General features: G+C 39.5%; 11 protein-coding genes across 17 annotated transcripts; 10 read left to right on the plus strand and 1 right to left on the minus strand.

Moving 5' to 3' along the window:
• Positions 1-2,418: 2,418 nt before the first annotated feature.
• On the plus strand, positions 2,419-22,715 carry prkar2b (protein kinase cAMP-dependent type II regulatory subunit beta). Its single transcript, XM_066704925.1, has 11 exons — positions 2,419-2,930; positions 6,563-6,598; positions 7,284-7,336; positions 9,851-9,934; positions 10,848-10,954; positions 11,200-11,353; positions 14,941-15,042; positions 15,149-15,223; positions 17,438-17,506; positions 17,632-17,770; positions 19,035-22,715. The coding sequence occupies exons 1-11, from the start codon at positions 2,423-2,425 to the stop codon at positions 19,166-19,168; spliced, it is 1,461 nt and encodes a 486-aa protein (XP_066561022.1). The 5' UTR covers positions 2,419-2,422; the 3' UTR covers positions 19,169-22,715.
• Positions 22,716-25,578: 2,863 nt separating this feature from the next.
• On the plus strand, positions 25,579-34,643 carry hbp1 (HMG-box transcription factor 1). 3 transcript variants are annotated; one of them, XM_066704930.1, is made up of 11 exons: positions 25,579-25,714; positions 27,411-27,606; positions 27,852-28,086; positions 28,181-28,316; positions 28,615-28,726; positions 29,546-29,661; positions 30,980-31,136; positions 31,985-32,129; positions 32,457-32,765; positions 33,334-33,475; positions 33,753-34,643. In XM_066704930.1, exons 1-11 carry the CDS (start codon positions 25,700-25,702, stop codon positions 33,768-33,770), a joined length of 1,581 nt encoding a protein of 526 aa, XP_066561027.1. In that variant the 5' UTR covers positions 25,579-25,699; the 3' UTR covers positions 33,771-34,643. The 3 variants fall into 3 exon arrangements, with proteins under 3 accessions (XP_066561027.1, XP_066561028.1, XP_066561029.1); XM_066704931.1 differs by having other exon boundaries at positions 27,411-27,585; XM_066704932.1 differs by lacking the exon at positions 25,579-25,714 and adding an exon at positions 25,846-26,241.
• A 975-nt stretch (positions 34,644-35,618) lies between these two features.
• cog5 (component of oligomeric golgi complex 5) lies at positions 35,619-128,684 on the minus strand. The gene is made up of 23 exons (XM_066704928.1): positions 128,600-128,684; positions 128,322-128,414; positions 126,743-126,882; positions 121,806-121,863; positions 120,555-120,609; positions 120,310-120,379; positions 112,291-112,411; positions 87,254-87,384; positions 71,828-71,993; positions 71,354-71,466; positions 70,708-70,785; positions 64,039-64,120; positions 60,144-60,348; positions 57,978-58,139; positions 57,378-57,477; positions 48,686-48,796; positions 47,718-47,780; positions 47,033-47,136; positions 43,033-43,270; positions 41,947-42,023; positions 40,373-40,499; positions 39,937-40,016; positions 35,619-36,097 (listed from the first exon to the last, which is right to left on the minus strand). The coding sequence occupies exons 2-23, from the start codon at positions 128,368-128,370 to the stop codon at positions 35,983-35,985; spliced, it is 2,445 nt and encodes an 814-aa protein (XP_066561025.1). The 5' UTR covers positions 128,371-128,414; positions 128,600-128,684; the 3' UTR covers positions 35,619-35,982.
• gpr22a (G protein-coupled receptor 22a) lies at positions 97,430-104,398 on the plus strand. 2 transcript variants are annotated; one of them, XM_066704926.1, is made up of 3 exons: positions 97,430-97,838; positions 99,763-100,806; positions 101,880-104,398. In XM_066704926.1, exon 3 carries the CDS (start codon positions 101,884-101,886, stop codon positions 103,186-103,188), a length of 1,305 nt encoding a protein of 434 aa, XP_066561023.1. In that variant the 5' UTR covers positions 97,430-97,838; positions 99,763-100,806; positions 101,880-101,883; the 3' UTR covers positions 103,189-104,398. The 2 variants fall into 2 exon arrangements, with proteins under 2 accessions (XP_066561023.1, XP_066561024.1); XM_066704927.1 differs by lacking the exon at positions 97,430-97,838 and having other exon boundaries at positions 99,570-100,806.
• On the plus strand, positions 128,680-133,439 carry dus4l (dihydrouridine synthase 4-like (S. cerevisiae)). Of its 2 annotated transcripts, none has more exons than XM_066704934.1 (7): positions 128,680-129,193; positions 129,989-130,114; positions 130,613-130,734; positions 131,481-131,598; positions 131,945-132,067; positions 132,469-132,695; positions 132,848-133,439. In XM_066704934.1, exons 2-7 carry the CDS (start codon positions 130,035-130,037, stop codon positions 133,090-133,092), a joined length of 915 nt encoding a protein of 304 aa, XP_066561031.1. In that variant the 5' UTR covers positions 128,680-129,193; positions 129,989-130,034; the 3' UTR covers positions 133,093-133,439. The 2 variants fall into 2 exon arrangements, with proteins under 2 accessions (XP_066561031.1, XP_066561030.1); XM_066704933.1 differs by having other exon boundaries at positions 128,681-129,402.
• Positions 133,440-135,851: 2,412 nt separating this feature from the next.
• Positions 135,852-153,623, plus strand: bcap29 (B cell receptor associated protein 29). Of its 3 annotated transcripts, none has more exons than XM_066704935.1 (8): positions 135,852-135,928; positions 137,244-137,350; positions 138,583-138,683; positions 141,728-141,875; positions 149,094-149,229; positions 149,548-149,659; positions 151,062-151,162; positions 152,102-153,623. In XM_066704935.1, the coding sequence occupies exons 2-8, from the start codon at positions 137,259-137,261 to the stop codon at positions 152,138-152,140; spliced, it is 729 nt and encodes a 242-aa protein (XP_066561032.1). In that variant the 5' UTR covers positions 135,852-135,928; positions 137,244-137,258; the 3' UTR covers positions 152,141-153,623. The 3 variants fall into 3 exon arrangements, with proteins under 3 accessions (XP_066561032.1, XP_066561033.1, XP_066561034.1); XM_066704936.1 differs by lacking the exon at positions 135,852-135,928 and adding an exon at positions 136,280-136,485; XM_066704937.1 differs by lacking the exon at positions 135,852-135,928 and adding an exon at positions 136,280-136,432.
• Positions 153,624-154,703: 1,080 nt separating this feature from the next.
• LOC136750132 (pendrin) lies at positions 154,704-170,506 on the plus strand. Its single transcript, XM_066704939.1, has 21 exons — positions 154,704-154,805; positions 155,370-155,505; positions 155,901-156,040; positions 156,717-156,827; positions 157,140-157,321; positions 157,729-157,893; positions 158,174-158,326; positions 160,058-160,140; positions 160,352-160,499; positions 160,867-160,980; positions 162,749-162,826; positions 162,961-163,056; positions 163,307-163,413; positions 164,195-164,264; positions 164,655-164,747; positions 164,841-164,936; positions 165,165-165,389; positions 166,083-166,137; positions 166,879-167,024; positions 167,534-167,620; positions 168,359-170,506. Exons 2-21 carry the CDS (start codon positions 155,372-155,374, stop codon positions 168,380-168,382), a joined length of 2,307 nt encoding a protein of 768 aa, XP_066561036.1. The 5' UTR covers positions 154,704-154,805; positions 155,370-155,371; the 3' UTR covers positions 168,383-170,506.
• Positions 170,507-171,599: 1,093 nt separating this feature from the next.
• Positions 171,600-185,775, plus strand: LOC136749033 (pendrin-like). The gene is made up of 8 exons (XM_066702972.1): positions 171,600-171,734; positions 180,162-180,348; positions 180,492-180,548; positions 180,698-180,833; positions 181,219-181,358; positions 184,673-184,783; positions 185,100-185,281; positions 185,578-185,775. The coding sequence occupies exons 1-8, from the start codon at positions 171,600-171,602 to the stop codon at positions 185,773-185,775; spliced, it is 1,146 nt and encodes a 381-aa protein (XP_066559069.1).
• Positions 185,776-189,473: 3,698 nt separating this feature from the next.
• On the plus strand, positions 189,474-203,679 carry LOC136749034 (pendrin-like). The gene is made up of 14 exons (XM_066702973.1): positions 189,474-189,484; positions 189,803-189,950; positions 191,651-191,764; positions 191,933-192,010; positions 192,145-192,240; positions 192,685-192,791; positions 196,831-196,900; positions 197,311-197,403; positions 197,497-197,592; positions 199,474-199,698; positions 200,247-200,301; positions 200,825-200,970; positions 201,466-201,552; positions 202,279-203,679. Exons 1-14 carry the CDS (start codon positions 189,474-189,476, stop codon positions 202,300-202,302), a joined length of 1,350 nt encoding a protein of 449 aa, XP_066559070.1. The 3' UTR covers positions 202,303-203,679.
• A 6,452-nt stretch (positions 203,680-210,131) lies between these two features.
• LOC136750135 (pendrin) lies at positions 210,132-234,732 on the plus strand. Its single transcript, XM_066704943.1, has 21 exons — positions 210,132-210,182; positions 210,332-210,467; positions 210,853-210,992; positions 211,480-211,590; positions 211,858-212,033; positions 212,373-212,537; positions 212,839-212,991; positions 216,173-216,255; positions 217,072-217,219; positions 220,597-220,710; positions 220,880-220,957; positions 221,092-221,187; positions 222,905-223,011; positions 223,715-223,784; positions 224,018-224,110; positions 224,204-224,299; positions 228,362-228,592; positions 231,199-231,274; positions 231,656-231,801; positions 232,153-232,233; positions 233,377-234,732. Exons 2-21 carry the CDS (start codon positions 210,334-210,336, stop codon positions 233,398-233,400), a joined length of 2,322 nt encoding a protein of 773 aa, XP_066561040.1. The 5' UTR covers positions 210,132-210,182; positions 210,332-210,333; the 3' UTR covers positions 233,401-234,732.
• Positions 234,733-239,215: 4,483 nt separating this feature from the next.
• On the plus strand, positions 239,216-248,972 carry LOC136749035 (pendrin-like). The gene is made up of 9 exons (XM_066702974.1): positions 239,216-239,307; positions 241,638-241,728; positions 246,764-246,823; positions 246,949-247,044; positions 247,483-247,589; positions 248,017-248,087; positions 248,248-248,333; positions 248,427-248,522; positions 248,730-248,972. Exons 1-9 carry the CDS (start codon positions 239,216-239,218, stop codon positions 248,970-248,972), a joined length of 942 nt encoding a protein of 313 aa, XP_066559071.1.
• The last annotated feature ends 18,907 nt before the right edge of the window (positions 248,973-267,879 follow it).

Raw genomic sequence — 267,879 nt, forward strand, 5'->3', positions numbered from 1 at the left:
TCCTAAAAGCTCACACAACTGAAATTAAAGCATATGTCTGAGCCTTCTGAGATTGAGGCCAGCAATGTACATCAGAGCTTTGTTAATGTGGATTAAACTATCATGGTTGGGAACAGAGATCAGAAAAATCCTCTCCTTTTCAGTTTTCTGTGTGATAACCTTTTCAGTCTGCAATCTCTCTTTTCACCCATAGTAGCTTCACTTGACTATAGTTTTTTTCATCTCATTTTTTTCTCTGTCTCAAGGAGGGAGGCCATTTGAGTTTAATATGTGTGTATATATATATCTCACACATATATACAGTCCCTTACAAAAGTAAGGTTAGACCCTTCCTATGGTGTCCCATTTTGCAAAATTACACAAACATTTTTTAACTGATTATTTTATTAATGCTCAAATAAAATACTTTTAAGGGTAGGGTAAGTTACAGTAAATGTCACGAAGAACTAAAGAGAAAAAAATGAAATATGTTGATTGCATTTCAGACCTGTCAACTCGATATTTGGTGGAAGCACCTTTGACAGCTGCAAGTCTTTTTGGGTAATTCTCTACCAAATTTATTGCACACTGGCTTGGTGCAATTTTTGACCATTCTTCTTGGCAGAGCTCTCTGAAGTTGCTTGGGGATTGCTTAAGGATAGTAGTTTCCAAGTCTTTCCACAGATTCTTCATGGGATTTAAGTCAGTACTTTGACTGGCCACTCATTGACATTCACTCTATTATTCTTGAACTACTCCAGTGTAGCTTTGGCCTTGTGCTTTGGATCATTGTTCTGCTGAACTGAATTTCCCCCCCAGTTTTAAGTCTTTAGTATTTGTCGGTACTTTGCTCCATCCATTTTATTTTCAATCCTTACAAGCTTCCCAGTCCCTACTGAGGAGAAGCATCCCCATAGCATGATACTGCTACCTCCAGGCTTGACTGTAGGGATGGTGTTGACTGAGAGATGTGCTGTGTTGGGTCTGTGCCAAATGCAACACTTGGCATTTAGACCACAGATTTCCAATTTGATCTCGTCATCTTTTCAGGCTTACTCAGGTGCTTTGTTGCAAACTTCATGCAGGATTTGAGATTTTTGCCAGTGGCTTCCTTCTTGCCACCCTGCCATAAAGGCTGGTTTTGTTGAGGGTTCTGGATATTGTTGAGTCATGTTGAGTCTCCCATCTCAGCCACTGAACTCTGTAGCTCTTTAAATGTCGTCATTGGCCTCCCAGTGGCTAGCAACTATAGGGACTGTAGAGTGAAACACAAGCTCCATTAGATCCATTCAAACAGTGTTATGTACAGAGCAGGGTACAGTTATTTAATTTTAATTCACAGATTGGCAGTACATCACTCAACCTAGTTTTGACTAACTTCAATTACTGCTTTTAGATCCATTAAGGTGGCTCTTCCCAGGAAATAGGACAGGGCCCTGTGTGCTCTACTCCTTCCATCCCTAACTTCAAAATAGATTAAATTGAACATTTCAACAAGTTTTAATACAAAAATAGTTCATTCATTTGCACAGGTAAGTATTGGAAACCAGACAATGCTGATGGTCTACAACACATTTTGAAAAGTGTGTTTGAAAATGTTAAAGTTACTAAAATATGTGAACAAAAATCAGTTAATCCCAGAGAGTAAAAATGAAAGAACACTGTAAAGCTTTTTGGGGCTTTTAAAAACATACATGGTACATGTAATATTGTATTTGTATTGACAGCATTGTATTTAAATATGTGGGTCACTCAGAAAGCAGAAAAAGGTCATTAGGACTTGGTTAAAGACCAAGCGTTAAATAGATATAAAACCACTTCCTGTTTGATACCTGAGATCTGACTGGACTTTGAGTCTGCAACAAATGCAATCGTAACAAATGTAACACACATTTCTGCCACCACCACAGATATGTTGTTTTCCTTTGCAGCAGGACATTATTGTAACCATTAACCAAATAACTGAATTACATCTTATTTGCATAGCTTAATTACAATTATCCTAACACGTAATTAAAAGTAGCTGTGCAGTTAAACCGTGAGAAGAAAACAGGTAAGTAAAAGTTCACCTGTTGTTGTTGTTTTTTTAAAGATTTTAGGAAAATTGCTTAGGGTGTTTTTGTTTTATTTAGTAGCTACACATGTAACACGATGCACACAGTGTGCTGTTGGGTTGGGACAGCTGATGCATCTGCTCTCAAAGGTATCTGGACAGTGTGTAGAAACCTGAAGTTTCCAGTCGATATCAGTGTCACTCCTGGAGGAAATGCCCGGGTTTCGCGCTGTCGGCCGTGACACAGACGGCACAATTAGACTTAATTAAAACTGTTGAAATGATTTGTGAAATAAACGCACTTTCAAACACCGAGCCACCGCTCTCCTCGCGGCAGCGCGCAGGGGCGGTTGCCATGGTGCCGGGTCACATGTGCGGGCCGCGCGAGGGATGCTGCGGCTTCTGCCATTTCCATCCAGGAGAGAAAGAGAGAGAGAGAGAGAGAGAGAGAGAGAGGGCTCGGCGTGGGGTGTCCTAGGCTTTCATAACACAACTGGCAACGCTGCATATTTTGCATTGCATTTTTTCTTTTCATATTCCCAGATATTTATTATTAGGTGCTGTGATCTCCAGTATTGTTTTGATTCCGCTGATCTGATTTTGCACGTATTTCTCCAAAGGCTGATCATAGGAATGAGTATAGAAATCCCTGCAGGGCTGACGGAGCTGTTGCAGAGCTTTACGGTAGAGGTGCTGAGGAACCGGCCCGGGGATCTGCTGGACTTCGCCCTGCAGTACTTCACCCAGCTGAGGGAAAGCCAGAGCACCGGGGAGGCGGACGGCCATGAGCAGAACTCGGCGTACAGATCTCGGAAGGGAGTCAACTTCGCCGAGGAGCCCATGCAGACCGACTCGGAAAACGGAGAGGATGGCGAGGAGGACGACGAGGAATTCGTAGGTAACCGACATTGTTGCTGTCGTGTGTGTATTTTGCAATGACGGAAGACGGGCATCTCCGGTAAGACCCCTGCAGTCTGAACGTGCCTCCACATACTAACGATTCCTGCAAACAGGGGGCGGGTAAACACAACCACGAAATACCGCCCGACAAGCAGCTAACAGAATATCACACTTTTTGTTCTGTCCAGTGAAGCATGAAATAATTGATTTATACATTTATTTTCTAAAACAGATAGAGGTATGTTATTAAATGGAAATGTCAACCAATGAGAATGGACTCGTTGGACAATATATATATATATATATATATATATATATATATATATATATATATAAACCCGTTACGTTTAGAAATGCTTGGGACGTGGTTTTAAATGGGCGATTCACCAGAACAGGCACAGGTCTCCTCTTACACTGCAGGCCCTCGCTTGCTGCATCTGTCCGCTTACTCTCCATCTAAAGACAAGTGCGGCAAGTGCACGGTGGATTGGCTGCTTTAAAACCTGCTGCTCCTCCTTCATCTTCTTCATCTTCTTCTCCTCTGAGTAATATAACTAATGATATAGTGGCTTGGTCAATATCCACGCAGACACATGGTCTAAGCTGTTGTGTTAGCAGTGCTCCTTAGTCGGTGAGCCCAGGCCAGGACTTTAATTTATGGTAGCTGCCGGTTTGGGGGGCAAATGCCTACTAAGGCCTTGATCAAATCTACTTGATTCAGGTCTGCTTGTATGCTGTCATGTTTTCATTTTAATTGATAGGAAGAAAGTGGCTTTTTTTTTTTTTTTTTTTTTTTTTACAATACATTAAACCACAAGTCATTTGTTATTTGCAGGTAGGTCAACATTTTGACTTGATCCAGGCCTAAAAGGTTGTTTAAACATACTTATGTATGTCTGTTATGTATTGGCTAAATGGTAGCTTAGATGGTACTCATCAGCTGTAAAATGAATCTACCTTCAGTAAAACCAGATTGACACTGTTTGAGGAAATGGACTTTTATTATGATTGTGGGAAAATGTGTTTACTTCTAGAGAGGTTAATTATTGTGATTGGTCAAGTCTCAGGTACTGCTATAGAAATTATGTTCGGTGAAGTCTTCCAGAAATTCCAATAATTGTATACTGCTACAGACATTAAATGTGGATGAATTGTTTATAACATGAAGTGTACATTGGTTTAATGGTTTTCCTGTTAAATGTTTCTGATGTCTGATAAGTATAGGATATCCACACAAAATAAAGTACACAGACCTTAAAGAACCAACAACACGTCTGTCTTTAAACAGCAGTTTAAACTACATACTGTATATATAATGTATCTGTGATTCATCAGTATTACCTAAATAAAAGTTATCTAGTTATCAGATTGAAGAATGTCTAATAAGATGAGGACTCTGCACAGTCTACCTAGGTTTAGAGATTTTGATTCTCTACAATAACAATTTGTGAGATATATCTCAAAATAGATCAGTCTTGAGAAAAACATATTATCCCAGTTTACCAGGCCTCTATATGTGATATATATGTCAAGCTGTGCTCTGAAGGGTGAAGGATTAGAAAGCATCATTGTGTCCTCTTGAAAATGTGGGGAAGCAATAAAAGAAAGGCAAGAGAGGTTAACAAAAAAAGTAATTGCTGCTCTGGAATCAGTTGATTCCCGTCATTAAAGGATGTTTCTGCACAAACGCTTTACAGGAACTGATTCTCTGTAGTCCAGAACAGGCAAGAGATGAATTGATAGAAATATTCAGGATCCTGAAACGGTCAACACAAATTACTTGTTTATGAACAATAGTGATACACGGGACACAAGAAATGGCAATTAAGAGGAAGTGCTTATTTTTATGACTGAAAACAGGAAGCACTTCTTTACACACAGGGTTGTGGGAGTCTGGAACAAGTTACTGAGCCCTGTCACTGAAACAGCCTGGGATCCTTCAGGAAATGGCTGGATGAAATCCCTGGGTCGATTAGTTAGTAGCATGCCCCCCTCTCATTTGTAATCTGGGTGACTTTGATGTCTGTTAAAATAGTGATGAATCTTAGATTTATGTACAACAGTTTTTGGGACTTTGGGTAAAATTTTTAAAAAGCCACATGATTTTCCCCCCCACCCCCCTAAGGTTTACTTAACTGTGTGTGGATATTCTATACTGGCCAGACTGCAAAATTGCAGTGATTCAATGATGAAAAAAAAAACTATTACACTCGTGTCCATGTTGGTATACAAATAAACAAACCTTCCACGTTCCCAGCAGCACAAGTGTATTGGAATTTAAGCACCTTTTGCTGTGTGCAATCAGTAATGTGCTGTACATTATTAGAAGTAACCATACAATCCAACAACAGCATAACATTTATTTTTTTCTTATTGCAAACAGATTAGGCATACTTTTTAATTTGATATGAAATGTGTAATAACTTTCAGGTTTCAGATCTTTACTCAGGACCAATTTGATTGATGTTTGACAGTTGCGACTGTATAGTGTTTATCCTATCAAAAATTGCACTGGTGACATAGACCATTAACTGCTGAGAATTTGCCCCCCTAAGTGGTACCAATAGACCAAGAAAATACTGAATGCAACTTGCGTTGAAGGAGTACTTACCAAGACATTTTTTCAGTGTGTTTTACCACAATTTATACTCAGAATCAGGATTTCATCCCCTACAAATGGCATGCTACAACCCCAAAAGCACCAAGCATAGTACACGCAAGCCCAAGCTGTGAGGTTGGAAAGTCATCACAAGGGCCCTGAGTTTTATGCAACCTGATTTCTATGGCAGCTGTAATAAGTCTATTTCAATATTATTTATTAGCATGTGTGAATTTAAATGGTTTTATATGAATAGGAACACATCATTTATCTACAAAAGTTAAAAATTAAAAACAGCACTGAATATAGAATTGATAACATCAATGCTGTAACATGTATATTACAAAGGTAATAAAATTAATGCAATTCGCAAGCAGCACATTAATTGTCAGTCTATTGCTGACTTTCGAGTGTGGTCTAAAGTAAATACATTTATATACCCATTGGTGTACAGATTACCAGGTTTATAGTGTTGCCTGCATTAGCTCAATTAAATGCTGTTTGGTTGCCATGTTTTGGACTCCACATGTGTAGAATTCTATCATTTAGAATTAATTTGTATTTTTCTAATTAGTCAAAGCACAATTTGTTGATTTGTATTAATTGTGAATTAAATTACTATAACTGGGGAAGCTGCAGGGACATCTGGGGCAGAGCAGTTGATTAATTCATTATTCATTTGCTAACCATACAAAGGAATTGGTAGCTCTCAAGTGGCCAGGTGGCACTGAACGGTGTTAAGATTGCCGCTCGTCTTTCCCACATGATTTTGTGGACATGACCTCCTAATACAATGCCACACACGGGTACACAATTATCTTTTATCCCAACTACAGTGCATTTAATTTATTCATGTATATTGTATTTTCTCTGGAAGTTCTACAGAAAAATAAGTTTCCAAGTCTTTGTCTTTCTGCGCTTGGTGACCTGCTGCATTTACCCTTAGACATTTCCCATGATACCATTCTTGTATTTTATGTAGATTATGACCTTTTATTTCCCCAAAACTGATAGCAATGTTTTTATTTCAGCCCCAGTAATTAACAGATTTGTAAGAAGAGCTTCAGGTGAGTGTATTTTAATTTTGTTGTGGGATTCTGCAGTTTTAGAAGATTCAGAGATTTATGTTGATATCATAACTACCTGTAATGCTTTTTAAATGCTAGGAGAAGTGTATCATTCTTATAAATTGTGTATTGTGTTTATATTTTCATTAATTTCTTCATTCTTGGTTTTGGTTGGTTCTTAGGAACATCCATATTATATTTCTGTAGGCTATTCCAAACACAGAAAAAGTATGATACAGTCCGGAAACAAACTCAGCACTATAAATTAATAATTAATTTCTGATTATAAATTTGTAGTATATAAAAACACTGATAGGAATTGGTTTTTAAAATGTATTTAATTTATACAACTGTAGTTACAATGTATTCATGCCCTTTGTATGAAACATTTATTCTGTGATTAATTTAGTTTATTGTTCATTAAACCATATTTAATTAACAATTACAGTATATATTTTCAGAGTTAGTTGAATTATGAATCAATCTAGAGAGAACTGTGATGATGACGGAGATTGCACTTGTAGTCCAATGATTGTGAAAACTGTTTAATTGACCACCTGCTGTCAATGTTTTTCATAATTCATAGTGGACTGTATTTGTATTGTGTTTACAGTTGTTCTACACAAATCTTAAATATTTGAAAAACACACTTTAGATCATTTTCTGTCCATTGTTTGTATTGCAGTCTGTGCTGAAGCTTTTAACCCTGATGACGATGAAGAGGACACAGAGCCCAGGGTAAAATCCAAGTACTAAAATAAAATTAACACAACAAAGCATCCTATTACATTCATGCAAAGGCTTTGCTGTTGTTGGCCTATTCATTATTCATTAAGCTGATAAGCATAGGGTTGGAAATTTTAATGAGACATTTCAGTCTTCTATGACTAAAATTGTAATGTTCCAGTATTTATATCTCTTATAGATACTGTAATGTGGCATGCAAGCTTGCCGTGCAAAGTTTTTCATAACTCCTGTAAAATATAACCTTTTTCATAAGTAGCACAGCAAAAACCTGGCTCTGTATAATGTGGGAAGTCTGTTCGAGCCATTGTGCTCGTTTGGTAGGATCACAAGCCTGTTTCCATGTGTAAATTACTTTAATAAAGCTGACTGGAAGCAAATTGGTTGTAATCATTTTAGCATCCAAGCTGTACAGTGTGATTCATGGCCACAGTGGCGAGACACAATTTGACACCTGTTGCACACGCGTTCCTGCAGTGCAGCGAGTTGTAGCGCAGTACGGGGCCGCTTCCTCAGCGTGTGGAGCTGTGCGCTGCTTTTCTGCGGCAGACACGACAGACACATGATGATTATTATATATTATTATTGTTTTTTTACAACATTATATACGTGTTGTTTTAATGTTACAACGTAACTCTGCAGAAGTACGTAAATGAAGTTCAAAAACAATTCCCAAACAAAGGTGGCAGTCCGTGGAGCTCCATTATCCAATAGCAGACCTCGGTTAGGGATGTGCCCGCCTCCCTGTCAATAACAGTTTTTAATTGTATCTACGTACGCGTGTGTACAGTATACTGTTAGTATTCATTTGACTTCATTATGAAAGTGTGTGTGTGTGTGTGTTGGGGGGGTTGGGGTAGCTTGGGCTCATGTTACGTGGGGGGGTGCACCGTGCACGTTATCCTGCTGTATCGTTAAAAACTGAACTTCCTTTCACCTCGGTGTTTTTTGGCTGTCCAGCAATAGGGTTACAGCAGGTAAACCGCATCCTGATCGATGACATTTCGTTATGTTCACACGGAATAAAATAAAATAATAATATCGAAACGTCAGTATACTGAGAGTCGTGCTTTTGCTTTATCGAGATACATGTGCGGAGGGTGTCCATTTTATAACACATCAGGTACCCCTCCCGTCTACAGAGTAACTTCCTCGATAACCCTGCTTGAGTCAGTCGAAAGACGGCAGGATCATCTCTTCTCAACACATAAGCCCAAGCTTTTGTTGCACAGTAGTTTAAACATGCTCTGTAAATGCCTCGCGTATGTAAACGTATTTTAAATGTAAATATTGCGTTTTAATTTATTTCAAGACTGTTACCATCCACTCAAATCAAGCGTCCATTGGCTGTCAGCCCTGTCAATCACAGTGCCGTGTTCCCGTGAGGAATGTGAGAACTCCACCCTCGAATAGCGGTAGAAAAGAACAATGTACATTTGTTGCCATTACATAATTTCCCCATATTGCTTCCTTTTAATGGCATATTTTACATCTGTGTTCAGCATAAGTGGAGGGAAAAGGGTAATACAGAAGCTGTGGATATTTCAAGATGTGTATACTTGTAGTGAACAGATTAATATCTATGAAGCAATTAAATACTTCATGCAGAGCAAATAGAGCAATTCCTGACTGCCCCCAGGCTTGTGATTCTCTGAGAAACGCCTTGTCCCAGAAATATTTCAATAATTAATTGAAATTTTGTTATGCACAGCTGTATTCAGTGCAGTTCTCAGTAAAGCATGTTTCTGGGTTAAACCGTTGAGCACTGACATACACAGCGTTGGATACAGAAGCATGTAAAGGCAATTTACTGTCTTAATACAGCTGGCCAGAGACAGATTCTGTCTTATTCTACGATCGTTTGATCTATAATGTGTAGAAATGTTTAAATATTTCTGGGGAAGTGAGAGAACCTCTGGCAATGCTGCATTCACTATAGCAGTTCCCAATGATGATTCATCTAAAAAATGCTCCCACTTTCTTTTCTTTCTAGAGTGTCATATAAATAACAGACCTGATTCAGTACACAGCTTGAACTCTTGTCTTGCACCTGTTCATCATTCTCCTCAGACGGGTTAATTGGTGCTTAATTTTGTTTAAAAAGGCTTTGCATTAGTTTTATATAGTCTATTATAGTTATGTAGTCTAACTGCACTCTAACAGTCGGCTGTGGCACATGTTCATGATATCGGGGTAGGCTGTAAGAGAGCCGTAGTTATGCCATAATTTTCTGCTTTGAGAATGGGACGAAGTGCTGGCTTGTCTGCTGTAATAATGAAAAAAACATGTACATATATTTCACATAAAATGTGTATTTAAAAAGTATACCAGGAAACATTATATTCAATGGAAACAGAAAATAAGGCCTGAGTAACAATGTTAAAATAGTCATAAGTACTGTGACAAAGTGTTGAGTTTATGTCAAATTAAAATGATTTACATTTTTACTAATCATATAAAAGGAAGCAATGCATTCATATTTTATTTTTGTTGTATTACATTTTTTAGATTATTCATCCCAAATCAGATGAACAAAGGCAAAGACTGCAGGAGGCATGCAAAGACATTATTATTTTCAAAAGCTTAGACCCGGTAAGAGCGATAGTTGTAATGCTTGCTTTGATCTTGTTCTTTCTGGTGATAAAAGAAAATTACAAAAGTTACAGAATCCCACTATATATATCATAGTGTCTCAGAATTATACAAATCCCAAATAAATGGAAACTGTCATTCTCCTTCACAAGAAAGGAGACCAAGAAGATCTGAAGAACTATAGGCCCATTAGTCTACTTCCCATCTTATGCAAAGTATTTACAAAGGTATTAATACATCACCTTCAAGACACCCCGGACTTCACTCAACCAAGAGAACTAGCAGGATTCAGAAGTCATCTGAGAAGTATTAGAAAGAAGCAGAGAATGAGCTTCCATTGTGCCTGAGCTTTGTTAACTACAGGAAAGCATTTTATTCAATACAATCTTATGGAAGAAATCTAAATAAGAGTGAAGATGGGATGGAGTGCATTTAGAAGAAATGGCACTCTATTGAATGGAAATCTACACATTTGCTTGAAGAGAAAAGTATTTGATGAATGCATATCACCACGGCTCACTCATGGCTCTGAAAGCTGGTCAAGAATGTTACGGAAGCTGTGGGAATGCGCTGGATACCGTGCAAGAAGAACAGACCAAAGATGAACAAACCATAGAATGTATCCTAAGAGATGAAAAAATACCTAGAAAATACTACATGTGGTAGTATTAGTGGTAGCTGGTGTGATCTGGAAAAGAGAATGCTGTAAAGAAGTGGAAACCTCTTTGGGAGGTATTCATGCAGCAGTGGAATGATAGACTGATGATATATTATATGTATGTATGTAAAGGCATGTGACTTTTATTACATCCACAGTTATAGTCCCCATATGCGTGTGTGTGCGTGTGTTTATGTATGTATGTACAGATTCAGATGTACACTTACACATATAATTGTTGCTCTAACTCAATAGGAGCAGATTTCCCAGGTATTGGATGCCATGTTTGAGAGGATAGTGAGTGCTGGGGAACATGTTATTGATCAAGATGATGATGGAGATAATTTCTATGTCATTGAGAGGTAGGATTACCGCACATTTAAATTTTTTGCAATTTTCCAAGAAGGAATTTAATTATTGTAATAGGTTTATAATTTAATACGTTTTTAAGTAAATCCTCTGTTATTATTATTATTATTTTCATTTACATGATGATATAAGATTGGCAAAGAAGCGATTTCTTGATTAAAGGATTTTGGTGTTTGGTGGTTTTATATGGACGGATTATTGCCTGATAAATTTAACACAATATTCCTTTTCTTTGCAGAGGAACATATGACATATTTGTGAAAGTAGACGGCGCTGATCGTTGTGTGGGCACATACGATACCCATGGAAGTTTTGGGGAACTGGCCTTAATGTACAATACCCCAAGAGCGGCCACAATCATTGCTACCTCACCTGGTGCTTTATGGTGTTTGGTAAATATATTTTATTTTAAGTTTATATATAATTTTTCTTCATATAACTTCAGTGGAAAATTACTCTGAAGTTCATTAAATTAAATGTTATTTGTAACCATGCTCCAGATAAGTATCATACCGTTATCATTCCCTGCTGAAGGATAACCATTTCTATCCCCTTGCCATTATACATTTTTCATTCAGCTATGGAAAAACACATCTAATCCCTGTGTGTAGTTTCACAATGTTTAATTTCTCTGCACCTGTTGGAGGTTTCTATTGGTGCGCTGACATTACCCATCTAATTCAGTGGAGGACAACCCTGGTACTGGAGGAGCACAGGGCCTTTTTTCACCTCAGCCATCAATGATTTAACTAAAACACTTATTTAAGTATTGTTTTCAGGGTATAAGTAGGTAGGAATGTTAACAGACCTACAAAACCGGATAGTAGTGAGAAATAATGACACTAGACCAAATCTTCCTATTTGTTCATAAACACTTTGAACTAGCTGAAGATGAGAGAATATTTTTAAACATTGCAGCAATATATCATGATATGAGTAAAATTAATTAATATATGGCAGTAACTCCTCATAATTTGTCCCCATGTGAAACATGTATTATGGATGAATATGAGTCACATACACAGACTGGAGTTGGCAAACACACTATATAACACATTTCCCCACAAACCTTTATATTTTCATGACCTTGTTAAAGGAACTGTATTTTGAGGAATGTTAATGTTTGTGCTTCCTAGGTAACAAATGTGACTATGACTGTGCACCTGCTCTTAAAAGTGTCTGAAAGAAAGATTTGTCAGTTCTTTAAATTGACTGCAATGAGGTGACATTCAATTAAATATAAAATATTTTTGAACCTTCTCCAGTAAAATGTTCCAAAGCTTTGAAGGTCAGATTGTACCCTTTTGTTACAGCCCTAGAGCGTGACGGGGACAGAGTGCAGGGCCACTTACACCGCACACACAGCCCCTTTGAGAAGTGCTTTCACAAGGAAGACAGGCTGGGCAGTGGTGAATAGTATGTTGATGGAAGATACAAAATAAAGATGGTGGAAAGAAAACTGTAAAGCAGTCATTATCTTACAATTGGACATTTTAAATTTTGGCATTTTATATAAAATATAAAATAATTGTATTAATCCTGACTTATTTAATTATCTTAAAACGTAACTTCTGTAGTTGGTAAGAAAATGGGAAAACTACCACTGTTGACACAAATCTGGGAGTGATTTTTGCAGGAAAAACAAATATCTGGAGCACAGTTTTAACTGAACATAAAGTTCTGAATTGTGTGAATCATTCAGGTTTATTTTTGAATTACCATTGTACGTAAACAGAGCAAACAAACATTACAAATGGAGAACACTGTCAGATAAACCTGTTGATTCAGTTTCTTCACTTTTTAGAAATGACACTACTAAAACATCTGCTACAACTTGCAATGCACTTATTTTTCAGTAGGACTCCCTCTAGTGAAAATGTTAGTATGCTTGGCTTAAAACAGAAATTCTAGCATAATCTGTTGTGCACTGTGAAAAGTATAACATTTTATTAATTTAAGAATAATGATCTTGGACTTGAGTTTGAAAGGCAGGGTGGAATAAAGGGTGATTAGAAAGCAAGTTTTACAACATCAGTGCACTGTATCTCGCAATCAGTAGGGCATAAGATGGTGAAATTGCTAATTGTTGTCACTAGGGGGTGCCACTGGTTTCTGCTGTTTATTGCCATGTTGCATTAGGAGTAGATAGTCCTGTCACTCACAGGGCAGTTCAGTCAAGCTGAATTGCTCAAGGTATTCACAGACATAGCACTGAGGCTCATGGTGTGTGAGCTTATTACACTGACGTCATCCTTCTCTGAGCATGATGTGGGTATAGTGGGTTTGTCGCTCTGCTGGTGAGGCTGTGCATATCAGACAAGTGCTCGGGGCTGTGCAGACGACTGCTCTCAATGAATACCGTAGAGAGCGCAATGTCATCAGTAGGTTGTGTTCAAGAGCTGCTGTTCCCACCCTAATCAGAATGGCCAGGATACAGGTTGCATCTCTGATAAGCCTCACAGCGGCACACCACAAATACCAATTAGCTTCTTGTAGGACTTTTTATTCAAACAGTGGATGTTCCGAGACCAGCTGCACCATGTCCCAGGTTGATTGTGTCCTGGAAGTGAATTGAAGTCATTAGGATAAGAAGTGTATTCCAGGTGCTAATTGAGTGCTAATTGAACGCTGCCTGTAACCCCGGCCTCTCGAGGACTGGAGCTACATATGTATGGTGTTTAGTCTCATTTCAGCCCAGTGCTTCCAGTGCTGGTCCTGCAGTTCATATTATGTTTTATACCAGTAGTGCCAGCCTGCAGCCTGCTGCCAGGGGAGAGTGAAAGAAAGCAGCTGTGTCCTGATGAATGAAGAACTGCCAGATTGTCCTCTCTACGTCTTCCTGCATTATTCTTGTTATGTATCTCATCACAACCAGTATACGAATCCTCATTACCTGCATAAGCTGTAGCTGCATGAATAAGATGCAGGGAGTGAGTTAATGGATGTGAATGACTGCAAGTTTCAAAGACTTCAAAGCCTTTAAAGTTGAAGCTTTTGGTCACACAAAGGATCAAACGGTTCAGTCCCGCAAGGTCTCCTTATTTAACCTGCATGATACCAGGCCAAGCTAATGGCCCCGATCCTGCCTATGCTGAAGCAGTGTGGTGAGGGCTCCTGTGCACACAGGCAACCCAGTGACATGTGTCTTACAGGAACACACTCGGGACAGTCATTTCAAGTCACTTGCCTCGAGACATCATGGAATCGGTTCCTTGTTCAGGACATGGCCAGCGTGCCTGAAGACATGTATCATGCTGGTGTACTTCACTCTCGATTGAGAAGCAACACAAACTCTATGTAACACTGGTGATTGTCAGAAGTAGATCATAGTGACCCCAGAAACAACAGTAAATAACTGGAATTGGCGTCCCCGTGGCCCCTTTAAAATATTTTGAAAATAACCTTCCCTTTTTCTTATTACTTGAGAAGCACAGTGCATTGATGTGGTAAACAGTTTACTAATCACTAATAAAAAGGCAAGAAACAATTTTCCAGGTTTGTTTTCCATATTTTAGAAGTTCACATGAAAATGATATTGGAAAGGAGTCTTGGACAAATGCTGAAGGGCTCTAAGGCAGAATTATAATGTAATGAAAAAAATGTATTTGCTTTTATCCATTTGTGGGCTTATTTGGTTCACTCTTTGGATGCAAGTGTAAACAAGCAAGCCTTATTTGGGTGGAGTGAGAGCAAATGTTTTTCCTATGAAACACCAGAAAAATTGTAAGAAAATGTTACTCTCACATTAACCCAAACCTCCACCCTTAAAAAATGGCTACAGTTATCAAATGAGATTTAACACGGACGTTTAGGGCTCTTAACACATGCAACACAAATTATTTATGCATTACATTTGGAAACTGACAATCATACTTTTGAAAGACAGACATTGTTATAATAGTCCAAGCAGAAAATGTGGTGTTATATGTTTTTTTTACTTTTAACATTACAGCAAATATATATATTTTTTTTATTATAGGACAGACTAATGTTTCGGAGAATCATTGTGAAAAACAATGCCAAAAAGAAGAGACTGTATGAAGCATTCATTGAGACGCTTCCATTGCTCAAATCACTTGAAGTTAGTATCCATTTTTTTCTTTTTTTTTTTTTTTTTTTTCATAAGGCAGATATGATCAAGAAATGATGCTTATTTAACTTTCTTTCTTTCTTTTCCCCTTCCATAGCCCTCGGAAAGAATGAAAGTTGTGGACGTAATAGCATCTAAAATGTACAAAGATGGAGATCAAATTATTGCTCAGGTTACCCATTTATCATTCTTTATGTGTGTTGTTTGGATGTTTGTATACTCTAAGTTATTACAAATGTGTGTTTTTTCCATACAATTTCACACTGTCCATAAAACCAACACCGTTGTTTCACAATTCGTGAAACTTCACATTTTGTAAATATCTGAACCACTCATAGGCTAAATCAAAACTGTAAACTACCCATGAATAATTATTTTATTCATAAGCAGTAGGAAGTGGTTTCAAACATTTAACAGATTGGGTACAAGTTTGCTGTTTGGCCTTGCACAGGTAGGTCAAAAATGTGTTTTGTTCAAGGATCCAAAACTTTATTTAATGCCCCTGATTATAATTTTTTCAAGACTAGTTTATTTTCACATGGTTTGGTGGCAGTGTTAAAAAATAAATATCAACATCCCTTAAAGTAAACTTGAAGTACTCAGCTTGAAACACATTCATATTTTGCATATGTGGGATCAGCTGGACTTTTTGCTAAACAGTTTTTCAGCCGGGTGTCCCAAAGTACTGAAGATCCCTGGGGAGAACTCCTGAGTGTTGGTTTGGTAACCAGAACTGAAAACATTATTTCAGATGACGGATAACTAGTGCATTGTAGTTATTTAACATTTAACATTCATTCCCCTGCTTTTAATTCTAGCTTGTCAGAAGCATATCCAAGCGTTTTGTTGGACTATTTTGTTGCTTGCCTACTCTAGATTAAGAAAGTGATGAGTCCACACGGATTCCCTGATCCTTCTCATTTATGTTCTAGTTCATTGCCTATCCTTGGATACTGTATTACATCAGATTAGGCTGAGCTGTTCATTTGACAGTTAAAGTAATCTCTGGCACTTAATTGAGGGTGGTGTTTATTTTAGAGCAGCCTTTATCAGAAATGCATTTTTGTGTATGCATGCTGCAATTGTTATATGATTTTAAAGATCTGTGGCAAGTTTGAGCTGAGGTGTGTAACGTTCTTTATCTCTGGCAGTTTGGAGTTGGTTGGCGGTTTGTGTTTGTGGTCAGTTCTTTTTGGTGTGTGTGTGTGTGTGTGGGGGGGGGGGCGGTTCCATGAACTGCTATGTCATTGTGTAATTACATTTAATTGTATTTCAATAAAGCTTATTTTAATGTATTCAGTTTGTTTTGTTTGTTTGTACTATGCTTCATATCTCTTTGAGCTGGTGTGGTTAAAATTAACTGAGCGTTTCTTTATTGGGAGCGGGAGCTATCCAAGGGCAGTGTTTGTTAAGAAGCTGACATCTGAGTGCCGTGTTAATGCGAGGGTGGTTAATTGGAAATAGTATGGTATTTAGAGTGGACAGTTTTATTGCCTTTGTTCATGTAGAACATGCTCATTAAATTAAATTTACCAAGTGTCAGGCCATTAGTGAATATTCCTCATGCACAATCTGTGCTGCTGAGTCTGTGTTTGCAGCTCCACTATTTAAGTATAATCTGAAAATCCAACCAGATACCAGATAATTTGTGTAAATTAGGAAGAGTAGGGGCCTGAGGTATAGTGAGGTGCTGAGGTATCATTATTCTTTGTTTTCTGTACATTAGCCAGTTCAGTTAATCCACATTACCTCTCTTGTACAGGTAAATTCAAATTGTACAGGCAAGTGTGTCCATGCAGCTGTGGCCAGCAAAGTCTTTAGCTATGCAGTTATTCCTTCCAACTCAGTCTGATAGTTAACGACTTTACAAGAAAGTATATGGTGACCCACACAAAGAGGCCCTAAGTGGAAAATAGTAGTGCTTTTAAGACTGAAATCAGGAGGTAGTCCTTTACACAGAGGATTGTGAGAGTCTGGAACAAGTTACCTAGCCCTGACAGACCCCCCCCCACCGGATCCTTCAGGAAACAGCTGGAGGAAATCCTCCGATTGATTAGTCGTTAATGTGCCATTGAACGAGGTACCTGAGAGAGCTACAAGAGTCCTCCTCTTGTTTCTAACCTATACATTTTTTTGCAATAGCTTTGATTTAAACAAATTTACGTGTCAGCATTTCTTTGCAAAAATTATAATGATATTTGTCCGTGAACGTTTGGCATTTTTGACCATTATTTGTGTTTTGCCGCAGAGGGTTTCAGATAATTGTCAAATATTTTTTGATATGTTCTATAATCCATTAAGATTTAGATGTTTAATTGTAAGTGGGAATGTGAGCCACCTCAGGCATTATATTGTACAGTATTCAAGGTGTTTTTTTCTATTGCAGGGAGATTTGGCCGATTGTTTTTACATTGTGGAATCAGGAGAGGTGCGAATAACAATGCGACGGAGCAAGGTGGGTCTAAGGGTTACAACATACTAATCACAGTTACTTATATATCTGTAGAAATATTATATTTACTGATTTCCAACTTGGAAGGTGATCTAATTTTATTTCCTATTTAACTTTTTTATGTCTAGCATAAAGCAGGTGTGGATGAAAGTGGTGAAGTGGATATAGCACATTGCTCCAGAGGACACTACTTTGGAGAACTGGCTCTGGTAACAAACAAGGCCCGGGCTGCTTCAGCTTATGCTGTAGGAGACGTCAAATGTTTAGGTAATTGTTTTCCTGTTTAATGGTAATGTTTATGTACATTGTTTTCCCGTTTAATATATATATATTGGCTATAGGAAGTATTCATCCCTCAATTGACTTCAATTCACATTTTGTTGTGTTACAGCCTGAAATGTTGATGCATTTAATCTACACTGATCTACACAACCTACTCCACACTTTCAATGTAGGAAAATATGGGGTGGGGGGTAAATAACTGAAAAGTAAAAAAACAACTCTAACAAAGTTGTGGAAAGGCACAGGCAGAGGAGTGCCAATGATGACTCTGAAAGATCTACAGCTCAAGCCCCTGCCCCCATGGCCAAGTGTCCCCAAACTGACCGTAGTTGCCAGCGATATGTAATTGTCCCCCCAGTCGAGAAACCCGGGCGAGCCCCTCCCCTCTCAATGTCCTGTGCATGCTACTGCTACAGTGTTCCATGTCTGAGATGCCTGTATGGAAGAGTGGCAAGAAGGAAGACATTTCTGAAAAAAACCCATGTAAATGAAACATCATCCATTTGGCCTAAATGCAAAGTGTTAATGTCTGGCACAAATCTAGCACAGCACATCACCCATGCAACACCATCCCTACTGTGAAGCATGGTGGTGGCAGCATCATGATATGGGGATGCTTTGCAGCAGCAGGGACTGGGAAGCTTGTCAGTGTACAGGGCAAAATGAATGGAGCTAAATACAGGCAAATCATTTGAGGAAAGAAAGAACATTCTGTGGTCCTGGCTGCAAAAGACCTATGTCTGGGATGGAGATTCACCTTTCAGCAGGGCAATGACCCCAGTCACACATCAAGAATATGAATTCCTGGAGTGGCCCAGTCAAAGCCTGGACTTGAATCTGATTGAGACTCTGTTGCAAGACTGAAAGATTGCTGTTCACCAATGATTTGCCATCCAACTTGTCATATCTTTATCAATTTTGCAAAGAATAATGGGTAAATATTCAACCTGATATGCAAACCTGGTAGAGACTTACCCCACAAGACTCACAGCTGTAATTGCTGCCAAAGGTCAAAACAAAATCTCTTGTCTCTTCAAAGTGTTGAGTAAGTTGTGAAAATCAAAGGGAAAAAAATCCCAACATAATGTAAAAAGTCCAATGGGGGTGGATACTTCCTATAGCACTTAATATTTATTCCAAATTAATTATAACCTAAATTATTACAGTATAATAATATGGTATATTTTGTAGGATATTAAGTGACAAACTGACCTGCTTTTTTTTGTTTGTTTTTTCTTGTTTTGCACAGTTATGGATGTCAAGGCATTTGAAAGATTGTTGGGTCCCTGTATGGATATTATGAAAAGAAACATTGCAAACTATGAAGAGCAACTTGTTGCCCTTTTTGGAAGTAACATGGACATAGCTGACCCTAGTGCATGAACAAGACACAGAAAGAACTGACATGCATCTTATGGGATGAAAAACAAAGCTGTTCCAAGAAAACTGTCAACTTTGTGTAGATGCCAAGCATTTCAGTAACTTATTTTTATTATTTTGCTTTTAAAAATGTGAACCACAAAGTAAACAATTGCGATCTAGATCCTTAGATAAAAACACAAGGTCCATGCAGGAACGCTTCCCTCTTACCAGGGTTAAAAACTCGTGTTTTGTTCCTGAAATAAGTATCTTTATACCTGAATTTTAAGTGTTTGATTTTAATTTCACAATACAATCTTTTCTCCTTCTTTAATATCCATGTGCATTCCTGTCACCTTGTATGTCTTCACTGCTTTCATTCCTCAGATTTCCCGACAATTTCAAAAGGTATTATAAATTAAATGCACATAAACATTTAAGATATATATGTTAGCTCAGAGACAAATAAATTACATGTGATCAGCATAAATGCATATACTTTCCAAAACTAAAAACTAGGTAAAGAGAGAGAGCTATAGGAGAACTGATCAAATGTTTAACTCCTCCCTTCAGTGGGTCCTTTACAATGAACTATTCAATTTTAATGTCATAAAACATTCTCAAGTACAATTGGTTTTGTAATATAAGTATAGAAACAAACAAAATGAAAACGTCTGATAAATGGAGTTGGTTCACATGGTCAATCTATACATGTATTTAATCAATCGCTTCATACAGACTGTTACGGTTGATTTCTGGTTTGCGTTATTGGATTGACCAAATGCGTGTAATGCCTCGGTTGCACTGGGTTAAGTGTCTGAGTCTGTAAAGCGCCGCTGAGATCCGTCCTGAGGAGCAGCAGCGACTGTGGGTTCGGTTTGTGTTTCGTGTTAAAAACAGAGACGGGAAACTACGAGCGACGCAGCCTGACGAGGAGAGGACTTTGTGTCTGTTTTATTCTTTGTGCTTTACATGATACATGATAAATACACGTTTCTGTTCAGAGATATTAGGAAGAGCTGAACGTGTAGACAACATTATATTCCCATAACAATACGTTTCCATGCGCAACAATAAAATAAATAGCAAATATGTATTGTTATCGTCATCATTTGTGCTGGTATATATGTATTTTAAACGGCACAGCGTGACTCCCTTCATTTATTCCTTACTACAGATTTGTAACTGCAAACCATACTATTTGCCGTATTATTAATAATGTACTTATCAGACGTCCTTAACCCGGGCAAGTTACAGTTGAGACAAAATACACACGTTTCACGATGAATCATCCGGATACAATATAGCAGCTTTAATTGAACTAAAGTGCGCGTCTCAGTCATGGCGTTTGTGGACGCATTTATTAATCCAGTCCTTATGTTTTAGAGGGAAACCCAGATCTGCTGTATTAATGTATTCATTCATTGATCTTGTCAATGGACACGTTAACTGAATCGTGTTCCTTCACACTGACTGTCTCTGGATTGTCCTGCACACATTCACTCACACAGCCTGGACACCAGCTGGCATACAGTATTAATACCATTATTATCCTTCAGTTTATTGTGACTAGTCTGTGAATCACAGTGTTTAATGCACTCGGATATGAACTGTATCTGCCATCGTTTCTGTACGTGGATTTCACTCGATGCTGCTAATAAAACTAATTACATCGTGATCGCACTCGCACTTGAGATTATATCCTCCGACACAGCGTGTCTGCTGTCCTCCTGTCTCAGTCAATCTCACTCCTCTGATAGAGACTCGTGTCCTCAGTGGACGGACGCGTACAGCCACGTGTGGCAGCAGACAGTTAACCGGCACAAAACACGGCGCGTCCGGACGCTCCGCCGGTGGAAACGGGGCATAAGTTTGTTATGCTTTTGAAAGTTATTTTCTTGAATAGACTAGTTCAAGTGTTGTTTACTTTTGTAGTCATTTACATAATGTATCAGTTTAAAGAATACATCATATCCTTATTTTTAACTGAATATATATATATATATATATATATATATATATATATATATATATATATATATATATAATAATCTCACCATTATCATCCGCCTGTATCGATCCACTGCTGGATGAAGGCTTCCCCAAAATGTTTCCCTTGCTTTGATCTGCAGCTTCTCTCTTACCATGTCACACTTGCAAAGTTTATGATTTAATCTTTCCATCTTCTGTGTGGTCGTCTTCTAGATTAGCTTTTATCCATCTCTAGGTATCCATTCAATAGATTCCTTGGTCCATATTTGATCTGTTCTTCTTATGATGTATCTGACCATGTTAACATTTTCACTCTTTCAATGATATCACATATTTGTGTTTTGTTCTATATATATAGTTTAGTAAAATGCAATTATAAGTTACAAATGAGGAAATAAATAAGCTATGAATTAAGCTCTCTAAATTTTGGTCTTTTGGGACAGTATTCATGAGCCTTAAGTGAGCTTAAGTGTTTAAAGTGTTTTTCCTTCCGTTTCCCCTGTTCCATACCTTAGACACTTTAACCAGCAACACTCTGTTATTCTCTTTCAATTTCACAATCATGTCTAATGTGAAGGGCAACCTGTCATCGGTGTCAACATTTTTAAAGTATTGATGGAAGCGAAAAAGCTGACGCCAGATATAACCCCAGCATTATTTTGCATCTGTTACACTTCAGCTTGCTGACAGATACAAACTGATCACTTCCAGTTTGATCCAGATTTTTCCTTAAAAAACATTTCCTCTCACAGATCTGATTTGCTAGGATACATTGTGAACCAATAGCAAACCTTTTGCTGTTGATGTTCATGTTGCTGCAAGTTATATGCTGTTATCAGTACTCGGTAGTCTTGGTAAATTGAGCTTCTGATAATAAAAACATACACACTAAAGCTGAGCTTATAACAAAGTGCACTTCTTATCAACTTCCATTTTATTAATATTTGTGTTTAAAAAAGTGATGGAAATGTATTTTAAATGTTTCACGGCTACCCATTTTGATAGCCACTTGATTTAAATGTTCAGTATGAGAAACAAGATTTCCAGGACACCGTCTCAACAGATTTCCCTTTCACATTGAAGCATCCACTTTAATCCACCTTCTTTCTAGATTTACAGCAGGAGATTAACATGTTTAGAGTGGTGTGACAGACTTTATTATCACATACTGGGTCATGAGCACCTTCAATGTTGCCTACCTCGCCATCACCATCAGTGTTGCTCCAGGAAGTGACAAGCATTCATTCCTCCACAATTCATATCTTGAGCAGTTTGCTGAGAAACAATATTTTCTGTTGTTGTGCACATTTGTGTTTTCATATCTCATGCTATGTATGTAATTGCTTCATTTTTAGAGTTCAGTGTGTAACCATTAATGTTTAAAAATGCATCCATTTATCTGTATGAAATTCAGTAATAACTTATTTTTTGCACTAGCTTAGGTTTGACAGTGCAGTTCATTTATGTAATGCAGTTTAAAAAAAGCTGTAGGCTTCCAATGCCAGAACATTTTCAGTATTTTATTGTTGGTTATATTTGAATTTTATTTACAATAAATTACAGTTTTCTATGACATGAACATCTGCCTGTGTTCTTACAGTAATGGTTTGCAATATACTTTTTATTGGTGAACATTGGGACACATTTGGTTATTTGTTACAAAAAAAGGTTTATTTTGAATTTGTTGAGATATACACTCACCTAAAGGATTATTAGGAACACCATACTAATACTGTGTTTGACCCCCTTTCGCCTTCAGAACTGCCTTAATTCTACGTGGCATTGATTCAACAAGGTGCTGAAAGCATTCTTTAGAAATGTTGGCCCATATTGATAGGATAGCATCTTGCAGTTGATGGAGATTCGTGGGATGCACATCCAGGGCACGAAGCTCCAGTTCCACCACATCCCAAAGATGCTCTATTGGGTTGAGATCTGGTGACAGTGGGGGCCAGTTTAGTACAGTGAACTCATTGTCATGTTCAAGAAACCAATTTGAAATGATTCGACCTTTGTGACATGGTGCATTATCCTGCTGGAAGTAGCCATCAGAGGATGGGTACATGGTGGTCATAAAGGGATGGACATGGTCAGAAACAATGCTCAGGTAGGCCGTGGCATTTAAACGATGCCCAATTGGCACTAAGGGGCCTAAAGTGTGCCAAGAAAACATCCCCCACACCATTACACCACCACCACCAGCCTGCACAGTGGTAACAAGGCATGATGGATCCATGTTCTCATTCTGTTTACACCAAATTCTGACTCTACCATCTGAATGTCTCAACAGAAATCGAGACTCATCAGACCAGGCAACATTTTTCCAGTCTTCAACTGTCCAATTTTGGTGAGCTTGTGCAAATTGTAGCCTCTTTTTCCTATTTGTAGTGGAGATGAGTGGTACCCGGTGGGGTCTTCTGCTGTTGTAGCCCATCCGCCTCAAGGTTGTACGTGTTGTGGCTTCACAAATGCTTTGCTGCATACCTCGGTTGTAACGAGTGGTTATTTCAGTCAAAGTTGCTTTTCTATCAGCTTGAATCAGTCGGCCCATTCTCCTCTGACCTCTAGCATCAACAAGGCATTTTCGCCCACAGGACTGCCGCATAGTGGATGTTTTTCCCTTTTCACACCATTCTTTGTAAACCCTAGAAATGGTTGTGCGTGAAAATACCAGTAACTGAGCAGATTGTGAAATACTCAGACCGGCCCGTCTGACACCAACAACCATGCCACGCTCAAAATTGCTTAAATCACCTTTCTTTCCCATTCAGACATTCAGTTTGGAGTTCAGGAGATTGTCTTGACCAGGACCACACCCCTAAATGCATTGAAGCAACTGCTATGTGATTGGTTGCTTAGATAATTGCATTAATGAGAAATTGAACAGGTGTTCCTAATAATCCTTTAGGTGAGTGTATATAGACACAACTACCATATACTACAACTACCATTTCAATAGACATTACCTAATATTGGTCAGCACCTTTGTGAACCAACAACCATTGCAGTGCACAGAATATTATTGTTTTTTTAAGAAGAAAACCATATATATATATATATATATATATATACTCCCTGGGTTATATATAATGATATCATGATATATTTTGTGCCCAAATAGATATCTGACTGCTCTTTAATATACACACTGCGGACCCAGCTCAGCTGCTGTAGTTGAGTTGAGCTGTTGAGTGCAATGTGTCCTCCTCCTATGACTGGCACTGGGGAGGATGTGTGTCTTGTCTCTGAAATCAGTGTTCGGTGCTCACATTTTCTGTATGCTTCAGTGATTAATGCTCATTTGGGAGGTATGCACGGAGACCAAGTATGGTATACTTGTGCACTATGAAGGAGCTGGAGATGTACTTGCCCTGCCTCCACTCTCTCCTAATTAAATGGTATTTTCAAACATTTTCAATGGTATGGTTTGTATATGGCTTCATAAGTGTTTACTGACACAATATGAACTGGAAATATAAATGATATTGAACTGTGTGAACCTGTAGAACTGTTACTCGACTGTATTTTAAGTGAATCTGGATTTGTTGCATTTATCCTTTTAGATGTATCATGGGAAGCATCCCAGCATATAATTGTGTTTGTTAAAAAAGCGAATAATGTTTTCTCTTTTCTGTCCTGTTCTACTCTGCTCATCCCAAATGAAAAGAACCAGGTACAATTTTCCTTTGTCCGTTATTGCACTGGATTGGTGTAGTGAGGCGACCATGTAAGGAATTATTTACAATCTGACTTTTTTGAATGACTGACTGGAGCCCTGACTTGCTGGCTGTGTCAACCTACATACGTCTGCATAGTACTGGTACATATTCAAATTGACAGTTATGGACACTTGCTATCACACTACCGAATTTACACATACTGCACTACACTTTACATGCATGCTTCTTACCTAGACTTACACACACAATCACTTACACTACAGCACCTGCAGCCCACCATGGACAAATGCACTGATCTACTAATATGCAACAACTACTCTCATATGCAGACAAAGTATATTCAGGAGCTGAATAGCGTGACGTAAAAAATGAATACGTTGCATGTCATTTGCCTTTGTGTAGAGGAACGTGTAGCTTTTGGATGATTTCAATTATCCTGAGCAAATGTTGATGTTAGGCTTTAACTTCAGCTTCTGGTTCGGCTTTTTAATTGTTTCTAATTCATTTAAAATGAAATCAAAAAGGCATGCCTATCTAGGTGCACATGTGTAACGGTTTATTGTTTATTCGTGTGCAGTGGAGTCTTGTGGGAACTGTAGTCAAATAGATAGACGGTATCTCAAACTAAATATGGGGGGAGACTACATTGGCAGTGGAGGGGGATGAGACGCCTAGCCAATGAGTATTATGACAGAGCGGGTAGGAGGCTGTAATCCAATGACTGCCACAGCTGGGAACAAAAACAAAGTCTTTCTGCACTCGCTGGCTAATGCAGCCAACTAGGTGAAGGCGTCGGACATATTGACGGCTCGGTGGACCACTAGCGTTTCGTGTCACAAGTGGCCGGGCCCGCCCCCGCGCAGAGTGGCAGAGATACTCGGTAATGGCGACGGGTTTGGTAAGTGAGAAAGTTTCGGAGCAAAAACAAAAGATTGAAAATAGCTAACGAAGTGAGAAAAGGGCTCCGGCCGCCGCGGTGGGGTGCGCAGGGGAGAGACGGGCCGCGGGCGTCGAGGGGGTCGCCGGGGGGTGACAGCGCGGCGGGAGGCAGCGCTCATTGTGACGGTCGTTGTTTTTGAGTTTTGTTTTGGTTCCACTGCGAAGTTGTCTGTCCGTCTGTGACGTTTTCGCTTCATTCATTTCACCATCTTTGACAGCTCGACGGTCGCCCTGTCCAAACTTGTTGACATTCTTCATGAGCAACTTCGACACGGTTTTCCTCTGTCGTGCCTTTTATTTTGTTGTTTGGCAGAAATCTTTTGTTTTGCTAACGTTATTTAAGAGGAAAGCCTTCCCGAGAGATTGTTCCGCGTACTTTTTGTTTTGTTAGACCGTTCATTTTTACTTTTGTTTTTCACGTTTTTTTTTGTTTTTTGTTTTGCTCAGTGTAAATTATTAACATGTTTTTATTTTAAAGCGAATAAGGTAAGTCAACTCTACAGTGGGACTGATTAATTATGTTAATGCATATGCGTACGTTTAACACGTCATTTACCATTTAGGATACACCATATGTAAAGGCATCGATACAAAATAAAATCGCACACCTTGTACAATAAAACGAAATGCGGTGTTCAGATCCTAGAGAGGCTGGGCACAGAGACACTATTAATAACTAATCCCTTCGGACTAATCCTCTTGTGTTATTGATTACTTGTTACGCAGTTTCGAATGAATGGGTTCAGCAGCGCATGCGCCAAGTCCTAAAGTTTATAAACAAGGCTTGCATGCAAAGGGTCACATGATGGCTTTTGAGAAATGGAGACGGGGAGAAGTTTGTGGACAAAAGACTTCATTCTCGACTCGCTACTTTTGAATATTTCAAAGTGTTTTCTGCCACTTTTGATAGTCCGAATGGATGATATTTTATTTTAGGATATACTGAAGTTAGATAAGTGCGTGTCAATTGGAGCCGAGCGAGGGTAGTTTTCTGTATTAGTGCTTCACGATTGTAACATTAGTAGCATTTAACAGATTGCATCCAGATAACAGTCATGCATATTAAAAACACTCTAAAAACACTGCAGCTAAATTATTAAATATATTATTAAATAGCCACAATATTAAGCATTTTTTATTTTTTTATTTTTTGTATAATTATATTCAAGCAAAAAAAGAAAATGATATAGCCAATATTGTATGCTGCCGACCTGTTCATCTACATCGTTATTTCAATTGCGGTCTCCTTTTCTGAAATCAATAAAGTGGGTGTTAGGGTCTCCCGATCTTCAGTCTTACAATTTCAGGAGGGCAGGTCAAATCTGGGCCCCACTTATCACAAACGGAGCCATACTCATATTGTTGTTAATACTATTAATATTATTATTAATTAAACCAATAAACTTGCACTATCCATAAAATAGTCACAGTTGTACCAAGAGTTATGTAACTTCATAGGATAGGGCTGGAAGTTGTGGCACAGTGTAAATTTACCGGAGAGGTCACATGGTTTTGGCCACCATATTGGATTTTTAAAAATCCTCTTCTCTAGAACCACTTATACCACCATATTTGATTTTTAGAAATGATCTCAGGTCAGAAGTGGGGAACTCCTGAGACACCTGTTTGAACTTGTGCTATGTGTGTCTCTCAAGTCAGGCAAGGTGACATGGCATAATATGGTGTGGGAAGTGAAGACTCAGTTGATGCCCAACAGTGTGGAGAAAGAGCCTCCGTTGCTGATGAACGAAAGAGCTTCAGGAATGGACGACACGTTTGAAATGCTCAAGTGTAACGAACACTTGCCGTCTTCACCTGGATACCCTTCCAGTGAGAATTGCATGGAGTATGGTAATCACAGACAAATAGAACTGACAAAAAACTAAATAATAGTAATAATAATAAAATGTATGACAGATATTATATACATCATTGCAGATCCATTATAATTGAAAATCATGTAAGGCTAATTTATTCCCACATAATGTAGTCCGAACTGTGTGAATCTGTGTATATTTATTTATGAATGATTTGGCAATCCTGTTACCTGTTGGCCACTCAGTGCTCATCCGGAGTTCTTTCCATTGTGCATCTAGATGACCTCCCTGAGTTGCAGGCCGTGCAGGAGGACGGGCCCCACCCCCCCACTGTGTTCCAGCTCAGCTCAGGGGTGTCCCACCAGGAGCGCCCTCGCTCTCTCTGGGGTCCCCCTCCTTCCAGCCCCCCCGTGAGCTCAGCCTCCCCAGACACCAGCACCAACTGGCTGACCGAGCTGGCCAACATTGCCACTAGCCCAGAGAGCCCCCTCATGCAGTGCACATTTTATAATAGGTGCCTACTGATTGTTGGTGTTAAAATCTTGATGGTTTCTTTTCACTGCCACTTTTTCGAAATGTTTGACTGAACATCTGCCATCTGCCCTCAGATCATCTCCTGTCCATATAATAGCCACCAGTAACAGTTTACATTCCTACGCTCGTCCTCCACTGGCCTCCACGAACGCCAAACCAGGCTCAGCAAAGAATCACTGGAGGGATCGGGCAGCAGTTAAGCATGAACGGGTACAAATATATATATTTTTTTGTTGTTGTTGTTGTCACCTCAGTGAAATCTCTGATGACATCATTCTGGCTTTGAGATCCTGCTATAAGTGAACATGCACATCACAACAATGGCTTGGTTCACAGTTGATGCATGTGCACAGTTGTGTTAAATGAAGCCTTTAAAAAATCACATCTATAACGTATAGATCTTTTATACAATACTTCTGACCAGACCTCTGTGTAGCTCAAGAAAGTTGCTTTGGTGTGGAACTGTAATCAGTTTTCAATGTCTTCTTTTCCCCCCTCGGTGAAACAGACAAACAGCGAGTCGGAGTCTGGGATTTTCTGCATGTCTTCGCTCTCCGATGATGATGACCTGGGCTGGTCGCATTCGTGGCCTTCAACGGCATGGCATTGCTTTCTGAAAGGTAAGAGATAATATTCCCTTATATCTTGCTTTCATTTAAACAATGGCAGTTGTTTAAATGGGGCCAACGGCCAAAAAATGTTACCGAGAATGAATGAAGAACACAAAATATTAGGCTTCTTCAATCCCATCCCATGTAGATGTGGCAGTGTTTTTTTCCATGTTTTACATTTAACAGTACATGGTCGTTTTTTGAGAAAAGGCTTGTGAACACGTCATGAACAAATGCCTAAACTACAAGTTATTTGTGTCTAATTAGTCATTCCTTATGCGACATCTTAAAAAAGCAATATACTTAAATTCACATCACATAATGTAATATAAATGCAAAGAAAACATTAATTTCTAAGCATTTGCCTGAAACACAGGCAAACCATTTACTGAAAATGGTTTGTTTGTTGGACAGCAGCTCCACCTGTTGGACAATCAGTCACATTATAGCTTAAGAGAAACCACTGCCCATATTTCTCTCTGTAGAGAGTACATACTTTTGTAAGAAGTCTGTCCTATTTACAGGTGGATGAATATCTACTTTAATGTCATGACAGATCCTTTGCTTAGTCCCAAGAGAATATATTTTGCATGCTGTGTTTTGTCGTTTTTGTTATGTAAAATAATTGTTGATTTTTTTCTTTTGGCCTCAGAGCTGCTATTAATGGCTCTGTGTTAGATTAATTAAGTTAAATGGTAGTCTGTGCTTTGAAGACTATACTAATCCCAGTTGCCCGTAATCTAGTTGGCAGAAAAGTGTCTTGATTGCAGAAAGATAACAGACCTGGTTTGACAGTTGACCTCTGACGCTGTTCTCTCTCATGTTCAGGCACCCGCTTGCGCTTTCACAAAGGGAATAACGTGGAGTGGCAGGACGCTGAAGACATTACAGATTCTGACGATGAGTCTGAGGATGAGCGGGAGTCCCTCTGCCATTCCCTGAAGGTAAGCACACCTGGGGCTGTTAGTATCCTAGCAGAGCGCGGCATTTCTTTGCAGCCGAGGGTCCCTGGGGGCTCTCTGAGTGAGTGTCCTAGTAGGTCAAAGGGATTTTATTTACTCCTGCTTGGAGTTCAGAGCATCAGTTTAACTATTCATACCCACATCTGTGTAAGTGTCTGAAAATCTTAGTCAGCAGTACAGCAGATATTTAAATTCGTGGACAGATTGTTATTGATGACTGATACATGTATGAAATGGAATTATGTGTTGGATGAAGGCGCTGACTTATTTGTTTTGTCAGATTTTAAAAAGAGAGAATTTAAATCAGTCTTTCGGTCTGATTAATTTGGACTGAAATTGGAAAATAAAAGATCAATCATTTTTTGTAATCCCCACTTCAGTGAAAAAATACAAAATTGTTATACAGGTCAGATTTTATATCCATCCATATTTTAGCATTAACACAGATAGGTTTGCTTCTCCAAAACAAATCTAATACAAATGTCTATAGTGTAACATGAAGACAAAAATTGTTTTGCTTTTAAGCATAACAGCAATGGACTTTGCATTTCCTACACTGAACTGATGCTATAGTTAGTTACTTTAAAAATAAGGTGTGAAAGTGAAGAAGCAGTTTATGTTTAGAAAATAAAAACTGAAAAATGTATTGCAAAACATTCTAAAACATATAAAAAAATATTCAAGTCATTGTTGAGGGAGTGTGTTGACTGCAGTCCTTAGACAAGAACACACCAAAGTTTGACAGATTTATTTAAAGATTTAAACATTGCTTTGCAAAACACCAAACAAAATAATCATGACTAATTCCGGAAAGTAATTTTGAATTAGGGTTTTGAGCATATGAAACCCTTAGCGAATACAGATGCAATAACATTGTGGTGTCTGCTAGTACCTGTGTCAGTTCAGACATTAAGAACCCAGTTAAAGGTGATGAGGTGAGTTGGACTTCTGTCAGGATCATTCACGATCTGGCAATTCAACGTGTGCATGAATCTGCATCATTATAGTGAAGAAGGGCTGCACACAGAAGACTACAGGCTGGCCCAAAAATTAATCACTTTTCCATACTCTGAGGAGAGAGTGAGTGTGAGCGAGAGATCATGTTGTCCAGTTTTGGAGTGTTAAATCCTGTAAATCCACCATTCATAACCTGTCCTGGTCAGACAGGTTTTTAAAGTTTCTCTATATATTTAAAAGTTAATGCTTTTTAAGGGGCCACCCTGTTGTTCTTCACTGTGCTGTGATTGACTGACTGAGAATACCATCCATAATGCGTCTTTCTCTGGGTGTTGATTTACAGAGCTATGGTTCTGAAGGTCTAAAGTTAGTGGCACATGAAGAAACTGTGTCTTTTGGGCAGTCAGTACTGAAATTGACTTTTGACCCTGGTTCGCCAGAAGATGGCCTTTTAACAGCAGAATGCAGATTGGATCATCCCTTTTATGTGAAAAGTAAAGGTAAACAGCATACATGTTTTATGATACAACTGAAAATTAATCCAAAGAATAAAAAGACTGAAATCAGTTCTGACCAATCAGAACCTTGTGAAGCGTTTCTACTGTCCAAAGCATTGCTAATGTGTTCAGTAGTTATGACAGGATCTTAAGACACGTGTATAAAGAGGAATGTGTGGGCGAGGCACCAGTCATGTGTTTGAGGGTTGGTCTTCACAACCAGAGTCCAGGGCTCAATGTGTGATCTATAACAGTGGTTCCCAACCTGTGGTCACTGGCCTGAAGGCAATTATCAGGGACACAGAGAATTTCCCAGTTTAATGTAAATAAATAATGGTAATAATAATTATATCCCCTTCAGTCACTTTTCAGGTTTTTAGTTAAAATGTGTTTTTTCATCCCCACAATGAAAGTGATGAGTAGTGAGGAAAAAAAAAAAAACATTAAATGCATCAAACTTCTTGGTTGTAACAAAGTCCAAGGGGGGTGAATACTTCCTATAGCCACTGTACATTGGAGTGTCACAGTTTAATTAAAGACATATAATAAATGTGATCTAAATGTGCTGAAAATATAAAATGAGATTTAACGTTTTTTTATTATGTGTTGAATATTTCTGTATACTTTGTCAAGACGACAATGAAAAGTCACGCCGTTTGCAAAAATCGACCATTCGGTTTGAGTTTGGCAATGTACTAGAGAGGCACGCACACACGCAGAAAGGTTGGGAACCACTGATACAAAACATGGCAGCGTTGTGTTGCCTGCTGGGTAAAGTGCATGGCATGGTTCTGTACAAATGCGGTCAGTGCTTCCTCTGTTTAGTGACAATGTCTTTTCTCCCCATACAGGTTGGTCTTCCTTTTATCCGAGCCTTACCGTTGTCCAGCATGGGATCCCCTGCTACGAGATGCAGGTTGGAGATCTTTGTCTACCTCCAGGACACCCCGATGCCATAAACTTTGATGATTCAGTTGTTTTTGACACTTTCAGGAGGTAAATAAATCAGACCTTAAGAGTGCTTTGTTTTAGCTTTGGTTGGAGATGGGCAGTGTATTCCTGCCCTACAAAATAACGCTAGAATTAAAACCAAAGAACATGAACTGAAAATGTTCTGGTAGTGTTTGCAGAAGGTCGTGTGTATTTTAAAAGCATTTTTTTTATTTTTTAAACAAAACTATTTACTTACTAATACTCAGTAATGTATGCCAACCAACACTACAAAATCTTAAGTAATATATAAATGAATCAATTGATAACATGTTTTTCGACCAATACTGTTCCACTGACCCTGACCTGTCTGTGGTGTGTGTCCCTGTGCAGCTATGACTTCACTCCGCTGGACTCCTCGGCCGTGTACGTGCTCAGCAGTATGGCTCGCCAGCGCCGGGCTTCCCAGTCCAGCGGAGGAGCCGTCAGCCCCAGCTTTGAGAAATCAGGCGGAGACTTTGAGCTGTTGGGGTCCTCCCAGCCTTCTGGTAACTTCAGCAGCAAACCACACAAAAGCCACAGCTCAGGGACAGCCAGCAGTGCCACGCCAGCCAAGTGCAAGAGACCAATGAATGCCTTCATGCTTTTTGCAAAGAAGTACAGGGTGGAGTATACACAGATGTACCCAGGAAAGGATAACAGGTTGGTACAGCTGAGACTGTGGCATGGCAACCACCCCCCCCCCCCCCACCTAGAAGAAATGTATTTTTAATCTTAGTCATTACTACCACAGTATCTTAGTGTTTCTTATGTGTTCGTAAAGTAATATTTTTTATTTTAGCTTTATATATTGTTGTTTTTAGTTGTATTATTCCCATTCAGGCTACTTTCCTGTGAAAAGGCAACCTGGCACAAGCCACACAGCTGGAGAGGATCATAACAGGCAAACCTATTTGCACCCAGTATTCTTAGATGCTACATGGGGATCAGCTTCTCTGTGTCCCAGAGTTTACCATTACTCTTGGCAAGGACTGACTCAAAGGGATAACTGATAACTGAAGGAGGAGACAGAAAATCGAGTTCTGTTCACTGGTGGTTAATGCCTCAATTTTACATTTTTATTAAAAATGGTTTCATCAGCAGAGTTTGAGTAAAAATAAAATATGAATTCATTATGAATTTAATTTCTCTTAAAATATATTTTGCGAGACCGTCACCTTTTTCGTCAGCATAGTTTGCTCTTGTGCAGTAATTGAAATGTGTATTTCAGAGCCATAAGTGTGATCCTCGGAGATCGGTGGAAGAAGATGAAGAACGAGGAAAGAAGGCTGTACACGATGGAGGCCAAAGCCCTGGCCGAGGAGCAGAAGCGCCTTAATCCCGACTGCTGGAAACGGAAAAGAACCAACTCTGTAAGGACTGAACCCGTCACCCCCCACCACACTGACACACTAACCAGGGCGTTTACAGTCATACTCAACCCGTCTAGTGTAGGGAAGCTAGACCCCCTGCGATTCAAGTGGTATAGTGAACCCTATAAGAGTTCACTGAAATGTATAGAAATACTGAATCAAAAAAAGTGTGCGAAGAGTTTTGGATTGACAAAAAAGTTTTAGAACAGGATTTAATGCATTGTCTGTTGTACAGCATGTACCTAGTCCATTGAAACCTTGCCGTCTGTTTCTGCAGGGATCACAGCAGAATTAGGACATGGAAAGCAGCAGGAACCTGACTGGATGGATTTCTGGAGACCTGACTCGCTTCTGTTCCCTCTGTAAGGCTGTTCAGATTACTGTGACAAAAGTTATGCTTTTAAATTGAGACAAATATATATATATATATATATATATATATATATATATATATATATATATATATATAATAAAAAGCATTTACTCTGGTCACTAATGATGCTTAAATATTTTCCTATTTTTAATGACGGAAATGCCTTATTCTTCCAAAGTAAAAAAAAAAAAAAAAAAAAAAAAAAAAAAAAAACTTCAGGTATTTTCATATTATAGGCTTGAAACTGAAACCCTGTGGTGCTAAAGTAGGGAGCAAAGGAGCTGTATAAAGAAGTCTATTTTTAAATGTAAAAATGGGAATTTTAAATGCTTTATTACAGCAGTTCATATATATAATTTGTATAACTCATATATTGCACAACTATTGTAATCCATTTAACTTTTTACGAAAAAGGCTGGGATATATAATGTACTATGACGTGTAGCTTGGGTTTCAGCAATATATTACTAGGTGTCCTATACGAATGAAGAGGCCATATGATGACGTAGGTGGGGCAGCACACATCGCACTTGGGCGAGACTCGCCTTCAGTGTTTTTGCACTTTATTGTACTTTAAAAAACCCAATAAATGTAAATGAACAGGAACCTTATGAATCTGAAAATCAGTTCTGCATGACACAATCAGAGCCAAAACATTATAGCTTGTTTCTGTTCTGGCAACATTGTGATTACCATTTTGAATCATTTTTGTCAATAATGTACAGACTGTGGCCCCACCAACCTTCTTGCACAAAATGTTATTGTATTATATTATAAATAAACCTTTAAACGTAACCCATGCACCTTGTCCTTCTCATTGCACACGTCTTGAGATCAAAGTCCCTCATATGGGTCAGGAACTGTAGCTTTTGAGGATTTGGACACACCTATGTCAATTATTTTCTATGTAAGACATTTCCATGACGGGCAACTGAAACCAGAAGGCTGTGATTTTTGAATTGAGTAAGATTTTACGGTGCCTTGTTCCTCCAGAGTTTGTGACTTAATATGGCCTAATTATTTAATTAGCTGGAGAAACTTGACAATGCCCAACATGATTAATACTAACTACATCTTAACATAAAAAGACCTTGGAATAAAACGGTCAATCAGGAGAGTAATCTGATCAGTTAACGAGCATTTTCACTGGAGGGAAATGTGAAAGCCTCTGAGACGAGGAGTGCGAGATCTGCTGTAAGATAATTTATTCAGCATTTTCCCCTTAATTTGTTGGATTTTTTTTTTTTTAATCAAAAGAAGAACTGTAAGGCACAAATGAGGTGAGGATCTAAATAGAAACTGTGGAAGAGGCAGACCTTGTTGAAGTGGCAAGCAGCTAGCAGTGGGTAATTAAAGGATGTGACATTTTAATTTCTATAAAAGTTGCTAAAGATCCAGGGAACAGACAAATCCATGCACCCGTAGACGCCCGCGGCAATCAATGGATAGAGAGGGAGAGGGTGGATGTGCAGGACATAGTTGCACTCTCACATCAGGATGTTTTCTAATCAGACTCACCTCATGTCAAACGCACTACAAGGCCCGTTACACCAGGAGCTATGAAAAAGCCCCACCCCGATGAAGTACAAGACACATTAACACCAGGCAGGCTGGCACTGTCTGTCAGTGTCTGGCCATTATATGTCCCACCTTGGTCCTGGTTCTAATCAAGGTCTGTGAAACCAGCTGTGTAGGTTCTCGTGTCCTTACAGTCATCATTTTACATCTTGCAGAGTGAAAATCTCCATGAATGACAGTCTTACAAAAGGAAACATTCTGTACAAGTCTTTAATCAGCCACTACAATCCCCTTCCCACTGCAGCAAATATAGTGAAGAATCCAGGAAATGCCACCAAAGGTATGGGCCCCTATAATGCAGTATTAGAGAAAGTTTCCTTCTGATAACAATATTTTATAAATCTGAATTCAACAAACCTTCCATTAAAACCCAGTTAGCAGTTACATCTTTCCCCATGAAATATTGAGAGAATTAACCTTAAGTTGAATTTAAAATCAATTGGACAGATGAATGGCAAATCCCTTAATGAAACCACATTGAAAATGAAAGCTGGGTATGCCCCATGATCTAATAATACACAATTCTCACTGTGTGTATTGTGCGTTTTCAGCTGGCTCACTGTTGCACCGTCGTGGCTTTCTGGAGCAGCTGTAACATTATTGGATATATGGGTGCAAACTCCTTCCCCTCTCTGGCACGGACAGACTGCACATAGGCCTCCAGTGCACCTCTGAAAAGATAGAACAGGAATGAACATGGTGGCTGGAACTCAGCACTGAAGCAGCAAAAAACTTAAAACTTAAAAAATAAAAATAACAAAATGACTTATGGAGAGGTTTATCTTAATTAGGAAAAATTTAATGTGCACCTTTCACTGGCTGTACCACAGTTGTGCCCGAAAAAAATTAACCACTTCTAATAAAGTTATATCCACCTGGCTGATGGAGAGCTTCAAAAAGAACTAGAATCTGCATTGGAACAAGAACAGCATTCATAAATTCTATAAATACAATGAATGATCATAAATTGGTCTCTTATAGCAAGGGAGAGTAACAGATTTCTCTTTAAATAACTATTGTACGGCTACAAAACGTATCTGAATATTGAGAACAGCTGTACTTTCCACTGTAAAAACTGAAAAGCATGTTTCAGTTTACAGCACAATTTGTAGCATGAAAATGTATTCTTTTAGTATCATCTGTATAAGCACTGGTTTGATCATTTATGCGAGGGCAGTTATCTAGGTTTGAGACACAACCAATATACACTCACCTAAAGGATTATTAGGAACACCATACTAATACTGTGTTTGACCCCCTTTCGCCTTCAGAACTGCCTTAATTCTACGTGGCATTGATTCAACAAGGTGCTGAAAGCATTCTTTAGAAATGTTGGCCCATATTGATAGGATAGCATCTTGCAGTTGATGGAGATTTGTGAGATGCACATCCAGGGCACGAAGCTCCCGTTCCACCACATCCCAAAGATGCTCTATTGGGTTGAGATCTGGTGACTGTGGGGGCCAGTTTAGTACAGTGAACTCATTGTCATGTTCAAGAAACCAATTTGAAATGATTCGACCTTTGTGACATGGTGCATTATCCTGCTGGAAGTAGCCATCAGAGGATGGATACATGGTGGTCATAAAGGGATGGACATGGTCAGAAACAATGTTCAGGTAGGCCGTGGCATTTAAACGATGCCCAATTGGCACTAAGGGGCCTAAAGTGTGCCAAGAAAACATCCCCCACACCATTACACCACCACCACCAGCCTGCACAGTGGTAACAAGGCATGATGGATCCATGTTCTCATTCTGTTTACGCCAAATTCTGACTCTACCATCTGAATGTCTCAACAAAAATCGAGACTCATCAGACCAGGCAACATTTTTCCAGTCTTCAACTGTCCAATTTTGGTGAGCTTGTGCAAATTGTAGCCTCTTTTTCCTATTGTAGTGGAGATGAGTGGTACCCGGTGGGGTCTTCTGCTGTTGTAGCCCATCCGCCTCAAGGTTGTACGTGTTGTGGCTTCACAAATGCTTTGCTGCATACCTCGGTTGTAACGAGTGGTTATTTCAGTCAAAGTTGCTCTTCTATCAACTTGAATCAGTCGGCCCATTCTCCTCTGACCTCTAGCATCAACAAGGCATTTTCGCCCACAGGACTGCCACATACTGGATGTTTTTCCCTTTTCACACCATTCTTTGTAAACCCTAGAAATGGTTGTGCTTGAAAATCCCAGTAACTGAGCAGATTATGAAATACTCAGACCGGCCCGTCTGGCACCAACAACCATGCCACGCTCAAAATTGCTTAAATCACCTTTCTTTCCCATTCAGACATTCAGTTTGGAGTTCAGGAGATTGTCTTGACCAGGACCACACCCCTAAATGCATTGAAGCAACTGCCATGTGATTGGTTGGTTAGATAATTACATTAATGAGAAATTGAACAGGTGTTCCTAATAATCCTTTAGGTGAGTGTATACCCAGTATAAGAACATACATGTTACAAAATGAGATAAGCCAGTTGAATGAGAAAGTGGAGTTTAAAAACTCAGCAGAATGACATTACCAGCTGCAAAGACCGCAGGCCAATATTAACTGTGCCTGTGAGTGAGTGAGTGAGCCAGCCCCACACTGATTCCTCACAGCAACTTGAGTATCAGGATGAACGTACATTTTGTTAATCTGAACCTGGCATTTGAACCCCTTCATGGCACAAGCATCTCGGTGCGAGAAATGTGCTTGGCTGCCTGAATGTGGGCTCCCGAGCTGAAAAGGCTGTGGCATCTGAAGGTCCTGTAACTAATACTTTATAGTCTAAACTTAATAATATAAAAATAATCTGACACCCTGCCTCCCACAGCCCTCTGCCTTTAAATGTTTCCCTGGCAGAAAAGATCAGACCCGGGACGAGATGCTGAGTGGTTGCGTTCCCCTCGTAAGGATTATCAACTCTAGTAAATCCTGGAGGGGACTGGATAATGCAGTGAAACTGGAGTAAGGGGATGTGAGATGAAGGAGGGAGGGACAGACACAGTCATGATCTGACATAGCCTGACAGTCCCAATAGCCCTGATTAAGCACCCTGCCCAGCTGCCCCTCACACGCACAGGCTTCCATTGACTCAGGTTCAATGTGAGGAAGACAGGCAGGCAAAAACGCAAAATATGACAGATTTCACAACTGTGACCCATTTCAGGTCAAAACACCCCTCTGTAAGCAGCTGCAGAAGTAGCGCCATTAATAACCGAGGCTGCCTCTCACATCATCCTCCTCTTTCCCTCTTATTGTCCTTCTACTGTGAGTTTTTCAGGCAGGCATTTTGGCTCCAACTCTCTGGACCCTGAGTGAACCGTCTTCAGAAAGGGCCCAAGCTTCTAATCTAAACCCTGCAGATTCTAATCTGGGATATATACTCCCTCACAATCAATTTGGAATGGCATCCCAGTTAAGGTGAGAAAATGCAACAATCAGGTGACATACGGCAAAGCAAACGTAAGCCTGAGGCAGTCTGGCTGCAGGTCGAGGAGTGCAGGATTCAGGCCAGAGTCCCTGCTGACAATGACATGTTGGTAACTGTGAGGCCCAGCATCTCCCTGTGCTGCAGAGAGCAGAGCCGCCAGGGCTGCCTGTACCACAGCAGGCGGCAGCCAAGCCACTGAGAGCAGACAGCTGCTCCGCTCACTCCCATACAGCCCTGCTCCCCGGAGCCAGAGACTCCCTTTTTACACACTCATGTTCCCACCAGCAGGCTTGGGCCTTGCCTCTCAGACGTAAACCAGAGGAAGCAAGGACCTGTGCGCTACGTTACCCTTAGGAATTCACGGTTGGGCAAGAGGTAAAGTGCTGATATGACCATAGTGAGTCAGTGTCAGGAAGATGTTTTCCTTTGGAACACTCCAACTTCTCAGCAATGTGCACCAACTCAGAGTAATGAAAGGTGCTCTTCTAAACACACACCTGCGGTGCCACTAAATATGCAGCCTCACATCTGTCTGTGTCGGATACATTTCAGTCAGGGTCCCTCAGGTTAGACTGGAGTGGATTTCTCCATGTATCCTGAGAGACGGCTGTGGAAAACAGGTGTTGGCCTGTCAGCCATTTTAAATGAAGGATTTATTAAGACTGATCTGTGAGCTGTGGAGAAGTCCTAAAACATGATGCACACGCATTCTGACACTTATAGGCCTGCGTTTTTAATGTAATGTTTTGTCTTTATGTTTGTTCCAAGAAATTCACAGATTCACCTCTATGCATACCTCGCCCTGAACAACGTAAGAGACCAAGACTAATAGTGTACAGTAAAGGCCATGAGCACTAGGGAGAACTAAAATTTAAATACTGTTTTTGTAGGCATAACTGAAGAATGCTTTGTCTTTCAGATAAGTCAACTTAAGCACTTATTAACAAGCATAAACTCAATATCCCGGTTGAAATTATATTTTCCCATGTAATCCTATAAATTCTGTTATTATAGTGAATAATGATGTATCCCAGCAGTGGTCTGGGTGGGCTGGTGAGTTTGTCAGTCCCTGTACAGCTGTCCTACCCAGCACATTTACCTTATGAGAGTCAAGCGGTCCTTTTCTGATGGATGGTCATCGAGCCACTGGGAATATCGTGCAATGGACCATTCTGCTCTCTGGAAAACACATTTTACATACGATGATAAATATATGACCAAAAGTTTATTTTTCAACTTTGTATCCTCCCTGTTTGGAACTGTGAGGTACTAAATCACTCATCTCATCGCTTACAGCCCTTGTGATAATGTGCAGAGCATCCAGAGTTTGGCCTCTGGGAAAAGCTCTCGGCTTCACCTTGGGCTGACTTTTACACTTGGAGCCGTAATCTGGCATTTCCAATAAACCCTTGGAAAAATTGATGACCCAAGCATTAGACAAAGTGCAGTATCATACATTAAGGTTGTGTATCTGTCTATTGTGTCTGTTGTCAGCCCAGGCGTATTAAATTATGTTACCATCAGACATGAAGTACCTGGTGTGGGGACCTCATCTCAGGCGGCGCTCGCGTGAACAGGAAGTGCAGGATGGTGCTGTACGGAATGACATCCCCCACCGCCTGGCTGTTGGCAATATGCTCACTGGTCTGGAAAAGCAAAGGCCTGAAAAAAGACCAGACAAAGACACGCATCAAAACCAGAAGCACACACGTGCACATCCCCCAGGCACATACACATGTATACTCACACATATGTACACACACAAGAATATAAGAACAGCGCCTGTTCACAGCCTCCCCCCCTCAGGAGATCTCCCTGCAAGGCTGTGATGCAGCCCTGAGCTTTGTTAGCAGGAGGACAGCCACATTTGGAGAGTGACGCATTTGCGCATTTTTCAGGAGGTGGAGTTTACTGCAGAAAAGAACTCTGAGGTCATAGTACTCTGGGCCACGGCCAGAAGTTCACCTTGACACCTGGATTTTTTCTTTATTATTGTTGATACCAGGTGATAAACAGTAACTAGCGTATTTATTACTGAAAAGATACAAAATACATATATATTATTTTTATATTTATTTGCAGCCACAAATATGATACAATTACGGATTATCTTCTAGTAATAATAATAATGTCAATAAATATGTCACAATTTATTATTTAGGCATCGACTATGCACCTGGGAAACGTTTAACAATTTAAGCATTCATTTCTGCCTGTCTCAGATATTCCTTGGGATTACAGAGCCACATGGGCACCCCAGGAATTGTACATGTGTACTTTCTCACTGCGTGGCCTACTTAAACACCCAGCGCTCACTACTGCTTAAAAGTTATTTTTCATGCTACTATTCCCATCTGAACATTATTAATCTATGCATCCAGACTGCATTATCTAAATATCAACCTTATTATAAAAAATAACTCACTTAATTTGAGAATGCATCCTAATTGAATATACTGTAATCTAACAGTCAATTTAAATAGGCACGCTAATTTGTTATAAGGTCAATGATGTGATTTAAATGATTTTCCTGACAGGATAATGTTCCTCAGAAGCTCGTCTACTGACCAGTAAGACCATCATTCATTACAAATATTAAAATTAGCACAGAGGTCATGAATAAGAACATAACAGATCCCAGCAGACATCTGTAGTCAATACACATGCAGAGGTATTTATCTGCCGTTTTCAGAAACAGTTCAGATAGTGATCTTGGACAAGGCAGACCGTAAACGCTGCACTGAAATCTACGACACAGCAGCTGAATCAATAAATATATAAACAACAGAGCCTGACAGAACAGAGACAATTTCTGAGGGAAAAACATACACTGAGTTAATGTATTTATTTAAAATCACAAAGCAAACTAGTAAAACTATATGTAATCCAGATGTTCAGAGTTTGAGTCACATGAAACTTCAGTCTGGTGGTGAAGCTTATAGAACGGCCATTAATGCACCTGCTAAATAGGCGATATAATAATTAGTGTGCTTGTATTTGATTACTCCATTATTCCATGACCAGATCCCTTCACTGTGAACAGTGTTCTGACACCCTGATCTAGAGCACCACAGTGATGGCGAAAGGGCAGCCTTGTGACGATACTGACCGGAAGGAGCGCAGCAGGCGGTATGGCTTGCCCAGGTCTGACACTCTTCTGCACAAGGGGGCGACGGCGAGCTCCATCTGTAACAGAGAGAGGGTCATACTGGAGAGAGGCCAGACAATGCATCCACTGGACTAAATCCTGCCTCACAATCACAAAGGATTACCAAGCGGGTGCGGATTAACGTAGCAATTTCACTCGCAGGCATCCCTGGAAGTCCCACACTTAACCTCCACAGTGTGATTTACTGTCAGGAATAACAGGTTATTTCAGAGGAACAATTTCACACAACACTTCAGTCTGGTGAGTATATTATTTCCTGGAGAAAACCAATCACATGAAGAAAGAATTTCTTCCCAGCCCTTTTTCCTCTCTCCTTGCACTAAACCTGATTGAGACATTGCATATTACAAAATGTTTTTTTTATGTCTTTGACAGAAACATGGTTAGGTTTTTTAATCATAGGTTATTGCCACTGCCATTTGTGGTCCTGTAGCAGAAAGAAGACCATGACGTTTTAAATACAGTATGTGTCAAATTCAAGGACAGGAAAAATACATAAATCACTGTTCTGCTGCTGATCACACTTTTATAGAATCATTTAATAAAATATGTGAATGACATATGGAGGTGCTCTTGCTATGGGAAAGGGAAGAGATTGTTTCTTGCATATGACTAGAAAATGGCAGTCCCCAGTGTGTCCAGGGTTGGTAAAGACACTCTCATCCCCTTTCACACTTCAGGCCTTTCTGATCCACTTTTTTCCAAACTGGGTTTCAGATTTTCATGACAATGAAAAGCACAGACAGGCATAGAAGGCAGGTTGGGTCATCCAGGCAGCACTGTGCCATGTAGAGAGATGCCCTGTGTGCTTCCTTCGGTGACAGGAGATTTAAACTGCTTACTGAATCTGTGGATGCAGCCACAGTGCGAGAGTGCGACCCTGACCCACTGGACAGAATCAAGACATTTGACATGCTTAATGGCACGGTTACATTTCAAATTAAAAACATGCTCAAATGCCACAGTGTGCCAGGATGTCAGCAGCGAGGAGATTGCGCACACAACACCAGAGGCAAAAAGGCGCACCTGAGCGAAATCAGCCGCCAGCCTCATCTTCCCCCCTTCTCCCAGCGGCCGCAGCAGCCCAGCGTTGCGAATGAGAATCTCGATGGCTCGCTGTGCTATGGCCTCAGTATTGTCGTAGATGAAGTCGATACACTCAAAGTGTCGGAAGTAGTCGCTCATGACTCGTGATATGAAGCCCTGTAGCTCCTTCATGTACAGGGAACACGGCACATCCGGCTTCCCTGTATTGGACAGAGGCCTGCAAACACAAAAGTAACGGAGTAAGAGTGACAGTTACAGTAAAAGTAACATAACTGTTTTATCAATAACAGGAACAAGGACAATAGAGTGACAGTTAAAGTAAGAGTAACAATAACTGTAGTACAGTAATCCGTCACATATCTGTTCGTCACACATCTGCCCTGACCGTTTACTCGCCCTGGTCAGATGCATCAACCTCATGAGTTGAGATTAAAGCAGTTACAGAAAATGGCTACTGGAAACCGAGTTGTGCTTACGATTGAAAAAAGCTTGAGATACTTTCACTGCTGGAAAAGGGAGTTACCAGGGAATAAATAGCAGAAGATTTCGGAACTGGAAAGAGCACTGTGATAGATATCAAAAAGTCTGCTTCAGAGATTAATAAGTTATCATCAGGTGCAGACAGTTTCACCCGAAACCGAGACTACTCAGCTTTTGTTAGTCCAATCACTGATTGCAATGGCAGCAGGGAAAAAAGGAGCTTCAGACAAACCTGCATTCTTTTTTCTCCAACATATGAATGTAAGTACTACAGTGAGGGAAAAAAGTATTTGATCCCCTGCTGATTTTTTACATTTGCCCACTGACAAAGAAATGATCAGTCTATAATTTTAATGGTAGGTGTATTTTAACAGTGAGAGACAGAATAACAAAAAAATCCAGAAAAAATGCATTTCAAAAAAGTTATAAATTGATTTGCATGTTAATGAGGGAAATAAGTATTTGATCCCCTATCAATCAGCAAGATTTCTGGCTCCCAGGTGTCTTTTATACAGGTAACAAGCTGAGATTAGGAGCACTCTCTTAAAGGGTATAAAGGGTTTATACTCGTTACCTGTATAAAAGACACCTGTCCACAGAAGCAAACTCTCCACCATGGCCAAGACCAAAGAGCTGTCCAAGGATGTCAGGGACAAGATTGTAGACCTACACAAGGCTGGAATGGGCTACAAGACCATCGCCAAGCAGCTTGGTGAGAAGGTGACAACAGTTGGAGCGATTATTCGCAAATGGAAGAAACACAAAATAACTGTCAGTCTCCCTCGCTCTGGGGCTCCATGCAAGATCTCACCTCGTGGAGTTTCAATGATCATGAGAACGGTGAGGAATCAGCCCAGAACTACACGGGAGGATCTTGTTAATGATCTCAAGGCAGCTGGGACCATAGTCACCAAGAAAACAATTGGTAACACACTACACCGTGAAGGACTGAAATCCTGCAGCGCCCGCAAGGTCCCCCTGCTCAACAAAGCACATGTACAGGCCCGTCTGAAGTTTGCCAATGAACATCTGAATGATTCAGAGGAGAACTGGCTGAAAGTGTTGTGGTCAGACCAAAATCGAGCTCTTTGGCATCAACTCAACTCGCTGTGTTTGGAGGAGGAGAAATGACCCCAAGAACACCATCCCCACCATCAAACATGGAGGTGGAAACATTATGCTTTGGGGGTGGCCCATGTACCGTCAAATCTTTGGTGAGAACCTCCTTCCCTCAGCCAGGGCATTGAAAATGGGTCGTGGATGGGTATTCCAGCATGACAATGACCCAAAACACACAGCCAAGGCAACAAAGGAGTGGCTCAAGAAGAAGCACATTAATCCCATAGAAAATCTGTGGAGGGAGCTGAAGGTTCGAGTTGCCAAACATCAGCCTCGAAACCTTAATGACTTGGAGAGGATCTGTAAAGAGGAGTGGGACAAAATCCCTCCTGAGATGTGTGCAAACCTGGTGGCCAACTACAAGAAACATCTGACCTCTGTGATTGCCAACAAGGGTTTTGCCACCAAAAACTAAGTCGAAGGGGTCAAATATTTATTTCCCTCATTAACATGCAAATCAATTTATAACTTTTTTGAAATGTGTTTTTCTGGATTTTTTTGTTTTTATTCTCTCTCTCACTGTTAAAATACACCTACCATTAAAATGATAGACTGATCATTTCTTTGTCAGTGGGCAAACGTACAAAATCAGCAGGGGATCAAATACTTTTTTCCCTCACTGTATACAGTGATACTGTATATCCTACAGCACAGTGTCACTTGTGTATTATACTTTTGAGTTTTAGGCTTTATATGGTTGAGGAAAGGAAAAGTAACCGATTTTCCTTTATCTGACATGTTTAGGGTTAACTGTAATGCTAAACAATGGGTTAATACTATAGTAATATTTCTACTAAAAGTTCAAAGAACACAAACTGTGTGCATTTTGTTGCGCTTAAATGTGTATATAAAAGGTTTTTATTATCAGGATTCACTTATCCACTTTTTAGTGTATCCACCTTTACACAGCTCCCATGGCAATCGGATATGCGACACTGTATTATCAATAACCGTAACAGGAAAAATAAGAGCAGAGTAACAGTAACAAGTTCGTAACAAAAAAAAAAAAAAATACAATAAAGATAAAAGTGCATTACATTAATTTATCACTTGTAAGTCTTCATTGCCAATACAGTCTTCATACAGAGTGAAATTCTAACCTGAAAGGCATTGCATCCTGGTGGAGAGTTTATGGATTAACGTACTGTGTTAAAATGTTGCAATTTCTTTTTAATGACTCTCATCTTTTAATGACAATTTACAGATGTTGGCCAACCAAGGTCAGTGGTTAATACAGGATTCAAAACCCTTTGATTACAGAGCCCATGGATTCAAAAGCAGTGCCAAGCAGAGCACAGAGGGGAGATATGGAGGAGAGAGCAGCTTTGGAGGCATTTCTTATATTTTTCTGTGGAGAATAAAAAACATACTTGGATACATCCAAACCTGGTGAGCCTGCAAAGGCTAAAAAAACAAACTAGAGATCCTTAAGTTCCTCAAATAAGGCCCGACTGCTTTATATAAAAACAATCTGAGCTCCTAACACCTGCTCTCTATCAGTGTTAAGTCGTGTCTTCTGGTTTGCAAGGTCTAGTGAATACCACCTGCGGATTATTACCCACATTAGCGCCGCCTCTGCACAGCATTACAATACATTACATGCCTTTTGATTATTCAGCGGATGTTAACAGACCTGCCGCCTTATTCTTAAGGTGTGCGTTAATATATGTCTTGGACCTTAAGATGCGTCTTATCAGTGATGGTGAATAGGGTGTTTCACAGCAAGCGCTTTATCATGGCACCTCATCGCACAGCTGGCTATAGTTAGTGGCCCTCAGAGTGTGCAGACTGCCAGTCACAGGAACAATTCACTGCCTACCATGAGTTCACTTTCTACACTCTGATTAGGATTTAGACTGGGGGAGATTATTAACAATTTAATAATATTAACATGTAATATTAACATAAAATATCTTTATTCTTCGTTCGTAAAACCAATGGATTTGGTTTAGTTCAGGGAGGTATATTCTGTAAGTACGTTTCCTGGCATTTTGTTATGAGATTTAAGGAAATTGATTCCAGAAAACATTTTATTCACACACACATCTATATATCTACCAGCTACACACACATATATACATATATATATATATATATATATATATATATGTGTGTGTAGCTGGTATATATATCTTAATTCAATTAATCAATTTTTGCATGTAACGCACATGCCAGAACCGTGGCCCATGCAATAGAAACTGTGTGTCATTACCCGGGGAACCACGGAACATGCAACAGAAAGTGTCGTTACCCGGGGAACCACGGAACATGCAACAGAAACAGTGTGTCGTTACCCGGGGAACCACGGAACATGCAACTGAAACAGTATGTCATTACCCGGGGAACCATGGCCCATGCAATAGAAACAGTGTGTCGTTACCCAGAAAAGTCCTCCTGGTGCATGGTGATGATAATGGCCTCCACTGAGTCGCTGACGGAGTGGAGCAGTGGCTGCACAGCACTGCCCATGAGAGACTGCACCTCCTGCATGGAAGAGCAATCACATGCATGGAAGAGTGTTATCATCTGAACATGCACGCACCATAGTGACTTACATCATCATGAAGACCAACGCCCATCATCAGACCAAGGATCCAGTTGAAGAATGCATTAAGGAATTGTTCTAACGATCAAATTAATTAAGAACATTGTGCGTCAAACACAGGGAAGGCAGAATCTCTTAGACCAAGGGGGTTAAACCTCCTGCCGCGTGCTGATCTAAAATCCCATCAATGTTCAGCATGGTCTTGGAACTCTCCTTTCACCGAAGCGCTCCTTTTTACCCAGTATGAGCACTGCATCATGTTCGGAGAGTCTGCCTTGTGTGAATGTCATTACAACGCAATTAGAGCTCATGGGGGGAGAATTAATAACCATCCGTTCCATTCCAATGGCATGTAGGGCAGCTTTAAGGTACAGCACATCACTGCATAATGTGGCACACAACTGTAGCAGTGGCGAAGTGATTAATTTGAAGCGGGCCATATTTAAACCTTGCATAAACATTGCTGAATGTGTAGCTAAAAACTTTTTTTTAATTATGATTTATAATACACGTGGCGTACCTCTAAGGCAGCAATCAGGGCCTGTTCAGCAACCACCGGACAGAAGCTCAGACCAGAGATCACCTGCAAAACACACAGGTCAAAACCCCCCAATAAACCAACAGCAACCATCTCTTCCTCTCATGTAACTGGAATGCCTCTGCATGTTTGTTTGTATTTTTACATTACAAAACATTAGTAGGAGGAGAAAAATATATGAAAACTAAACATTTCCTTTAATTACAGTCCTAAAGAGATTAGTCAGTGGATTAGTGAGCCTCATGCTATATTTACTGAGCCTGAAAATATACACTGATACTAAACTACCCTTGATTCCACTTTCATTATGATGATTATTTCTCTATATTAAAGAGTCATTTTATTTTACTTTGTCATTCTAGCACAGGAGACTGAAAGCCACACAATCCTGAAGAGGAAGTCATGCCATTTTTAATAAAACAAATTGTGATCTGCTTGGCTCCAACCTTCCCTGAATTCCCCCCCTTTATATTGTTTTAAATCACACTTTGAATTAACAATTGCAATTGTAATTTGGCATAACGGGTCTGACTGACAACAGCCTGCGGTTCTAGGTAATGGGTTCAATTTCACCGTCGGCTGAAACGGCTCTGTTTCCTGGGCAGGCCTGGCTGCCTCTGTTGTTCCTTTTGTTTCGCATGACCACCTCTGAAAAAACAACCACCCTTCTTAATTAATAATCAGGCTTGTAGATCAAAATCTGTAACTGCGCCATGGAGCTCCAATTAACAAGACAAAAACTGAAGGTCATCACAAGATATTGCATCTTGATGATTTGCAGGCTTGTCAAGGAGAGGTTGAAAAGTTTAATGGAATACATTATTAGATGAATGCCTGGGAATTATAATTACGTGCCAAAGTTTACTGCACTGAGCTGTAGCAGGGGAGCGTTACCCCACCAGTTAATTAAACCCACACCATTATCACCACTGGCCTCATGTCTGCCTTACCTTCCCCACTGACTGGTGCAGCTTATGCAAGGAGTTGACGACGGCCACGTTTCTTCTCTGCCCGTCGGTAAGAGGCCCGATAACCTGACTGGCATCCCCCTGTGTGGACAGCTGTTCAAGAAAAGAAGAAACATGCAAACATGGATCATCTGAAGCTGCAAAGAATATCTCACAATCTAGGCCCTTAGTTGTTATCCACAAGTATTGACATGACCCTGAGTTGACCCAAAAATAAATAAACAAATAGAGGAAAAAAAAAAAAGTGTAATAGCATCACCATTTATTTATTTTTTTCAAGTGGCTGCTGCATCACCTGCAGGCTGACACAGCTTAAGAAAATTGATGGCTTTATAATCACCCGTTTGGCAGCTGTAACAAGAAATTCAAATGGGATCTCTGTCACTGCAACACTGTCATATGGGAGGGAGAAAAAAATGCACACCACAGTACCTCTCCAAGATGTGGCCTGCACTGAGCCCCAGTGACAGCATTGTACCTGTATGAGATGTGTGCCCTACACTAAGCCCCAGTCACACCGCTGCCAGCAAAAGACACTGAAATCAAAAGTGTTTTTACTCTTGTCAGGGAAGAGATTCCTGACCCATGTATCATCATGGACCATCATTAGGACCCTCAGAGGAGTTAACCAAAGGATATTTGACTTAACCAACATATAACTAAATGTATTTTCTTTTGCTGCCTTTGGCGAGTCAGATAAAGGGATTTAAACTTTCTTTAATCAACACATCGTTGATCAACATCGTTACCTTCAAAACCTTTTGTGAAATTTGTGTGCAATGGATACTGTGTAATATTTGTTGGCTTGGGTATTTGTTACTACTGTCAACTTTCAGGGGTCAATCTTAATGCTAGCCCGCTAGCCAATGGCTAGTGCAGATCACTGTGGGCCAGTACAGATTCTCTAGAACTAATCCGTGTGGCTATTGCATATTATCTTACGTTTTAGAGCTGTTACGATTGAAATCTACGGATTTTTTGGCGATTTTTGCCATAAAACGTCGTTGACTTCGTCCTTTGTACGCTACTTCCGGTGCGCTAGTTTCGCGCGTTCGTGCTACCGACCATGTTTGTGCTCCCAGCCTTACTCTGGTAGTATTTTATATAGAAATGTACTGGAAATGATCGCTAATCGTGCACGTCACAGTGTAATCGAATGTACCACTTGCAGCAGACGACTGAGGCAGTGTCATTAAACGTGAGTATTTAAACTACAGCCAGGTCACACTGTCACTCATTGTACTTTAGGCAAGCAAGGGTGGACTGGTCAAGTTCACTCACCTACAATAGAAAATCATACAAAATGTGAGCACAAAGCAGCAGCAGATTAATCATTATCTACATATTTACAATCATTTTTTTATTCCTTTCAGGGGAACAAAGTTTGTTACAGTTTTAAATAACACAATTTGTCAATATTTTCAACAATTGTTTATTGCTGACAATAATTTAAAATAATGACTGGATCCGAATTGGCGGGCTAGTGAAACTCGAGAGCCACTAGTCCTGCTGGCTAGTGGGGAAAAAAGTTAAGATCTACCCCTGACATTTAATTAGTCTAAAAATGGCATTCTAATACCTAATTATCAACGTTGCTGGTAAGTGTCTATCAGTCAGGAGCTGTTAAGGCACCTCTTCCTAAAGCAGCACATGTTCACACCTTCATACATCTATATCTTCAGTCCCTGAATCTACTAAAGGGAGACCCCATTAAAACATTGTAGTTCTACAAACACACTTAGGTCTAATACAACTAGTAATACAACTGTTGAAGCTTGCCCATGAGCTCTGTAATCACACATGTGCTTCAGCAGGGTGTGTGAAGGGTTGTTCACACAGCTCAACCCATCATTGCTGTAGCAGCAACAGGCCAGTGGAATCGAGCACTGCTACACTGCTGATATACATTCAGGTTCTCATGTGACCCACATTTCACACTTCTGTTTCTATGGATACAGTGGTGGGTTTTCCTCAGTGGCCTAATGTTGCATTATAGCTAAAGATAATATGACGATGAGGACCATTATATCTTTGTGAAAGTATCAGCAACATGTTCAGAACCATACACTATTGCTACCATGTTCACACCTGCATAGCATGCGTCAGCATCACATTTTGAGAGAGCAGGTTCTCATAAATTAAGTTTCATTTAACATATAACTGTATTCACTATTAGTCAGTCTTGTTGTACGTTGAGTTATCTTTAAACTTGTGGATGGGCAGAAAATTACTGTTAGCACACACAGCTTTATAGAGTTTCAGTGGAGTTGACACAGGTAGCCATTAGCCAACCCAACGCACTGATTTCATTTGAATCACATCACCATTCATCTTGAGCCCACTCTCACATACGCACTGGTGACTGGCTTCTGAGAACCCAAAACCCCAACTGGTTTAGTCTCGGCACTTGTAATGAATTAACAAAGATCTCGAGCACGTGTACTGCAAGCAACGGAGCGCGCTCAGTCATAGACTAACAAGTAACTGCTAAACAAAGGCTCCAGAGACTGGAGTGGCTTCATCTGTTCTTTAGGGACCCAATTTACACAGGCCAGAATGTCAGTCAGTACAGGCTTAAATCATACCCTGGGACCAAAGTCTGGGCACAGTCTATGCACAGTCTATGTAACCACCACTCACAGTGGCTGAAAGCTGGGACACATCTGCTCATTTGAAGGTCTCAGAACAGCATGAGCCACTGAAGGAATAGGCCATCCATAGTGGCAACCAATCTGCAGTCTGGCAGTACTTCAAATACAATGAGAAAACGAAGAAAACATCTTGTAAGATATTAACTGCAGGAAACAAAACAGAATGTGGCTACAATGCGACTGGAAAAAATACAACGAATTTGAAGCAACATCTGAAGAGTGAAATAAATCAAATTCCATTAATAAGTGTTTGTTTCTTAGACAAACATGTGAAGGCTTTGGAGTTTTTTTTTTTTTTAATGTAAGTTAGTACGTGATTCTTATATATTCTGTTTTATTAATTTGTTCACTGCTTCATTTGCCACACAATTATTGTCTGGATTTAGATGCTAACAAATTACAAGTGTCTTAATTCTAAAAGGTAAATAAACATATTTGATTTAATATTCCAAAGACTAAAACTGAATTAAATGTATGCAGGTTTTAGGTCAATATGACAAAATTAAATAGCATGACTAAAATGTGATGGAAAAAAATGATTGTAAGTTTAGTTTACTAATACTAACAAAGATTTTAGTATTTTTTGTAGACTAAAAATAAAGAAAAGTGCATGACTAATATGTGACTATATGTCATAGACATTTTTGTTGACCTGACTAAGACTACAACTAAATAAAAAACTGATAAATAAATTAACACTGATATGAACACTGACTGTCCTCTCTTTAAGGTCTCGCCCAACTCGTGGCTTGAGGGATCTCTAATCCTTGAGTAAAGTACTCAGAGGTCTCTCTATTCTGACTCAGTACACTGATAAACAGGGTTCATGCCAATCATCCCACACGTCACATGAGCAGGGGAAAAAAAAATTAGAGCTCAGGATGCTTATTAAAATGACAAAAACACAAGCACTGCTGCTGCAGCTGCAACTTCCCTGTGTGTGTCCCTTCCCTTTGACCATCAACTTGCTTTCCTGGGATCACTTTCCATCTGCAGAAGAAATGCCGGCGAATCAGGGTAGTTTTAAACACAGGGTAAAATTAGCACTACGTTTGCACCTTTGCTTCAGCTTGTTCCAAAAATAATAAAGCGAGAAGATTAATTAATTGTGTTAGAGGTTCTGTGCCGAAAACACAACAGATGTCTAAGCGCGCCAGCAACGCCTGCTTGACACAGATCACCAAACGCCAGGCTAGAGTCGCCCATGCCCTGTAACTGTCAAGGGAGAAACGACACCAGAAACAAATCCATTTTAAACACAAGAAATAAGACTGATTTTCAATTTATCCAGTGTATTCATCTTGTCTTTCTTAATTATAATGTTTATTAATATCACTTGTTAATCTCAAACCTAATCATTACAGGAATATCATACAACCCTTAGGGGCATGCGCCTCACAGCATAGGAGAAACACAGTACTGACAGCATTGCCAGAACACAAATTACCTTCAGGCAAACTCAATTAGCGGGATTTTTTATTTTTCATGATTGGGAAGGAAAAGACTACAAGAAAGTGAGATTTCCAGAAATTCTAAATGTATCACATAAATCTCTCTCTCTCAAATTCAAAACATTGATGTTTACACACAAGTATTGCCAAAGCAATTGGGTACACTGAAATTAAATACAATAATCTCTCTCTCATCTCTCTCTCTCTCTGTGTATTTATATATATATATATATATATATATATATATATATATATATATATATATATATATATATACACACACACACACACACACACACACACATACATACATATGCAATGGCATATACTGTTGCACCATAGTGAGTTGAACCTGGTGCTGGAGATCTCAGGAGGAGGCTTAGGAAACACAGAGGCAGGTTACGGTGCAAAGTGATGTTTATTTTACAAAATGCGCCATGATCAAAATAAACATACTGACATAAAACGCCAAACAAAACCCTAGCTTGTCTTGAGTCTAAATTAAACACAGTTAAACATGTCCCTAACCCTCAAATATAAGTAATGAAACATAAACATAACACGCAGCAACCAGTTAAATCTGTAAAGTTAGTCTTTGCTTTTGTTTCCAATGCTCCTCACATCTTTGCTCTGGTTTCATGTTGGCTGCAGGCACAACACACCAGCTGCAGTGGGTGATAAACAAAATATTGCAAATTGCACAATGTTAAAATTTGTTTGTACCAGCTATAATTTTCACACATTTAGGAATTTGCCCCACACAATTAAAGAATTTTAAAATGCTGCATTCACGTCTTACCATTGACATGTGGTAAGACGTGAATGCAGCATGTTAAAATTCTTTAATTTAGTGGTTAATGCTTAATCTTCTCCTTTCTTTTCCTAAATTGTGTCCTTGAAAGCCAGTCAGAAGATGAGTCAGGTAACTATTACATATACATTTTCTTCAGTTTATTTACTGATTTAAGAATGCAAACTATAAGTGGGTGTGTATATTCTTCCATTAGGCTAAACATTTCCAGCAGGACTGCATCAGAGAGATGCATCATAAGGAGTATTGCTAACATGAGCTGGTACAGACTGCACATAGACTACTGACAAGTACATTATCAACCATACACCTACACCGATTAGCCATAACATTATGACCACTGACAGGTGAAGTGAATAACACTGATAATCTCGTTATCATGGCACCAGTCAGTGGGTGGGATATATTAGGCAGCAAGTGAACATTTTGTCCTCAAAGTTGATGTGTGCAAAAATGGGCAAGTGTAAGGATCTGAGCGACTTTGACAAGGGCCAAATTGTGATGGCTAGACGACTGGGTCAGAGCATCTCCAAAACTGCAGCTCTTCTGGGGTGTTCCCGATCTGCAGTAGTCAGTACCTATCAAAAGTGCTCCAAGGAAGGAAAAGCGGTGAACCGGCAACAGGGCCATGGGCGGCCAAGGCTCATTTATGCACGTGGGGAGCAAAGGCTGGCCCGTGTGGTCCGAGCCAACAGATGAGCTACTGTAGCTCAAATTGATGAAAAAGTGAATGCTGGTTCTGATAGAAAGGTGTCAGAACACACAGTGCATCGCAGTTTGTTGCGTATGGGGCTGCGTAGCCGTAGACCAGTCAGGGTGCCCATGCTGACCCCTGTCCACTGCCAAAAGCGCCTACAATGGGCACGTGAGCATCATAACTGGACCACGGAGCAATGGAAGAAGGTGGCCTGGTCTGATGAATCATGAGTTCAAGGTGTTGACTTGGCCTCCAAATTCACCAGATCTCAATCTAATTGAGCATCTGTGGGATGTGCTGGACAAACAAGTCTGATCCATGGAGGCCCCACCTCGCAACTTCCAGAACTTAAAGGATCTGCTGCTAACGTCTTGCTGCCAGATACCACAGCACACCTTCAGAGGTCTAGTGGAGTCCATGCCTCGATGGGTCAGGGCTGATTTGGCGGCTAAAGTGGGACCTACACAATATTAGGCAGGTGGTCATAATGTTATGGCTGATTGGTGTATATATACTGGTATACACCTCAAATGATTAAATACAAATTAATCACCTTTGTAAACCAAAATGTAAAAAGACATATTTGTCATGCTTCCACACAGTAACTCAAAACCTACCAAATGGATATTCACAAAACCAAACAAATCCTCCCTTACACTGACAGGAAACAGTCACAGTTTAAACAACTCACCCACAGCTGTACTCCTGCACTCCTGCTGTAATGATACTCAATAATGGGACTAATGGGACTGCCCCCCCGCTGCGTATTCACCTGCTAAGTTTCTCCTCCATTGTAAACTGACTGAAGCAGCGCAGGTTACTTTACTGTGGAAGAAAATCTTTCATACTGATGTGCATCCTTCACTGACAAGGATCTCTGGGTTGTGCCTAACATCTGATTCAGTATGAACATGAATAAATGACGCTCTTGCAATTATGTATTTTTTCTCTTAATACAGGGAATTATATTGTCAGGCCGAAGAGCCCTATTGAAGCTCAGTCTCAGTAGTGCTTTCAGAGGCTGACAAGTGTGCAGGCTGTGGACAGCAGGGTGTGTGACATTATGCCCTGGAGTGGATTGCTCTGGCTGGCGGGCTGCTCCTCAACCATTATCAGATTTAAAACAGGAAATAAATGTGCCTTTCTTTATTGTTTCAGGTAGACTCGACACTGCTGTGCAGCACTGAGCTTGGTATGCCCCACTCCTGTGAAAGAAGCTCACCAGTGTAACCCCCACCACACTGAACACACACACCTGGAGCAGGCCCTGTATGAGGCACGGGCTATTCACTGCCCCACAGTGGGCTTTAACATTAACCGGCAGCAACTGGAAGCTGTCCAGTAGTGGACAGATTCATCTGAAAACAATCCTGTTTTCGAAACTTAACAGAAGCTGAGAAAGAAAATGTTGTATAGCACATACAAAAGGGATAGAGACAAAACAAAATAGAAATAGGGAAATAGAAAGAAATATAGCTCTTGGAGCTAGAACTAATGCTAAGAGCTTTTTCAATACTACAACAGCAATAAAGGAGGAAGTGAAACAGCTAAAGGGCAAAAATTGAAGTATCTTGGAAAACAAACAAGCAAATGTTCTAAATGAGTATTTCACAGAGGTTTTCACAAAAGAAAACACAGATAACATGCCACAGGTTAACAACCAGTCCAGTCAAAACCTAAGAGATATCAGGATAAATGAGGTATTACATACAGGTAATAAAAATGTCCACTATAATTACACTATGGGAGGAATAGAACTAGATGAAATAATGCCTGTGAAAGACCTAGGAGTCTACATGGACTCCTCACTTTCTCCATCCAAACAATGTAGGGAAGCAATAAAAAAGGCAAACAGAATATTAGGGCATATTGTCAAAAGTGTAGAATTGAGAACAAGGGCAGTGATGTTCAGACTGTACAATGCACTAGTTAGAGCTCATCTGGATACTGTGTACAGTTCTGGGCTCCACACTTCAAGAAAGATATCGCTGCTCTAGAGGCAGTTCAGAGGAGAGCAGCCAGACTTATTCCAGGTTTGAAGGGAATGTCCTACTGAGAGACTGAGGAACTGAACCTTTTCACCCTGGAACAGAGGAGACTACATGGGGACTTGATTCAAGTCTTCAAAATCATGAAAGTCATTGACCACATTAAACCAGAGGAGCTTTTCCAGATCAGCAGGTACACACAGACCCAGGGACACAAATGGAAATTCAAGACGGAAAACAGGAGACACTGCTTCACACAGAGAGTTGTCACAATCTGGAACAAACTCCCCAGCGATGTGGTTGATACTGAAAATTTGGGAACATTTAAAAAAAGACTGGATAGTATCCTTGGATCACTTAGTTATTAATGGACACCAAACGAGCAAGATGGGTCAAATGGCCTCCTCTCGTTTGTGAACTTTCTTATTACTCTTTTTAAACTGGGTGCTATTTGTCACCAATCTGGGGAGAATTTAAGTCAGCTCTGAACTTTCTTACAGAGAGTTCTCTAGGTTTAAAAGAAGCTAAAATCGCAATGCATAATACCACTGAATCTGCTGTGTAAAAGGATTTTCAAAGCTGTATTTAAATCAAAGCAGTCAAGCCTTCCTCTGTACAAACACCGAAGAAAGGCTTCTGAAGCAGAGGGTCATATGACAAACACACCCAGAAGCACCCTTCCCAACCACTTTGTGATTTGGGTGAATCAGTCTTCTTTCATTTCATGTCATGCATGAGTCTCTGGAAACAGTACATTCATGACGAGGAGAAGTTTGTAAATATAATGTAAAACATTCTAGAAAAATTACCCCTCCCCCCAAAAAAACCCCCAAAACAAAACAGCAGCAGCTATATTAAGAGAATTAAAGCCACAGGGATTTTTTTTTTAAATTACACACATTTACACACATTCAGGCTTGCAACAACATCAGCAATAACTTAATAATTCCCACCTGGCTTGCACCTCTATTGCCTGCCAAATAACTAATCGAAAATGAGCTGCAAATTCACACTGACTGTTTACTCCAATACAATTCAATCGCACGTGAAACTATGAAGTAAAATCTTAAACTTACAAGTTGCTCCGATTTGACACAAAACAACTGGAGGGTCTTCGCCGCATTTTTCGCCACGGCCAAAGTCAGGTTTGAGTCGACCGCAGCCACATTCAGCTCACTAAAGATACAAGGGGGGAAAACAAACAAAAACCTCAGTAATACGAGTGCACAGTGAATGCACACCATGCGCCCCCAAAATTGGAATTCAATAGTAAAACAATCAAGCATTTAAATAATATAAATATAATTAAAAAACAAAGATAAGATTCCAGATGGAACTTTAAGTCACCCCACTAATTTGGTAAAAAAATGTATGGAAATGTCTCCTTTCCAACAAAGGGTAAAATGTATAATCAAGCTATTACGAGGCACATATTATCATCTGTTAGGTCTTAGTTTCATATCCCTAATAGTTTTACAAGCATTGTAGGTTTAACTGGTACACACACTGTAAAAAATAAACAACCATCTTTCTCTCCAGATGGCTGAATAATTCTGACTGCATTTCAGATATTCTAACATTAAAAAAAAAATGGATCTTTTTATCTTTATCAGCCTATGAGATAAAGGCATTAGGGTCACAGTTTTCCTGCAGACAGTGGAGCAGTGCAGAGGTACCTTGCGATGGTTTTAATGATGCTCTCCAGTTCATCGCTAGAGGGAGGGTTGCGCCCCCCCATGGGGAAGACCAGATTGATGGGATCAAAGAGGCGGGACAGAGACTTGGACAGATAGGCCGCTTCATAGGGCTGCAGGGAGTCCTTCAACGCCTTCTCTGGACTATAAACAAAAACACAACATGTTCATTAACCGTGTGCTTAGCAGGGAAGGTACAGTGCAGACAGCACTTGCTTTGCATCTCACCAGTTCATCTCAGAGGCTATAACACGCAAGAACTTCATCTGTATGCTTATTGAAACATGTTGGGGATGGGGGGGATCTTCATTTTATACAGATATGACAATTAGGCTAACACCTAAATAATACTCTAAATAATACCAAATAATAGGATTCAGTCAGCTCAGTAGTAGAGCAACTCAAACCTTAACGAAAACCTAGGTTTACAGGTGACTCTAAACCTAACCCTAGCCTGAAAGAAAATGTATCCCTAATTTGATTTATGTGCATAATTCAGCTACATTACATACAAAAATGCTCTCTAGATAACTTAAATCTAAAAGTAAAGACCATGACTTCTCCATTTGTATCCCTACTTTAAATGTTGCTTAGGAAACGCTTCTAATTTTGCATTTTATTTATCGTGATTATTTTCTTAAAAATCCAAATCTTCAGTTAACACAGATATGACAGTTCATACAAACATAGCCCAGAGCAAAATGTTATACTAATGCTATGTCAACAGAGCTCCTTTGGGCTCTGTGTCATCTCTGCACCGAGACTCTCTGCACGTTGCGCTTTTATGTCCTGAACAAAAATGCCCTGCTGCCATGCATCCTCTCTCGTGACTGCTCGGGTACAGAAATCCCATACTGTTGGAGGTAAGTTTCTGAATGAGAGAACATCTGATCCCAGATGCATACATGGTGCTCCTGAAAGAGAAGTTACACCAGAGAGGAAGCAGCCTGTGTGAGAGGCAGAGATGAAGCCAAGAAGGTGGCAGCCTTCACTGAGTCACATCACACATGGTTCTATCAGCAGCCTCCACACAAACTCCGTGATCTGCACCTGAGACCGGACCTTTTGTGAGAATGAGTCTGTTGTGCTGGGTAAACAATGTAAATTTAGAAAAATTGATTTACAGGGCTAAACACAGGATGTAGGCCATGGGGATATTTTACGTTGGGCAAAGAGAGGGTAAGAATTGGGGGGGAATTTGTCTGGCATTTTATCTTCAGCGCTGAGGCTTGGAGGTTTCATTACCGCAGGCCATTCGCTCTGTGTTTCAATTATGGTTCTCTCTCTGACTTGGACTGCAAATATGCCATGTGAAAAAATAGTCTAGCTCTTTTAGACAGAAGCTTTTCATCCTGTGTTTATTTTTAAAAAGCCAATGTATTTATCTGGGTTTTTGCAGACAATGGGGACCTGCCATGGAGTAAGATCTGGGTCATGCATCTAATAACGATGAGGTCCATATCTGAAGCACAGCACTGAATAATTCTCCAGCTGCTGTCGCCATTAAAGAGCACCAAGACTGCTTGAATGCATCAGATTTTTTCTTCCAGTCACAGAAGTAGAGATGAGTTTTCAATACATTCCTTCCTCTGGTAACTGGAAATCCTTTGTCGTGGTGTTTCAAAAGCACACAATTGTGTTGCACTTATAAAAGATACCCATTAAAAAGACATAGGTGATGGCAGACAGCAGTCCATTGTCCTGTCTCCTCATCTTTAAGGCTTTATTAGAGTCAGTCATACACTTCAAACTAAGTATTTCCCATCTTGATAGAATAAAACGAATCATACAACCACACGGCTGATCCACTGAGCACATTGACCCTGTTGCTTCATTCCGGATCAAGTGCTGTGCCCTGTGCTTGGACAGCAGCCGAAAAACACTGACACGCGAACTCTCCAAACAACAGACAGTCTTGTGAATGCTATCAGAAACTAGCCAGAGACGCAAGGGAAAGATGCTAGGAAAAACAGGACGGCACCAACCCAGTTAACACACGGGGCTGTCAAAACAACAGCTCACATTTGGTGGGGCCTGGAAGAGAATTTCAAACTTTTGTACACATTTCAGACTTGTCACACTTACGAAGCCTAATTAAAGACAGTTCACTGTCCAAGAGCCAGAACCAAACCCCAAGGCCTCACTCACTCATAATCCTGTTTCTTGTGCATGAAGAGGTCCTGTGTGTCCAGCTCTCCAGGGGGAAGTTCGGCCACAAGCTCCAAGCCCGTGCTGCCAGCCAGACTGCCCTGAATGCTCTGGCTGTACTGCTGCAGTCGCCTCCACAGCTCATTGTAGAGTCTCAGCAGTTTGGGGTATTCTCCCTCCAGAGCTTGCTTCAGGAATGAGGAAGCTAGAGAAAAGTAAAAAAAAAAAAAAAGAATGAATTATTTACTCTGGCACTTTAAGTAGAAGATTAAAAAAAGAGGAAAAAATCCATTCCATCATTCTATGTTTAAAAATGTTTTTTTAAAGAACTGAAGCATACAGATCTATTAAACATAACTGCAGACTGGATTAAATCAATTATTTAAGCAACACACAGGGCACAGGCTGCATGGCAATGCTGGAATTATAGCCTTATAGGCTTCGGTTGTGCAGTGCAGACAACAGGCAACACTGCAAAGATAGCCCCCAGCAGCTCCTGAAAGCAGTGGCGAAAAAGTTAAGCTACATGCTGTGCAATGCTATGAACTCCTCCTGTCCCCCTTCACTGCCTCTGATAAACCAAAGCAGTACTGCACATCACTGCCCATCCCCCAGGACATCACTGCACCTTCCTGCCCCTGCCCCTCCCCCCAGCCATTACAAGCAGGAGCTAAAGACAGCTGCAGAGCAGGCCTGGCAGAGCATCACCAGGGAAGAAACCCAGCATCTGGTGATGTCTATGGGTTCCAGACTTCAGGCAGTCATTGACTGCAAAGGATTTGCAACCAAGTATTGAAACTCACAATTTAATTCATGATTATGTTAGTTTGTCCAAATACATTTGAGCCCCTAAAGTTGGGGGACCACATATGAAAATGGGTGTAATGCCTACACCGTTCACCCAATTTGGATGTAACTACCCTCAAATTAAAGATGAAAGTCTACACTTAAAGCACATCTTGATTGGTGGTGTACAGAGCCAAAATGAAAATGACGACAATGTGTTACTGTATTTATTGACATAACTCTGTGTGTGTGTGCACGCATGTGCGCATATCTATACACACATATATATATATATATATATATATATATAGATAATGTTTTAGAAGATACAGGTCGGTATGAAATCAGAAAACTTATGTAAGCTCATTTGTGATAATTTACTGAGATACACCTACTTTCCATAGGCAGTTGGGGGAGTGGGACTGGAAACGTGTCTATCTTTGGGGTGAGGACATAATTATATTTAGGAAATCAAGATCCCAGTGACTGATTCTGTACAGATAGACAGCTGGAATTCATGCAAAATAAGCAACATAATGTAAGTTGTATTTATGTATTGTTGGGGCCTTATAACTGAGAAATAGTTCAATTGTCAATTGTATTTTTTTTCCATGCTTGTTCCTTCTGCAGTAGAAGACATCACTTTCAAATTGCTTAGGTGTGTTCATCATTTAATTGACATGCTGCATGGTGCACTACAGCTTCTTCCTATTCTGCTGTCTGATTTAAAGACCCCACAATATGGCTTCTGGGTGAAAGTGTCAAAAATTGACCGATCTTTGAATGGCTGAAACCCCTTGTGGGACAGAACTAAAGACCTGACCTTTGCTGGGTTTATAGAAGAGGGTCTTGAAGGACTGAAGGTAAAGTAATTGACTTAGTAATATGTCTCCTGCACAGTGTGACACATGTGCAAACATGAACAGTACTTGTGTCATATTGAATGGTTCTGTAAAAAATTACCGAATAGTTTGAGTTTAAAACGAGAAATAATAAAACATGTATACTAAAAATAAAAACATAAAAATACAAAGGGGTGCAAAATCTGTATCTGGAAACATTCTGTGTCATTCCATAACAAACCACCTCAAAACTTAACTAAACACTTCAACTTTGTGCCTGGAGTAGGGCTGGGCGATAAATCAATATCAATAATTATGGAAGTAATTACTTCCCTCAATAACGATATAAAAGACATTTAGATTAATTTTCAATAATTGAATGTCGATAATTCGGTACAGCAGTCCAGTTCACCTCTGTGACGCAGCAGCAACGTGCGGAGAAGTGACAATATGCACGTGGAGAGATATACGCCCACTAAAAATATCTTGCGCCTCGGCTCCACTGGCTCAAGCGCCCATGCTGCCCCAGAGCTGTCTGTAAAACCTGGCCGTTGTCGGAAGTTCATCTGTTGTGGGAGGAGTAGAGCGATTGTGGGTTTGGTTTGTTTAGTTTAAAATACAAAGACAGAGAACAACACTACGAGCGATGGAGTCCGATGTGGAAAGGACTTATGTGTCTATTTTATTCTTTATGCTTCACATGATTGGTGACAGCGTAATAAATACACTTTTCTGTTAAGAGATATTAAGAAGAGCTAAACATGTATAGACAACATTATATTCAGACACGCATTACGTTCCTGTAAGAAAACTTTTCCATGTGCAACAATAAAATATTTGTTATTTATTATTGTTATTATTGTAATCATCATCAAGATATGTGCTAGTAGATATGTATTTTAAATGGCACAATTTGATTCTCTTAACTTATTACTCTTACTCCAGATTTGTAACTGCAATTGACACTTTTTGCTTTTACTTCATTTTACTCATGCATATTTTTATGTTGAAAAAATATTTTATCATTATAATTGTTTTGAATGTTCTACCTCAGATTTGTGAAATGATCCACTGTTTGGCAAGTGTTTGTCATGTTCTGACCATAAAGAATAGTTTAAAACCACAATTAACTATCTGGTTTCTTCAACTTTCACTCAGGAGCAAAAATCAGCCTTTAAACTTGAAAGAAATAATGATTTGGCATGTATCACGATAATTATCGATATCGACCGATATGTTTTTTTTTTTATCGTGATAACATTTTTGGCCATATCGCCCAGCCCTAACTTGGAGCAACCATAAGAACCCAAGACACCCTGCATATTTTGCTTATTGTAATAAATAAGTCCCTAAGTCCAAACTCACACAAAACACTTGCATACATGTGCTCTCTCACATACACACACACAAACATTTTTCTAAATACCTGAATGTGAATAGGATTGTGACTAATCAGGTCATTTAACATTTGCAGCAGGCTACTGCAGATGCTTCATCAGTTTGCGGTAGCTAGTGCACTGTTCTCCGTTGTGGCGTGTTGGGGAGGTGGTATTGAGGTGGGGGAGACCAACAGGCTGAACAAACTGGAGAGGAAGGCCAGTGTTGTCATCAGCGTTGATCTGGACAGTATAGAGGCAGTGGCTGAGAGGAGAATGAGGGCTAAGATCAACTCTATATTACAGAACCCCTCTCATCCTCTCGACTGTGAGCTGGGGCAGCTGAGGAGTACTTCTATTGGCTCACCCTACCCAGGTACAAGACAGAGCGATTTAGGTGCTCCTTTGTGCCTGTAGCGATCAGACTGTTCAACTCAGTCAGTAATAGTGACATCGGTTCTAGCAGGCAGTGAATCCCCCCCTGCCATTTATCCCATCACACATTCTCCATGTTACTTTTATATTGTATTTGATATAAATATGTATTATAACTCATGTTCTTTTTGATACATTGTATATTTATTGTTCACTTATTTATACATTTTTATTAATATGTATTGCTGTTTATTTTTACATTATGCCTACTTCTAATAGGAGCACTTTTCAAATGTACATGCGGACTGTAACATCTGAATTTACCTTCGGGATTAATAAAGTTAATTAATAATTAATTAATAACAAACAAACCTAAGGTGATTACTACTATATTGGAAGAACCATTAATATTTGTACAGCACTAGATGAAGCCTGGGTAGTTAAACTCTAAAAACTTATTTTCAAACGCAGGTCCCGGCTGTTAAAAAAAACATCTGTAAATCCCACACTACTCACAGTTTGTTGCCTTTTGGAATTCGATGGCGAGAATCTGTGTGACAGAATTCCAGAATGTAAACAAGATGTCTGCATGGCCATCCTGCGGGAGAGAGAGAGAGAGAGAGAGTAAAATGGTTTATTCATTGTAATTAAATAGAGTAATTAATAATTTACAGCAGAACGGTCTATGAATAAAGTATCTGAAGATATTATAACCATTAAAATACACTTGTCCAATAACAATGGTATTTGAAACCATTACTGCCAGTAATGTATGCATTAAAGACGTGCAATACTGCCAGTATTTTATTTTTACCGTTCAGAAATTATGAATATGGGGCTCCATAAAAACAAAAACATTTAAGGCTATTGCACATAGCACATTTCCAGTGTATTTCCTCCCACTGGAAGCAGTGTGGCTTAATTGATTATGGGCAGAGTGGATTATAATTTGAAGTCTTTGGCAAATCCCCAGGAGCTTTTGCTGAAGGTCACCATATTCCCCCAAAGAACACCACAGGATATATCTGCCACATGAAAAGGGAAGAGGGACAAGCTTCCATTGAAACTCTTCCTTCTGACTTCACAGAAAAGCTTCTGTTTCACTTTAAGAAATTCTAGAAAAACAAACCAATAAATAAAAAGACAGAAAGGTGGCATAAATTGAACCCATTCCTAGACACAGTAAAAACACAATTATAAAAGGCATAATAATACTAAGGGTCCATTCCATGCCACTGCCCAACCACCTCAGATTTTACTGGACTTTTGGCTGAATTCCGAAAAATCATATTGATATAGTACCGATTCTTGAAAGGGCCCATTCACTAGGGGCTGAATGAGGTGCTACATATGACGACAATACCAAGTTCAGCCCTCTGCGATTGTTATAGTCATATTTGTCTGCAACTTTACCCCTCCCACTTCAAGAAAACACAATTATACGATTCAAGTACAACTATGACAGTAATCTCACAACTCACAATTAGCTTGTCAAACAGCAGCTTTAATGTCTCGTTAAACAGATATATACACTTCTAGGGCTTTGTGTTGATGATACAAAACATCTTTGAAATGTCACCATCTATTCAAGTGATGGCACATTTCACATAACTACATTTCAAACAAGAAAGCCTTTAAACAATATAGGAAGAGCTTTTTTTTTGTTTTATGATGGAACAACTGCACCTTTATGCCATTGGTTTAGAAACTAGAAACAACTGCATTATAACGACATAGCCCATTGTTTGATATTGACAGCCCGATTCAAAATCAAGACATTTTAGGCATATTCCATTCTTGCCTACTTATAAAAAGACACCATGATTCAACCATGCACACTGGGTATGGTATATAGCTATGCATTTGTATCCATCATGAACACAGGTTTTGAAAACTGGAGCATATGGGGAAAAACACATGTGATGCTCAATTTTCATTCTGCTGAGAAAATAAAATGCGGTATTAATATTGGTTAAAATTGGCTTGTAACCAAGGCTTTTATTTAACATACAGTGTTTGATTCTGAGAAAGCTGTTCAAATTAGTCCTAGATTAATGTAATATTTGTGCAGGTGGTTGTGCGCCTTTGGGTGGAAAGGGCTGGGACTATGCCAGGATTCCAGGCCACTCCAATGTATGGGAAACACTGGAAAGGATGTCCGAAAACATGCACTTTAATTTCCCCATGGATTAGGAGATGATCTCTCCATCAGCGGCAGTGGCGAATCAATCTGAGCTCTCACCCTGCCTCTGCTGACAGATACCCAGCACGCTGTACAAATATCCTTCACAATCGACTGTGCTTAATGCACTGTGTGCTACACAGACACTCACAGCCTCGCAAAGGTTACATAAGAACCCGTGTGGCTGATGAACGGTAATCAGGACTGTGTCAGCCTGGAGAGGAAAACTCCATAAAACGTGGATACTGTACAGCATTGACTGGTCTCGCACAATGTCAGCCAGGGCTCTGCATGCTAATGTAGCACTATTCCTCTTGCTACCATCTGTATTTGTCAAGGACATAACTGAATTAATCACAGCGGCAACCAATGCACACTGCCAGCACACAAGCCCCCAAGACAACATTCTTGTGGGTAAATCGCATTGCGTAGAAATGTTACACAGAAACTAATAAGCCCCAAAACCAACTTGCCGGTGAATGCTGTGGCATTTATTGTTGTTTCAAAATCTGGTACAGCAAGTTAAGCTAGGATATAAATATGTTATTTTATTTGTACATTTAAAAATAATACTTAACAAAATATATAAATCAAAATGTTGCTCCACTGATTTACCCTCATTGAGAGGCAGAAGTCTAAGGCTATTTTAGACCTTGAATGCCTGATAAAATTCCCAACAAAATGCCAAGCCAATTTAGAGTTTATTATTAAAATTACTGTGGTACAAAGGTGATGTGTTTTTGGTTTACTATGCCATGACCATAATTAGACCATTGACCATTAATGCATTACTATCATGATGTCAGCATAACAACCCGACAGTAAAGTCTTCAATGAGCAAAGCATGTGATTTGAGATTGTAAATGTTTTCTTGGTTTGCCTTTGTTTAACAATCAGAATCACAGAAAGTAGCTGTGGCTTGTAAAGCTCTACTGTGGGTCACTCTGTCCTTCTCTCCACACACTCAGACTCCAGCCTGAACTGGCAGACTTTTGAAAAAGCTCTGCTGCAATCTGACACGGAATACAAAAGATAAAAATAAAGAAAAGCGTTAACCTTCATCATATCACTGAAGTGCAGGTCTGCCAAATCTTATCTTATTTTAGAAGCGGACACACATAGACACCCACGTGTTAATAAACATATTACATATACATTTCCCCTGCATGTGTCGCAGTACTGAACTGGTGTAGTCAGACTGCCTACAGGAGTTGTGATGGTAACTTTAATAAGATGCGTCGCCATGTCGTAAACCAGCATTGGCTGGGGCTGCAGATGTACCCAGATTAGGGTTTGGTGGTGATGGGCTTGAGTCAGATCCACTTTTTCACCAGTGTAGAGTAAGTGCTCAGACTGACATATCTATAAAAACACGGCTGTGAACAAACATGTCTAATGCAAGTGTAATTTCTTCTGTGCTCCAAACAAAGTAGGATATTTAAATTGATTTAAATTAAACTGCACAAATTAAATTTCAGTTTAAATCCATAATATACAGGCTTTATGCAATTGCTGCAGCCCAGGGCCAAGACAGCTTAAATTCATCCCACATAGCGAAGGAGCTACAGGTCAAAAACTCAGCCCACTGTGACACCTACTCCATGCAAAATCAGGCACTGCAATGTTCTGAAAGTATAAATCAAACAGAATACCTTTTTAAAATAATATATTTACCAAGTAATTTAAACAGAAACTGGAATCATGGCTACAATGGACTTCCAGAGCATTTAGATCTATGGAGTATTGGGCTCAAATAAGCAGGAACTCCTACTTCAAAAGCCTCATCAAGACCACGTTTGCGGTGCAAGGAGAATTCACAAACTGGCCTTAAAATTAACAGTATCATGAAATCAGTGGTGTAGAAGATACTGAATCTCACAAAGAAGGATGGATAGCAAAGTAATATTAGTGTGTACAGGACATTCTTATGAGACGGGGAAAACCTACAGAGGGGGAGCAGTAGCTCAGCAGATTAAAATTGGCACACAGGCAGGAGAAATTGCACTGGATGTGGCAAATGCAAACCTTTTGGGGCCAAAAGTGAAAACAAAAGCTTGGGGTTTGGCAGTACATCATGGCCACTGTTCAGGAAGTGACAGCGATGCTTTACAATATTTCACATCAGCCTGAGAGTCGAGAGCCATCACTGGTTAATTTAGTTTAGCTTCCATTGAAGGGATATGCAGTGAAAAGGTTTAAGGCAGTTCTTGTATTGTTCAAACTCTGGGTATGGCTGATTTAACTTCTAATTCCACAGGAGCATCCCCTTTAATTTAGAAAACAAAGCTGGGCAGAGTTTCATAATCATTCCTCTCACAATTCGTAATTATTCGCAGACTGCACACCGATAAAGCCAGAGCAAAGAGTGAATAACTGGAAGATGTGTACTGAAATACATACTGTTGGTCCCACATAAGTAATTTTAAAAGGAACCATTTATTTCCCATATGCAATTCTAAACACCTATTACTACTTGGACAGTATTCAAACACGCATATGAACCTGAATGTATGAAGGTTTTATTGACTTTGCTTGCACCCCAGCAACTCTTTCATTACAAATTAGGTGCTGGAGGGCATTGACAGGAGGAAGCGGTTGCGTTTAACATGATGTTTTCAAATAACCAAGACAATTGTCAGCGGGGCAAGGATAAGAGAGGCACTGGGAAGCTATAACCATGCTGTGTTTACCATGCAGGTCTATTGTTGAAGCCTTCAGGCAGACACTAAATTAGTGGTTTGTTGGTTCAGAGGAGCAGACAATGAAAAACTGAGACACAGTTTCAGAGGAACAGATTGGGGCAAATGAGATATGAAAAGGGTCGAAAATGGATGGTTACATTTCAATAAAGTATTACTAGAGGCTCAAATTCATACCGAAAATACGCAAAATCAAATAGACGAAATCGTTAAATAGCAGAAATGTTTTACCAGCTGCGAATCAGCCAGAAGCAAAGCATGAATGTACTTAACAAGTGCATTTAGGTTAGTTACCCTGTCAGAAAATTCTATGTAGAAATGTTTTAACTTTATATATTCATCAAAGACTGAACTGCAATGATGGTATCTTCTTCACAAAGCTCCAAAACAGGGGGAGCCACATTTGATTTATCATCATACATTTCATTGACTTCTTTATTCAAGTTTCTTCACAGTACACCTATAATATTAAATATCAATACGATATGTATAAAAAAAACATACAGACGTGCCAAAGTAACATTTTGTCAATTATGCCTCATTTCTGCTAGACAGTCTGAGGCAAACCTGAGCCACACTGCTCAGCTCAAACCCAGCTAAAGATGGCTGCCATTCCACAATATTATCTCAGCTGCAATTAACCCAGGAATTGTGGAAGTAATGGTGGAACTGATGATCGGCCCATCTTAATTCTAGTAGTAGACTTGTTAGTAGCCTAGTGATCCAAGAATCTCATCAGTCCGTTTATTTATTCCCCCCCCACCCCCCGGCTCCCTGGACAAGGGCGCCTGCCAAGAAAGAAAGAAAAAGCAGCAACTTCAACATGGCTGAAAATGTTCCAAATCTCCCACGACTTGTGTGAAAATGCCACTGCAGTTTTCTTTTGTTCTTACACTGTACAAGAGGAAATGCACTTAAGGATAACAAGCTGTGCAAGGCCAAGATCCCAGGTCTGCTTTTATTTCACAAGTGTTGATTTAACCTCCACTCATCCTGCAATGCCTCAATTATAAAATGATTGTGTTAATGTGCTGGCCACCGATTACAAAATCAAAAGGAGTTATTTAGTAACAAGTACAGGCTTTCCAAATACAAATTAAAGCATTTACAATGGCACTAATCTAAAATAGCTCATTAGCAGCAGCAGAATTATAATTCATGGCACATTTTAGTCACTACTTATTTTGAGTTAATTATCTATTTTAGAAAACAATTGAACAGGAAAAAATTGAGGCAGTAATTTATTCCAAGAGTCACAGACTGAGCCATGCGTTACTTAGGATGTGAGGATAATTTTCATTATCAAGCAGTTCCATTTCCCAGTGCATTTTCTTCTACATTTTCTTTGTTATTGTATTTTCTTGGGTGAATGCTATAGAATGATCCATGTCCATTAATACACACAAATCTGCTTTTTAACACTAACTTTGTATCAACTGGAGGCTGAACATCAAGCAGAAAATTAAGCTGCACTGAACAGCACTCTGTGAAAACACAATTCACAAAGAGATCCAGTTTCCTTGCTGTGTAGTGTTTGTTTGCTTCATGGCGTTCTGGAATTGTCAGTGAAGACTTGCCTCTCTCACAGCCTGATGTGGTTCTCACTGCCTACTTATTACCACTCACCCTTTCTGTAGCACAGTGTGATTATATTGTAACTGTGGCAGCGACATCGTTTCTGTGGAGAAGCTCGCCAGCCCCTAGAGTGGGTGAGTTTGTTGAGTCAGCGTTCAGTCAATGCTACGTGTCACTCACTCCCAACACCAAAATTACCAACGATATTTTTAGGCCCTCCCTGCTAAATCGCTGAATTCAGGATCTACCCCCAGAGAGAGGAGTTTGGAGGGGGGGGGGGTGCTCCCTGTGTGTGATGCTGCTGAGCTTAGGCCGTGACAGGCTTGTCTTCAGAAAAACTTCTCAGCGCTGACAACTCTCAATTTATTCATCGTAGAGATCCAGAACACCACAAAGCAAACCAGTGCTGCATTATCTTAGTAGTAATAAGGAGAAACAGTGGTTTTGTTTATCATTATTTTTTGCATTTAATACTATACAGTTGACATTAATAGAACCATTCTTTGCAGGCAAGAACGGTAATTCATTATTAGTTGTGTATTACTGTTATTATGATGAATAAGAATGTGTAACAATCCATATGCTGGCTGGTAGAGTTATACATGAATACAGCATTGGGCAACTAGCACTTAAAACAACTGAAGCAACCCACACTAACTGTGAGAACGGATTAATAAAAAGTAATAAAATAAAATGTAAAGAGAGGCACAAAATGAAGTGAAATCTCACCTTAACAATCTCATCAATGAAGCACACGTGGGTCACTGGGTCTCTTTTCTTAATAAGTACCTTCTGCAGATGCTGCACCTGCCGTCATGAGAAAAAATGAATAACGTATTGGAAATAATTTAAAATCTTAATTGGGTCACCTTAGTTTCCCCGTGCACTTTATCAGTCCTTTGCAGGGACAGCTTTTAAGCACTAATCCTGCGCTGCTTTCTTTCAGTGCCGCTACTGGTCTTATCTCCCACTTAAACTCGCACTACTTCTCATTCCGGAAACCTGCCTCAACTGAAACTATATGCCCGAAGGACAGGCCGTTGGTCTCATCTTATAACAAAAGTCTGCTGGTTTATCTGCAGAAATTTCTCCTCTTGCTCCTTTGTTCATCATGTGTGCATAATGGAGTCCACATGAAGGGCCTCCATATACAAGTGCTCACTTTACTTTGTTTTCTTTTTTTTCTTTCTTTTTTTTTTTTTTACTGGTGAGAAAGATATCTTTATAGTTATAGTCATTATAGTTACTGTAGGACACAAGTAGAACTTCTGAGCAGGGAAACCGTGAAGCCACCACAATAGTCCTATTTTACTCGATTTTCGTGACTAGTATACAGCAAGCTAAAGCCACTAGCTCAGTTCCCCTCCATACACACTTGTCCACAGGATGCACAGATGTGGTCCATCAGCTTCTCCAGGTTGGTCCACAGAGCTGCTCTGAAAGCGGCTGTGTTCCCTGGTGTTGGCATCACAGCTCTCCCAGGACCCCCTGCAGAGCACAGATAACCCCATATTAAATCTAGTTAACAGATGTTTTTATTTTATTTCAGACACCCATTAAGTTGCATGTTGCACAAGGTGCTAGTGTACAGCATTGCACGGCATGGATGTAAGTATTATACATTAAAAGCATAATTTACAAGTCCTACAATGGTACAGTAATTACATTTATTCATTTATTCTTAAATAGCACTGCTGAGCAGTAGAGGAAATGCTTTGTAGTTCTAACTACCATCATATAGATTTTAAACAGTCTGTTTGCATTTTACCATGATAAGGAAGAAATCAGAGTCTGTATCTAGACAGATTAATGCAATCCAACAGACATCTGTGCATCTGACATATTGTACCTCTTGCGATTCCCTGATTTGCTTGAGTCAAGACTCTGATGTCCAGTGCGTTGGACACGTTCTCTTCCAGTGACACTCGGTAACCATCAACCACATTGTTTATGGTTTGTTTTAAACTCCCAAGGTTGTAGAAGACCTGCAGCGCTGTCCCCACCTGAGTAGGGTTCTGCAAAACAAATAATCAAAAACAAGACAGAAATAAGATACACACATAAATGAGCAGCCCAATACCAGATGTCACCCTACTATCGTCATGGAACAAGGACTGTGATGTCTTTAGTATTTAATTACTGGTGGCATATGACTGGCCTTCATGTGAGAAATGATGGTACTGGAAATACCTGGATCTCAGCCAGCTGCAAACATGACTTCCAGAAGTTAACTATGTATGACTGGATATGTGGGAGAACAGACTTCCAACACAACCTAATCACCAAAGTAATAACATATTAGACAACAGGTGCATGAATCAAGTGTTCATCTAACATGTACTGTGCAATAATTTTAGGTAGGTTTGAAAAAAATGCTGTAAAGTAAGGATGTTTTAAAAAATAGACATGTTAATAGATTATATTTATCAATTAACTAAATGCAAAGTGTGTGAATAGAAGAAAAAAAATCTAAATCAAATCCATATTTGGTGTGACCACCCAAAATTTTTCTAGGTACACTTGCACAAAGCCAGGGATTTTATAGGCATATAGTCAGGTGTATGATTAAACAATTATACCAAACAGGTGCTATTGATCATCAATGCAATATGTAAAACTGAAACAGAAAGAGCTGTGTAGGAGGAATAAAACTGGGTGAGGAACAGCCAAACTCAAGATAGTTATACTGCATCAGCAAGGTCTCTCCCAGGCAAAAATTGCAAGGCAGACAGGGGCTTCCAGATGTGCTGTCCAAGCTCTTTTGAAGAAGCACAAAGAAATGGGCAAAGTTGAGGACCGTAGATGCAGTGGTCGGCCAAGGAAACTTACTGCAGCAGATGAGACACATCATGCTTACTTCCCTTCACAATCATAAGAACATAAGAAAGTTTACAAACGAGAGGGGGCCATTTGACCCATCGTGCTTGTTTGGTGTTTATTAATATCTAAGTGATCCAAGGATCCTATCCAGACTATTTTTAAATGTTCCCAAACTTTCAGCTTCAACCACATCGCTGGGTAGTTTATTCCAGATTGTGACAACTCTCTGTGTAAAGAAGTGTCTCCTGTTTTCCGTTTTGAATGCCTTGAAGCCCAATTTCCATTTGTGTCCCCGGGTGCGTGTGTCCCTGCTGATCTGGAAAAGCTCCTCTGGTTTGATGTGGTCGATGCCTTTCATGATTTTGAAGACTTGGATCAAGTCCCCACGTAGTCTCCTCTGTTCCAGGGTGATGGGAATCGGAAGATGTCCAGCAGTGCCATCAGCTCAGAATTGGCAGAAAACAGTGGGACCCTGGTACACCCATCTACTGTCCGGAGAAGTCTGGTCAGAAGTGGCCGTCATGGAAGACTTGCGGCCAAAAAGCCATACCTCCAATGTGGCAACAAGGCCAAGCGACTCATCTATGCACGAAAACACAGGAACTGAGGTGCAGAAAAATGGCAGCAGGCTGTGGCAGAAGGCAGTTTGTTCGCCGAAGGGCGAACACGAATGAGTGTCTGCAGTCTACAGTAAAGCATGGTGGAAGTTCCTTGCAAGTTTGGGGCTGCATTTCTGCAAATGGAGTTGGGGATTTGGTCAGAATGAATGGTCTCCTCAATGCTGAGAAGTACAGGCAGATATTTATCCATCATGCAATACCATCAGGGAGGCATCTGATTGGCCCCAAATTGATTCTACAGCATGACAATGACCCCAAACATACAGCGACAGTCATTAAGAACTATCTTCAGCGTAAAGAAGAACAAGGAGTACTGGAAGTGATGGTATGGCCCCCCACAGAGCCTTGATCTCAACATCATCGAGTCTGTCTGGGATTATATGAAGAGAGAGAAGCAACTGAGGCTGCCTAAATCCACAGAAGAACTGTGGTTAGTTCTCCAAGATGTTTGGGCCAACCTACCTGCCGAGTTCCTTCAAAAACTGTGTGCAAGTATACCTAGAAGAATTGATGCTGTTTTGAAGGCAAAGGGTGGTCACACCAAATATGGATTTGTTGTAGATTTTTCTTCTGTTCACTCACTTTGCATTTTGCTAATTGTTAAATATAATCTATTAACATGTCTATTTTTGAAAGCATTCAAACTTTTACAAAGTACTGTATATCCAGAAAAAAAATTATAGTTCAGAATCAAGACGCAAGAGTACACAATTTTTTGGATAAAACCATTTTCAGCTGATTTGGACAGGCTATTGGCTCTTAGTATAGCCGATGAGCAAGAGCCTTGTGCATGTATTACTATTATTATTATTACTATATTTATAATTTGTGATAGAAAACTTAAATGTTCTACAGTGTTCCTACATACCATAAGGCTTGTTACCAGAGCCATCTGGTATTTGACCTTTGAGGGCCGTGATTGGTAAGTGAACCTGAACAACAATAAATCTGCCATTTAATGCCATGAGTCATAATATCTCCCTAAATTACCATTCCTTTTAAGATAAAAAGTGCCCCCAATTTTCAATTGCCAGCTATTAAAGTCAACTCCACGAGATCGATCACCATTCTTCTTTCATAGGAACGAGACACACTAGCACCCTCCGAGTCACATGCAAATCAAAGCCCTCCCCTGTTTTTCACAACAGAAGCCCAGAATACTCTTTGCCCATCTATCATAACAACTGGAGGATCTGATGCAGACAGAGCAGCCCACGCTGGAGAAGCCACAGGGGATTACTGGGCTGCAGAGAGCCGAGTTACCCCCAGCCAGCTCTCAGCCTCCCTCTGCGGTGCACTGCTAATCGGGGCTGGAGACCTGCTCGCACTCCGCAAAGCAGCCCTGACCTCCTCAGCACTCTGGTCTGCCAGACACGGCGGGAGGATCTTGGATCTCCTACCCTCACATATGAAAGTGCTGTCAGCCTCGTCTCTCTGTGTTTTCTGGGTTATTTCAGAGAGAAATGGGTGACCTGAGGGGACTTAGTCAAACTACACACTACCTCCCTGTCTGTCAGGTCACAGCAGTCTTGATGGAAAGGGTTAACGATTGTACCAGTATACTATTTAGTCTGCAGAAGTCACAATTTATCAGGAGGCAGTCTTTGATTTCCCCAGGGTAATCAGAGCCATTGATTGCACACATATTGCACTCAGACTGCCTCCAGACCATGCACATATGCACAGGCTATAAGCAGGGGAAAGGGCTCATTCTGTAAACATGCGGGTGATGCATCAGTCACTCCAGGAATCCACAGTTTGTTTATTGGGCATGAAAAAATGCTAAATTCTGTGTACAGCAACATGTAAATAAAGCATTTTTTTGCAAATTGAAAATTGACACTTCATTACCTTACACAATAAACACAGAGAACGCTGCTCACTATTCCACTGACCAAGTTATACACCTCGTTAACTTGATCACGAGATTACCTTCACATTAGCATTTGTGATTCATTATTAATGACTTTAGTTGAAAACAACAAACAAAAAGGCAGAAATTAATACATACATACATATATACAGTTAGGTCCATATATATTTGGACAGTGACATCATTTTGGCTCTGTACGGCACTACAATGGATTTGAAACAATCAAGATGTGCTTTAAGTGTAGACTTTCATCTTTAATTTGAGGTAGTAGTTACATCCAAATTGGGTGAACGGTGTAGGAATTACACCCATTTTTATATGTGGTCCCCCCAATTTTAGGGGCTCAAAAGTATTTGGACAAACTAATATAATTATGAATTAAATTGTGAGTTTCAATACTTGGTTGCAAATCGTTTGCAGTCAATGACTGTGTGAAATCTGGAACCCATAGACATCACCAGATGCTGAGTTTCTTCCCTGGTGATGCTCTGCCAGGCCTGCTCTGCAGCTGTCTTTAGTTCCTGCTTGTTCTTGGGGCGTTTTGCCTTCATTTTTACCTTCAGAAAGTGAATTGCAGAACATTCCACTTCTTCACTTTAAAAAAGTCTTGGGTTGCTTTCGCAGTATGCTTCGGGTCATTGTCCATCTGCACTGTGAAGCGCCGTCCAATGAGTTTTGAGGCATTTGGCTAAATCTGAGCAGATAATATAGCCATAAACACTTCAGAATTAATCCTGCTGCTTTTGTCAGCAGTCACATCATCAATAAATACAAGGGAACCAGTTCCCTTGGCAGCCATACATGCCCATGCCTTAACATGCTTCACAGATGAGGTGGTCTGCTTCAGATCATGAGCAGTTCCTTCCCATCTCCATACTCTTCCCATCATTCTGGTACAAGTTGATCTTTGTCTCATCTGTCCATAGGATGTTGTTCCAGAACTGTACAGGGTTCTTTAGATGTTGTTTGGCAAACTCTAATCTGGTCTTCCTGTTTTTGGGGCTTACCACTGGTTTACATCTTGTGGTAAACCCTCTGTATTTACTCTGTTGAAGTCTTCTCTTGATTGTTGACTTTGACACAGATACACCTACCTCCTGGAGGGTGTTTTTGACCTGGCCAACTGTTGTGAAGGGGTATTTCTTCACCACAAATGTACCAAATAGTTGATTTGGCCACACCTAATGCTTTTCTCTGTGATTGGTTTGTTTTGATTTCTAAGGCAAAACTTAAGGTAAAACACCCCAAGAACAAGCAGGAACTAAAGACAGCTGCAGTACAGGCCTGGCTGAGCATCACCAGGGAAGAAACCCAGTATCTGGTGATGTCTATGGGTTCCAGACTTCAGGCAGTCATTGACTGCAAAGGATTTGCAATCAAGTATTGAAACTCACAATTTAATTCATGATTATGTTAGTTTGTCCAAATACTTTTGAGCCCCTAAAATTGGGGGAGACACATATAAAAATGGGTGTAATTCCTACACCGTTCACCCAATTTGGATGTAACTACCCTCAAATTAAAGATGAAAGTCTACACTTCATGTACATCTTAATTGTTTCCCTAATCCATTATTGTGGCATACAGAGCCAAAATGATGACAACTGTGTCACTGTCCAAATATTTATGGACCTAACTGTGTGTGTGTGTGTGTATGGTCGCTTATATATATATATATATATACACACACACATATACATATACAGCTCTGGAAAAAATTAAGAGACCACTGCAGTTTTTTCTTAAATCGGCATCTCTAAATGTATGGCAGCCATCCATTCCATTCATATTTTTATAACTAAAATGTAAATTTTCCCCAAACACATACCTATAAATAGTAAAACCAGAGAAAATTACAATTTTGCAGTGGTCTATATATACACACACATACATATACGTTTACACATACATATACATATATATTTTATAATCTTCATTATATTTAATGGTTGTGTTGGGAAACATCTTGCCGTTTAAAGGCATTTTTCCATTTTCCCCAACATACTTCTTATAATTCAATATTGTCATTTTCCGTGGTTGTCAGAATTCTGTGTACAGACGTGAATTCTGCTATGATTTCTGCAGTCACAGGAGTGCAGATGACTGGACGGTCTGATTTATTTAGCAAAATGCCTCAGGGGCAGATTTGCACCAGTTCACCAGGGTCACGTGAACCAGTGAGAGAATTAAAATCCAATGACAGTCAGAAGGTTATACATTTTAAAATTGAGTAAGAATGTGATTGCGATGTGTTTGCAACCTAAAGCTGCGTTTTGCGGAGGCTGCGCTCAATCCATATGAAGGATGATGGTCCCACACCAGGGAGTTTTTCTGTAACTGGAAGAATTCAGTGAACTGGTCTGCCTGCAAGGTCAGCCCGCTCTCTCTGCCCCTGAGCACATTTCAACACAATGTTCAATCACTCTGAGGGATCCATTACTCCAGATGGCATTAGCATGCAATTGTGGTACAAATACCTATCATTCATTGTTTGTAGTTGAAAAGTTGTGAAAATGTTGTGCTTGTTCTTGCCGTTATGAATGAGAAGTATTCACTTATTTTTATTAGCAACCTCGAGGATAGTGGGCTGTATCGCTGAAATGATATACTGTTTTTACCTGCAATGTTATTACACCAATACATCACTCTTGTTAATACAGCATTATCATCTGAACTGAGGATACATACATTATGAGCTCTCCTGCAGACTTAAATACAAATAAAAGTCTAATACTTTAAGACAAAATCTTGTTTTGGAAAGGGCATTCAAGTTATTAAAACATGCTCAAACATTTGAGAAAACATTAAAACATGACAGAACTGTTCTAGATGCAACTGTACCAGGATCCCTTTTTTCCTAGCCATAAAGCAGTCTTCTGCTCTGCCAATAAATAACTCCATATGCAGATTAAAAACTCCACATAAAACCAGTCCAGCCTCCTTCTGAAGAAACCACCATGGCAGAAATGTTGAATTCAGGGAGTACTCATAATTAAGCACCTAATCTTTGAATTAATCCATTAAAAACAAATTTGCTGCCTGACACAGACCATTGCTTTCAACTGTATTGAAGCACAGTTGTACCAGCACCAGGGTAACTTCCCTGTCATGTTATATAATGGTTGCCATAAATACGTTGCCATGTCATAGTTTGCATGAGGCTGGGACTTCTTGTTGCTGACAGAGTCAATGCAATCAAATTGTATAATCAGCCCGAGATGTCATGCAAATGCTCACAGTCAGATGTACTTTCATGATGGGCACCAACTTCATTGCAATTGAGCGATATACTGGGGTGCAGCATTATTCATGATAATGTCATTTCTGTTTGCTCTTCAGAAGCAGTCCATTAATGCAGAGCCAGCTAGGATTTAATAGAGAGGAAAAACAAAAAAATCTGTGAAAAACTCCAAGATTAGGTCAGAAAAACACAAAGGGAAAACAATGTTCAGATTTCATCCTAGTAATAAATTGTGTGTTCATCTTCAGAATAAAGGTCTTTAAAACAAGTTAAGGAAACATATTTGAGGATGTGTCAAGGTAGTGCGGGGTAACTGAAAGATAAGATTGTGTAGAACACATCGAATAGAAAAAATATACATATCCTACATATTACAGATTACTAAAAGAAGACAATATTCCAGAGTAATAAAATATATGATTATTTCTATACCTTTGAACCTCAAAATCAAATCAAGATTTTAAAAACCCAATACACAAGTTTCTGTCTTGGACTAGCAGCAGATTAATCTCACCAGAGCTTATGTATTTAAATATTGAGGCACACAGCACAACCTTCCCGGGTGCAGTAATAGTGCCAACTGTACATATAAATCTGCTATGTGAGGAAATAGCCAGCACACTACCCCTTCGTTTCTTACATTTCCCTGTTCCCTGCTGGATTGCAATTTAAACACCAATTTTCTGGGGCAGCACCTGCTGTGCGATCGTAGACTGAGACAGAGCCGAGGCTCCTCCAAGAACCAATTACTCCAACTTTTGAAGATGGAGGTTTAACCTTAAAATAATAAGACATGTCTATTATGTTCTTATTTTCTCGACACAGATACAGGGGTTTAATGTTGCAGTGATTATGCTGTGTAAGCTGTTCCTTTAGACAAAATTAATTGTTTTCTGCAACACATTCAATTAGATCAAGTGTATAAACCACATGGATTAAAAACAAACAAAAAACATTAGGGGTGTCATAAAACTCTTTTTTAAATAATTAAAGCTGCTGCTGCCTGGTGCTGGCACACAGCTCCCACTGAAGCATATCGATGGGATTTTCTTCAGATAATCTCTCTGAAGATGCGTCTTGGCACTAAATGTTTGCTACTTGTCACAAGCTCTTTCAGAAAACACAAACCCGCATGGTAGTCATAGCAACAGATAACTGAAAGCAATTTAGATTCACAATGTCTTTACCTCCAGTCAAGAGAATACGAGGGGTAACCAGACCAGCAGTAAAATGACAGGACTGTGTGACAACAAGTTGGCTTCTCCTTACTGATCTAATTAATGGCTTTTCAGGGGCCTTTGGGATCTTGCATAGGGACTTTGATTTAACTTGTCTTTCCGTATTCCATAACTACAAACTGTCATTGACACCGCTGGTACGTTCCTTTATGTTGTACATGCCACGGCACCAAGAGACACCGAACACATGCACTTTGATTTCACAGTTACACGTGAATATTAATTAATAACTGAACAGAATCCAAGTTCGTTTTGCATTGTTAACCTTAGCGCTCTTTCCCATGTGTGTGCCAGATAAGATTTTTAGGCAGGGAGACAAAGAAAAATATTACATTTGACAGCTGAAAAATCCTGTATGTTATTGCTAAAACTGAAACTACAACTATCAATTACTACAATAAAAGTAATAACAACAATAGCAATATCTCTTATTATGAGATTAAGTTTGCAAGGATGTTTGATTCTCAACAAGACAGATAAGTAGCACCTTACCAACACTTATAATAAAAGATAAATCAAAAAAATTGCCTGATCTCTGACTTGATAATGGACAAATCATTCCACAATCTCTACAATCACTTCAAATGAATGTATTGACACTAGCTGGCACTAAGTGAACATAAAGACTATTAAACCCCTCCTGAAGTAATTAAAAAGCGCATCTGTAGATAAATGGAGGAGATGTGACACTTATGCACTATGTCAGTACACAAAACCTCTTGCCTAACACAGCACACAGCAGGATAGAAAGACATTAAAACAAAAATAATAGCTAGGGTACACAATAGAAGCCATTAGTCTCCCTTTCCCCTGCAGTCCTTGAAGGACACAAAGCTTTCTCTTTTGATGTAAAGGTCATTTTTACCTGTGGCCTGAGTGTATAAATCACAAAGCTCCTCAAAACACTGATAAAGTGACCTTTTGAAAGCAGTTGTTTGGTATTAACAATGCCTTGTCGGATAGAAAAGCTAACTACCAATGACATGTTCTTAAGAAGCGACCATCGCCTTTCTTCATTCTAAAAGACTAATTGGACACCTGTCTTAAAAAAAAGTGAAAAAAGGGAGGATACAAACACAGGGAAATAGAAAAATAAAATATTGCTAATGATTCATATCAAACACACAATTTCAACATCTTTACTGCCAAAAAAAATAGAGCCTCCTGTCAACACTGAATAACCTTACACACAGACTGCAGTTTTCTTCCTTGAACGACTTGTCCGTGCACCCACACACTCGAGTGTCTGGTCCCTGTCAATGCATCATTCCAGGACAGAAGCTCATAAATCTTAGAACTCTACAAAATTCCAGTGACATCAATTTGTGCAACAGCATGCAAGACATTATCCTGATCATTTTAAGAAAAAATAATAACTGCAAATATTCACATTTTATAATTTCAGATAGTGGCATAACAGTTTGGCTTGGGCAATCTCATTGATTAAACAAAGGTTTGCAGCTACAATCAAAAAACGACAGCTACACACTAAAAAGGTAGTTTCTATTGACCTTTTCTGACGGCAGAAGTAAAGTGAGCATTCAGTTTAAACAAGCCACTCACTACTGGCTGACATCCGGCAGCACTGAAAAGTATATTTAACATTAACATTATGGCTGCACACATATTGGGGAAGGTTTGATTGTCCATCTCAATTCAGATGGAGCGGATACTTGGCAGCCTTAAGGGTCAGTGTGATGGAGAACATCTTCCCAATGTTGAGAGGACATCTGTTGGGTAGTTAAGGAACTGTGTAAAGAAATGCAAAAACAAAAACAAAAAAACTCTGCACATGTTGAAATTACAACAAAAATACCCACAATCAAATTCAATGAACTCAGTCAAGTACAGAATATTCTACTCTACGCATAATTGCCATTATACTGCATTACACAAACATACACCCAGTTGGAATGCTGCGTCTCACAAAAGTACATTATATATTTGTACTGGCATAGCTGATGGGTAAATTAAAATCAACCCTGAAAACCTACCTACCACAAGACTGTACCTCTTAAACAAACCCACTTCATGTTTTTACAGAATTATGAACCTTTAGTCTCATTCAGATGCTTTCACTCTTGATTACAGCAGGCATCGGTTACGCATTAACTGACCATGATGAAACGAGATTTCTCGGCGGCTCTCTTTTCATGTCAGAAACCCTTACTGGTAACTCATTCGAAATCTCAGACCAACATTTTATTTAAGGGGCAAATTGACAATGCTACTGTAGAATACCGAAAGAGACAACAAAGTCACATCTGCTTGACTGTAATTCGCTGGATTAATCATGTTCAGCAAATCCAGTATATGGATTTTATTAAATTCCATTAGGATGTCAAAGAAGAAAATCAAATGCTGTAAATATATATACAACTGATGAGAATATTCTATTGCAATGTTTCTTTGCCTTTTTTTTTTTTTTTTTTACGATTCTTAAGAAGCTAAAAACGAAAACAATGGTTTCACTTTGGGCTTTCCATAGCAATCTGACTATATGTTGACCCTCTCCAGCACCACAATGTCCATTGTTATGGACTGCACACCTATATCAACACTTCTGTACTTTCTGATATGATATTAAATCAGCCCTTCTACTATTTATTATTGCCGTATCTGCTACTTTGCATTCTTCCAATGAGAATATCTGGTCTTCGTTCCTCAACGAGACTATAGGGGTCTATCTGCCCCTCAGGTTGTGGAAATCTGATGTTGAATGCCACAGGACTGTGAGCACATGTAGCTTACACAGTGGATAGGACACACAACTGATAAAGTTAGCCTAAATCAGTAAAATAAGGAAAATATTTTAAAAATTAGATAATTTTTGGGGGGAAATTACATTTTGCCCATCACCTGCCACCTATCGAGTGGATTTGCAGGGCAGTGGGGCTTTGTTAACTCTGTCACTTCAGTGTGGTTAGTCTTTTAAAAGGTTTTTCTTCAAACAAAAGTTTCAGACAGAGAAAAAAAAAAGAACATCATCAAAAGACCAGCAAAATAAACAATGAACAAGTCAAGGTGCCCTGTGTATGATGACAGAATTTTTAGTCAGTGAAGAACGTCCATCTGCAAACAGAGCTCTTCCCTGTTCATTGCAACTGCCAGGCTGGAGTCCGCCCACCAGCACTGCTGTTATGGTCATGTTTTTCATTTTTAGATGCAATAAGCACAGGAGACATACAGAATGATCCAGTAGTGTATAGATCCAAAGAAATGAATACACTTGGTAACATTTAAATAATAGTATAGTAGATGGTATAATGGTATAATGGTATAATAAGTTCACATGACTTGCAATCCTTCCAAACAAAGTCTAACTCCAGCCTTGCTAAATGAGACGACAGACAAGCCACTGGTTTCCAGCTATCCCCCATCAAACAGTCCATGATACCAGAGACTGACAGAATGAATTTGCTTGGCTCCGGATTTGACACCTGTGGCTCAGGGCCTGTGTGGAAAGCTTGCAGTGAGAGGCCTGCCTGCAATTCCCCGCTGCTAGAACAAACAGCATCTGAGCAAGAGCCTCCTCCACATGATGTATGGAGGCTCATGATCAGGGAGGGGGTTGGGGGGGACGGACATCAGTGAGAGAATGATAGAGAGATGTTCCGCTGCTAGTAAGGATTAGTCTTCTGTTTGGACAAATTCCAACACCGGTCCCCCCACCCCCCGTGATACTACCAAAGCCAAAGTGGATCTGTGCGATGTAGATTTTGCAAACATCTACTAAAATCATGACAGTGAACGGAAATACTGGCAACTACTTTTCGCAGCAGGGACTGAAAGGGATGTAAGCTTGGATACCCAGCAGCTGGGCCGTATCTGTTGTATAAGATGTAATTTGTACAAAACAAAAACAAAACACGCATTCACAGAATCAGAAATTACAGACGTCAGTCTCTGCTGCAAGGATATCGGAGCCTTCCAAACTCGCTCTGGAAAGAGGTTTGTCAAGCCTACTCAAGAGCTTTCAGATGTGGATGATGCATCAGCTGGATATCAGCAAACAAGTGCATTTTCAAAACAAAACACAATGTCAAAGAGGTGTCGAGATGTGGCTGAGGGAAAAGGGACAGGACAGATGTATCAGACTAACGACACCCTGAAGGACGTGAGTGTGGAAATAACAAATGACAGGCGGACGGGCGACTGCCATGAAACCCATTACATGACCATGACTTTCCATTACCTCACACAGGATGTTAAAAACTTAATCCACCGGACGCCACTGAAAACATGGGATTTTAAAGCTCCTAGTGAATACTCTTCGATTCAGCACAGCAAAGGTAAATAAAATGGTGTGGCTGACAGATCTGGGCTTTTACACACCGCTTGCTCTGAGACCATACTGGCAGCTTAATTGTAAGGACCAGGTTTTAGACACTGTCCATTGGCATGCACTCAATCCAAAACGGAGTATCCACAGCTCTCGAGGCTGCAGACGACGACATATCTCTGGTACAATACGTGAAACAGTGTGGTCTTGCAGAACCGTGGTGCAAACGGGAGATGCATTTCTTAGCTGTAATGCGATCAGCCCTTTGTTTTGAACGGCATGTCCCTAATGCCATTCCTTCTACTGAGAGCTCAGTCAGATACCGAATTGCAGTATGAGTGGATTATTTTCACATGTGTCTTCACCCTCCCACACCACTTACAAAAAAAACAACAGTTCTTCCAAAGCATTCAAGTCATTACGGTTTGAAAACACAAACCTTGTTGGGAGTCGACTTGCACGGTGAATCCCAGATTTATTAAAGTAATCACACTTGGTTCTAATACTTGAGTACTTGATGTACAACTCTACTTAGTAATGATTTTATATATAGTCAGCCCTTGTTATACTGCCTGGTAAGAACCATGGGCAAAACTGGTGATATAGCAGGGGTGGCATTATAGATAAGGTATTGAGAAAAAAAAAAAAACTTCTACACGATGTTTGTAATAAATTCAAGGGTCAAGTATGAATGTTATTTACAGGCTATTTGAATAAAGATGCATTTTTTACAAAACTTCAAAAAGTATTTAATAAGGCATTTATCTTGTAGGCCATACTGTAGTACAGTAATTTTGTACAGTACTTAAAGATATATAGTTTTTAAATGCAATTTATATTTTTCCCCGATTACATTACTTGTGTCAACCAAGCAAAAATTGTATAAAGATCAAAAAATGACAAATCTAAATGTTTGTACAGTACTTTACGGGGGGGTCTTAAACTTTACAATACACGACACATCTAGTGTGTTTACAATATCATGAATGTTTAAATCTACTGTATTTATTTTCACAAAGCAATTACTAAATACTTGTATCTTCAGTAATGCATAGCATTGTTATTTAAGTACAGTTCAAACAGAAATAAAATAAAAACAATTAATAAACAAACAAAAATAAAAATGTCAGCAAACCCTGGTCATGACTCACGAGTACAGCATTTAATTGGCGCTACAACGAGGTAAGCTACAATGCTTATATGTCAGTTTGCTTGGCTTGGGAAGTTGGCAGTTGGCGGTATGAAGGGTAACAATAAGAGTTTTCATATTGGTAGACATTTGTCCAGAAAGAATAGCAGGCAGTAAATGATGTTGGTGGTATCATACTGTAATATGGTGTTAAAATACTGTATTAAAAAAATACAATAAGTAGCTTTTAAACTGATCTCTTTCTTAGGTTTATCTATTTAGTTGGACTTTTAATTAATTTAAATCACTGGCTTGAGGGGAAAAAAATAAATAAGTCCATCTGGCCATGGTGAACTCGAAGCTCCATCATGTTGGTTATCTGATTAGTTCAAGACATACTTATTTATATATAATTGTTACTTAAAACTGGGAATGGGTGTTCGCAGTTAATTCATGTAGCAGGTTTTCCTAATGTAATATATATTGCTCTTTCCTTGCTAGTGTACCGTGTCAGCTGTGCTAAGGATGCATTAACCTAAATGCTGCTCATGAGAACAGTATCGTGCATTAAGTGACGGGTTGAGTGTGATGTCAAAGCGTCTTCGATTCAAGGAAACGCAATTAAGTTATAAAAGGACTAAATTAGATGCAAGAACACAAGGCCTGTGAAAATGGGACGAGAGAGTCAACTGGCAGAGTTCAGATGAATCCTTCTAGATACGAGAGTAAATGAAACATTGATTTTCAAAATGCTTGTGCTAAATTTGACTCTTGGACGTTAGGAAAAGGTACCTCGTGGTCTTGGCTGGAGAGAGCAGGAAGAGTTATTTTGTAGCGAGGCTTCATTAACATTCATTAAGGCTGTTATACTTCCGAATATAGAACTCACACAAGGTCAGGGTTTGTTATCATGATCCAGCAGTGGCCAGAGGGAAGCAAAACAAAGAGGTCTGCTTCAGTAGCATTTCCCATAGATCCAAGGCTTCACAGAGGCTTGTAGCCTCACCTAGCCCCAATGTATATTTAAGACCCACCTGGTCTCTGGCTTTCCCCTTTATCCCCAGTCATACATACTACACACTTACAGGTCACTGCCTCACATCTCTGATCTGTTCACATTCTTCAATGTTGGGAAACTACTTGCTTAATGTCCTGTACTTCTGAACTTCCTGACAATGGCTCTATAATTATCAGATTTTCTAGCCTCCGATGGACCAACTTCAATTAGTGAAACTTAATATGGATTTCATCTTTTGATGCTCTTCATTACAATAATTCAGATGAGTTAAAAATCTATATGGGTCATTAATGTCAACCCAAGTCCTCTCAAGGTTCCTGTGTGAAGGTGGATCCAGGGCCTTGCATGAGCAAGAGAACCTGCCCTGGCACGGTTTGGATTTCTTCTGCAGTTCAATTATCGATTCTTGAAAAACACACTATCAAAATATCCTATGTGAGCACTAACAAAGAGTAGGTTTGAAACCTCCTCCTCCTTCTTTGTTATTAAAACTATTAATATTAATTTATTTCTTAGCAGGTGCCTTGATGTCTACAGTTGAACCCTGATCCTTTACGATATGTGCAGAGACTATTACCACTTCCATACTTCCATGTGACCTCTATATGATATTGTCAAGACACTGCACTGTTGTTTACCATCTGCTGAACTGGTTTCATAATAAATTGCATTATCCCTCTGGGACATCTCCAGCATTCACTGCTAGATAGAGCAAGGCAGACGATTTTAAACACTACTTTTCAGTAAAGTAACGAGACGTGTTTATTCAGCAAAGCCAAAGATGCATGTTTTATGGGCTTTGATACAGCCATTTTATATATATATAACACAATCACATAGATCTGGTAAAATATGTAAAAACAAGAATGAAGAAATGTTACCAAAAAAATCAAATTGCCAAGAGCTCCAATTTTATTATTAAAATAATATCAATCAGGCAGTTTGAACGTGTATTCAGCTGAAAACGGCATTTCAACAGGGCAGAAAGTATGGGTACACAGATCTTCCTGTGAGTCTCACTTAAGCAGTTCTAGCAGCCTTTGCATGTACCTACCTGAATCTCCATTCCCTGCTCCAGGAGGCGCTTGGCCTGGTTCTCTACCTCCAGTCGAGAGCGGGCAATGAAAAGCAGGTCCGTCTCGATCACATCTATCCCCGACAGATCGACTCCTTGTGACAGGTAATCTGTAACAGATAAGCGGCACACAGTGAGTTACGCATCACTGGAACAGCACTTCCATTTTTGTTAGAGACCCCAATTGCCTAAATGATGCAGACTAAAATCCGGTTTGCTGACCAGCATTGTCACACATGCATGCCATCATTTTATTCTTAGTCTTTTTTAACAGTTCGATTGACCCCTGCAAAAGAGATGCCCAAGAAAAATCAAACCCTTCTTTGGTCATATTGAGTGTTGTTACATTTGAAGGCAAATTGATCACTTTAATGTTCATAAAAAGTTAAGGTTTAATTTCTCTGTAACGGCTAAGCAATAGTTATTTCTTCTTTTTCTCCAAACGCCACATTTACAAGCAACCAAGGCTTTGGGGAGTTGTACAGAGGCACACCCCAGCTGGTTAACATGAGGAACCTGCAAACATATAAGCAGGAAAGTTCAAACCAGAGCGATAAGGTTTTCTTTTCAATTGAAGTAGCAGGGATGAGGTACCATGGGCCCTGTCCTTAAATACGTACAGCAACCTGTTTTCAGCTGGCTACTTTGTTCGGGACACTTCAGACAAAAATCTAATTACTCCAATACGGCTGCCAGTAAAAGCATCCGGATGTCCAGTTTAAACCATCCTTCAAGATGAATCACAGACATGATCCATGTCAGTGCAATGATACCGTCAGCTAATATTTATAAAAGGAAACTGTGGCAGGGGAGTATTCACTACATAATTTTGGCTTATCATCTTACTGCCATTAAACTAATTTAACATCCTAAGCCAGCAGAGCTACAGTTCAGCCCAGCAATCAGCAGGCCTTGCTTCCAGAGGGCGAAGGAGGCAATCCTGCACGGGTGTGTTTCATTAACAACAATACTTATTTCCTTCAATATGGGAACATCCAGTATTGATACAGATTGTGAACATACTCCCCAGAACCTCATGCCTAGATTATATATCTATATATATATCTATATATATAGATATATATATATACACACACACACATTCACACACCACCTCTAACTCAGCTTCCATCCACTGAACTCACCCCACCATAAAAAAAACCCCAAAAAAACATTATTTTCAGAGAATATTCAGATTACGTTATATCAGTGAATTTTTCTTCCAGACCGTGTAATGTTATTATTATTATTATTATTTTTGTCATTTAGCTGACGCTCTTATCCAGGGCGACTTACATTTGTACCCATTTATACAGCCATTTTTACTGGAGCAATCTAAGTAAAGTACTTCGGGTTTTTGAACCCACAGTACTGCCATGATTATGAATGTGTATGATTATGATTTCTGGTATCTTATTTTTTTTTTTCTTTCCTCAAATGTATTCCTCCAGCCCCACAGTGTCAATGTCAGCTCCACCGGAAGTCATTGAACAAACAATCATGGGGAAGGGGGAATAAAAAACAATCCACTCTCTTAAATAAAAGGTCAACCAGGTAATTACAAGATTGTGCTAGCTGTTATATTATGTGTAAACATACAGATAAATTAGTAATAGGTTAAAGAGAAGATTACTTTCACAGCAGTAGCATTTCAGGAGATAGTCAGCTTACAGTTTGAAAAGATTGATCTTATCTAACCAACATTATTGACTTGTTTTTAACAAACAGTAGAAATGAATACCAGCACAGTACAATACAGTTGCCCTACATTTATGAAGTATAACTAACAGTGGTTTTAGCAAGGAATTGGGGTATTTTCCTATATACAAAAAAATGAAAATATAAATAGCTGTATGAATATCAATATGACATGATTCAATAGCATGCATGTCAGAAACAGTTACATTTTATGGTTTCTGCTAAGGAAGAAATCAATGAAATTAGTATAATACAGATGTGCTGCTGATGCATATTGTGTACGATATTGAATAAAAAACTTAATCCTCATTAGGGGGGCATGGACATTTAGAGGCCTTTAGTAACCGTTTAGGTTTCCAGGAGGTCTCAGATAAAATGCCACGAAAAGATTTGTTAACAGGCAAAAAGCTAAAGGAAGGCAGGGCAGATGTATGAAGAAGTGTCTAAGGCCCAGAGAGCAGATTAATAAGGGGTGAAAGCTCACACTTAGGGGGAGGAATCAGTGGAACTCCACAGCTGGGCACACTGCTGCTTTTTTAAATTACAACTGTTTAGTTTCTGCTTTAGTCACTGCACACTGTGTATAGCACTAAACATATGCCAACTTATTTATTAAAGTAACACACATACATGTTTTATGAAAGAAGAACTTTGAACTTTCATTTTCATGCTCATTTAAGTGACACTTAAATGGTTAACATTGACCTTTAAAGGGGTACATTACAACAACTGTTGTTCTTAAATCTATTTACCTCTGCTTCACTGAAATTGTAATGCTTAATATCATGTGGTAGTTTCTCACCTTCAGGCTGATTTTATTTTATTTCATTCAGGGATCATTCATAGTTACATAACAACATATCAATCCATTAGTCTATCAATCAAGTTATGTTTAATAGAGCTCCCTTCACCAACCAAAAATGACACAGTACATCATATGGGCACAGGAACATGAAATATAGAAACAAGACAGTCGGTAACAGGCTAAAATGGAATCCAGTAAAATCTTTTGGCATAGCGTGTTTGTTGATTTGCTGCCGAGGCTGTTTAGAGTGGGCTTCTCAGAGGTGTGCCCGAGACACAGCCGAGGCTGTATATAAAAACAAATGAGATCATGAGATCTGAGGTGAGATGACCTCGAATCTATGGAACCACACATTGATCCTATATCATACTGTGAGCCAGTACTGGTGTAATATGTTCAGAATTTACACCAGAAGAAGTGTGTTTTTCACCCTGAAATCTGACTATAAGGGGTCAACATTTTTTGTTTTCGTATGGTAATCACCACTCTGCCAATTGATTCTCACGTGTTGCAGATCAAGCTTAATAAGGCCATGGAGCCGTAGAAAAACACACAATGGAAAAGATCAATTTTTCTTAGGTTTATCCTCACGAAAAAATTGAAAGAACATGAATGCATCTTCTTTTCAGCCTAAGATTCCTAACCCTCAGTGTTTGTTTTTGACCATCAACCAAAGGAAAAACATACTCTACACTACACTACAACACAATATTTAAGAAATGCCAATATACAATTTATAGTTTAGAGTGATCTATGCGTTTTACCCAGGCAAGCCCTGAGGCATTTGTTCTTTTGCATACCAGGACAAAACAGTGTGAACTTGGAATCCTATGCAATGCACTCCCCTCTCATACACCATGAATCTGCCTCCCCATTTGCGATAGATAGAGAGCTTAGACCATGAGCCTAGACACAAAATATATTTAAATTAACTTTTGTCGTTGCTCAGCTGTGTGAACCTCATGATCTACGTAAGCTTCATCAGTTAATTGCAAGGGCATTTCTCCACTGTCCTGCCATGTTATTGGATGAAACAACATATTTATTGTCAAGTCCTTCAACCCAGAAAGCATGAGGCAGGGTGAGAAAGTGAATACTTGGTGACATTACATTATGGACACTGGCAGCTGCCCTGGGGTTGCCCTTCCGATTACAAAGTGTTTTTACAACACATTTTCAGTGCCTGAACATTTACTCATTAAAACATTACAACAGTTACAGCCAGGTTGTATTATAATAACAACAACAATAATAACAACAATAAATGACAAAACAAAACTGAATGACCTGCAGCAATCTGTAACTTTGTGATGAGGTTTGCTTTCTGACTTTTCTTATATGAATAATACACAACCTTAATGATCGTATTATGACAAAAATAGAAATGGATAAGAACTACATCCCATGCAAGTAATTTAGATCTCTTTGATTAACAGAACATTAAGGGCAATAACTACAAGACACTTCACATCCCCCATATGCCGAATGCACAAATTCTCCCTGCAGGGACGTGAAGTCTTTCCCACGGCTTCTCACAGCTCTTTGACACTGAGCGAAAGCAAACAGATGTTCTGTTCTAAAGGAAGTCCTCGTCTTCTCAGAAGGATTACAGCAAATCAGCCTAGTAAGTTTCTAGCTGAAGGTCCAAAACACTGTCAAGCGCCATCTTCAATTCCAAACAGGAAATTGAACCTTTCAGAAGAGTGACTCTGTTTGTCTTAAGCCCCTGTGGACTTCTATTAGTTATTATCATTAGATATTTTGTGTGACTGTCCTGCTCCAAGGCATACCAATACTTTAGTTCACATATCCACTAAACTGTAGATGTCTGTATAGAATAAACATGTTGCACAAACACACTCCACAGCTTTTGCTTGGTAGGTAAATTATAATTCTCCTTATCATCAAATATACATTGTGATTTAGATTTGTATTATGAGAGTGATATCGCCTTTCAGGTTGTCCCCTTCCCAGCTTGTCTTTGTCAGAGACTGCGTACTGTATTCCTAAAGGATACCTAAGCAGGATATATTGGAAAGATAATTAATAACTGAAAAGAATCCTTACTCATATTAAGATTACATAACGTGTTTCAGGCCTCTACTTTAAATGATTAATAAACAAATGCATTTCCAGTAACTCCACTCTACTGAAGCACCATTGAAATGCAAAACCTTGTGATCTGCCTCCTGAGTAAAAAAAAAAAATGATTTAGTCACAGTCAGGTTTCAAGTGTACATTTATAAGCAGTTAGATGCTTCACTGTTTTATTTAAAGTGATCACAGTGACTGGGGTATGTGCTGGACTGTGAGCTGTGTTGTACATCACTGAAGATTGTGAACAGAAATCCACTAACTTTAAATCCTGTAGCTGCAGATGTGGGTGGGTAAAGTTGAGCTTAATTCTTTCAAATCTGGTCAAATCCACTTTGTAATAACTTATTTTTTGTTGGGGTTTGAAGCACAGCCCAACATCTGTTATCCTGAACTGCAAAAACTCGTCAGCGCCTTGAGAAGCATCCTTTCCCTTGTATTGACCTGCAATGCAATGACCTTCTTGTATGTGCTCTGCCTGTTTCTCATCATTAGGTTTGTTTAGAAGAAGAATAAAAGAGAGGGAGAAAGGCCACAAACTGAACTCAAAGCAGCTTGAATGTCACACTTGGTATGAAGTTCATGGAGAAACTCAAAATATTTTTCCACTAAAAACCAAGTGATCTTTGAAGTGAGCCAGCAATACATCAAATCTGTATAATGCAATACATAATCCTTGTCAATAAAGTAATATTAAAGAAAGAATCCTTTACAATCAGCCCTACAGGCTATCTGCATATTTTGCACTGGTTATATACTTTATATATACACATTTTATCATAAGCCTATCAATCCACTGCTGGATGAAGGCCTCCCCAAAATGTTTCCACTTCTATAACTGTGCCTAAAAAACACCAGCACACACTATGAAAAGAGCGGAGTTTTAAGGCCAGAGCTCAAGAATAGCATCATACTTTGTCAAAGGCTTGAATGAAATTAGAATGAACCCAGACATCAAGGATTGGAAACCTGCCTCAGAGATGAGTTGGCCCACATAATCTTTGAAACAGAAATGTGATTTTAAGGAGCTCACAGAAATGAAGCTTCATATAGCAGTACATTCTCGTTGTGTGCCAGCAAGGGAAGACTTTGATGTGTAAGAAGACACACAGACTGGCGAAAGGATATAAGATTAAGTCACATCTGGAACAATTACCTTAACCGCTAAAACAAAGATTACAAATGGGGCATAAGAAGGAGCACGCCACGCACTGGCTCCAGCTATTCCCCATAGATCAGAGCAAGAGACCCTGGATACACCATGTTTGTTTCCTCTTTGCAATTCAGAAACTGTTCTTAACTTAGTTTCTTAGCTTCAGTAATTGTTAGGACAAGATGGTGGCCTAGAGGAATCGCCCAAAGAATCGGGCCTTTTCACACACTTGCGTCTCACTCCTCTGAGGTTCACACTCCTCCTGCTCGAACTGAGAGACACTTCGACAACCTCACAAAGGATGATCAGTCTCTTTCCTTTTCCCAGTGAAACGTATAATGTAACCATGGGGATTCTACTACTACTACTAGCCTGTATGCGAAAGGGTTAAACAAAACTTGCACTGACCAATCACTGAAGGGGTGAGTGTTCTGAATGCTCTGTGAAATCCCACAGCTCCAAGGGCCAGGGAGGGAGGAAAATAAAAATGCGGTTCTGCTTGATTAGCGAACAAATGCAAATGTTGGAATTAAAATAGGAAGCACAAGGGGAAAGGCATTAATGTAGAGTGCAAACGCCTCGTTTCGGCAGACTCGGTGGAGCGTGTATATCAGACCAAACACTTAAATGATTAATCAAATGCTCTGCAAGATCAGGGCCAAGGGAGAAGGAGAGAGTAATTATGAGAATAATCACTAATCATTGTATTTTTCTACTTCAATTCCCAGTCTCTTTCCCTTATTTACGTTCGCAGTCATGGAATAATCGTGCTCAATACAAATGGCTTTGGCCTTTCCAGAAACCCACAGTGCTAACATATGTTCAGTAAAGAAAATTACAGCATTCTAAGAAAATTAAGATTTGTTGTTTTTTCTTTGAATATTAGCTCACTTGTATCTATTTTGCATTGAAGGTATCCACCAAAGTAATAAAACAATAAATTAATATGAATAATAATTGTAATTGTGTCACACGTTAGGTTTAACAATTTTTATTTTAAGTGTATTTCTTTTCATGATCACTGACCATGGAATTTAGTTTTCGTCATGATTGTTTGAGTTCATAAATACTGTCATTTTAAGAGAATACTGAAGCCCTAATTATCCTTACCTAACATCATTCCTGTGTGTTTTATCACGTAATCGCGCTCCAGGGCAGTGTTTCGCTTACAGACACTTTTGTTTCAAACATGGTGGATGTGTACACATTAATTAAATAGGGCCCTTGGTGTTATGGTTGTAGCGAGGACCGGGTTTAATAATTCCCCACTGGAGTGAAAAGGGGCGAGAAACTGGATAAACTAAATCTATATAATATACAGTATTGTGCAAAAGTTTTAGGCAGGTGTGAAAAAATGCTATAAAGAAAGAATGCTTTCAGAAACAGACATGGTAATAGATTATATTTATCAATTAACAAAATGCAAAGTGAGTGAACAGAAGCAAAATCTACATCAAATCAATATTTGGTGTGACCACCCTTTGCTTTCAAAACGGCATCAATTCTTCCCGGCAGGTAGGTTGGCCCAAACATCTTGGAGAACTAACCACAGTTCTTCTGTGGATTTAGGCAGCCTCAGTTACTTCTCTCTTTTCATGTAATCCCAGACAGACTTGATGATGTTGAGATCAGGGCTCTGTGGGGGCCATACCATCACTTCCAGGACTCCTTGTTCTTCTTTACGCTGAAGATAGTTCTTAATGACTGTTGCTGTATGTTTGGGGTTGTTGTCATGCAGCAGAATAAATTTGGGGCCAATCAGATGCTTCCCTGATGGTATTGCATGATGGATCTGCCTGTACTTCTCATTGAGGAGAGGAGACCATTCATTCTGACCAAATCCCCAACTGCATTTGCAGAAATGCAGCCCCAAACTTGCAAGGAACCTCCACCATGCTTCACTGTTGCCTGCAGACACTAATTCGTGTACTTCTCTCCAGGCCTTCGGCGAACAAACTGCCTTCTGCTACAGCCAAATATTTCAAATTTTGACTCATCAGTCCAGAGCACCTGCTGCCATTTTTCTGCACCCCAGATCCTGTGTTTTCGTGCATAGTGGAGTCACTTGGCCTTGTTGCCACGTCGGAGGTATGGCTTTTTGGCCGCAAGTCTTCCATGAAGGCGACTTCTGACCAGACTTCTCCTCTGGACAGTAGATGGGTGTACCAGGGTCCCACTGTTTTCTGCCAGTTCTGAGCTGATGGCACAGCTGGACATCTTCCAATTGTGAAAGGAAGTAAGCATGATGTGTCTTTCATCTGCTGCAGTAAGTTTCCTTGGCCGACCACTGCGTCTACGGTCCTCAACGTTGCCCGTTTCTTTGTGCTTCTTCAAAAGAGCTTGGACAGCACATCTGGAAACCCCTGTCTATCCCAAGCAGAAATGTCAAGGCAGACCTTGCTGATGCAGTAGAACTACCTTGTGTCTTGTTGCTGTGCTCAGTCTTGCCATGGTGTATGACTTTTGACAGTAAACGGTCTTCAGCAACCACACCTTGTTAGTTGAGTTTGGCTGTTCCTCCCCCAGTTTTATTCCTCCTACACAGCTGTTTCTGTTTCAGTGAATGATTGTGTTTCAACCTACATATTGAATTGATGATCATTAGCACCTGTTTGGTATAATTGTTTAATCATACAACGGACGATATCCCTACAAAACCCTGATTTTGTGCATGTGCACCTAGAAGAATTGATGCTGTTTTGAAGGCAAAGGGTGGTCACATCAAATATGGATTTCATTTAGATTTTCCTTCTGTTCACTTAATTTGCATTTAGTTAATTGATAAATATAACCTATTAACATGTCTATTTTTGAAAGCATTCTTACTTTAAAGCATTTTTTCATACCTGCCTAAAAGTTTTTCACTGTATGTATGAGTATAGCCCTGTATGTATATGTATAGCCCTATGATGGATTGGCGTGTCCCGTGCAGGGTTTGCCCAGCCTTGTGCAACATTTCCAGCGGGTTAGGCTCCTGCTCACCATGACCCTCTAATGGATGAAGCGGCTATGAAAACGGATGGATATCCAGGAGATGTACAATCATTTTAAAGTGAACACTCTACTAGGTCTAGGGGAGTCATTGTAAGAGGCCCACATACACAGTAAGCACTGCTATAGTGATACAAGCAGTACATGCAGTCTAACAAAAATGTAAATTTTTCAATTATGTAATAAGTACAAGGAGGATTTTTTAATTATTTTTTTTAATCCTAAGTAATGAATTTAAAGTTTCCGAACACATGCATTATACTGGGACATTAAAGCAGTAAAGATTTAGGCTATGTGATATTTATGATGCTGATGTGTTGTCACTTATTAGTGTTATAACCTTTAAGAATCCAAAGGATTAGCACAGTGTGCTATTATAATACTGTAGTGAGTGGTAATTTCTGATGGTAAATGGCTACAGATCACAATATGCTGACACTCACTGATAAGGTGATGGTAAGTTTTGTATGGCCCCAAGTGTGAGTCTGTGACTCTTTTCATGCATGGGAATGCACTACACAAATAAAAACAAATCACATTATGGAAGAACATAACAACAGGTCTTTCCTATTAAAAATTATGAACCGTAAAATATTTTCTGTAGCAAACCTTTAAGTATATAAAGTACTACAGTAAATATTTCAATAAAATTTGGCAAACAACAGTGTAATGTGAATATGAGAAAGGATCCAATTTTGAAACTCAACAAGCACTGCATGAGTGTAAATTCTCCCAACTTCGGTGGTCACCTGTAGTAAATGTTATTTGTGAAAACAAAGGCTGGTCCCTGTTTTGATTTCACACAGTAAATTAAACCAATTAAATTAATGGACAGCTGCAATTTCTCCTGCAATCTGACGGCAAAAGTAATTAAAACTATCAAATCAAATTATCAATTTTCTTTTACTGCAAAAATGTTTAAATCCAGTAACATTTTTTTTTTTGGAACCACTGTGAGAAACATTTTAATCTTAAACAGGCTGATATTAATATTTAATGTGCTACCCAGTGGTAAAAATGCATACGCACTTGAGTGTCTCAGCACAACTGTTGTAGCCCAGTTTGTTCCATCAATCATGTACGTACAAGACCCTGTAGTCTAAAGGCAACCTACCACAATTCCCCTTCCCTTTAACACAGAAAGATACAAACTTGATACTTGTATCAATACTGAGAAAGCAGCAGCAGTTTCACTTTTACCAGCAAAAAACAAAAATAATTAAAAGTAAAATCAAACAAAGCAAAAACTAGGAAGGGAAAAAATAAAATAAAGATTAAATGAAAAGAACAATGCAGCCTCCTATACAGAGAAGACAGGGTTAAGCCCATTATGATAGACCAATCACAACAGGAGCGTGCACTGCAATTCTCTGCAGTGAGGCAAAGAAACAAGTCAAGCTGTCATTCTGCAAGAGCTGCCTGCCCTACAGCCACTGTGTGAAACATTTTTCACTTTGGGGAGACGACTGGATCTGAATGTTGTCTCCAGAGACATGATGGCTTCAGCACGTTAAATTACTTTCATTACGCATTTTCAGACATGTATTGATTTTCCCCGAACAGAAGCGAGAGCAGAAGCAGGAGCACAAGCAGCAGGAGCTGCCAAACAATTGTAACAGGTTCACTGCATTTCTGCAATAGCAAGCGCTGTGGAGCAGGAGAATGGAAGCGGGGCATGTGTCTTTAAATCCCTGACACTCAATCGCAATTTTGGATGTTGTTAAAATTCAGGACACATGGAAACAAGAGGGATGGTGAAGAGATCTGAATGGACTACTTCAGGAGCATGCAATTATAGATTTCCAAAGCAGTTCTGTTGCAAGGTAATGATTTACTCTCTTGTATTCCCAAAAAAAAGACCATGGGGTTTATAGAATTGTGTTTTGAGAACTCATGTAGCAATTGCAGATACAAAGCTAGTAAATTTGAGTAAAATAACATCAAAAGATGTGGACAAAAACTAGCAAAATCGTCACAATTTTTAGCAATTCATAAACAAAATTTAAGGATTTTACTACAAAGAAAAATGTGCTTTTGAAACAAATTGCAGTCAGGGAAACACATTAAAACCTATTCTTAATTTCTCTCTCTCACTGTCTATATATGCATGCACCTACATTCATGCCCACAAACATTTGTGCATATATCGCTCCAATACTAAATAAAATATATATGTAATGTTTTCAAAGCACATTTGTATTTAGTACAATTTTAAATGACATACCAAACTATATTAACTCTAAAGGTGTTCATTTTGAAGTAAACACTTCAGCGTTTTTTTTTTTTAATGTATATCCTCGAGAATATTTGCATGAATGTCACGAACACTGTGAAATGCAATTGTTACATTTAAAGAATCATTCTATACCAGACTGTAGCCATATAGAAAAGCAGCAGTGCAAGATAACAGCAATCCTAAACATGTCCTAATCATCAGTGCTAAACAGTGTTTTTCACTAATCTTCACAGATGTGTCTTTTGTCCATCTGTTTCCAAAATGTAAGTTTTCTTTCCAAATACGAGTTAAAAATATATTAAAATATGCTAGATTAATGAGAAAATACTTAAATCTCTGCAGACACAACCCACATACCTCCCATTACAGGTTAATGGAGAAGAAAACTGCATTTAAAATTAGAGCAGAAAACCAGTGATTCTCATAGGATGAATTTGTAAAATGCAGAACCAAAGCTGCAACTTCTACACACTCCTACCGTTTTAAATCCTTAGACAATTTCCGAGTGCCTGTAAGGGGAAGATTTTAATATTATATAACCCTGGTGCGTTACGTTTGGTTTGTCAATCCATTCGGTAAATTAACTCGACTCCGTTGATGTAAAACAGCAGCAGCTTCACCGTGAAGGACACTCTGAAAGTTGCCCGGTTGACAAACCGCCTGAGACCTGAAGCACAGGACCACGCACAGAAACAGGCTCTTCTGTAGTTCAGCGTCCCTGGAGGTCCTGGCCCATTGTGGTTCATACTTTACATGTATATTGTACTTGTGTGTGTGTGTATATATATATATATTCATACACACACACACACACACACACACACACACACACATATAAACACATCATGTATATCTGTATGTAAGGTATACACAGAGCAGGCTGGTAGCTCCAAGGACGGCACAATGGCTGGAGTGGTGCTGAGGCCCGAGGTGAGGCTGCTGTTCTGTGTACTAATTAAATTACTAATTCATGTATTGATTAGTGGGATTAAGTTCATCTGCATCCATGGTGTGTGTGTGTGTGTGTATTTATATTATATATACACACACAATAATATAACTATTCATGTATGTAACTACACACATACATATACACAAAATTATGATATACTTCTACAAACATACATATACAGATATATGAGAAACCCTTTATTGTAGTACTCTCTCACCAGATAGTCTATAGGAAACATAATAAAGCATATTACTTAAGACTTTTTTTAATGTTCATGCATGCTTTATATGCACACACATGCATGCATACACATATATTACACATTATACAACAATAAAAACTAAAATTGAAACCACTTTGCGCTACTGAACCTTGTGCTTCATATGCTCAACATAAAAAATAAAAATCAAGAGGGTTGCATTATTTTTCAACACTGTTTTCAGTGTGCAAATACTATGTGGTCACATTACGGTGCTGATTTATAAATAACTTGCTTAGGACTATCAGTTACAAGAATTTCTGATGGATCTAATTAACTGTCTTCTCTATTAATTTCCAGGATATACATAATGAACTATGAAAGATAAAGAACACAATCATCATGGCCTTTATTATGGATTATGTCTACACTGGCTCCAGAAAGTCCACGCACCGCACAAATAATTAGAGCATAAATTAGACTGGTCATCTGCTGGGAACACAGGCTTCTTGCAGCAAATACGAGTGATTTCATTTTCCCTTGATGGAGACAATCTTCCCGTGAACAGTTTCTCTGCAACATCCCTTTTCACGTCGCTGACAAGATGTTCAAAGAGGAAGACGTTCTTATTAACAATTCAATGCAGTGCAATGGTCAATAGGCCTTTCAAGATTGCAAAACAAAACAAAGCAAAAGGACTGTGAAGCATCAATTAGCTGGCTGTGGTTCTTCTGCTCACTCGGTGGCCTCAATCTTAATAAAGCAACATGCAAATCTTGTGCCCAGCTAACCAAAGCCTGTACTTCTGTCCTGGTTTTCTATTAAACTGCTTTGACACAATGGCTGAGAACAATGTTGTAAGAAGAATTTGTTTGTTAACATATGTTTGAACTATGAAAATGAGCTCACAGTGCATTTAAAACAAACAAACAAGGTACTTCAAGGAGTAAGCTGTCGGATACAAAATGCACATCTTATCTATGGGCTTTGAACGGGAAAAATCTACATTTGTAAAATGTATATATACTCTGCATTACTTTATTTTCAATTGCCTGGAAATACAGTACATTTGAAAACAGAAGATGTCTTGGACACTTTACTCATGGTCTCACGAGATGCAAAAAAAGTAAATAACAAAGGACTTTTAAGTTTCACTGGTTTGTAAAATGGAAACGTACAAAACGTAAGAAAATTAATGTCGCATCTCATTTCAAGAGCTTAATACTTAACCCAACAACTGTCCTGTTAGGCTGAAACAGGTTGCATAGTGAGGCAAATCAATGAAGGGAACAAGAATGAAGAAAATGGATATGTTCAGATATAAAGACACCATGTATAAATTGCCGTGCATCATCTTTAGCCCAGTTACAGCCTCCTGAGGCTGAGAAGACACTCAGGGGAAAGGTAAGTCAGAACCTGCATGAACCCAATCCTTTCCCAGCATTCCTTATGAAAGCCAGGAACCCTCCCTGCCTTTTGCTCGTCAGCTTCTGCAACACAATCATTTCCACCAAAATTCCCTCAACACATCTGGTCTATGACCTCCTCTTAGAGAGAGAGAAAGGGGGAGTGCAAATACTTTGGCTCATATATAATTCTTAAGAGACATCTGGTGTTGAATACAAAATACAAGACCACTGCATTCAATTTTCATAACCTGTGTTAAAATGACTACAATGTAAAACATTATTTTAAAATTCTAAGCAAAAGAGAATTATCTGTAGAAACGTACATTGTAATCCTTTCTGCAAAACCTATTTGTATACAGTGCACTTACAGTACAAATGCTATGTATTCAATTATATATATATATATATATATATATATATATATATATATATATATATATATATATATATATATATATATAATATTGCAACTGCTGGCTAATATTAATGTAGCAATATACATTTTCCAGCGGTATCGATGTATCCATAAATTATTGAATATGATGCTACTTATTCTGTGTATGGCATTAAAAACACACACTCTATTATTGACTTCATGGTTAATAAAAGTCAGAGCAGCATTGCACACATTGCTGTCCTTCAAGAATCATTACTTTCCTGATCTTCAAATCATGGAAGGGCTTCATTATGCCAAAAATGCCTGATTTCTGTTGAAACCATTAAGCACTTGGATGCTGTATAGTTGCAGACTGCCGTTATTGGGATGATTTTCTATCCATAGTCTTCATGGGTAAACTACTTTTCATACATCATGTAAAATAATAACAACTAATAATAATAACGTATTGTTAAATTAAGTTTAATGAATTCCGGTATGAAAACCTTTGAAATAAGACAATTGTGACTTCAGGATTCTAAAACTCTTTATAATTGTCTCCATCATGTAAAAGTTGCAGAAGTAAACCTGGAAAACTTCACACATTGAAGTATTTCTCTGAAAGTCCACAGTAAATGAGATGCCAATTAAAATGATTGCACTAATACATGAAAAATAATCCTTATTTGCAGGATAATGCATATCCCCCCGGCGCTGGAAGTCACCATGCAGTCGGAAAACAACGTCACTGTACTTGACAACACTGAATATATCAGCAGCGATATGGATCAGGCCTTGCCATACCCAATGAGCTTTCAGGTTTCCCTTACCGGATTTCTTATGGTGGAAATTGTCTTGGGACTTAGCAGCAACTTGACAGTGCTTGTCCTTTACTGCATGAAGTCCAACCTGATCAACTCGGTCAGTAACATTGTCACCATGAATCTGCATGTGCTGGATGTCATCATCTGCGTGGGCTGCATCCCTCTCACCATCGTGATCACCCTGCTGTCCCTGGAGAGCAACACCGCCCTAGTCTGCTGCTTCCACGAGGCCTGCGTCTCCTTTGCCAGCGTGGCCACAGCAGTCAACGTGCTGGCCATCACCCTGGACCGCTACGACATTTCGGTGAAGCCGGCAAACCGCATCCTCACCATGGGCCGGGCAGTGATGCTGCTGACAGTGATCTGGATCATCTCCTTCTTCAGCTTCCTCATACCGTTCATGGAGGTCAGCTTTTTCAGCCTTCAGCATGACAAGCCCAAGCAGAACGCCAGCACGCCACTGGGCATGGACGCAGCCAATGAGTACTTCACAGAGCCGGGCCTCTACTACCACCTCATCGCTCAGATCCCCATTTTCATCTTCACCGCCATCGTCATGCTCATCACTTACTCCAAAATACTCCAGGCCCTCAACATCAGGATTGGCACCCGGTTCTCTGCGGCGCAGAAGAAGAAAGCCCGCAAGAAAAAGACCATCTCCATGACGACACAGCATGAAACCACAGACGTGTCGCAGAGCAGCGGGGGACGCAATGCGATGTTTGGGGTACGGACTTCCGTGTCGGTCATCATCGCTCTGAGGAGAGCCGTGAAGAGACACCGAGAGCGGCGGGAGAGGCAGAAGAGGGTCTTTAGGATGTCCCTCTTAATCATCTCCACCTTCCTCCTGTGCTGGACCCCCATCACCGTTTTAAACACAGTTATCCTGAGCATGGGGCCTAGTGACCTCTTGGTCAGGCTGAGACTTGGCCTTCTTGTGATGGCTTACGGAACCACCGTCTTTCACCCTCTGCTGTACGCTTTCACGAGACAGAAGTTTCAGAAAGTGCTCAAGAGCAAAATGAAGAAGAGGGTGGTGTCCATTGTGGAGGCTGACCCACTGCCCAACAACGCTGTAATTCACAACTCGTGGATCGACCCAAAGCGGAACAAAAAGGTGACCTTTGAAGACAACGAAGTCAGACAGAAATGTCTAGTGACTGAAGACGTGGAATAGGCAACTGAATGTTTTAACGCCATTAATTCCAATCAGGTAACCACGCATCACAATGGGAACCATTAATCCAAAGCAGTTATGTAAATACAACTGTTATACATGTACAAATACAGAGATAATATATTACTATTTATTGTTTGAAGGGGGAAAAAGGTTTCATACAGAAGTCATTCACAACGTGCTGTAGATATTTCATGTATTATTATTACTGCAGCTATACACTATGTACATAAGGCTTGTATATATTATATATGTATATATAAAAAAGACAAGCATTATAACTCTGTCCCTTTATAATAAATAGCTTTGAACTGGAAAAAAGACTGTGCTACAATCAAAACATCCATTCTTACTGCACTGAAAATTAGACTATTATACTGTAGCAACATCAGGGAAACAAATGGCACACGGGCGGTCAGCTGTGAGTAAAGATTTTATTATTCAGTCCCCCTCCCCCCTAATTCCTCCTGCTCCAGCCTCATCGTTTAATACAGAAGGATCTAGACAGGCTTTCAAAGCAGAAAACACACAGAAGGAAAGCACAACGAAACAGCAACAGGAACATTTGAATTAGTGTGTATCTTTCATGAAGTATGCAGGACATTATTTTGATGATTTGAACCCTACTAAAAATAAATGACTTTAAACATAATTAAAAAAAACTAACAATTGTAGGCTAGTGAGCTTTCTTGCTAGAAGATCTTGATAGTTGTTGCGACTGTATCTGTTGAAAATGTTGTGATGAAAATAAGCGAGTGACTTCAATATGATCAGCATTAGTATATCTCATACTGCCATAATGGTGTGAATCTGCTTACCAAAAGAAATCATATTTTTAACCTTTCAAGTGGTTAGCCAACAGTGCTTGGTCGGTTAACGCAACAAATATCTATGACAGAACTGAGTTGTAGCCAAGGTAGATGCATTTTAATTTTAAGGACCCTAGTTAAAGCTATTTCTCAAAGAACACCAAATTATCTATGTTAAAGACATATTATAAAGGCATATTTGTACATCTATAATTGTCCCTTTATTTTCCATGGCTTTAATTTTGGCTTGCGCACCAAACACCTTCACTGTCTGAATTTTCTACTACTGTAAATCAAACGTTCACATTCACGTTGTGTGGAAAACATTGTTTGTTTGTTTGTTTGTTTTAGATCTGGAAAAGATTGTACAATTAAATGTGAGAACATACTAGATACCGAGATGATCAATTCCTGTCTGTCTGCATTTTGGATATATTCACCAATAGAAATGGTCATGCTCACTTGAGAAATACATTCCTTTCCAAACCTTTGGAATTTAAAAGTCGTTTGGTGATTTCATTAAAGAAGTAAGATTATATGGTGCGGGGGGGGACAAAGAAGCAGCACCTTTACATTATGCATGGCTCTCCTTAAAAATGTATCTATGTGATTCTAGAAGCAACACCAGTGCATAGCCTTTGAATGAAGAACAAGGGGTAAAGTCAATGCTGATCTCTTGCAAGTGGTGGAAAAATGTTTGTATTCATAACATGTGCAGCTATTGCAGATAAAGGAGGAACCACAGGGAGCAGATTTAAAAAGTAGTTATTTTTCAATATTAAAAAAAAGATCACTTTTGTCATTTTCCATATAAGAACAGAAGCGAGTCACGGACCACACTGAAAAGGGGAAACCGCACACTGACACTGCAATGCTCCATCAAAAGGATGTCTCGTTAGTTCCAGTTGGAAGAAATCTAAATAAGATCTGACTTGGGTGTAGCATCACTGAGAGTTGCTGGGGAAGCAGTGGGGGAAAAAAAACTAAAAAACATACTCTTTACATAAATCAAACTGATATTGACTGCATGAGAGGACAACTTATGAACCTACTCCACACACAGCGAGCACATAAAAGGTTTATCCAGACACATATACAGCAGCTGGTCACCTTCACCATGGTAACACTGCCAGCTAATTCATTAGCATGAGCACCATTTTATATTTCGGTCAGATATTCACACAATTGTCCAAAAGAAGAAAAACTAAACATTTAAATCCTGTCTCATACAGGGGGATGAAGACAAGCAAGAGTACATGGTCTAAATTCAGAGGTTATATGGTGGAAAGAAGCAGCCATTAGTGAAATATGGCCAACCTCCCCATAACACGATGCTACAACCCACTATTCCCAAGTGATCAGGTCAAGTAGGCTTTGCAGAGGAAGAAAGCATCCACAGTTCGTCTCTTTCGTCACAAATAATCGGTGTCCCTGAAATCTCACAGCACCACCCAATGGATTCACTTGGGACTCCGCAAATCGCACATCGTGAGGCAGCAAAACATTAAATTAAATAAAACAACTCTATCCCCATTCCACTACATTATGTTCAGAAAATCAGGTATTAGTTTTAGGATTGACACAGTTTAAAGTGGAATAAAAAGGAATATCTGAGTAACTGAAAGTGGACCGTGAATAGACAAACTCCCCATCCTCAGAAGAGCTTGCAACAGTTAGCAGGTTTCAATTGGTTAAAAACAATAAATCAAACAAACAAAAATGTAAGTGCAAATTTGTTATTTCTTGCACTCTTGAAAAATGTAACTGTGAAATGTAGCAATCCTAAACTGCTTACGGTAAACTGAAAATAAGCAGCTCTTTAGGGCTTTGCCACAGACGCTCTCTTCCTTAGGTTTTTCTACATGGTTCCAAACAGCCGGCCTCTCAGAATCTAAAGAGCACTCATTGCCCTTCTTTCTATAATAAAAAATAAAAAAACATTAACATTAAGAGCACTCTTCCAAAGGCAAAGAAATTGCTAAAGTAAATCGCCTGTTATTGTAGTAACACACACAAACAAAACAATACTACTAAATTATCCATTCGTCTAGGACATTTGCATATTCTAACTGCTATTTAAAAATGCATTTAGCTCATGAACTGCATAATTTAAACTATGCTATAAGATATGATGAAACATATTTGCAGTATTTTCGAATGTCCTTCAATGACCTTGTCAACAGTCACATAAAGCATTTGGGACAACGACCTACATTCACAGTGATAAATTACAGATTAACTCTTGCCGAAATGAGCTACATTTTAGCCACTGGATCACGCACATACCGTCTCTGTGAACAACAGCAACGTCACCAACAGAAGTGCTGAAGCACTCAAATACTACAGGAGGTAAATAGCATAACTATGAATTTGACAGGATGTGACATTGTTTTCTGTGCAAGGCTGATAATGCAAACCAAAAGTCAATCTTCCTGTTCATCAGTCAAAAAGCAGCTGCATAGGAAAGCACGTCATTACAAGCTGGGCATAGTTAAATCCAGGTAAGAACGGCACAAACTAACAAAATATAAAAGTATAACTGGACTGTTTTGGAATTGAAGTAATAAAGTAGATGCACTGCAACTGAAGCCATCTTTACTTGACAAAATAAATGTTTTTTTGTTTTTTAAAAGACATTATGATTTCAAAAACCACAAATTGCTTGCAAACACTACCTAGGCCTAAACAGATTGGAGGAAAACAACAGATTAACTGTGATCCAGCGGCAGAAGTAGCTTCATTAAAGTTCAGGCTAAGAGTAGCTGGGGGAGGCTGCCTGTCTGTTGTACAGGGTTACTCGTGGAACAGCAGCATGGTGGACAGCAGCCTGGGTCTGTTATGTCAGTTTGCTGGAAATCGTGAAATAAAAGCTACTCTGAAACACTCAGCTGTCACACAATGAAACTGTGAGGCTTACGTAACACTGACATTCACATTGATTATGTAGCGCGTCTCTGAAGTCCATGGTGCGTGCATCTCTCTACCTTAAGTGAGGAACTTAATCTTTTCATATCAACTTAACGAGGCATTTAAAAATTAATCAGAATCCCATTAATAACTTACAAATCCCTTTATTCTTAACATATTGAAATGGAAAGTTAATCAATTTAAAAAGGCACAAACAAAACCTTTACCAAGTTCTGTTCCAAACAGATAGCACATATATATATATAGGCTATACTTCTAGAATTAACCATACATTCCTTGGTAAACATGGGGCTATCTGCTATAAAACCATTTCACTAAAATAATCTCCACAAATTTCAAGCTTAATTACATTACTCTTGCAAATCAGTGAGCTTTTATACATCGGTTTTAGTCAGACCTTAACATTTACACCAGTTGTTGACATTTGTTTTCACTGACACTCTGGACAGACAGGAAATCTATCAATGTCTCCTCAATATAGCCTAAACAAGCAGCCCCTCCCCATATTGTGTATGATTTAGGGAGGCTAAAATAAACCTCACAAGCTTGTACAAAATAACAAAACCCACCTATTAGGACCTCGACTGGATTCCATATCCTAATTTTTAAAATAATCATAAAAAATATAGGCTATAGCACATATTGTATAAGAAAACTATTATTATTATTATTATTTATTTATTTTGGCAGATACCCTTATCCAGGGCGACTTACAAAATAAGTGCAATACAAAGTGCAATAATACAGTTCAGTACAAAACTATGATTGCAACTTAACACAATAATGCTTCTGATGAGAAAATCAAAGCAACTGATCATCTGCAAAAGCACCAAGTTTTATTAATACCATGAAAGATGTTGTGCTTTGCAATTCAGGGACAGATACATTTACAAACATCCTGTTGCAAAATTCATTGTAATGAATGCAAGAAGTCCCTTTGTTCTTTAACAAAAACATAGAAACAGCCAAGGCAATTAAAGTTATGTAAACACTAAATACCCCCAACTATCAGAACATACCAAAGGTACCACACCAAAGGGACCATCACTTATAAAATACATTTTTAAAATTAAATTATAATCTAAATACAAGGAATACCTTTCCATTCATGTTTACTGTTTCTACAAGTGAACAGGGGAAATACACTTGTTAATTATTTTCTGAACAGAACTCTCATAAGCTTTTTTCCACTCAAAGCATTTACAATAAAACAGACTAAATAAATGGTACAAAACTGACCAGCATTAAATTTGTGTTTTTAATGGAACAGAAGTCACTGAAAAGGGATTTAAAGGCTGTTCATGTCTTTAATTATACAGCATCAAACTATAGCAGGGGAACATGAGCAGGTGATTTTGCCACTAAAAGTCTTTCAACATCCAGACACCAAAAATAATTAATTATTTACAAGGTCGTAGCCATCGGAGGTTTGTTTGTGTCGTGAGGGTCAAATTAAAAGGGTATTTTATTTATATTAATATGCATGAGCCAGCATGGAAAAAATGTCTCTCGGATTGATCCTCTCAGCATTTCTCAAGGGTGTGCTGACATCAGAAGACAAGAAACCCGACAACATCCTTAATATGAAAATCAGCAGTCAGACAGTTCAGTGTAAGACACGGCGCATATCTACTGATACGGGTCCCATTCTGCATACACAAACAGGATTCAGGGCAAATATTACCAACGTTTAGCAGCTTTGAGGTGTCAGTATCTAAGTAAAATGTGTCAGTCCAGACACTGAAGATTAGTGAAATACAATGTAGCTGTGAAAGTTTCATCGTTCAGCATCAGGTTCGACTGAAATCTCTGACATCTTTAGTGGAGGGGGGGGGTTAGCAGAGCTTTATAAACTCCAGCTGCAGCATTGACAGACCTTTGACTCTGCTGAGTATTCCTCTCATTAGCATCCCTTACACCTCTGTGCCCCCTCCCCCTTTCAACTTCCATTTTATTACTCAATCCAAATAACAGACCCATCTTGCCGAGCTTTGCTCTGACCGCAGGCTCCAGCCTACCTGTTTCTGGTGAAAACCTGCATTAGCCAGCAGAATCAAAGGAGAAAAGGAAATAAATTGTATTATATCGCATGCATAGCGTTTCTATTATCTTTGGTCAATGCACACTTACTTTAATTTAATAAAATTTTGCAGCCGTGAAGGAGGAGGAGGAGAGAGAAAAAAATAAACACACTCCTCTGTCTATCTTCACAAATTACTGGTCATGGTCAATTTAAAAAATCTGCACCCAAATGAAACAGCCCTGGATTTAGAGAGTGAAATGAAAGCAAACATCCCCAACTAAGATGCTTCAGAAAAATCAGCAAAATAGTATTATAATTCAGAAAAAGGCCCACATTTATCTTTCAGCTTGAGGAGACAGATGTCTTTTATTCTCTGAGCCAGAAACCAGCTATACTGATTCCATGTTGAGTAACATTAAATATCTTAAAGTCCCTTTCCCTTAAAGACATTCTGAAATATCACTAAGATCATTAAGATATCTAACACCTTTTAGAATATTAAAAAATTCTCAGTTGTGGAGTAACTTCTCACCTTTATAAATATGCCGATGCACCACTCTAAGCTGCCCGGGTTCGAGCTCACATTACAGCATCGGTGGGATGAGGTGACAAATGCTGAACTCCTGATCTTTGCTGACAGGCGGGCTTTCAGATCTGAAACTCCCTCCTCCTTCGGTAACATCATTAAATCATTATTGAACTTTGATGATATGCAAGGATGCAGAACTTTAATGTGCTTTTAAACAGAATGTTTCCAATCAGAGGTTCAGGGAACTGCAGAGGTACAGTTATGTACGTGTGTGCATTTCTGTGTGACTGGTAGATTTTAGAATCAATGATTTAAGAACTGGGTTCCACCTCGAGTTTTAACTGGATCACTACCGTGTCTTGCAATCATGAGGCAGTTTAAAACCCGACACAATTATCAACAGCTTTGTAGCCTCTGCTCTGAACAGCTTCTCTTCACTTGCAGCAACAGATATCTGACTCAGTCCAATTCAATTTGAAAATAACATGCACTCCAGCAGCAGGGCCCGACAACCACACTGTCCCTGCTAAAGAGCACTTCCTCCCATCCAGCTTGCTTCAAAAATCCATCTGATAGTCCTCTACCTTTCAGCTTTCTGTTCATTTTCTTTTCAACTACATTGCCCTCCATTCCTCTGGCACATTTTCGATGTCAAAATATTATTTTAAATTTCTGATACACAGAAACCCTTTTTGTTTTCTAGGAATAAAGAAAACACAGGGTGAAAAACACAAAGCTGTCTATGCCTATGTATGACAGTGTGCGCACTTCACTTCAGATCACTGCACTTGTACGAGATGGATTGGTTATTAAAAATGCATAACATTAATAAAACAAGCGTATTTGGATTCTTGAATGTCACTACAAGAAAAACTGATATGGCTCGCAATTCAGGTTTTTAAGGATCAATGCTTGGCCACTTGAACCTCTATAGGGAGAAGGCTACAAAAACATACTAATCACTGCTATACTTTGACTATTAATCTAAGAATATAATGCCATAGTATATAAGGCAAGATTGTTTGTCTATGAGCGTGGGCGTGAATGTGAGAGTGCTTGCATTAATATATATTTTTAATTATATCTAAGAAAATTAGATTTGAAAAACACAACTCTGGCATGTACGCAAAGACTACAGATCAATGCTTAAAGTGCAGATTCACTTTAACAAGCTGTTGAGCACCTGCAAAGCTGCCCTACCTCTGAAAATAGATAACCTAAATATGCAGTGGTCACAACGGAAAATCAGGGTCGGGGGAATAAATCTTCTTATTTTCCGGTTGTTAAACCTGATTAGTGAGTACAGCATTTCAGTTATGTTAGTATTTTCTGACAGGAACATACAGTCACAGAACAGGCAGCTACTTTTAAAATGACAGACTTTAATGACTGTGTGTGCATCATCTGTTATGTTAGGTTTATGTTAATACCATATTAGAATGCAGAAGTGGAGTTTGGGATTACATACAAGTATCAGAGCACTAGTTGAATAGATAATTGCTTCACTGATACCCTCTAATGGTGAATAAATAAACATACATTTTAGTGCCCTTTTATCAAACGTTAGGTCTGCTACTGTAATTTGAGAGAGGAAAAAAAGAAAAGTTTAAATTGGAGCTAGGCTTCCATTCGAGGCTGCATTATATTCAGGTCGATATTGCAGCTTTAGATACATTTAGACATATTCATGTGTTTTACTTTAAAAGTGTGTAAGACTGGAACTGCATTCCCCTTGTTTTTAGGCAATGTTATTATTTTTCATCAGTCACCAGCTGTTGCGATGTTTATAGTAGCAATGGCAATTTTTTTTTTTTTTATGAGTTTGGAGAACCATTACCTCACACATCTATCAGAACAGAATAGCTTTTCTTTTTTTTTCCCCCACCAACATAATTGCTTAGAAATGAATTCCAGGCTCAGCAGCAGGGAGGTCAAACCTCTGCCAAAAGGCGACCTTCATCAGTCGAGCAATATCGCTGCCCTCTCACAAGCACAGGGATGAGAACATAATCCACAGCCTAGGAAACGGCTCTCTCATCTCTGTCACCCCTCTGAAAACAACAACCAGGCTCACTAATATTCATAATTAAGCTCGGTCTCTGTCACAATAGTTTGGGCAGGCGGACAGGTGGACAGATGGGAACCTGAAGCATCAGCTGGCCAAATTCCTTAAAAATATTAACTGCTAAACACTGCTTTCAGCACTGCCACTCAACACTGGCACAGGTCACATGGTGTTGAAGTGATGTTGTGCATCACTATTTCATGTTTTCCTTGTACGCTAATACAGTGTCCACCAGATTGGGGCAGACTGGAGTTGCACACCTGACACCCAGCCTCATGTGTGTATATAAATACATAACGAGCACGGATTCAATGGCACATTGTTTTCAAATCAGAGTTACTTTCTTTAATACAACAGAAAAACTGCTGATTTGAGGCAAGTATGCCCCGATGCCGAAGTTATGATGGAAAATTATTTGTAGATTAAAATACAGATGATCTGTGCACGCATCTAAACTCATTTCTGAAAAAAGAACATATCCAGTTTAAAACAAACATCATAAATTCCTCTAATCTGATGCGTTTACATAGACAAATCAGCTCTGGATACCACTCAGGCCCATATATCCAGACTTGCCCAAAAAACACAAATATTGAAAAGGCAAGCAATACATGAATGTTTACAGTTTTCAGTTTACAGGTTTAAAACAACCCAGGATTAATGTACATTCATCCACAGATGTGTCCAGCTGTTTCCAAACAGACTTCCACAGGCAAGCAATCACACTTGAATGGAACAGGAGACTCACCCAATTCATTGAGGCTCTGGGCAGCTTTGGTGATCTCCCGACTGCCTCCCTGCAGCTGCCCCTGGAGCCTCTTGCTCAGGTACAGGATGCGAATGATCCGTCGCAGCAAGTCACAGGCAACCTGGGCAGAGACAGTCGTTAAGAATACTGCCACAGCAATACAACACTATGACGTGTGTAAGAGTGTCTGCAAAGACGTGAATAATAATATTAACAGCAGTAAACAGGCATACAATAAACCGAGAGGCCGAGGGATGTGCGATGCTCTTGCACTTCCTGCTAGGCAGTAAAACACGTACCCATTGTCGACAGAGGTTCACTGCTGCTGAAGACACAGAGCAAATGTCACTAAACCCAGGTGGCAGCAGGTTAATACTAATTAAAATGGTCTACTTTAAGCACACTAGGGACAGACTGTGTGTATGCAGAATCATCAAAGTACATTAAACGGCCTAGATAAATACAAGTTAAGCACACTCTTTCGACCCTCTCTCTGCTAAAGCGAAGGACGTGCCCCAGTGGCTGCTGACTGGTTCCCGAAAGAGAGCCACACCGGACTGTCATATCACTCATCCAGTTTCACTAGAAATAGAGTGCAGCAGGTGTTATTACAGAGAGTTGCGTTAATCGCCTACGTAATGTCAAACAAAATATAGGAAGAATGTGTACTAGAACTAGTGTAAAAATTCAAAGAAAACCTCCCTTTGTACTTATAATTCAGTCATCTATGAGCAGGAAAACGATTTCTCAGGAAGATAAAAAAAGGGAAAAAATGCTATTATGTGTATGAATATCAGAATCTTTGGCAAAATAGATTGATAGATGTATCACATGTGAAAATACAAGTAATTATATTTTTATCCTTTTTAATACCAGTCGATTCTTATAAAAGGGAGGGGAAAAGCCCTGGGGATCAGTGGATGAGAAAGTAAAGTAATGATTAATGCAGCTCTTAACCAAAATGGTAAAAATATGTTTTAAAAGCTCTTGTTTCACGAGGTCTCCGACAAGGGCTTCTTGTAAAAAAGCAAGACAAATAATGATTATGCACTGGTTGGACTGTCCTTTGCAATGTCAAAGATGATAGCAATGTCAGCTTGCATCCACAGTGAATACCAATCCTAGCCTGGCATAACCCTGTGGGTTTACTTGCTTTGAGAGATCATGACCTTAAGTAAAAACAATCAAATCCATCACAAGAATTTAAAATCAAGTTTGTTTGTTTTTTTAATCAGTCAATCATTACATAAATAAATAAGCAAGCCAGCTAGCTAATATCTGTGTGTGTATAACCCTTCCAAGTATGAAGTGCACCCAAAATGAATGTAGGAATCATACAGAAACAGGTCAGCTTCCTTTAAGTACCTATAACAGCTGTTAGGAGAAAAATAAGACCCAGAAAAGTGCATCAGAAGATAGCCATACCCTCTCTGCAGAAGCCCAGCCCTGCATTTTCTAACTCCACAGCATAGGCCACACTGCTCTGACAGACCAGCCAAGATACCATCAGACATACTGATAGCAAGGGGGCAGAACAATGGCTGTTCAGCACATTCACCGGCTGCCATTTACCTCTTTGGCCGCATCGGTGCAGATGTATTGGAAAAAGCCCAACACAAAGGCATAGGGAGTTCACAATAGCAATTCCAAGACATTTGCCCTTTGCTCAGCATGCTATTCAACCTTACAAATTAAAGATAACCAACTTATTGCCTGGTCTCTCTGCCCCTGTTAGCATGCATGAATCAGAGGTCAGAGGTGAGAGCAGCAGACCCACCCCACCAAAACAAAACCAACTTCATATTTTTACACCCTCTTATTTACATTAACATTGTTACATTATTTAAATATAAATATATACATTGTATATAGATATGTAGACATACATATTGTGTCATCATACCACATAAATGTATTATGTAGTTGCTAAATATTAACCTCTGTACATTGTACACTGTACAGAACAATTTTAAAGTCTTTTAAATCTTATGAGTAAATTAATGGTATCTGAGTTGGGTTGTCAAGTTATAATTATCAAACATGTTAATGAATAACTGCTCCCCACTGGAGTCAATGGCAGGATGCCGTTAGGTCTGTACTCCAATTTGTTTATAATGCTTGTGCTGCTCATAACTAATAATCCAGTGTTTCACAGCAATCAAGCGCTATTTTTCTTCACTTATTGCCTGAAGCAGAAATCAGTTTCTTCTCAACATTACTGCAATGTTAAATTATTTTTAGTTCACAGATTCCTCTCCAAATTAAACAGAGAAAACAAAGAATGCAAAGAACAACAATGACACTTTCACAAAACATCTGCCCCGTGCCAAAAACCAAAGTAATTAAAAAAAATATATAATAATAATGCAGTTTTGTTGTTAAATGCACTGGCAATAATGAATGTCACAATAAATAAATATGAACATTAATGGTGCTTGCTATTTATGAAATATTATGCATGTTAAATCATACGCATGAATCTTAAGCATTAAACATTTCACATGAAATGCTGACAACATGGTTTGTATGCACATATAACATAAAATTGCACTTTTTAATATATGCAAGACAAACTAATTTAATTGCAGAATAATATCCTAATTGTCTAAATAATTAAAATTTAATTTCCACTTTCTTCACCTATTACATAACTGTAAGCTATACTATAAAATGTTTTACAAGACAATGTCAATCAAGTGTGGTCCTTGAGGGGGGGGTGCAGTCGGGTTATAATGCAATTCGGGGGAACAGCAGCACCATTGCAAACTCAAATAGAAACTCAAACGTTTTCCATTTATTTTTTCGTTTATTATATATATTTAGATTTTTAATTCATTGTGTGTGGCACTAGTTAGATCATATATAGTATAATGCGCCACGGCTGTGCAACGCACTTCCAGAGGCTCTGAGGAGCGCCCTACACATTTAAAGAAATATCTTAATGACTTTTTGGGAAAAAAAATGTTTAGCATCTCAGTTAGTTACAAGTTTTAAAATAATCTTTTCAGAATTTGTATTGCTTGCTCTCCTTTATTGGCTAACCTAGCTGCTTGTTTTCTTGCTTATTTGGTTGTCTGTGTGTACTGCACTGCTGTATTGCATCTGTGTACTGTGTCTGTTTTGACTGTTGCTTGAGTGTAGCATGTGGGTATAAAAAGAGCACATTATCAATAAAATAAATAAATAAAAAGAGTGGGGAAAGAAACAGGCGGAGCTTGCGAGAAAGGCTGAGTACTTAGTGCTGTTTAAACAGATCCAATGTGCAATATCCTTGGCGGACAGCTTTGTGGATCCAGAAGCAGCGGCCCGAACCAGCCGAGGGTCTCCATCCTTTCATCGGCTCAGTGCGTCTCTCCAGTGCTCTGCATCGTCGTGATCGCCATGTGAGGTCAGCTGTGCACATGTTGCAGCACACTGTCTTCAGAGTAAATTCAATGTAAAGTGCTCCTATACTTTCCACAGGTGTAGCTGCTGCCTCCGCCATCTCTCAAGGTTTTGTTTTAGTAGCTGTGCCCCAAGTAGATCCAACTAATCGACGATTCGTTACATTTTAAGATTTTAATAATCGATGTTACTGCGAAGTTGTTGCTATTGCTAGTTGAGTACTATTGTATCTGGAAGTGTGTTTTAATGACAAGGCGGCTAACGCAAGCTAGTAGGTGACTAGATATCGTGCAATTGAACCGCTGCAACACTGGGTCATGAACGTCATTCACGGGACTTGTAGTTTTCATTGTCTTCTCGGTTAAATGAGATAATCCACAACCGAACTACATTTCCCACATTTGCTACTGTAATAACAATTAGTGTAAAATATAATTATTATCATAATCATGTCAATGTAGTATTTCCTTATAAATTCCTTATAAAACTGTATTCGCACTGTAAGCCCAAATTGTATTTCACACTTGCACAACATTATTTTTACTCTCAAATACAAGTAAAACGCTCGTACTATAGAGCCCTGCAAGGACAGCATTAAGATCATTACAGTGATTATGTACCAGCCTGCATGTTTTATGGGAATTTGGGATATTTTAAAATCACTATCTAAATTGTATAACACCCTCATGAATGAAAATTATAATTTGGGTTGAGGTATCAGACTGCCAATGGATTCCCAATTCAGTCTCTTAAGCAGTTTAATTTTGAAGAACTTCATAGCCATTCAAATTCAATCGCATTCAATGTCGCGGTTTCTGACAAGACATCTATTTTTATGCAAGACATTTTATTTCTCTGCATGAACTTAAATATATTTGATTAAATTACTTTTTCATGTAATGTTGCTTCTGCATGCACAATTCATGAAAGGTCTTCTGCTTTAAATAAAAATGCAGCCAAAAATAGAGGTCTCTCTGTAACCAAAAATATAAAGCATTTTCAGTTCTCCCTTGAAGATTAACAGCTTCACTTATTCTCTAATCTTTAATAATGTTTCTAAAAACAATCAGCATTTGGGTGAAAAAAAAGTTGGAGGCTAGCAGTCTAATATTTTAAGATTGTTTCCTTGTTTTAGTGTTAAAACAACTTGTTTTTGTTTTATTGCATTTGGAAGGGTTGATGGCTGCACACATTCTCAAACACAGTGTAACTTAATTCCTCCCAAAAGGACACATTCAATTTTACCATTATACCATCTGGGGAGTTTTATTAAATAATAAAAATAAAACAATTCCGATAACAATCAGCATCAGTTTTAAAACTCTTCTATTCTATGTATAAAATATTTTGCTGCAGACAGCTAGCTGTAAAAAACAGTGGCAGTTGACTCAATCTTCCTTGGTTATGTTATAACTATCTCCTCTATAATTAATTTATTCACATTGTTCTCTCTCTCATACATTATATATATATATATATATATATATATATATATATATATAATGTATATATACACAGTACTGTGCAAAAGTTTTAGATAAGTGTGAAAAAATGCTGTCAAGTGAGAATGAATTCAAAAATATAATCTATTAACATGTCTATTTATCAATTCACTAAATGCAAAGCGAGTGAACAGAAGAAAAATTAAATTCTACTGCATCAGCAAGGTCTCTCCCAGGCAGAAATGTCAAGGCAGACAGGGATTTCCAGATGTGCTGTCCAAGCTCTTTTGAAGAAGCACAAAGAAACAGGCAACGTTGAGGACCGTAGACGCAGTGGTCGGCCAAGGAAACTTTCTGCAGCAGAAGAAAGACATCATGCTTACTTCCCTTCGCAATCGGAAGATGTCCAGCAGTGCCATCAGCTCAGAATTGGCAGAAAACAGTGGGACCCTGGTACACCCATCTACTGCCCAGAGAAGTCTGGTCAGAAGTGGCCTTCATGGAAGACTTGCGGCCAAAAAGCCATACCTCCGACGTGGCAACAAGGCCAAGCAACTCAACTATGCACGAAAACACAGGAACTGGGGTGCAGAAAAATGGCAGCAGGTGCTCTGGACTGATGAGTCAAAATCTGAAATATTTGTCTGTAGCAGAAGGCAGTTTGTTTGCCGAAGGGCTGGATAGTGGTACACGAATGAGTGTCTGCAGTCTACAGTAAAGCATGGTGGAGGTTCCTTGCAAGTTTGGGGCTTCATTTCTGCAAATGGAGTTGGGGATTTGGTCAGAATGAATGGTCTCCTCAATGCTGAGAAGTACAGGCAGATACTTATCCATCATGCAATACCATCAGGGAGGCATCTGATTGGCCCCAAATTTATTCTGCAGCATGACAACGACCCCAAACATACAGCGACAGTCATTAAGAACTATCTTCAGCGTAAAGAAGAACAAGGAGTACTGGAAGTGATGGTATGGCCCCCCACAGAGCCCTGATCTCAACATCATTGAGTCTGTCTGGGATTACATGAAGAGAGAGAAGCAACTGAGGCTGCCTGAGGCTGTGGTTAGTTCTCCAAGATGTTTGGACCAGCCTACCTGCCAAGATCCTTCAAAAACTGTGTGCAAGTGTACCTAGAAGAATTGATGTGGTCACACCAAATATGGATTTGAAGTAGATTTTTCTTCTGTTCACTTACTTTGTGTTTAATTGATAAAGATAAATCTATTAACATGTCTATTTTTGAAATCATTCTTACTTTAAAGCATTTTTTCACACCCGCCTACAACCTTTGCACAGTACTGTATATATTCTCTCTCTCTCTATACACCGATCAGCCATAACATTATGACCACCTGCCTAATATTGTGTAGGTCCCCCTTTTGCCGACAAAACAGCCCTGACCCATCGAGGCATGGACTCCACTAGACCTCTGAAGGTGTGCTGTGGTATCTGGCACCAAGACGTTAGCAGCAGATCCTTTAAGTCCTGTAAGTTGCGAGGTGGGGCCTCCATGGATCAGACTTGTTTGTCCAGCACATCCCACAGATGCTCGATTGGATTGAGATCTTGGGAATTTGGAGGCCAAGTCAACACCCTGAACCCGTGATTCATCAGACCAGGCCACCTTCTTCCATTGCTCCGTGGTCCAGTTCTGATGCTCACGTGCCTATTGTTGGCGCTTTCGGCAGTGGACAGGGGTCAGCATGGGCACCCTGACTGGTCTGCGGCTACGCAGCCCCATATGCAACAAACTGCGATGCACTGTGTGTTCTGACACCTTTCTATCAGAACCAGCATTAACTTTTTCAGCAATTTGAGCTACAGGAGCTCATCTGTTGGATCGGACCACACAGGCCAGCCATCGCTCCCCACGTGCATCAATGAGCCTTGGCCTCCATTGACCCTGTCGCCGGTTCACCGCTTTTCCTTCCTTGGACCACTTTTGATAGGTACTGACCACTGCAGACCGGGAACACCCCACAAGAGCTGCAGTTTTGGAGATGCTCTGACCCAGTCGTCTAGCCATCACAATTTGGCCTTCGTCAAAGTCGCTCAGATCCTTACGCTTGCCCATTTTTCCTGCTTCTAACACATCAACTTTGAGGACAAACTGTTCACTTGCTGCCTAATATATCCCACCCACTGACAGGTGCCATGATAACGAGATTATCAGTGTTATTCACTTCACCTGTCAGTGGTCATAATGTTATGGCTGACCGGTGTATATATATATATATATATATATATATATATATATATATATATATATATACACACACACACACACACACACACACACACATTTCTTTTTTCTTTTTTAATCTTAACTCTATTTGGAAAACTTGTTTTTTTCTTCCATTTTTCAATTCATTAAATCAGAAACCTGTACCTTCTTGTAAACCTTCCTGCCTGGAACGTAGTACAATAAAGTAGATCAGTAAAGAGTTCCCAAACACAGCAGTATAGAGTACTATTAATGGTAAGTTGTTTGTTTTTTGGTATTAACTAGTCATAGTCATTATAATGGATTTCAGTTAGATATTTAGTTATACAAGTATACATTATTATAATTAATACTGTAGTCAAGTACATTTAACATAAGTGTCATTTAGATACTTAATTAACACACAGGAAGCTAAATCTCAGGAACGAAATGCCCATTAAAATATGATCAGGGTGTGAGTATTGTGTCTCACATCTAATCCATATGTTCAAATGACAAAGGTGCTGAAATTAATCAGCTGCTGAATCTAGACATGAACAGAAAATGAAGCAAAATGGTTTTCCATTAACAGAAACAGCAAGAACCCAGAGTTTAATTGTGCTTTTGGCTGATTTAAGTCAGCTGTGGAAATGCCATAAAAGCTCATGCCGCAACGTTCCTCTCTCATCCGGGCCTTCAGAACTGCCAACCCACCGACTGCCCCATATTTTATTTGTTGGCATATCTTTACTATTGTTGAAACCAAATGAAGATTATGTAAAAGAATACCAGCGCTGCAGCAAACATTAAGGCTAATCTCATAAATTCTGCCAAGGGGATTTTCTACCTTCCAAAACAAAGGGAGCATCCAAAACATTGAATTAAATCTTAGCAACAAGTTAAATAGATTTTAATCCACATATAAAATGTCATCTGGGCTACCTTTCAACATCATATTTTTTTTAAATTATGAAATAAGGATGACATACCTGCAATCTTGCCAACTGGGCTGTGCGAGCAACAATTTTATTGTATGGATCAACAATCTTGTTCCTGATCCTGTAAAAAAAACAAAAAATAAAGAAGTGTTAGTGTTCAATTCAAACACACAATTATATCTGTGCAGCTCAGAATGCACCAAATAGAAGGGGGACTACATGCAGAAAATCCACACCCTTTTTATATTACAGTTAATGTATGGCAGTGATATTTCATTATAAATTCAAGATATTACCTGTCAATAGCACCCTGTAAAGCAAAAATTCTTGTCTGCATCATCTGTAGTACCCCTGTGAACAGAAAAAGGCATTTTATGATCGGAAAGGAGGGGGGGAAATCCAATACATTGATTTTGGTAAATACAAGACAGAAAAAAACTAATTAAAAAATTAAAATCTAAACAGTGAATAGATATTTAATGAGTTCATAAGTGATTTTGCCTGGTCTCTTCATCACAGTGATCGCTAAAGGACAGATTTCAGGTTGAGCAATCTCCTGACCAGCTAGTGCTCATATTCTCATAAACCACCACGTTTTTTTAGTTTCTCACGAATAATAAACAATCAACCAAGAAAACTAGCAGCAAGGTCCGCCTGAAAACCAGGGGTATAAATTGTATCCATTTAAATCAATCATATAGAAGAGACATACTGTGGCTACAGCACCACCTATTGGAAATACCAAGTAAACGTTTGCCTTACCTAAATTATCTGATAAATTACAGAATATACAGCACTTTTGTGTGTTGGGTTATAGCGCATACATACATACATATGCACAGTGCCTACAGAAAGTCAACATTTTCACATTTTGTTGCCTTATAGCATAACATTTAAAAACAATACCCCACATCTTCCAAGTGAAAATATTCTAGAAATTTGTAGAAACTTAATTAAAAATCTAAACTGAAATAGATTGGTAATATATGTGTCCACCCCCAATTTTATTAACAGTACTAAATTAGCTCAGTAAGCAAATGCCTTCAAAATCACACACCACAAGTTAAGTGGTTTCCACCTGCTTTAAATTTCAGTGAGCCACATGATTTCAGAATCAATTCAGTATCTCCTGTAGGTTCCCTCTGCTGGCATTTCAAAGCAAAAACTCAATGATGAGCACCGTGGATTGGTATAAAAACAAAATCAAAGGCTTTGAAAATCCCTTGGAGCACAGTCAAGATAATTATTAACAAGTGGAAGGTGTATGGCACCTAAATCAGGCCGTCCCTCCAAACTAGATGACTGAGCAAGAGAGAGATTGATCAGAGAGGCTGAGGGGAAGTGAATGGAGCAAAGTATACAAAAGTCCTTGAAGGACAACCTGCTGCACTCTGAAAGAAAGCTGAAACTAGTACAGAAATTCACCTTTCAGCATGAAAATGATCTGAAGCACACAGTCAAAACTATACTTGAGTACCTAAGATACAAAAAGGTAAGTGTCCTTGAGTGTCCCAGTCAGATCCCCCCAAAAAATGTACTTCAATTACCTTCCAAGGATTCAATCCCAGTTGCTTGGGCTAGAAGATCCTCATGCCTCGCCACCACCTTAAAAAAAAAAAAAGAAACATGAAACTTGCAGTCACCTTAATACACTAGGGCAAAGAGTAATCATTGCATTTCATTAGAGCACCAGTTTTAAACCATGCACCTACAAAATATTGTCTAATTCCAGCAATAAAATGCTGTGAAATCTTACATCATATAAACAGATCTTCAGTGAAACAGTGATAACCTGACTCTCATTAAGTTGGAGTTCTTCTCTGATAGTTGAATGCAAAAATAAGGCTTTTATATATAATCTCTTAGGACAAGAATATCTGTTTTGTTTCGTTTAATAATGATTCACCTTACCTGTTGCCCAGTGTCGTGGTTTCCCAACACGCAAACCACGCAATTGCGTGGGGCCCCCTGATGCCTAGTAGCAGTGTTACAATACCATCTGAACTGTAACTTGCAACAAATTCCTTGTTTTTTAAATGTATTGTTAACACCACCTTTTATTTTTAATGAACCAATGAAGCCTCTCTGTTTAGTGATGTTGAATCCTGCTGTGAGAATGAAGTTTAGTTTTAAGTTAGAATCCTCATAGCCTATAAACCAGAAAATACTTTAGGGCATTTTTTCATCTATTTTTTATCATCGTGGGCTATTTTGGTTTCAGTATTTAGTATTGTTATGCTAAGAACTGTGTTTGTATTCACAGCTCTGATGTCACACGAATCAGACAAAAGTCTGAGCATTGACTAAATGGTAAAATTCTGTGCTGAATGACACAAGTCTGCACGACATGAACACACCCTATGGAAACAAGCCGACAGAGTGATGCCTGTAGTTCTACAGTTTCTATAGGAAGCCTGCAGTTACAACCATGGAGCCGGAGTTATCGATCAAAAGGGGTGAGATTGAAAACACTACCGTGGCTAAGTAGGATTTAATTAACGTCTGTTTTGGAATCCTTGTAGGACAACGAAGTATTCAATCTAAATCAAATGAGACAGTAAGTGATCAGGTGTTATTTATGTAGCTACTGAATTGAATACGTAATGTATCTGTTATGTATTATTTATTACAGCGCTATTTGTTTTTAGCACAGCTTAATTAGTGATTTCCAATAGAAAGCTTGTTGATGACAATCTTTTGTCGGTGACCTTATTGTTTGTGATTAAAAGCTTGTGATGTAAATTGTGTTGCAAATTGACGGGATACCTTATGCTCCATTTAAGAATTGTTTTTAAAACAAATGGTGTACATTGCAGCTCCGATGCGATCATCGTTAAAGCCAGACATTCATGTTGGTATTTTTGACAAAGAACCTCCACACACAACACCACTGAAATCACACGCTTGTAAAACTTAAAAACAACAATAACACTGAAACAGATTCATTTATATATAGTTCTTCAAAATATGTATTGAATCAAAAAAGTGTATTTCAAATGCTCCTTTTAGAGTTGGGATTTTAAGTCGGAAACTTTATAACAATGAAAGCACTTGCAATGTACAGTGAGGGAAAAAAATATTTGATCCCCTGCTGATTTTGTACGTTTGCCCACTGACAAAGAAATGATCAGTCTATAATTTTAATGGTAGGTGTATTTTAACAGTGAGAGACAGAATAACAGCAAAAAAATCCAGAAAAACGCATTTCAAAAAAGTTATAAATTGATTTGCATGTTAATGAGGGAAATAAGTATTTGACCCCTTCGACTTAGTACTTGGTGGCAAAACCCTTGTTGGCAATCACAGAGGTCAGACGTTTCTTGTAGTTGGCCACCAGGTTTGCACACATCTCAGGAGGGATTTTGTCCCACTCCTCTTTGCAGATCCTCTCCAAGTCATTAAGGTTTCGAGGCTGACGTTTGGCAACTCGAACCTTCAGCTCCCTCCACAGATTTTCTATGGGATTAAGGTCTGGAGACTGGCTAGGCCACTCCAGGACCTTAATGTGCTTCTTCTTGAGCCACTCCTTTGTTGCCTTGGCTGTGCGTTTTGGGTCATTGTCATGCTGGAATACCCATCCACGACCCATTTTCAATGCCCTGGCTGAGGGAAGGAGGTTCTCACCCAAGATTTGACGGTACATGGCCCCGTCCATCGTCCCTTTGATGCGGTGCAGTTGTCCTGTCCCCTTAGCAGAAAAACACCCCCAAAGCATAATGTTTCCACCTCCATGTTTGACGGTGGGGATGGTGTTCTTGGGGTCATAGGCAGCATTCCTCCTCCTCCAAACACGGCGAGTTGAGTTGATGCCAAAGAGCTTGATTTTGGTCTCATCTGACCACAACACTTTCACCCAGTTCTCCTCTGAATCATTCAGATGTTCATTGGCAAACTTCAGACGGGCCTGTACATGTGCTTTCTTGAGCAGGGGGACCTTGCGGGCGCTGTAGGATTTCAGTCCTTCACTGCATAGTGTGTTACCAATTGTTTTCTTGGTGACTATGGTCCCAGCTGCCTTGAGATCATTAACAAGATCCTCCTGTGTAGTTCTGGGCTGATTCCTCACCGTTCTCATGATCATTGAAACTCCATGAGGTGAGATCTTGCATGGAGCCCCAGGCCGAGGGAGACTGACAGTTATTTTGTGTTTCTTCCATTTGCGAATAATCGCACCAACTGTTGTCACCTTCTCACCAAGCTGCTTGGCGATGGTCTTGTAGCCCATTCCAGCCTTGTGTAGGTCTACAATCTTGTCCCTGACATCCTTGGACAGCTCTTTGGTCTTGGCCATGGTGGAGAGTTTGGAATCTGATTGATTGATTGCTTCTGTGGACAGGTGTCTTTTATACAGGTAACGAGCTGAGATTAGGAGCACTCCCTTTAAGAGAGTGCTCCTAATCTCAGCTCGTTACCTGTATAAAAACACCTGGGAGCCAGAAATCTTGCTGATTGATAGGGGATCAAATACTTATTTCCCTCATTAACATGCAAATCAATTTGTAACTTTCTTGAAATGCGTATTTTTCTCCATTTTTTTGTTGTTATTCTGTCTCTCACTGTTAAAATACACCTACCATTAAAATTATAGACTGATCATTTCTTTGTCAGTGGGCAAACGTACAAAATCAGCAGGGGATCAAATACTTTTTTCCCTCACTGTAATTTGCAAATCTGTCTTTTCAATATTTATGTTTCTCAGTTTGTGTTGTGTATTTATTCATATTTATTCATACTACCTTTATTTTTTATTTGGATAGTAACTAGTTATACTGTTTGGTATAACGGAACAAAGCCCCCGAATTCCGCGATTCTGTCAGTGTTCTCCGCAACGTGGATTTCATAGTGACCTACACACCCCATTTGCATGTCTATGTTTACAAACAGTAATTTCACTGAGCGTCATGACAAATTTGAGCCACCGTATCTCTGCCAGCTTCAGTCTCCGAAAGACAGCAAATTGAAGAAGTACTAGAAGGTAAGAAAATATCCTTCACTCTCCCATTTTAACTTTAGTTGGAGTGCACTGACAATATTCTAGCCCACCCTTATAATGACATAGGATTGTGGCAGACACTGGTGTGTGAGCTGACGCTAAATGGTCTTGACAGGTTGAGGTGGAGGGGCCCATAAACTGAGTTTTGATTGACAGACATGCCCCTGTCGTTGCCTCATTAATTGTACTTTGAAAATTGTCACGAGCTGGCCATGACAATTATTAATCGCCATTATTTAATTTGAGTTTGATTCTGTTAGTTGTAACAATGTTTTGAGGATGAAACCAATTAATTTCTATAGAACAATAATGAAACGGAATATAGCCTGACACTGCATTTGAGAATCCAGTCTTATATCATGGACAATAATCAGTGAATAAGCGGATGTTTGGTGTGGAGGATCCAAGTAAAAAGTTATGACTGTACAGCGCATCAAAGGTTCCTGGTTGGCTCCCTGTTAAGTAAAGAATGACGGGAAAAACAGAGACAGCAGAGCACAGCTGGAGAATGTCTCCCTGCATGTTTCCTCACAGCAACAGAGTTAAACAACAAGCATGTTCTGATTAAGAAAGGACAACTGGAGGCTTCATTATGGGTTACCAGCCCTCTTAACGGTATCCCACAGACAACAGAAGTAATTGGAGAGAGAGAGAAACAGACAGGACTAGTAAAGAACATTTGGAGCACAGTATAGACTTCCTGTTTTTCTCCTTTTCTCATTTACAACTGACCTTAATTTCTCCTAGTGTGTCTGCACCAGTGCCCTATGTTTTATAAAAAAGCTATGTGGAACTCCATCCAACAGTTCAGTGGCTTGTCAGCTTCCTGTTCAGAAAAACTCATTTCTGATTAATTTCTCCAGATACAGATTTCTGAGAACCAGTGTGTCACATCAGAAGTAGTATTTTCACCCTTTAATGATCAAATAGTGATCACCGTTTTCCTTTTTAAATTCGTCCACTTCGAATATGTTCATATAGATGCAGTATTTATTTTTGTTTCCTGGGAGGGGAACATTAATATCATTTGGTGTATTTCTAGTGCATCGAAGCATAATAACAACAAGCATAATATTGAGCGGCAATTGTTCTGTCAAATTCCAATTATTGATAACATCTGTGCATCAGGCTGGCCGTTCTTTAATAGTTAAAGCAAAGGTGCTCTAAGAAGAGCCTACAATGGGAACATTAAAGAATTGAGCAGATTGTTGGATATGAATGGTTATTTAAAAGAAGGGTAATTTTAACTAAATAAAAATTTAACAAAAAATGTTCTCCCATACCAAATTAATTCAATTGAATTGTTATTCTGTCCATTAGATCCAGAACTGTGCTCAGTGGCAAACATAATTTTAGCATTTAAGATGGCTACTTTTTAATTATTTATGTATTTTAAGAAAACAGGTTCCACAATATTCTGTGAAAAGAAACAGGTTGACACTATGTTCTGTACTTAACCTCTAAATTACTTTATTGCATGTTTGTACATACCTGTAAATGAAGTTCCTTGTCCAACTGACTGATTCCTTGCGCAAGTTTAGCTAGATGTTCTGCTATGACCGCATGGTGAATAGCTTGGGCAGTGTAGGTCTTGACATCAAAGTCTTCATTACAAAAATCTGTATAGCACTCTGAAAATGATAAAAAGACGCATCATATCAGACTGTACACAAAGTCTAATACTCTAGAACAGTGGTTCCCAAACCGGTCCTGTGGGACCCCCTACCCGGCTGGTTTTTGTTCCAACCGAGCTCTCAATTACTTAATGGAACCTTAATTGAAGTAACAATCTGCTTAGATTTTACTTTTTAAATTGTGTAAGAAAATAGTTGTTTCTTCAATACGTTTTTTAATATAATTCTATACTTAACTTAAAACCCCTACTGTTTAAAATAAGTAAGTCTCTGATTTAGGAAATTATTAGTTCATTTAAGGGTTCAATTAAGTAATTGAGAGCTCGGTTGGAACAAAAACCAGCAGGGTAGGGAACCACTTTTGGTTTGGGAACCACTGCTCTAGACTATATATTATATATATATATATATATACACATATACATATACACACACACACTATAGATATATAATTATGATTGCCTATTTTCGTAATGCACAACTGTGCACTTAAGTAGTACAACACTGCAATTAAGCAAATCATTTTTTACAATGGTTTAAATCAATTATCCGATTTGTATTCATAATTAATTTATTTCATGAAAGGATAACGTTACGATTCTGTTCCGTCTCAAAGTCTGAGTCCAAACCCTACAAAATCACTACAACACCCTCGGTGACAAATGAACTTCTGTGCACTCATCCTTGAGCCACTGCTGATCAACAGGTGTTGCAAACACTCAAAAAGTCAGACTTCTGCGGTGTGTATAACCGCGTTGTGCACAACAGAGGGCGTTGCGACCATGTTTGCATTAGCTGCCCGTCTGTTTCAATTTAGACAGCGCAAATGGATACACCGGGGGTTATATTATGTGCGACCATGTAGCAACCCCAACATTTACTGACTCTTGTTCCCTTAAGACGGCTGGAAAATAAATATGAATATCCACCAGGATTTAGCAAATATATATGATATATTGGCACTGTGATCGCATTGGTGGAGTTTATCCTTCCCATGTCCACCTCATATTATCAGCATGATAATCCAATCTTTCTTTCTTTTTTTTACTGCAACATGAGAATGGATTTGTACAGAAATATCGTTTCCATTTCATATTGTTTACATGTTACATTGAATAATTCATTTACAAATGAAATGCAAGTAGACTGTGTAATCATTATCATTGAACTCAAACTACAAAGCATGTATTTAAAATAATAATGTATCACACTTATTTGACGTGACAATATATGCATTCTAGAGCTAAAAAAAATATTTAGAGAAAACTAATAATGATTTAAACTGGTTTGTGTTCATATTATTATAACATTTAGCCTATATCACGTCGTATTAAATTGCTTTAAGCTAACGTAAACCCAAAGACAACTTATCAAGAACTTAAATATGCATACAACGAACAAATATAATTAATAAAAAACACAGTAAATGTTGTTACCATCTTTTAAAAGTTCATTTGTTGACTGTGCTTCTTTACTTCCTTCCATGTTGGCGAATGCCACTGTATACGTCCGACGTAGAAATCCAGCGCCTGTGTGGTGCAGTACAAATCCCAATATTACTGGCGAGTTCTCTGAATCTTTTTTACAGTGTAACCCATTTCTACACAAACATCAAAAATATATATTTGACTTAATTTAATATCACGATTTAGGAAGTCAAAGTTGAAAGGTTATAATCGTTCAACAAGGCACCGGAAGCCAGGTGGCAAATTACCATAGATGATAGACACGTATGTAGATAGGTTATGGCTTTTCAGTCCGCCATCTTGCGTGAGAACAAACTGCGCACTAAAAAGATCTGTAACCAATTTGAAAGTGCAGATATACACAACATTGTGGGGATTTAATTAGCCTTAACGCTTCAGATTATTTTCTTTATTTTTTTTTCGGTAAATTTATGTGCCAAATTTAATTGCGTGTTTGTGAAATACAAAATGTAGGATTTTGTAGTGGTCCTGTTAAACACACCGTCGAACTTAATTGGATCGAAAGCAATGGACTTCACCAAATGAATTAGGTTCGCTTGTGTAGTTGCGTTTGAGAATTCAGTGAATCAAATGAACGAATCTTTACAAACGATTCACTAGATTGAACTGAATCAAATGTATCATTTCGCTACAGTGAAATACAAAAACTGCCCACCACAGCTTTGCACGCACTCTGCGTCAAGCATGCGTGGAATGGACAATGGACCAATCGGAATCCACCATGAGATTCGGAAATTGACGAATCATTCCGAAATTGTCCGATGTCTGGAAGCCATCTTGGAAAGAAATAGGGCTATGACTTTTTCGCGGTGGATATATTTGTAAGATAGTATTTGTGTAACGATTCATTATATTTAATACTAATATACAGCTTTCTGTGCGCATGTAGACTGCTTGCCATTTTGATTGTTAGTTGTATTGTGTATCTTTTTTAAGTCTAATTCTAATTAAGTCTAAATGAAGCTGAACCTGTATGATGATCAGAGCAAAACCATGTTGTGACGGTGTCTTAGAAATATTTATAGTAAAGGTAAGTAAGGAAGGATGGGTTAATTGTTGATGTTACAGACCTTGCCATACAGGACACGTACAGACTAGAAATTGTTCAGGGAATGGGTGGACTGCTGTGCAATGTTTACACTTGTCACCTCAGTTCAGCCAGCTAGAATCGTCACTCTTTTCACAATAAAGCAGTAATCTCTGGAAATATATACTCTAATATATACTAGAGCAATAAACGTAGAGCTTAAAAAACAGTATGGATCGAATAGCCAAATATTTAGTGTCAAACGAACCTTACAAATACCATTTCTAGTGTGTGTGATAAAATAATGCACCAGTTTCCCTCTGGTCTGCACAGCTGGGCATAAATGCCAACTGAATGTACACAGTTGATTTCCTAATTTTTAATTAAGATTGTGTGACATTAGTTAGCTTAATTATGTAATGCCTTACAATGTAATTCAAACTCTTTAAGTGTTTAATGTGTTGATATTGGTGTCATTTCCCTTTCTACTCTAACACTGATTTAGTTTTTCTTAAGTAAACTAAATGTTGTACTGTAAATAGTGTTACTACACAGTTCTGAGGATATGTAATGTTTTTGCTTCTTACAGGTTATAAAGAATTCTTTGCTTGTCAGGGGTGGACATTTGTATCATTATGGACAGCAAGACTGTAACAGATTTATTTCAAAATGGACAGGTTCTTAAAATTTGTGCCCCAATGGTACGGTACTCCAAGTAAGTCAACTTTTCAGAGCATAGGGATTTTCATAGGCACATGTACACAGTCAGGGATATATCTTTGTGGAACACACATTGAGACTGAATGAGATTTCAAATGAGATGTTCAGTGCATGTTGAGATAAACAAAAGTGCAGCAAAGAGATACTGACCTTAATTCACATATTTGGAAAAAATCTAAAATGTCACTTCATGTGTAAAAAATGTTTTTGAACAAAGATAATTCATGTAACTTAATGTTAGTTTACTAGGGGTAAGATAGAAAGAAAACATACACATATCCAAAATGTTACGGTGACGGATAATAAAAGTCAATGGTACAAATTATAAAGTACCTGCACACTTGCATATATGCTAAAAAAATATATTTTGTTAAACCATAGACTCCTCAACATTTCTATTTATTGCAGATCTTTGTCAGTATATAACCAGTTTATAGTTGGATTTTAAGCAAGCATTGTCATTGTATTATTGTTGTATTTTATTTTTTTTAAGGTTGGCTTTTCGAACCCTTGTTCGGAAGTATGACTGCAATCTGTGCTTCACCCCAATGATAGTTGCTGCTGACTTCATAAGATCTGTCAAAGCTAGAGACAGTGAATTTACAACAGACCAAGGTAAACTATTGTCTACTGATATCTTGGTATATCTACATGAATATTATAACTTAATTATGTCCATTTTACATGAAGGATCAATACAGTTCCACTGTAGTACCACTGTAATTCTGGAACTGTAATTGAAATCAAAACATATCTGATGTCTAAGTGCTAGGGTCCCTTTATGAATTACTCAGATTTTGTCATGTGATCTGTTATATATATATATATATATATATATATATATATATATATATAGTGTGTGTGTATATATGTATTGCTACATTTTCAAAAGCATCTTTCGTCCTTGCATTCCTGCTGCTATTCTAGTCATGCTTGGACCGTAGTGTATTGCAGCTTACAGATATATTTGGAATTGGACTCCACTGGACTGAATTCTGGCAGAGCTGGAATTGAACAAAGGGAATTGACTCCAAGTCTGCATCTCTAGCAGATGCTTCTCTTTTATAATCCCAAGATCTCAAACCTCAGGACTTGTTTTTATTTTTCTCCTTCATCCGTTTCGGAATGTGCAGACCTAGGCCTGGTCAAGGCACTGCCCACCTAGGGAATTACGAACTCCACACTTGTACCCACTCATGGTTACATTTATTTTCTGCTAGCTGCTTTCTGCTATTTACAAATAAAAACATCATAGGGTACAAGTTTGTAGTTTGCATTTCTGGGGGTAGGTCAACTTCTTGATTTGGTCCAGGCCTCAGTCTTATTCTCCCAAATGTAATTTTGTTTCCTCTGTGCCACAGCTGACCGCCCTCTGATCGTGCAGTTTGCTGCGAAGGACTCTCAGACCCTTGCTGATGCTGCTTGTATCGTTTCCCCTTTTTCTGACGGTGTGGATTTGAACTGTGGCTGTCCACAAAGGTCAATCATCTGTTATACCCGTCTCCAGCGCTCAGGACTCGTAGTCTTCCGACTGATATTGAGGGTCATCTTAATTGAGCAAAAAAAATGCAAAAGAAAACTAAACATTTGACCCATCTGTCTTTTCTTGTCACTTTGAGAGGGAAAAAAAAAAACAGTATTCTATGATTTAGTTTTTGTTAATGTTCCTGCCGTTTGTTACTTCATCGCATTATATCTGCAACTCAACCTGGTTAATGGTTAACCAACAATTACACATTGACAAAACACATAAATGCACAAATTGAGGGATGGGTGCAGGTGACCGCATGATGGAGCTTCTTTGGTTTGTGTGCGTTTATTACAGGTGGGCAATGGCAGAGGGATATGGTGCCTGTCTAATAAACAAGCCGGAGCTTGTCCGTGATATGGTGAGGCTGGTTAGTAACCAGGTGGACAATCCCAGTTTTTCTGTCTCCATCAAAGTAAGGTAATATATATATATATTTTTTTTTTTATACAAAGCAAAATTAATGGGTGGAATGGCCATATAAGTCCACAGTCACTTGGACACGAAGACAGGATAGAATTTTAAAAATGCCCTTAAACTGACAATAATAAATAAAGACCAATGGAAATTCAGCTGATTGACAGAATGAGTTTAATACTGATCTACAGATTGCAAATGATGTTGCAGGCATATTGCATATTTTTTATTATTATTATTAAATATTACAATTATTTCAGTTTGATATTATACATTAAAATAATACCGGATGTCTAATTGATTGAAAGGTTGGGATCTCCAGCTGGAATGAAAACCAGATGACACCATAGCCATACTTAACAAAAGTAAATTACATAATTTGTCCCCTTCACTCGCTGCACTAGAATACACCAGGATGTAAGGTCCACCGTTGACCTGTGTCAGAAGGCAGAGGCAGCAGGCGTGTCCTGGATCACGGTCCATGGGAGGACAGCAGAGGAGCGCCATCAGCCAGTGAACTATGATGCAATTAAGATAATCAAAGACAGTGTATCTATCCCTGTGGTGGCCAATGGTGATATTAAGAATATCAAAGATGTGGAGTTGATTCACCAGATGACAGAAGCTGATGGTAAGTTACCGTGAATTAATGAATTAATCCTGACATTACTGTGAATCATAATTGGCTGTATAATAACTATGATGACTTATTTGTGTATAATTCACAGACTGATTAAAATGTATGAATTATCAAGTTGTTTTTTTTTGTCCCCCCTTCCTCAGGGGTCATGGCAGCAAGAGGTTTACTTGCCAATCCAGCGATGTTTGCTGGTTATGGTGATACCCCCCTGCAGTGCATCTGGGATTGGGTAGACATTGCTTTAGAGCACGGAACGCCATTTACCTGCTTTCATCACCATTTAATGTACATGATGGAAAGGATTACCTCGCCACAGGAAAAAACTGTTTTCAATGCCCTCACAAGCACCTCTGCTGTTGTAGATTACTTGAATGAGACTTATAGTTAATTATATCGTTCAGGAGTAATTATCAAAATGTTGTTTTGTAGCTTTTGTATACATTGAATTTTATTAAAATGGTCACTATTTTGACTAAAGTTTGTTTTTATAATGGGGGGATAAAACTGGCACATTTACTATGCCCATAGTGGTGGGACAGAGTCCTGGTTAAGTCTTTCAAATACCTTTAGAAATGTATTTGCAAACATAATATTTAGAAATTATACTTTTAAAAATGTATGCGCAAATGCTTTAAATTATTCTGACTTCCTAAATTGTTATGTTTTATGTAATGCAATCTGCAATTGCTTAATTCATGGCTGTGGAAAAATGAAATAAATACTTCCCACAACTGATCAATTGCAAATGGTTGTACTGTTTGGATTCCTGACCTATCAACTGGCCATTGCTTTATTTCTAATGGCAATTAATGGAGTGATTTGAAAAGGTCTTTTAAATGTGTCTTGTCAAATACATTGAAAATGGAAATTTATTTCAAATACATCATATATGTACACACACCTCATTATCTTCATTATTATAAGAAATGCCTTACACATTCTCAAAAGATATTTAAACAACAGTACTGTGCAAAACTTTTAGGCAGGTGTAAAAAAATGCTGTAAAGTAAGAATCCTTTAAAAAATAGACATGTTAATAGATTATATTTATCAATGAACAAAATGCAAAGTGAGTGAACAGAAGAAAAATCTACATCAAATCCATATTTGATGTGACCACCCTTTGCCTTCAGAACGGCATCAATTCTTCTAGTTGAGGAACAGCCAAACTCCGCTAACAAGGTGAGGTTACTGAAGACCGTTTACTGTCAAAAGTCATACACCATGGCAAGACTGAGCACAGCAACAAGACACAAGATAGTTCTACTGTATCAGCAAGGTCTCTCCCAGGCACAAATTTCAAGGCAGACAGGGGTTTCCAGATGTGCTGTCCAAGCTCTCTTGAAGAAGCACAAAGAAACGGGCAAAGCTGAGGACCGTAGATGCAGTGGTCAGCCAAGGAAACTTACTGCAGCAGATAAAAGACACATCATGCTTACTTCCCTTCACAATTGGAAGATGTCCAGCAGTGCCATCAGCTCAGAATTGGCAGAAAACAGTGGGACCCTGGTACACCCATCTACTGCCCAGAGAAGTCTGGTCAGAAGTGGCCTTCATGGAAGACTTGCGGCCAAAAAGCCATACCTCCGACGTGGCAACAAGGCCAAGCGACTCAACTATGCACGAAAACACAGGAACTGGGGTGCAGAAAAATGGCAGCAGGTGCTCTGGACTGATGAGTCAAAATCTGAAATATCTGGCTATAACAGAAGGCAGTTTGTTCACCGAAGGGCTGGAGAGAAGTACACGAATTAGTGTCTGCAGGCAACAGTGAAGCATGGTGGAGGTTCCTTGCAAGTTTGGGGCTGCATTTCTGCAAATGGAGTTGGGATTTGGTCAGAATGAATGGTCTCAATGCTGAGAAGTACAGGCAGATACTTATCCATCATGCAATACCATCAGGGAGGCATCTGATTGGCCCCAAATTTATTCTGCAGCATGACAATGACCCCAAACATACAGCGACAGTCATTAAGAACTATCTTCAGCGTAAAGAAGGACAAGGAGTACTGGAAGTGATGGTATGGCCCCCACAGAGCCCTGATCTCAACATCATCGAGTCTGTCTGGGATTACATGAAGAGAGAGAAGCAACTGAGGCTGCCTAAATCCACAGAAGAACTGTGGTTAGTTCTCCAAGATGTTTGGGCCAACCTACCTGCCGTGTTCCTCCAAAAACTGTGTGCAAGTGCACCTAGAAGAATTTATGCTTTTTGAAGGCAAAGGGTGGTCACACCAAATATGGATTTGATGTAGATTTTTCTTTAGTTCACTCACTTTCCATTTTGTTAATTGAAAAAATATAATCTATTAACATGTCTATTTTTGAAAGCATTCTTACTTTCATCATATTTTCACACCTGCCTAAAACTTTTGCACAGTAGTGTACATTACAAATTAACTGAAATATATAACTGATAGTTTAATGAACAACATTTATTAACCTAATTGAATCTCCAAACCATTTCAAATAAAAGATGTGAATACTTTGGATTACAACTCTGTTGTTGCATTATTGTTTTATTTGAGACATTTAGCAACTCAATACTTCTGCTGATCAGCATTCATTACAATTTAGTCAGGACGTACAGCATTAAAAAACATAGGACCCCAAACATTTGGTGTGTGCGTGTGAGTACTGTACTGTAGCTCTCCATGACTATTGTAGCTGTACAGCACCAAAGCTGGAGACCTCACATTTCCTGTACTGTAACAAGATAAAGTTTTAATAAACATAACATAGATGTTCATAATTTCTTAGAAAGTTGACTGTAATCTTAGTGTATATAATTAATAATATATGATGAGATTTGTACTGTCCCTATTTAGCAAAACCTCAGCCAAGGGATTATTATTATTAATAATAGTAATTATTGTTATTATTATACATACTTGATGTAATTTAATTGCTATATGCATAATTACATACTATCATGGACACTAACATACTTGCTTTTAATACTATTGCTACGAATACTGTCACATACTATCATGCATGCCTAATACAGTACTCCACACCTATCACTGTACAAACATGTATTTATCCCTTATAAATGTAAATCATTGACTTGATTTAGCCCGTCGTTTTTACAGACGTGCAGACTCTGCTGTATTTAAATTGCTCTCACGAGGAGGCGCTGGCGAATTAGCGAAGCACGCTGACACGGTGTGACGTCATGACAGTCGTAGCAGGAAGATAAAAGTTCCCGCAGTTCACAGCGCAGTGTAAGAATTGTTTTATGTGCTTCTTGTTGTTAAATTAATTAAGATCATATTACAATGGCATACTAAAACCGTGTGCTTCTTTGTTAAATAGCAATGTTGTGTGTTAAGCGGCATCTAAGAAAGCATTAACGGTGCGAAACAGCAGCTTATTCTGTAGAATTGTTTTGGTTTCACTATAGAGGCACAATACTAACATAATTATTAAATTATGAAACGCCAACACGGTCAGTTGTGCCTTTGCAAGTAACACAATCGGCATAACGTTTCTCTAAGAAACATACCTTTGAAAGATAATTTACTTCTCTATACCCTGACCAGAAAGCATAATGTCTCCTCACAGGAGAAGAGCGTTACGTGGTGCGGACGTGCCGCGGTTAGCTCTCTTGTTGCGCAGATTCCCGCAGTTCTGCACAATTCCTCCCATCCCATTGGTGGAGCAGCGCAGAGCCGCGCAAAACTGCGCTTCACAGACCCGTGTCTGTGTTGTTAATGTGAAACGATGATGTGAGTGTTTGTTCTGCACTGATGAAAGCGAAGGAAATAACTCTGAATTATCTGTAAGTCTGTGAATTTTGCCCTGCAGTAGAGTGGGCTGCTCCCTGTTGTATATTTTTATAACTATGATGATACAATGCTTCTTAGAGCTGTTACCAATATTATTCGACTGTAGTTAAAACCAATTCATATCAATCGATGTTCTGAACGTCTGTTCTAAGGTTAATGCAACGTTATGACTCTTAATTCTTGATCTGGCAATTCATTATCAAGAAAAGGGGAATGCATTATTAATTATTTTTAAATGAAGTGGAGCTGCACTTTGATTAAAAAAAAAACTGGATAAAACTAAGTAAAGTTGTTCTTGTTAATACTACTGTATTTAAAATACACGTTTGTGACTCTCGCATCATCATTTTGGTGTTTAATTTGTGATGAAAAACTTTTCACCAAAACTATACATATTAAACTGTTTTTCCAACAGTATGCACGTTATTTGAAAAGTATTTTAAGAACAGATTAACATGATTGAAAGGCGATTAAATATTTAGTTATTTAATACCAGCAAGTGCCATTTGTATTTGGTATAAGACCTAATACCTACCAAGGGTTAATCCGCTTTAAATTCCGGATATTGATACGCTTTAATTACAGTTTGATAGCGTGACGTAAATAGTTTTGAGCCAGTGTGCCGCCAGGAAACTAAAGGACAAACCAAGGGTCTGACTTAAACTGCTCGTTCTTGTATTTCTTTTAGACATTATTCCCCCATAATAATGGGGAAAGATATGATTTTGATTTTATCGTTTGTTTTATTTAGACTTGAACTGTGAAGATGAGTCTCCAGTGGACTGCAGTGGCAACTTTCCTCTACTTTGAAATTTGCATTCTCCTTATATTCTGCATACCATGGATCTCGCCAAAGAGGTACGAGGATGCCAGCATTACAGGGTGATGCCAGCACACGGAAGTAGGAATGCCTTATCTGGTTGGCCCTGTTTTGCATCATAATGTATTATCCCACTAGGGTGTGAACATACCAGCATGCCAGTGCTGCTGTAGTAGGTTTGTGTGTGTTGGAGGTGGAGGGGGGTACACAAAATGTGCAGTACACAAAATGAAGCTCTACATTCTTTTCCTTTTTCACCCCTTTCCCCCATAATGTATCTGACAGCTTGCTGACAGCACCTGTGTCTGTGGGATTAGTAAAATTTGACAAAAAATATGTAATGAACACAATTGCATTAAATCATATGTATCTAATAGAGGCTAGCATTCCCTAAATAATCAAACTGCAAAAATTGTAATCTGTAAGAACGTAATGGGACAGGGGATTGAAATGTTAATTGAAAAGACATTTAGATAGGGAATTAGCCTTGCCTAACTGAATACCATTTCCATAAAATAACAAATAAAGGCTGATAACACATTTGTAATACTGTTAATGTTTTAGGCTAATTTATTTTGTTTACATTATGATGTTCAGTACTTCCTTTTCTTATTGACTACATAAATGTCAACAAACATGGCAGTTTGAAATGCACAAATGGATTGTGGGCATACATAGACGTTTCTACATAAATTGCAGTAACTAATCATCAATTTTTGAGCCATACACGGCTGTAAAATTGGAAAAGGCTGGGGGAAATACAGAAACTAGATAGATTACCACACAGGCAATAAGTGGACACACAACTCTGCTTTGGGGGAGTCCGAAGCCGAGATCTGTACATTGCAACGGTACCAGAAAGGCAAGCTGTTCTGGTCCATGTCTGACTGCATCAATGCACAGACATGCCAGAATGGCATTTTGTTGTTATACTGTTCAATTTAAAGATTTCTGAGGCAATGTGACTTATTAGAATAAAATATCATCAGTCTGTAATTTCAGTACTATGCGACTGTGAATCTAAAAATGTATTTCAATACATAATATTAAGGTCTGGATTCACAGACCTAGATTAGCTCTAGTCTTGGACTATCCAAAGTTGTTTTATGAAGAATAGCTCCAGTCTCGTGCTAATCGAGGTCTGTGAAACCAGCTGTTGGTGTATCCGTACAAAGGCAGTCTCCCTTCACTCCTGCAATCTTTACAAAAACCTGCTTCTTGCTGACATTTAGCATGCACTGCAACAATCTACAATCTGTATTTTTTTCAGATGGCAGAAGATTTTCCAGTTCAGTATATGGAATAAAGTTGCCCCTTACTGGAACAAAGGCTTTCTTACTATGATTGTAGCCCTAATCGTCCTGTTTCTTGGTAAGTGACCCCGCAGTCTTTGAAGCACACTATTTAAATGGCCTATTAATGGAGAGCTCCGTTGAGAAAATGCATTCCTTAATCCTTTCATTTCTAGAAGATCGGTTCAGCAGTCCAGTTAAGGTTTATTCACTTACTCCGTTATTCAAACAGCTGTTAAAACAAAAGTGGTGATGTCAGCAAAGTGATGTCCTTTGCCTTTGGCCATCCATCACCTGGTTTCTTGGCTCTTAGGTCTTCTGTGTTTTTTGCGTAATGTGGCCTCAACCCACAACAGATTTTTTAATACTCACATCTTACACTCTTCTTCACTCCCTACTAGGGTTGCCACGATATCAAAATTTCTGTTTTTGATTATTGAATCATTTTCTTCCTGTGGTAGTAAGTGTTTATTTGCTTACTACCATGTATAAAATTAGAATAAATACAAATAAACATTAATACAAAAGTAACAAGAATGTTTTGCGTTTTCCAAAAGGTGATTGATATCTTGTAAGATGGCTAGAAGAACACAATTTTGGTTCCCAAACCTCTCCTTGAGGCACCCCAGCCATTCCTTGTATTTTTTTAATTCCACCACCAGCCCACCTGATTCAACTTAAAGAGGTATTGATTAGCTGAACCAGGTGTGCTAATGGTGTAATTAAAAAATATGAGTAATGGCTGGGGTGCCTTGATGAAGCAGTTTTAGAGATTATAAAACCATAGCCTTGTATCAACAAAAATATGATAAAACTGGAGTGACAACCAGTGGCAGAAAGTCTTATGGAGAGATTAGTCCAAATTTGACACCAGTATATCAGAGTCTGCAGCCTTCTGTGAAGCACGGTGGCAGCTTTGTCATGCTCTAGGGGTGCATTTAATTCAACAGTTGTAGGGATCTTGTCAAAATCGATGGACTTATGCAGGCTGACATGTATAAACAGATTTTGAAACATTGTGCTTTATCTTTCGGGAAATTACTGATTGGCAAAAATCTTCCAGCACGATAATAACCCTGCAAACACGATTAAGACCTATTTGTATCGGAAGTGTGCAGATGGAACACTCACAATATTAGATTGGACACCTCCGAGCCTCGACCTCACCATAATTGTGTGGGATCACTTGGACAGGGAAAAGAACAAAAAGCAGCCAAAGTTGAAGGAAGAGTTATGCCAAATCCTGCAAGAAGCTTGGAAGAATGTATCACAGGAGACAGTCTACCAAAGGGAATTGCTTCAGTTTTGCATTCTAAAGGAGGCCACACAAAATACTGACTTGTTGCATTTAATTTATTCAGTTACAATGATCCAACAAATAGAATGTTTTATTAGCTTTATTTTAATTTAAAAATTTGCTCTCCAGAAGCAGTAGGCAACACATAACACATCCACAAGTATTTGGGCATCTCAAACACAAACAGATTATCATTTACAAGAGCTAAATTTGAGTAATAAAAAAATCTCCCTATAAATAATGACGGCACTGTCTGACATATCAGATAACTGTTCTGCACTTGTCTGTTCCCACTGTATATAGATAGAAGGGTAAATGTGAACAGCTGTCAAACCCATATTAATGGCATTACTAGATATACCCTGAAACACACATGCTGGGTTTACACCAATGTACCCGAGCTGTGTTGGGGTGGCACCATGCCAGCCTGGTATGGTTGGGCTCGCATTTACACTATAGAATGGTGAGCTGAGCGATTTAACATCATGAATAATGAACGTGCTGAGTAGCAATTCGATGATGCATTATGTATGTGACGGCAAAATACAGTGAAAATGGCAATTCTTATGGCAGGTCTTGGTTCTGGTGGTGTTTTTTTGCATTTTTGCATTTTACCTACTGAATTACATGGCTGAAAAGACAATAAAGGTATGACTTTTTTATTTGGTCTCATGCTTACTCTTTCCAAACTGTTTATATATGAACTGCCAAAGTAAAAAATAAATACAAATACTATAGTATGAAATGCATGCATTTGAAACTTGAGAGCCCTTAGCCTTAGTAAACCTGAATTTTAACTAGTATTTGTGTAGTCCCCGTAACCCCGCCCATGGCCCCCTTCAGCCCGGAGGCAGATTCAGATGTGTTACGAGGCCAGAGTTTCACGGTTTGGTTCCAGTTTGGCTCGGGTATTTGTTAGTGGAAACACACCCAGCACATGTGGAATGGGTAAACGAGACAACAGTGGTTTGATCGCTGTAGAGAGGTTTAAATTGGCATTGATGACATCTACTGGCAAATACAGAAACTGTTTGTTTGATTATAAATAAAGGGATTAATTGTCCCTTTCACAGGGGTCTTTTAATTTCCATCCAGTTGGAGTTCCTCACTATACAATGGTTAAAGTGGTTGAGCGGCAATTCAGTTTTAAGCCGTTAAAACACAGATGTGTCTTTGAACATATATCCCCCAAGGTATTGCTTTTCTTTTCTTTAGCATAGCAGCAAATACCTTATTTTAAATATCAAAGTCTTTCAACTGTATCTGAAATAACCTATTAAATATTATACTAAACAATTATGTGTTCTAGAAATCCAGTTTCTTCCTCCATCTGATAATTTATAACATTACTCTATGGGGTTTTGAAGGGACTGTGCTCATGTTTAACTATATTTAACTTCTGCTAGAATAGGGGATCCAGCTGGGGTTACATAATGTTTCATTTATGTTTAAATATACAGCACTCTGTAAGCTAATTTTGGCTATGGTTCAATATGCTGTAGTATTTATGGTTCTATAGAACATTACATGATTTGATGTGGAACAAGCCATTTTATTGTTTTTAAGTATTGTTAAAAACTCAATGTTTCAGTGACCAGACCTTTTTAAAGATTAATTACACAGATGCAAAATAACTGGATTTGTAAGTCATCAATCAATTAAGTATAGACAATGATTAACTAGTTACACAATTAAATAAGACCAGATTTACCCAGAATGAGGTGTCTGAAAGGAAAGTAACTTTTAAATAAAACAGGCATGGCTTATTTTAATTGTACAGTACAGTTTCATGTGAAATATCTGTCTTCCAACAACGCCTCCTACAGATGCTGTGCGAGAGGTGAGGAAGTACTCGAGCTCAGAAGTCGGCAAAGAGTCCAAACTCTACCCCAACATGTTGGACCACCTTCACATGAAGCTTTTCCGGTCACAGAGGAACCTCTACATCTCAGGCTTCTCCCTCTTCCTGTGGCTGTGAGTTTATCTGTGTGATGTGCCCTCTTCTGTGTTTTTTAGCTTCTTTGTATCTTGCTATACATATCCTCTGACAGATCTTAGCTGTAGCATGTCCTGACGGTTTGAGTCAGAAATTTGGTCTGAAAATCTTTGTTCTTTCAATTTTAAATTAAACTCGAAGGTATTTTCCCCCAAATCAGGCTTTTGCAATTCAAAATATTTCTGCGTATGTGAATTTCTCCTGTATATCTGTTCTTAAATGTTACGAGTAGGGCCGAACAGATATATCGTATGACCGATATTATGGGCCGATATTATGGGCCGATATTGGCCTTTTACTAGGGATGGCTCGATACCACTTTTTCTTTTCCGATCTGATACTGATACCTCAACCTCTAATATCTGCCGATACCGATACGATATTCTTGTTTGCTACTAAGCTGTTAATATGCCATATGTATGGGTGCAATGTGAAACAAATTCTCTATTTCCTTAAAGGAAAAAATAGCCCACAACAACATGACTTATGCAATAATGCTGCTTCCTTTTATTTAGTGAAATTCTTTTAAATGAAAATCTATATATTTAAGCAGCATTTAAACATTCAAAATGAATACTGAAGTACCAATGAAAGTACAACTGTGCAAAATTCATATCACAACATTTAGTTAACACTAAGCATTTCCAGTAATAAAATATACTTTTCAATGTGGAATGTAACTCAACTTAACATTAACGTAATAGCATCTCCAGTGTTAGTCATACATTTAAGTTTTCACTTAAAGATCTTCAATTTGTTTTAATTTAGGTTTCATTCAATAACATAATAGTTTAGCAATGTGAGCTGCACCGAAAATGCCTTAACATTAGCGTCCTGGTGGCAATGTTTTCTGGTCACAGAAAAACAGCGAAAAACAAAATATATTAGAGTATCTATGTAACTAATTTATACAATCTACTTAACTAAACGATTTACTGGTCCACATTTCCAAACCACATTCAACACACAGACACCACTCTGCGCTCGGAAACACACTGCGCTCGACTTCAGTCAATACACAATAAACGGCAGTAGCTGCTGTGTGTGTAGTTTAATAATATGAATGTGTTTGTTGCTCCTCTTCCCTTTTTCTGTCATTGCTAGTTTCACACAAGGGTGTTTGTCTTTTAGGTGGGTTAAGCTGTAGATGTGTGGTAGTTGAATTGCACTGCACATATTATACACTTAAAAGTGTTTTCGTCTCTGTGAGGAAGACATTAGTTGCGTTCTTGTAGCGCAGATTTCCGCAGACATGCGCAGATCTGCAGAATTCCACCGATTGTGCTTATATGGAATTTGTCAATGCAACTAGTCAGTAATTCAGAAATTAAGTCAGTAATTAAGACTATGAAAAGTCATTAAAAGTAATTATTTTTCCACATGCTTAACCTGCAGGAACCTTGCTTTAATGTGACTGTTATACCCTCTATGTGACTGAGGGTTCCTGAGGGCAAAAAAAGAAAATGTCGCTGTTATGTGACATGATTATTTTATTCAAGGAGGGGCTGATGTACGGCTCCTGTGGTGCTGGAATAAAATAATCATGTTCAATAATAGCGACAGTTCTGGGTGGTGAAATACACTTTATATGACTACAAACCGATGGTTCTTTCTGAAAAATAGGGTGATGGGCCTACAAAATTGACGTGCATACAATTTTATTTGTTCATGATTTTCGTGACTTTTCTGATTTCCACTGTTGACTCTCAGCAAAGCTGCTGCATAGTTAGGACCCCGGTGACGTCACGGCATATTTCTCAATCTCTGATTTCTGGTTCATAGAATGAGCTGGACATGAAAAACTCACTGCACAGAATATGTTTCTACTTACAGAATAACCTGAGAAAATATGGATTTTCGGTGGAGTTCCCCTTTAAGGCGACGTTTCAGGCTAGATTTGTCGGTGGATCGTATCGGATTACAACATCTATTATTTCCGATATCCGATCCGGTGTTTTTGGCCTGTATCGGACCGATACCGATACGGATTATCGGATTGGCGCATCTCTACCTTTTACAGAAATATCTGTATCGGCACATATTCATCCGATAATGCACCGATATATTTTCTCAAACTAATGGCCATTTTTTTTTATTACCATCAAATCCTTTGTCAGACTTAAGACAAAAATAAATAGGTTTATTTGGTTTTACAGTCGTTATTGTATTTATTTACCATTGTTGTTTAACATAGATATAGTGTTTTAGTTTTCCGCTGGAAGCTTCCGACTCCACAGTGATTCTCAGCCAAAGCGGTGCAGCGCGCACTACTGAGCCCCGTGGCGAAACAAAAACACTCCCATTGAAAACACAGGGCTTATGAACCAATATGTGTTTACTGCACCCCTCTAAACCAATAGAAAGTGTTTTTGAAAGCTGTGCTGCATTCGAGTATCCATGGTTTTGGTAAATTGTTTATTCTCGTCATGACTGCATATTACCGTATATTATGGCATAGAGGCGCATTTGTACAGAAAATTTAATGAAATCGCTTTTCAAAATGTACAATAGCAATTAAAAGAAAAGAAAAAACGTATATGTTTGCTGAAGATGTTGAATGTTCTCCAAAAGACAAGCAGGATCAGATCACACTTAAAAATCTAAAGAAAATGAAAGTGAAAAAAAAACACCTCAGACAATTTTGGATAAAAGTGAAACTACATGAAATGTATAAAACTATTTCAAATCCTACATTGCGTTTTGGCTATGATTCATAGTGCAATACTTTAAACATACGCAGTAAATAAGTAAATACTTTTGTGGGCATTTTTAAATACATAAAAACTATGGAGCTCCCCTTTGGGAGAAAATGCAGAGAAACTGTGCATCCTGCACTATAACCTGTCACTGTTGGATCAGCAGTATTGAGCACTGAGGAGGAATTGAGAACCTGACGCTTGCAAATGATAATATTGGCTAGACCAGCATTTACCACTGTCTAATTATTTGTTGTAATGAAAAATGTGCATTTTTCTATGTGTGAAATTGTTCATTTACCTTGTTCTTTGTTCAGATGTATAGAACATATTTTTATATTCTCTCTTATTCTAATGTATTTACTTTATTTTGCAATGTTTGTTATTTGTTATTATTTATGTGGATAATTAATGTTAACTTAAAGTTAATTGTTCCAATTTAAAAATCCTGGCTTCAGTGCATATTTGTCAGAATGTGAGGAATCCATGTTAGAAAATGTCTGTTTTGCATGCTAACAAAAACAAATTCTATATCGGTAATCAGGAAAGTTTGCTCCCAAATTATTGGTATCGGACCCAAAACATCTGTATCAGTCGGGCCCTAGTTACTAAATATGTCAATGAAATGCATATGGTGTTTCAGCTGTAAACTCCTCAAACTTAATAGCCTAAGTTATAAATACTTTCTCTTCCAACAGCCAGACCGCAGTTTATGCGGTATGCTATAGCCTGCTGAATATAATAGCCTGTAGTCAACAGTCTGGGCTTATAATCGTGTTGATTGCTGAAACACGTGATTTTCTACACATTATATATTCATATATTATTATCATTATTTTATTCTCAGATTTGCACCTGATATAGCTCGTCTGCCTATCCTGATCGGCTCGGCAAGTTTCTTGATCACGTTGCAAACCCAGGTCTCTGGATCAGTGCCTTGATCAGTCACCTGTTTGATCATGAATGCTAATTCTTCTGTATTAGTGTAAAGCACTGTAATGTTGAAAAGCACGTTTTCTATATTGATACACAGCTGTAATAGACAGAGTAATTTCAAAGTGCAGTCTTATGTCTTATTTCGGTTTTATGCTATTTTGTACAACTGTCTGTTTATGTTTTATAATTGTATAAGTTAGTAAATATGTACACACCGATTTTATACACCAGTTTACACAGTTTATTGCATGAAGTTTATTGTATTTATTTTTTCACATTTAGCCCTTATGCACTAATTTTGAAATAATAAAGAAACACTTTACATTTTCAATGTAAATGCAGTGTTTCTGCCCTGAAAATGTTGTGTGATGTTCATATGCAAAAATATTACGTTTTATCCAACTATTTGTTTTTACTTTTCGTCACACAGCTGTTTTATAAAGGAGCCACACATTATGCGAGAGCAGTGGTTGTACGAAATGTAGGTGGTTCAGAAAATATAGCCTACCACAATGTTTATAGATACATACACCGATCAGCCATAACATTATGACAGGTGAAGTGAATGACACTGATAATCTCGTTATCATGGCACCTGTCAGTGGGTGGGATATATTAGGCAGCAAGTGGACATTTTGTCCTCAAAGTTGATGTGTTAGAAGCAGGAGAAATGGGCAAGCGTAAGGATCTGAGCGACTGTGACAAGGGCCAAATTGTGATGGCTAGATGACTGGGTTAGAGCATCTCCAAAAGTGCAGCTCTTGTGGGGTGTTCCCAGTCTGCAGTGGTCAGTACCTATCAAAAGTGCTCCAAGGAAGGAAAAACGGTACATATATAACGGTACAACCGGTGACAAGGTCATGGGCGGCTGTTTTGCCAGCAAAAGGGGGACCTACACAATATTAGGCAGGTGGTCATAATGTTATGGCTGATCGATGTGTATTTGAAACAAACGTAAAACGAGTTGTCTATAGTCTAGTTGAAGTCTTCTGTTCATAATTATGCAAGTCTGATTATTTTGTCTTCCCGATTTATAATTTATATTTCTAATCTGATAGTCGCAAAAGAGCGATTTCCTTTTGTTAATCTAATAAAGAATAATTATTTCTTAGCAGATTACCTAATCCAGGGCAATTTACAATTAAATACAAAATATACATAAAGAATTACAATACAGTAAGAGCAAGGAATTGAAATACAATAAATTACAATATACAGTAACTTTAGTGTTTGTAAGAGACAGAGACAATTACAATAACTACGGTACTAGTAAGAGTAATACGACACCATACGATTCAACTTCCTGATAATAATAATAATAGATGTTATATTACAATGCAAGTATCGTTAATCTAATAATACAAATAATAAGCCAATGTAATATAATTTTAATTTTTATAATAAATTAATAAATAATATATGGAAAAAATTGAGACCACTGCAAAAGTATCAGTTTCTCTGGTTTTACTATTTATAGGTATGTGTTTGGGTAAAATTTACATTTGTTTTATTCTATAAACTACTGACAACATTTCTCCCAAATTCCAAATAAAAATATTGTCATTTAGAGCATTTATTTGCAGAAAATGACAACTGGTCAAAATAACAAAAAAGATTCAGTGTTGTCAGACCTCGAATAATGCAAAGAAAATAAGTTCATATTAATCATAACACAATACTACTGTTTAAACTTAGGAAGAGTTCAGAAATCAGTATTTGGTGGAATAACCCTGGTTTTCAATCAAAGCTTTCATGCTACTTGGCATGCTCTCCGCCAGTCTTTCACATTGATGTTGGGTGACTTTATGCCACTCCTGGTGCAACAATTCAAGCAGCTCGGCTTTGTTTGATGGCTTGTGACCATCCATCTTCCTCTTGATCACATTTCAGAGATTTTCAATGGAGTTCAGGTCTGGAGATTGCACTGGCCATGACAGGATCTTGATCTGGTGGTCCTCCATCCACACCTTGATTGACCTGGCTGTGTGGCATGGAGCATTGTCCTGCTGGAAGAAACAATCCTCAGAGTTGGGGAACATTGTCAGAGTTGAAGGAAGCAAGTTTTCTTCCAGGACAACCTTGTACGTGGCTTGATTCATGCGTCCTTCACAAAGACAAATCTGCTCGAATCAGCAAGGCTGGAAGCACCCCCAGATCATCACTGATCCTCCACCAAATTTCACAGTGGATCTCAGTTAGATGACTATTAGATGACAAGGTGTTGGGCAAAGCTGAAAATTGGACTCAGAGAAGATGACCTTACTCCAGTCCTCTACGGTCCAGTCCTCATGGTCTTTTGCAAACCTCAGCCTGGCTCTTCTTTGCTTCTCATTTGAAGGGCTTTTTCTAGCTTTGCACGACTTCAGTCCTGCCCCTAGGAGTCTGTTTCAAACCGTCCTCGCCGTGCACTTCACTCCAGCTGCTGTTTGCCATTCTTTTTGTAGGTCACTTGATGTCATCCTACGGTTGTTGACATTTGACATTTGAATGAGTTGGTGGTCATCCCGGTCAGTGGAGAGTCATTTTTGCCCTCTGCCGGTCTGTAGCTTTGTTGTCCCCAATGTCTGCTGCTTGAACTTGTTCTTATCAACCACCATCTTTGAAATTTTAAGAATTGAAGCAACCCGACGCTCACAGTATCCCTCTGCCAATAAAGCCAGAATTGAACCCTTCTTTTCCTCACTCAAAACTCTTTTGCCATGGTCGAAAGTTAGATTCCAATTACTTGAGGTACTACTAGCACTGTTTTTGCCATCCAGCTGGTCCTATTGCAAGAGGATAGTGATGATAAATAAGATTTGGTTCAGGTGATCACCTAATCAGTACCTCATTCAGTAGAATGAGCTGTGCCTGTTTTGGAATGGCTGCCATATATGCAGTGATGCAGATTTAAGAAAAAATTGCAGTGGTCTCTTAATTTTTTCCAGAGCTGTAGGTGTGTACAAAATTTCCATATTGGACAAATAATTGTTGAATTTGGATAGTCATGTATATGTAGCCTAAATAATAATAATTAAATGCAATGATTTTATTTTAATAAGGAGAGAAATGGGAATGAAATGTCAGATATTACTCTTATTGATTATGGCTGAAATTATTTTGTACAGTACTGTGAAGTATTGTTAGGAATTTAAGCAGCTCTTTTACAGTTTACTGTTGTACAACTTTGATTAAACTGTCAACATCTAACCCAATTGATAAACTGCATGACTGTGACTTTGTCTTTTAAAATGCTTATCATTGATCTTGACCGGCCTTGCCCTAAGACTCCCAGCCTTGGCCTCGGCTTGGTCTTGTGGCTCACGGCCTCGACCTTGGTCTTTTGAGTCCTGGCCTTGAATCCAAGACAGTTAAACCCCACTAGGTTACAGTCACATGCAGAACAATATCTGCATCTTTACTGATAAAATGCATCTTTATCTGTCTTTAACTTTTGACTAGTGTTAGAATTCACCAGTGTTAAAAACTAAAAACATTAAATTAGTCATATACAGAAAAATCTGTGCATCTTTATTAGAAAATATTGGTTTAACTATATTTGTGTGTTAAACTTCTGTATTTCAGTGTCCTTAGACGCGTCATCACCCTGATTAATGATCTGGCATCTGCGACTGGGACGGGGGAAATGTTAAAGAATCAGGCAGGTGGTGCTATCCAGGCATCAAGGAAGTACATGGAAGATAATGAGTGCATGAGACAGGTAAAGAAAATAAACTGTAAGAATTTCTAAATCTGTTGCTTGGTCAGAGATCTACGTTGGGTTCTAAATCCATCCAGTAGAAAACAAATGCTGAGCATTAATATGTTCATTCTTTATTTTGTTCAATTATTGTAGAATTGCAACTCATTCAAGCGGTTGTATTCCCTAAGCAGAATACGTTTCTTAATTTATTGTATGTATTACACTGGCAACTAAATGAAGATTGAAAACCGAGACATCTGAATTTGGAAAATGTGGAGAAGTTATTGTAATGAGTGGAGGATTGTATCGTAACTTTGCAGTTAATGTTTTGCGAAGGCTTTGGAAGACGGGAAACGGGGTAAGAGAGATAATCAGCCGGAGAGCGAAAATGAGAAGCTGGTGAAAGAGGTTGCCAGGCTGAAGGAGGAGCTGAACAAAACATCAGATGGTGAGAATTATTTGTATTAACAGTTTCCCATGTTGCGCCTTCCACAGTGTAAACAGCAGTGTGCAATACCTCTGCAGCTCCTCCTACCTTCAGACTAAACAGTTTTTTGTTAAAGTATTTCTTTATAATTTATAATGCATATAACGTGGTGCATGGATATCTGCTTTGATTCTCTGAAATATTGTCAGTTCTTTGTATTACTGTAATGTTTTTATTGTGCTTGAAACTCATAAAGAGGGTGTGGCCCAGAGCGGTATTATTCTTGCTCTTTGCATTGTTTATGAGCACATTAATCTCTGTAATGTTGCAAAATTTCTAACAAATCAGAAACCGAGAGGTCTCTCACGGGTCGTGTTTTTAGTCACAATGGTGGTGGTATGTTTACAGTAAATATACCCCGTGCTAAAAGAGATACCAGTTGAGAACAATTCCAGCTGATGGTCAGTTGAAACACGTGTTAGATCAGTGACTGGTAACATTTTTGTGTGTCGTCTGAAGGGCAATAAGTAGTTCAAGGTCAGACTTGACTGCCATTGGATATGAATAATCATAATTTTGTATCACAATCTCGTTTCTTGTTCAAACTGTTGCATTTGTTTTAATATTATGTACAAGTACACAATGTTATACAGGAGTTTCACAGGAATTTGCTCAGAGAATTTAATGTTGCACAAACAGCTGTATAGTACACAGGTTTGTCTTCCCACTTGATTGCTGCCTTCACGTAGGTTTTTTTAATTGTCTATCTTCATCTTGGGTATTCTGTAAAACAAATTCTCGACACAGAGTTACAGGAAGAAAGATAATAGGCTGTGAACCTTTTCCAAATATAACTGGGGTACAGGTTAACAGTATAGAGACTTCTCTATAGATTTTATATAATATCTTGATTTCCTTATTAGCATTAAAATCTCATGCACTGGTTTTCTTGCTTTCTTTATATAAAAACAAATCCAAATGTCCTGTGGCTTGGTGGTTGCTTGAAGCTATTCAAAACTTCATCACTCTGATGAATCTCCTTTTAAAATTTAAAATTACCCCTGGAAACGGAGTGCTGAGTGAACGTGCACAGCTCCCCGAGAGAGAGGTCACAGGAGGAGCCTTCAGACGCAGAGATGAGAAACTTCAGTGAAGCTTCTCTAGTCTTCTGCCAATCCTTTTACTTATTAATCATTACAAGTTAAAGCTCTGATTTGAGATCAAGGCAACAAGTGGTACATGATAGTCATGTGTATAGGAGTGAATGCTTTTTGTTAAAAGAACCTATGTTCCCGAGATGTTTGGTAAGACTTAGTACAACTGTACATGAGAAGGAAAACATTTATTTAAACCGAAGCGTGTTAGTTTTGTAACCTTTTATTATTATTAAAACAAGATATTACAGGAATATTTATTTTTGCAGCTCTGACGAAGTCGGGGATTGAAGTGGACGACGTGAAAAAACAGACCGACACCCTGACCCAAGAATATGATCGGCTGCAAAGGGAGCATGAGCAGCTGCAGGTACCTGTCCACTGTCGAAAAAAATGTGTGATTGCTACTATAATTAAACTTTGAAGAATGTATTTTTCATTTCCCTGTATATATGTAGATATTGATGTAAATGTATATGTGTATGTAATTCATGCCAATGCTTTACTTATTATTTTTATTATAATTATTGTTGTGTTTGTCTTACAGTGTGAGTCGCTCAGTCTCTTATGAAGGGTACTATATGAAAATAAACACTGATTTATTGGGTTAATGTTATAATAGCATAGTTCTCCCATCAAAATATGATCAGCCTCTGACAAAAAAGCTTCACATTATACTCATGCAATTATAATAAAGCACACGTACCTGTACTGGGAACAACGTTCATTTATGGATTTTACCAAACGCCCAGCAGGAACTGCTGTTTGCGTTTTACTGCAGTTTGTGTCATTATATTTTATTTCTTGGCAGACGCCCTTATCCAGGGCGACTTACAACATAAGTGCAAAACAAAGTGCAAAAATGCAGTTAAGTACAAGTACAAGTCATGCATGGAACGATACTATGATATTGTCATATATCAATATATTTATATTTTACTATAAATCGGTTCCTATAAAAATTAGATCTGAATTGAAAACTGTATCTCTGCAAATGTTACATTGTCAGGCAGCTCTCCTCTGGCACACGTGGGAGACTGTGGGTCATCGGATTCTCAGTGAAATCCAGAAGTTTTTCACTGTGCACTAATCTTTATATTTGTAAATTTGAATACAAAAATAAGCTGAGTACACTTGAAGTTCACGTTTGTCCTTGATTGGAGCCAATGTATGATAAGGGTGTTGTTTTTTGCTATAAGTGAAAGATATTTGTCTGAGTGAGTGTGCAATTAATACAAAGTACATTTCTTTTTCATTTGTATTTAAAAATTGTATTTCATCGGTCTTGTTTTTTTTTTTTTTGTGCCAGAAATGTCACGGTGATGTCGAGGACAAGAAGTATCAGTAGAGCCTGACGGTTTCCGTGCTGATCTTCAGGCTTGTTAACTAGGCTGAAACAGAGCTGCTGTGCCATGGTGCCCAGTGGTCTGTATTGTGGAAATGTATTTTAAAGCTTTGCATGTTCCCCTCACTATTCCTCCCTAAAACTGCATGACGCGCTGAAGAAATGCAGAGCTGATAAGAATAGTTATTACAAATAGTCATTGCACAATTCAGGGCTTGATAGCTTTGACATCAGTCCACAATGGCCCCTTTCAGTCACCACTCACAATTTTGTTTTCTGTTATGTATATTTATCCGTGGGTGTAGATGTAGTATTTGTAGAGATGCATGCATCACGTTCAAAGATTTTACAAGTGTGTTGAGCGCAACTGTGAACTACGTACATTTGTTTCTGTTACTTCTAGGTTTTAGTGGGTTTGTTAAAAAATTAGAAAACACAGCAACAGATGATGTCAATTAAAGGCCAGTTTTACAATTTGCTCAAGTGCTTAGGGCAGTTAATCACATCTGTGTATGTTTTTATTTTAATTCTGTTTCTGGATACTGGTATAAAAGAAGATTTGTGGGAACTATTTTGCAATAACTGCAAAAAGCAGAAGTGCCTTCATGTAAAATTTTAATTCCACCACTTTCTCTGAATGTTTTTTGTATGATGTATAGAAGAGTGATTTTAGAACTTAAATTTTCCAACCAGTTCTCGCATAAAATGGCTTTATGTGCATTTGAACTGTTTAAAATATATTGCAATAAAGTCACAATGTTACATTCTCCAGGTGTATGTAGTCAGAACCTACATGACGCAATAAACTGAAAGAAAGTTTGTATGTTTGTATCCTGCAGCGCAGTGACTTGAGCAATGGCTGCTCCAGTGATATAGGCTCGGATCCATCACATTCAAACCTGACTATAAACATGGACGCCCATTCACATACGCACGTGTTCCAATATTTTTCACAGAAAGCAGGTTTCCAACAAGTAATTCTATTTGCAAATATTATGTAAACACTTCTTAGAAAACCCAATTCGAGAATATTCCTGATAGTGAGTTTTGATGAAAACACGATCTCTAAAATTATTATTGCATTGTGAATACCAGTGTATGTATTTATGTAAACATTTTTCAGATTCTTTTTTTTTCTTCCTGCAAATGTGCATTTTTTTTACCTTAATCCCTCTTTAGCTGATTCCTGCTTAACTGCTCTACATTTTCTGAATAAGAAATATGGCTGTTGATAGTGGTGTTCCAGCAGAACTTTAGTCAGATTTTCATGTGAACAGTGTTCTGTTCGGAGAAATAACATTTCTGATTGTGTTTACAAAATATTACAACGAACAGTAACTATTTGGAAATGTGTTTATCTATTATTGTTATCTGTATTCTGTTTCATGTGTCCACTTTGTTCTTGCACTGAGGCGTGCTAAGCACAGTCAAGTTTCCATTGATGTTCTATGTAATGAACAATAAAGCTTTTTGATGTGAGACTTCATATTTTTTGCATATGACTGATGACAGTGTGACACAAAATGTTTTTTAAATATGTTTTAAAAGAGAAATAACTCAGCCCTGGTTTGCACTGTGCCCTTAATCCAACACGTAATGAAAATATATAGATGGAGAAATAATACTTTAATATACGCACAGGAGGGATAATCTCTGGTTAATGAAAAAGTTAGTTGTGATGCGATGGCTTTTCTTCCATTTTGCCTCCACTCTTAATGTGATTTTCAACACTCAATCTTTACCATGCTGGTGCTAGTGGGTGTAATTAAATGGAGCTTTAAAAGATCACTTCCACCAGACCTTTTTACTTTCCATTTTCCCCATTATCCTATTGCTGAAGCCCCCCCTAAATGGGGTCTAGCGCCGCCTATGGTTAGGGGTATGGATACGACAGGGCAACTGCATGATTACATCACGCTGAAATGCCTTTGCTTGAGATATGCGACTGAGAGCCACTGGTTTATAAGACCAGGACTGAGAGTCACTGAGCTGAGCATTGCTGAGAGAAAACATTTTCAATTCGTAAATACACATAAGTATGACCATTTAAACTCTCAACTGTTCATTAACAAAATATGATTTTTGCTGTTATTTGTCTTTGGTGCACTTAAATTTGGGCAGTTAAATTAACTTTCAATTATATTTTAAACACACAGCAGTGAAATATCCATTAGTAGAGATTGAGAGCAGTCTACTAAGCAGAATATTTATTTTTTAAAGTTGTTAAATTTTTAAAGCATTTTGGTATGGGAGGTGTGTTTGTTGAGGGCTAGACTAAGAAAAACTTTGGAAAATTTAATTATATTTAAACTGTTCCTGTGTTCTACTCAAAAGGGACAGTTGAATAATAGTGTTGCAATGGAGGAGGAAAAATTATAATAAAAAATTTAATGGAATCAGGAATTCTTTAAAATATATTGTTTTAGCAAAACAAATCCGCAAACAAAACCTAGTTTTTGTGTGGCAATACAGCCCAGGTATTGAGTGAGAAATAACGTGTACAGGGGGAGGGATGACATTTGAAACACTTGAATCTCGTGCCAGTAGGTTCTTTTTTACTTGTATAACAACATCAATGTCTTTTCAGAAACACATATAAATACCAAACAGGAAGTAACTGTACCACAGTCTGAATTACTCCCTGCAGGAAGGATAGCATCAGTACAAGGTACAGCACTTCATTACCTTTTTTCTGTGTTTATATGTATACGTATATATAGCCTGTATATTTATACATATGACATGCTTCACAAATAAATTGTAGAAATTATATATACAATTATTAACAGTGGGTTTGAATATGTAGTTTTAATTGTACATCATTGAGAAGGTATGTTACAAATTTATTTTTATTATATTTCTAGAAAGAGGATAACTATATGCTAGGTCTCAGATTGGAAAAACACTCCTCTGGAATGTTGCTAATTTTTTAAATAATACATTTTGTTTTTCTATCTCAGATATTTATGGTTTGAGTGCAATATATGGTCTTCGTATATCTATCTTCATTTGATTTCTTGCTTATTAATTTCATTTTGAACTCATGCACAGTGTTCCAAAGTGCATCCATTGCAAATATTACTGATCAATAATGTGATCAATACCTGGCTTGTATGTGCACACACTGCAAAGTTGTATCAGATTTAAACATATGTATATATTTGGGAATGTTATTGTGTATGCTGTACAAATATTTCACCTTACTATACTATTCATATTTTCTTTTTTTAAGTGATGGATCTTCCCCATCCTGAGTACAATTACTTTGTTGCTCGACAAATTTACAACAAACCTGCTTTCGATGATGAACACGAAAGAAAAGCACGAGTTCCAAAGACGTTGCGGGAGAAATTAGTCCCAAAATGCGAGTGAGTTCCCCCCTTTTTCGCTCAGCATTCATAACATTTTTTTTTTTTCTAGATTGATCACAATTTTTGATCCCTGAAATTATAAATCATATTTTTTTAAATTACTTAAAAATCAATCAAACCTATACATCTGTTTAATATGTGTTGGAGTTCTATTCAGGAATCCAGAAAGTTAAGAAACAAAGAAAACAAAAACAAAATCAAAATCAAATCTTTCTGTGTCTAGTACATTAATCCTTTTTCTTGGGTGAATTAAAATACCATTTTGTAGTCCGAAAGTCATGCTGAAAAAGATGGACAGCTAAGTGTTAGTTTGGGAAGTGATGTGTGAATGTAATACATGATCTACAATAAAAGCAAGGTGTATTTATTTTACACTTTATTTTGTATTAAAGTTTTTCCAAGAAAAGGGCCTTTCAGATCACAAAGGGTTTCCTTCCCATTTTGGACTGGCTGCCTCAGTACAGAATAAAGGAATGGCTGCTCAGTGACATCATCTCTGGAGTCAGCACTGGACTGGTGTGTACTTTGCAGGGTGAGTATGGATGGACAGTTTGAGGTGTGTTACATATGCCTCCTGTCCACTGCTGTTGCCGCTAGGTCTGAGACAGGTAGTGCAGCCCTGGCCATGCCAGTCAAATTAAAGATGCATTTCCAGTCATTTAACGAGCACAGCCAGGGCTGTTGTTGGAATAGGGGATGTAATTGTGGTGCTGTTGAATTTTTTTTAGCAGTTGTTAGTACCCTTTTTCAGTGTTACTAAGAGAAGATGTGTAAAAACTGAATGTGATAGTTCTGTTTTAATTAAATTTCTAGTGATAAAGTGCAGCACAGTTTAGCTCAGAAACAAATATTAATCCCAAGGGATGATCTACACAAAAGAAGGTGTTTAACTGGATGCTTGGGGCATGTCTGTGTACAGCATTATCTGTGCAGGGTGACTGAATATACCAGGATTGGAAACAAAAATAAGAAATTGGCCACAGAGTCCACTCCTTGTTCACGGGAGTTTTTCCAGCTGTGGTCAATTCACTCTGCTGTTCTGCTTCTCGTATGGATATTAACCACTGATCATTTCATCCAAGCAACAGAGAGAAAAGGAAAATGTTTCTCCCTAGCTGGTGTTACAATGACGGCTCCTATGTGAAAATGAACAGATTGCAGCTGTACAGTTCCAGTCACATGTTTTGCTTCACTGTTTTGTCCTGCAGGATTGGCCTTTGCTTTGCTGGTCGCTGTCCCACCCAAATATGGTCTTTACGCTGCATTTTTCCCCATTTTGTCCTATTTTATTATGGGAACCTCAAAACATATTTCTGTAGGTAAGCCTGATGTTCCTGTGTTTGTTTCTCATTTGATTTGCTCTTTTTGTTGGCTATTTTATAATAAGAAAACAACTGCTTTTCAATATATGGATATTACACACTTAAACTGTCCGTATGAAAATTCTGTGACCCTTGATTTCTGTTAATGGAAATTAAAAGCTCCTCTTGAATATAATACTGAATTATGTGCATTAGATTATGTATTTTGTAATACAAAACTAAAACTTTAAATTAACTTTCACAAATGTGGTGCCCTGACTGTTGCCATGGTCAGTTTCTGGCACACTTTGACTGTTCTTTTTCCTTTAGGCCCCTTTCCAGTGACCTCTTTGATGGTGGGGTCAGTGGTCTTGACAATGGCTCCAGATCAGAACTTTATGATAGCTTCTAATGGCACAAGTATCAATGGAACCGTTATTGACACAGCTGCCAGAGATGCATACCGGGTTATGGTGGCTGGCACTATGACCTTCCTGATTGGATTCTTTCAGGTAAAACAAAATAAAATGTGTCTGTTAAGAATTTAACTGAAAATCAAAATATAACAATATTGCTTTGATTCAATCAGATCCAGCTGTCATTAATGCTATTTGTTAATTAATCACGTAATCAATGGCATGTTAATGCTATTACATGTATACTTCCTACACTGGGTAGGAACAGGAGCCCACAAAGTTGTAAAAATGAAATATGTGATATTGCTTTTATTGTGCAACAGAATTATGTAATTTACTCCTGTTCATGTTATTAGCATTGCAGATATAATAAATCTAAAATATGTGATGATACATTTTTAATTTTCTGAGTTGGTGAACCGTAGTTGATCAGTAAGGTACATCATTTAGGCATGAGACAAAACAGTGTTAGTAATTTGCTGAATGTTTTTTTTTAATTCCAGCTGGGCATGGGAGTACTCCAGATTGGGTTTCTGGTACGATACCTCTCTGACCCCTTGGTGGGGGGCTTCACCACCGCAGCTGCGTTCCAAGTCTTTGTCTCTCAAGTAAAACTAATTCTTGCAGTGCCAACACTTAACTACAATGGAGTTCTTTCAATCATATATGTAAGTGTTTAACAATTTGAAACAATTTGACATATGAACAAACGTGTATACCAAAGATATAAGAGAAGAAGAGGCAAAAAATTAAAATCTGCAGTTGAAAGAATGGAAGACAGATGCTGAACCGATTTAGCTGATTTGTTTGGTTCGATACAGTCCTGGCTTTGACTTTTATAGACTTTTATATTTTTCAAGTGTCTCCCTTGAAAAAGTTTAATATTTTAAAAGTGTATCTGGTAAATTTGGAATACAATCCTAATGTAATTTACTTTTTCCCCTTCAGACAATCATTGACATTTTCAAAAATATTCATCTCACGAATTTTGCGGATCTGGTTGCGGGTTTACTGACCATTTTAGTTATAATGACAGTAAAAGAACTCAACACTAAATACCAGCATAAAATTCCAGTGCCAATTCCCATTGAAGTCATAGTGGTGAGTATTGGATTTTAATATTGCTAACATACATTAAAGAAAATGTATCCATATATATATATATATAGAAAGAGAGAGAGAGATCCTTTATCATTTGGAATAAAGTTCAGATTTTTTTTTCCCTTTAATTGCTTTATACTGTATTTCAGACTTAGAAAGCAGTTTTAATTACCACGGTATTTTTATCAGGGATATAAATCATCTTGGCATTTAGCATACTGCAGTAGATTTAACTATAAACTATACCTCTCATCTGTGTGCATTAAAAGAAGCATCCCGATGAAGCAGAGGCAGACCTTTGTGGACTCACAGAGCAGCAGTATATAATGCAGAAGAGAAATAAAGCTTATTTGGAAAAGCACATCTTCCCTCACTGAAGTACTGGGGGCAGGGCTGATGGCAGATTTAGTCTGCAACTGTTTTTCATCCTCTGGGCCTGGTGCTCTTGTTAGAACTGAGGGACACATTCCAAAATATACCGGATATTGTGTCCCATGAACCACCCCTGTAAAGAAGATGAAACTTGATCACGAGAGCACTTTCCAACAAGATAACAATCCAAAGCACACATCCGGGTTTTCAATCAAATGCTTAAGGAAACACAAAATCAATGTTCCTCTGATTGTCTGTCACAATCTCCCGATCTCCAGACACCAAATCCTATAGAAAAGTTGTGGTATGAATTGAAATAAGCAGATCTATTTATACATTTCTTATTTCTTATGTTTACTGCGATGTTGTGTCCAATGAGCCCAAAAACGTATAAAAATAGCATTGCAGGGCTACAAAAATACATACACTGAAGAAAAATATAAACACAACATGCAACAATTTCAAAGATTTGACTGAGTTACAGTTCATATAAGGAAATCTGTCAATTGAAATAAATTCATTAGGCCATAATCTATGGATTTAAAGTCTTGAGTTTTGAGGGAGTGTGCAATTGGCATGCTGACTGCAGGAATGTCCACCAGAGCTGCAATCAGATCAAGACCCTGGTGAAGACGTTGAGCTGCAGATGAGCTTCCCTGAGACAGTTTCGGACAATTTGTGCTGAAATTCTTCGGTTTTACAAACCCATATTTTCATCAGGAATGTAGGAATGTCCACCAGAGCTGTTGCCAGAGAATTGAATGTTTATTTCTCTACCATAAGTTGCCTCCATCGTCGTTTTAGAGAATTTGGCAGTTCATCCAACAGGCCTCACATCCGCAGACCATGTTTAACCACGCCAGCCCAGGAACTCCACATCCGGCTTCTTCATCCGTGGGATCGTTTGAGACCAGCCACCAGGACCAAAACTTGACATACCTGTGACATTGTGTTGTGTGACAAAACTGCACATTTTAGAGGTGCACCTGTGTAATGTTCATCCTGTAGCGTCTTGATATCCCACACCTGTCAGGTGGATGGACTATCTTTGCAAAGGATAAATGCTCACTAACTGGGATGTGAAAAAATTGCGTGTGGAAAATCTCTGGGATCTTTCATTTCAGCTCATGAAACATGGAACCAACACTTGTACATGTTGTGTTTATATTTTTGTTCAGTATATTTACTCAGTTGAGCTTATGATCAGAAATGCAATTTTTTCCAACTTAAGTACAGTATTTTACGTTTAGACATTAATATTCTTGCTCCTTTTTTAAAAATGATTTTAAAGAAGACAGAAATGTCTTCCCTGGTGGGTCTAATGAGATACCTTCTCTCTACCTCTTTTTTCTCTTGCAGGCTATAATTGCAACAGCCATCTCTTATGGTGTTAACTTGCAGGCAAAGTACAATGCACACATTGTCAAGAGCATCCCAAGGGGGTATGGACATCCTGTTTTTTTAACCTTGTAGGAAGTACCTATTTTACATACATGTAATTAAATATTTTTCCATTGAGTATCTCGAGGCACCGTACATAATAACAAACAAGTTAAAATCAAAAGAGAAAATGAAGAGAACTCAGAAACAAGAACAATGTTATCAAATATTAAGAACCTAATCAAATGTTTTTTTGTTTTTTACTTGTTTCAGATTTCTTCCCCCTCAGCCTCCTGATGTCAAGATATTTTCAGAGATTGCGGCCTCCAGTTTCTCCTCTGCCATCGTGGGGTACGCAGTGGCTGTCTCTGTGGGGAAAGTGTACGCTAATAAATTTGACTACACAGTAGACGGAAATCAGGTGTGTGCTGAATTCATATACTTATCTTACACTCAACAGTACAGTATGAAAGTGTTTACAACAATTCAGTAGAATACAGTTTTGGGTGTTTACAGGTTTGCTTTCCAATCGTCAATCCCATGGGATCATTACCACAGAAACAGCTACATATGTACAGTATACATGGATATTGTGATTTATACTCTGGGCTAGGCATATTTGTAAGGATAGAAATTTGTGCTGCACAGATAACTGATCAAATTGGGGTGAAAAAAGGGTAAGGGAATCGCAGATTCTAAAACTTTACATTATAATCTGAATATAAAGATTTTTTTTTTAATTTGCAGTAAGTGGCACATATCCTTTAACTATCTTCTTGTTGTTTCAGGAGCTGCTAGCATTTGGGGTCTGCAATGTTCTAACTGGGGCATTTTCTGGCTTCCTTGCCACCACAGCGCTGTCTCGCACTGCAGTCCAGGTCAGCACTGGTGGAAAGACACAGGTACAGCTCTCATTGAAAGTTTACAAACGAGAGGAAGTCATTCAACCCATTGTGCTCATTTGGTGTCCAATGTCCATTAATAACTTAGTGAACCAATTATCATATTCAGTCTATTTTTGAATGTTCCCAAACTGTTGGCTTCAACCACATCACTGGAAAGTTTGTTCCAAATTGTAAAAACTCCATTGTTTTAAATTCTACACTTTTGACAATATACCCTAGCATTTTGTTTGCCTTTTTTATTGCTTCCCCACCTTGTTTGGATGGAGAAAGTGAGGAGTCCACATAGACTCCTAGGTCTTTCTCATGCGTTAGTTCTATTCCTCCCATAGTGTAATTATAGTGGACATTTTTGTTAACTGCATGTATTACCTTGCACTTGTCCACATTGAATTTCATCTGACAGGTGTCAACCCACAACTGAATATTATCTATGTCCTTGAATAACTGCTGAGATGGTATCTGCTTACCCACCTATTTTAGTATCATCTGCCAATTTGACAAGTTTGCTAACTCTCTGAGTCCAGATCATTAATATAGATTAGAAGAAGCAAAGGCCCTAGTACTGATCCCTGTGGAACTCCACTAACAACCTCACTCCAGTTAGAAGCAACTCCTCTAATCTGTTTCCTATACAGCAACTAGTTCATAATCCATCTACTTGCATTACCCTTGAATGTCTACAGCTTCCAATTTTTTGATCAATTTTGGTGCGGAACCTAGTCAAAAGCTTTCTGAAAATCTAAGTATATCATATCATGTGCTTTCACATGATCTACAGCTGTAGTTGCATGTTATATAAATTAATAACTTAGTAAGACATGATCTGCCTCGTCTAAACCCATGTTGACTATCTCCAAGAATATGTTTTTTATTAAGATGCTCCTCTGTTTTCTGTCTAATAATTTGTTCCAACATTTTACAAGTAATCCAGGTGGTCTGTAATTTCCTGGCTCAGTTTTGTCCCCTTTCTTGTGGATTGGTATGACATTTGCCGTCTTCCAGTCAGTTTCCCTCATTTCTTTAAGTATTGTTGGGAATATACCATCTGGCCCAGGTGATTTGTTTGTTTTCAATTCTGCTAATCGCTTTAGTACCTCCTTTGTTATCACCATGTTATCTGTTTTTTTAAAATGCTAATTTAGATAATTTGCCACCTCTTGTTCATTTTCTAAGATACTTCAATTTTTGCCCTTTATCTGTTTCACTTCCTCTTTTGTTGACCTCTTGCTGTTGTAGTATTGAAAAAAGCTCTTTGCATTCATTTTAGCTCCAAGAGCTATGTTTCTTTCTATTTCCCTCTTTGCTTTCCTGATCCCTCTCTTAACATCTCTTTGAAGTACTATATATTCTTTGTATTTTGTTTAATCTCTGTCCCTTTTGTATGCGCTATACAACATTTTCTTTCTCTTGATACTTCTATTAAACCATTTTGGCCACTGTTTTTTGGTCCTTCATTTGCTAAGTTTTGGTATAAATTTCTCCTGAGCCTCAAGTAGTATATTTTTGAAATATAACCATCCATTTTAAACTGAATCTGTATCCAGTGTGCCCCAGTCTAACTCTTCTAAGTGCTGCCTTAAACCTGTTATGTTATACTTATGTACTTGTTATACTTATTATACTTTTGTACTTTGTACTGCATAATGAATGTACTGTTCTCTATTCTGTGCTATAGCTACATTCTGCCTCATATCACAGTTGAAAAACCTATGTTTTTTTTGCTCCAAACTTCACGTATAGATCTGTGTTCTGTTTCTTTCAACAGATTGCTGGTATTCTTTCAGCCTTAATAGTTTTGATCGTCATAGTTGCCCTGGGACCCTTACTGCAACCTCTACAAACGGTAAGAATGAGTACTTCCTTTCACAGAAAGTTAAACCAATTAAACCATTTACTAGAATTTTATATCACAATGGTAAAATGTTTTGTACCAAATCCCTGAGCCGCTCATGACCTTCAGACCTAATTGTGTTGCAGTCGGTTCTGGCAGGCATCGTCGTCGCCAACCTCAAAGGAATGTTCATGCAGGTTCTGGATGTTCCTCTCCTCTGGAAGCAGAACAAAACCGACTCTGTGAGTTGTCAATGTTCAGTTATTGGGTCTTCATCAGGAATTATGTGACAGTGGTAGCTGGTGTTGTGTGGAGGAATAGTGACATCTGTCCTCCTAATACATCAATAGTGCCTGTCTGCATAGAGAGGACAGCATTTGTGAGCAAGGGGGGGCATTTTGCATTGACTATTGGTGCTGGCTCTGACCAGAATGTTTTACTGCACCTATTTCCTGAGCCTTCCTCTTTTGTGATTTTTTTTTTTGCCCCCAGATAATTTGGGTCTTTACCTGCATTGGATCCATAATCCTGGGACTTGACGTTGGGCTACTGGCAGGTGTGGTGTTTGAAATGGCCACAGTGGTGGTTAGAACCCAGTTGTAAGTACGGTTTCAACTAAATGTGCTAATAACAACATTTGTTTTCAAGATCAGAGTAATTGATGAACGTGTTTCGCACCATGTCACTTCAGCTGAGATAACCATGGCAGGTACTGCTTACAATCCCTTTAATGGTGGGTGATCAGATCATCTTTGGTAAAACCAGTATTATTATTATTATTATTTTTTTATTTTTTTATTTTTTTTTTATTATTATTTCTTGGCAGATGCCCTTATCCAGGCTGACTTACAACACAAATTTTGCTACAAAGTGATTAATAGACAACCAAACGTTTTTTATTAATAGCTGATTGCATTCCAAGATGTTTATGGGAGGGTAGCGCACCAAGAGGGGTGAGGGGGAAAATTGTTAATCATGGGAAGAAAAAAAAGGCACACTGGTGCTTTAAGCAAACACAAAACATAGTTTCCATTATTGTCTATGCCTCGCCAGCTATGCAAGGTCACATGAAGCCATCTCATAGCAGCATATCAGGTGTCGAATTTAGGCCAGTGGTATCCAATTCCTCAGATCCCCAAATCCAGCTTAGGGAGCACCACTTTTTTAACATTACGGTCATTGATTTAATTGATAGAAATTGAGGGACTGAAAGACATGCAGGTGATTGTTCCAAAAGGTCTTCTGAGTTTCAAGGGTGACCTACTATATAATAATACCTGCTGGATTGAAGTCCTTTTTCAGCAGCAGTTTTGCAGACCCCTGGTTTAGGGCTCTCACAGCTCTTCCCTTTCTAACGAATGCCTTTCTCTTCTGATCCAGCCCCTCCTGCTCCGCCCTTGCCAACGTCCCAGGCACAGACCTCTATAAGAACATTAAGGACTACAAGAATGTAAGTCCCATGACCACTACCTTAAACTTGGGGTCTCCAGTCCAGCTCTCTTTAAATCATTGGCACTCTCAGAACTGGGGGAGAGAGTCACAATGGCTCTATTAAGACCACAGTGAGCTGGACTAGGTGATGAGCAAATAGCAGAGACAATGTGAGCCACCAGGACTGGGGACTCCTTGTTTAAGAATATCAAATTACATTTATGTTTATGTTTGATTTTTTTTTTAAGCATCTCATTATTGTTTGCTTCTGTTCATCTGTGGTGCATTATGGTGTCAAAGTGATTAGTTTTCTTTCATGAAACTAATTCATTTATACAATTACAACAAACTGTTTAATTTTAACAAAGGTCCAGTTGAAACTGTTTTTATGTTTTATTTTTCCCGTTAGATTTCAGAAGAACCGGGAATAAAAATCTTCAAATGCAATTCTCCCATCTACTTCGCCAATATCGATTTCTTTAGAGACCGCTTGAAGGCAATCGTGAGTCCGTTACTGCACACACCTCCACTCTTAAGAAGATTCACTGTGACTATCTGATTGGTTCTTAACATTTAAAATGAATATCTGTTTCAGGTTGGGGTGGATGCAGTGAGAGTTAATAAGAAGAGGACCAAGGCCCTGAAGCAGATACAGAGACTCATTAAGAAGGGAAGGTTAAGAGCGACTAAGGTAAAATCTGAATCTTTTTACACACATATTCTAAGATTTTGTTTATAGGAGTGTTTAGCAAAAAGCAAAACATAATTTTTGATCAAGAACTTTTTTAAGTAAACTCTATTGTGTATTTGATTTGATGTTTTGGACTCATACTGTAGGTGGTGGTGATTTTGTCCACACTGTATTTAGTAATGGACGTACCTATTTTAGTGGGTTGTTTTATAATGTTCTACTGTCCAGAATGGCGTGGTGTCAACTACGGGCATTGACAACGAGGCCTTTGAGAAGGACCCAGAAGAAGTGGAGGACAATGAAATCCCCAGCACACAGGTGGACATACAGGTGGACTGGAATGCCGATCTGCCGGTGAAAGTGGCTGTGCCAAAAGTCCATATCCACAGCCTCATCTTGGATTTTTCAGCTGCGTCCTTTCTTGATGTCATGTCTGTGAAGTCCTTAAAGCTGGTGTGTAAATTATACATACACTAACATGTCATGTCATGTCAGAATAGGAAGAAAAGTAATTAGTAAGATACTAATTGTATATATGCCTAATGTGCTTTGGGATGTAGAGACTACAATAATTACTTAATATAAAAGTTCATATTAATGTTAGTCTGACACAAATTTGTAACTGTATCAATATTCAGAGTGCTCAAAACATATATCAGTCTCATTATCTAATGCCCAAAAGGCAAGTTACAGTTCCGCTTAGGTTAGGATATCTTTGGCTACAAGAATTGGTTGCTAACACTTCAGATACAGACAGTGTCTATATGCAAATCAATCTACTATTAACTCCCATTAAAGTGAGATTCAAGATAGATAACATAACAGCAGAAGAATGAATATCTTTTAAGTGCATGAATGAAAAACACATACAATGAACATTAACAATTAACAATAATTAATCAAACATTAAATACATGGGGATAATCACCCATACACTCTTGTACACAGACCTCCAGGATGTGATTAATCATACAAACTGTACATAATACTAACATTCTCAATGCAATTGTTTGCTTTTGCTAATAATAGTGTTTTCATAGAAATACGGTTCACTTGTTCTGACAAGCCTATAGAAGCAGGCTTTTATAAGATCACAATATCTGTGTTCATATCAAAGAGAAGTCTCCTGTTTGTCCTCCCTAACAGGTAATTAAAGAGTTCATGAGAATAAGTGTGAACGTCTACATCGCTGGATATGATGGTATGCTATTATGATATTTAAACACAGCAAGTCATTTTGGATATTTTTTTGTATGTTCCTCCACTAGAGTCTGTTTAATGTGACTTTAATTAGTTACATTCATTAGACATGGCATCATCCTGTAAGTAAAGGTAATTTTGAACTCCTAACTGAAACGCTCAGTATAAAACCTGTAGTTACAATTTATTGATATAATGGTCAGTATTGAGTCTGGATTCTCTTTGGAAGTCAATATTATTATTGCATTTTTTACAATCTCATGGTTTTGTGGAGGGTTTGATGATGGGGATTTCTATTAAAAATAAGAAAATTAGAAAGACCAAGAAAGAATCCAAACGCAGAACCAGGAGTGGCAGGCACAGGCCAGAGGAAGAGTGAATGAAGCAGATGATCAGTTAGCGAATACGTAAAGTGTCTGAGAGGGACACAGTGATATTTAAAGATTATTGGAGAGAGGCTGATGTTGTACCTGATTGGTTTACACAGTGAGGGAAGAAATGAATAACATGCCCACAGGTATAAAATAATCACACAATTTTTTGAGGATCTGAAGCGACTAGGAGAACTTAAGATCATCTGAGCTGAGGGGTATGTTCTCAGCTGTAATCAAAACATTTTTGGAAGTGATTCATAGACTGTTAAACTGGGATATTTCATTGGATGCCCACTGGTACAGAACCGTCTCCAAGTCCTGGACTGGTATACAGTCCCCTACATGTGCGCTTTCACTCTTCTGTTTAGATGAAATTTACCAGAAACTGGAATTGTGTGACTTTTTTGACGACATGGTGAAGAGGGACATTCTGTTCCTGACTGTGCACGACGCCGTCCTCTTCATTAAGCTGCAGAGCATCAACGGCACCATTCAGGATCCCATATATGACAAGGTAAGAATATCTTTGTTGTGTTGTGTGTCATCGAGAAGGCTATGCGGATTCATAGTAATATTCCTAGACACGTGTGTGGGTGTGTGTGTGTGTGTCTGTGTGTCTGCCCATCATAATAAACTCTTGCTCTTTTATGTGATGGGAGGTAAATATGAACTGGCCGATTAAACTGAATTCCATATCGTAGAACAGTCAAAAAGACTCAAAGACTTGGGCCCAAACAGAGCAGACAATTTAACTGTTAAAAATACTATTTTACTTCTTAATGACCCTCAGGTTGTTATCCAGAGTTATGCCAGTCCAAGTATCTGGCATTATAAGTTTGTGAAAGAAACATTTTGTGGTTGAAATTTTGTTCAGGATAACAGAAGTGAATGTTGAGTAAATTAATGTACTCATTATGAACTCAATAGTAAATCTCCACTTGAAAAATAGGCGTGACAATACAATGATACTAATTTATGCAAGAAAATCTAAAATCACTCTCCATTTCTGTGCTCTCTCTATAGATCGCATTGATGCAGAATTCCAAAGATCCCATACTCTTAACTGATGATGATGATGAAGAAGTAGAGACCTATGACAATCAGCACAGGGTGATTCAGAATTATAATTTTTTTATTTGAGCCATATTTTGAGAAATCAATGATTACATTGCATATCAATAATAACAACAACAACAACAAGACCCTCAGGGACCATGGCTTGCCAATCCAATCCAATATGGTCAGCTGAAACAGGGCTCTAGTTATTGATACGTCTGCTGCTCCAGGGTACATTGCCACTGATGGGTGATACACTCTCCACAGACCGGTTCCTATAGCAGTATACATGAGCTGATAGGCCTGTCCTTCTGTTACACTCAGATTGGTTTTAATTCTCCCAAGATGTAGGATGAGATACATTTTTTTTGTAGATGTGAAACAGGTATATATGAAAAGGTATGGTGAAGTATGACAGCCTCCAGGGGAACAAGCTTAGACATTGCCGCTGCTGCTGTTATTGTTAGTGGACACCTCCAAGCCCTTATCAAAAGCCTGTTGCTCTGTGCATCATGTGTCCATTGATGTTCATTGGTAGTTGGCCTCCAGCTAGAAGATGGTTTGGTGCTGTCAGACAGTTGATCCTTCCAGTTCCATGTAAAGGCAGTTGCCATTGAAGTCCCTGAGCATTTGATGTTGTTGGCTCTGATCTGGACATCCTTATCATAGTTAACATTTAGCTTTGACTCCAAATGTCCCATTCCAGAATATTGAATCAGCTCAGCTCTCTGCATGTCTTTAGTACACATCTCCTGTTTTATTAACACACATCTCTCTCATCCTTATTCATAGGCTATCCATGGACTGTCTCACTGAGCCTGGACATCAGGATGGGTGGCAGGATGGGACTTGAGCTTCTTTTTTTACATCTTTCATTTAAAGTATAATAATATATATATATATATATATATATATATATATATATATATATATATATATATATATATATATATATATATATTCAAAATGAAGGGTTTCTATATAGTTTTCATGCTTGCTCCTCCAGTTTGGTAGAAGTTCCAGAACTGCAGGGTGACTGAACTGCCATTGTGATTAGATGGCATGAGGTTTGTTTTACACAGTCTCGGGGGGGAAGATTTAACACTGGCTTTCCTTGCTTTGGTGTTTAAGCAAAGTCTATCAATTATCTATTGAATCTCTGTCCTTTTCCATGGAGAATTCAAAAGTTTGGCAACACTTTACCTTAAATGGGCAACGATTCTTCATGATGAGATCTGATGTTGAACACATGCATCATCCCTGACCCCAAACCTATGCTGTAACCCTGACCCTAACCTTGTTATACATTGAGAATTGGAGCCCACTATTGTCAAATGTGACCACAAGTTTAAGCCTATTTTTTCTAATTTGAATGAGATTCTACCTCTTGTTGAAAGGTACTGATGTATAAGTGTGTACAGTGTGGACTGACAGTAGCTACATCTGGTCTGTATATCAACTGCTTGCAAAAGGGCCGATGTAGCAAAATAAGCAGTGGTTTTTATTTCTTTGTCAGCATTTTTTGTATGCAGCCCTCTACAAAATCTGAGGGAATTTCTGTCTGTGGTCTGTTCACGTAAATGACTTGTACATTTTATTTTTAGTTGTAGACACCTGTTCATTGGTGGATAAACACTGTTTCCTTTCCCATCTTGCCTTCCTGTTATGGAGGCATCCAAATATCACTGTGATCCTCAGGTGACACAAGAAGACTTCAGGGGACAGCAATGCCAGCTAAACATGGAGCCTTTAAAACAGTGTTGACTGAAAAATTACACAGGGCTCATGAGAATGTTATGCAAATGAAATGTAAGACCTTTTTCTAGCCTTTTGCATTACTAACAGAAAGTAAAGTGGAGAGACTTACTGAGCGGAGAACGGTTGATCCTAATGCAAACAAGATAAAACCTTTCAAAAGTATGCAAATTCCCAGATGAACTGATTGATATGGGTCTATGAAAAGGAAGTATTGGGCAAACAAACTGTCAACCAGACTCTGCTAAACATCACATCCTGGCGTGGCCTCACAGTGCCGAAGACACCTTTAAGGTTTTCTAAGGAAAGCAAATTGCACTGAGAAGCCAAGACACACATATCCTCTTTCTCCATGAGGGAGCAGTGCTGTCTACTGCCTGTAGTATTGATGTTTTTATGTAGCTGCACATTAAATGCATTAAATGTTTTGAAGATTAAGCAAAGAATCTTCTTCAAATAAACTGAATAAACAAATAAAACAAACTCTGTACTTACATATTCAATATTACCACAAATCTGCCCTGGCACCTATTCTTTATGAGTTCAAGAATTTGAAATGGGATTGTACTGTACATCTTTCCCCTAAAGGTGGAGGTATAGGTCTTAATTGAAACTGAGGCCCGGAACAAAACAACACTTTGACCTACCCACACATCACAAACCTGTATTCAATTGGGTTGTGTTTGATTGTCAGAAGCCACGTTCTGTGTCTTATAAATAAATAAGGATCACATTTGTGATTTGTGAATTGCTGGTAGGACAAAGGTTTGATTTGGTTTAGGCTTTTATCATACTCTCAATTTCACAAAGGCTGTTCCAGCCCAGAGCGTGGGCACTGACTAGTGACAGACAGAGGTGCAGAGAGACACATGATATTAATCAGTGATTAAAGATTCTCCAAAGAGGCTTCTCCATACTGTACACACAGCTTGTATCTAAGTAATACATGTCTTGTTTTTGAAAGTTAAAAGTGTTGTTTAATAAATTACCAAATTCAAACTCGAGAAATATGTATTAAAAAATATAACAATAAAAATATGAAATGATACTGCATTTCAGAACAGTATTTTACTTTAGTTATTAAAATATATATAGTTTGAATTGTATTCTCTGTATTCTTCTGCTGTTTCTTGTATTCATTTAATTTACTGCTCAATATATGCATAAATATAATATAATTTCAAACTGTGTTGACTGCTTTGATTCTGAAGACCACAAAAGGCACCTAGATATGTATCTAGGTTTGTGGTAAAACCCTTTAGGATGTGGAGCAAAACAAATTTGTTTATTATTCTCAATTCCATATTTTGTTCATACATTTGCTTTGAATGCATCTCTTCACCTATAGTGTAGGTAGAGAAGCACATTTCATGGTAGAAGGCCCTGTAGTGATTTGTTTACACCAGTGTGGATATTTCACACAACTGCAATGGGTAGTGGAAACTGGCTGTATTCAACCATGTTAGAGCTGCCCAACTCCAAACTCATAGGCCTAAAGACTCCTGAGTTACACAATGTAGAGCATTTCTCAAATATGGGTTTGTTTTACACTGCATCTTTCCATTAAAGTCTTTATATTGTGTGTCTATACAAAATAGGAATATCCCCCTCCTTACTAAGGAGTTTTATTTGGTGTAATTATCTTCCTGTAATTCAAGAAAGTACTGTTGATAGTTTTGCTTTTTAAGTGCCTGTCTTTAGTATAGTCTTAATTTTACCTAATTAAGACCCTCTAAACCTACACACATATCCTCCTTGAAGAACTGGTATAAGTGTTTTGTAGTAACTGTATAATGTTTTATATTAATACAAGCATTAGAAATAATAGCATGTATACAGACCTAGCAAATTGGATCTATCGGGCTAATAAAAGTAATTAAAGGATCACACAGTGGATACAGTGCCTTGCAAAAGTATTCATCCCCCTTGGCATTTTTCCTGTTTTGTTGCATTACCACCTGTAATTTAAATTGATTTTTATTTGGAATTCATGTAATAGACATACACAAAATAGTCCAAATTGGTGAAGTGAAATGAAAAAAAAAAAAATGGAAAAGTGGTGTGTGCATATGTATTCATCCCCTTTGCTATGAAGCCCCTAAATAAGATCTGGTGCAACCAATTACCTTTAGAAGTCACATAATTAGTGAAGTCCACCTGTGTGCAATCTAAGTGTCCCATGATCTGCCACATGATCTCAGTATATATACACCAGTTCTGAAAGGCCCCAGAATCTGCAACACCACTGAGCAAAGGGCACCACCAAGCAAGTGGCAACATGAAGACCAAGGAGCTCTCCAAACAGGTCAGAGATAAAATTGTGGAGAAGTACAGATCAGGGTTGGGTTATAAAAACTTTGAACATCCCACGGAGCTGCCAAGAGAAGGCCGCCCACCAAAACTCACGGACCAGGCAAGGAGAACATTAATCAGAGAGGGAACAAAGAGACCAAAGATAAGCCTGAAGAAGATGCAAAGCTCCACAGCGGCGATTGGAGTATCTGTCTACAGCACCACTTTAAGCTGTACACTCCACAGAGCTGGGCTTTATGGAAGAGTGGCCAGAAAAAAGCCATTGCTTAAAGAAAAAATAAGCAAACCTGTATGCTGTTCACCAAAAGGCATGTGGGAGACTCCCCAAACATGGAATAAGGTAAAATTGAGCTTTTTGGCCATTAAGGAAAACCCTATGTCTGGCGCAAACCCAAGACCTCTCATCACACCGAGAACCATTCTATGGAGAAGCATGGGATGTTTTTCATTGGCAGGGACTGGGAAACTGGTCAGAATTGGAGGATTGATGGATGGCGCTAAATACAGGGAAATTCTTGAGTGAAACCTGTTTCAGTCTTCAAGAGATTTGAGAGTGGGACGGAGGTTCACCTTCCAGCAGGACAATGACCCTAAGAATACTGCTAAAGCAACACTGGAGTGGTTTAAGGGGAAACATTTAAATGTCTTGGAATGGCCTAGTCAAAGCCCAGACCTCAATCCAATTGAGAATCTGTGGTATGACTTAAAGATTGCTGTACACCAGCAGAACCCATCCAATTTGAAGGAGCTGGAGCAGTTTTGCCTTGAAGAATAGGCAAAAATCCCAGTGGCTAGATGTGCCAAGCTTATAGAGACATACCCCAAGAGACTTGCAGCTTTTGATTGCTGCAAATGGTGGCTCTACAAAGTATTGACTTTTGCGGGGTGAATAGTTAAACATCCTCAAGTTTTCTCTTTTTTTTTTTGTCTTATTTCTTGTTTGTTTCACAATAAGAACTATTTTGCATCTTCAAAGTGGTAGGCATGTTGTGTAAATCAAATGATACAAACCCACAAAAAAACAATTTTAATTCCATGTTTTAAGGCAACAAAATACGAAAAATGCCAAGGGGGGTGAACACTTTCGGAAGGCACTGTAGGTAGCATGCAGCTGCTCACTTGTTTAGAGTCTGTTTGTGGACTTGTTAATGATGACCGTTGGACCGGAACGGAGTACATCAAAGGAAGCCATTTGGTTTCCAGATCTCACTCCTCCCCCCGGGCAGACAGATTAGGAACATTCCAAACCTACACTTCTTGGGAGCATGTGACTCGACCCTGCCTTATAAAGGCTGTTACATTTTGTTGTTGGGAGAGACTCCACTGATGATGGCCTTCCAGGCCAGGCATGTTAAATAAATATATTATTCTCTGTACTTCAAGTCTGCTTTTTTAAAAGAAGGGTTCAACACTCCTCCTAAAATTTGTGCAGATTTTTTTTCCTACAATTATATAACTGCCTTTTTTCTTCTGTATATTCTACATTGTTTTAATATTGATGTGCTCAATCTGTCCAAACTACTCTCATACATTTATCCCAATTTCCACCCAGTTAACAGTCCCAATACAGGCCCTCATTGCAGGCAGCCCAGCTCCACTTGACCACATTGACTGTGGGACCAAACCAGGAAACAGCCTAATTGGACTGTGGTGCAGGGGCAGTCCAGGCAAGCGAACCAACTGTAACGAGAGCTCAATTACTCTTATATACACCACACACATTGGTAGAGCTGTTAAACACCGGCAAACTGCACTCCATCTCTGACAGCCGTTGTGCAAAATAGGAGGCTCTCCTTATGCCTAAGGATAAGTCTGTACAGATAATATAATATTGGGGATATAATGTTCAGGATGGTCTTCCTCATGAGTGACTCCTTAACATTCAGCAGGAGGACTCTGTGAATTGAGGCCTTACCTCAAACTGATTTACCATTGTTTGTCAATGGCCTGTGTAAGAACAAAGATGGTACCCTTGTCACAGGCTGGGCAGTGGTCAACATAAATGGCTCAGGTGCCACCTTTTTGCTCAAGTTGCTGAGCTAGTAGTCTTATTGAAGCTCTGACTTTTGCATCTGGCCATTAACATTTACACATGAGCACATCAATTCGTCCCCGATGACAATTTGCCCCCATCATTATACGTTCTTCCCTTGAGCATTTGTAACAATTCTAATTAGGATATTTAAAATCCTTATTAATCGCCTTCTAATTGTTATTTCAACTCTGATACCGTTTAACTTCAGGAAATTATATATTAAAAAAATATATAAGAAAAATGTATACATAAGAAAATAACAAGTACTAATCAGAAACTGAACCCAGAATGCCAGGTTCACAGTGATGTTCCCTCACCACTGCGACAACTGATATACACTCACCTAAAGGATTATTAGGAACACCTGTTCAATTTCTCATTAATGCAATTATATTTCAGTTGCTTCAATGCATTTAGGGGTGTGGTCCTGGTCAAGACAATCTCCTGAACTCCAAACTGAATGTCTGAATGGGAAAGAAAGGTGATTTAAGCAATTTTGAGCGTGGCATGGTTGTTGGTGCCAGACGGGCCGGTCTGAGTATTTCACAATCTGCTCAGTTACTGGGATTTTCACGCACAACCATTTCTAGGGTTTACAAAGAATGGTGTGAAAAGGGAAAAACATCCAGTATGCGGCAGTCCTGTGGGCGAAAATGCCTTGTTGATGCTAGAGGTCAGAGGAGAATGGGCCGACTGATTCAAGCTGATAGAAGAGCAACTTTGACTGAAATAAGCACTCGTTACAACCGAGGTATGCAGCAAAGCATTTGTGAAGCCACAACACGTACAACCTTGAGGCGGATGGGCTACAACAGCAGAAGACCCCACCGGGTACCACTCATCTCCACTACAAATAGGAACAAGAGGCTACAATTTGCACAAGCTCACCAAAATTGGACAGTTGAAGACTGGAAAAATGTTGCCTGGTCTGATGAGTCTGGATTTCTGTTGAGACATTCAGATGGTAGAGTCAGAATTTGGCGTAAACAGAATGAGAACATGGATCCATCATGCCTTGTTACCACTGTGCAGGCTGGTGGTGGTGGTGTAATGGTGTGGGGGATGTTTTCTTGGCACACTTTAGGCCCCTTAGTGCCAATTGGGCATCGTTTAAATGCCACAGCCTACCTGAGCATTGTTTCTGACCATGTCCATCCCTTTATGACCACCATGTACCCATCCTCTGATGGCTACTTCCAGCAGGATAATGCACCATGTCACAAAGGTCGAATCATTTCAAATTGGTTTCTTGAACATGACAATGAGTTCACTGTACTAAACTGGCCCCCACAGTCACCAGATCTCAACCCAATAGAGCATCTTTGGGATGTGGTGGAACGGGAGCTTCGTGCCCTGGATGTGCATCCCACAAATCTCCATCAACTGCAAGATGCTATCCTATCAATATGGGCCAACATTTCTAAAGAATGCTTTCAGCACCTTGTTGAATCAATGCCACGTAGAATTAAGGCAGTTCTGAAGGCGAAAGGGGGTCCAACACAGTATTAGTATGGTGTTCCTAATAATCCTTTAGGTGAGTATACAACTTTAACCTAAGTAGCCTGCAGCCGTCGCTGCCAAGTGTTGTGACTAATTTTATATAGTTATAGTCTCAAATCAATGTATCAATTAAAAACATACATTATAATATATAATACAAAATAGGTCTGTGTGTGTGTATTTGCCTACTATATATACACATATGTGTGTTCTATGGCTCTACAATAAGTGAATTCTCTCATGGTTACAAATGCTCAAGTGGAGAACACATAATGATGGGGGCGAATTGACATGGGGGACGAATTGTTATGGGGTGAATTGACGCTGGGCCGAATTATTATAGGGGCGAATTGACGTGGGGACCAATTATCGCGGGGAAACATTTTCGCCGGGGTGAATTGTCGGGGACACATTTTGGCTGGACTAATTGACGGGGACAGCCAATACGTGTTTGGCATTATACATGATTATATGCTAGCATGGAAGTGCAGAGGCTTCCTCACTACTGTGAAACTATATAAAATTATCAGTATGGGCAGGCTTTGGTTAATGTTCCCCTTCTCACCTCTGACATTGCAGTAATCAATAATCAAAGATCTCCAACAATGTACAGAGGACGCTGTGAAGCTGCAGACCCTGCAGCCAAGCATGCTGCTGAAACACTCTCACCACCAGCATCCGTGGCCACCCTTACCTGCACCGATCCAGTTAATTTTATTGGCTTTCATGCTGATTGCGATCAAGCAGAGACAGCAGAATGGGAAAGAAAAGGGGCCACCCGCCATCCAGATGGCATCTGGCACGGACTGTATTGCTGTCCTATCCTTGCACCACAGTGCATTCGCCTTACTCTACTTGATATGTATCTCGGTATTGCACACATGCAAGGGCATTATTTTCACAGCTCCAAGAGTCTTGGTGGTGACCAGGCATGGGCAGAGATGTAACACGTGTTTGCCAACAGTGCCTCACAAATTTAACCCTGGCAAACCCAACAACCTTTCCAATTCACATCAACCATGTCCTCAGGGACCTTGGGAACACCTTCAGATTGATTTTACTGGACCTCTTCCAAAATGCCATGGCAAAGCATATTTTATTTTAATCAGATAACTTCACTTGCTGGGTGGAAGCCTTTGCCACCCGAGACTTCGCCACAACAGCAGCTCAATCCTAGCCGAAGACGTTTTACCCTGCTGGGGTGTTCTGCGCCAACTTGATCCTGATCAAGGTACACATTTCACTGGTAAAGTAATGAAACAGGCCTGCCAGTTCATGTGGGTTAAACAGTGGTTTCACATTCCATACCGCCCACAAAGCTCAGGTCTTTTGGAAAGCACTAACCACACTCTGAAGGAAAGCCTAACAAAGGCTCCTCACACTTTGGGCAAGGGATGGACAGTAGCTCTCCCTGCTATTTTATACAAGTTTTGTGTGTCACCCAATAGCACCACTCATCTCTGAATGTACTGTTTCTCTTGTTACAGGTTCTGGGCCCATAATGGTTAAACGAGGTTTGGGATATTACACCTGCCAATGCACCCTCCCTCACTACCAATAGCAAATGAATACACTAAATCATATACAACATAAGGAAAAAAAGGTATGATTTAAAAAAATGTTGGTCTCATGCTTACTGTTTCTGAACTGTTTAAATCTTGTTTTACAGTTTTTTTCAATTGCTAACAAGCATCGGTCAATACTGAAGCCACTTTTTCAAAACTCTTCATAAAGTCTGCATTACCAACATGCAGCTTAGCCAAACAGTTAATCTCACCTCCAAAACACTTCATACATGTCTCAAAATAAGCTTGTTCAACCATGACACTGGCAACAATTCTCATTCAGAAAACATACATTGTCACTTATAACACACTGACCTAAAAAACACTAACAACAGGGAGCATTACATAAATTATTAACTTTTATCTTTGAAGTTTGAATGATTTCACATAAATCAGTATTTCATTATAGAATGAGAATAGCACCTTTTCACTTTATTGACCGTACTAAACTATATGTAACAGGAATGAATCAGAAATGCAGCAATTTGCAACAAGACATTACTGCAAGATAACAAAAATATGCAATATAGCTGCCATTTATTATGTGAAAATACAAAATATACAAACAACAAAAGCCACACAAAAAAAAAAAAAGAAAAAAAAAAAAGCTTCTGCATTTGGCCACATGTTCTCATCCACATCACACCTGATATCTTCTCTGTCAAGGCATCTTGGGAAAAATCTTTTGGCATTCCTTATCTACCCCTGGCAGTGTTCAGCTGTGATGTCTTGGCATGCAGCATCCATTGCATCCAGGAGGGACATTTGGTCCTGTGGACGATGGTCAAACACCTTCCATCTCCAGGCTGAGAAAAACTCCTCAATGGGGTTGAAGAAAGGGGAGTAAGGGGCAAGGAAAAGGGACATCATCCTCGGATGGGCGTCAAACCAGGCTGTGACTGCACAGGAATGGTGGAATGCCACATTGTCCCATGTGATCACATATATTGGCAAGTGGTCTCCCACCTGTCCCCTTTCTACCTCTGGCACCAGTCTTTCATGCAGGTCTTCTAAAAACAGGAGAAACGGTCGGTGTTGTAGGGGCCAATCCCACATTTATGCAGGAGTGCACCGTTGTTGGAGATTGCGGCGCACATGGTGATGTTGGCTCCTCTCTGGCACGGTAACTGTGGCCCTTTTTGCCAATTATGTTTCTTCCGCGCCGACGCCTTTTCGACAAATTGAAGCCAGCCTCATCAACGTAGATCATTTCATGTGTGACTTCATTGGCCTCCAAATCCATGACTCTCTGAATGTAATCAGACACAGTCTGTGTAAATGCTTTGCTGTATACCTACTGTATGTCCTACTGTACTCCAGGTTTATAGAGTAGTTTACTGCAAAACACACAATGTATAGTACAGTAATGACTGTATTGCATAACCTTACCTGGACATATTGGCGACGGAGTTCTTTGATGCGCTCACCGTTCCTTTCAAAAGGAAGTTTGTATAGTTGTTTCATTAGCTCTGGCCCTTCTTTGAGTGCCACCACACATTCTAACTCCTCTCCCTCTCCCTTGTCCTGGTACTCGTCTTCCTCTCCCTCTCCCTTGCCCTAATCCCACTCCTCTCCTTTGTCCTGGTACTCGTCTTCCTCTCCCTTATGCAGGCATTTTTCTTACTTTCTTTGTGTTGCTCTATATTGTTCCTTTTCCACACAAGATCAGCACAAAGAGGTCCTCTTTTACTGTATACCATATGGTCATGTGATTGAAAGAACCTTGTGTGTGTGTTTCCTAGATGGGAATCAGCTGTGATTTATTTGCATAACTTCAATCAGCTGTTTCTCAGTAGCAATGGAATAAAATACAGGGGATATATTTGTGTTTCAATTCACAATATGAACAGCTGTTCACTTTGACTTTAGCCTATAAGTTAGGTTTAGAACACGATGTTATCTGTTCTGACATACAGTGTGAAAGCATTTGTAAATTTGGCACTACAAATCTATTGTTTTGGTCTTGGTTGAGCTTGTGTGTAAAAGAAGTTCAAATATTTGTATTAACTGTATGCATTTTGTGTCAAAGCAACAAGAAATGTGTTAATTGTATAGCCTACACAGACTGATGTTGTGCTAACTGTGTTTAGAGTTTAGGAAAATTGTTAAAAGTATTGAAATAATTGTCACAGCGATCATAAAAAACTGTAATGTTTTGTAATGTAATGTAATGTAATGGCAATTGCTGTTATGCTGACCGAATTCACATTCCCAAAAGTGATATTGTCTGCCAGCACCCGAATTTCCTGCAGTTTTATTGCATTGTTGCCAATTACCATGTCAACAATGGCAATTTCCTGCGCATCTGATAATATTCTGCCTCTCCCTCCTGTGGGAGACAACCTTTGGATCCTACTGAAAAGCAAAAAACAATCAATATATCTCAAAATGTCAGTTCTCATCTGTTGTTTTACCAGAAAATGTGTACTACTGGTGCAACTGTTGAACACTGAACATTTGGTTGCACCCTTAAACCGACCTCTCTCAAAGAGAGACCGTGGTTTACAACATGGTCAATAATTGTGGCCCTTATCTCATCAGAGACCACCACTCTTCTTCTTCCTCTCCTTTGTCCTCCATGCATTCTCCCTCTCCCTCTCCCTATCACTCTCCCTGCCACTCTTCTTTCCCCACCAACCTGTCTTCCTTGATCCATGTTTCCAAACTAAATCATTCTGAAGTTTCATTCTGTTTGGTAATGAGACTAAAATCAGTACTCTTGGGTAGGCTTTCAGCTGAAATTGCAATCAGCTGTGTTTGGAATGATTAAATATTCTGCAAGGATTTTCTATATATTTCAATCTGGTTACTGCAGAAATGCACAACATTTGCCATCAATCTGTTTTGGATGTGTTTTTAACAGTTTTGGGAACAGTGTGTTAGCATTTGAAAATGTGCTGCAAATACATAGTTTTGCAGGTGGTGGAGTATGAATGAGAAAAGAGTGAATAGATTTCGAAGTATGTGGTCATTGAATGCATTTTGTGTGAAAGCAAAGACAAATTATTCACAGTTTGGTCAACATACACTTCAGTTTCGCTGACTGTGTGAAGAGTTCTGACAGTGTGACCTCAGTTTTGACCAATGCATGTTAGCAATTAAAAAAAAACTGTAATATACGCAATAATATGAAATAAATGCATTTAAATCTTGAGAGCCCCATATAAGCCTTTAAGCCTTTTTGTGTAGTCCCCATAACCCAGGCCCCTGCAGCCGGAGCCGATTACGAAACACCCGGCATACGCGGTGTCCACAGTGTTGGGAGGTTTATATTGGCATTGCTGACATCTACTGGCCAATAAAGAAACGGTGTGATTTTTGCCCGGTAAGCTAGTGAAATGTGATTATTCGTGCTTATTTTTCTCTTTGTAGCTGTCTCCCGTGTTGAGAGTAATTGTCCCTTTCATTTCATTTAATTTGCATCCAGTTGCAGTTCTCACTATACAATGAAAAGTGGCTGAGGGTGATTGAGGTTGAAGCCCGTAACTCGCAGCTCTGTGTCTGCGCACCGTGTCCAGAGGGACTCAGTGGACTCGCCCGTCCGGCGGCGTCTCTGTCACTGACGACACAGCGGCTTGGAGCCGCGCAGACTCCCTGCGAGGAGCGGCAGCGCGGTAGGACATGTATGACATGCGTCTCAAGTACACTGTACACATGATATATCACATTATAAACAGTGGTCAGAAAATGTAGGTTTAACTGTAAAGCATTGCGAACTTGAAGGAATATTACAAATGTATTTCTATGTAATTTGTAGAAAAGAGGATAACTGCACGCCAGGTCCCAGACTGGAAAACACTCCTCTGGAATGCAGGTGCGTTTTTAAATAATACCAGTTTGTTCTTCTGTCTCAGACATGTATAGTTTGACCTGTGCTGTTTAATGTGATCTAATATGTGATTGTGCATCTTTTACCCGACACTGCTCATTTTAAGGCGGTGTTTCTGTTCGTGTGTGTTTTAGTGATGGCTCTTCCTCATGCTGAGTACCGTTACGTCGTGGCTCGACGCGTTTATAACAAACCTGCTTTCGACAGCGAGCACCACAGAAAAGCGCGGGTTTCCAGGACTTTGCGGCAGAAATTAGTGGCAAAATGCGAGTGAGTTGTTTCCCCCTTTCTCGCTCAGTATTCATTGCTTTGCTGTTTTTTTTATATATATATTGATCACACTTTTTTGATCCCCAAAATTGTAAACCATTTTTGAAATGAGTTAAACAATCTGTTTAATATGTGTTAGAGTGCTATACAGAAATCCGGAAAGAAACAAAGCAACGGAAAACAAAACAATCACATCTTTCTGTTTCTATTAATCATTTTTCTTGGGTGAATTAAAATTGCATTTTGTAGTCCAAAAGTCATACTGGAAAGGATGGATCTGTAATGTGTTAGTTTGGGTAGTGATGTGTGTGAATGTAATACATGATCTAGAATAAAACAAGGTGTAGAGGTGTTGTACTGAAGCCATTTTACACGTGTATTAAAGCTTCTCCAAGAAAAGGGCCTTTCAGATCACAAAGGGTTTCCTTCCCATTTTGGACTGGCTGCCTCAGTACAGAATAAAGGAATGGCTGCTCAGTGACATCATCTCTGGAGTCAGCACTGGACTGGTGTGTACTTTGCAGGGTGAGTATGGATGGACAGTTTGAGGTGTGTTACATATGCCTCCTGTCCACTGCTGCTGCCGCTAGGTCTGAGACAGGTAGTGCAGCCCTGGCCATGCCAGTCAAATTAAAGATGCCTTTCCAATCTCTTAACAAGGGCAGCCAAGCCTGTTGTTGGAATAAGGGATGTAATTGTGCTGTCAAAAAAATGAAGAGAAGATGTCAGAAATGAATATGATAGTTCTGTTTCAGTTCATTTTCTTTTAAGTAAATTGAATGTCACTTAAATTAATTTTTGTAAATTTAGTCATTCACCCCGAGACCAGTAAATGGTGCTTCACAGTGATGCAGACTAGGGTTGGCAGTGCTCCGGGTTTGCTGGCTCCGGCTCTGGAGTGGCTCCAGAGGTTCAGCTCCAGCTCCAGCTCCAGGCTGGCTCCGGAGCTGATGGAGACCCACTGCTCCAGCTCCAGGCCGGCTCCAGCAGCCCCAGCTCCAGCTCCGGTGCAGCTCCACACTGCTGCTCCAGCTCCGGCTGCTTTTAACCAGCTCCAGCTCCGGAGCCACAAAAAACTGTTCAAACTAGTATGCGATCATTATTTACATTGTTTCCTTTTTTACTTATTTTATGTAATTAACTGTTTAACAAAAACAAAATATTAATTACAAACATCTGTTTAACCATTCAAACATGAAAAAGTAGAAGATTGTAAAGATGTCTGTGGCATATAAGGGTTGCCAGCCAGCCAGTATTTTAGCGGACTGTCCGGTATTTGTACACTACATGGCCAACAGTATGTGGACACCCCTTCTAATTAGTGTATATGGCATGTGGGAGATGCCCAGCAATGGCCTGGCTTCCCGTCCTGGGCGTATTACTGCCTTGCGCCCTATGCCTGCAGGGATCGGCTCCGGCTTCCCTGCGACCCCCACCAGGATAAGCGGTTTCGAAAATGGAAGGATGGATGGATGGCATGTGGGAGACTCTGAGACCAAGTAGAGGAAAATTCGATGGTCTGATGAGACAAAAATAGAGCTTTTTGGCCTCAACACTAAGCGCGACATTTGGTGCAAGACTAATACCGCACATCATCCTGAGAACACCATCCCTACCATGAAGCATGTTGGTGGCAAGATTACGTAAAATGGATGCAGCAAAGTACAGAGAAATCCTCTAAAAAAACCTGCTGAAGTCTGCAAGAGATCTGGGACTTGGGAGAAGATTAATCTTCCAGCAGGGCAGTGACCCCAAACATACAGCCAAAGCCACACTGGAGCGGCTTAAAAATGAAAAGGTCAATGTCCTGGAGTGGTCCAGTCAAAGCCCGGACCTCAATCCAATTGAGAATATGTGGAAAGAGTTGAACATTGAAAGAGTTGAACAGTCCAGATGTGCAAAGCTGGTAGAGACTTATAAACACAGACTCATGGCTGTAATTGCTGCCAAACGTGCCTCTACCAAATATTGACTGAAGGGGTGATTACTTATGCATTCAATTATTTTCTGTTTTGTATTTGTAATTAATTTGGATTAATTTAATTAATTAATCAACACATTTTCGGTGTTGATCAGTAGCAAAAACTCCTGATTAAATCCATTCTGATTTCATGTTGTAACACAATGACGTGGAAAAAACCAAGACGGGTGAATACTTTTGAGAGCCACTGTAAAATCAAGCCACACAGCAATCTCCTTAGACAAGCATTGGCAGGAGAATTAACTTTACTGAGAGCTCAATGACTTTCAGCATGGCACCGTCATAGGATGCCACCTTTCAACAAGTCAGTTTGTCAAATTTCTGCCCTGGTAAGCTGTAAGTGCTGTTGTTGTTAAGAGGAAACATCTAGGAGCAACAACAGCTCAGCCGTGAAGTGGTCGGCCACACAAGCTCACAGAACGGGACTGTTAAGTGCTGAAGTATGTAGTGCATAAAAATAGTCTTTCGTTGGTTGCAACAATGACTTCTGAGTGCCAAACTGCCTCTGGAAGCAACGTCAGCAGAAGAACTGTTTGTTCAGGAGCTTCATGAAATTGGTTTCCGTGGCCGAGCAGCCGCACAAGCCTAAGATCTTCATGCGCAATGCCAAGCGTTGGCTGGATTGGTGTTAAGCTCACCACCATTTGACCTGGGAGCAGTGGAAATGCGATCTCTGGAGTGATGAATCACGCTTCACCATCTGGCAGTCCGACGGAGGAATCTGGGTTTGGGTTTTAAGTACTGTAATCTATTGAATATGTCGTTAAAAATGTTATCAGTGTACAATGTGCCCTCAACCCCCCACCCATTGTCATCTACCCCTCTAGGTTGACATTTGGCAACCCCCCCCCCACCAGGGGCACGGTATTTTCGTATCTTAAAAGTGGCAAACAAGGTGCAGAAGTCCCTGGCAACCAACTTTTGGACAAACTAGTCAGAACATTTCAGATAACAGATGGCTATATGATAAGTTATAATTAATATAAGTTAATTTAGGCAGATGAAGAATTTGGTTGGAAAAAAATAATTTGGAAATACTTAAAACTTTAGAGTTAAAATGGACTTTACTTCTTTAGCAAGTGGTTTATGAGAGACATGCCCTGAGATTATAAAATATAGTGAAGGTGTCATATAATTACAATTAATACAAAATTACGTATTATGTACTAATAGCTGGAGTGAGAACTGATCTTATTTTATAACCCCCAACACACAACTATACCTATGAATTTACATATTTTGTTAATTTAAGAAAACTGGACTTAATATCTGGGTGAGTTTAATGGAGGGGGAATGAGTGGAGCAGATCCATGACCTCAGCTCCGGCTCCAGCAATACCAGCTCCAGCTCCAGCTCCACGCCGGCTCCGGAGCACAACTAACAAAAACTGTCCAGCTCCGCTCCGGCTATGGGTCCTGGAGCTGGCACCGGGCTCCAGAGCCGGTGCACGGCCAACTCTAATGCAGATACTATGAAAGGGGAACAGCTAGGTAGAGTCTAGTGATAAAGTGAAGCACAGTTTTTACTTGCTTCCTCCATTCTCTTTTCAGGGATGAAAATTTTGCTCAGAAAATAATATTAATCCCGAGGGACAACAAACAAAGGAAATTGTCCGCAGACTAATCCACTCCTTGTTCACTGAAGGGTGACACTGACCTTTTGCAGGTTTTGAGTTTTTCCAGCTGTGGTCAATTCACTCTGCTGTTCTGCTTCTTAGTATGGATCTTAACCACTGATCCAAAGCATCCTTATAGAGAAAAGGCGAAAGTGCTTCCCTAGCTGGTGTTGAACAGATAATGAACAGATCGCAGCCGTACAGTTCCAGTCACATGTTTTGCTTCACTGTTTTGTCCTGCAGGATTGGCTTTTGCCTTGCTGGCCGCTGTCCCACCCAAATATGGCCTTTACTCTGCATTTTTCCCTATTTTGACCTATTCCATTATGGGAACCTCAAAACATATGTCTGTAGGTAAGCCTGATGTTTCTGTGTTTGTTTTACATTTGATTTGCTATTTTTGTTTGCTATTTTACAATAGGAAAACAACTGTTTTTCAATATATGGATATTACACACTTAAACTGTCCTTATGAAAATCCTGTGTCCCTTGATTTCTGTTTTTGGAAATGGAAAGCTCCTCTTGAATATAATACTGAGTTATGTGCACTAGATAATGTATTTTGTAATTAAAACAAAACTAAAACTTAAAATTAACGTATATACCACTGTGGTGCTTTGACTGTTGCCGTGGTCAGTTTCTGGCACACTTTCTGTTCTTTTTCCTTTAGGCCCCTTTACAGTGACCTCTTTGATGGTGGGGTCAGTGGTCTTGACAATGGCTCCAGATCAGAACTTTATGATAGCTTCTAATAGCACAAGTATCAATGGAACCGTAATTGACACAGCTGCCAGAGATGCATACCGGGTTATGGTGGCTGGCACTATGACCTTCCTGATTGGTTTATTTCAGGTAAAACAAATCAAAATATGTATGTTAAGGCTGAAAATAAAAAATATAACATTATTGCTTTGATTCCATCTGATCTAACTGTCATTCATTCTAGTTGTTAATTCATCACATAATTAATTACATATTAATGCTATTTATTGTGCAACAGAATTGTGTAAGTTGCTACTGTTCATGTCATTAGCATTGCTGATAAAATAAAGCTAATTGCTGGTGAATTATAGTAGATCAGTCTTATGTACATCATTTAGGCATGAGAAAAAGCCGTATTAGTAATTTGCTGAATGTGTTTTTTCCAGCTGGGCATGGGAGTACTCCAGATAGGGTTTCTGGTACGATACCTCTCTGACCCCTTGGTGGGGGGCTTCACTACTGCGGCAGCCTTCGAAGTCCTTGTCTCTCAACTAAAACTAGTTCTTGCAGTGCCAATACACAACTATGATGGAGTTCTTTCAATGATATATGTAAGTGTTTTCCCGAGGCAAACTGACACATGAACAAACATGTAAACCAAAGTTAAAAGTGTATCAGGTAAATTTTGACTACAATCCTAATATAATTTACATTTTCTCCTTCAGACAATCATTGACATTTTCAAAAATATTCATCTCACCAACATTGCGGATCTGGTTGCGGGTTTGCTGACCATTTTAGTTATAATGGCAGTAAAGGAACTCAACACTAAATACCAGCATAAAATTCCAGTGCCAATTCCCATTGAAGTCATAGTGGTGAGTATTGGATTTTAATATTGCTAACATTAATGAAAATGTATTAATATATATATATATATATATATAGAGAGAGAGAGAGAGAGAGAGAGAGAGAGAGAGAGAGAGAGAGAGAGAGAGAGAGATAGATACCCTTTATCATTTTAAATCAAAGTTCAGATTTTCATCTTACCTAACTGTGCACTGGGGACAGGGCTGATGGCAGAATTAGTCTGCGACTGTTTCTCATCCTCTGGGCCTGGTGCCCTTTTCAGAACTGAGGGACACATTCCAAAATATACCAGGATATTGTGTCCCATGAACCTGTCACCCCTGTAAAGAAAATCAATCTTGTTCACAAGAGGACTTTCCAGCAGGATAACAATGCACACATTCAGGTTTTCAATCAAATGCTTAAGGAAACACAAAATCAATGTTCCTCTGATTGTCTGTCACAATCTCCTGACCTCCAGACACCAAATCCTATAGAAATGTTGTGGTATGAACTGAAAAAATCAGATCTATTGTTCTTCTTTCTGATTTGGAGTTGTTGGGCAAGGTTGACTGGGTGGTCCCTGGCAGTCATTGTGGTGGCGTCCCACCAGCTTTGGCTTTCCCAGGCACGATGGGTCCCTGAGGCGGACAGTTTTTAGTTTTTTTTTTTTTTTTTTTCACTTGAGACCACTGCTTCCATCTACATCCCCACTCCTGTCTATTGATATAAACAGACAAATCTGTTGTGAGGAGGACTGTGTGTGGGCCATACCATTTGGGCCTGAGGCTTGGTCTAGCAGGAAACCATTGACCATTACTTTGGAGCCTATAGGGGAAAGCTGAGGTGGTTCCGGGTCCTGTGACTCAAGATGTTTTGGAGCTCCTGTGCGTGGGAGCACATGGACTGTAGCTGTGTACAGAGATGCTGATGTTGTTTCAGATAATCTTTAAATGGAACACTAGAGTCAATGGGTCCCCAGAGGTTAGACAGGAGATGCATTGCCCTGCCTGTCATTAGCTTGTAAGGGGAAATTTGGGTGCCCTTATTTACAGGGGCTCTGAGTTTAAAGAGGACGGCAGGGAGGGACACAGTCCAGCCCTTACCTGTTGTGAGCAGAGCCTTTGTTAAGCTTTCTTTATAGTGTGATGTGTTCTTTCCACCAGGCCAGAGCTCTGAGGGTAGTAGGGGATGTGAAACCTCTGTTTCACACCAAGGAGCTGATAGGCCTGTTTCATAATTTTACCCATGAAATGTGAAATGTTTGCCCTGGTCGGAATCAATCTGGGCACCCCAGCATGGAATCACCTTGGCTGTGAGAATGCAGGCAGCAGTGGTTGCAGAGCAGTCCCTGCTGCAGTGTTTATTTTGGCAGCTATTTTAGATTTAGTTTTAGTCTTACTCTTTTGACTAAATTGCTTGTCAGTTTTAGTCACATTTTAGTCAATTAATCTATTATTAGTTTTAGTTATTATTAGGTGACAAAAACTCCTGTCATTTTAATCTAGTTTTATTCACTGTAATTTTAGTCCACATATACAGCTCTGGAAAAAATTAAGAGACCACTGCAAAATTATCAGTTTCTCTGGTTGTACTATTTATTTATTTATAACATTTTCTTTTTATTCTATAAACTACTGACAACATTTCTCCCAAATTCCAAATAAAACTATAAATGGAATGGAATGCCTGCCATACATGTAGAGATACTGATTTAAGAAAAATTTGCAGTGGTCTATTAATTTTCTCCAGAGCTGTATATACAGTACTGTGCAAAAGTTTTAGGCAGGGGTGAAATTATTGATTTGATGTAGATTTTTCTTCTGTTCACTCACTTTGTATTTTGTTAATTGATACATATAATCCATGAACATGTCTATATTTGGAAGCATTCTTACTTTACAGCATTTTTTCACACCTGCCTAAAACTTTTGCACAGTACTATGTATTTATATATATATATATATATATATATATATATATATATAAACACACACACACACATGCACACACACCATGATCGCCTCTGGTCATCTGTGATTCAAGCAGGTTTTCCAGTGCATCTGGGCGTATTTTAGACATAGCCTGTCAATCAACAATATTTTTATCCTATTATTCAAGACACATGGAAACATACAACTAGAGTTGCTGCAGCATCGCCATGCTTTTATAGTTCAACGACGGACGACACGAGTGACTTGATCGGGCGGCAATCGCTGGACAGCTCGCTGTCGCTGAGTTTGTGGTCAGACGATGGTTGAGCATTGGAGTGTAAACCAGTCTTAAGAGTTGACCTCTGTAGCCCCGCTTTGTATATGCTGATTCTAGACAGTTCCCGGTAAGAGCGTGACTGCGGTCCTCGCTCCTGGGTGGCCCAGAGGTGGCCCTATGGGGCCCCTGGGATTACTGTCTCTGGGCAGTCTCCCTTACCAGCTCGCTGCCTCCTCCCTTGCAACGGTTTTGTTATACAGTAACCCCTCCGGCTTGGGCAGTGCTTCTGACTTGAAAGATAACGATAGGTTGCGAATGCAACCCCAGTTATCTGAAAAAGGAAGCACTGCCCAAGGGTTGAAAGGTCGCGCGGTAGTCCTAGCTCCCGGCAAAAGAGGACAAACCTGTGCAGACGTCACCTTTTATACAAAAAGGAAGTGGAAGGAACCTGTTAGAGTGATGTGTGCAGGGGCCAATGGCAGCGTTGATAGAGTTACGTTTTTCGATCGGGTTCCAACTGCCCCCTTGGGCAGTGCTTCCTTTTCCAGATAACGGAGGTTGCATTCGCATTTTTTAGAATTTGGCAGTTCATCCAACCGGCCTCCCAACCGCAGACCATTTTTAACCACGCCAGCCCAGGACCTCCACATCCGGCTTCTTCACCTGTAGGATCGTTTGAGACCAGCCACCAGGACCAAAACTTGACATATCTGTGGCATTGTGTTGTGTAACAAAACTGCACATTTTAGAGTGGCCTTTTATTGTCCCCAGCACAAGGTGCACCTGTGTAATGATCGTGCTGTTTAATCAGCTTCTTGATATGCAACATCTGTCAGGTAGATGGATTATCTTTGAAAATGATAAATGCTCACTAACAGGGATGTAAAAAAAAGTTGCATAACATTTGAGAAAAACAAATTTTTTGTGCGTGTGTTAGATTTCTAGGATCTTTCATTTCAGCTTATGAAACATGGGACCAACACTTAATTTTGTGTTTATATTTGTATTCAGTGTATTTCATCAGGTGAGCTTATAATCAAAAATGCATTAAGTAATTCCTTCCAATTTAAGTACAGTATTTTACATTTATCCATTAACATTCTTATTCCTTTTTTAAAAATGATTTTAAAGAAGACAAATGTCTTTCCTGGTGGGTCTACTGGGATACCTTCTCTCTACCTCCTTTTTCTCTTACAGGCTATTGTTGCAACAGCCATCTCTTACAGTGTTAACTTGCAGGCAAAGTACAATGCACACATTATCAAGAGCATCCCAAGGGGGTATGGACATCCTGTTTTTTTTTTACCTTGCACGTCTCAAAGTCTCAGACCTGTTATTTTAGTTAAACTCGAGTCTAGGAAGTAGATATTTTACTTACATGATTAAATATCTTTCCTTATTGGGAGTTTTATTTTTTAAAGTGTCCAAAGCTTCAATCAATCAATCAAACCTTGTTTGTATAGGGTCCAGTTGCACATTGAGTATCTTAAAGCACCATAGATAAAATCAAGTTAAAAACAAAAGAGAAAATTAAGATAACTCAGATACAAGAACACTGGTATCAAATATCATGAACCCAATACATTTTTTGTTGTTTTTTGCTTGTTTTAGATTTCTGCCCCCTCAGCCTCCTGATATCAAGATGTTTTCAGACATTGTGGCCTCCAGTTTCTCCTCTGCCATCGTGGGGTACGCAGTGGCTGTCTCCGTGAGCAAAGTGTACGCTAATAAATTTGACTACACAATAGACGGAAATCAGGTGTGTGCTGAATTCATATACTTACAGTGGGGGAAAAAAGTATTTGATCCCCTGCTGATTTTGTACGTTTTCCCACTGACAAAGAAATGACCAGTCTATAATTTTAATGGTAGGTGTATTTTAACAGTGAGAGACAGAATAACAACAACAAAATCCAGAAAAACGCATTTCAAAAAAGTTATAAATTGATTTGCATGTTAATGAGGGAAATAAGTATTTGATCCCCTATCAATCAGCAAGATTTCTGGCTCCCAGGTGTCTTTTATACAGGTAACGAGCTCAGATTAGGAGCACTCTATTAAAGGGAGTGCTTCTAATCTCAGCTCGTTACCTGTATAAAAGACACCTGTCCACAGAAGCAATCAATCAATCAGATTCCAAACTCTCCACCATGGCCAAGACCAAAGAGCTGTCCAACGATGTCAGGGATAAGATTGTAGACCTACACAAGGCTGGAATGGGCTACAAGACCATCGCCAAGCAGCTTGGTGAGAAGGTGACAATTGGTGCGATTATTTGCAAATGGAAGAAACACAAAATAACTGTCAGTCTCCCTCGGTCTGGGGCTCCATGCAAGATCTCACCTCGTGGAGTTTCAATGATCATGAGAACGGTGAGGAATCAGCCCAGAACTACATGGGAGGATCTTGTTAATGATCTCAAGGCAGCTGGGACCATAGTCACCAAGAAAACAATTGGTAACACACTACGCCGTGAAGGACTGAAATCCTGCAGCGCCCGCAAGGTCCCACTGCTCAAGAAAGCACATGTACAGGCCCGTCTGAAGTTTGCCAATGAACATCTGAATGATTCAGAGGAGAACTGGGTGAAATTGTTGTGGTCAGATGAGACCAAAATCGAGCTCTTTGGCATCAACACAACTCGCTGTGTTTGGAGGAGGAGGAATGACCCCAAGAACACCATCCCCACCGTCAAACATGGAGGTGGAAACATTATGCTTTGGGGGTGTTTTTCTGCTAAGGGGACAGGACAACTGCACCGCATCAAAGGGACGATGGACGGGGCCATATCTTGGGTGAGAACCTCCTTCCCTCAGCCAAGGCATTGAAAATGTGTCGTAGATGGGTATTCCAGCATGACAATGACCCAAAACACACAGCCAAGGCAACAAAGGAGTGGCTCAAGAAGAAGCACATTAAGGTCCTGGAGTGGCCTAGCCAGTCTCCAGACCTTAATCCCATAGAAAATCTGTGGAGGGAGCTGAAGGTTCGAGTTGCCAAACGTCAGCCTTGAAACCTTAATGACTTGGAGAGGATCTGCAAAGAGGAGTGGGACAAAATCCCTCCTGAGATGTGTGCAGACCTGGTGGCCAACTACAAGAAACGTCTGACCTCTGTGATTGCCAACAAGGGTTTTGCCACCAAGTACTAAGTCGAAGGGGTCAAATACTTATTTCCCTCATTAACATGCAAATCAATTTATAACTTTTTTGAAATGCATTTTTCTGGATTTTTTTGTTGTTATTCTGTCTCTCACTGTTAAAATACACCTACCATTAAAATTATAGACTGATCATTTCTTTGTCAGTGGGCAAACGTACAAAATCAGCAGGGGATCAAATACTTTTTTCCTCCACTGTATCTTAAACTCAACAGTACAGTATGAAAGTGTAAAGGAATATATTTTTTTTAATTGCAGTGAGTGGCACATATCCTTTATCTATCTCCTTGGTGTTTCAGGAGCTGCTAGCATTTGGGGTATGCAATGTTTTGACAGGGGCATTCTCCGGCTTCCTTGCCACCACGTCACTGTCTCGCACTGCAGTCCAGGTCAGCACTGGCGGAAAGACACAGGTACAGCTTTCATTGTACTTATTTTAATTTTGCTTTGTACTGCATAATGAATGTACTGTTCTCTATTCTGTGCTATAGCTACATTCTGCCTCATACCACAGTTGAAAAACCTACAATTTTCTTGCTCCAAACTTCACATACAGACCTTTGTTCTCTTTCTTTCAACAGATTGCTGGTATTCTTTCAGCCTTAATAGTTTTGATTGTCATAGTTGCCCTGGGACCCTTCCTGGAACCTCTACAAAAGGTAAGAATAAGTGCTTCCTTTCACAGAAAGTTAAACCACTTAAACCATTTACTGGAATTTTACATCATGATGGTAAAATATTTTGTGCCAAATCCCTGAGCCGCTTGTGACCTTCAGACCTAATTGTGTTGCAGTCGGTTCTGGCAGCCATCGTCATCGCCAACCTCAAAGGAATGTTCATGCAGGTTCTGGATGTTCCTCTCCTCTGGAAGCAGAACAAAACCGACTCTGTGAGTTATCAACGTTCAGTCAATGGGTTATCGGGAATTATGTCAGACTGACAGACATTCAAGTCGAAGCAATTTAATTTCCCCTAAAGACAGTCTAAATGAATCACATTTTCTTTCCCTGCAGACTGCTCTGCATCTGCATTTTAGCAGGAAAGTGTTCGGGACAAGACATTTTCTGTCACATGGCCAGGCAGTGGCAGACATGTGACTCTCTCTGACGCAGCATGTGGTTCGGGACACGTGACAGGGGTAGCTGGTGATGTGTGAAGGAACATTGACAACTGTCTGCCTAATACATCAAGACAGCCTGTCAATGTCAGTGGGTATCTGCATAGAGAAGACAGTAAGGGGGGCATTTCACATTGACTATTTCCTGACTATTACTCCACAGTGCAGGACTAACATGAGAAAGGTTTGGACATTTTCTTTTTTTTCTGCCCCCAGGTAATTTGGGTCTTTACCTGCATTGGATCCATAATCCTGGGACTCGACATTGGGCTCCTGGCAGGTGTGGTGTTTGAAATGGCCACAGTGGTGGTTAGAACCCAGTTGTAAGTACAGTTCTAACGAAATGTTTCAAGATCAGAATAATTGATGAACGTGTTTCGCACCATGTTGCTTCAGCTGAGATACTCATGTCAGGCAATGCTTATAATCCCTTTCTTTAGTGGTGGGTGAATAGATCATCTTTTGTAAAACCAGTACCGGGTTGTTTTGCTACAGAGTAATTGCATATTCATACAGACAACCAAACCATTTTTATTAACAGCTGATTGCATTTCAAGATGTTTGGGGGAGGGTAGCCCACCAAGAGGGGGGTTATTGTTATTCAGCAGAAGACAAATAAAGGCACACTGACCCAGTGGTATAGTTTAGTAAGAATTAGTGGGCATACGGTCAATTTACCAAACCCCCCTTCCCCCTTTTATTTTTAAAGACTTTGCATGAAACAAGTAAATAATTTGAGTGATTTTTAAATTCAATTTCAAATGAACATCGTATAGTTTAATAAACTATGCATCAAATCATATATAAATCATATTCAATCATATTTATTTCAGTTACATTTTAAGCAAAATTCTTTAAGGACTTTAGGGACCATGTATAAACTCTGGTTTGTAAACAATTAATATGAAGAACAAAATGTAGCATAGCTTTAAATTACTCGATTTCAGAACTTACAAAGCATTTATTAAAGAGTGTTTACTCTTTTCACTTCATGTTGCTTGCATCTGTAGGCAACGCTAGGCATGTAGCTAGAGTTGGTAGTGTGCACATCTGCAGTGTGGAACCTGAGCTGAAAATGTTTTGTCACCTGAAGAACATAAGAAAATGTACAAACCAGAAGAGGCCATTCGACCCATCGTGCTCGTTTGGTGTCCATTAATAACTAACTAAGTGATCCAAGGGTACTATCCAGTATATTTTTGAAAGAAAGTCTATGTTTCCAAATTTTCAGCTTCAACCACATCGCTGGGGAGTTTGTTCCAGATTGTGACAACTCTCTGTGTGAAGAAGTGTCTCCTGTTTTCCATCTTGAATGCCTTGAAGCCCAATTTCCATTTGTGTCCCCGGGTGCGTGTGTCCCTGCAGATCTGGAAAAGCTCCTCTGGTTTGATGTGGTCGATGCCTTTCGGATTTTGTAGACTTGGATCAAGTCCCCACGTAGTCTCCTCTGTTCCAGGGTGAAAAGGTTCAGTTCCTCAGTCTCTCAGTAGGACATTCCCTTCAGACCTGGAATAAGTCTGGTTGCTCTCCTCTGAACTGCCTCTAGAGCAGCAAAATCTTTCTTGAAGTGTGGAGCCCAGAACTGTACACAGTATCCAGATGAGCTCTAACTAGTGCATTGTACAGTCTGAACATCACTGCCCTTGTTCTCAATTCTACACTTTTGACAATATACCCTAACATTTTGTTTGCCTTTTTTATTGCTTCCCCATATTGTTTGGATGGAGAAAGTGAGGAGTCCACGTAGACTCCTAGGTCTTTCTCATGCGTTACTTCATCTAGTGCTATTCCTCCCATAGTGTAGTTATAGTGGACATTTTTGTTACCTGCATGTAATACCTTGCACTTGTCCACATTGAATTTCATCTGCTAGGTGTCGGCCCACAACTGAATACCCCCTTTGTCCCTTTGAATAACCTTTGCTGCCAAAATTGTATCTGCTGAGTAACCTATTTTAGTATCATCTGCAAATTTGACAAGTTTGCTAACTATCCCAGAGTCCAGATCATTAATATAGATTAGAAAAAGCAAAGGCCCTAGTACTGATCCCTGTGGAACTCCACTAACAACCTCACTCCAGTTAGAAGCAACTCCTCTAATCAACTCCCTCTGTTTCCTATACATTAACCAGTTCATAATCCATCTACTTGCATTACCCTGAATGCCTACAGCTTCCAATTTGAGGATCAGTCTTTGGTGTGGAACCTTATCAAAAGCTTTTTGGAAATCTAAGTATATCATATCATGTGCTTTCACGTGATCTACAGCTGCAGTTGCATGTTCAAAACATTCTAATAAATTAGTAAGACATGATCTGCCTCATCTAAACCCGTTGACTATCTCCAAGAATGTGATTTTCATTAAGATGCTCATCTATTTTCTGTCTAATCATTCTTTCAATTTTTTTTACAAATAATGCAGGTGAGACTGATTGGTCTGTAATTTTCTGGCTCAGTTTTGTCCCCTTTCTTTTGGATTGGTATGACATTAGCAGTTGGCACATCCCCTGTTCCAAGTGTCATTTGGAATATTTGAGCAGGGGTGTAAAGTAACAAAGTACAAATACTTTTGTTCCTGTACTTAAGTACATTTTTCAAGTATTTGTACTTTACTTAAGTATTTTTTATTTGTGGCTACTTTTACTTTTACTCCACTACATTTATAAACGTACTTTTTACTCCACTACATTTCCCACAGATGACTTGTTACTGTTATCTAATTGGAGAGAGGAATTACATACATATACGTGGAATTAACAAATTTCAGGTTTGCTAGATACTTGTGACCAATCACACTGTAGCATAATGAGCAGTGCTGTAGTGAGCCAATCAGTGAGCCGGATCCGCGGCACAGATCCGCCCCCTCTCTCGTCCATTAGCGCTTTCTTTTCCTGGTCAAAGATGGGCTCGAACCCGCGGCCGGACCCGATACTCCGCACTGAGCGACACACGTTATAAGCTTTCAGAGGCAGGTCTCTATTTTCTGAAGGACCAGCAGAGTGAGTTATTGATTGTTCTGATGCATGCATTCGTCAACAAAGACTGTTTTTGAGCATTCAGAGGCTGTTTGGGGGTTTGAAAGAGATTTGCTACACTCTCACTAATTTGGTTCATGTCTCCGATCAAAACAGTTTCATAAAATGAGTTACGCATCCTTCTAAAGGCTCGTCCTGCATCAGACATGAATATAAAGTGTGTTGGTGGTTCAGTGGAAATCGTAGACCTGCCTGTATTCCACACTGCTTTAAGGAGAATTAGCATCGCTCAGATGGAAACGGTCTACTGTCTTGATTATTGCGCCGCGACTGGAAAGAATTTGACCAATCAGAAGTGAATTAATGACTAAGCGATATCCATGACTGCATCACTGCAGTTTATTTTACATATTAACTTTATTATTCACTTTATGATTTAAGTACAGTTGTATATGAGAAAATGTCCCGAAATCATGTCCATGGTGATGTTCACACTTTATGTAAAACAGAAGTTGTTTAAGATGGCGTGCGTAACATCAAATTTTATATTTATTATGTATATAATGAAAACAATATTTTGTAGCCGCACTCTCACATATTAGGTATTTATAGCCCTGATGATAACACAGTAGTGTCGAAAGGCTTTGTTATTCAATTAAATGAAACTTTTGTAATAGAAGTGTCCTTTTTCATTCTATATTTTTGCCTTATTTGGGCCAGCACCTCATGGCAGTGAAGACGCTGCAGCGCGGATGCTTTTATGTTATCTTCAGATACAGGGATGTATCGAGCCACTGCCCCTTTTCATTCCCCTCTCATTTTTTTCCTAAGTACCCCCTTTGTCCCGATCGCCCCTCCCCCAATACGCAACTGGGAAGTTGGGTCGAACTTCATCAGCACCCCCCCAGACCGAAGTGCCCCTTTGTTTGTTTCAGCCACTGCCCCCCCACTAGGCTGTGCGCATCACTGTTCAGAGATATAGAATTTTGAGTTTTGAGATTCAATACCAGTCTTCTGTAACATAATGCAATAGATTACATTATAACACATGTGATCACTACAGGGGTACATCTTTTATATTGTTTATTTTGTTTTGTATATTATTATACAACTGTTTGGGATATATGTATATGTGTGTGTGTGAGCAGTGAGTTTGCTAAGAAAACTCTTTTTTTTTTTAAATATAGCCCCAAATCCAGCTGTGCTTACAGAGCATCACTTTTTTAACATTTCAGTCATTGATTCATTTGATAGAAATTGAGGGGCTGACAGACATGCAGGTGATTGTTCCAACAGGTCTTCTGAGTTTCAAGCAGTTTTGCAGACCCTTGGTTTAGGGCCAACACAGCTCTTCCCTTTCTAACGAATGCCTTTCTCTTCTGATCCAGCCCGTCCTGCTCTGCCCTTGCCAACGTCCCAGGCACAGACCTCTATAAGAACATTAAGGACTACAAGAATGTAAGTCCCACGACCACTACCTTAAACCTGGGGTCTCCAGTCCAGCTCTCTTTAAATCATTGGCACTCTCAGAACTGGGGGAGAGAGTCACAATGGCTCTATTAAGACCACAGTGAGCTGGACTAGGTGATGAACAAAGAGCAGAGACAATGTGAGCCACCAGGACTGGGGACTCCTTGTTTAAGAATATCAAATTACATTTATGTTTATGTTCGATTTTTTAAGCATCTCATTATTGTTGGCTTCTGTACATACATGGTGCATTATGGTGTCAAAGTGATTTTAACCTGAAATATACAACCTTGTTTTCTTTCATGAATGTAATTAATTTATGCAGTTAGCCAAAGAACAAACAGTTTAATGTTAACGAAGGTCCTGTTGAAACGGTTTTCTTGTTTTATTTTTCGTAGCTTAGAGAAGAACCGGGAATAAAAATCTTCAAATGCAATTCTTCCATCTACTTCGCCAATATCGATTTCTTTAGAGACCGCTTGAAGGCAATCGTGAGTCCGTTACTGCACACACCTCCGCTCTTAAGAAGATTCACTGTGACTATTTGATTGGTTCTTAACATTTAAAATGAACATCTGTTTCAGGTGGGGGTGGATGCAGTGAGAGTTCATAAGAAGAGGACCAAGGCCCTGAAGCAGATACAGAGACTCATTAAGAAGGGAAGGTTAAGAGTGACTAAGGTAAAATCTGAATCTTTTTACACACATATTTTAAGGTTAGGTTCATAGGAGGTTTTAGCAATTAGCAAAACATAATTTTGGATCAAGTAAAACATAATTTTTGATCAAGTTATTTTTAAAGTAAACACTATTGCAAATTTGATTTGATCATACTGTAGTGGTGATTTTGTCCAAGCTGTTTTTAGTAATGGAGGTACTGGATACAGATTCAGTCGAAAATTGATGGTTATATTTTTAAAACATACTACTACAGGTTCAGTACCAAAACTTATCAATTTGAGGACCAAAAAAACAAACTTTGGCCAAAATGGTTTAATAGAAATATGCAAAAAAAATCAAGAGAAAGTAAATACAGCGCATACAAATGGAATAGAGATGACTCAAAATACAAAGAATATGTAGAACTGCAAAGAGATGTTAAGCGAGGGATCTGGAAAGCGAACAAGGAAATATAAAGAAACATATGTCTTGGAGTTAAAACGAATGCAAACAACTTTTTCAATACTATAACAGCAAGAGATCAATAATGGAGGAAGTAAAACAACTAAAGGCTAAAAATGGAAATCAATTCCAATTGACGCTTAGAACAGGGGATGTGCCAACTGTTAATGTCATACCTATCCAAAAGAAAGGTGACAAAACTGAGCCAGGAAATTACAGACCAATCAGTCTCACCTGCGTTATTTGTAAACATTTAGAAAAAATTATTAGACAGAAAATAGAGGACATTCTTGGGTTTAGACGAAGCAGATCATGTTTTACTAATTTATTAGTGTTTTTTGAACATGCAACTGCAGCTATAGATCATGTGAAAGCACATGATATGATATACTTAGATTTTCAAAAAGCTTTTGATAAGGTTCCACACCGAAGACTGATCCTCAAATTGGAAGCTGCGGGCATTCAGGGTAATGTAAGTAGATGGATTATGAACTGGTTGATGTTTAGGAAACAGAGGGTGTCGATAAGAGGAGCTACTTCTAACTGGAGTGAGGTTGTTAGTGGAGTTCCACAGGGATCAGTACTAGGGCCTTTGCTTTTTCTAATCTATATTAATGATCTGGACTCTGGGATAGTTAGCAAACTTGTCACATTTGCAGATGATACTAAAATAGGTTACTCAGCAGATACAATTTTGGCAGCAAAGGTTTTTTAAAGGGACTTGGATAAAATTCTATGTGGACATATTCTATGAAGGTATTACATGCAGGTAACAAAAATGTCCACTATAATTACAATATGGGAGGAGTATAACTTGAAGAAGTAACGCATGAGAAAGACCTAGGAGTTTATGTGGACTCATCACTTTCCCCATCCAAACAATGTGTGCAAGCAATACAAAAGGCAAACAAAATGGTAGGGTAAATTGTCTGTAAATAAGACTGTGCAATGCACTAGTTAGAGCTCATCTGGATACTGTGTACAGTTCTGGGCTCCACACTTCAAGAAAGATGTCGCTGCTCTAGAGGCAGTTCAGAGGAGAGCAACCAGACTTATTCCAGGTCTGAAGGGAATGTCCTACTGAGAGACTGAGGGAACTGAACCTTTTCACCCTGGAATAGTGAAGACTACGTGGGGACCAAGTCTTCAAAATTATGAAAGGCATTGACCACATCAAACTTAAAGGCATTCAAGACAGAAAACAGGAGACACTCCTTCACAAAGAGTTGTTACAATCTGGAACAAATGCCCTAGCGATGTGGCTGAAGATGTCAATTTGGGAACATTCAAAAATAGACTGAATAGTATCCGTGGATCACTTAGTTATTAATGGACACCAAATGAGCACGATGGGGCAAATGGCCTCCTCTCGTTTGTAAACTTTATGTTCTTATGTTCTACCTGTTTTAGTGGGTTATTTTATAATTTTCTCCTGTCCAGAATGGGGTGGTGTCAAGCATTGACAGCGAGGCCTTTGAGAAAGACAAAGTCCCTGAGGAAGTGGAGGACAATGAAATCCCCAGCACACAGGTGGACATACAGGTGGACTGGAATTCTGATCTGCTGGTGAACGTGGCTGTGCCAAAAGTCCATATCCACAGTCTCATCTTGGATTTTTCAGCTGCGTCCTTTCTTGATGTCGTGTCTGTGAAGTCCTTAAAGTTGGTGTGTAAATTGATACCATACTCTAACATGTCAGTTGAATAGGAGGGAAAGTAATTAGTAAGATACTAATATTGTATATGTACTATGGGGTGTAGAGACTACAATAATTAATTAAGATGAAGGTTCATATTAATGTTGAAATTTGAAATTGTATCAGTATTCAGAGTGATCAAAACTAATTATATCAGTCTCAATATCTAATGCCCAAATAGAAAGTTATAGTTCCGGTAAGGTTAGGATGTCTTTGGCTACAAGAATTGGTTGCTAACACTTTAGATATAGACAGTGTTTATACGCAAATCAATCTGCTATTAACTCCTATTAAAGTAAGATTCAACATAGATAAGAGCAGAAGAATTAATATATTTTAAGTGCATTCATTAAAAATACACACAATGAATATTAACAATTAACAATAATTAATTAAACATTAAATACATGGGGATAATATTTAAACAGATTGCATCACTCATAAACTTGTGTGCACTTATGATCACAATATCTGTGTTCATATCAAAGAGAACTGTCCTGTTTCTTCTCCCTAACAGGTCATTAAAGAGTTCATGAGAATAAGTGTGAATGTCTACATCGCTGGATATGATGGTATTATATAAAAACAGCAAGTCATTTTGGAGTATGTTTTTTCATGCTCCTCCACTAGAGAGTCTGTACAAATGATGATGGTGATTTATATTATAAATTTGAAAATTAGAAGGTCCATGAAAGAAACCAAACAGTACCAGGAGTGGCAAACACAGGCCAGAGGATGGGTGAATGAATCAGATAATCAGTTAGGGGATACATAAAGTGTCTGAGAGGGACACAGTGATTATTTATAGAAGAGGAATGGAGAGAAGCTGAAGTTATAGATGATTAGAAATGAATAACATGCCCACAGCTACAACATAATGATACAAGTATTAGATTATCTGAAGGGACTAGGAGAACTTAAGATGCACACATCATCTGGGCTGAGGAATATCTTCTCAGCTATACTCAAAAAATGAGGGAAGTGATTAATATACTGTTAAACTGGGATATTTTGTTTGGTGCCCATAAGTAGAAACCTTTGTGTCCTCAACTGGTAGACAGTCCCCTGAATGTGTGCTTTCACTCTTCTGTTTAGATGAAATTGCCCACAAACTGGAATTGTGTGACTTTTTTGACGACATGGTGAAGAGGGACATTCTGTTCCTGACTGTGCACGACGCAGTCCTCTTCATTAAGCTGCAGATCATCAACGGCACCATTCAGGATCCCATATATGACATGGTAAAAATACCTCTGCTGTGTTGTGTGTCATTGAGTAGGCTGTGTGGATTTATAGATATATTCCTAGACCTGTGTGTGTGTCTGTGTCTGCCCATCATAATAAACTCTTGCTCTTTTATGTGATGGGAGGTAAATATGAACTGGCCGATTAAACTGAATTCCATATCGTAGAACAGTCAAAAAGACTCAAAGACTTGGGCCCAAACAGAGCAGACAATTTAACTGTTAAAAATGCTATTTTACTTCTTAATGACCGTCAGGTTGTTATCCAGAGTTATGCCAGTCCAAGTATCTGGCATTATAAGTTTGTGAAAGAAACATTTTGTGGTTGAAATTTTGTTCAGGATAACAGAAGTGAATGTTGTGTAAATTAATGTACTTATTATGAACTCAATAGTAAATCTCATATTATGAAAAATAGGCGTGACAATAAAATAATACTAATTTATGCAAGAAAATCTAAACTCACTCTCCATTTCTGTGCTCTCTCTATAGATCGCATTGATGCAGAATTCCAAAGATCCCATACTCTTAACTGATGATGATGATGAAGAAGTAGAGACCTATGACAATCAGCACAGGGTGATTCATAATTATTATTGTTTTTATTTGAGCCATATTTTTAGAAATCAATGATTACATTACATATCAATAATAATAACAACAAGCCCCTCAGGGACCATGGCTTGCCAATCCAATCCAATATGGTCAGCTGAAACAGGGCTCTAGTTATTGATACGTCTGCTGCTCCAGGGTACATTGCCACTGATGGGTGATACAGACTCCACAGACTGGTTCCTATAGCAGTATACATGAGCAGATAGGCCTGTCCTTCTGTTACACTCAGATTGGTTTTAATTCTCCCAAGATGTAGGATGAGATACGATGTTTTTGTAGAAGTGTAAAAAAGGATCAGGAGGTGAGGTGGGACAGGTTCCAGGGGAACAAGCTTAGACATTGCCGCTGCTGCTGTTATTGTTAGTGGACACCTCCAAGCCCTTATCAAAAGCCTGTTGCTCTGTGCATCATGTGTCCATTGATGTTCATTGGTAGTTGGCCTCCAGCTAGAAGATGGTTTGGTGCTGTCAGACAGTTGATCCTTCCAGTTCCATGTAAAGGCAGTTGCCATTGAAGTCCCTGAGCATTGATGTTTTGTTGGCTCTGATCTGGACGTCCTTATCATAGTTAACCTTTAGCTTTGACTCCAAATGTCCCATTCCAGAATATTGAATCAGCTCAGCTCTCTGCACGTCTTTAGTACACATCTCCTGTTTTATTAACACACATCTCTCTCATCCTTATTCATAGGCTATCCATGGACTGTCTCACTGAGCGTGGACATCAGGATGGGTGGCAGGATGGCATCTTTTTTACAATCTTTGATTTAAAGTAAAATAAATATTCAAAATGAAGGGTTTCTATATAGTTTTCATGCTTGCTCCTCCAGTTAGGTAGAAGTTCCGGAACTGCAGGGTGACTGAACTGCCATTGTGATTAGATGGCATGAGGTTTGTTTTACACAGTCTCGGGGGGGGGGGACGACTTAACACTGGCTTTCCTTGCTTTGGTGTTTAAGCAAAGTCTATCAATTATCTATTGAATCTCTGTCCTTTTCCATGGAGAATTCAAAAGTTTGGCAACACTTTACCTTAAATGGGCAACGATTCTTCATGATGAGTTCTGATGTTGAACACATGTATCATCCCTGACCCCAAACCTAGTCTGTAACCCTGACCCTAACCTTGTTATACTTGTGATTCACAGCAGAACTCAGATTAAGTGCATAATGTATTCATGTGTTATTCCTGGGGGATTCATACATCAATTCCTTGAGAATCAGAGCCCAATATTGTCAGATATGACCACAAGTTTAAGCCTACTGTTTCTAATTTGAATGGGATTCTACCTCTTGCTAAAAGGTGCTGATGTAGATGTGTGTACAGTGTGGATTGACAGCATTTTTTGTATGCAGCCCACTAAAATCTGAAGGAACTGAAATTGAAAGCAGCAACATCAGAACAAGTGAAGCATGTCTGACATAATCCGGCAACCCACATATCCTCTTTCTCCATGAGGGAGCAGTGCTGTCTACTGCCTGTAGTATTGATGTCTATGTAGGGGCACATTAAATGCATGAAATACTTTGAAGATTAAGCAAAGAATCTTCTTCAAAAAAACAGAATAACAAATAAAACAAACTCTGTATTTATGTATTAGATATTACCGTGAATCTGTCCTGTTACTTATTCATTATGAGTAACGAATTTGAACTGGCATTGTACTGTCCTTCTTGTATAGGTCTTAATTGAAACTGAGGCCCGGAACAAAACAACACTTTGACCTACCCACACATCACAAACCTATATTCAGTTGGGTTGTGTTTGATTGTCAGAAGCCACTTTCTGTGTCTTATAAATAAATAAGGATCACATTTGTGATTTGTGAATTGCTGGTAGGACAAAGGTTTGATTTGGTTTAGGCTTTTATCATACTCTCAATTTCACAAAGGCTGTTCCGGCCCAGAGCGTGGGCACTGACTAGTGACAGACAGAGGTGCAGAGAGACACATGATATTAATCAGTGATTAAAGATTCTCCAAAGAGGCTTCTCCATACTGTACACACAGCTTGTATCTAAGTAATACATGTCTTGTTTTTGAAAGTTAAGCTCTTAAAAGTATTGTTTAATAAATGACCAAATTAAAACTGAAGAAATATGTATTAATAATAAATATGTGAAATGATACTTCTAATCTTATTTGCACATGTAATTGTAAACACTTGTGAGAACTGCATTTCAGAACAGTGTTTTACTTTGGTTATTCAAACATGTATAGTTTGAATTGTATTCTCTGTATTCTTCTGCTGTTTCTTGTATTCTCATTTAATTTACTGCTCAATATATGCATAAATATAATATTATTTCAAACTGTGTTGACTGCTTTGATTCTGAAGACCACAAAAGGCACCTAGATATGTATCTAGGTCTACAGTAAAACCCTGTGGGATGTGGAGCAAAACAAATTATTTGTTTATTATTCTCAGTTCCATATTTTGTTCATACATTTGCTTTGAATGCATCTCTTCACCTATAGTGTAGGTAGAGAAGCACATTTCATGGTAGAAGGCCCTGTAGTGATTTGTTTACACCAGTGTGGATATTTCACACAACTGCACTGGACTCTTTACAGGGTAGTGGACACTGGCTATATTCAACCATGTTAGAGCTGCCCAACTCCATACTCATAGGCCTAAAACTTTGTTTCCTTGCACAGTGACGTCCTTGACCATCCTGTGTCTTTTTTGTTTGTTTTGTTTTTATTTGTTTCTTTTGGTTTGGCCATCGTGCTGGTTTATTTTGTCTATTGAATAAGTGTTTGTCACCTGTGGTCTCTGAGACTCCGTTTCTGGCCACCCCACCATAGGTTCCCAAAGTGTGGCCTGGGGGCCGAAAGCGTCCCTCAAGAATGTTTGGTGTGGCCCCCCAAAGCCAACCTTCACCCCTTTCTGAACCTTTTCTATATTTTTAGTTTCTGAACACTGTTACAAATTGCACATGTAATTTGTGGGGAAAAGTTCATTAAAAGGTATAAATTTGGACATCTTATTTTCATCTGTGTTTCATTTTCTACTGCAGCCCCCTTATCCCATACAACCTCTGGAAATTGGCCCTCCATCACCAGACATGGGGAACCCTTGCTCTAAACCTACACACACATCCTTCTCCTACATTTGTTTGCATATTTTTTTTCTTTGTTAAATGTTTTTCCTACAATTGACTAATATTGACTGCCTTATTCTTCTGTGTATTCCACATTGTTTTAATATTGAAGTGCTCAGTTTGTCCAATTCCAATGATCATCAAGCTCATAAACTGGAGATCCTGTAGTCATTCTTTCTAAACACAAGAGAGGAGTTTGTGTTATTTATATTAGTTTTAGCGGTCACATACACTCACCTAAAGGATTATTAGGAACACCATACTAATACTGTGTTTGACCCCCTTTCGCCTTCAGAACTGCCTTAATTCTACGTGGCATTGATTCAACAAGGTGCTGAAAGCATTCTTTAGAAATGTTGGCCCATATTGATAGGATAGCATCTTGCAGTTGATGGAGATTTGTGGGATGCACATCCAGGGCACGAAGCTCCCGTTCCACCACATCCCAAAGATGCTCTATTGGGTTGAGATCTGGTGACTGTGGGGGCCAGTTTATTACAGTGAACTCATTGTCATGTTCAAGAAACCAATTTGAAATGATTCGACCTTTGTGACATGGTGCATTATCCTGCTGGAAGTAGCCATCAGAGGATGGGTACATGGTGGTCATAAAGGGATGGACATGGTCAGAAACAATGCTCAGGTAGGCCGTGGCATTTAAACGATGCCCAATTGGCACTAAGGGGCCTAAAGTGTGCCAAGAAAACATCCCCCACACCATTACACCACCACCACCAGCCTGCACAGTGGTAACAAGGCATGATGGATCCATGTTCTCATTCTGTTTACGCCAAATTCTGACTCTACCATCTGAATGTCTCAACAGAAATCGAGACTCATCAGACCAGGCAACATTTTTCCAGTCTTCAACTGTCCAATTTTGGTGAGCTTGTGCAAATTGTAGCCTCTTTTTCCTATTTGTAGTGGAGATGAGTGGTACCCGGTGGGGTCTTCTGCTGTTGTAGCCCATCCGCCTCAAGGTTGTACGTGTTGTGGCTTCACAAATGCTTTGCTGCATACCTCGGTTGTAACGAGTGGTTATTTCAGTCAAAGTTGCTCTTCTATCAGCTTGAATCAGTCGGCCCATTCTCCTCTGACCTCTAGCATCAACAAGGCATTTTCGCCCACAGGACTGCCGCATACTGGATGTTTTTCCCTTTTCACACCATTCTTTGTAAACCCTAGAAATGGTTGTGTGTGAAAATCCCAGTAACTGAGCAGATTGTGAAATACTCAGACCGGCCCGTCTGGCACCAACAACCATGCCACGCTCAAAATTGCTTAAATCACCTTTCTTTCCCATTCAGACATTCAGTTTGGAGTTCAGGAGATTGTCTTGACCAGGACCACACCCCTAAATGCATTGAAGCAACTGCCATGTGATTGGTTGGTTAGATAATTGCATTAATGAGAAATTGAACAGGTGTTCCTAATAATCCTTTAGGTGAGTGTATACACCACATACATTGGTAGAGCTGTTAAACACCGGCAAACTGCACTCCATCTCTGACAGCCGTCATGCAAAATAGGAGGCTCTCCTTATCCCTAAGGATGAGTCTGTACAGATAATATGGGATACAGGCTTTAATCCAGCCTCAGGTATGTTGGGGATGGTCTTCCTCATAACTGCCTCCTAAACATTCAGCAGGAGGACTCTTTGACTAAAAGATCAGGCCTTTCCACAACCTGATTTAAAATTGTTTATTGACAACCCGTGTAAGTACAAAGATAATAACCTGGGCAGTTGTCAACATGGCTCTGTGCAGTGACATGCACAGCCTTGCAGGGGGGCAGTGGACGAAACAAACAATGGGGCACTTTCGGGGTTGTGCTGACGAAGTGCGGTCTGGGAGGAGGGGGTGCTGACGAAGTGCCGTCCAACGGATCGGGGGAGGGGCGATCAGGGCAAATGGGGCACTTCAGAAAAGAGGGCAGGGGAATGAAAAGGGGCACCCCTGCTCCCCCACTGCACGTCCCTGGCTCTGTGGTTCGCTCAGGTGCCCTTCTGGGCTACCTTTTTGCTCAAGTTGTTGAGCTAGTAATTTTATTGAAGCTCTGACTTTTGCATCTGGCCATTATGCTAACATTTACATTGACAGCCAATATGTTTTTTGCATTATACATGATTATATTCTAGCATGGAAGTGCAGAGGCTTCATCACTACTGTGAAACTATATAAAATTATCAGTTTGGGCAGCCTTTGGTTAATGCTGCCCTGCTCCCCTCTCACATTGCAGTAATCGATAATCAGAAGAATTTACATAGGACACTGCCAAGCTGCAGACCCTGCAGCCAAGCATGCTGCCGAAACACTCTCACCACCAGCACCCTTACCTGCACCGATCCAGTTAAGTTTATTGGCCTTCATGCTGATTGCGATCAAGCAGAGACAGCGGAATGGGAAAGAAAAGGGGCCACCCGCCATCTAGATGGCATCTGGCATGGACCATATGGCGTGGACCATATGGCTGTTCTATCCCCACAGTGCATTTGCCTTACTGTACTTGATATATATCTCGGTATTACACACATGCAAGAGCATATTTTCACAGCTCCAAGAGTCTTGGTGGTGGCCAGGCATGGGCAGAGATGTAACACGTGTTTACCAACAGTGCCTCACAAATTTAACCCTGGCATACCCAACAACCTTTCCAATTCACATCAACCATGTCCTCAGGGACCTTGGGAACACCTTCAGATTGATTTTACTGGACCTCTTCCAAAACGCCATGGCAAAGCATATTGTCTTGTAATCATAGATCACTTCACTTGCTGGGTGGAAGCCTTTGCCACCCGAGACTTCGCCACAACAGCAGCTCAATCCTAGCCGAAGACATTTTACCCTGCTGGGGTGTTCTGTGCCAACTTGATCCTGATCAAGGTACACATTTCACTGGTAAAGTAATGAAACAGGCCTGCCAGTTCATGTGGGTGAAACAGTGTTTTAGGTGAGGTATAGCTACTAACTACTGTCGCATACTATCATGTATGCCTAATACTGTACTCCACAACTATCACTGTAAAAACTTGTTTTATTTAACCCATAGAAATGTAAATAGTTGACTTGATTTACCCTGTCGTTTTAACAGACGTCCAGAATCAGGTGTATTTAAATCGCTTCTCATTATACTGGTGAATTAGGCAAACATGTTGACAGCACAGGTGGACTGGCCATCGGGCAATTCTGGCCAATGCCATGAAGGCTGTTCCATTGTTCAGTTCGGTGGGCTGGTTGATACCCATGTGCGCCAGTTGCCCTGTGTAGACACCCAGAAAGCACATCGCCAAATCCACCCTAAGGCCCCCCCCTCCCGCACCAGACATCATCAGCACCAAAAACCACACTTTGGCAACCCCAAACCCGCACTTTATTTGGACCCGGGCTTCATCATGTGTTGCCCCCCTGGGTAAAAGTACAGATCCCAGTCCAAAAATCATGATATCATGACAGTCATATCAGGAAGATACTGTTACAAGTTCCTGCAGTTCAGAGTGCAGTGTAAGATGTTTTATATTTTGTATTTGCTTCTTGTTGTTAAATTAATTCTGATATATTAAAGTGGTATACAAAAACTGTGTGGTCCTTTGTTAAATAGCATTAATGGTGCTAAACCCTGATGGTGAAAGATAGTGAAAATGGCGATTCCTATGGCAGATCTAGATATTCTGGTTGTGGTTTTTTTTGTTGTTGTTTTTTTGTTTTTTGTTTTACTTACTGAATAACACGGTTGGAAATTATATACAACATAAGGCAAAAAATGTATGATTTAAAAAAATGCTGGTCTCATGCTTACTGTTTCCGAACTGTTTAAATGTTGTTTTACTATACGAAATAATATTAAATAAATGCATTTAAATCTTGAAAGCCCCATATAAGCCTTTTTGTGCAGTCCCCATATTTAACCCCGGCCAGGCCCCTGCAGCCGGAGCCGATTCAACGTGTAATGCCTCGGTTGCACTGGGTTAAGTGTCTGAGTCTGTAAAGCGCCGCTGAGATCCGTCCTGAGGAGCAGCAGCGACTGTGGGTTCGGTTTGTGTTTCGTGTTAAAAACAGAGACGGGAAACTACGAGCGACGCAGCCTGACGAGGAGAGGACTTTGTGTCTGTTTTATTCTTTGTGCTTTACATGATACATGATAAATACACGTTTCTGTTCAGAGATATTAGGAAGAGCTGAACGTGTAGACAACATTATATTCCCATAACAATACGTTTCCATGCGCAACAATAAAATAAATAGCAAATATGTATTGTTATCGTCATCATTTGTGCTGGTATATATGTATTTTAAACGGCACAGCGTGACTCCCTTCATTTATTCCTTACTACAGATTTGTAACTGCAAACCATACTCTTTGCCGTATTATTAATAATGTACTTATCAGACGTCCTTAACCCGGGCAAGTTACAGTTGAGACAAAATACACACGTTTCACGATGAATCATCCGGATACAATATAGCAGCTTTAATTGAACTAAAGTGCGCGTCTCAGTCATGGCGTTTATGGACGCATTTATTAATCCAGTCCTTATGTTTTAGAGGGAAACCCAGATCTGCTGTATTAATGTATTCATTCATTGATCTTGTCAATGGACACGTTAACTGAATCGTGTTCCTTCACACTGACTGTCTCTGGATTGTCCTGCACACATTCACTCACACAGCCTGGACACCAGCTGGCATACAGTATTAATACCATTATTATCCTTCAGTTTATTGTGACTAGTCTGTGAATCACAGTGTTTAATGCACTCGGATATGAACTGTATCTGCCATCGTGTCCTCAGTGGACGGACGTTACGGCGCGTCCAGCAGCGGCCAGTTAACCGGCTGTGAACACGGCGCGTCCGGACGCTCCGCCACTGGAAACGGGGCATTAGAGGCCAGAGCTGCACGGTTTGGGTCCGGCTCGGCTCGGGAATGTTACAACGGTGTCGGGAGGTTTATATTGGCATTGCTGACATCTACTGGCCAATAAAGAAACGGTGTGATTTTTGCCCGGTAAGCTAGTGAAATGTGATTATTCGTGCTTATTTTTCTCTTTGTAGCTGTCTCCCGTGTTGAGAGTAATTGTCCCTTTCATTTCATTTAATTTGCATCCAGTTGCAGTTCTCACTATACAATGAAAAGTGGCTGAGGGTGATTGAGGTTGAAGCCCGTAACTCGCAGCTCTGTGTCTGCGCACCGTGTCCAGAGGGACTCAGTGGACTCGCCCGTCCGGCGGCGTCTCTGTCACTGACGACACAGCGGCTTGGAGCCGCGCAGACTCCCTGCGAGGAGCGGCAGCGCGGTAGGACATGTATGACATGCGTCTCAAGTACACTGTACACATGATATATCACATTATAAACAGTGGTCAGAAAATGTAGGTTTAACTGTAAAGCATTGCGAACTTGAAGGAATATTACAAATGTATTTCTATGTAATTTGTAGAAAAGAGGATAACTGCACGCCAGGTCCCAGACTGGAAAACACTCCTCTGGAATGCAGGTGCGTTTTTAAATAATACCAGTTTGTTCTTCTGTCTCAGACATGTATAGTTTGACCTGTGCTGTTTAATGTGATCTAATATGTGATTGTGCATCTTTTACCCGACACTGCTCATTTTAAGGCGGTGTTTCTGTTCGTGTGTGTTTTAGTGATGGCTCTTCCTCATGCTGAGTACCGTTACGTCGTGGCTCGACGCGTTTATAACAAACCTGCTTTCGACAGCGAGCACCACAGAAAAGCGCGGGTTTCCAGGACTTTGCGGCAGAAATTAGTGGCAAAATGCGAGTGAGTTGTTTCCCCCTTTCTCGCTCAGTATTCATTGCTTTGCTGTTTTTTTTATATATATATTGATCACACTTTTTTGATCCCCAAAATTGTAAACCATTTTTGAAATGAGTTAAACAATCTGTTTAATATGTGTTAGAGTGCTATACAGAAATCCGGAAAGAAACAAAGCAACGGAAAACAAAACAATCACATCTTTCTGTTTCTATTAATCATTTTTCTTGGGTGAATTAAAATTGCATTTTGTAGTCCGAATGTCATACTGGAAAGGATGGATCTGTAATGTGTTAGTTTGGGTAGTGACGTGTGTGAATGTAATACATGATCTAGAATAAAACAAGGTGTAGAGGTGTTGTACTGAAGCCATTTTACACGTGTATTAAAGCTTCTCCAAGAAAAGGGCCTTTCAGATCACAAAGGGTTTCCTTCCCATTTTGGACTGGCTGCCTCAGTACAGAATAAAGGAATGGCTGCTCAGTGACATCATCTCTGGAGTCAGCACTGGACTGGTGTGTACTTTGCAGGGTGAGTATGGATGGACAGTTTGAGGTGTGTTACATATGCCTCCTGTCCACTGCTGCTGCCGCTAGGTCTGAGACAGGTAGTGCAGCCCTGGCCATGCCAGTCAAATTAAAGATGCCTTTCCAATCTCTTAAGAAATATTAATGCCAAGGGACACTTGGGGCATGTCTGTACGGCATACTCTGGGCAGGGTGACTGAGAACACCAGGATTGGAAACAAACATAGGACATTGTCCGCAGACTAATCCACTCCTTGATCACAGGAGGGTGACAATGACCTTTTGCATATTTTTCCAGCTGTGGTCAATTCACTCTGCTGTTCTGCTTCTCGTATGGATATTAACCACTGATCATTTCATCCAAGCAAAAGAGACAAAAGGAAAATGTTTCTCCCTAGCTGGTGTTACAATGACGGCTCCTATGTGAAAATGAACAGATTGCAGCTGTACAGTTCCAGTCACATGTTTTGCTTCACTGTTTTGTCCTGCAGGATTGGCCTTTGCCTTGCTGGTCGCCATCCCACCTAAATATGGTCTTTACGCTGCATTTTTCCCCATTTTGTCCTATTTTATTATGGGAACCTCAAAACATATTTCTGTAGGTAAGCCTGATGTTCCTGTGTTTGTTTCTCATTTGATTTGCTGTTTTTGTTGGCTATTTTATAATAAGAAAACAACTGCTTTTCAATATATGGATATTACACACTTAAACTGTCCGCATCAAAATTCTGTGACCCTTGATTTCTGTTTATGGACATTAAAAGCTCATCTTGAATGTAATACTGAGTTATGTGCACTAGATAATGTATTTTGTAATGAAAACAAAACTAAAACATACAATTAATGTATACTACTATGTTTTCCTTTAGGCCCCTTTCCAGTGACCTCTTTGATGGTGGGGTCAGTGGTCTTGACAATGGCTCCAGATCAGAACTTTATGGTAGCTTCTAATGGCACCAATGGAACTGTTATTGACACAGCGGCCAGAGATGCATACCGGGTTATGGTGGCTGGCACTATGACCTTCCTGATTGGTTTATTTCAGGTAAAACAAATCAAAATCTGTTAAGAATAAGAAAATAAAATATAAAAATATTGATTTTATCCAACTGTCATTAATTCTAGTTGTTAATTAATCACATAATTATTAACATATGAATGCTATTACAAGAACCCACAAATTAATAGAAATTTATATATGTGATATTTATTTTTTTGTGCAACATAATCATGTAGTTTGCTACTGTTAGTGTCATTAGCATTGCTGATAAAATAAAGCTCATTTTAATTTTGAGTTGGTGAGTTAAAGTAGATCAGTCTTATGTACATCAGTTAGGCATGAGAGAAAGCTGTGTTAGTAATTTGCTGAATGTGTTTTTTCCAGCTGGGCATGGGAGTACTCCAGATTGGGTTTCTGGTACGATACCTCTCTGACCCCTTGGTGGGGGGCTTCACCACCGCAGCTGCGTTCCAAGTCTTTGTCTCTCAAGTAAAACTAGTTCTTTCAGTGCCAACACTTAACTACGATGGAGTTCTTTCAATCATATATGTAAGTGTTTTCCTGAAACAAACTGACACATGAACAAACATGTAAACCAAAGTTAAAAAAGTACAAGAGGCAAAACAGTTTCTGCAGTTGAAAGAATGGAAGACAGACGCTGAACCGATTGAGATGATTTGTTTGCTTAGTCCCTTGGCTTTGACTTTGATAGTGTGGATGTTTGACCTTTTCAAGCGTCGCCCTGCATTAAATATTACTCTTTGTCGCCTCATCTAACCTTAATATTTTAAACGTATCTGTAAAATTTTGACTACAATCCTAATATACCTAACTTTTCTTCCTCCTTCAGACAGTCATTGACATTTTCAAGAATATTCATCTCACCAACATTGCGGATCTGGTTGCGGGTTTGCTGACAATTTTAGTTGTAATTACAGTAAAAGAACTCAACACTAAATACCAGCATAAAATTCCAGTGTCAATTCCCATTGAAGTCATAGTGGTGAGTATTGGATTTTAATAGTTGCTAACATTAAAGAGCACATATCCGTATATATTAAATACATATATATATATATATATATATATATATATATATATATATATATATATATACAGTGAGGGGAAAAAAGTATTTGATCCCCTGCTGATTTTGTATGTTTGCCCACTGACAAAGAAATGATCAGTCTATCATTTTAATGGTAGGTGTATTTTAACAGTGAGAGACAGAATAACAACAAAAAAATCCAGAAAAATGCATTTCAAAAAAGTTATAAATTGATTTGCATGTTAATGAGGGAAATAAGTATTTGACCCCTTCGACTTAGTACTTGGTGGCAAAACCCTTGTTGGCAATCACAGAGGTCAGACGTTTCTTGTAGTTGGCCACCAGGTTTGCACACATCTCAGGAGGGATTTTGTCCCACTCCTCTTTGCAGGTCCACTCCAAGTCATTAAGGTTTCGAGGCTGACGTTTGGCAACTCGAACCTTCAGCTCCCTCCACAGATTTTCTATGGGATTAAGGTCTGGAGACTGGCTAGGCCACTGCAGGACCTTAATGTGCTTCTTCTTGAGCCACTCCTTTGTTGCCTTGGCTGTGTGTTTTGGGTCATTGTCATGCTGGAATACCCATCCACGACCCATTTTCAATGCCCTGGCTGAGGGAAGGAGGTTCTCACCCAAGATTTGACGGTACATGGCCCCGTCCATCGTCCCTTTGATGCGGTGCAGTTGTCCCGTCCCCTTAGCAGAAAAACACCCCCAAAGCATAATGTTTCCACCTCCATGTTTGACGGTGGGGATGGTGTTCCTCATTCCTCCTCCTCCAAACACGGCGAGTTGAGTTGATGCCAAAGAGCTCGATTTTGGTCTCATCAGACCACAACACTTTCACCCAGTTCTCCTCTGAATCATTCAGATGTTCATTGACAAACTTCAGACGGGCCTGTACATGTGCTTTCTTGTGGGCGCTGCAGGATTTCAGTCCTTCACGGCGTAGTGTGTTACCAATTGTTTTCTTGGTGACTATGGTCCCAGCTGCCTTGAGATCATTAACAAGATCCTCCCGTGTAGTTATGGGCTTATTCCTCACCGTTCTCATGATCATTGAAACTCCACGAGGTGAGATCTGGCATGGAGCCCCAGGCCGAGGGAGACTGACAGTTATTTTGTGTTTCTTCCATTTGCGAATAATCGCACCAACTGTTGTCACCTTCTCACCAAGCTGCTTGGCGATGGTCTTGTTAGCCCATTCCAGCCTTGTGTAGGTCTACAATCTTGTCCCTGACATCCTTGGACAGCTCTTTGGTCTTGGCCATGGTGGAGAGTTTGGAATCTGATTGATTGATTGCTTCTGTGGACAGGTGTCTTTTATAGAGGTAACGAGCTGAGATTAGGAGCAGTCCCTTTAAGAGAGATTGATGATGGACTGATCATTTCTTTGTCAGTGGGCAAACGTACAAAATCAGCAGGGGATCAAATACTTTTTTCCCTCACTGTATATATATATACACACACCGTTAAGTCCATAAATATTTGGACAGTGACACAATTTTCATAATTTTGGCTCTGTACACCACCACAGTGGATTTGAAAGGAAATAATCAATATGTGCTTTAAGTGTAGACTTTCTCTACTTTGAGGGTAGTTACAGATTGGGTGAACAGTGTAGGATTTACACCCATTTTTATATGTGGTCCACTCAGTTGTAGGGGCTCAAAAGTAATTGGACAAACTAGCATAATCATTAATTAAATTGTGAGTTTCAATACTTGGTTGCAAATCCTTTGCATCCAATGCCTGCCTGAAGTCTGGAACCCATAGACATCACCAAATGCTGGGTTTCTTCCCTGGTGATGCTCTGCCAGGCCAGTACTGCCAGGCCTGTACTGCAGCTGTCTTTAGTTCCTGCTTGTTCTTGGGGAAAATTGTGTCCTTGTCCAAATATTTATGGGCCTAACTGTATATATATTTAGTAGCAGGTTGGGGGGCCTGTTACAAAAAGGGCTTGTATGTTGGCGGGGTCTGGTCTTGAAATGCACAGTAGGGAGGCAGGCAGAGGGTACAAAACAGGCTTGCTGTAGTTTTCTCTCTCCCCTCAATGGGAGGCACAGTCTCCAAACTAACAAAACAAAATCTAGCTCTGTTCGAGCACTAACTAAACATAAACAGTCCCTAACTACAAACAAAACACTAATAACAGTAAATGCCCGGGTTGGTAGAGCCAAACACCAGGCAGACAGAAGTATCACAGGGTAAGGCAACTGTGTGAGTGAGAGAGAGAGAGAGAGAGAGAGAGAGAGAGAGAGAGAGAGAGAGATCCTTTATCACTTATTTGGAAAAGCACATCTTCCCTAACTGAAGTACTGGGGGCATGGCATGCTGACTGCAGGAATTTCCCAGAGCTGCAGTCAGGTCAAGACCCTGGTGAGGACGACGAGCTCACAGATGAGCTTCCCTGAGATGATTTCTGACCGTTTGTAACGAAATTCTTTGGTTTTGCAAACCCACAGTTTCACCAGGAATGCAGTAATGTTCACCGCAGCTGCTGCCAGAGAATTTAATGTTCATTTCTCTACCATAAGCTGACTCCAACGTTAGAGAATTTGGCAGTATGTCCAAACAGGCCTCCCAACCGCAGACCATGTATAACCATACCAGCCTAGGACCTCCACATCCGGCTTCTTCATTGTTTGAGACCAGCCACCAGGACCAAAATTTGACACATCTGTGTGGCATTTTACAGTACCCGGTATAAGTTCCACCTGTGTAATGATCATGCTGTTTAATCAGCTTCTTGATATGCCACATCTGTCTGGTAGATGGATTATCTTTGAAAAGGATAAATGGTAACTAACAGGGATTTAAACAAAATTGTGCACAACATTTGAGAGAAATTAGCTTTTTGTGCGTGTGGTAAATGTATGTGATATTTCATTTCAGCTCATGAAACATGGGAACAACACTTACATGTTGTGTTTATATTTGTGTTCAGTATATTTACTCAGGTGAGCTTATGATCAAAAATGCATTAACTAGTGATTCCTTCCAATTTAAGTATAGTATTTTACATTTACCCATTAACATCCTTGCTCCTTTTTTAATAATGATTTTAAAGAAGACAGAAATGTCTTCCCTGTTAGGTCTCCTGGGATACCTTCTCTACCTCTTTTTTCTCTTACAGGCTATCATTGCAACAGCCATCTCTTATGGTGTTAACTTGGAGGCAAAGTACAAGGCACACATTGTCAAGAGCATCCCAAGGGGGTATGGACATTTTTTATCTTGCATGTCTCAGAGTCTCAGACATGTTGTTTTAGTTAAATTCAAGTGTAGATATTTTACTTGGTGAAATATTTTTCCATATTTCAAGTTTTATTTTTTAAAGTTTTCAGTTGTTAAATTGTGAGTTTCAGTACTGCCTGAAATCTGGAAACCATAAACATCAGCAGATGCTGGGTTTCTTACCTGGTGATGCTCTGCCAGGCCTGTACTGCAGCTGTCTTTACTTCCTGCTTGTTTTTAGGGCATTTTGCCTTCAGTTTTGCCTTAGAAATCAAAACAAACCAATCAGAGAGATAGCAAAAACATTAGTTGTGGCCAAATCAACTATATGGTACATTCTTAAAAAGAAAACAGCTGTGGTGGATGACAGAAGAATTCTTTTCCTGGTGAAGAAAAACCCCTTCACAACAGTTGGCCAGATCAAGAACACCCTCCAGGAGGTAGGCGTATCTGTGTCTAAGTCAATAATCAAGAGAAGACTTCAACAGAGTAAATGAGGGTTTACCATAAGATGTAAACCATTGGTAAGCCCCAAAAACAGAAAGACCAGATTAGAGTTTGCCAAAAAACATTTAAAGAACCCTGTACAGTTCTGGAACAACATCCTATGGAAAGCATCCTAAAAAGCATCAATCGATCAATCAAACCTTATTTGTATAGTGTCCAGTTGCACATTGAGTATCTTGAGGTGCCATACATCAATACAAATAAGTTAAAAACAAAAGAGAAAATAAAGGGAACTCAGAAATAAGAACAGGGGTATCAAATATTAATATATTTATTTTTTGCTTGTTTTAGATTTCTGCCCCCTCAGCCTCCTGATGTCAAGATGTTTTCAGACACCGTGGCCTCCAGTTTCTCCTCTGCCATCGTGGGGTACGCAGTGGCTGTCTCTGTGGGGAAAGTGTACGCTAATAAATTTGACTACACAATAGACGGAAATCAGGTGTGTGCTGGTTTTATATACTTCCCTTATTCTCAACAGTGCATTATGAAATTATGAGAGTAGGGTTGGCAGTGCTCCGGGTTTGGTGGCTCCAGTTCCGGAGTGGCTCCAGAGGTTCAGCTCCAGATCCAGGCTGGCTCCGGAGCTGATGGAGACCCCCTGTTCCAGCTGCAGGCCGGCTCCAGCAGCCCCAGCTCCAGCTCCACACTGCTGCTCCAGCTCCAGCTGCTTTTAACCAGCTCCAGATCCGGAGCCACAAAAAACAGTGCAAACTAGGATGCGATCATTATTTATATTGTTTCCTTTTTTACTTATTTTATGTAAATAACTGTTTAACAAAAACAGAATATTAATAAAAAACATCTGTTTAACCATTCAAACATGAAAAAGTAGAAGATTGTAAAGATGTCTGTGGCATATTAGGGTTGCCAGCCGGCCAGTATTTTAGCAGACTGTCCGGACAACTTGCGCCCTATACCTGCAGGGATCGGCTCCGGCTTCCCTGCGACCCCCACCAGCGGTTTCGAAAATGGATGGATGGCATGTGGGAGACTCTGAGACCAAGTAGAGGAAAATTCAATGGTCTGATGAGACAAAAATAGAGCTTTTTGGCCTCAACACTAAGCGCGACGTTTGGTGCAAGACTAATACCGCACATCATCCTGAGAACACCATCCCTATCATGAAGCATGTTGGTGGCAGCATTATGTAAAATGGATGCAGCAAAGTACAGAGAAACCCTTTAAAAAAACCTGCTGAAGTCTGCAAGAGACCTGGGACTTGGGAGAAGATTAATCTTCCAGCAGGGCAGTGACCCCAAACATACAGCCAAAGCCACACTGGAGCGGCTTAAAAATGCCCGGACCTCAATCCAATTGAGAATATGTGGAAAGAGTTGAACATTGAAAGAGTTGAACAGTCCAGATGTGCAAAGCTGGTAGAGACTTATACACACAGACTCATGGCTGTAATTGCTGCCAAACGTGCCTCTACCAAATATTGACTGAAGGGGTGATTACTTATGCATTCAATTATTTTCAGTTTTTTATTTGTAATTAATTTAGAAAAAAATGCAGATCGTATCTTTCACTTGGACACATTTTCGGTGTTGATCAGTGGCAAAAACTCCTGATTAAATACATCATGATTTCATGTTGTAACACAATGACGTGGGAAAAACCAAGAGGGGTGAATACTTTAGAGAGCCACTGTAAAATCAAGCCACACAGCAATCTTCTTAGACAACCTTTGCAGGAGAATTAACTTAACTGTGAGCTAAATGACTTTCAGCATGGCACCGTCATAGGATGCCACCTTTCCAACAAGTCAGTTTGTCAAATTTCTGCCCTGCTAGAGCTGCCCTGATGAGCTGTAAGTGCTGTTATTGTTAAGAGGAAACGTCTAGGAGCAACAACAGCTCAGCCACGAAGTGGTCGGCCACACAAGCTCACAGAACGGGACTGTTAAGTGCTGAAGTATGTAGCGCATAAAAATAGTCTTTCGTTGGTTGCAACAATCACTTCTGAGTGCCAAACTGCCTCTGGAAGCAAAGTCAGCAGAAGAACTATTTGTTCAGGAGCTTCATGAAATTGGTTTCCATGGCCCCCTCACGCATCTCTTCCTGCTTGTCTGCCATTTCCGCCTGGATGCACTCAAGCTCAACCTCCCTGGCCCCTAAGTGGTGGAACGACCTGCCCACTGAAGTCAAAACAGCAGAGTCCATGACCTCATTCCGGCGCTTACTCAAGACACATCTCTTCCAACAGCACTTGTAATATTAGTCCTCTATCCCTGCTAGATAGCACTTCAGCTTATTATGCTCCTCGCATTCTTGATTGTTTTCCTCCTTGCTCCCTTTCCCGTAGCCCTATCCTGTAACCCTACATCTTGACAGCACTTAGCTTTCACCGTCCAGGATGTAGGAAGTCTCTTACTGTACTTGTGTAAATTGTAAATTGGAATCTGTAAAATGTATTTTGAATTGTTATGTTTTAGCTAAGTTGAACTTGTAATGATTGATGCCTTGTACTTCTCTGTATTTTTGCACTTATGTTGTAAGTCACCCTGGATAAGGGTGTCTGCCAAGAAAAAAAATAAAATAATAATAATAATAATGGCCGAGCAGCCGCACAAGCCTAAGATCTTCATGCGCAATGCCAAGCGTTGGCTCGAGTGGTGAAAAACTCGCCACCATTTGACCTGGGAGCAGTGGAAATGCGAATTCTGGAGTGATGAATCACACTTCACCATCTGGCAGTCCAGCGGAGGAATCTGAGTTTGGCGGATGACAGGAGAACACTACCTGCACGAATGCATAGACCAACTGTAAAGTTTGGTGGAGGAATAATGGTCTCAGGGCTCGACCCCTTTGTCCCACTGAAGGGAAATCTTAACGTTACAGCCTACAATGACATTCTAGGTGATTTTGCACTTCCAAATGTTTGGCAACAGTTTGGGGAAGGCCCTTTGCTGTTTCAGCATGACAACCCGTGCACAAAGTGTGGTCCATACAGAAATAGTTTGTCGAAGAACTTGACTGGTCTGCACAGAGCCCTGACCTGAACCCCATCCCACCTTTGGGATGAGTGGAAAAGCCGACTGTGAGCCAGGCCTGATCGCCCAACAATCAGTGCCCGACCTCACTAATGCTCTTGTGGCTGAAATCCCCTCAACAATGATCCAACATCTAGTGGAAAGCCTTCCCAGCAGAGTGAAGGCTGTTATTTAATCAAAGGGGGGACCAACTCCATATTAATGCCCATGATTTTGGAATGAGATATTTGACGAGCAGGTGTCCACATACTTTTGGCCATACAGTGTATGTACTTTGACCCCCTGTATAGTATTTTTGGAAGATGTCTGGTTATTTTAAGTACTGTAATCTATTGAATATGTTGTTAAAAATGTTATCAGTGTACAATGTGCCCTCAACCCCCCACCCATCGTCATCTAATTGCCAGCACCCCATCTAGGTTGACATTTGGCAACCCCCCCCCACCAGGGGCATGGTATTTTCTTATCTTAAAAGTGTCAAACAAGGTGCAGGAGGCATGACTCCCTGGCAACCAACTTGTGGACAAATTAGTCAGGACATTTCAGATAACACATGAGGTTAATTTAGGCAGATGAAGAATTTGGTTGGAAAAAAATAATTTGGAAATACTTAAAACTTTAGAGTTAAAATGGACTTTACTTCTTTTGCAAGTGGTTTATGAGAGACATGCCCTGAGATTATAGAATATAGTGAAGGTGTCATATAATTACAATTAATACAAAAGTACGTATTATGTTCTAATAGCTGGAGTGAGAACTGATCTTATTATTTTACAATTGCAGTGAGTGGCACATATCCTTTATCTATCTCCTTGGTGTTTCAGGAGCTGCTAGCATTTGGGGTATGCAATGTTTTGACAGGGGCATTCTCCGGCTTCCTTGCCACCACGTCACTGTCTCGCACTGCAGTCCAGGTCAGCACTGGTGGAAAGACACAGGTACAGCTTTCATTGTACTTATTTTAATTTTGCTTTGTACTGCATAATGAATGTACTGTTCTCTATTCTGTGCTATAGCTACATTCTGCCTCATATCACAGTTGAAAAACCTAAGTTTTTTTTTGCTCCGAACTTCACGTATAGATCTGTGTTCTGTTTCTTTCAACAGATTGCTGGTATTCTTTCAGCCTTAATAGTTTTGATTGTCATAGTTGCCCTTGGACCCTTCCTGGAACCTCTACAAAAGGTAAGAATAAGTGCTTCCTTTCACAGAAATATAACCACTGAAACCATGTACTAGAATTTTACATCATGATGGTAAAATATTTTGTGCCAAATCCCTGAGCCGCTCGTGACCTTCAGACCTAATTGTGTTTGCAGTCGGTCCTGGCAGCCATCGTCATCGCCAACCTCAAAGGAATGTTCATGCAGGTTCTGGATGTTCCTCTCCTCTGGAAGCAGAACAAAACCGACTCTGTGAGTTGTCAACGTTCAGTCAATGGGTCATTGGGGATTATCAGAAGTCCGATTAGGCAACTGGGGCATGGCTTCACTAAGAATGAATGGTTTAATTAGAATACCAAAACATTAAAATAATAATCATAATCATAATAACAATATAATGCATATTTGATTTATTTTTAATCCGTTGAAAGAAAATACAAAAAATGATATGCAACTGAACATATCTGTTGTATAACTTCCCTAATAGCGCTGTAGTGACAATATTGAAAACAGACTCCAATCCCAGAAGCCAGAGAGCAGAACAGAACTGTACTGTAGAAACAGTAACAGGAAGCGGAAGTGGAGTTGAACTTGAACGTGTCAGTTTTGTAGTTAAGAATATCGTTGGTTTTGCTGTATTGTTTTACAATTTATGAATTCTGTACAGAACGACATTGTGAGTGAGCTAAAACAGTGCGGATTTTAATGTCCAATGAAGAGAGACGTGTCTTTGTGAAAGATGGCAGAATAAGACCAGTGCTGGACGTTTTTAAGAAAGACGTGAAACGAACAAGGCAATTTCAGGTGTCCTTGTATGTGGTACATAAATGGATGACCAGTCACACCGTGACTAACAAATTATACTGCTAGTCATGTTTGCTTGTCAACCAAAAAAATCAGTTTGGACGAGTGATGGTGAATGCAACTGGAAAAGTCTGTCACGAAGTGCCACTTTGCACAGTTCATGACAGTGTATTGCCACAGCATCACACTTTTTTGTTGTTGTTAAATGAATAAGTTGTGTATTTATATTTTTATGTGTTCCATGCAACAAATTAGTATATATTGAATGGGTACTATATTTTCATCCCTTTTTAGTTTTTAAGCAAATCTGTAATCTGTGCTTGAAGTGCTGGTGTTGCATTTTTAAATTCATGCAGATATTATGGCTACTGTTTATACTTCATTTGTTGTTGTTGTTGTTGTTGTTGTTGTTATTATTATTATTATTATTATTGTGCAGTTAAATAACCTTAATTCAAAAGGACAACCGTCTTGGAACATATTAAATGCAGTTAACCTGTAGTCCGGTTTTTGTTTTTTTCCCTGATACATGCCTCACCTGTCAAAAAAGTCACCAGCCACAACTGGGAGTTATGTCAGTGTGGTGGAAGAGAGTCAGGAGTTCTAATCAGAATTTATTACGTGCATGGGAGGAACAGCGCAAGACAGAACTCAAATGATTTTAGGCCAGCATGACACTGTTCCCCAAAAGTTTTAAGATAGAACAAAGCTTTAATACCATCTCTGGGACATACCCCCAAGGGGCCTTAACATATTATAATCAGTGTCTGAATGGTCATTTCTAATAACTATAATAGTGATTTCATTGGCATTCTAAACTAAGCCTTCCCATCTCATCAATATTCTAATCATTACTCATGAATAATAATCATTAACCTCTACATTACCAGTCGCATTGGAAGGTAATTTGCAGTTAATACGTTGCAAGAAAGGGATATGAACTGCTGATGACCAAGATAGGAGTAACAGCACACAAAAGAAAAAAGGCAGGATAGGATTTCTATATTTCTCCCCCCACATCAGATTGACAGACGTTCAATTCAAAGCAATTTAATTTCCTCTAATGATGGGCTAAATTCAACTGTCTGCCTAATACATTAAGAGAGCATAGAGAGGACAGCATTTGTGCGAAAAGTGTGACAATTTTCATTTTTTCCATCCCCAGATAATTTGGGTCTTTACCTGCATTGGATCCATAATCCTGGGACTCGACCTTGGGCTCCTGGCAGGTGTGGTGTTTGAAATGGCCACAGTGGTGGTTAGAACCCAGTTGTAAGTACAGTTTTAACTAATTGTGCAAAAAATTTAAAAAAATTGTTTCAAGATCAGAATAATTGATAAATGTGTTTCGCAACATGTCGCTTCAGCTGATATATCCATTGCCTGGTACTGCTTATGATCCCTTTAGTGGTGGGTGATTAGATCATCTTTGATAAAACCAGTACCCGGTTGTTTTGCTACAGAGTAATTGCATATTCATAGACAACCAAACAATTTTACTAATAACTGATTGCATTCCAATATGTTTGTGGGAGGGTAGCCCACCAAGAGGGGGTTTATTGTTATTTAGGGGAAGAAAAAAAGACACACTGAACCTTTAAACAAATGCAAAACATAGTTTCCATTGTTGTCCATGCCTAGCTTTAGTAAGCCTCCAGTGCCAGTTATGCAAGGTCACATGAAGCCATCTCATAACATATCAGGACTCGAATTTAGGCCAGGGGTATCCAGGCCCGGTCTCTCAGCTGTCCTTATAGAGCACCACTTTTGTAACATTTCAGTCATTGATTTAATTTATAGAAATTGAGAGTCTGAAAGACATTCAGGTGATTGTTCCAAAAGGTCTTATGAGTTTCAAGGGTGACCTACAGTATAATAATACCTGCTGGATTGCAGTCCGTTTTCTTGCAGACCCCTGGTTTAAGGCCCTCACAGCTCTTCCCTTTCTAACGAATGCCTTTCTCTTCTGATCCAGCCCCTCCTGCTCCGCCCTTGCCAACGTCCCAGGCACAGACCTCTATAAGAACATTAAGGACTACAAGAATGTAAGTCCCACGACCACTACCTTAAACCTGGGGTCTTCAGCTCTCTTTAAATCACTGGCACTCTCAGAACTGGGGGAGAGAGTCACAATGGCTCTATTAAGACCACAGTGAGCTGGACTAGGTGATGAACAAATAGCAGAGACAATGTGAGCCACCAGGAATGTAATTAATTTATGCAGTTTAATGTTAACGAAGGTCCTGTTGAAACTGTTTTCTTGTTTTATTTTTCGTAGCTTAGAGAAGAACCGGGAATAAAAATCTTCAAATGCAATTCTCCCATCTACTTCGCCAATATCGATTTCTTTAGAGACCGCTTGAAGGCAATCGTGAGTCCGTTACTGCACTCACCTCCACTCTTAAGAAGATTCACTGTGACTATTTGATTGGTTCTTAACATTTAAAATGGACATCTGTTTCAGGTGGGGGTGGACGCAGTGAGAGTTCATAAGAAGAGGACCAAGGCCCTGAAGCAGATACAGAGACTCATTAAGAAGGGAAGGTTAAGAGCTACTAAGGTAAAATAATATTTTTATTAACTGTATTCTAAGGTTAGGTTCATAGGAGTGTTTAAGTGTGATCAAGTTCATTTGAAAGCAAAACACTGTAACAATTTCCCCTTTGTACCGGAGAATAATGTCAGACTTGAGTAGACAAATGACCCATGTACTCATAGCAATACATAGCTTGTGAATTGATGACTAATAAAGAGACCAAACAAGTAAAACTTGTTGTTTCTTGCTGATATCACAATCACAATGAATTATATCACAATGAATATCACTCCCATCACAAGTGAAAAGTAAACAATATATATATGAGATTAATCTGATTTTATTGCCAATGACTCTTGTACCCCATTTACGCTGAAACAATTGTCAGGTTTTTGGTTGCATTTAGTTGCCGTCAAGGTCTATGTGAATGGGTTATTGCCGGCATTTCGATACCAGCGGTTTTCTGGCAAGGGTCCTAGTCTAATTGCCGGCAATTTTCTGGCAACGGGTCTATGTGAATAGAGCAGTCCTTGCATTGCCGACACAGTACGTCAGCTAACTGACATAACCAAACAGAATTGGGGCACATTTTTGCAACAAGGTTAAGCCTCCTTTGAACAAGAACTTGTGACCATAACAAAAAACGGACTGAGTCATTAGAAATGGCGGAGGTTGAAAATACTGTAGTCGCAGCAATTCTGAGTGTTATTGATGAACCAACAGGTTGGTGACTTATGTAATGCTAACTATTGTCACACATACAGTGCATCCGGAAAGTATTCACAGTGCTTCACTTTTTCCACATTTTGTTATGTTACAGCCTTATTCCAAAATGGATTAAATTCATTCTTTTCCTCAAAATTCTAAAAACAATACCCCATAATGACAACGTGAAAGAAATTTGAAATCTTTGCAAATGTATTAAAAATAAAAAACAAAAAAAGCACATGTACATAAGTATTCACAGCCTTTGCTCAACACTTTGTTGAAGCACCTTTGGCACCCATTACAGCCTCTTTTTGAGTATGATGCTACAAGCGTGGCACACCTATTTTTGGGCAGTTTCTCCCATTCTTCTTTGCAGGACCTCTCAAGCTCCATCAGGTTGGATGGAGTGCGTCGGTGCACAGCCATTTTCAGATCTCTCCAGAGATGTTCAATCAGGTTCAAGTCTGGGCTCTGGCTGGGCCACTCAAGGACATTCACAGAGTTGTCCTGTAGCCACTCCTTTGTTATCTTGGCTGTATGCTTAGGGTCGTTGTCCTGTTGGAAGATTAACCTTCACCCCAGTCTGAGGTCCAGAGCGCTCTGGAGCAGGTTTTCATCAAGGATGTCTCTGTACATTGCTGCATTCGTCTTTCCCTCGATCCTGACTAGTCTCCCAGTTCCTGCCACTGAAAAACATCTCCACTGCATGATGCTGCCACCACCATGCTTCACTGTAGGGATGGTATTGGCCAGGTTATGAGCGGTGCCTGGTTTCCTCCAGACATGAGTTCAATCTTTGTTTCATCAGACCATAGAATTTTGTTTCTCATGGTCTGAGAGTCCTTCAGGTGCCTTTTGGCAAACTCCAGGCGGGCTGTCTTGTGCCTTTTACTGAGGAGTGGCTTCCGTCTGGCCACTCTACCATATAGGCCTGATTGGTGGAGTGCTGCAGAGATGGTTGTTCTTCTGGAAGGTTCTCCTCTCTCCACAGAGACACGCTGGAGCTCTGTCAGAGTGACCATTGGGTTCTTGGTCACCTCCCTGACTAATGCCCTTCTCCCCTGATCGCTCAGTTTGGCCGGGCGGCCAGCTCTAGGAAGAGTCCTGGTGGTTCCAAACTTCTTCCATTTATGGATGATGGAGGCCACTGTGCTCATTGGGACCTTCAATGCTGCAGACATTTTTCTGTACCCTTCCCCAGATGTGTGCCTCGATATAATCCTGTCTCGGCGGTCTACAGACAATTCCTTGGACTTCATGGCTTGGTTTGTGCTCTGACATGCACTGTTAACTGTGGGACCTTATATAGACAGGTGTGTGCCTTTCCAAATCATGTCCAATCAACTGAATTTACCACAGGTGGAGTCCAATCAAGTTGTAGAAACATCTCAAGGATGATCAGTGGAAACAGGATGCACCTGAGCTAAATTTTGAGTGTCATGGCAAAGGCTGTGAATACTTATATTCTTTTTTTTGTTTTTTATTTTTAATACATTTGCAAAGATTTCAAACAAACGTCTTTCACGTTGTCATTATGGGGTATTGTTTGTAGAATTTTGAGGAAAAGAATGAATTTAATCCATTTTGGAATAAGGCTGTAACATAACAAAATGTGGAAAAAATGAAGCGCTGTGAATACTTTCCGGATGCACTGTATGTCAGACGATATATAGTAGTTTGTTTTGAGTTATTTAATTTAATTTTAAAGCAGTAATGTCAAACTTTATGAAAAAAATGAAAAATAAAAAGTTGTTTTGAGCAATCAATCAATTGCAGATCTGCACACCCAGACATTTGGTAGATATAGATATACACATGATGTAATGTCATGCTTTTTTTCTCATTTGTTTTGGTTAATTTAACTTTTCTGCAGTTTGTCAACACCCCACACAATGCCTCTTGTTACATGACCATGAACCGAGAGCCGGGTCTCATACTGTGCTCACTGGTTGAAATTATCTTTGATTGCTGGGTCCAGTGACCACACTGCAAAAACACACAACCATACAACCTGGTGAACTGTGCATAGCGCAATTACACACCCTAGATTGATGTATCTTTTGCTTTTCCCTCCACACTATTTGTTCTTTGTAGTGAGTACCAACCGAACTGCCGCCCTGGTTAGAACCAATAGCCCAGTAAACACAATGGAAGGAAACTGGGAAAACGGATCGAACTTTTACAAACACGTCCAGAATATCTGTCCATGTCTCTTCTCCAAATCCACAGTCTTCTGTAGTGTCTCATTCCCATGACTACAGCGCTCTTGCCGGCATTCTCCGTTTTCTGTGTGAATGGGTACATCCTGCAATTTGCCAGATTTCAAAGCCAGTGTGAATGGGGGTGCAGCAGAAAAAAAGCAGGCAAATGTTGCCTGCATTTTGCCGGCATTTCAGTGTGAATGGGGCTTTGCATTAGCCCAAAGAACAATAGATGCACTCCTTCTTAAGTCTTTGCAATATCCCTTACTCCAAGAAAAATGAAAAAACAAAAGGAACATCCAGTCATGGACTGATCTCACCTCAGGTCTGATGATATGTCCAGTAAAGTGCTGTTCCAAGGATAGAAATGAAATATCCAAATGAACTGGTCACCGAAGGAACTCCACCAGACGATTGTAAATCCACAAGAAAAATAGGAATAAAAAAGAAACCTCCCAAGCAAAAAATACTAAAAAAACACCAAACAGGGAATCAAAGACTACTTTTTCACAAGACTATACAAAACTGTTATATGGGATATTAGAGATGCTAAACATTTGGATTTGCATCAAAATCACCCTTATTACAAAAAGAAAACCCAGTCATAAGCTGCAATCACACACACAAAGAGAGCTAGCCACCCTTTGTAGCTTCCTGGTCAGTGTGAGGCTAGTCAGTTATTTTCTATTCCCCTGTGTCTAGACCTGTAGGTCATAAGGCCACCAGAAGAGGGGGAGAAATAAACATAAGAAGAAACATTAGAAAGTTTTCCAACAAGAGGAGGCCATTCTACCCATCATGCTTATTTGGTGTCGGTTTCACCAACATCGCTGGCGAGTTTGTTCCATATTCTGACATCTCTCTGTGTGAAGTGTCTCCTGTTTTCCTTCTTGAATGCCTTGAAGCCTAATTTCCATTTCCATTTCCATTTGTGTCCCTGGATCCGTGTGTCCCTGCAGATCTGGAAAAGCTCCTCTGGTTTGATGTGGGCAAGAGAGCTTGGCCAAGTCTTCTAATGTCAACTTATTCTGACTTATAAAAAAACTAAAATAGTAAATGTAACATGTATTGTTACACAACTATTGCATATTTGATTTGATGTTTTGGACTCATACTGTGGTGATTTTGCCAATGCTGTATTAAGTAATGGGTTATTTTATAATTTTCTCCTGTCCAGAATGGCGTGGTGTCAACTACAGGCATTGACATCAAGGCCTTTAAGAAAGACAAGGACCCGGAGGAAGTGGAGGACAATGAAATCCCCAGCACACAGGTTGACATACAGGTGGACTGGAATGCCGATCTGCCGGTGAAAGTGGCTGTGCCAAAAGTTCATATCCACAGCCTCATCTTGGATTTTTCAGCTGCATCCTTTCTTGATGTCGTGTCTGTGAAGTCCTTAAAGCTGGTGTGTAAATTATACATACACTAACATGTCAGTTGAGTAGGAAGAAATGTAATTAGTAAGATACCAATAGTATACACTCACCTAAAGGATTATTAGGAACACCATACTAATACTGTGTTTGACCCCCTTTCGCCTTCAGAACTGCCTTAATTCTACGTGGCATTGATTCAACAAGGTGCTGAAAGCATTCTTTAGAAATGTTGGCCCATACTGATAGGATAGCATCTTGCAGTTGATGGAGATTTGTGGGATGCACATCCAGGGCACGAAGCTCCCGTTCCACCACATCCCAAAGATTCTCTATTGGGTTGAGATCTGGTGACTGTGGGGGCCAAGTTTAGTACAGTGAACTCATTGTCATGTTCAAGAAACCAATTTGAAATGATTCCACCTTTGTGACATGGTGCATTATCCTGCTGGAAGTAGCCATCAGAGGATGGGTACATGGTGGTCATAAAGGGATGGACATGGTCAGAAACAATGCTCAGGTAGGCCGTGGCATTTAAACGATGCCCAATTGGCACTAAGGGGCCTAAAGTGTGCCAAGAAAACATCCCCCACACCATTACACCACCACCACAAGCCTGCACAGTGGTAACAAGGCATGATGGATCCATGTTCTCATTCTGTTTACGCCAAATTCTGACTCTACCATCTGAATGTCTCAACAGAAATCGAGACTCATCAGACCAGGCAACATTTTTTCAGTCTTCAACTGTCCAATTTTGGTGAGCTTGTGCAAATTGTAGCCTCTTTTTCCTATTTGTAGTGGAGATGAGTGGTACCCGGTGGGGTCTTCTGCTGTTGTAGCCCATCCGCCTCAAGGTTGTACGTGTTGTGGCTTCACCATTGCTTTGCTGCATACCTCGGTTGTAACGAGTGGTTATTTCAGTCAAAGTTGCTCTTCTATCAGCTTGAATCAGTCGGCCCATTCTCCTCTGACCTCTAGCATCAACAAGGCATTTTCGCCCACAGGACTGCCGCATACTGGATGTTTTTCCCTTTTCACACCATTCTTTGTAAACCCTAGAAATGGTTGTGCGTGAAAATCCCAGTAACTGAGCAGATTGTGAAATACTCAGACCGGCCCGTCTGGCACCAACAACCATGCCACGCTCAAAATTGCTTAAATCACCTTTCTTTCCCATTCAGACATTCAGTTTGGAGTTCAGGAGATTGTCTTGACCAGGACCACACCCCTAAATGCATTGAAGCAACTGCCATGTGATTGGTTGGTTAGATAATTGCATTAATGAGAAATTGAACAGGTGTTCCTAATAATCCTTTAGGTGAGTGTATACACCACATACATTGGTAGAGCTGTTAAACACCGGCAAACTGCACTCCATCTCTGACAGCCGTCATGCAAAATAGGAGGCTCTCCTTATCCCTAAGGATGAGTCTGTACAGATAATATGGGATACAGGCTTTAATCCAGCCTCAGGTATGTTGGGGATGGTCTTCCTCATAACTGCCTCCTAAACATTCAGCAGGAGGACTCTTTGACTAAAAGATCAGGCCTTTCCACAACCTGATTTAAAATTGTTTATTGACAACCCGTGTAAGTACAAAGATAATAACCTGGGCAGTTGTCAACATGGCTCTGTGCAGTGACATGCACAGCCTTGCAGGGGGGCAGTGGACGAAACAAACAATGGGGCACTTTCGGGGTTGTGCTGACGAAGTGCGGTCTGGGAGGAGGGGGTGCTGACGAAGTGCCGTCCAACGGATCGGGGGAGGGGCGATCAGGACAAATGGGGCACTTCAGAAAAGAGGGCAGGGGAATGAAAAGGGGCACCCCTGCTCCCCCACTGCACGTCCCTGGCTCTGTGGTTCGCTCAGGTGCCCTTCTGGGCTACCTTTTTTACCATATGAAGGTTCATATGAATTGAAATTGTATCAGTATTCAGCATGATCAAAACTTATATCAATCTCAATATCTAATGCCGAAAAAGAAAGTTAAAGTTCTGCTTAGGTTAGGATGTCTTTGGCAACAATAATTGGTTGCTAACACTTTAAATTACGCAAAGCAATCTATTAACTAATTTTAAAGTGAGATTCAAGATAGATAACAGCCGAAGAATTTATATCTTTAAGTGCATTAATTAAAAATACAATGAACATTAAAAATTAACAGTAATGAATCAAACATTAAATACATGAGGATATCTAAACAGATAATATCACTCATGAACTTGTGTGTACTTAGTGTTTTTGCTTATTTCTCCAGTTAATAAATAATAACAAAACGGTTATCCTGGGGTTATCACCTAGACTGGCAGACAGGCAGGCTCAATTCAGGGGACAAACACAGAGACCGAGAGATGAATTGGATTCAAATCCATCTCAGAGTTTCATGACACTACCAACAGGATGCTACATTTGTTTATTTGTTTGATAATTTGATGAAGAACAGACCTCCAGGATGTGATTAATCATACAAACGGTACATAATCTTAACACTCGGAAGGCAATTGTTTGCTTTTGCTAGTAATATATATATATATTTTAAGAAATACAATTCAGTTGATCTAACAAGCCTATAGAAGCAGGCTTTTATAAGATCACAATATCTGTTCATATCTCATGTTTCTTCTCCCTAACAGGTCATTAAAGAGTTCATGAGAATAAGTGTGAATGTCTACATCGCTGGATATGATGGTATGCCATCATACACACCAAGTAATTTTGGAGAATATTTTTGTACGTTTTTCCGCTAGAGAGTCTGTTCAATGTGATGTCTGCGTTACATTAATTAGGCACGGCATCATCTTGAAAGCAAAGGTAAAGGTACACTTTTCTTCACGAGGGAAGAAATTAGTAAAATTCCCACAGGTACAAAATATTCACACAATTTTTAGATGATCTGACGGGAATAGGAGAAGTTAAGATCGTCCAGGCTGGGGGGTATCTTCTCAGGTGTAATTTTAAAAATAAAGGAGGGAAGTTATTCATAAACTGTTAAACTGGGATATTTCGTTTGATGCCCATGGGTAGAAACCTTATTCACGTCTTGGACTGGTATACAGTCCCCTACATGTGTGCTTTCACTCTTCTGTTTAGATGAAATTGCCCAGAAACTGGAACTCTGTGACTTTTTTGACGACATGGTGAAGAGGGACATTCTGTTCCTGACTGTGCACGACGCCGTCCTCTTCATTAAGCTGCAGATCATCAACGGCACCATTCAGGATCCCATATATGACATGGTAAAAATATATTTTCTGTGTTGTGTGCCATTGAGAAGGCTGTGCGGATTTATAGTTATATTCCTAGACCTGTGTGTGTGTCTGTGTCTGCCCATCATAATAAACGCTTGCTCATTTATGTGATGGGAGGTAAATATAAACTGGCCAAGTAAACTGAAATTCCATGTGAATTTGAACTCAATAGGAAATTATGTACAGTATTGCTTATTATATATAAATACAGTGGAAATATCAGCATTTATTAGAAGGTATTACTCCACTTGTAAGTTAAGTATAGGCTTGAATATAAAATAATACTAATTTATGCATTCAAATCATAATTCACTCTCCAATTCTGTGCTTTCTCTATAGATTGAATTGATGCAGACATCCAGAGATCCCATACTCTTAACTGACGATGAAGAAGTTGAGACTTATGACAATCAACACAGGGTGATTCAGCATTATTAGTGTTTTTATTTGTGCCATGTTTTTAGAAATCAATGATGTAGGGTTACATTACATATCAATAATAACATAGATGGTAGAAAGTGGCCCTCAGGGACAATTACTTGCCAATCCAATCAAATCTGATTCTACTTCTCAGCTGAAATAGGGCTCTAGTTATTGATACGTCTGCTGCTCCAGGGTACATTGCCACTGATGGGTGATACACTCTCCACAGACCGGTTCCTATAGCAATATACACAGCCGGTCAAAGGTTTTAGAACACCAAACTTTTTCCAGTTTTTACAGAAATGTACACAGTTTAATGTCTCAATGTACTCTGAAATTAAACCATAGAACTAATAAACAACTGGAGATAAAAAATAAATCATAACAAATAAATGTGTGTGCTTCTCTTTAATACAATGTGTACTCTTCACTCTTGTGTTGTTTGTCTAGTGTTTGGTATACCATGTACTGATGTGAAGCATTCTCTGATGTGAAAAATTAGTTTTTTATACCCCCCCTGCATTTACGCCCCTCCTCTGCATTCTGAAATGGGGGGGTGGGGGGATACTTGGTCTGAGTAGGAATACAAAATCTTAGAAAGTATTGACAATCATGACATATTCTGGAACCAGACAGTCTACTGATCATAACAAGACCATCCACATTTTGGTAGAATCAACACACACCAGTAGAGAGCTCAAAATGTCAAGATGGAAAACGGTGTTTACAGTGTACTAATACACAGTGATTTTACATAATTGGATCTGAACTTCTCTGTGTTTGATAGAACAATATTATATACTCTATTAATCGGTAGGTTGTTCTGAACAAAACAAACCTGTTTGCAAAGAAATCCAATCGAAACTCAGTGATCTGTGACCGTCTGAATGAGACCCCCCCTCGGAGCAGACCCCCTCCGGGCTCTGAATGGCGGCATGCAATACAGACACAGGTCTAGTAACACAGTATATAGTCTTTGATGTTTTGCTGGCACTGATCTGGAAGTCCTTATCATAGTTAACATCTGGCTTTGACTCCAAATATCCCATTCCAGAATAGTGAATCAGCTCAGCTCTCTGCATGTCTTTAGTACACATATCCTGTTTTATTAACACACATCTCTCTCGTCCTTATTCATAGGCTATCCATGGACTGTCTCACTGAGCGTGGACATCAGGATGGGTGGCAGGATGCCATCTTTTCTTACAATCTTTGATTTAAAGTAAAATAAATATTCAAAATGAAGGGTTTCTATATAGTTTTCATGCTTGCTCCTCCAGTTAGGTAGAAGTTCCGGAACTGCAGGGTGACTGAACTGCCATTGTGATTAGATGGCATGAGGTTTGTTTTACACAGTCTCGGGGGGGGGGGCGATTTAACACTGGCTTTCCTTGCTTTGGTGTTTAAGCAAAGTCTATCAATTATCTATTGAATCTCTGTCCTTTTCCATGGAGAATTCAAAAGTTTGGCAACACTTTACCTTAAATGGGCAACGATTCTTCATGATGAGTTCTGATGTTGAACACATGTATCATCCCTGATCCCAAACCTAGTCTGGGATTAAATCAAAACTTTGACCCATCCGCTCATAGTAAACTACAGAACTCTACTCAGTTGCAGCTTCATTTTTAGTTAGATGACACTATCTTCTGATCAGAAATGTAACCGCTATGATGTACAGGTTTTTAGTTTGCTATTAGCAGGTGGGTCAAAGTTTTGATTTAATCCGGCCCCTAGTCTAACCCTGACCCTAACCTTGTTATACTTGTTATACCCATCATTTGAATGGGATTCTACCTCATGCTGAAAGGTGCTGATGTAGATGTGTGTACAGTGTGGACTGACAACATTTTTTGTTCTGTCTATGTGGCCTGTTTGCATATATTTTATTTTCAGTTGTAGACGCCTGTTCATTGGTGCAACTACAGGGCCAGTCTGGGGGATAAACAATGTGTTTCCTTTCCCATCATGCCTTCCTGTTATGGAGGCATCCAACTCATCCTGACCTCACAGGAAGACCACTGTGGTCCTCAGGTGGCATCATGATATATGTGACACAGGAAGACTCCAGGGGATGGGAAGCCAAGTGTTTACGCTCATTCTTACACTATTGTGGCAGCGATAAATGGGCCTTATGCAAAGAATCTTCTTAAAATAAACAGAATAACAAATAAAACAAACTCTGTATTTACGTATTTGATATTACCATGAATCTGTCCTGTCACTTATTCATTATGGGTAAAGAATTTGAACTGGTATTGTACTGTCATTTTTTAAACTGCACTGACTAGTGACAGACAGAGGTGCAGAGAGATATGTTATTAATCAGTGATCAGGAATTCTCCAAAGAAGCTTCTCCATACTGTATACACAGCTTGTACGTAAGTAATAGGCTACATGTATTGCTTTCTAAAGTTAAGATCTTAAAAGTATTGTTTAATAAATGACCAAATCCAAACTCAAGAAATATGTATTAAAAATATATTTTAAAAAATGTGAATTGATACTTCAAATCTTATTTGCACATGTAATAAACACCTGTGAAAACTGCATTTCAGAACAGAATTTTAAAATCATCTTTTATTTTACTTTGGTTATACACTCACCTAAAGGATTATTAGGAACACCATACTAATACTGTGTTTGACCCCCTTTCGCCTTCAGAACTGCCTTAATTCTACGTGGCATTGATTCAACAAGGTGCTGAAAGCATTCTTTAGAAATGTTGGCCCATATTGATAGGATAGCATCTTGCAGTTGATGGAGATTTGTGGGATGCACATCCAGGGTACGAAGCTCCCGTTCCACCACATCCCAAAGATGCTCTATTGGGTTGAGATCTGGTGACTGTGGGGGCCAGTTTAGTACAGTGAACTCATTGTCATGTTCAAGAAACCAATTTGAAATGATTCGACCTTTGTGACATGGTGCATTATCCTGCTGGAAGTAGCCATCAGAGGATGGGTACATGGTGGTCATAAAGGGATGGACATGGTCAGAAACAATGCTCAGGTAGGCCGTGGCATTTAAACGATGCCCAATTGGCACTAAGGGGCCTAAAGTGTGCCAAGAAAACATCCCCCACACCATTACACCACCACCACCAGCCTGCACAGTGGTAACAAGGCATGATGGATCCATGTTCTCATTCTGTTTACGCCAAATTCTGACTCTACCATCTGAATGTCTCAACAGAAATCGAGACTCATCAGACCAGGCAACATTTTTCCAGTCTTCAACTGTCCAATTTTGGTGAGCTTGTGCAAATTGTAGCCTCTTTTTCCTATTTGTAGTGGAGATGAGTGGTACCCGGTGGGGTCTTCTGCTGTTGTAGCCCATCCGCCTCAAGGTTGTATGTGTTGTGGCTTCACAAATGCTTTGCTGCATACCTCGGTTGTAACGAGTGGTTATTTCAGTCAAAGTTGCTCTTCTATCAGCTTGAATCAGTCGGCCCATTCTCCTCTGACCTCTAGCATCAACAAGGCATTTTCGCCCACAGGACTGCCGCATACTGGATGTTTTTCCCTTTTCACACCATTCTTTGTAAACCCTAGAAATGGTTGTGCGTGAAAATCCCAGTAACTGAGCAGATTGTGAAATACTCAGACCGGCCCGTCTGGCACCAACAACCATGCCACGCTCAAAATTGCTTAAATCACCTTTCTTTCCCATTCAGACATTCAGTTTGGAGTTCAGGAGATTGTCTTGACCAGGACCACACCCCTAAATGCATTGAAGCAACTGCCATGTGATTGGTTGGTTAGATAATTGCATTAATGAGAAATTGAACAGGTGTTCCTAATAATCCTTTAGGTGAGTGTATATATAGTTTGAATTTAAATAATTGCTGTGTATTTTCCCCATCAGTGGTGTTTAACTTCCTTTAGCAGCACATACATGCATTTTAAACAATGCATAATTTATAGAAAAATTACTCTGTATTCTTCTGCTGTTTTTTGTATTGTCATTTTATTAATTTACTGCTCAGTGTAGGCATAAATATAATATATCTCTCACTGTTTCAGGTCACACATCCTGCAATTCCCATGGCCACCACCTGAGGTCATTGCACTAATTCTAAAACCCTGGCTGTTACATCCCTCAGCATTCACTGGTACCATTGTGATGCCGTTCCTTTGACCTTGCCTGTACTTTTGATCACTGACTCCTTGATTTTCCCTACTAGTTTGCCTGATCTCTGACTTCCCGCTTGCCTTCACGAACACGCCTTCTGGATTCTCCTAGACATTGTTTGCTGGCTTTGACCCCAATCTGTCTCTGACTACCTCTCTCTGCACCTGGGTTCTTCTCCACTGCAGTGCTATGTTACAATATCAAAATATGTTGACTGCTTTGATTCTGAGGACCACAAAAGGCACCTAGATATGTATCTAGGTCTGCGGTAAAACCCTGTTTTCTTGAGGCTGTTCTCTACAGAGTCGGACTGTACTGAGGAGGCTGTTTCCTTACCGCAGGCCCCTTCCCAGTGCTTAGTTTAGTGGTGGGCTCAGTTGTCTTGAAGTTAGTGCCAGAAAATGAGCTTCCAGCTAGCATCACCACTTCGATGGGCCTGTCTACGGATAACCTTATCCTGTTTCAGCTAGGCCTGGGCCTGCTTCAGGTCAGGCTTATTGTCATTTATATGTCAAACACCCTGGTGTCCAGATTCACCACGGCAGCCGCTGTTCACATTCTGGTTTCCCAGCTGAAATTCAAATTAGGAGTAAATGTTCCTGGGGAAAATTGACCTTTTGCTATAATTTATGTAAGTAAAATTGTCACGGATGGGGTAAATTGCCTAAGGGGGTTTTAATCAACAATTGAGTTGTTTTTCTTCCTTTTCATTATATTTTTCCTTATTTTTGGATCTTGTGTATTTCATTATTTTTTTTTTTCACTTTTTGACATTTCTTAATGGTTTTGAGTTTAGATTTATTTTATTGTCCTAATTTGTGTTCACTTGTTTCCCCTGAACCAATACCCGCGGCGCACACTCATGTGGGCTTACCCACACTCCACTGCAAACCACCTTCACCTGTGTCGCTATCCAAGGAGAGTAGGATAAAGAGCAGCTGTGCTTGTACAGAGGTACAAACCACTAAGATTCTTTAGGAATGGTTTGTAGGGGGAGGCGGCAAAACTGCAGCTGTCCCTGAGGAAGACGGCACGGTATTGGGTATTACAAATTGAAAATTGAAGTGGATTAAAGATTTAATGAATGGCAACCAGAGAGTCGAGACAGGGTCTCCTGGGCAAAGAAGCTAAGTATCACCTGGCATTGTTATATAGCAGAATTATCTGAGACACTGAAGGATACAGACAGGATTGTTTCTGTGGAAAATTGCTGAAGAACCACATGTCTTTCCCTGTGTGTCTGTGTAAAGAAGGTCACTGTATCACCGGTACTGTGCTATAGTTCATCTCTGATACCTAGAAGAACAGGGCCTCAAAAGAGACATCATACAAGCCCCCCTTATATTAAACATTATGTTTGCTTTAATTTTACCCTGGTTTGACCATAAATGGCAGAAACCGAATTTCCACTCATCGTGGGGCAGGCATGTGGGCCTTGTTATCCTACTCGTCTGCATAAAAGTGCCTGTACTTTGTAACTTCTATAAGACTGTTCCACCTCTTCTGTGCGGCCACTCGTATTAAATTCATGCATCCATCTCTCTCTCGATTATTTTATTAGTTCAGTGCCTTTGCACCAGATCCATCTCTGTGGTATTAACTTACTGAAGTCCAAGTTCCAGCGGAGGACGGCAGTTGACTTTTCCCCTGAAAAAAAAAAAGGAAGACCGATTTTAAGGATTGTAGATTATATACACCATATTAATTACACTAACTGCTAGAGGAACATTACCTGGTTGCGCTGTACTTAAGAACATAAGTTTACAAACGAGAGGAGGCCATTCGACCCATCGTGCTCATTTGGTGTCCATTAATAACTAAGTGATCCAAGGATCCTATCCAGTCTATTTTTAAATGTTCCCAAATTTTCAGCTTCAACCACATCGCTGGGGAGTTTGTTCCAGATTGTGACAACTCTCTGTGTAAAGAAGTGTCTCCTGTTTTCCGTCTTGAATGCCTTGAAGACCAATTTCCATTTGTGTCCCTGGGTGCATGTGCCACTGCAGATCTGGAAAAGCTCCTCTGGTTTGATGTGGTCGATGCCTTTCATGATTTTGAAGACTTGGATCAAGTCCCCACGTAGTCTCCTCTGTTCCAGGGTGAAAAGGTTCAGTTCCCTCAGTCTCTCAGTAGGACATTCCCTTCAGACCTGGAATAAGTCTGGTTTCTCTCCTCTGAACTGCCTCTAGAGCAGCGATATCTTTCTTGAAATGTGGAGCCCAGAACTGTCCACAGTATCCAGATGAGCTCTAACTAGTGCATTGTACAGTCTGAACATTACTGCCCTTGTTCTCAATTCTACACTTTTGACAATATACCCTAACATCCTGTTTGCCTTTTTTATTGCTTCCCCACATTTTGAATGTTTGAATGTAGAAAGTGTGGAGTCCACATGGTCTTTCTCATGCATTAATTGTATTCCTCCCATAGTGTAATTATAGTGGACATTTGTTACCTGCATGTAATACCTTGCACTTGTCCACATTGAATTTCATCTGCCAGGTGTCGTCCCACGACTGAATATTATCCAAGTCCCTTTGAATAGCCTGTGCTGCTGAGATTGTATCTGCTGAGCCACCTATTTTAGTATCACCTGTAAGTTTGCTAACTATCCCAGTTTCCAGATCATAAATATAGATTAGAAAAAGGGAAACTGCCCACATGCGCATCCACTGGGCCATTTGACATTGAGTCCTTGACCTGTTCAAAGTTCTGCATCAGAAAAACCCTTTTTCCTACTGTATTCAATTGTGCTCATGTCTCTCCTGAAGCCTGTGTGTTTGGATCTACTTCACCCCTTCTTCTTCCGCTCCTCTGGCTCTTTCTCCCCTCTTGGACTTGGTCGATGGACCGGCCTATGCTGTTCGGACCTCGTGGATTTGGAGGCTTAGCCTGCGGCTCCTGCTCCCCGTCCTCGTGGGTGGCTGCGCCGTACAGGTACTCAGACTTTACCCCAAACTTCCAGTTTTCTACCAGAGGTCGCCATCTCCTGAATTCTAGCTCTGTCTCTGACATTCCATTCCTAAACACCATGTGCATTTCATTTAATTGACCCTCTTCTCCCATTTGTTCACCACGTCTCCTTGACTCTGTTTTTGCCCTGCACTTGGGTCTTATACCCTTGACTTCGAAGGGCTCTGCTAAGACTCTTACATGTGTCGCATGGGTCGTGTTTTTAGTCACAGTGGTGTTGGTATGTTTACAGTAAATATGCCCTTGCTAAAAAAAAATACCAGTTAGGTAAGGTTTTAGTGCCTGGCAACATTTTTGTGCTTCAACTGAAGGGTGATAAGTAGTTAAAGGTCAGACTTGACTGCCATGAATACTATCCATCTATCTATCTATCTATCTATCTATCTATCTATCTATATATCTATATATATATATGATATTAATTATCACAATCTCCTCTTGTTCAAACTGTTCTATTTGTTTTATTTTCATTATGGCAACTATAATGTGTTCTAAGTACACAACGTTATACAGGTGTTTCAAAGGAATTTGCACAGAGAATTTAATGTTGCACAAACAGTTGTAGTACATAGGTCTGTTTTCCAACATGATTGCTGCTTTCAAGTATGTTTATGTAAGGTTTTTTATCTTAGGTATTCTGTTAACAAATCCTTTACAGGAAAAAAAGGCTGTGAACCTTTTCCAAATATGACAGCTTATCTATAGTTTATATATATAATACAGTATGTGTGTGTGTGTGTGTATAATACATATATATAAAGAATTTAATTTTGTAGCCGCACTCTCACTTATTCAGTATTTAGACCAGACTTTGTACAATAAACATTTCATTTTGAATCACAACACAGCGCGTTTCGACATTAATACATGGTTCACAAAAAATAACTAATATCCAGAGTTTAATTTAACCCATATGCTTCCATTGTTTTTAAATATCATTAAACATTTGCTAAACAGATAAGTGTTTTGGATTTTCACTTTAAAAACAAATACCGCCATGAAAGGCAACAGAAAGGCATGGCCACTGATCACATAGATTTTGTCAAACCTATAATAATACATATCAAAGTGCCAATATCCACAGTAATGCTCATGTAATCAACATCGCTTTAGGCAACATATAACAGTCGGGATACACAGATAGTTTTGCTAACTTGATGCTGAAGATAATGTTTTAACCCATTGTAACCACATTCACATCAATGTAACTAGGACATAGATAATTACCTCAAACAATGTGGCCTCTTAAAAATGCATTCTGAACCAATACATTTTGGGTGTTGAGATGCAGGACTCGAGTGTCGAGTGTCGAGCTTTCATCTTGTGCACAAGGGGATAGGAGAGGCTGACTGGCTATGAGTGAGAGGTGCTTTGCTGAACGGTGCAAACACATAGCAATCTTTTATGTTAATTATGACAGTAAAAAAATATATGTTTTTAAATATATCCTACTAACAATAGACACTCAGTTAAGACCGTAGCATAAAACCATCTTTCCTTAGACTGGTCTAAGACTGGTCAATCACACATTGCATTCTGGGAATTTTAAGACACCTGAAGAAAAAAAAAACATGGCAGATGTTTCTCTAACAGCGATGATCCCAATTAACTGAAAATGAATGATTTGGTCACCATTTTCGGAAACTTTCACTAACGCATTCAAACACAAGCCGTGGGATAAAATGAAGAAAAAAGTTAACATCGTCAAGCCGCTGTGTGCACTGTGCAGTCTAAAAGACGGGAGAAACAATGAAATAATATGCTAATTTAAGAGGAAACATCCACGTACTAAACTCAGTGCAGAGTTTCTTCTTATTATTTATTCCTTTGGCAGACACCTTTATCCAGGGTGACTTAGGCTATAGGATACTGTCACAGTCACTTGGACCGCCGGGCACAGGAATTAGGGGACCCAAGTGCAGTACTTGTAGAAGTGGCTGATAAGGGCAAAAAGGGCTAAGCACGGACGTAGTCGAGGTCACAGGCAAAGGTCATAAACAAGTAGACTGCGGGAGAGAGCGGGAGACAAGGCTTAGGATCGCAGGCTGAGCTGACAAAACTTCGCCACGACTGAGGGAAGTGAGGGGATTATAAAGGGAACAGGAACCAGTTTAGTGAAGTGCAGGGCGAATGAGAGCAGGGGGAGAGAACAAGAGTGCACATGTTGGGGAACGTTAATGGGATGATTGGAAGGATGAAAGCAGGGAGAAGTGAGCAAAAGCAAGGTGCAATAGTGGTGATAGAGGGTATGGGCTGAGAACCATGACAGTACCCCCCCTCCACAATTGTCATAGTCGAAACGGACACGGCGGGGACGGCCACAGGGCCGAGGAGCAGGCACAGAGGGACTGGGAAAAGAGAAGACGGGAAGGATCAGGAGGTCTGGTGTATTCATGTAATGTTTAAATCTTATAACTGGGACAGTAATTACACTGTGCTTTTACTACATATAACATAACATTACAATTAATTACATTAAGATTTGAACTATTTTTAATTCCACTTAGTTTCAAATGTTCCCAGTGTAGCGTTATGTTGGGTGTATTTTGATAAGAGAATTTTAGCTCTGAGCTGAAGCACTGATCTAAAGAAGACCTCTCCCCCCCAAAGTTATCAGATTTCCTTAACTCATCAGCTTGGAACTGGTTTACATCAAAGTGACAGTTTTGGGGAGGATGGCACTGAGAATAGGCCAAATAGTTTGGAATCCTGGTATGAGATATCTGGAGAAAGGGGCCTGTAGGTAAAAAAAAAAAGTGGACGAGAGCCGAAATCCCGACATAGAGCAACAAACCCGGGCCAACTGGCATTTCCAAAAGATGGCATGGATTGACATCAGTCATAAATCAAGCCCCCCTCCAATAGGACACTGGGGGCTGAAACCGAAATCCAATCTCAAAAACTCAAGAACCAATCACCTATTGATCTGACAGACTATAAAGAACAGCGCACAGTCTCTTTCTCTCTCTCTCTCACCTGAACCAGAAACTCGCTGCCACAGCTCAACCTGTAGCTCTGTTGCCAGAACCGGAACCTGAAACCAACCAAGTCTTTGCCGGCAACAGAAGAGTTAAACTGGGAGAAAGAGATTGAGCCGTACGAATAATTCTTTTAAAAGACTTTATTAAATAAAGAACTTTACAGACTGCGCTGCCCGCCTGTGCCCACCTGATCAGTGGAGTTTTACAGCTGGACAATTGACTAAGTCGACTGAATACGAAAGTGTCAGTCATTTAAATAGCTATTTGAGTCTTAAGAAACTTGACCCTTGGAACAAACAGGGCCCTGTTTTCCTCAAAGACTTCGTCTTCAAGTAACTACGGTGGAACCCTGCTTACAAAGAAGATTTTGTGCACAACCTTGGAGCCTTCAAACCAGTGGAAAATCTGTTTGGAAACGACTCTACTTTCGCGAAACCCCAACTTCCAGGTGCATCGACTGAGTGGAAGTTCTTGGACAAAGCCGAACCGGACTGCCTTTGTTCCAAACCACACGGACCTCGTGCCGTGTGCTGTTATCTAAGCCCGAAGCCAGAGAGGCCTCTCTGCGACGAAGTTCAGATAAGTTTAACAGTTTGGAGTTCATGATTCATTACATTTGAGAAATCAATTAGAAATGTTAATCTGTGATTCATAACTCTAGAATGTGTAATATCATTTAGTTTTCTTAAATATAAATGTGTGTTGCATTAAACTGTTTTGTTGATAATTTTAGAAATAAAATCTGTCAACGCCGAGAAATATCTTCTCATTCCTGTTTAACTGTTTAGTCTGAAATTGACACAAGTTAATAGACATTAGATTATAGGTGCCCCTGCCTATCCTTAATCATTGAATAATAATCAGTTAAGGGAAATTGTGGTAACAAGTCATGATAGGATCTTTCTCTGCACCTAAACGTAAATGAGACTGATATATATATATATATATAACGAGAAGTTACCTGACATAAATACTAACCTGCGTAGTTATTTAATGTCTGACTAACAATACTAACGAGAGACTCACCTTCGTCTTACTAACCGGTATTGTAGTCAATGTGTTTATAACCTTTTTTGTTGAATGATTTGTGTATTATCATATGCGGTCCCATGGTCTTTGATTTGGTCACGGAAGTGATTTGTCTTTGATTTATTGATCTAGAGTTGAATTTTAATTAGTTTTTCCCTTTTGTATAATTAGTGTAGTGCTACATTTAGTCTTTGTTTTGAATACATTTGACAATTTATATCTTTGGAATTGGTGTCTGCGTCCAATTATTACAGAAATTGAGTTCTACAAGATTCCAGGATTCGTGATAAGGTGATACTATACATTCACTTCTTTAATTGAAATTTATAAGTGTACCTTATGCTACACCAGATTATATCATCGCTCAATGAAAACTTGTTTAACTCAATTTTAATTTAAACCTTGTAACTTAAACCTCTGTTCATTTTTTTATTATGATACATTTGTTTTATACTTAGTTACCCATTTATACAGCTGTGATTTTACTGGAGCAATCTGAGTACAGTGCGTTGCTCAAGGATGCAACAGCAGTGCCCCCCATCTAGGATTGAACGCACAACCCTCCGCACTGCAGTCTAGAGCCCTGACTGCTACACACACTGCTGCCCGTGTGGATGTGTAATGCACCAATATGAAGCATAGTCCTCTACGAAAGATACACACCAGTAGTACCCCGTATGGGTAGACACTTGTAAATTTAATTACAATGGGTATCATGATATTTACAATATAAATATTGTAATCTATGTAATTCCTTTGGAAGTGTGATGTATTTTGAAGTGACACACTGTTCCCTGATTATATAGGGTAATCGGAATGTAGTTACATTGTGTGTCATGGTAATTACAATAAACCAATGTAATTGCCATGCCATTCCCCTGGAAGTGTACAGTATCTTGAAGTGACACACTATTCCATGGTAATAATAGCACATTGGGAATTTAATTAATTTAATGGGATAGCATAGTAACAATAAACCCAGTCTCACTAGACTAGTTCCAAAATGTGCATTGCAACAAATGATAACACAATGGAAATACTATATATAAAAAGGTATATTTTAGTAATATTCCAGGGTTTCTCGATGAAGATCTTGGAGCCGATCGGTGCTTGCATATTGTCTCCAAACTGCAGTATCATCTCTTCCGGGTTTCTTGTTTAAAATAACTAACCAGTCACAAACTCTCTGACATCTGCCTAGCATGCCGTTTAAAGTGTTATTATCTTATTTGGTTACCTGCATGAGATATATTACACTGAACCATTGCTTTGCTGAATTTCAGTCAGGACAACTCCTTCGATAACGTAACAGTGTATTCACAGTGTCAGAAGCATTTACATAGACATTGGCATTGGTCTCACATTCAAGGGGTCCCTGCCCATTGTTAATTTTGACAGCTGAAGAACTACATTTCTAATTTCTAGAGTTTTAAAGCTGACTCTTTCTTGGTTACTCTTTGGACCTGGCAAGGGCTGGCAGCTTTTCTCAAGAGTATAGATTTATATAATTTCAAATCTAGTTATCTTATCTGCATTCTGTTGGCCTGCATCTTGTTGTTTAAAAAAACTTGCTGTGTGCATCCTGGACCAAGAGGTTATTCAAAAAGTCTATATAACAAGTAATTTAAATTTCTCTTGTTAATTAGTTATAATTTGCCTAGTAAGCTTGTTAGCACCAATCAAGAAGGAAATAACTTCTTCTCTGTCTTGTATACAACCCATAAAATACCAAATGTAACTTATACCAAATGAAATGTTGAGAATGTCTGAGGAAACGTCTCCTGTCAGGCTCCCCTGCAGCTGCCAGAATAAAGAATCAACCTTCTACCACACACCGAGGCTATTTTCTGCAACTCTTCAATTGGCGTCACGAACAGGATCTTGTCATCATACTCTCTGGGAATCCCTGTCAGTGGACAAACAAAGAAGGGTGAGTTTGTTTTATACCACCCTATACGTTAGAGTTTGTTGCTGATGTTTTGAAATATGTATTGAATAAGAGGAGTGTGAAACTATTGTGTGTTTTAGACGGCATTGATTGTACCTAGGTATATCACAATGTACGGTGAATGAGAAAAGGGGAATATCCAACAGTCCCTGTTCACAACGCATGGTGAACAACAAATTAATAGGGAATAAACTACAGTCCCTTATTACATTCAGTGAATGACAAAAGGGGAATACATACAGTCCCTGTTCACAATGTACCGTGATAACAAATAAAGATAAATAATAAGAGGTACCTAGCTTGATTTGATATGTCTTCCAAATGTATAGACTTCTTTAATAAACTTTGTTCTCAAATGATTCATGTAGAAAGCAGAATGATAAAGGGTGGCTGGGATCCAGAATGGAGCCCCAGTGCACATATAAAGTGGTGTGGAAAGGAAAGTGAATATAAAACAGATAAAGCAATTGTAATTGTGAAATGCAGGAAGAAAGGGAAATGTTATGTTGTAAACCTACGTTGAAAGAGGAAGATGTGATTGCATTGCAGAAATAGCATGTTTGAGGAAAGAGAGAGAAATTTGCTAACGACTTTGGTGTTAGTCTCAGTAAGAATTATGGTATCAACAGGGATGATTTAGATTGGAAGTCATGGGAGTATGAAAAATAACAAGGTTTAGATGCCCTAAAAGGGAGAGGAGATTGTGTTTGGTTACTGTGGAGACTGTCAGTGTAGAGTACATGATTTCCAGAATGCATTGTAGTTTTTGCAGGAACAGAAGCTGCAACTTTGCACTGTGAGTTTTATTACTAGTAATTCCAACAATGTAGAAAGCTTTCATTTTCCTCGAAAGTGGTACGCCTAACTCACCAAGTGTTTAGTCAAGGCAGTAATGCACCAAGGAGGAGATGGAGTAAAATCTTTCGTGGGTTACTTGCTCAGCAATGCATTCACGCATACGGGCATAGTGTTAATTGCAGGTTGTGCAAAGTACGCAGTGATGGTAGTGTGATTAATCCCGCATGAAAACTTGAGACAACCAGTTTGTGAGTGGTTTACAAATTGTGATCAGGGAGGTTGCGGAGATAGTGGGGTTATTTGTAACGTGGCTGGGTTGATCGGTGATATTTACGATTTAGTGAAACCTGAAATTGCAGAATTGTTTGAGGAGCGAACCCGGTGTGTGGCAAACAGCAGGAGTCTAGTAGTAGCTGCAAACACGCAATAATTTACATTGAGGGTGAAAAGTTACAGTGAGGGAAAAAAGTATTTGATCCCCTGCTGATTTTGTACGTCTGCACACTGACAAAGAAATGATCAGTCTATAATTTTAATGGTAGGTGTATTTTAACAGTGAGAGACAGAATAACAACAAAAAAATCCAGAAAAACCCATTTCAAAAAAGTTATAAATTGATTTGCATGTTAATGAGGGAAATAAGTATTTGACCCCTTCGACTTAGTACTTAATAGTTTTAATTTTTATGCTTGCCCTGGGACCCTTACTGCAACCTCTACAAAAGGTAAGAATAAGTGCTTACTTCCACAGAAAGTTAAACCACTTACAAACCATGTACTAAAGTTGTATATCACTATGGTAAAATATTTTGTACCAAATCCCTGACCTTAAGACTTAATTGTGTTGCAGTCGGTCCTGGGAGCCATCGTCATGGCCAACCTCAAAGGAATGTTCATGCAGGTTCTGGAAGTTCCTCGCCTCTGGAAGCAGAACAAAACCGACTCTGTAAGTGATCAACGTTCAGTTATTGGGTCTTCATCGGGAAGATATCACACTGACATACATTTAAGTCAAAGTAATTTAATTTCCCCCCTTAATGGGCTAAAGTAATCACATTTTCATTCCCTGCAGACTGCTCTGCATCTGCATTTTAGTGGGAAAGTTTAGGAGAAAATAAATGTTTTATCATGTGGCCAGGCAGTGGCAGACATGTGACTCTCTCTGATACAGCATGTGGTTTGGGACACGTGACAGGGGTAGCTGGTGATGTGCGAAGGGACAGTAACATTTGTCTGCCTAATACATCAAGAGAGCCTGTCAAGCACATTGACTGTTGATGCCAGCTCTGGCCAGAACATTTTACTGCACTTATTTCCTGAGCCTCCCTCTTAACAGGACTAACATGAGAAAGGTGTGGACATTTTTTTTTTTTTCCATCCCCAGATAATTTGGGTCTTTACCTGCATTGCATGCATAATCCTGGGACTCGACATTGGGCTCCTGGGAGGTGTGGTGTTTGAAATGGCCACAGTGGTGGTTAGAACCCAGTTGTAAGTACGGTTTTAACTAAATGTGCAAAAAACAACATTTTGTATCAAGATCAGAATAATTGATTAATGTGTTTTGCACCATGTCGCTTCACCTGACAGGTACTGCTTATGATCCCTTTAGTGGTGGGTAATCAGATCATCTTTTATAAAAACAGTACTCGGTTGTTTTGCTACAATCCCTCAGATCCCCAAATCCTTCTGTCCTTAGAGAGCACCACTTTTTAACATTTTATTAATTGATTTAATTGATAGAAATTGAGGTTCTGAAAGATGTTCAGGTGATTGTTTTCTGAGTTTCAAGGGTGACCTACTGTATTATAATACCTGTTGGATTGGGGCCCTTTTTTAGCAGAAGTTTTGCAGACCCCTGGTTTAGGGCCCTCACAGCTCTTCCCTTTCTAACGAATGCCTTTCTCTTCTGATCCAGTCCGTCCTGCTCTGCCCTTGCCAACGTCCCAGGCACAGACCTCTATAAGAATATATGCTTCTGTATCTGTGGTGCATTATGGTGTCAAAGTGATTTTAACCTGAAATATACAACCTTGTTTTCTTTCATGAATGTAATTAATTTATGTAGTTAGCCAAAGAACAAACTGTTTAATGTTAACAAAGGTCCTGTTGAAACTGTTTTCTTGTTATATTTTTTGCAGCTTAAGAGAAGAACCGGGAATAAAAATCTTCAAATGCAATTCTCCCATCTACTTCGCCAATATCGATTTCTTTAGAGACCGCTTAAAGGCAATTGTGAGTCCATTACTGCACACACCTCCGCTCTTAAGAAGATTCACTGTGACTATTTGATTGGCTCTTAACATTTAAAATGAACATCTGTTTCAGGTGGGGGTGGATGCAGTGAGAGTTCATAAGAAGAGGACCAAGGCCCTGAAGCAGATACAGAGACTCATTAAGAAGGGAAGGTTAAGAGCGACTAAGGTAAAATCTGAATCTTTTTACACACATATTCTAAGAGTGTTTAGCAAAAAGCAAAATATAGTTTTTGATTAAGTACATTTTTAAGTAAACTCTATTGCATATTTGAGTTGATGTTTTGGACTCATACTGTGGTGATTTTGCCCATGCTGTATTAAGTAATGAATGTACCTATTTTAGTGGGATATTTTATTATTTTCTCCCATCCAGAATGGCATGGTGTCAACTACAGGCATTGACAACAACGTCTTTGAGCAAGACAAGGACACAGAAAAAGTGGAGGACAGTGATATCCCCAGCACACAGGTGGACATACAGGTGGACTGGAATGCCGATCTGCCGGTGAAAGTGGCTGTGCCAAAAGTCCATATCCACAGTCTCATCTTGGATTTTTCAGCTACGTCCTTTCTTGATGTCGTGTCTGTGAAGTCCTTAAAGCTGGTGTGTATATAATATATAATCATTTAGAGATATCCGCAAATCAATTAGAGATATCTTCAAATGACTTCCTGTATTTTGGCTGAGATTATCACTTCCTGTTTCCTTATTCAGTTACATAGAAATGAATGAACAAGTTAACAGGAAGTGATAATCTTGGGCTACATACAGGAAGTCATTTGAAGATATCTCTAAATGATTTGCAGATATCTCTAAATGAACAGGAAGTTATTTGAAGATATCTCTAAATGATTTGCAGATATCTCTAAATGAACAGGATGTTACTTGAAGATATCTCTAAATGATTTGCAGATATCTCTAAATGATTTAGAGATATCTTTAAATATTTGAAGATATCTGGAATTATTTGAAGATATCTTGAAATATTTGCAGATATCTTTAAACGATTTAGAGATATCTTTAAATATTTGAAGATATCTTTAAATGATTTAGAGATATCTCTAAATTATAATTTGGCTTGCCATATAAAACACACTTTTGCAAAACACTGAACACTGTTTTCTACAGACACTTCATTCAAAACTAACAGCTCTTGTGTTTCGTTTGGAAAACACTGCCATTCAAAATGCCACACTCATTTACTGAATACCTACACCCAGTGCTCAGTGTGAAATAACTTATAGCTAATTTCCTCACTTAGAAATCAGAGCTTGAGCACTATAAATAGGCTTCAGGTTGGCTTTCTTAGTTTGGACAACAATGGAGGCCAATTTTGGAGAGAGAGAGAGAGAGAGAGGAAGAGTGAGAGTAAGAGGGGGACGAGGGGTAGGACAAGGAGGAGGACGAGGAGGGGGAAGAGGACGAGGAATGGGACAAGGAAGAGGAGGAAGGAGAACAATCACAGATGAGATCCGGGCCACTTTGGTTGACCATGTGGTCAACCATGGTTTGAGTTTCAGGGAGGCTGGGCAGAGTGTCCAGCCTAACCTGAGCCGCTACACAGCAAGTGTCATCTGGACATTTCGAAATGAGAACAGGTAAGTAAACCTACCCTCTATACCATGCTACTGTACTTACAGCACTGCAGCACTTACAGCATTACAGTAACATTTAATTTCATACTGAAAGAAATCTTGCACCCTAACCACTCACATCATGTTTTTGCAGAATTGTTAGATGACCCTTGAAGAAGAAACCAGCTGTTCACAGCAGAGCAGGAACAACACATAGTGAATATGGTCATAACAAACAACAGCATATGTTTACGACAACTGCAACACCACATCATCACTGACAGCACAACATTCAGTAACATAAATAGGGTGAGTTTATTTGCACTTGGCTGTCTCCTGAAACACCATAAGATTCGTATGAAGCAGCTCTACAGAGTACCATTTGAGTGAAATTCTGACAGAGTGAAACAACTGCACTATGAATACGTACAAGTAAGCTATACTATCCTGTCATTAGTTCTGTATTCCAGTGTATTATGCTACATTTTGACTGCTCAATGTCTGTTCATACTGTCATACAATAATGTTTTGTCTTGTCTGTTTCAGAGAGTAATGTAACTAGATGCTGCCACAGAGCATGATTTTGTCTACGTTGATGAGGTCAGATTTAACCTAGCCAAAACAAGACGCAGGGGAAGAAACCTCATAAGACGCTGCACCATCGTCAATATCCCTGGACAGCATGGTGGCAACATCACAATGGGTGTAGCCATTATTCAGTACGGTGTCCTTCATCATCATGCCACTCTTGGTCCTTACAATACTCTCCACATTATCACCTTCCTTGAAACCCTGCATAATATCCTCATTCCCAATGACCAGAGGAATGGGCCAGAGTAGTCTCTGCTTTGGTTTGTTGTCATCTGGGCCAACGTAAGTTTCCACCGGGCTGCTCTGGTCCACAATTGGTTCATTGACCATCCGCAAGTTTTGATGCTCAACCTGCCACCATATTCTCCATTTCTAAACCCAATAGAATAGTTTTTCGGTGTGGCGTTGGAAGGTATACGATCGCCAACCCCAGCAACGCATTGGAGGAGGCCTGTGGTGACATAGACGAGGGGGCATGCCAGGGCTGGATATGCCACTCCGGATGCTACTTCCCCTGCTGTTTAGCCAGAGAGTACATCCCTTGTGATGTTGTTGTTTATTCTTTATAGGAACAAGCCTATTTATCTTCTACTTTATGTGCTTTGTCTGTTACTGTTCTCCCCAAATCTGGATCAAAATACAGTGTTTTGAGAAATTAATACATTTAATTTTTTAGCACCCTTCATTTCTGTTTATAGTGTAAATATACAGTGAAGAACCCAGTCTTGATGCACAGAGGATAAATGTATTTATTTTACATGCCAGGCCTGAGAGGCTCTGACATGGAAGCTCTCCACCTGAGTGGAGTCTTTCTCTGAACAGCAGAAATTAAGAGCTTTTATACAATCAATGACATGCAGTTCTGTAGGCAGGGTCCAGTCACAAGTTTCCCAAAGTGTTGTCTTGAGGTCAGGTCCCTGACCCTTGTAATGTTTGTGGTTGTCTTCCTAAGGAGGGGGGTCATCATGGAAGCAGGTGTTTCCCTGTTATGGCATACAAACTGCCCAATCTCACAGTTTTCTTTAACAATGGACAATGAGGTAATCAATCACTACAATGTAACATCTTCAGCCGAGAGAGAGAACAACAGGAAATCCACAAACCGATATTAAACAAATTGGCAACTGTGGGCTATTTATCTGTTTGGGTGTTCCTCTTATCATAATAAATAGAAGTCAAAGTGGAGAGAGGAATGGCTAGAGGTTATGCCCTGAACAACTGCCTGTCGCTAGCTTGATAAATCTAATTTGCTTGGTCTGCATACTATTAATATAAAACATTATATAGTTTATATAAAACATTAATATCACAGAGTGAACAGAAGAAAAATCTACATCAAATCCATATTTGGTGTGACCACCCTTTGCCTTCAAAACAGCATCAATTCTTCTAGGTACACTTGCACACAGTTTTTGAAGGAACTCGGCAGGTAGGTTGGCCCAAACATCTTGGAGAACTAACCACAGTTCTTCTGTGGATTTAGGCAGCCTCAGTTGCTTCTCTTAATGTAATCCCAGACAGACTCGATGATGTTGAGATCAGGGCTCTGTGGGGGCCATACCATCACTTCCAGGACTCCTTGTTCTTCTTTACGCTGAAGATAGTTCTTAATGACTGTTGCTGTATGTTTGGGGTCGTTGTCTTGCTGCAGAATAAATTTGGGGCCAATCAGATGCCTCCCTGATGGTATTGCATGATGGATAAGTATCTGCCTGTACTTCTCAGCATCAAGGAGACCATTCATCCTGACCAAATCCCCAAATCCATTTGCAGAAATGCTGCCCCAAACTTGAAAGGAACCTCCACCATGCTTCACTGTTGCTTGCAGACACTCATTCGTGTACCGCTCTCCAGCCCTTCGGTGAACAAACTGCCTTCTGCTACAGCCAGATATTTCAGATTTTGACTCATCAGTCCAGAGCACCTGCTGCCATTTTTCTGCACCCCAGTTCCTGTGTTTTCAAACATAGTTGAGTCGCTTGGCCTGGCTGCAAGTCTTCCATGAAGACCACTTCTGACCAGACTTCTCTGGACAGTAGATGGGTGTACCAGGGTCCCACTGTTTTCTGCCAATTCTGAGCTGATGGCACTGCTGGAAATCTTCCGATTGTGAAGGGAAGTAAGCATGATGTGTCTTTCATCTGCTGCAGTAAGTTTCCTTGGCCGACCACTGCATCTACGGTCCTCAACGTTGTCTGTTTCTTTGTGCTTCTTCAAAAGAGCTTGGACAGCACATCTGGAAACCCCTGTCTGCCCTGAAATTTCTGCCTGGGAGAGACCTTGCTGATGCAGTAGAACTATCTTGTGTCTTGTTGCTGTGCTCAGTCTTGCCATGGTGTATGACTTTTGACAGTAAACTGTCTTCAGCAACCTCACTTTGTTAGCTGAGTTTGGCTGTTCCTCACCCAGTTTTATATTACATATTGAATTGATTATCATTAGCACCTGTTTGGTATAATACACTTACTATATGTCTACAAAATCCCTGATTTTGTGCAAGTGTACCTAGAAGAATTGATGCTGTTTTGAAGGCAAAGGTGGTCACACCAAATATGGATTTGAAGCAGATTTTTGATGCAGCTTTTTCTTCTGTTCACTCCCTTTGCATTTTAATATTCTATTAACATGTATTAACATGTATTTTTGAAAGCATTCTTACATTTACAGCATTTTTTCACACCTGCCTAAAACATTTGCACAGTACTGTGCATGTACATGTGAGTTCTATGACAAACTGCCGTGCAGTCCACTGCACACAAGATAGTAGTGTTTTACATTTGTCACATCTGCGTGTAGTTGGGATGTATAAGAACCATTTGATGTTTTGTGTGTAGAGTTTTGATACAAAAACACCATTTTGAGAAGAGTTAAAATAGTTTTGAATTAAGTGTTTGGTTTTGCAAGAGATGTGTGACATTTTGCATGTTGTGTGTGTATTTTGGTGTTTTGTGTGTACAGTTTAGAGAAAAGGAGCCATAGTTTCAGAAATCGTGTCTAAGCAATTGCCAAAAACTGTATTGACCCTAAGGTTGTCATCCTGAGTTAGGACAGTCCAAATATCTGGCATTACATTCAGTGTATAAACACAAAAAATTCAGTAAAATAAACATTTTCTGGTTGAAATGTAGTTCAGAATAACAGAAGTGGATGTTTGTGATGTAATGCATTTTGGGTAAAGGAAATAATATGCATTCATACGTGGAGTATGTCATGAATACAGCCATACTATACATGTAGTCGTTATAAACTCAATAGGAAATAATGTACAGTATTGCTTATTGCATTGAAATACAGTGGAAATATCAGCATTTATTATAAGGTATTTCTCCATTCATGAAAATTAGGCGTGACAAAAAAATAATACACATTTATGTCTTGAAATCATAATTCACTCTCCATTTCTGTACTCACATTGATGCAGACATCCAGAGATCCAATACTCTTAACTGATGATGATGATGATGAAGAAGTCGAGACCTATGACAATCAGCTCAGGGTGAATCAGCATTATTTTTTTTTTTATTTGTTGATATTTTTATTTATTGATATGTTTGCTGCTCTTGTGCACCTCAAGGCCCTTATCAAAAGCTGTACTGTTTCTCTGTGCATCGCCTGTCCTTTGATGTTCATTGGTAGTTGGTCTCCAACTAGAAGATGGTTTGATGCTGTCGGACAATTGATCCTTCCAGTTCCATGTAAAGTCAGTAGCCATTAATGTCTTTGATGTTTTGCTGGCTCTGATCTGGACATCCTTATCATAGTTAACATTTAGCTTTGACTCCAAATGTCCCATTGCAGAATATTGAATCAGATCAGCTCTCTGCATGTCTTTAGTACACATCTCCTGTTTTATTAACACACAACTCTCTCGTCATTATTCATAGGCTATCAATGGACTGTCTCACTGAGCCTGGAGCTTCCTTCTTTACATCTTTCATTTAAAGTAAAATATATATATATATATTCAAAATGAAGGGTCTCTATAAAGTTTTCATGCTTACTCCTCCAGTTTTTTAGAAAGTTATTGGGCTTGTCCAGAACTGCAGGGTGACTGAACTGCCATTGGGATTAGATGGCATGATGATTGTTTTACACAGTCCCCTGACTTCTGATGGGAAGATCTCCGGGGAAAGATTTAACACTTTCCTTGGCTTTCCTTGCTTTGGTGTTTAATCAATGTCTATCAATTATAATCAATGTCTATCAATTATTTATTGAATCTCTTTCCTTTTCCATGGAGAATCCAGAAGTTCCCACAGGTATCATCCCTGACCCCAAACCTAGGCTGTGATTAAATCTGGGATTAAACCGCTCATTGAAAACTACAGAACTGTACTCAGTTGCGGCTTCATTTTCATTTAGATGCCACTTTCTTCTAATTATAAATGTAACCGCTATGATGTACAGGTTTGTAGTTTTCTTTTAGAGGGTGGGTCAAAGTTTTGATTTAATATGGCCCCTAGTCTGTAACCCTGACCCTAACCTTGTTATACTTGTGATTAACAGCAGAACTCACATTAAGTGCATAATGTATTCATGTGTTATTCCTGGGGGATTCATACATCAATTCCTTGAGAACTGGAGCCCACTATTGTCAGATATGACAACAAGTTTAAGCCTATTGTTTCTAATTTGAATGAGATTCTACCTCTTGCTGAAAGGTACTGATGTATAAGTGTGAACAGTGTAGACTGACAGTAGCTATATCTGGTCTGTATATCAACTGCTTGGAAAAGGACTGATGTAGCAAAAGAAACCCAAGTGTTTTTTTATTTTAACACTTTATTTTAAGTGTTTTTTTGTATGCAGCCCTCTACAAAATCTGAAGGAATTTCTGTCTATGTGGCCTGTTTGCATATACGACATTTTATTTTCAGTTGTAGACGCCTGTTCATTGGTGCCACAACAGGGCCAGTTTGGGGAATAAACACTGTGTTTCCTTCCCATCATGCCTTCCTGTTATAGAGGCATCCAACTCGGCCTGCCCTCACAGTGAGACCACTGTGGTCCTCAGGTGGCGTCATGATATCTGTGACACAGGAAGACTCCAGGGGATGGGAAGCCAAGTGTTTACACTCATTCTTACACTATTGTGGCAGTGATAAATGGACTTTAAGCAAGGACAGCTAAATATGGAGCCTGTAAAACACAAAGGTGTTGATTGAAAAATGACACAGGACTCATGAGAATGTTATGCAAATGAAAGGTAAGATCCTTTTCTAGTTTTTTGCATTACTAACAGAAAGTAAAGTGGAGAGACTTGCTGAGTGGTGAACGGTTGATCCTAATGCAAACGAGACAAAACCTTTCAAAAGTATGCAAATTCCCAGATGAACTGATTGATATGGGTCTATGAAAAGGAAGTATTGGGCAAACAAACTGTCAACCAGACTCTGCTAAACATCACATCCTGGCGTGGCCTCACAGTGCCGAAGACACCTTTAAGGTTTTCTAAGGAAAGCAAATTGCACTGAGAAGCCAAGACCCACATATCCTCTGTCTCCATGAGGGAGCAGTGCTGTCTACTGCCTGTAGTATTGATGTCTTTATGTAGGGGCACATTAAATGCATTAAATGCTTTGAAGATTAAGCAAAAAATCTTCTTCAAATAAATAGAATAATAAATAAAACAAACTTTGCACTTACGTATTTGATATTACCATGAATCTGTCCTGGCACTTATTCATTATTGGTTAAGAATTTGAACTGGGATTGTAATGTCCATCTTTCCCCAAAAGATGCAGGTATAGGTTTTAATGGAAACTGAGGCCTGGAACAAAACAACACTTTGACCTACCCACACATCACAAACCTGTATTCAATTGGGTTGTGTTTGATTGTCAGAAGCCACTTTCTATTTCTTATAAATAAATAGGAAACAAGTTTGTGCTTTGCCATTTGCTGGTAGGACAAAGGTTTGATTTGGTTTAGGCTTTTATCATACTCTCAATTTCACAAAGGCTGCATGGGCACTGACTAGTGACAGACAGAGGTGCAGAGAGACACATGATATTAATCAGTGATTAAAGATTCTCCAAAGAGGCTTCTCCATACTGTACACACAGCTTGTATCTAAGTAAAAGCTTTAAATTACTGTTTAATAAATGACCAAATTCAAACTGAAGAAATATGTATTATAATATACACTCACCTAAAGGATTATTAGGAACACCTGTTCAATTTCTCATTAATGCAATTATCTAACCAACCAATCACATGGCAGTTGCTTCAATGCATTTAGGGGTGTGGTCCTGGTCAAGACAATCTCCTGAACTCCAAACTGAATGTCTGAATGGGAAAGAAAGGTGATTTAAGCAATTTTGAGCGTGGCATGGTTGTTGGTGCCAGACGGGCCGGTCTGAGTATTTCACAATCTGCTCAGTTACTGGGATTTTCACGCACAACCATTTCTAGGGTTTACAAAGAATGGTGTGAAAAGGGAAAAACATCCAGTATGCGGCAGTCCTGTGGGCGAAAATGCCTTGTTGATGCTAGAGGTCAGAGGAGAATGGGCCGACTGATTCAAGCTGATAGAAGAGCAACTTTGACTGAAATAACCACTTGTTACAACCGAGGTATGCAGCAAAGCATTTGTGAAGCCACAACACATACAACCTTGAGGCGGATGGGCTACAACAGCAGAAGACCCCACCGGGTACCACTCATCTCCACTACAAATAGGAAAAAGAGGCTACAATTTGCACAAGCTCACCAAAATTGGACAGTTGAAGACTGGAAAAATGTTGCCTGGTCTGATGAGTCTCGATTTCTGTTGAGACATTCAGATGGTAGAGTCAGAATTTGGCGTAAACAGAATGAGAACATGGATCCATCATGCCTTGTTACCACTGTGCAGGCTGGTGGTGGTGGTGTAATGGTGTGGGGGATGTTTTCTTGGCACACTTTAGGCCCCTTAGTGCCAATTGGGTATCGTTTAAATGCCACGGCCTACCTGAGCATTGTTTCTGACCATGTCCATCCCTTTATGACCACCATGTACCCATCCTCTGATGGCTACTTCCAGCAGGATAATGCACCATGTCACAAAGGTCCAATCATTTCAAATTGGTTTCTTGAACATGACAATGAGTTCACTGTACTAAACTGGCCCCCACAGTCACCAGATCTCAACCCAATAGAGCATCTTTGGGATGTGGTGGAACGGGAGCTTCGTGCCCTGGATGTGCATCCCACAAATCTCTGTAACTGCAAGATGCTATCCTATCAATATGGGCCAACATTTCTAAAGAATGCTTTCAGCACCTTGTTGAATCAATGCCACGTAGAATTAAGGCAGTTCTGAAGGCGAAAGGGGGTCAAACACAGTATTAGTATGGTGTTCCTAATAATCCTTTAGGTGAGTGTATATTTATATAAATAATATGTGAAATTATACAACTAATCTTACTTGCACATGTAATTGTAAACACTTGTGTGAACTGCATTTCAGAACGGTATTTTAAAATCATATTTTATTTTACTTTGGTTATTAAAATATATAGTTTGAATTTAAATTACTGTGTGGTTTATTTTCCCTCTCAGTGATGTTTAACTTCCTTTAGCAGCACATATACGCATTTTTAACATAACATAATTTTGATGCTGGATGCTAAAATATCAAATGAAGATGAGCATCTTTCTCTATTCTTCTGCTGTTTTTTGTATTGTCATTGTATTCATTTACTGCTCAATATATGCATAAATATACTATATCAAACTGTTTGACTGCTTTGATTCTGAAGACCAAAAAAGACACCTAGATATGTTTCTAGGTCTGCAGTAAAACAGAAAGCAGTGCCGTCTCTAGGCATAAGCGGCATAAGCGTCCACTAAGGGCCCCCGGCCACTAGGGGGGCCCCTAGCAATTGTCTTTTATAAATAAATCTGCAGCATCAATTTAGTTAGCTAATTAGCTATTAAGTTAAATCAGCAAATGGGATTTGGGAATTGTAGTGTGGTCTTGATCAGGGGTCTTGACCCGTATGGGTTCGTGTCCATATTTTAAACGGTCAGCCGGGTCTGGGTCGGGTCTCATTCTTGTACTTTGGGTCCCAGGTCTGTTTAACATTGTGTGTAATACCCGAGTAACGCGATGACTTTACCAATTGACGATTGGCTCTTTAATTTAGAAGGCTGGACTTATTCCGCCATATAGGTGTTTGACAGATGACGTAAACCGAAGTGCAGTATGGGCGTCGGCACAATTTGTTGAGATGTTGTGGTTGGAGTTCATTCGCTTTGTATCTAAAATCTATGGCAGACATGTCTCAGAGCACAGCAAATTAGTAATGCTAACGTCAGTGCCATGGCACTGAACGAGCAGTCCTTATTATAGTTCTAAAGGGCACAAACCGTGGAAGTTATCGTATTATGCCAGAAACTGCAAAGCTGCAAAGTCACATTTGTTCTCCGCCACCGTGACAACAAGTGGGCTTTAGAGGCTGAAATAATGAGTGGATTATACGTGCATTCAATCAGCAAGAGGAGCAACATGGATGTTATTTTACCAGCTTTCTTGGCAAGGAGGATTTATGCGTCACGGTCCGGTACAGGAGAGAAGCTACTAACGTTACATTAGGTAAGACACAAAGGTTTATTTTCACAACTTGTAAATTAACTTGTTAATAGCAATTAGCTGTGGGATCTGTGCTGATTGGGTTCAATTGGGTCTGTGTGTCCTGGCCGGGTCCGGGTCCAAACTTTCAAATAATAGACGGGTCCGGGTCGGGTCCGGGTAGCACATTTCCAGGTCTCTTCAGGTTCGGGCACATATTTTTGGACACGTGAAGACCTCTAGGGTGCGCCACCCAAGGGTGCCTATTTTCTCCAGCAGTAACTGTTTGCTACTTGCACATCATGCAGAGGCCTATCCTAGAAAATAAGCTTTCTGTTATATGTTCTGTAAACACATGCACTTCCACCTAGAAGAAATAAACTATATACAAGTCATAGTCCGGTAGGAAGGGAAGCAGTTCTGCGTAGGTTCATCCAAGGTAATCACCAGGATGCGCTAACAAGGGCAGACAGGGGTAAGAAGCCCAGGAGCCACTGTCTGATAAAATACTGAAGATCACCTGAAGCCAACACTGTGTTCCCAATAGAAGTAGCCAGTCCCGTCACATCCAGCCTGTAGAACTGAACAAAGGGGTGTGGCGAGACCCAGCTTACAGCCGCACAAATATCTGCCACGGGGGCGCCTTGAAAAAGGGCCCACAACGTGGCTACACCTGGAGTCAAATGTGCCACCAGGTGTTCAGGCACTGGGACTCCAGCTGACTCGTTGTCCATGGTAATAGTGTCCACAATACAGTGCGAGAGGCTCTGCTTTGAAAGTGCCTGGCCCTTTGTCTGCGGTCCGTAGGACACAAACAATTGGTCCGAGCACTGAATGTCATTAGTGCGCTCCAAATAGCATCTGAGGACCTGCACAAGGTAAAGCAGGTGCAGCCGACTCTACTCCTCCAAAGAGAAGGAAGGAGGATGGAAAGCCATCAACTCAATAGGTCTGATGTTATGGAAAGGAGACAGCACTTCCGGGAGGAACACAGGATTAGGCCCAAGTGTAACCCTGGAGCTATCTCCTGCAAAACGTACACACAAAGGGTGAACGGACAGGGCGTATAACTCGCTCATGCATTTAGCTGACTAGCTTGAGGTCAACTGATTGCAAGGGCTCAAATGGGGCCTTGGAAAAGGGCGTCCAGCACTACATGAAGGCACTACACGGGCAGAGAAGGGGCGTGGGAAAAACTGCGCTGCCAGAAAATGAAACCCCAGGGACTCTGACCCTGACATGACATGTGGAGATACCAAGTATACTTTGAGCGTGGATGGGGACTTGCAGTTAACTGGTTCATGAGCCTTCTCCTGACACCAAGTTTGAAACGTCCACTAGTGGTAGGAGTACTGCAACGTCATAGTGAATAGTGGCCACTACCGCGTATGACAGACCCCAGGCCATCAGGCGATCCCACTCAGGGGCCAGGCCCAGAGCTGGAGCAGGCCTGGGTTGGGATGCCAAAATGTGCCCTGCACCTGAGCCAGCAAGTCCGCTCACAGGGGAAGCTGCCAAGGCTCTCCGTCCAAGAGGGAGACCAGGTCCACTGGGCCACCTGGCCACTGGGGCGCTACTAGCAGAACTGTCACTTGTTCCTGCCTGATCTTCTCCAGGACCACCAGGATTGAAGAAGTCTAAAGAGCACAGCCCGTCATTCCATGGTGTTGATATGGATCAGGACTGATCAGGCTTGTGTGACTCTGAACCTGCTCCCTGGAGCTTGAACAGACCAGCCAGTCGTCTAGATAATTGAGGACATGGACCCCCTGGCAGCCAAAGCAGCATCCACGCACTTGGAAAAAGTGCGCCTACACGTTGGGGATGTGAAAATACGCAGGTGAACCAGTCTCCAGGCTTGATGGCCTGTGACATGGCATGCAGGGTGAGCATCTTGAAGCGCAACACCTTGCGTGATGATGCGGGTAGTGCGCGCCTCACAAATATGGCTTTAATTATCTGCATTTAATTAATAATAAACCGAGGAAGATGGCAGCATAGCAATACAACAGCATAGCAAGGGGTAAAAGGGAAAAGTTTGATTTAGCTGTTTACATCTGTAACAGTTTTCTATACATATACACATCCAATTCATACCTGTTGTCATTGCTCCAAGGAGGCGCTCTGCTTGGTCTTGAAGTTGAATGGAGGAGGAGGCGGTGGGGCCCCTTGGGCCGCTTGTGCAGTGAGAGCACAGATCTGATCCATCCTGGTGTTGAGGGCCAGGATAGCAGCATCTCGCCCCCTGTCCACGGAGCTTGGACCTCGGGCGCTGGCATCTAAGCGGAGACAGTACCTCTTCTCTTGCTTGGAGAGGAGGTTAGGACGTAACTGGGACCCCACACACGCCGGGACAGGGGCGGGGCCTACAGTTGCACTGCCCCTGTGGTCAGGGCAGCACATGTCACCACTCCAAGCCAGTAACGTACGGTGGCTGCAACAAGGATGAGAGGAGGAGCAACGCGGTCTCTCCATCCTGGCAGTGCCACACACACATGCTTTGAAGTGAGCACGAGGCGATGGCACACTCGCAACAGGTGGAGCGCCTACCGGGACTGGCTGTTGTAAATGCGGGCCTCGGATTTCCTCGCTGTGGAAGGAAAAGTCCTGTGGACAAAACCAACAGTGCGAACTAGTCTAAATAATAATAATAATAATAATAATAATAATAATAATAATAATAATAATAATAATGTATTATATTAAAGCTAGGTTGTGCAATATTTTCCAGAAAAAAAAATTGTTATACTGGTTGAAAGTCTATTCACATCCTGATTGCAATCAATAATTTAAGTGGTCTCAATGTAAATATATATATATATATATATATATATATATATATATATATCTTCTGTGGAAGGGACATGACTAAAAAATGATTGACCAATCATTGCATTTAGTCTGAATGTAATGATAGGATGTCCTTCCTGTCTGTCAATCTATATTTGCATACCGCTGCGTAACTTGTTCGCGCAGACAATCACACGTCATCAGAGCGGGTTCTTTGACGCTGTGCAGTGCGAGTGCGAGAATGGAAGGCGAACTGCAGCTACCTTATGTTCATTCTGAACCACCAGTAAAAGGAAACAAGAAAAGAAAGACCGTGTTAGAAACTTTTACAATGAAAAAACGTCTGGATCAAGAGCGTGCTAAAAGCAGAATTAACATTGGCATTGCTTTTCCGCGCTGGAGGCAACTGCGGGACTCAAAGTGTCTGAAAAATTACGCCATGGTTGCTGTTTTTCTTTTGGACAGGTAATTACCTGGTTTGATTTGTTTTTGATATTTTTTGTTAATGTAATGAAGTATTTAGCTAATGTAGTGTGAATGAGACATGCGGTAATCTGAAACCGTTGCGATCGATTCCACCAACATGTCTCTCCTCCTGGCACTGAGACTCTGCTCTGTGTGGGTGTGTTCATGTGTGATAAAGGAGGCGTGGCTCTGGAGACGCATCTGAAGCGAGGGCAGGCTCTATGCTTTCAAAGCTAGCTTGCTAACTGCTAGCCTCTCTGGATTACACACCCTAGCTTTAAAAGACTACTAGTCATATGTGAAAATACACCAAACTTAACCAAGGTGTCGACGGACTTCCAGGGCACGGATATATAAATTACATAATACACCGATAAGCCATAACATTATGACCACCTGCCTAATATTGTATAAGTCCCCCTTTTGCCGCCAAAACAGCCCTGACCCATCGAGGCATGGACTCCACTAGACCTCTGAAGGTGTGCTGTGGTATCTGGCACCAAGACGTTAGCAGCAGATCCTTTAAGTCCTGTAAGTTGCGAGGTGGGGCCTCCATGGATCAGACTTGTTAGTCCAGCACATCCCACAGATGCTCGATCTGGGGAATTTGGAGGCCAGGTCAACACCTTGAACTCATGATTCATCAGACCAGGCCACCTTCTTCCATTGCTCCGTGGTCCAGTTCTGATGCTCACGTGCCCATTGTAGGTGCTTTCGGCAGTGGACAGGGGTCAGCATGGGCACCCTGACTGGTCTGCGGCTACACAGCCCCATACTCAACAAACTGCGATGCACTGTGTGTTCTGACACCTTTCTATCAGAACCAGCATTCACTTCTTCAGCAATTTGAGCTACAGTAGCTCGTCTGTTGGATCGGACAACACGGGCCAGCCTTCGCTCCCCATGTGCATCAATGAGCCTTGGCCGCCCATGACCCTGTCGCCGGTTCACCGATTTTCCTTCCTTGGACCACTTTTGATAGCTACTGCCCACTGCAGATAGGGAACACCCCACAAGAGCTGCAGTTTTGGAGATGCTCTGACCCAGTCGTCTAGCCATCACAATTTGGCCCTTGTCAAAGTCGCTCAGATCCTTACGTTTGCCCATTTTTCCTGCTTGTAACACATCAACTTTGAGGACAAACTGTTCACTTGCTGCCTAATATATCCCACCCACTGACAGGTGCCATGATAACGAGATTATCAGTGTTATTCACTTCACCTGTCAGTGGTCATAATGTTATGGCTGATCGGTGTGTATATATATAATAAATTAAAATATAGCCATCAAACACAAATGTAGTGAATTGGTGGGTGGAATGTACTATGTAGCATTATGTTGGGTGTATTTTGATAAGAACATTTTGGGCTCTGAGCTGAAGCACTGATCTAAAGAAGACCTCTCCCCCCCAAAGTTATCAGATTTCCTTAGCTCATCAGCTTGGAACTGGTTTGCATCAAAGTGACAGTTTTGGGGAGGATGGCACCGAGAAGAGGCCAAATAGTTTGGAATTCTGCTATGAGATGTCTGGAGAAAGGGGCCTGTAGGTGATAAAAACTCTTTGAAGTGGACGAGAGCCGAAATCCCGACATAGAGCTACGAACCCGGGCCAACCGGCATTTCCAAAAGATGGCATGGATTGACATCAGTCATAAATCAAGCCCCCCTCCAATAGGACACTGGGGGCTGAAACCGAAATCCAATCTCGAAAATTCAATAACCAATCACCTATTGATCTGACAGACTATAAAGAACAGCGCACAGTCTCTTTCTCTCTCTCTCACCTGAACCAGAAACTCGCTGCCACAGCTCAACCTGTAGCTCTGTTGCCAGAACCGGAACCAGAAACCAACCAAGTCTTTGCCGGCAACAGAAGAGTTAAACTGGGAGAAGGAGATTGAGCCGTACGAATAATTATTTTAAAGGACTTTATTAAATAAAGAACTTTACAGACTGCGCTGCCCGCCTGTGCCCACCTGATCAGTGGAGTTTTACAGCTGGACAATTGACTAAGTCGACTGTATACGAAAGTGTTCAGTCATTTAAATAGCTATTTGAGTCTTAAGAAACTTGACCCTTGGAACAAACAGGGCCCTGTTTTCCTCAAAGACTTCGTCTTCAAGTAACTACGGTGGAACCCTGCTTACAAAGAAGATTTTGTGCACAACCTTGGAGCCTTCAAACCAGTGGAAAATCTGTTTGGAAACGACTCTACTTTCGCGAAACCCCAACTTCCAGGTGCATCGACTGAGTGGAAGTTCTTGGACAAAGCCGAACCGGACTGCCTTTGTTCCAAACCACACGGACCTCGTGCCGTGTGCTGTTATCTGAGCCCGAAGCCAGAGAGGCCTCTCTGCGACGAAGTTCAGATAAGTTTAACAGTTTGGAGTTCATGATTCATTACATTTGAGAAATCAATTAGAAATGTTAATCTGTGATTCATAACTCTAGAATGTGTAATATCATTTAGTTTTCTTAAATATAAATGTGTGTTGCATTAAACTGTTTTGTTGATAATTTTAGAAATAAAATCTGTCAACGCCGAGAAATATCTTCTCATTCCTGTTTAACTGTTTAGTCTGAAATTGACACAAGTTAATAGACATTAGATTATTGGTGGCCCTGCCTATCCTTAACCATTGAATAATAATCAGTTAAGGGAAATTGTGGTAACAAGTAATGATAGGATCTTTCTCGGCACCTAAACGTAAATGAGACTGATATATATATAACGAGAAGTTACCTGACATAAATACTAACCTGCGTAGTTATTTTATGTCTGACTAATAATACTAACGAGAGACTCACCTTCGTCTTACTAACCGGTATTGTAGTCAATGTGTTTATAACCTTTTTTGTTTAACGATTTGTGGTATCATATGTGATCCCATGGTCTTTGATTTGGTCACGGAAGTGATTTGTCTTTGATTTGTTGATCTAGAGTTGAATTTTAATTAGTTTTTCCCTTTTGTATATTTAGTGTAGTGCTACATTTAGTCTTTGTTTTGAATAAATTTGACAATTTATATCTTTGGAATTGGTGTCTGCGTCCAATTATTACAGAAATTGAGTTCTACAAGATTCCAGGATTCGTGATAAGGTGATACTATACATTCACTTCTTTAATTGAAATTTATAAGTGTACCTTACGCTACAACTATTTGTACTACCAGCCAGCCGAAAAACGCAATTTCTGTTTTTTACACACAAACACAGAGGCTCTCACACATCTTGACAAACCAAGGCAAAGGGCAAAAAGAGGAAGTCGTTGTACAGATGTCACCTTTTATGCTAACAGGAAGTGGGAAGGGTCATGTTGAGTGACTGGCACAGAGGCCAATGGCAGCTTTGATGGACAAATGTCTTTCATACATTCCAGCGGATGTGCGTTGAAAACCCTCCTCCTTGGGCAGTGCTTCCAACTAGAGGTCTTCACGGATCCAAAAATGTGTGCCGATCCGGAACCGACCCAGACCCGTCTATTATTTGAAAGTTTGGACCCAGAGCCATGCAGAACCGAGAAATGCCGTAAATGTACTACCCAACTACCTGGTTTCGGGTGGACCCGTGAAGACCTCTACTTACAACTCGAAAGATAACACAACTTTCTGAATGCCCAGAATAAGTATTTTTCAGTTTTGTAAATCTCACCACTTTGTTCCGCACTATTTATTTGAGATACATTGATTTTATTGCTCCTTTATCAAGTAAATGTCGTTTTCTGCTTTTGAACTCAATTTTAGAAGCTAACTGTAGTTATGTTTAGCAAATATCCCACTACTTATTAATTTGTCGAACAACATAATCCCCTTGCAACAGGAATGTCATCATTTTGTGGATATTTAAGAAGATACATTTTGCTATTGGGATTCAAATGAATGATGCACACAATTGATGGTCTTTCAACTGCAAGAATGTATTTGAGGAGGAACAGACAAGACTGAGACGTGTTTGAACAGAATGCATATCATATTACAGAGACACGAAGCATTCAAGGATGTGGAAATTGAATCCATTGTCCTCTTAATACCAAGTGGCTTAGCTTAATCAGAAACGTGAGGGATAGCCACAGTACCGAATACAAAATAAAAAAGGAAAACTCCATTTGTTTATTTTTGTATAACATTGAAGAAAACTATTAAAACACTTCATTTAATATGAAATAAACAAGTGCAAACAATGTTATTTAAAACAAATCCTGCATTAAACAATACAAAAATCAATCGCATAAGAAATCTGCGTAAAATTAACTTCAATATGAAACAGACTTATTGATAATACTAATGAAATAACAAGGGACCACAATGAGTATAATACAAAGCAGCACTACTGTTGTACACACTTTGTGAAAGAAACTTAGCACTTTGAACCACAATTATGAACACTTATACTGAGCATGGAATTGAGGCAAAAGAAATGTGATTTGTCAGAAATCATGAATAAAATAAACACACACAGACCTCATTGTTGGTGTGAGCAAGAGTTCACAAAAAAGCTATTACCAATAATAATTGGAATAATGGATTTTCACAAGGTTATCATTTTCATGCTCTTAAAAAATTGTTCAGATTCGTCTTTGGTCCAGAGTAGGGGTCATGCCCAGCCATGACATTCCCTCACTCCCCACCAGAGGTCACTATTCACCACAACTTGCCATTCTCTTTCACCCTGATTAATTAATTGCTCCTCGTTTTCCAATCACTCTACACACCTGTCTCTATTCCGCCCCCAGCCCTTCTCTTCAATATATGAACCTGTTTGTTACCAACAGTCATTGTGAAGTCTTGCTTGATTGTCTGTGTAACAGTCTGAGCAGTTCTATGTTCGTGACTCTGCTTGTGTACTTGTTTTACTGGTTCTTGGATTTGCCTACTCTAGTCTGATTGCCTGATCCCATGACCTCCTGCTTGACTTGTTGACTTTGATTATTGTGTTATCCTCTCTGTATCTTTACAATTTCCAATCCTTTAATATCTGCTTTAAGTTTCGCCCTGCGCTTGGGTCCTAGACCCTGTTGCTTGGAAAACAATATATATTGGAAAACAAACATCATCAAACTGTCTTATTGGCATTCTTATTCTAATTGAAGTCATTATTTAACTCTGAGGTTCACTTCCTATGGTGCTTGGAGTATAACTTGTGGTCCATCTCCAACAGGTTGTGTAATTAGAAGAATTTCAATACAATGGTGCAATGCAGGATCATGGTTTTAAATTCTGAATATATTTTTAGATTCATGATCCTAATGATCAACATGGATTCCTTTTGCTGGAGAGGTCATTTGAAATATATCTCATACAGCTGGTAGATAAAAGCCCTGAGTGTTTGCATTCTGTAAGCAAGTGACAGAGGAGGAAAAAAACAAGGTAGTGTACACACCTGCCAAACGAAAGCACACAACACTCTAAACAACAAACAGACTGTCATTCATTGTCATTTATATTTTTTATTTCAAAAAATGTGCTTGATATTACATATATACACTGAACAAAAATATATACACAACATGCAACAATTTCAAAGAACGTATGCAGTTGCAGTTCATATA

Source organism: Amia ocellicauda, chromosome 5 (genome assembly GCF_036373705.1).
Source record: "Amia ocellicauda isolate fAmiCal2 chromosome 5, fAmiCal2.hap1, whole genome shotgun sequence".
NCBI lineage: Eukaryota > Metazoa > Chordata > Actinopteri > Amiiformes > Amiidae > Amia > Amia ocellicauda.

Excerpts from the sequence above, each read along its gene's own strand:
- prkar2b (XM_066704925.1), top strand. The coding sequence starts at position 2,423 with ATGCTGCGGCTTCTGCCATTTCCATCCAGGAGAGAAAGAGAGAGAGAG. Across the intron at positions 6,599-7,283 it reads ATTTGTAAGAAGAGCTTCAG|TCTGTGCTGAAGCTTTTAAC; the intron begins GTGAGTGTATTT and ends TTTGTATTGCAG. Across the intron at positions 17,771-19,034 it reads AGGAGACGTCAAATGTTTAG|TTATGGATGTCAAGGCATTT; the intron begins GTAATTGTTTTC and ends TGTTTTGCACAG.
- hbp1 (XM_066704930.1), top strand. Across the intron at positions 28,727-29,545 it reads ATGGCATTGCTTTCTGAAAG|GCACCCGCTTGCGCTTTCAC; the intron begins GTAAGAGATAAT and ends TCTCATGTTCAG. Across the intron at positions 31,137-31,984 it reads CTTTTATGTGAAAAGTAAAG|GTTGGTCTTCCTTTTATCCG; the intron begins GTAAACAGCATA and ends CTCCCCATACAG.
- gpr22a (XM_066704926.1), top strand. The coding sequence starts at position 101,884 with ATGCATATCCCCCCGGCGCTGGAAGTCACCATGCAGTCGGAAAACAAC.
- cog5 (XM_066704928.1), bottom strand. The coding sequence starts at position 128,370 with ATGGAAGGAAGTAAAGAAGCACAGTCAACAAATGAACTTTTAAAAGAT. Across the intron at positions 47,137-47,717 it reads CCCTGATTGCTGCCTTAGAG|GAGGTGCAGTCTCTCATGGG; the intron begins GTACGCCACGTG and ends TCTTCCATGCAG. Across the intron at positions 42,024-43,032 it reads TGGCGGCTGATTTCGCTCAG|ATGGAGCTCGCCGTCGCCCC; the intron begins GTGCGCCTTTTT and ends TCTCTGTTACAG.
- dus4l (XM_066704934.1), top strand. The coding sequence starts at position 130,035 with ATGGACAGCAAGACTGTAACAGATTTATTTCAAAATGGACAGGTTCTT. Across the intron at positions 130,115-130,612 it reads CCAATGGTACGGTACTCCAA|GTTGGCTTTTCGAACCCTTG; the intron begins GTAAGTCAACTT and ends ATTTTTTTTAAG. Across the intron at positions 132,696-132,847 it reads CCAGATGACAGAAGCTGATG|GGGTCATGGCAGCAAGAGGT; the intron begins GTAAGTTACCGT and ends CCCCTTCCTCAG.
- bcap29 (XM_066704935.1), top strand. The coding sequence starts at position 137,259 with ATGAGTCTCCAGTGGACTGCAGTGGCAACTTTCCTCTACTTTGAAATT. Across the intron at positions 137,351-138,582 it reads CCATGGATCTCGCCAAAGAG|ATGGCAGAAGATTTTCCAGT; the intron begins GTACGAGGATGC and ends TATTTTTTTCAG. Across the intron at positions 149,660-151,061 it reads GCTGAACAAAACATCAGATG|CTCTGACGAAGTCGGGGATT; the intron begins GTGAGAATTATT and ends TTATTTTTGCAG.
- LOC136750132 (XM_066704939.1), top strand. The coding sequence starts at position 155,372 with ATGGATCTTCCCCATCCTGAGTACAATTACTTTGTTGCTCGACAAATT. Across the intron at positions 156,828-157,139 it reads CTCAAAACATATTTCTGTAG|GCCCCTTTCCAGTGACCTCT; the intron begins GTAAGCCTGATG and ends TTTTTCCTTTAG. Across the intron at positions 160,500-160,866 it reads ACACAGTAGACGGAAATCAG|GAGCTGCTAGCATTTGGGGT; the intron begins GTGTGTGCTGAA and ends TTGTTGTTTCAG.
- LOC136749033 (XM_066702972.1), top strand. The coding sequence starts at position 171,600 with ATGAAGACCAAGGAGCTCTCCAAACAGGTCAGAGATAAAATTGTGGAG. Across the intron at positions 180,349-180,491 it reads CTGCGAGGAGCGGCAGCGCG|AAAAGAGGATAACTGCACGC; the intron begins GTAGGACATGTA and ends TGTAATTTGTAG. Across the intron at positions 181,359-184,672 it reads ACTGGTGTGTACTTTGCAGG|GATTGGCTTTTGCCTTGCTG; the intron begins GTGAGTATGGAT and ends TTTGTCCTGCAG.
- LOC136749034 (XM_066702973.1), top strand. Across the intron at positions 189,951-191,650 it reads ACACAATAGACGGAAATCAG|GAGCTGCTAGCATTTGGGGT; the intron begins GTGTGTGCTGAA and ends TTGGTGTTTCAG. Across the intron at positions 200,971-201,465 it reads AGGATCCCATATATGACATG|ATCGCATTGATGCAGAATTC; the intron begins GTAAAAATACCT and ends CTCTCTCTATAG.
- LOC136750135 (XM_066704943.1), top strand. The coding sequence starts at position 210,334 with ATGGCTCTTCCTCATGCTGAGTACCGTTACGTCGTGGCTCGACGCGTT. Across the intron at positions 223,785-224,017 it reads ACATTAAGGACTACAAGAAT|CTTAGAGAAGAACCGGGAAT; the intron begins GTAAGTCCCACG and ends TATTTTTCGTAG. Across the intron at positions 224,300-228,361 it reads GAAGGTTAAGAGCTACTAAG|AATGGCGTGGTGTCAACTAC; the intron begins GTAAAATAATAT and ends TCTCCTGTCCAG.
- LOC136749035 (XM_066702974.1), top strand. The coding sequence starts at position 239,216 with ATGGACCGGCCTATGCTGTTCGGACCTCGTGGATTTGGAGGCTTAGCC. Across the intron at positions 246,824-246,948 it reads TACTGCAACCTCTACAAAAG|TCGGTCCTGGGAGCCATCGT; the intron begins GTAAGAATAAGT and ends ATTGTGTTGCAG. Across the intron at positions 247,590-248,016 it reads GTGGTGGTTAGAACCCAGTT|TCCGTCCTGCTCTGCCCTTG; the intron begins GTAAGTACGGTT and ends CTTCTGATCCAG.